The 288,358-nt window shown below is 40.3% G+C and overlaps 1 long non-coding RNA gene and 1 other non-coding gene across 4 annotated transcripts; both read left to right on the top strand.

The window, feature by feature from the left end:
* Positions 1-63,279: 63,279 nt before the first annotated feature.
* On the top strand, positions 63,280-63,386 carry LOC131241616 (small nucleolar RNA R71). Its single transcript, XR_009169176.1, has one exon. It is a non-coding gene; the product is annotated as a small nucleolar RNA R71 (small nucleolar RNA).
* A 135,264-nt stretch (positions 63,387-198,650) lies between these two features.
* On the top strand, positions 198,651-203,298 carry LOC131240005 (uncharacterized). 3 transcript variants are annotated; one of them, XR_009168552.1, is made up of 4 exons: positions 198,651-199,287; positions 200,579-200,652; positions 201,394-201,496; positions 202,802-203,298. It is a non-coding gene; the product is annotated as an uncharacterized LOC131240005 (long non-coding RNA). The 3 variants fall into 3 exon arrangements; XR_009168551.1 differs by lacking the exon at positions 198,651-199,287 and having other exon boundaries at positions 200,028-200,652; XR_009168553.1 differs by lacking the exons at positions 198,651-199,287; positions 201,394-201,496 and having other exon boundaries at positions 200,028-200,652.
* Positions 203,299-288,358: the final 85,060 nt, after the last annotated feature.

Genomic DNA, 288,358 nt, shown 5'->3' on the forward strand with positions numbered 1-288,358 from the left:
CTCAAAATAGGAAAAGAATATATTAAAAGCTATAAGTGCTTTGTTTTCTAGCTCCATATGATTGTCAAATTTTGAAGTGCCAAAACCTCTTGGAATCCGTGTCTTGTGTAGCTCATCCACAAGTTCAAGACATTGCATCTCATGTACAAGATCAAAGGTCTTTACCTCAAGAACTTCAAATGTAAGATCAAGAGATATACAAGTTCAAGTACATAGTTCACTCCTTCAAACTTCAAAGTTCAAGGTTTCAAAGATTTATCTAAAGGCAAGACAATAGTCTTCACTTTGGTACTCAAAACTCAAGTTGGAATGCAAGACAAGCACTTCAATTTCAAGCTTTAAATGGTCTCAAGATCAAGCTTCATCGTATGTCAAGATCTCAAGCTTTGTGAACTTCAAAGAACAACTATCAATGTCCATAGGATAGGTCATTTTGAATACATAATTTAATTGGGTCATTTTATAAGTGGATAGTCTATTTTTCGACTAGTCTTAGACTAAGTTCGACTAGTCCTAACACTGGCTCAACCAGTCCAAGAAATCCTCGACCAGTCTTAAGTTTGTTACTTATTTTCAAGATTTTTTGTTAAAGCCTTGACCAGTCCTGGAGACTGCTCAACCGGTCGTGTGAACAGTGCTCGACTAGTCCTTCAAGCTCGACCCAAAATCCAGCAACTAATTTGAGTTCCACATGACCGATCATGGAGGCCACTCGATCATTCGAACAGGCCCTTTGACCAGTCATGGAACGGCCTTATCTTATCACGCCCAAATTTTCAAAAGTTTGTTGGTTGTTCGACTAGTAAAACCGACCCTAGGACTAGTCATAAAATACAATTTTTGCACTTATAAATAGAGCACGAATTTCAGAGTTTGATATTCAATTTAAGGAAAATCAATATGCCACTCTCAGAGATAAGTTAGTGATATTCTTAAGCTATTTAGTGTTCTTTTCATATTCTCTTTAATTAGCTTTCCTTGTATTTGATTTTGAGTTTATACATTCCAATCATATTTGAAGAAGGGATTGAAATTTTCCCATTTCTTGGAATAAAAAACAAATTGAGCTAGCCCAACTTCATTTAATTTAAAATTCATTTAGAACTTAGAACCATTTCATAAGTGAGTGTGGACATTGAACTTCTACGTTGAACGTTTACTCCAATTTGGTTCTACCGGGCTACATTAAAGGAAAATATCTAGATAAGTTTATTTACTTTTTTGTAAATTTCTGTTTTGGTTTTTGAGATTGTGCTAGGAAAATCTTTGTTTGGTTTATCTGAGGTGATCCAGAAAACTCAGAGTGTGGGGATTTTGAATTGTGTAAGCCCACTCGAAAGACACAATTGTGAGGGTTTTAGGTGAACCTTGAAAAACTATTTCATAGTGAACGCTAATATCCACTGTGTGAGGATATTAGGAGTGGAGTAGTTGTGTGGCTATTTTTCTAAACAGTTGGTGTACGCACAAGCGAACCACTATAACTTCTGGTCTTGTGGTGATTGATTATTTATTTCATTTTGTTGATGTTGTAATTTCCCTTTATGTATTTGTGGAGAATGTTGTAATTTCTTTTATTCAAGTGTGGGAATGTTGTAATAGCTTAGTTATTTCCTTAGTTATTTATTTCTTTATTCCTCTATATCAGTTTGAGTTTTTTATACACAGACCATTCTAGGAATCAGGTTGTCCTACCATAAACCTTTGGTTTTTGGTGTAAGGTTATCCTTAGAACAATTTCTATATTAACCTCTCAATACTTGTACATTTGAGGTTGTTATTCATTTTAGCATTGTGGAATTGTTTATGCGTTATCTCTATTTATTTGTTTAAATTCCACTATTAATTTTTTAAATTTGGCATAGTCCTATTCCCGCCCCCCCCCCCCCCCTAGTACTTTTAGCTCGACCTTTTCAAGTGGTATCAGAGCCTAATAACTCTCTTTTAATTATTATTTTTTTCAATTAATTTCCTGAGCTAATCGATCTGAGCTTTGTAAGATATCAAATTTTGATAGCCTTTCAGTCACCAGGCCTCCACCATTTGATGGCTCCAATTATGCCTATTGGAAAGCCAGGATAAGAATTTTCTTAAAATCCATGGATGAAAGCGTGTGGCAAGCCACAGTGACTAATTGAACCCCTCCTACCATTGAAGTAACTGGTACCAACGAATCTATAGTATTAAGAGTTTCAGCTTATTTTTCTTGGACCACTTTTCAAAAAAGTGAGAGTAGTGCCAATGCAAAGGCTTTAAATGCCATAACTTGCGCACTATCACCGGATGAATTCAAAAGAATTATATCTTGTGATACTGCAAAGCAAGCCTGAGATATTTTAGAAATGACACACGAGAGAACGACAATTGTCAAGAAATCTAAAGTCCAAATCCTCACAACCAAATTTGAGGAAATATGTATGTAAGAAAGTGAAACTTTCATGGACTTTTATACAATATTATATGACATTGTCAACTCTATGTGAGGTCTCAGTGATAAAATCCCAGAAAGTAAAGTCTGTGCAAAGATACTATGCTCACTGCCTGAATGGTTCAATTCAAAGGTGACTGAGATCTAGGAACTTTGTGATACGGATAATATGAGGGTAGAAAAATTAGTTGTCTCATTACAGACCTATGAGTTAACCTTTAAAGCTCCTAAAGGTAAATCCATTGCCCTTAAATCTTCTAAAAGTATTTCTCAAGAAAATAGTAATTCTGATTTAGAAAATTCTGAGGATGATATGACCCTTTTACCTAAAAAGTTTTATAAGATTTTCAAAAGTAAAAAGAGGGTTGATTTACAAAACCCTAATGAAAAGAAAAGACATAAATATAAAACTTGGAAATATTTAAACGATAGTTAATGTTACAACTGCCATGAATATGGGCATTTATCAAACAAGTGTCCTAAAAAGGACAAACCTAAAAAGAAAGGTATGTTGGCTACTTGGGATGAATCTTCCAGCTCTAAAGCCTCTTTTGAATCAGAAGATTCTGAAACCGAGTCGGGTAATGATGTTAAATCCCTTATGACTCTAGCCAAGTTCACTTTTTCAAATAATGATGATTTAACTAGTGAAGAAAATCTGAATAGTGATCATGAAATTGAAGAAGATCTTTAAGATGCTTATAATGCCCTAAACAAGGAAAGTTGTAAAATTGTTGTAAAACTAAAACTTCAGAAAGAAAAGTTTTCAAATCTTAAAGAAAATTTTGATAATCTTGTTTTAAAAAATCTCATATATTTTAATGTTTTAAAAAAACTAAGTGTGACTTAGATTTCAAAACCTCCCAAGTTAAAAACTTAAAATCTGAAAATGAAAAGCTAAAACTTGAAGTCTCTTCACTTTTGAGTTTAAAAGATACTTGGAGGTATGCCCAAGGTGATCCTAAGTTAAAAAAACTCTTATTTGGATCAAGAAATTGTGGCGATTGATCTGAATTGGGATACGATAAATGTATTCCTCCCAAACATAAGAAAACTCTACCCAAATTTGTGAAAGGGGAGTCTTCAAACTCAAAAGGGAAAAGTCTGAATCAAAACTATTCTAAAAATGCTAAGACTTTTCAAACCTTAAAACCTAAAAGTAATCATATAAACTATAAAAATCAGAATTGTAATCCTTTAGCTAAGAAAATTGTTGACTTACTTAAGGAGCTCTTAAAATCTAACTCAGTGGGTTGGTCTTATAACGACTACAAACATATAAAGACCAACTATACTCCTAAACCCAAGACTGTAATGAAATGGGTTCCTAAGGTTACTTACTTGGTTGCCCACACTGCTTTCAAAGCTTCGAGCCATTCAAAGTGGTACCTAGACAGTGGATGCTCCAGACACATGACTGCTGACAAATGTCTGTCACCAATCTTAAAGATATGACTGATGGTTCAGTCACATTCGGTGATGATAGCAACTGCAAGATTGTTGGCCATGGTATGGTTCAACTCTTTAACCTTTCTTTATTTGAGAATGTTTTATATGTAGAAGGGTTAAAACACAACTTATTAAGCATCTCTCAAATATGCGATAATAATCATAGTATAAAATTTACTAACCAAGGATGTGAAATTCTAAATAAAAATGGTTCTGTAATATTAACTGATCGTAAAATTTATGAAAAATGCTATATTGTAAGTGATTCTAGCTCATCTAATCTATCATGTTACATGGTCCATACCGATGAGACCGAGTTATGGCATAAATACCTTGGACATGTTCACTATCGCAACTTGTATAGATTGAGTAAAAGAGAGTTGGTAAGAGGTTTACTTAAAATACAGAAAATAGATAAAATATGTGGTGAATACCAGATCGGCAAACAAACCAGGAGTACTCACAAAAAAAGTGAACTCCAATGCAACATCTAAACCGTTCGAACTTCTCCACATGGATCTTATTGGATCAGCTAGAATGGAGAGTCGAGGAGGCAAGAAGTACATACTAGCAATTGTTGATGACTTTACCAGATATACGTGGGTAGTCTTCTTAAGGGACAAATCAGAAACTCTCGATGAAGTAAAAAAGGGTACTTAAATGTATCCAAACAGATAAAGGTTCTCAAGTCTATAAGATCTGTAGTGATCATGGATTAGAATTTGAGAATAGAAGTTTTGAGAAGTTTTGCAATAATTAAGGAATATCACATGAATTCTTTGTGCCCAAAACACCACAACAAAATGGTATAGTAGAAAGAAAAAATAGAGTGCTTCTAGAAATGGCAAATGTAATGTTAAATAGTATGAAACTCTTTAAAAATCTTTGGGCCGAAGCCGTAAATACTGTATATAATTAATCACATTTATATTAAAAAATTAAATGGTAAAACGGCTTATGAAATATGGTTTGATAAAAAGGTCTACTGTCAAATACTTTCGAGTTTTTGGTAGCAAGTGTTACATTTTACATGACCGAGAAAATCTAGGTAAGTTTAACACCAAAAGTGATGAGGGGATATTTTTAGAGTATGCACTGAATAGTCAAGCGTATTAGGTTCTTAATAAGAGGACCAGTGTAATTCAAGAGTCCATTAATGTGGTTATTGACGATCACTTGAATACACCTGCCTCAAGTTTAGAAAATGATAAAGTTCCTTTAATTGATAAACTAGATACTTCATCAAGTCAAAATAACACTGAACTGAGGACTGTTAAAGACCATCCAACTAATCAGATTCTTGAAAACCCTCTCACCGGTGTGCGCACTCATAAACAACTGGAAGATATGTGTAATTATGTATGCTTTACATCTCAGATATAACCGACTAACGTAAAAGAAGCTCTTACTGATGAAAACTGGATAGTTGCAATGCAAGAAGAGCTCAATCAATTTTTTAGAAATGATGTTTGGTACTTAGTTCCTAGACTTAAAGATAAACACATTATCGAAAAAAATGATTTTTAAAAAATACGTCTGATGAACTTGGTGATATTATTAGAAACAAGGCTAGGCTAATTGTACAGGGGTACACTCAAATTGAAGGCATCGATTATGATGAAACCTTTACCCCAATAGTTCGTCTTGAATCAATCAGACTATTTATATCTATTGCATGCTTTAGAAAGTTCAAAATATACCAAATGGATGTAAAGAGTACATTCTTAAATGGCGATTTGCATGAAGAAGTGTATGTTGAACAACCAATGGGTTTTGAAGACCTTAAAAATGCTGATCATGTATATCGCCTAAAAAAGGCCATTTGCAGTTTAAAACAAGCTCCCAGGGCATAGTACAAAAAGTTGACTAAGTTTTTACTAAGTCATAACTTTATAATGAGAAGTATTGATAAGACATTGTTTGAAAAGAAACATAATGATCACATTTTAATAGTGTAAATCTATGTTGATGATATTATATATGGATTTACCTATGCTAACATGACTATTGAGTTTGTAGATCTTATGAAGTTTAAGTTCGAAATGAGCACGGTTGGGGAATTGAATTATTTCCTAGGGTTGCAAGTAAAGTACCAACCGTATGGTTTCTTTATCTCTTAAACCAAGTATGCTCTGAACTTAGTTAAAAAGTTCAGATTTGAGAGTGAAAAAAATTTTGATACCCCTATGAGTACTACTTTAAAACTCTCAAAAGACTCTACAAGTAAGAGTGTGGATCCTAAGCTATATCATAGTATGATATGAAGTTTACTTTATTTAACTGCGAGCTAACCTGATATTGCATTTAGCGTAGGAATTTACGCTAGATATCAATCTGACCCTAAAGAGTCACATTTAATTGTTGTTAAGCGCATTTTGCGAGATGTCGCTAGTTCAGTTAATCTTGGTCTCGGGTATCCACATGATACTAGTGTGCAATTAGCTGGTTACACAAATGCTGATTAGGCTGGTAACATTGATGACCGAAAATCAATAGTGGTGGTTGTTTCTATGTAGGGAATTGTTTAGTTTCTTGGCAATGTAAGAAACAAAGTTCCGTATCGCTCTCAACTGCTGAGGCTGAATACATTGTGGTAAGTAATGCATGTACTCAACTTGTACGAATGAAAAGAATGTTAAGCGATTACGGAATTGCATAAGATTCTATGGTTTTATATTGTGATTATTCTAGTTCAATTAATATATCCAAAAATCCAATCCAGCATCCACGAACCAAGCACGTTGACATTAGATATCACTACATTCGTGAATTAGTGGAAGAGAAGACAATTTCTTTGGAATATATTCCGACCGAGAATCAACTAGCTGACATATTCACAAAATCATTCGATAAAAGCAGGTTTGCTAAATTAAAATTTGATCTTGGTATGTGCAATTTGAATTGAATATTCATGCATTTTTGTGTCATAATGTATATATTTGTTATTTTAAATGTTTAAAATTTCAATTTTTATAAAAATTGTATATTTTGGGCTATGCACGACTAATCGAGTACATACTCGGCCAGTCGGTCGAGCATGTACTTGACCAGCCATGTAGCGCTGGTTTGGTGCTTTATTTGGGAGAAAAATCACTTTTTCCTCATTTTGGGTGTCTTCTCCAACGGCTCCTAGGTCGACTGGTCGAACCCATCTCCTATTTCTTCAAGATTAGTGCATGGTTTTCATTTTCCTTGTAGAATCAAGTTCTTTACACTCCCTTTTCATCATTGGTGTGGTTTATTTCTTAATTCATAGTAGTTATTGGGGTTTTCTTCTCAAAAATCTGATCTAGTGAAAACTCTCTCTACCTCTTTTGTAATCTCTTTGTTCTTTATTATCTTTGCTACAAATGGATGGTAGTGCCAAGAAGAAAGGATCTCGTGGTCCTTCTACTTCTCGATCAACTCCTATAACAGTGCGCAACCTTCGGTCACCAGAAGATGATCCCTCTTATGTACGAGATATTAGGCTATGCAATGTTATAGTTGAACGACCTGTTAATGTTGATCATTTAGCTCTGTTTGATATCCTTCCTCTCCTTCAGTCTATAGGATGGGTTAACATACTACTTTGGGGTGGCTCGACATACCGCTCCATTGCGCAAGCTATGTATGCTTTTATTACTGATTTTTCTGCTAAAAATCTGACATTCACTATCTCAACCAGAGAAAGTCCAATTGATGTCGATCAACATCTTATCTCTGGCTTAATGGATTTACCTATCAATGATGAAGGTATTCCCCCTAGCACTCTAGTGGCAAAACCATCTGAATCTGAGAAGTGAATGCTTACTAGAGATTTGTGCAATATTGATGCAGAATGGAATACTACTGGAAATGCACTTGCCTCAAAGTATTTATTACCCAGATACAGAGTCCTTCATAGGATATTCATTTTGAATGTCTATCCTGGTTCTAGTAACAAAACCGAACTCACTACGTTCATGGTTCGCATTCTTTATTTCATCATTTTTGGTTCCTCTGTATCTCTTCCTTCCTTGATTTTTCATTACATCATTCAGTTTCATCTCCAACCAGGACACAGTGATATTCCCTTTGCGTATCTTATGACTGTGTTGGCCACACATAGTTTAGTGGCTATGCCTGTAGGAGAAGCTCTCATTCATCACCTACCATTCAACAACTCCAATATTAACAAGATGAATTTGAAGTTGGCCCCAGTCCAAGTCAATGTGGGTGTTGGTGGAGCTGGTGCCACAAATGAAGAGCAGGGTGATTTGCCTCCAGATGACATCAAAATGGATGATATTTTTGATGAGATCATATCCGATTTAGCAGATGATCCTGATTATCAGCCATCTGACTTTGATGCGTGGTTGCGCTCGCTTGAGGAGAAGGTTGAAAACATGGATGTGTCCCATGATTTGCAATTCAAATATATGCACAAATATCTTCGGCACCTTAACAAGGGACTTCATTAACTTGATCCTACCATACCTGCTCCTTCTTCGGGTTCTGATTAGTATCTGTTTATGTGGTTTGTAATAACTTTTTACGATACTTGGATTTCTTTTGTTTTCTAGGTTGAACATGGTTGATCATGCTTGAACAATACTTGTTTATAGATTTACTATCTTGAATATCTTGTTCATTTATTCCACATTACTATTCTTATTCTTCCTAATTTATCTACTTCCATTATTATTTAGTGGTTCCTTCCTTTGTCATATTGTGACAAAAAGGGAGAGAATTTTATCATGCTTTATGATATGTGGCATGTGGATTTTATCATGTAAATGAGATGTGGATTGTGGATTGTGGATTGTAGATAGGTAGCCATCCAATTTTTTATATGGGGAAGTAAGGGGGAGTATTGTTGGGGGAGTAGATGCGAATTTTTTTGACCTATTAATAATTGGTGCATGATTCTTTAACCAGGTTGTAACTGGTTTATATTGATAATTGATAAATGATTCTTTATTGTGCATATTATTCTTATTTTAAATGAAGTGTGTTTTGTCACAAATTTGACAAAGGGGGAGATTGTAAGTGCTATGTATTCTAGCTCCCTATGATTGTCAAATTTTGTAGTGCCAAAACCTCTTAGAATCTGTCTTGTGTAGCTCATTTACAAGTTCAAGACATTGCATCTCATATACAAGATCAAATGTCTTTACCTCAAGAACTTCAAATGCAAGATCAAGAGATATACAAGTTCAAGTACATAGTTCACTCCTTTAAACTTCAAAGTTCAAGGTTTCAAAGCTTTATCTAAAGGCAAGACAATAATCTTCACTTTGGTACTCAAAACTCAAGTTGGAATACAAGACAAGTACTTCAATTTCAAGCTTTAAATGGTCTCAAGATCAAGCTTCATCATATGTCAAGATCTCAAGCTTCGTGAACTTAAAAGAACAACTATCAACTAAAGTAAAAGAAAATTTAATGTCCATACATCATGTACAAGGTATGAATGACCTTATATTGACCATAGGATAGGTCATTTTGAATACATAATTTAATTGGGTCATTTTATAAGTGCATAGTTTGTTTTTCGACTAGTCATAGACTAAGTTCGACTAGTCCTAACACTGGCTCGACCAGTCCAAGAAATACTCGACCGGTCCTAAGTTTGTTACTTATTTTCAAGATTTTTTGTTAAAGCCTTGACCAGTCGTGGAGATTGCTCGACCGGTCGTGTGAAGAGTGCTCGACCAGTCTTGCAGGCTCGACTTAAAGTCTAGCAACTAATTTGAGTTCCACATGACCAGTCGTTGACAGGACTCGACTACTCGTGGAGGCCACTCGACCGGTCGAGCAAGCCCTTCAACGAGTCATGGAACGACCTTATCTTATCGTGTCCAAATTTTTAAAAGTTTCTTGGTCCTTTGACCAGTCAAACAGACCTCAGGACCAGTTGTAGATGCAATTTCTGCACTTATAAATAGAGCACGAATTTCAGAGTTTGATATTCAATTCAAGAAAAATTAATACGCCACTCTGAGAGATAAGTTTGTGATATCCTGAAGCTATTTAATGTTCATTTCATATTCTCTTTAATTAATTTTCTTTATATTTGATTTTGAGTTTCTACAGTCCAATCATATTTGAAGAAGGGATTGAAATTTTCCCATTTCTTGGAATCAAAATCAAATTGAGCTAGCCCAACTTGATTTAATTTAAAAAATCATTTAGAACCTAGAACCATTTCATAAGTGAGTGTGGACATTAAACTTCTACGTTGAACTTCTACTCCGATTTAGTTCTAAAGGGCTGCATCAAAGGAGAATGTCCAAATAAGTTCATTTACTCTTCTATAAATTTCTGTTTTGGTTTTTAAGATTATGCTAGGAAAATCTCTACTTGGTTTATCTGAGGTGATTCAGAAAACTCAGAGTGTGGGGTTTTTGAATTGTGTAAGCCCACTCTAAAGACACAATTGTGAGGGTTTTAGGTGAACTTTGAAAAACCTATTTCATAGTGAATGCTAATATCCAGTGTGAGGATATTAGGAGTGGAGTAGTTGTGTGTCTATTTTTCTAAATAGTTGGTGTAGACACAAGTGAACCACTATAGCTTCTGGTCTTGTGGTGATTGATTGCTTATTTTATTTTGTAGATGTTGTAATTTCCCTTTATGCATTTGTGGAGAATGTTGTAATTTCTTTTATGCAAGTGTGGGAATGTTGTAATAGCTTAGTTGTTTCCTTTCCTATTTATTTCTTTATTCCTCTGTATCAGTTTGAGTTTTTGATACACAGACCATTCTAGGAATCAGGTTGTCCTACTATAAACCTTTGGTTTTTGGTGTAAGGTTATCCTTAGAACAACTTCTATATCAACCTCTCAATACTTGTACATTTGAGGTTGTTATTCATTTCAGCATTGTGGAATTGTTTATGCGCTATCTCTATTTATTTGTTTAAATTTCACTGTTAATTTTTTAATTTGGCACAGTCCTATTCACCCCCCCTCTAGGACTTTTAGCTCGGTCTTTTCAAAAGCCATCACAACATCTATTATAATTTGAGTCATAATAAATCATAGAGAACTAAAAATATTTCTTAAATTCAAACTAGAAATCAAAGAGGATTAAGAAAAACAATAATCAAAGTAAGAAAATCATCCTAACAAGCTACAAGCTTCACCTCTTAGCCCTACCTAAGTGGTTTAGCCAACCATAGGCATGATTGGATCTAAAACCCTTAAAGAAAGCATTAAAAATAAATAAGGAAGGAAGAAAAACTCTTGGGAGGCTGCTTCTCCCTTTGGCTCTACTTCTTAGGACCTAATTCATGTTTAGAACTCCTTAAAGAACACATATTTATAGCCTTTTTCCGACCGTCTTTGAAAACCTTCTCAAATTTACACACTCTACATGACGTCTTCGATATCATCGAACAGCCTTTGATGTCATCGACGAATGCATCCAATTTATCTAGCAACTAAACTCCATTTTCATATAATTCTTCAATATCATCTACCGGTGTTCGATGTCATCGAACACTGGTTTCGATGTCATCGAGAACTGCATCTAATTTGTCTACCAACAAAACTCAAATTTTCATGCAATTCTTCAATGTCATCGACCGGTAGTCGATGTCATCAAACACTGTCTTTGATATCATCTACTAGTAGTCAATGATATAGACAGTGAAGTTTAGATTCTGTGAATTTTTGCACTTTGCACTTTCGATTTCCTTCCTTCTCTACTTAGCTTCCTTGAATCTTGGGGTCTTGAAATCATTAATCTTGGTCTCCTAAGATCCATCCCTTGCATTGGTGATTCTTAAGCATCAAATCTATGCTTTTAACATTCTTTTCAATACAAGCTCTCAGATTTACCTCACAATACAGACATATATAAAATATACTCATTAAGCATTATCATGTTCATAAAACCAAGATATAAACAGGGGAAATAGGCAATATTTAACACTCAACATGCCTCCAACCAGTATTTTGCTAGTCCCGAGCAAAACATGCATGAAAGAATTCTCAATTCTCAACGCTCAAATCACTTTCTGAAAATAATCTTTTATGCAATCAAGTATGAATGAGTATAATTCAAAGAAGTGAGAGTGAAAATTTGAAAACCTAGAGCCGAATCACATGAGCAATCAATCGAAATGGGTTCTTTATTAATTACTTAAGAGCATAAGTTTATATATCAAGTGTCTTAACGTGCTCAGTGAATTTCAACTTACTTTCTATAAACTACTATCATTTCGTAATGTTAGCCATGCTCATCACCTTAAGACTGATTGAATAATCAAAATCTGATTCCGAAGTTATTCCCTTTTTCTTCTTTTTCACAGTATTTGATTTTATATCGATGGTCACTTTTATTCTTTTCATTCTTTTCCAGTCTTTTCATTCTTTCTATTCTTTTCCAGTCTTTTCATCATACATGACCTTTTTGTCAATCTCTTTGTTTTTTAACTAGTTCTTTTCATCTTTTTAAGGTGGACAAAATTCTCCAAACTTACTTATCAACATCTATCAATGATTCACATACTAATAATAAGGGATTCTAGCATATTTCACAAAAAATAGATTGAATGTGTCTTTTATTCTAGTATATTCAAACTTCCTCTCAATCGTTTTAATTAAAAGAACTTAAGTGACAGTCTACTCAGTTAATTAAAATCTAACAATTCAAAATTCAATCTCTATCTTATCAACATACTCAAAGCATTCTTAAGTTCACAAACTTTTGTTTACCAAACAAGTTTTACTTGAAAATTTAAAAACTTTCGAGAATTTTGCTCAAAGACTAAGAAATTTCTGATTAGTTTGCCTGATCCACACCCCCAACCTAAAATCTACATAGTCTTCAACGTAAAAGATATGAACATGCAATGCATATGAGATAACGAAAAGAAAGGAGAAGTGATGGAAAGATAGTACCTGAAGAAGGAGAATTAAAGCTTTTCCAAAGTTCTCAACATGTAGATGGGTTAGCATGAAGACCAAACTTATTAAATAAACAAAATATTCCAATCCTAAATCCTATAAAAGAAATAAACATAACTATACCATCAGACTAAGAGGTTAATCGTGATACACAGGATCAATCAGAGGTATGGACATATCATTTGAATCAAACTTCTCAACAAATGGCCTTAGATAATGTCTATTTACTTTGAAAACATTACTATTTGTTGGATTCTTTATCTTGACGGCCCCATGAGGATAGACATTAGTAACTGTGAAAGGGCTGGTCCAACTAGATTGAAGTTTTCCCAAAAAAAGATGTAACCGAGAATTACATAGGAGTACTTTTTGACTAGGTGGGAATGATTTCCGAAGGATGTTCCGATCATGGAACACCTTCACCCTATCCTTGTAAATTCTTGAATTTTTGGATGCATCCTTCCAGATTTCTTTGAGTTCATTCAATTGAAGCTTGCGCAGTGAGCTAGCATTGTTTAAGTTAAAATTTAGATTTTTGATAGCCCAGTAGGCTCCATGCTCTAGCTCCACAGGTAAGTGGCAAGCTTTCTCATAGACTAGTTTAAAGGGAGACATTCTAATGGAGGTCTTATAAGCTGTACGGTAAGCCCATATGGCATCGATCAAGCGGATTGACCAATCCTTACGGTTAGGGTTAATCATTTTTTTCAGAATTTGTTTAATTTTCTTATTGGAAATCTCAGCTTGCCCGCTTGTTTTACGGGTAGTATGGAGTGCTTACTTTGTAAGAGATGTCATATTTCTTCATTAAGTTCTCGAATGTCCTATTATAAAAGTGTGAACCTCCATCACTAATAATGGATCGAGGTATTCTGAACCGGGAAAGGATGTTTTCTTTTAAAAATTTAATGACCGTTCGATGATCATTGTTTCAGCACAGGATTGCTTCGACCCGCTTAGTGACATAGTCTACCACCAACAATATATAAATATTTTCAAAGGATTGGGGGAATGGTCCCATGAAATCGATACCCCAACAATTAAATGCTTCAATGATAAGAATTGTGTTTAGTGGCATCATATTTTGACGGGATAATCCTCCCAATTTCTGACAACACTCACACAAGCTTTTCAAAACTCATGAGTATCTCTAAATATAGTGGGCCAATAAAAGTTATACTGTAGAATTTTGGTCGTGGTCTTTTTAGCAGAAAAGTGACCACCACAGGCCTGAGAGTGATAAAATGAGATGACACTCTATGTTCATTGTCTGGCACACATATCCTTAGAATTTAGTCTGGTCAATATTTAAACAGATAAGGATCATCCCAGGAAAACTTACATACCTCGATGAAGAATTTTTTTTTTCTTATCTTATGCAGTCCAATATGTCGATGTGAAATCTTTGACAAGATAATTTGTAATGTCAGCAAACCAAGGTAATTGGGAGAGTTTAAACATTTGTTCATCAAGGGACATGTCGTTTATCGATGTCAGCTCAAGGGAATCAGGAAGTTCAAGCCTAGAGCGATGATCATCCATTACGTTTTGTATTCTCTTTTTATCTCATATTTCAATGTTGAATTCTTGGAGTAGAAGGATCTATCTTATTAAGCGGGGCTTAACATCATTCTTAAAAATAAGGTACTTGAACACTGCATGATCAGTGTAAATGATGATCTTAGATCCGATCAAATAGGACCTAAATTTATCCAAAACGAACATTATGACTAAGAGTTCCTTCTCTGTAGTGGAATAGTTTACTTGGGTCAAATTTGGAGTTTTATTCGTGTAATGAATTACATAGGGCTTCTTCTCTTTTCTCTAGTTTAACACTGCCCTAATAGCTTAGTCAGATGTATCGCGCATAATCTCAAAAGGTATGCTCCAGTTGGGTGGCTGCACGATAGGAGCGGTAGTCAACATGCCCTTGAGATTGGGGAAAGCTTCATGGTATTGTTCAATCCACTTGTATGGTGCATCCTTTTGAAGTAGATTACATAAAGGACGAGAGAGATGGCTAAAGTCCTTTATGAATCATCTATAGAATCCAGCATGTCATAGGAAGGATTGCACGCCATGTATGCACTTAGGTGAAGGTAGATTAGAGATAAGATCAATTTTTGCCTTGTCTACCTCAATTTCTTTGGACGAAATTATGTGTCTAAGCACAATTCCCTTGGGAACCATGAAATGACATTTCTCCCAATTCAAAATTAAATTTGTTTCTTCGCATCGCTTTAGAACACTTTTAAGATTCTCCAAACACTCGCTGAACGATGGACCAAAAATAGAGAAATCGTCCATAAAGACCTCTAAATATTACCCCACCATGTCTGAAAATATACTTAACATGCATCGCTGAAAAGTGGCAGGAGCATTACATAGTTAAAATGGAATCCTTCGGTAAGAAAAGTGACAAAGGGATATGTGAATGTTGTATTTTCTTATTTTTTAAGGGCTATCTCAATCCAATTGTAGCTTGAATAGTTATCAAGGAAGCAATAATAAGAGTGACCAGCTAGCCTTTCCAAAATTTGATCAATGAAGGTTAAAGGGAAGTGGTCCTTCCTTGTGACCGTATTCAACTTCCTGTAGTTAATACACATTCTCCAACCAATAGTAACTCTAGTCGTCACGAGTTCATTATCAGCATTGGCTATGATGGTGATTCCAAATTTCTTGGGAACCACTTGAGTTGGACTCACCCATTGACTGTTGAATATAGGGTATATGATACCCACATCCATCAACTTAAGTATCTCAACCTTAACCACTTCCTTCATTTTTGGATTTAATCATTGTTGTGGCTACTAGGAGGTCTAAACATTATCATCAAGATGAATACTATGAGTATAAATTAATGGATCAATTCCCTTGAGGTCTGCAATCGACCATTAAATGACCCTTTTATGCTCATAGAGAGTAAAAATAAGCATACTCTCTTGTTCTTTCTCAAGGTAGGAAAAAATCACCATTGGGTATGTCTCATCTTGACCTAAGTAGACATATTTAAGATCAACAAGTAAAGGTTTTATATCAAGCTTCGATGCTTCGAGGCTAGATGGTAGAGGTACTACTCCAGTTTGGGGTAATTTCTTAAACGTGGCCTCCACCAATTAAATTCAAGTACTAGTGTAGCATTAAGCAAGGCATCCATCTCCCTAATCATGTTATTGTGTAAATCAGAGGAGTGGGCCAAGCATGTCTCTAAAGGATAAGAGTATAGAGTTAAAAGTGCTCTATCTTCCACGATAGAAACTATCAAGTTAATGTCATGGATATCATCAACATCCTCTGACTGTTTTCTCATGTTGAAAAAGATATTGAGCTCCAATGCCATATTTTCAAAGGATAAATTCATAATTCCATTCCTACGATTAATGATTGCATTTGATGTAGTAAGGAATGGACGACTAAGAATGACGAGAATTTGAGTGCTCATCTCTATGATGGGTTGAGTATCCAAGACAATAAAGTCTACTAGATAATAGAATTTACCAACTTGGACCAACATATCCTCAATCATCACTCTCGGTAAACGAACTGAGCGATCGACAAGTTATAATATGGTCTAGATAGGTTTTAATTCACCTAGACCCAATTGTTCATATGTCGAGAAAGGAATCAAATTAACCCTTGTTCCCAAGTCGAGACGTGCATGCTCAATATGGTGATTCCCAATTATACAAGTGATAGTTGGGCTACCATGATTTTTATATTTTTGTGGTACATCTTGCTTGAGGATGACACTCACATTTTCTATCAGATTTTTTTTTAATGTTTTGTCGTCTTTTAGTAGTGCATAAATCTTTCAGAAATTTGACATATGAAGGGATTTGTTTAATGGCATCCAGTAGAGGAATATTGACCTTCACTTGCTCAAGTACCTCTAGGATTTCCTAAGAGTTAGAGGTTTTTGTGCAATCAAAAACTGGGGGAATATCGCAATCGGCTTACTTTTTTCAGTTTTTCCTCATGTGGGGCATTGCTAGGTCTATTATTCTCGATTTCTTCCAGGTCCTTAGGCTTCTCAGTCCTTGACGGAATGGTTTTGTCAATATTCTTCCCACTCCTAAGAGTGGTGATAAACTTATCCTACTCCATCTGATTTAAAGAGCTTGGGTCACTAATTTTACATTATGGTTTTGGATTGGGGAGTGGTTGGGTTGGAAGTATCCATTTCTCCCCATTCGTTAAGTGTGACTAAATCCTTTGAATGGATGATGCAAACATTCTCATTGTTGTTTTGAGATCCTGGAATGCTTGTACCGTATTCTGGCTGAACATCTCTTAGTTTTGCATGAATTTTTGAACTGTATCCTCTTGAGGCCTCTTTTGATTTAAAAATTGAGTAAGAGCCTCCTGTGAGTTAGCCGTTTATCCATTCCTCCAACTGAAATTTGGATGGTTTCTCCAGCTAGAGTTGTTAGTATTTGAGGTAGGTCCTCTAAAAGGTCTTTGGTAGTTGCTCCGGGCATTCGATTGCTCATTCAATATTTCTTAAAAAGTAGGAATTGTTGGACAATTTTCAGTTCAAAGTATGTTGCAAGCACAAATACCATAAACAACTTCTGCCGCCTTATTGGGTTTGATAGGTTATGCCTCTTAAGTTTCATGGCCTCGACTTTCCTTGTAAGATTGGCCACTATTGCACTCATATCATCTTCCTCTTTTAAAACATAAATTCCTCCCATTTCCTTTGATTAAGTGGGCTTAGAAGTGGTGGTCTTGAGGTGGTGTCCCATGATTGTGCATTTTCTACCAATTGATCAAGATAATCCCATGCATCATCAGCCTCCTTATTTATGAATTCACCATTACAAATCATCTCTATGAATTGACACATTGGTGAAGTTAATCCATTATAGAAAAAGCTTACTGTTTGCCATATTTCATAGCCATGATGTGGACAAGAATTCGTGAGATCCTTCAACCTTTCCTAGCATTGGAAGAAGATCTCTTCCACTTTTTGGGCGAAGTCATGATTGCCTTCCTTAAAGTGTTAGTTTTATAAAATGGGTAAAAAAATTTGAAAAATTCCTGGGTCATCTTGGCCCATGTGCCAATAGATCATGGCTTTAAGGAGTGTATCCACGTCTTACCTTCCTTCAATGACAAGGGAAACAATCTTAGTCACATTATATCTTCAGATACGTTTAGAAAGTGTAATAGGGCGACTATCTCATCAAACTCTTTGATGTGCAAGTATGGACTTTCGGATTCTAGTCCATGGAATTTAGGAAGTAGTTGTATCATTCCTAGTTTAACATCCATGGTTCATGTATTCAATGGGAATATCATGTAAGAAGGTGTACCCCTGCCGGTTGTAAATAATCTCATTGAGTACGAGGTGGGGGTGCATGATTGTGAGACCCGTATCCTAGATCGTACCATTCCGTAGGCTTTCGCGGTCCTCCCGGTTGAATTTCGACAACCCTCAACCTGTATCCAACGTTTGCCCGTGATCCTAAGCTAAGTCCTGCATAACGAAGTCGGCTCGACTGAAACTTGTACCTTAGCGACCGCACCGTCGCCGCGACTCGCGCATTGATCTGATACCTAGGCTAGGAGATATGGGCCCACATTCATTTCAAAGAAACACCACGCATTGCGAATTCTGAGAGAATCTCTACAATATGTCCTATCAATGAATCAATCAAGCTAAGTCAAGTACACACCACACCACAAGTACAAGCAACACATCCCCTTCCCTTTCCCAAAGTCAACTCTCTCTCTCCACCCATCCCTCTTTTACCCAAATTTCAACCAAGCCCATACCCTAACCATCCTTTCCTTATAACACCCTTCTCTTATCATCCCATCACTCCTCTCTCTCTCCTCTCATTTCTCAAACCTCCCAAGCAAATTCCAACGTCCAAGCATTTCCAAGAGCAGTCCAAATGTGGCCCACTTTCACACTCTCTCATCTCCCATCTCAACCATTCATTCATCATCTACCTCCATCAAAGTTGAAGATAAGGATCATAGGTGTCCAAGGGACCAAGGAGGAGTGCAATGGGTGGGTAATCCATTTTTGATTTGCTATTAGAAGGCCCACTTGTGATGGGACCCATTTTTATGTATGTATGGTGATCATGGAAGGCCCTTAGTGGCGAGGTCCCTTCACCCCCATCCGATCTCTCCCTTCTCTCTCTCTCTCTCTCTCTCTCTTTTCTTTTTTTTTGTATGGTAATGATGATGATTAGGTGTGTGTCCCACCATGATGTTTACATCTAAGCCATCTATTACTGGACCCCATCCATATGGGACACACCATGATATTTATATGCAATGCCAACCGTCCATCTAGGACGTGGCCCACCCCTCATGTGTGGGTGGGGCCCTTCTTGATATATTTAGTTTAATCCACCCCATCCACCCATCCAAAACGGTGTGGCCCACCTTGATCATGCCTTTTAAATCGACGTCGTACATCTGTTTTATCCAGGCCATGCAGTGGGCCTGGATGATGAGAAAACACAAATATCAGGATGATCCACAACAGGTGGGCCATGTGGGACCCACCTTGATGAGGTATATGCCACACCGTCTATCAATGGAGGTAGTTAATAGTGCAGTGTTAACTGATAGTGGGGTAGCTAACGGTGTAGTGTAAACTGGTAGTGAGGTGTACTCGCCAGCTGCATTAAAAAAAAAGATAAATAAATATATATATATATATAATGACAATATACATTGTATATGTTATAAGGGGGTAGCCATTATGTGGGACCCACCTTTTTTTTTAAAGATGCAACGTGCAGCAGCGTGGTAGACAGTAGGGTCCGTGGGACCTATTCACGCTGTCCATTCATTAGATGGGCCACACCATCCGCAATGTGATGCATCCACCATCTAAGGATGGTGGGACCCATCACATGTGGGGGGATACCCCCCCTCCCCTGTTGCATGTGACTGTCCAGGCCCTGGACGGCCTGGACGTTAGATATTTATAATATATTATATTTTATATATATATATATATATATTATTATATTATAAATATACACATGATGGTGGGCCCTATGTGGGACCCACCTCTGCCCTTTTAGTGCAGACAGTTGCATGTACAGCAGCTATATAGCTGCTCCTTTGATGGTGGCAAGCCCGTAGGCCCCACATTTATGTACGTATTTCTACACCATCTACTGTTTGGACGGTGGGACCCACTATGATGCACACGCTGTATCCATACCGTCCAAGCATTTTGAGATATCATTTTATGGCATGAGTGCAAGGATGAGTCAGATCTAAAGTTCAAGTGGACCCCACCATTTAGAAAGTGGATAGTGACATCCACCGTTCAAACTTCTAAGGGCTATAGTAGTTTCCAATTAAGCTGATATTTGTTTTCACTCCATCTACCTCTATGTTAACTTATGAATAGGTCGGATCTCAAAAATACATAAGGGTGGGCCCGATTTGATATACATGAGACCCATTGGTGCAGCTCGATTTGATATACATGAGGCCCATCGGTGTAGTCGATTTGATATACATGAAGCCCATTGGCGCAGCCCATCGCGATGTATTTTAGCCCATGGGTGGGGCCCACCTATTTGTATTTTTAGGCCCATGTAATGAGGCCCACTTGATATATGAGGCCTAGTATTGAGGCCCATCCATGAGGCCCATCATGATGTATATTTGAGGCCCAGGTGTAGAGCCCACCTGATGTGTATTTGAGGCCCGTGTGATGAGGCCCATGTGATAGGGCCCACCTACCTTGTATTTATGGCCCATGTGATAGGGCTCACCTTCCTTGTATTTAAGGCCTATGTGATAGGGCCCATCTGCCTTGTATTTAAGGCCCATGTGATAGGGCCCACCTGCCTTGTATTTGAGGCCCATAGGCGAGGCCCAATGTGATGTATTCGAGGCCCAAGGGCGAGGACCAATGTGATGTATTTGAGGCCTATGAGTGAGGCCCATTATGATGTATTCGAGGCCCATGGGTGAGGCCCAATGTGATGTATTCAAGGCCCACAGGCGAGGCCTAATGTGATGTATTCGAGGCCCATGGGAAAGGCCCATGGGTAAGGCCCGTTGTGATGTATTCGAGGCCCATGGGTGAGGCCCAATGTGATGTATTTGAGGCCGATGGTTAAGATCTAATGCGATGTATGTATGGCTCGTTATGTTGTGAAAGAATCCCTTGTATGGGTCACTCCTTGGGAGCAGTGTTGGTTAAATGTCCACATTGAGAGCAATGATGGTTGAAAGTTCTCATTGTGACCTTCCCTTAGGCCCTTTGTTAGGCCGATTATCGTGACCGATTTCGATTGTCGAGGCCGATTCCGATCGTCGATTTCGATTGTCGAGGCCGAGTCAATTGACGAGGCCGATTCCGTTAGTCGAGGCCAATTGTATAGGCTGATTCTGATTGTCGAGGCCGATTCCGATTGTCGATTCCAATCGTCGATTCTGATTGTAGAGGCCGAGTCTGTCATGCCCCAAACTCGAAAACCGGGCTCACAAAATTCTCGATCACTGAATCCGGTGTCGACAGCCTCCGTAGTACCCCATTCTCAGTTCCCAGCATCCATACGCCAGATTTCGATCCTAGGATCCTACAAGGAGGATTTTTCAACATACATTTAACTCATAATAAGCATAACCACAAGTTTACCCAAATCACAAAGGCAACATCATCATCACATATCCACTAATTTAAACATTTGAATACAGTGCTGAAAGGGAAATACATATGATAAAATTAAAGCTCCAGAGGTCCGCTGCATGCTCCAAGCTCAACGCTACTGCGACCTAACGCCACCTGCACGCATCTATCATGCATAATCATATAAAAAGCTTAGTGGGTTGTGAAAGTGTGTGCACAAGATAAGTGCCAAGTAAGCAATATCAGAGTAATTAGAGTAACCGAAAATACTGATAAGCCCATAAATCATGCAAAATCAAAAACACTGGCAAGATCATAAATCATACGATATCAGAGTAATGCAAAAATATGCTGATAGGCCAATAAATACCATCAGCCTTATCCAGGCTATGCGATCTAAAAATATAATAAAAAGAATATCATATACTGAAGAAGTAATGTAGATCTACTACACAATGCAAGGACAGTAAGCCAAATATCAGATGCTGATGATGCAATATAATATGCGATGTGAATGAAATGACCAAGTTGGAGTGAAGTCGGGATGATTGTACATAGTATCGCAGGCTATGGGGTCCATCACAAGGGACTTCTATACAAACCAGTCTCATACCTAAATTTGGATAGCCAGACTCAATGTAGTAGACTCTCGATCTCAGGTTAGTCGCACGCCCAACCGAAATCCTTGTTATTACGAAGGTACACAACAATTAGTTGTGCACCACCAACCCGAGTGGATAGTGAATGAATGAATGAATGAATATGCAACTCCTACTCGATAAGTCGACATATCAGTACGGTTTCTCTCTGGGATCATCACCGGGGTCTAGTACACTCTACATGCAAATCCCCACCCACTGACGCAAGACCATGCAAAGTGGAAGAGACCTCACCATCCGCCTAGCCAATAGTCAACCAATATCTACCCGTCACGTTGATAGCGGACCCATTCACGAGCTGGTCAAACTCAGCTTAGTAATGCCCCTACCCTCGGGCGGGTAAGGCCACACCCCCTCCCAACAGACCACGATATAGTGGAAGACGGGGCCTCCTGGTATTCGACTGTCATGCGCTCATATTTATCCACTTGGTCTTGACATTGGGGTGTCTCCTGGCCACAGAAGTTTAGAAATTTTCACGTAAGGACATTTATGGCACCCGTATGCTAAAACCAAATATTTTTAGTGTCCCATGTATTCATCCACGATATGCTTGTGGAGGCTATGGCCCTAATATTACTAGGGCGTACAATAGCCACAACACACAATACAAGATGTATGAGTCATACAATCCAGTCATGCATCAATCCTGCGCATACCGTGCGCTCATGTTAGATAACCTCCACCTATCAAAGAGTCTCATATCAACCTACCCAATGACATATGCAATGGTCAACCACATCTCATAACAAATATGTAGATGATGCGTATGGGCATGTATCATGATGCTATGCTGTCACATACTCATAATTGGTACCAATAACCGGCATCAACAATCAGCCTCAACAATCTGGACATTTAACCAACATTGCCCCTAATGAATGGCCCACATAGAGGCTAACATATAATGGACCTATGGCCTCACACAAGGGCCTAATATACAACACTATGGGCCTCACTCAAGAGCTTAATACACATCATGATGGGCCTTTCACATGGGCATCATATACATCACAATGGACTTCATTGCCTGGCCCTCAAATGTATCACAATGGACCTCAATTATAGGTTGCATATACATCTTATAGGTCTCGACAATTGGCCTTGGCAATCGAAATCAGCCTTGACAATCGAATTGGGCCTCAACAATCAAAATCTACCTATATAATCGGCCTCTATAAATCAGAATCGGCCTATACAATCGGCCTCAACAAATCGTAATTGTCCTTGATACTCGGTCTCAACAATCGAAATCGACCTATACAATCATCCTCGATAAATCGGAATCGACATATACAATTGGCCTCGACAATCAGAATTGGCCTCGATACTCGGTCTCGACAAATCGAAATTGGCCTCGATACTCAGCCTCAACAATCGAAATCAGCCTATACAATTAGCCTCAACAAATTGAAATCGGCCTATACAATTGGCTTCAAAAAATTAAAATCGGCCTCGATACTCAATCTCGACAATCGAAATCGGTCTATACAATCGGCCTTCACAAATCAGAATCGACTTATACAATCGGCCTCAACAAATCAGAATCATCCTCGATACTCGGCCTCGATAATCGGAATCGGCCTATACAATCGACCTCGACAAATCGAAATTGGCCTATACAATCGGCCTCGACAAATTGGAATCGGCTTATACAATCAGCCTTGACAATCAGAATCGGCTTATACAATCAGCCTCGACAATCAAAATTGGCCTCGATACTCGGCCTTGAGAATCAAATTTGACCTATACAATCGACCTCAACAATCGTAATTGGCCTCGACAATCAGAATCGACTTATACAATCAGCCTCAATAATCGAAATCAGCCTCAATACTCAGCCTCGAAAAATCAGAATTGGCCTATACAATCGGCCTCGACAAATCGGATTCAACCTTAATACTCGACCTCGACAATCGAAATTGACCTATACAATCAGCCTTGATAAATCAGAATTGACTTCTACAAATTGGAATCAGCTTATACAATCAGCCTCGACAATCAGAATCAATAATCGGCCTAACAAAGGGGCTAAGGGAAGGTCACAATGTGGACATTTAACCATCATTGCCCATTAATGTGGACATTAAACTATCATTGCTTTTAAGGCATGGCCCGCCATAATCATCATTACATACATCATGGAGTAATCACACATTGCAATGGACCTCGTATACATCACATTCGGCCCCATACAAAGACCCCACATATGTCTCATTAGGCCTCGTATACATCAATTGGACTACATCAATGGGCCACACTAATGGGCCTAATACATCTCACAATGGGCCTTACCCATGGGCCACAGATATATCACAATGGGCCTTGCCCATGGCCCTCAGATTCAAGCAGGTGGGCCCCACCATATGGGCCTTGTATATATCACATTGGGCCTCACTCATGGGCCAAATATACATTACAATGGGCCTCAGCACATGGGCCATAAATACATCACATTGGGCCTTGCCCATGGGCCTTAAATACATCACATTAGGCCTTGCCCATTGGCCGCATATACATCAAGTGGGCCACATCAATGGGCCTAGAAAAGTGGATGAACCGTGTGCATGCACCACACACGTCATGGTAGGTCCCACAAATGAACAACATAGATATACAATAGATGCATCAATGCTAGGCCCCACATGGCACCATCCAGCCCACGCAACACCATCCAGATGAACAGTGTGCAGATACAACACATACATCATGTGGGCCCATGTAGCACTACCTAGATGGATGACGTGGATAAAAATTACATCACGGCTAGCCCCACATGGTTAGAAGGTGTATACAACACATTATCAAGGCAGGCTCCACCGTCCGCTGCTGCAAGATGGTGGGAATACAATAGATACATCAAGGCGGGTCCCACCGTACCATGTGCAGATGGTGGACAGAATACATACATCAAGTGCGCCCCACCATCCCAGCTGGAAGGTGGAGATGTAATGTATACATCAAGATGGATCCCACCGTTCGCTGCTACATGACTGGGGAGATCTAATACATCAGGGTGGGATCTACACGTGTGGACAGTGTAGATCATCAACACATAAACCATGCATGGGATCCATAGAACTTTGCTGACGCCCTCGGCAACTGAAAGGAAGTGGGGTCCACATAAATGGATGGTTTGGATCATCAGCGACAAGATGGTGGCCATGTGGATGGGATCCATGGGTGGATGAAATACATACAGTAAAGGTGGGTCCCACGTGGAGCCCATCAAAAAGTTATATATGTATATATATAATATAAATATTATTATTATATGGATGAAATACACACAATAAAGGTGGGTCCCAGGTGGAGCTCACCACAACGTTATATATGTATATATATAATAAATAAATATTATTATATTATTATTATTATCATTATTATGTTTTTTTTAAAAAAATATTAAACCAGTGTCCGGACTTATAGTCTTCCAGATCTAGACGGATGGTGTGGATTATCCACATACATCATGGTGGCTATGCACCGTCCAGATCATCTAGATGGTGTGGATGGAAAAATACAACATGGTGTGGCCCACATTACTTGGTGGCGTCAATTGCAGCAGCTATGCTGCTCGTACATTCAGATGGACAGAGGGGATTTAGAATAAATACATCAAGGTGGGTCCCACCCCACACATGTCACACGTGTGGAATGGTCCCCACGCGTCTAGCTATGGATAGAGTGAATATATAAAACATACATCATGCTGGCCTCATAGTACCATCCAAATCCATGGACGGTGCAGATAAAATGCAAACATTAAGGTGGTTTCCACCCTTCAGATCACTGGACGATGTGGAAATAAAATACATACATCATGTGTGGGCCCAACGTCCACATGTGGACAGGGTTGCAGAAGCAAGCACATCACGTGTGGGGCTCCACAGGTGTGCATCCAACACACATCACAGTAGGTACCCACCGTCCAACAGCTGTTGGATGGCTGGGTTGTAAAATATATTAAGGTGGGGTCCACAAATCACATCCATGGACTAGACATCTTGGATTTGTTGGTCAGGTAGGCCACATCAACACCATCCAAAATGGAAGAGGAGAGAGAGAGAGAGAGCGAGAGCTTCGTGAGATAGAGGGAGGGACCTCGCCACTGTGGGCCCTCCCTATATGATGCATACATCAAGTGGGTCCCAAATCTTGTCAACCCTACATCAAAATCAATGAAATGAACACCTACCATTAGATCTTGGACTCTTCCTTCCATTGATGCGATCTAGAGCTCCAAGGGTGCATTTTCAATGGTTGAGATGATCTTTAGATGGTGGAGATGGGAGATAGGAAGGTGGGCCACACCAAGCTTTCTCTCATGGAGGGGTTGAGACGTTGGAGTTGCTTCCATGGGAGTTACTTAGAATGAGAGAGAAATGAGAGAGAGAGAGAGGAGTGGTGAGGTGGAGTTATGGGATGAGAGTGATGAGAAGTGATGGATGAGTGTACTTGTGTAAGGGAGAGAGTTGACTTTAGGTAAGGTTGTGTAAGAGAGGGATAGGTTGGGTTGCTTGTACTTGATTGATGGATTGATGTGATGTTTCGTAGAGATTCTCTCATAATTGTAATATGCGACATCGAAACTGCGGTGACGGCGTGGTCATAAAGATACAAGTCTTGCGTTGAGCTGACTCTGGAATACGAAATATGACTCTGAGTCACGTGTAAATAGCGATAACAGATCGTAGGTCGTCGGAATTCAATTGGGAGGACCGCGGAGCCCTATGATATAGGTCTTATAGAGTCCGATTGATGAGGCCCATTCCGTTAGTCGAGGCCGATTGTCGAGGCCGATTCTGATCATCGATTTCGATTGTCGAGGCCGAGTCAGATTGCCAAGGCCGATTCTGATTCTGATTGTAGAGGTCGAGTCAGATTGTTGAAGCCAATTATCGAGGCCGATTCCGTTTGGTTGAGGTCGATTCTATTTGTCGAGGTCGATTCCCATTTTCAAGGCTGATTCTGATTGTCGAGGCCAGATATCGAGGCCTAATGTGATGTATATACGACCCGTATTTAATGCCAATTGTGATGTGCATTCGGCCCGTGTTTGTGGCCCAATGTGATGTATATGTGGCCCATATTTGAGGCCCATTGTGATGTGTATTCAGCCCGTGTTTAAGGCCCAATGTGATGTGTATGAGGCCTATGTGATGAGGCCCATTGCGATGTATTTGAGGGTCAGGCGATGAAGCCCATTGTGGTGTATGTTAGGCCCATGTGAAAGGCCCATCGTGATGTGTATTAAGCTCTTGAGTGAGGCCCATGGTGTTGTATATTTGGCCCTTGTGTGAGGCCATGGGTCACTATATGTTAGGCTCTATGTGAGCCATTCCTTGGGGGCAATGTTGGTTATATTTACACATTGTCGAGGTTGATTGTCGATATCGGTTATTGATACTGATTATGAGTATGTGACAACATAGCATCATAATACATGCCCATACGCATCATCTACATGTTTGTTATGAGATGTGGTTGACCATTGCATATGTCATTGGGTAGGCTGTTATGAGACTCCCTGATAGGCAAAGGTTATCTTACATGAGTGCATGATATGCAAAGGATTGATGTATGATTGGATTGTATGACTCATGCATCTTGCATTATGTGTTGTGATTACTATATTCCCTAACAACATCAGGGTCATAACCTCCATAGGTATATTGTGGATGGCCAGATGGGACACCAAAAACCTATTATCAAGCCACCATAGATGGCCCTGGGTGAAAATCCCTAAAGCCTATTAGTACCAGAGGACACCCCAACGTCGAAACCGAGGTGATATATATGAGAGTATGAGGGTCGTATTCCAGTAGGCCGCATCTCCCACTGTGTCGTGGTCGGTTGGGAGGGGATGTGGCCTTACCCGCTTGAGGGAGTAGGCATAGCTAGGCTGAGCCTGACTAGCTCCTAAATGGGTCTACTATCGACGAGCCGAGTAGGCATTAATATACTGCTAGCAAGCAGGTAGTGAGGTCTTTTTCACTTGCTAAGATACTCAGCCTGCAGGGGCGGTAGCTAATTTGGAGTACCAGACCCCGGTGATGATCCCAGAGATGTACAGTACTAATATGTGGACTTATTGAGCAGGAGTTGCATACTCATTCATTCATTTATTCACTATCTACTCAGGCTGGTGGTGGGCAACTATTTGTTACGTGTACCTTCGCAATGGCCAGGATTTCGGTTGGGGCACGCAACTAACCTAAGATCAGGAGTTTACCACATTGAGTCTGACTATCCAAATTTAGGTATGGGACTAATTTGGATAGAAGTCCCTTATGGTGGACCCCGTAGCCTTCGATATTACGTACTATCATCCCGACTTCACACTCCAATTTGGGCATTTCATTGGCATCGCATATTACATTACATCCACAGACATATAGCATTTTGGGTTTCTATGTTTCTACACTTATATGGCCTAGACAAACTTAGCAGGATTTACATATTGTATTGTATTCTCGGCATCTGATATTTGACTCTTTATGACTCCTTATTTGCATAGCTGATCTGTAGTGTGTACTTTGATGTTGTATGATTTATAGACTTGAACTATTTTCTTTTACTCTGATATCGTATGATTCATGATCTTGCCAGTAATTCCGATACCATATGAGTAAGGCATTGTATTGAATACTTGGCACTTATCTTGTGCACACACTTACACTACCTTCTAAGCTTTCTATAAGCTTATGCATGATAGATGCATGAAGGTGGCATTAGGTTGCTGCAGTGTTGAGCTTGGAGCATGCAACTGACTTTTGGAGCTTTGATTTTTGATATATATATTTCCCTTTCAGCATTGTATTCAAATTAGTGGATATGTGATGACGATGTTTCCTTCGTGATTTGGGTAAACTTATGGTCATGCTTCTTATGAGACAAATGTACATTGGAAAATCCTCCTTATAGGATCCCAGGATCAGAATCTGGTGTATGCGCGCTGGGAGCCGAGAATGGGATACTATGGAGACTGTCAGCACCAGATTCGGCGATCAGAAATTTTGTGAACCCAGTTTTCGAGTTTGGGGCATGACAATGATGCACCTCATTCTCATCTTCAACTTTCTCAAATGGATGTTGAGGTTGATTTGCAGTCATAACTTCAATTAATTATTAGATCTCTAGTGATATCTAATCTTATGATGGATAGGCGACCCTTTGACTAATCCTCCTTCACTGAAGAGACGAAGAGTGTTGTCACGAACCCGCTTGGATATGAAACACTCGCAGCCCTCAAATAGCTAAACAAAACTTAACCTAAGATAAAGAGAGCCAAATAAGGCAAATAAGAAATTTAGAAAAGATAAGAGAGATTTAGAGAGAGTTTACCCGAATAGGGCTGCTATTTAGGATTTTACAAAACAAAAAATCCTAACCTAAAAATGCAGCAGAAAGTAATCCTAATCGTAACCTAATTTCAATGCTAATTAATCTCAGAAAATAATAACTGTAGTCCCCAGCAATGGCGCCAAAAACTTGTTCACAACCCCAAGTGTAGGGTCGCGAAGTAGTAATAACTTGGTGAGACCGATGTCAAATCTACAAGGACAACTTGTACGTATTCTAAAAATAATTAGAAGTATAACAAAAAGAAGATCAAAATCTAAACATGGAATAAAAGAGAGTAATAGTGAATGGGATTTCAATAATTAAAAGGGAACTAAGGTACCAAGGATCCACTTATAGCTATCAGGATGCTACCTCACTTTGATTCAAGGGATATAACTGGAATTGGAGTCCTATCCAATCTAATCGGAAGATGAAGCAATTAAACAAAATTTGAACTTAACATTGACCTAGCCACACATGAAGGAGTATTATGATGATTGAAAGAGATTCCATCACCCTACCATGCCCAGGAGATGATGGTGAACAACAGGATTTTCAATCTCACAATCTTAAAACAAGAAAAGAAGATATTCAAAGCCATCACAACATCTATTGTAATTTGAGTCACAATAATTCATAGAAAACTGAAAATATTCCTTAAATTCAAACTAGAAATCAATGAGGTTCAAAAAAAAGAATCAAAGTAAGAAAATCATCCCAACACGTTACAAGCTTCACCTCTTAGCCCTACCTAAGAAGTTTAGCCAACCATAGGCATGATTGGATCTAAAACCCTAAACGAAAGCATTAAAAATAAATAAGGAAGAAAAACTCTTGGGAGGCTACTCCACCTTTTAGCTCTACTTCTTAAAAGATAATTCATGTTTAAAACTCCTTAAAGAACACATATTTATAGCCATTATCCAATCGTCTTTGAAAACTGCCTCAAATTTACATACTGCATAATGCCTTCAATGTCATCGAACAACCTTCGATGTAATCGAGGAATGCATCCAATTTGTCTAGCAACTAAACTCCATTTTCGTGTAATTCTTCGATATCATCTACCCATGTTCGATGTCATCGAACACTGGCTTCGATGTCATCAATCAATGTTCACAACCCCAAGTGTGGGGTCGTGATGTAGTAATAATCTCGGTGAGACCGAGGTCAAATCCACATGGACTAATCTTGTGTGTATTCTGAAAGCAACTAGAAGTAAAACTAGAAGAAGATCTAAATCTAAATCTAAAATTAAAGGGAGTGATTGTGAAGTGTTTAATTAGAAACTTAAGAAAGGTGGGAACTAGGGGATCTAAGGATCCACTTGTAGCAATCATGGTGATACTATCCTTGATTCACGGACATAACTGGAATTGGAGTCCTATCTTATCCAGATGGAAGATATCACAATAAAACCAAATCTGAACTTCCTTTGACCTAGTTCTTAATGGATGAGAGTTGTGAGAACTGGAAGTGATTCCATCGCCTAGACATGCCCATGAGACAATGGAAAACAGTAGGATATACCAATTCCATAATCAAACATGGGAGAATTATGAAGATTAGAAGGGATTCCATCATCCTGCTATGCCCAAGGGACGATGGTGAACAATAGGATTTAGTAACTTCACAATCTCAATACATTAAAAGAGATACTCAAAGTTATTATAGATCTACGGTAATTTGAGTCACAATAAACCATTAAAAACTGAAAGTATTCCTTAAATATCAAACTAAAATTAAAGAGAGTTCAACATAAACATGAATATGAGAAATAGAAACTTCCCATCATGCTACGAGCTTCACCTCTTAGCACTAGCTAAGAGGTTTAGCAAACCATAAACATGATTGGCTCTAAAACCCTAGAAGAAAGCATGAAAAACTACGGAAGAAAGAAGAAAAAAGCTTTGCAACGACTCTCTGCCCTTGAGTTTCGATCCTCCAAACCCTAGATAGATGCTCAGGGATGCCCTAAGGACTCTTCTTTATAGTTGTGTAACACCTCATTGGAAAATTTGAAAACTGCCTTAAATTTACGCACTCCATGTAATTTTACGCAACTCTGCGTAAGTGGTTTGACGACATCGACTGCCTTCGATGTCATCAAATGTGCCTTAAACCCATACTTTTTCTGTACTACGTAAATTCATCCGGACTGCGTAATCTTCTATATCCTCGAACCTACCTTTGATGTCATAGAGTGTTATTTGAGGAATAGATAATGCGTCCAAAACAGTCCAGCGAGTTTTTTCAAAAATCCATAAAAAAATTCGATGTTATCGAACTGGCTTCAATGTTATCGAGCAAGGCTTCGAGTCATCGAACAAGTCCTCATGTCATTGAAAAATGTCTTCAATTTTTCTAGCAACCAACACGATTTTATTTCATAAATTTGATGTCATCAACCCGTGTTTGATATCATCGACCCGTGTTCAATGTCATCGAATGGTGATTGATGACACTATCACTGTGAATTCTGCACTTGTTCTTTCGACTTCTTTCCTTCTCCACTTGGTTTTCTTGAATCTTGAGACCTTGAAATCTTCAATCTTTGACTAGGAGGTCCATCCTGGTAAACAAGATCAATCAGAGGTATGGACATGTCCTCCTAATCAAAATTCTCAACAAATGGCTTTAATCGATGTCCATTCACTTTGAAAATATTACCACTGTTTGGATTCTAAATATCAAAGGTCCCATGACGATAAACATTAGTAATAGTGAAAGGGTCGGTCCAACGAGATCGGAGTTTACTTGAAAAAAGATGTAACTGAGAATTATACCAAAGGACCTTCTGACCTGGTGTGAATGATTTTTAAAACATTTGTTGGTCATGAAACACCTTCATCATGTCCTTGTAAATTCTCGAGTTCTCATATGCATCATTCCAGATCTGTTCAAGTTTATTTAATTGTGGTTTGCGCAGCAAGCTAACGTTGTCCAAATTGAAGTTCAAAATTTTAATAGCCGATTAGGCCCTATGTTCCAACTCCACAGGCAAGTGGCAAGCCTTCCCATAGACAAGTTTAAAGGGAGAAATTCTAATAAGGGTCTTAAATGCAGTACGGTAAGCCCATAAAGCATTGGTTAAGCAGATTGGCTGAAATGGCCTAGCTATATGTCCTAGAGGAGGAGGGGGGGAGAGAATAGGACAATGCCAAAATAAAACTTTAACAGCAGAATAAATGAATATGATAACCAAATAAAATAAATCCATTCACAATGTTGAAATAAAAGCAACCTCAATAAACAAGAATTGAGAGGTTGATACGAATTCAGTTCTAAGGACAACCTTACACCATAAAAACCAAGGGTTTATGGCAGGACAACCTTATTTTTAGAACTTCCTTTGTATTAAAAACTCAAACCGGAGAGGAATAAATAAATAGCAAGGAATTGAAATAAATTGCAAGAATTTAAATCTAAATTATTACAACATTCCCACCGTGCTTGAAATGTAAATTTTACAACATTCACATCCACACATACATTTCACAAAACTGAATGATAAAAGATATAAAACTTGAGCTAACATTTAAACCACAAGACAAAGAATTATAGTGGTTCGCCTGTGTGTACACCAACTGTTTAACAATAGCCACACAGAATGCTACTCCACTCCTAATTTCCTCACACTAGGGATATCAGCGTTCACTAACAAAATAGGTTTCATAGGTTCACCTAAAACCTTCACAATTGTGTCTTTTTAACTTGGGCTTACACAATCCAAAAATCCACACTTTCTAAGTTTTCTGGCTCTCCTCAGATAACCACACAATGAGATTTTTCTGGCGAATCTCAAACGAAAACTAAAAGAAAGTAAATTACATAAAAGTAAAATACCCAGATTTCTCCTTTTTGTAGTAGCCTGGTAGAACCAATCGGAGTAGATGTTCGAATCAACGTTCAATGTCCAATACTCACTTTACAATGGTTCTAAGTTCTAATTGATTTTAAATTATATCAAATGGGCTTAGCTCTATTTGATTTTGATTCCAAGAAGAAGGAATACAATAATTCCTCTTTTCAAATAAGATTGGAATATAGGAATAAAATCAAATAAGAAAAGCTAACAAAAAGAATATTAAATATGCACAACCTAGCTTAAAATGAACAAACTTATCTTAGAGTGGAGACTCGAATTTTCTTGAAATTAATCGATGAAAAACTCCGAAATTCGTGTTCAATTTATAGATGAAAAGATTACATCTATGACTGGTCTTAAGAACCCTTCGACTGGTCGTAACTTCAACCTCATTTTCAATTTTTAAGCGCGATCTTTGAAAACAGTTCTACGACTAGTCTTAGGATTTCTACGATTGGTCTTGGACCACCTATGACCGGTCGTAGAAGACCCAGGACTGGTCGTAGACAACCAGGCTTGGTTGATGGAGTTTGAGTCGTAGTTCTAGGACTGGTCGAAGGTCGAGTCGTGACCTCCGTACAACTAGTTGAACAGTCTCCAGGACTGGTCGTGGAATTTCTTAGACTGGTCGAACCAGTGCTAGGACTAGTCGAACAAGGTCCAGGACTAGTCTTAGAACAGACCAATTTATATAAATAGATTCATTTTGAATTATGTATACAAAATGACCTACCCTAAGGTCAATCTAAGGTCTATCATACCTAGGACATGAAGTTTGAACATTGAACTTTATCCTTTTAGATGTAGGTTGACCTTTGAACCTTATGAAGCTTGAGATCTCAATCTTGATGTAGCTTGATCTTGAGATCTTCGAAAGCTTGAACTTAAAATTCATCTTGAAATGTACTTGAGTCTTGAAATGTACTCTTCTTATCGATGTAGCTCTGAACATTGATTCTTAAAGTACATGACTTTACATTTCTTGAAGCAGAGCACCATACAAGTCTTAAACCATTGTGATGCAGTGTCTTGATCATATATATATATCAACATACAAACACAATACATAGATAGAGGTTTTGGCACAACAAAATTTGGCAATCAAAGGAGCATGAGACCGTAGCACTTACAATCTCCCCCTTTGTCAAATTTGTGACAAAACACACTCATATAAAAATAAGAGAAGCCCCACATGCATAATAAAGAATCATGCACCAGTTGTCATAAACTGGCAAGTACACAACATTCATCTATACTTACTCCCCCTGAGTAGCAGCACATATATAATGATTGCTACACATATTATAGTACTATTCATATCCATAAGCAATCAAACCAAAAGCTTCTGAAATAGCTTCCAAAAGCCTTCTCCCCCTTTTTGTCACAAAATGACAAAGGAAGAAACAATGTAAAGGATGAAAAGTTGGAGTAATAGATGGATTTAATCGACAATATATAAGTAAGTAAAAGTTCACAATCCATTTACTAGTTTAAGTAAAAAGTTAGCAAACCAACTAAAGTAAACAATCCAACATAAGTATGAAAGTTAATATAGACCAAGAATTAAAATCACTCAATCAGATCCTGAAGATGGAGCAGGAATGGTAGGATCAAGTTTATGCATCCCCTTGTTCAAGCGCCTAAGATACTTGCGCATATATTTAAATTGAAGATCATGGACAACATTCATATTCTCTACCTTCTCCTCTAGAGCACGGAGACGAGCATCAAACTCAGATGGCTCATAGTCAGGATCATTTCCAGAATCTGAATCAAGTTCATCGAAAATATCATTCATATCAACATCATCAGGAAGATTGCCAGCATCTTCCGCTTCATTCCCAGCTTCAGTACCACTACCACCAGCATCCACTTGGCCAGGAGCCAATCCCAATTTCATCTTGTTAATATTTGTATTGTTAAAAATAAGATGATGAATAGGGGCCTCTCCAGCAGGCATAGCCACAAGCATGTGAGTAGCTAAAACAATCATAAGATAGGAAAATGGAAGGTCACTATGACCAGGATGGATTCAAAAATAAGTGATGGAATGAAAATTTAAAGAAGGTAGACAGATCTTTACACCAGTAATGACACAATGCAAAACACGAACCACAAAGGCAGTTAGTTCTGTTTTGTTGCCAGACCGCAGATACAAATTTGAGATAAAGATTCTATGAAGAACCCTATATCTGGGTAACAAATACCTTAAGGGGAGCGCATTTCCTTTATGGGTCCATTGCACTTCCACATTTCATAAATCTCTAGTGAGCATCTGTTTTTCTGATTCAGAGGGTTTTTCAGATATTTTATGAATGGGAATACCCTCATCATTAACAGGGATTTCCATGAGACCAGCTATTAAATGTCGATCTACTTCAAAGAGAGCTTCTCTAGTATCAATTTTAAACGTTAAATCCTCATATGAAAAATCAGATATGCATGCTAACATGGATTGAGCAATAGACTGGTCTGCAGGTCCACCCCAATGTAAGATGTTATCCCAACCTACAAATTGGAGTAGAGGTAGGATACCAAAGTGAGCAATGTGGTTAAGATCAACTGGATGTTCAACGATGACATTGCGCATACGCAAATCCTGTACATCGGATGGATCATTTTCGAGAGACTGAAGATAGCGTTGTGTGATGGGAGTTGATCTAGAAGAAGATGGACCACGAGAGGATTTCTTTTTCCATTTGGGATCCATTTGCAATACCAGATACAAGAAAACAACTAGATAAAAAAATATGGAATGGGTTTTGATAGATCAGATTTTTGAATAGAAGAACCCCAATCTTGCACTGAAAGACCAAATAAAATGCACAAGAGTGAAAAATGAGATACAATAAGCAAGATTCTACAAGTAAAATGCAAAAGAACCACTAACCTTGAAGGAAAATGATGGTGGGTTTGACCGGTCGGCCTTAGGCTCGTTGGAGAGTGAAATGGAAATGAAAAAGAAGAAGCTTTTTCCCAATTTAAAGTGATTTCATGAGTTCCATGACTGGTCATGGATATACACGACTGGTCGTACCAGGACTGGTTGTGTATGCTCACGACTGGTCGAGTACCGACCAAAAATTACATTTTACAACTAATTTTAAAATTCACCCAAAAAGATAAATAAACATATATATAATATGATACAATAATGCAAGAATATTCAATTTAAATTGCAAATACCAAGATCAAACTTTAATTTATTAAACCTACTTTTGTCAAGAGGTTTAGTGAAAATATCCGCAAGTTGAGTCTCGGTAGGAATATATTCCAAAGATATTATTTTTTTCTTCCACTAATTCACAAATGTAATGATACCTAATGTCAATGTGCTTGGTACGTGAATGCTGGATTGGAGTTTTAGAAATATTTATTGCACTGGAATTATCGCAATATAAAACCATTGAGCCTGTGTAATTCCATAATCGCTTAACATGCGTTTCATCCAAACAAGTTGAGTAAATGCATTTCCAGCTGCAATGTATTCAGCCTTAGCAGTTGAGAGCGATGTAGAAATTTGCTTCTTACTAAACCAAGAAACCAAGAAATTTCCAATATAAAAAAACCACCACTAGTTGATTTTCTATCATTAATATTGCCACCCAATCAGCATCTGAATACCCAGCCAACTGGACAATAGTATCATATGGATACCAAAGACCTAAATGCACAGAACTTGCAACATATATAATAATCCTCTTAACAGCAGTTAAATGAGATTCTTCAGGATTAGACTGATATCTTGCACAAATACCAGCACTGAAAGCTATATCAGGTCTACTAGTAGTTAAATAAAACAAACTGCCAATCATGCTACGATACAATTTAGGATCTACATCTTTACCTGTAGAGTCTTTTAAGAGTCTTAAAGATGTACTCATGGGAGTATCAAAATTCTTACCATTCTCAAATCCGAACCTTTTAATCAAGTTCAAAGCATAATCGGTTTGAGAAATAAAAATTCCATCAGGTTGTTGTTTTACTTGCAACCATAGGAAATAATGTAATTCCCTAACCATGCTCATCTCGAACTTAGATTTCATTAAATCTGTAAACTCAATAGTCATGTTAGTATAATTTGATCTATAAATAATATCATCAACATAGATCTGAACCATTAAAACATCATTATTGTTTTTCTTAACAAAAAGCGTCTTATCTACACTGCTCATTTGAAAATTATGACTGAGTAAAAACTTAGTCAATTTCTCATACCATGCTCTGGGAGGTTGTTTTAGACCATAAAGAGCCTTTTTAAGATGGCATACATGATCAGTAAACTTAGGGCTTCAAACCCTGTAGGTTGTTCAACATATACCTCTTCATGTAAATCGCCATTCAAAAAAGCACTCTTTACATCCATTTGATAAATCTTAAATTTTCTATAGCATGTAATGGATATAAAAAGTCTAATTGATTCAAGGTGAGCAACTGGGGCAAAGGTTTCATCGTAATCGATGCCTTCAATTTGAGTGTACCCTTGTACAACCAGTCTTGTCTTGTTTCAAATTATATTTCCAAGTTCATCAGACTTATTTTTAAAAATCTACTTAGTTTCGATAATGTATTTATCTTTAGGTCTAGGAACGAGATACCAGACATCATTACGAACAAATCGATTAAGTTCTTCCTGCATGGCAACTATCCAGTTTTCGTCAGAAAGAACTTCTTTTACGTTTACCGGTTCTATCTGGGAAGTAAAGCGCACGTAATTACATATGTCTTCTAATTGTCTACGAGTGTGTACACTAGTGAGAGGGTTTTCAAGAATTTGAGTGGTTGGAAGATCTTTGACAGTCCTCAGTTCAGATTTTTCTTGATTTGATGAGGTATCTGGTTTGTCAATTAAAAGAACTTCATCATTATTTGAACTTGGGGCAGGTGTATTCAATTGATCATCAATGACCACATTAATGGACTCTTGAATCACACTGGTCCTATTGTTCAATACACAATATGCACGAATATTTAAAGAGTATCCTAAAAAGATACCTTCAACACTCTTAGTGTCAAACTTTCCCAAATTTTCACGGTCACGTAAAATATAGCACTTGTTGCCAAAAACTCGAAAGTATTTGAAAGTAGACTTCTTATCAAACCAAAGTTCGTAAGCTGTTTTATTATTAGATTTACAAGTATAAACCCAGTTAATAATATAGCAGGCGGTATTCACTGCTTCAGCCCAAAGATTTCTAGGGAGCTTCATACTATTTAACATTACGTTTTCCATTTCTTAAAGCACTCTATTTTTCCTCTCCACAATTCCATTTTGTTGTGGTGTTTTGGGTGATCACTACAAAACTTTTTGAAACTGCTATTTTCGAACTTAGATCCATGACACTACGGATCTTACAAACTTGAGAACTTTTTTTCAGTCTGGATCCGTTTGATGATCTTTTTCACTTCATCAAGGGTTTTTGATTTATCTCTTAAGAAAGCTACCCAAGTGAATCTGGTAAAATCCTCCACAATTACCAGGAGGTATTTTTTGCCACCTCGACTCTCCGTCCTTGTAGGTCATATAAGATCCATGTGGGGTAGCTCGAGTGGTCTTAATATGGCATTAGAGTTCACCTTTTTGTGAGAGCTCCTTGTTTGCTTGCCATACTGGCATTCACCACATATTTTGTCTACTTTTTGTAATTTAGGTAGACCTCTTATTAGTTCTCCTTTGCTCGATTTGTATAAATTTTGGTAGTTTACATGTCCAAGGCGTTTATGCCATAATTCTATCTCATCGGTATGGACCATGTAGCATTGTTGATTAGATGAGCTACCATCGCTTACAATATAGCAGTTTTTAGAAGTTCTGCGACTAGTTAATATTACAGAACCCATTTTGTTTATGATTTCACAACCTTGATTGGAAAATTTCACACTATGGTTGTTATCGCATATTTGGGATATGCTTAACACGTTGTGTTTTAGCCCCTTAACATATAAAACGTTCTTAAATAAGGGAAGATTATAGAGTTGAACTGTACCTTGGCCAATTATCTTTCTAATGCTTCCGTCACCAAAAGTAACTGACCCATCAGTCATATCTTTAAGATCGGTGAATAAAGCTTTGTCGCCTGTCATATGCCTGGAGCATCCACTATCTAGGTACCACTTTGAATGACTTGTAGCTTTGAAAGCGGTGTGGGCAACCAAGCAAGCAACCTTAGGAACCCATTTCAGAACTGTTTGGGTTTAGGAGTATAGTTGGTCTTCTTGTGTCTATTGTTATAAGAATGACCTACTGATTTAGATTTTAGGAGCTCCTTGAGTAAATCAACTATCGTTTCAGCTAGTGGGTTTTTGTTCTGATTTTTTAAGTTGACAAAGCTGCTTTTAGGTTTGTGAAAAGCTTTTGTATTTTTAGAAAAATCTTGACTAGTATTTCTCCCTATTGAGTTAGAGGACTCTCCTTTCACAAACTTAGGAGTAGAATACTTTTGTTTAGGAGGATCATTTTTATCGTAGCCCAACCTGGATCTGTTGCCACATTTTCTAGATCCGAATAAATTTTTTTTCTAACTTTGGATCTCCTTGGGCATACCTCCATGCATCCTTTAAACTCAGAAGAGAAGATACTTCATTTTTAAGTTTCTCATTTTCAGATTTCAGATTTTCAATCAGGGAGGTTTTGAATTCTAAATCGCATTTTAATTTTTCAAAACAATCTGAAATTTGGGATTTTTCTAAAACAAGAGATTCAAAACATTCTTTGAGTTTAAAAAACTTTTCTTTTTGAAGTTTAAGTTTGACAGCAATTTTACAACTTTCCTTGTATAAGGCATTGTAAGCATCTTGAAGGTCATCTTCATTTTCATAATCACTATTCAGATTTTCTTCACTAATTGAATCATCATGATTTGAAAAAGTGAATTTGACTAGAGTCACAAGGGCTTTAACTTCACTGCCCGACTCGGTTTCAGAATCAGATGATTCATCCCAAGAAGCCAACATACCCTTCTTTTTGGGTTTGCCCTTTTAGGACATTTGTTTGTTAAATGCCCACATTCTTGGCAGTTGTAACATTGACTATCTTTCAAAGACTTCCAAGTTTTATATTTAGGTTTTGATCTTTTCTTATCATTTGATTTTTGAAAATCAACCCTCTTTTTACTCTTGAAAATCTTGTAAAATTTTTTCGCTAAAAGAGCCATATCATCTTCAGAATCAGAGTTTTCTTAAGGATTTAAAAGTGATAGATTTACTTTTAGGAGCTTTAAAGTTTAACTCATAGGTTTGTAAAGAACCAACTAGTTCTTCTACCCTCATATTATCCATATCACAAAGTTCCTGCATCACGGTTACCTTAGAGTTGAACCATTCAGGAAGTGAGCGTAGTATCTTTGCACACACTTTACTTTATGGGATTTTATCGCCAAAACCCCACATTGAGTTTACAATGTCATTTAATCTTGTGTAAAAGTCCATAAACATTTCATTTTCCTCCATATGAATTTCTTCAAATTTGGTTGTGAGGAGTTGGACTTTAGATTTTTTGACAATTGTAGTACCCTCATGTGTCATTTCTAATATATCCCAGGCTTGCTTTGCAGTATCATAGGATATGATTCTTTTGAACTCATCCGGTGATAGTGCGCAAGTGATTGCATTTAGTGCTTTTGCATTGACACTAGTCATTTTTCGGAAGAGTGGTCCATGAGAAATACGGTGTTACTCTCATTGATTTTGAACCATCGATACCAGTCACTTAAGTGGTAGGTGGGTTCCATTCAGTCACTGTGGCTTGCCACACACTCCCATCCATTGATTTGAGGAAGATCCTCTTCCTGGCTTTCCAATAGGCATAGTTAGAGCCATCAAAGGGTGGAGGCCTAGTGACTGATAGGCTATTAAAATTTGACATCTTTTAATAGCTTAGATCGTTAGCTCAAGAAATAAATCCAACTAAAAAGCAATAAGAGCAAGTTATTAGGCTCTAATACCACTTGAAATGGCCTAGCTATACGTCCTAGAGGGAGGGGGGGGGGGTTGAATAAGACTATGCCAAAATAAAACTTTAATAGCGGAATAAACAAATATGATAACCATATAAAATAAATCAATTCACAATGCTGAAATAAAAGCAACCTCAATAAACAAGAATTGAGAGGTTGATGCGAATTTAGTTCTAAGGATAACCTTACACCATAAAAACCAAGGGTTTATGGCAGGACAACCTTATTTCAAGAACATCCTTTGTATCAAAAACTCAAACCGGAGAGGAATAAATAAATAGTAAGGAATTGAAATAAATTGCAGAAATTTAAATCTAAATTATTACAACATTCCCACTGTGCTTGAAATGTAAATTTTACAACATTCACATCCACACATACATTCCACAAAACTGAATGATAAAATATATAAAACTTAAGCAAACATTCAAACCACAAGACAAAGAATTATAGTGGTTCACCCGTGTGTACACCAACTATTCAACAACAGCCACACAGAATGCTACTCCACTCCTAATATCCTCACACAGGGGATATTAGCGTTCACTAACAAAATAGGTTTCACAGTGTAACGCCCTGAAATTCGGGGGTCGAGCATAACTCAGCTCCCGAGTTCCAAAACATCACTTATGCAACATATTTGATGATGGATGTATGTTGAATGTATTAGTGCATAAAACATGGAATAGATTAAGCCAAAACACAGATATAATTCAGGGATAAGTGAAGAAAGCAAGCGGAAGACTTTTAGAAATATATGTGTACAAGTGTAAATCCCTAAAGTACATTCACCAACCAGGTCGTATGAAAGTGTTACTTAACAAAATTACAATTATCAAGTTACATCATTTAAATTCTCAAAAATAATCCCAGCATCCCGCGCATCAGAATAAGGCTCGCTAGAACCCGTCTGAAAACTGCATATAAGAGAAAGCAGCCTCATCATCATCCATCTCCCGCTCTGCCTCAAAAGTCGTATCCACATCTGCAACATCAGAACCTAAGACAGAGTCTGGTGGGTGTTTAACACCGCCCCAGAACATGGGAGTGAGTGATCAACTCAGTGGAACAATAAGGCACTGGTTAACATGTTATCAGTTCAATCAAGCAGTAATGATAAAGTAGAACAATTAAACAAGTCCTAAGTACTCTTGTTAATGCAAGGATGTATGCAAAATGATGCGTGCCCTCACGCGTACACCCTCAGCGTCTTCATCTTACGTTACGCATGACACCACCTCAAAGTGCGCCACATCTACAAAGCATATGCAAATGCGGTGCATGAATATGATTACCAAGTTGTTATTAGTCCTTTTCATACAGCAGGATTGGGAAGCTAAGATACCTTCCTCATATCACCATCCAAACAGTGATCCATTCTAGGGTCGTCAGTCCTAGACATCTCATACGATCATATGGTTTGAGGTCGTAGCAAAGGGCTCGTCACCAATCAATGCACGCCTTTCATACCTTTATTACCACATTCGGCTCGTCACCTCATTGCGGTATCCAGGTATGCTCGAGGTCACTACAAAGGGCTCCTCACCAATCAATGTAGGCCGACAGCACGAATATAGTGTCCCATACCACCATAATCGGCTCACGAGTTTAGTTGCTCACTGGTCACTACGAGGAGGCTTGTCACCCCAACGTAGGCCGACAGCTCGACCACGGTGTCCCATACCACCATGTCCGGCTCATGAGTCTTAGCAGATCAAGGTACCATGGTTAATAGGATTTCACTGATAAGTTCGGTACCCTAGATTCAAACAGTAGCGTCCATATATGGTGAACATACATCGGACAATCGGGTTACTTGACGAAATCGACTAGCACGAGCACACGTTGGGTTGAACGATATAGAGTGCGCAAACACTCCGCGTGGCTAAACCACTGCAGCCAACTCTAATATGGCTCGGGTTCGTCTAATACGTCCTACGTGGCGAAAGCAACCTCAGCTACGATCTTAAGGCCGATTACCGATTTCCTGGACTAATGCATAGTCCCACACACATTACACTACAACAGATATTCATATTGAATGTAAAACAGTAATGGAACAACAACTTAAGGAAATCATACACACTAGTGGGAGAGTTGAGAATCGCTTCTCAACGCCCATACTAGGTTGAAATATCATACTTTAGATCATTCAGACATTTCTACAAACACTTAGAATACATGATACAACATACATGACGTATGTTGAAAAACAAGCATTTGGACAATTCCTTTTACCAAGGAGTTGTCATACATACATCTAGCATACATACATGACAAATAATCATGGCAAACACAAGTGCATATTTTATACGTATACGGTACTTTATACATACACATAGAATACACAAATCTCAATATAACACATGCATATAAGGAACGCAACATGAACATAATATTTGGCATGTGAAATCTCATCCATAACAAGAATAAATCATTAACTAGCATTGAAAGCCTTGAAAACCATAACCTATACACTTAAAGTCCGCACCTTAAGCCAGAAAAGAAACACCGAACTGATTTAGACGAGTTGTCTTCGTCAACGGCGATAAAATACCCTAAAACAAGGATAAAAATGAGATACAACAACACCAAGACTAATGTAAGCTCTAACACAGATTAGGGTTAGGTTAACTTACCCCAAGATGAACTCAGAATCGTCAGAATAACGATTCAAAGTGAAGGTTCAAGGATGTAGAAGACTAGGAAAGAATCCAAGATGATTCACCAACTTCTCTCTCACTTTCTCTCTCTTTTCCACTCTCTCTCCAAGCTAGGGTTAGAGAAAATTCGTATGGAAAAGAGAGCTAGGGTTTAAGGACTATAAATAGGCCTATAATTGATGAAAATAACCCCAGGGCCAAGGTATACTTAGGGTATAACCAAAACCTGACTCTCGCGATCCAACGAAGCACTTCTGGTGGGCCAAATACCACGAAAGGTCGGACTTAAGCTCACTGACCATGGATCTAGGTCAAGCTGAGTTTTCGTACCGACCGGCTCTTCAAATCAGCCGTGGCGGACCACACTCAATTCAACAGTCACAGAATCTCAATCAGTCCACAAGCACAAGGATATGCCTGGGCCACCTTCCCTGATCAGAGGATGAAATTAGGTTAGAATCCAACGGTCAGATAGCTTAAAATCGTCGCGCAAGCGACACGACTCAGATTTCATAAAAGCTTAATAAATTTCCAACCGTTCTCACACTCTTCACTCCAGACTCAATAAAATCGACCTAGAACATCACGTGGACTTGATTTTCGAGGTGATGGTCAAGCCCAACATAGTGACCGCAACAGCCTAAGATCATCGTTATCGGACTTTCGACGCGCGGTCCAGGTCTGATCCAGAACTTCCAAAAAATCTCCAGAACAACTGGATTTAGCGATGGATCCCAGATTTCAGAGTAACATAGCACTAACTAATCTACAAGTTTTGAGTCATGCAGATACAATTTAAAGTGATTGATGTGAATTTCACACGCAATCGAGTATAGCGCTAATTACCCCAAAAACAACTACTTAAGGAAAGGTAAGCACAAAAATTTCCAAGGTCATTACACACAGGTTCACCTAAAACCTTCACAATTGTGTCTTTTTAACTTGGGCTTACACAATCCAAAAACTCACACTTTCTGAATTTTCTGGCTCTCCTCAGATAACCACACAATGAAATTTTTCTGGCGAATCTCAAACAAAGACCAAAAGAAAGTAAATTACATAAAAGTAAAATACTTGGATTTCTCCTTTTTGTAGTAGCCCGGTAGAACCAATCGGAGTAGATTTTTGAATCAATGTTCAATGTCCAATACTCACTTTACAATGGTTCTAAGTTCTAATTGATTTTAAATTATATCAAATGGGCTTAGCTCTATTTGATTTTGATTCCAGGAAGAAGGAATACAACAATTCCTCTTTTCAAATAAGATTGGAATATAGGAATAAAATCAAATAAGAAAAGCTAACAAAAATAATATTAAATATGCACAGCGTAACTTAAAATGAACAAACTTATCTCAGAGTGGAAGCTCGAATTTTCTTAAAATTAATCGATGAAAAACTCTGAAATTCGTGTTCAATTTATAGATGACTGGTCTTAAGAACCCTTCGACTGGTCGTAGCTTCAACGACATTTTTAATTTTTAAGCGCGATCTTTGAAAACAGTTCTACGACTAGTCTTAGGATTTCTACAACTGGTCTTAGACCACCTACGACCGGTCGTAGCAGACCCAAGACTAGTCGTAGACAACCAGGCTTGGTTGCTAGAGTTTGAGTTGTAGTTCCAGGACTGGTCGAAGGTCGAGTTGTGACCTCTCTACGACCGGTTGAACAGTCTCCAGGACTGGTCATAGAGTAACCAAAAAATTCTGAAAATCGTCAACAACTTAGAACTGGTCGTGGAATTTCTTGGACTGGTCGAACCAGTGCTAGGACTAGTCGAACAAGGTCCAATACTAGTCTTAGAACAGACCAATTCATATAAATAGATTCATTTTGAATTATGTATACAAAATGACCTACCCTAAGGTCAATCTAAGGTCTATCATACCTGGGACATGAAGTATGAACATTGAACTTTATCCTTTCAGATGTAGGTTGACCTTTGAACCTTATGAAGCTTGAGATCTCAATCTTGATGTAGCTTGATGTTGAGATCTTCGAAAGCTTGAACTTAAACTTCATCTTGAGTTGTACTTGAGTCTTGAAATGTACTTGAGTCTTGAAATATACTCTTCTTATCGATGTAGCTCTGAACATTGATGCTTAAAGTACATGACTTTACATTTCTTGAAGCAGAGCACCATACAAGTCTTGAACCATTGTGATGCAGTGTCTTGATCATATATATATCAACATACAAACATAAGACACGGATAGAGGTTTTGGCACAACAAAATTTGACAATCAAAGGAGCATGAGACCATATCACTTACATTGACCAATCCTTAGGTTTAGGGTTAACCATTTTTTTCCAAAATATGTTTAATTTCCTTATTGGAAATCTCAGCTTGCCCACTTGTTTGTCGGTGGTATGGATTTCTCACTTTGTGGGAGATGCCATATTTCTTCATTAAGTTTGTAAATGGCTTATTACAAAAAAGGTGAACCTCCATTACTAATGATGGTTCGAGGTGTTCCGAACCGGGAAATAATGTTCTCTTTTAAGAATTTAATGACCATTTGATGATCATTGTTCTGGCACGGGATCGTTTCGACCCATTTAGTGACATAGTCTACCGCTAGTAAAATATATAAATCTTCAAAAGATTGGGAGGATGGTCCCATGAAATCGATGCCCCAGCAATCAAATGCTTCAATGATCAGAATGGGGTTCAAGGGCATCATATTTTGACGGGACAGTGCTCCCAATTTCTGACAACGCTCACAAGCTTTGCAAAACTCATGAGTATCCCTGAACATAGTGGGCCAGTAAAAGACGCACTGTGGAATTTTAGTCATAGTCTTTTTAGCAGAAAAATGACCACCACAGGCCTGAGAATGACAGAAGGAGATAAAACTTTGGTATTTATTGTCTATCACAGATGTCATGCCCCGAACTCGGAAACTGGGCTCACAAAATTCCCGATCGCTGAATCCGCCGCTGACAGCCTCCGTAGAACCCCATTCTCAGCTCCTGGCACCCATTTACCAGGTTTCGATCCTGGGATCCTATAAGGAGGATTTCTAATATCAATTTAATTCATAATGAGCATAACCATAAGCATAACCCACAAACAATAATCACAAGAACACCATCACAACTTTCATTATGATAAAAAACTTTTAAGTACAATGCGTCTGAAAGAAAATACAAGATGTTGATAATAACAGAAACTCAAAAGCTCGACTGCATGCTCCAACTCTGACGAGGCTACGGTTACGTCCTGGCGTCACCTGCATGCATCGATCGTGCATAAGCTTATAGAAAGCTTAGAGAGTAGTGTAAGTGTGTGCGTAAAATAAGCATGCTCAGAATGCAAGGTCATAGTAATGTGGAATCATGGTCATGAGTACATGAATGCAATCAGCCGTACCAAGCTATGTGGTGCAAGATATGAATGTTATCGGCCATAACATGGCCATGCAATGCGAGATGCAGCTTAAGCATGTCAATCCTCATCATATATCGGTACAGTTCTCATTCTGGATAATCACGGAGGTTTAGTACACTTTAAGTGGCACTGCCGCTCTCCTAGCCGCACAATCCAAGTGAGCGTAAGAAACCTCACTATCCACTTGGCCAATAGTCTGCCAATACCTATCTGGCATGTCGATAGCGGACCCATTCACGAGCTGGTCAAACTCAACCTAGTATTACCCCCTACCCTCGGGCGAGTAAAGCCACACCCCTTTCCAACTGACCACGACATAATGGGAGACGTGGCCTCCTAGTATTCGGCCCTCGTGCGCTCATATATCCACTCGGTCTCGACGTTGGAGTCATCCTCTGGTACCAACGGGTTTAGGGATTTTCACCCAGGGACATCTATGGTGCCCCGATTCTTAGTAACAATATTTTTGATATCCAATCCAACTACCTATGATGTGTCTGTGGAGGCTTTGGCCCTGATGTCGCTAGGTTATATAATAATCACAATCACACAAATGCAAGTGCATAAATCATACCATCAGACATGCAACAATCCTACACGTACTGCGGGCTCATGTAGGGCAACTCCGCCTATCAGGGAGTCCATAAACAATCTACCCAAAGGCATGTGCAATGATCAGTCAATCCTCACATCAGGCATACATATGATGCGTGTGATCATGAATCATGGATCTATTCTAAGCATGTTATGTGGTGATGGGATCTAATCAAAATGAAGATGGGCCTAGATGGCCTACACATTATAGGTATGGGCTTACCAAAGGGCCCTAGGAAGAGTGACAATGCAGACATTTAACTAACATCATCCTTACAATGTGGACATCAAACCATCATTGCTTCCAAAGCATAGCCCGCTATAAGGGTCGACACATATACCATGGTGGAATCACACTACAATGGGCCTTATGTACGTCTTATTGGGCCTCGACCCATGAGCCTCTAATACAGGTCTCATAGTAGTGGATGGGCCATAACTACGTTAGATGGGCTTAATCATATGGGCCTCATATACGGGCCATATGTACATTGCAATGGGCCATAACCCATGGGCCTTGCACACATCACAATGGGCCTTATACAATTTAAGGTGGGCCTCAACAATGGGCCTTATACAAATTAAAGTGGGCCTCAATGAACGGCCCACAAATACGCCAAGATGGGCCTCATCGCATGGCCTTAAAATAATTTCCAAAATGATTGGACGGTTTGGATGAAACACATGCATCATGGTGGGGCCCACACTAATGGAGGGTGTGGATTACAATACATACATAAGTGGGTCCCATGTCGGGCCTACCATAATGTTTATTTTCCATCCAACCCATTGATAAGGTCACTCAGACCTGGGGCCCACAGTAATGTTTATTTTCCACCCAACCTAGGTACACTGTAATGTTTATTTGTATCCAATCTATTCATAAGGTCACGTGGACTAGGGCCCACCATAATGTTTATTTGCATCCAACCTGTGCATAAGGTCACGTGGACCAGGGCCCACGGTGATGTTTGTTGCCATCTAAACTGTTGATAATGCCACTCGTACATGGGGCCCACCATGATATTTATCTGCCATTTAAACTATCTATAAGGTCACACAGACCGAATGAAGAGGAAAACCAAATATCATATCAGATCCCAAACTTTTGCAACCCAAGAGGGTTTCAATGGTAGGTGTCCAATCCAACTGTTCCCCATGATGTGCGCCACCTGAGCGCCACATGTGTCTGATTTTTGGGCGGCCCACAACTAGGAGGAGGGCCCACCAAATGCAAGGTGTTGATGGTCGACACACATCATGGTGGGGTCCACAGCTGGGGCCGCGGATCCCAGCCCATCCAGTGTCCACGCAGACGCTGCTGCGTTGTCAGGGGCAGCAGCAGGCGCTGCTGCGTCATTGTTGGTTTTTTTTATTTTTATGTGTTCTTGAGGTTTCTCCTAGGTGAGGCCCACATCAACAAAATCCACTCCGTCCACTCGTTCCTACGTCTCAAGACAAGCCAAACGAGTCTAATATCCGTGGTATTTTGGTGTATGGGATCATCAGGTGCATTTTTAATGGTAAAGACCACCATTTTCCAAGATACGGCCCACCAGTTACTCAGATTAAGTTCATTTTTCAGCTCAACGCCTAAAATGATCTGAAGAAAAGGATGAACAGTTTGGATTGTATTCATACATCGTGGTGGGGCCTATATAAGCGGCCCACCCCAAAAGAATATATTTTTTTTGAAATGGATCACTGTCCAGACCCATGTCTAGACGGACGGTGTGGATTTAACAACTTCAGCAGCATTTGCTACAAGGGACCCACGTCCTATCTTTTTAGGGATAGTCTGAATTGAAGTAGGTGGGTCCACGTAGTGTTGGCCCACCATATCATTTAATACATGATGATATATCATATATATATATATAAGTGTGTGTGTGAGGGTGTGAAAGTGCCAACGTCCAGACCCTTTGGACGCTGGATGGATGGTTTTGATGCAACGCATGCATCATGTGGTGGGGCCCACATCCACCAGCTTGGTGACGTCAATACACACACCCTGCTAGCCACCCTTGCTATGGATTGGCACCAAGACCTCAGGTGCTGAAACGAGGTATCTCCACTAGAACTATGGATCTTGGTGAGCACTTCAAGGTGGAGTCCCACTGACCATGATGGATGGTGTGGATAGAACATAAGGTAGTGGGGTCCACTTCATCAAAATGATAGAGAGATCGTGATGGAGAGGAGGGACCCCGCCACTATGGGCCCTCCATTTCTTACATTGTATGCTTCAAATGGGTCCCACCACATGTGGCCCCAAAAAAATTAGAATTAGCAGTGGATCACCCACTTTTCTTCCTTCTTCTTGCTCCCTTAGGCTCCTATGCTCCTTGCCTTCATCTTTGATGGAGGTTGATGGGATTTTGATGGTGGGGATGAGGGATGAGAGGGTGGGCCACACTTGGCTTGGGAGAGAATGTCTGGACGTATTGAGTTTTGTTGATGGGAGTGAAGAGATAGAATGAGAGAGGGAAAATAATAAAAGGGATGGGATGATGTAAGGAAGGGGATGGGAGGTATGGGTGAGTTTGAATGTTTTGGAAAAAGGGGATGGGTTTGTTTAAAAATTGTAAAAGAGGGATGGTAAGGGGAGAGAGAGAGTTGACTTAAGGGAAAAGGAGGGATGAGTTGTTGTACTTGAGGTATAGTTATACTTGACATTGATTGATGGGACATGTTATAGAGATTCTCTCGAAATTCGTAACGCGTGGCATTTCTTCGTAACGAACGCTGGCCCACATCTCCTGGCCTGGGCATCGGTTCGGTGCGTGAGTCACGACATTAGAACCGCGGTGATGACCCGGTCACTATGATACAAGTTCTGGTTCAAGCTGACTTTGGTATGCGAGACCCGGCTTAGGATCGTGCGCAAACATTGGATACGGGTGGGAAATTACCGGAACTCGACTGGAAGGACCGCAGAAGCAAACGGAATGGTACGGACTAGGACACGGGCCTTACAACTCTCCCCTCCAAATAAAAATAAATTTATGAAGCTGAATAAATCAGTAATTTTCATGGGTCTGATCATGAGGTATATGTTATATCTAAACCATCTATCCATTTGGTGAGCTTGTCTTAATGCTTGATGAGAAAAAAATGACAAATCTAACTATCAGGTGGTCCACACTATAAAAAAAGTAAAAGGGATTGAACGTCTATCATTGGAACCCTTTTTGGGTTAGAATTTTTGGACCAATATGAAATTTGTTTTTCCCCTTAAATTCAGGTCTTTGTGACCTTATGAACAGATTGGATGGAAAATAAATGTTATGGTGGGCCCCATGAATGGTTCAACGGTGAAATCATTATCCTCACTACTAATTGAGGTGAGGTCCAGATAATCTTTAGTTATGATTCATTTTTAGGATAATCCTCTATAATGATCTCTAAATATAGATAAATAGCATAGATATAGTAAATACATCACTATGGGACACATGTAATTTTGATCTCCTTAAACCGTTCATGCAACTCGGAGCTCAAGTATATAAAAGCACTTGTGGGATCCATTTGAAATTTGGATGCATCAGAAACTTGGACTGACCCCTCAATTCAGTGGTACACACATAATGGATGGGCTAGATTTGTAATCCACGCCTCAGTGGCCTGACAAGTAATTATGAATGTTTTAATGGAGGGTAATCCTCTCAATTTTTATGTATGGTGTGGCCCACATGTGCCATAGGTTGACTTGATTTTATTAGCCCCAGGCCCACCATGGGTTAGTGGCCTAATAATTATGCAATTGGATTGATATGTGAATGGTACCGATCTCTGTTAAAATTTCTCCACCACATAGAACCCATTTGAATTCCATTGATGTGTGGTCCCAAGAATGTTAAGACCCATTTTGAGTGAATGTCATGTGGGCCCATCACCAATAGTCTTGTTTGGGCCAACCATTGGCCCTCTTCGGCAAGAGTTCGTGATCCACATATATTAAATGTATGCTATATTGAAACATGTGAAATTGTGTTATGTGTATAGACCTTCACCACTTACTATGTGACATACATTATATTATGTTGCTACCTTAGATTACCTAATTATATAACGAGTGCATAACTTTTCACCACTTGGCACTTTGGTAAGGGTGCGGTCCTAAGTAGTAGAATCATATGAGAGGTGTTTAAACCCATAAACATGTTCAATTATAACAATTAGATAGACTCTAGATGTGTGAGGGTGCAATATGTATTTGGCCCCTTAATCATGTGACGTATGTATGTCCACCTAATCAAATGCAATTGTGGAGTATATGTGAGTGGTTAACCGTATGATTTTGAAATTCACACAAGTTTAACTAACTACATGAAGTCAGGTGGCATTATTGACCATCCAATGTTATGACCACGTGCTTATGAGCATAGCCATAATCACCCAAACCATGAACAATCGGGTTGTACGTGTAGATTTTCTTAGTCATGAGAATTATGATATAGGTTGGATTATACAACTTGATAATGGAGTGGCCCTCAATTCGGTGTCATGTGACAGAAATACAACCCTTACATTATGCTCACAAATGAGGCAGATGCGAGGACCACTAAATTATATCTGATATGATGGAAACTAGTTTTTGGCCTCTTGATTATGTGACATTGAATCTGAGTCATTCTCCATATGAAGTATTGAGTGGTTACAGTTTAAGAGTTAGTGTAACCGGGAATAGTGGGTATGCTTGTGATTGTGCCTTGGATACTTTGAGATGCGGTCACTAGACCAGGATACTAAGTGAAATTATGGCATCGACAACTTGACCATGTATGAGTTATGATAAGTAACCATGTGACCTTAAATCATTTAATAATGGCAAGTAAAGTGACATTGTGTGACCACTCAACCATATGATTATGTGGTGCTTAGGTGACTGCTAAACTATGTGAAATTGTGGTACTGGTCGCCTGACCATGTGAAAGTTTAGTAAAGCGGTTGGCCCATTAGTGTGGCCCATTGATGTAGCCCACTTGATGAGTATGAGGCCCATTTGTGTGTGGCCCACTTGATGTATATTGGGCCCATGTGCAGGACCCACCTATTATGTATTTATGGCCCATTAGTGAGGCCCATTGTAATGTAATTCCGGCCCATATGTCGTAGCCCATTATAATGTATTTAGGGCTCATGGGTCATGGCCCATGGTGATGTATATTAGGCCCGTATGAGTGGCCCATTGTGATATGTTTACGGCCCATATGATGAGGCCCATTGTGATGTATGTTAGGCCCATGTGAAAGACCCATCGTTATGTGTATTAAGCTCTTGAGTAAGGCCCATGGTGTTGTATAGTTGGCCTTATGTGAGGCCATAGGTCCATTATGTGTTAGGCTCTATATGGTTCATTCCTTGGGGGCAATGTTGGTTAAATGTCCACATTGTTGAGGTCGATTGTCGATGACGGTTATTGATACCGATTATGAGTATGTGACTGCATAACATCATGATACATGCCCATACGCATCATCTGCATGGTTTGAGATGTGGTTGACCATTGCATATGTCATTGGGCAGGTTGTTATGAGACTCCCTGATAGGCAGAGGTTATCTCAGATGGTGCACGGTATGCGCAGGATTGATACATGACTGGATTGTATGACTCATGCATCTTGCATTGTGTGCCCTAGCGATATCAGGGCCGTAGCCTCCACAGGCATATTGTGGATGGCCAGATGGGACACTGAAAATGTTTGGTTCTAGCATACGGGTACCATAGATGTCCCTTAATGAAAATCCATAAACCTTCGAGGTAAGAAGACACCCCAACGTCGAGACCGAGTGGATACATGAGCACTCGAGTGCTGAATACCAGGAGGCTACGTCTCCCACTGTGTCGTGGTCGGTTAGGAGGGGGTATGGCCTTACCCACCCAAGCATAGGGGGCAATACTATGCTAAGTTTGACCAGCACATGAATGGATCCGCTATCGATGTGCCGGATAGGTATTGGCAGACTATTGGCCAAGCTGATAGTGAGGTTTCTTACGCTCACTTGGACTGTGCAGCTGGGAGAGTGGCAGTGTCATTTGGAGTGTATTAAACGCCGGTGATGATCCAAGAGATGAACCATACTGATATGTGGACTTATTGAGCACGAATTGCATACTCATTCATTCATTCACTCACTATCCACTCGGGCTGGTGGTGCGTAATTATTTGTTACGTGTACCTTCGCAGTGGCCATAATTTCAGTTGGAGAGTGTGACTAACCTGAGATCAGGAGTTTACCACATTGAGTCTGACTATCCAAATTTAGGTATGGGACTGGTTTGGATAGAAGTCCCTTGTAATGGACCCCATAGCCTGCGATACTACATACTATCATCCCGAATTCACTCCAGCATAGTCATTCCATTCACACCGCATGTTGCATTACATCCACGGCATATGGCATTTTGGGTTACTGTGTTTTTGTATTTAGATACGGCTGACGGTATTCGTGAACTCATTAGGAATTTTATATTACATTGCATCCTTAATATCTGATATTTTGCTCATTATGACTCCTCATTTGCATAGCTGATCTGTATTGCGTACTCTGATATTGTATGACTTGTGGACTTGTCAGTTTTTCTGCTTACTATGATGTTGTATGATTCATGATCTTACCAGTATTTTTGATATTGTATGATTATGGCATGACAATACGATGATGATGATTTGATTACGGATGCATGTAATACGGTTACGGTTGTGGTATAGGAGAAATGAAAATATGACTTGGTGATGCTGGTAGCATTGACTCAGAGTATTACTATAATGCATATGTATTGCATTGGCATTAGCATTGACATCATACCTCATGTACTATATGTCTTTCACCATACATGATTTCTTCATGGCATATCCATCTTGCTTGCATGTATGATACACTGCACACACGTGTGTACTCACTAGGCTTTTTGCCTAAGCTTCCTATTTCCCATTTTTTTTCAGGGCAGGAATAGCTTGGAAGACTTAGCTCTCTCGATGCATTGTATCTATTTTTCGATTTGGCAATGTTGACGTCGTGTACCCTTGGAAAGCATGGTACTTGTAACCATCAGGATTTATAATGGAGAGTGTTGCTTGGTATTTTGATCATGGATCTTCATGCTCAGGTATTATTATATGTATATACAAAAAAAAATTCACTCAAAAATCTTCCTTATGGTGCGCCGAACTTAGGACTTGGTGTATGGAAGTCAAGTGCCGGATTTGGGGCATCACGGAAGCTGTTCGTCCCCGGGTTTAGGGCGTGACAGCAGATCTCCTTAAGATTTGGTATAGGTAATATTTAAATAAGAACGGATCATCCCAGAAGAATTTACGTACCTTAATGAAGAATTTCCTCTTATCTTAAGCAGTCCGATGTGTTCGCGTTAGACATGTAATAAGATAATTAACAATATCCGCAAACTAAGGTGAATGGAAAACTTTAAACAATTGTTCATCAGGGAACATGTCATTTATATGTGTCATCTCAAGTGAATCAAAGAGATTAAGGTGGAAAAGGTGGTCAGCCACTACATTCTTTACTCCTTTTATATCATCTAGTTTCAAATCAAATTCTTGGACTAGGAGGATCCATCTTATCAAGTAGGGCTTAACATCATTCTTAGAAAGAAGATACTTAAGTATCACATGATCAGCGTAGATGATTATTTTGGATCCGATCAAGTAGGACCTAAATTTGTCCAATGCGAACACTATGGCTAAGAGTTACTTTTCCATGGTAAAGTAGTTGAACTGAGCAGGATTTAGAGTTTTACTTGCGTAATGAATAACGTAAGGCTTTTTTTCTTTTCTCTGGCCTAAAAATGCCCCAAGAGCATAGTCAAATGCATCACGCATAATTTCAAAAGGAAGGTTCCTATCGGGTGGTTGCATAATAGGTACAATGGTTAATATGCCCTTGAGCTTAAAAAAACTTCATGACATTGCTCAGTTCACTCGTATGGTACATCCTTTTGAAGTGGTGAAGTGGATTACATAAAGGACGAGAGAGGTGGTTAAAGTCCTTTATGAATTGTCTATAAAATCCAGTGTGTCCTAGGTAGGAAGGATCACATGTCTCGTATGTTCTTGGGTGGAGGTAAATTATAGATAAGATCAATCTTAGCCTTATCTACCTCGATTCCTTTGGACGGATGATATGTCCAAGGAAAATTTCCCTAGGAACCATGAAATGGCACTTCTCCAATTTAGTACCAAATTCTTTTCCTCATATTACTTCAGCACACATTTCAAATTCTCCAAACAATCGTTGAAGGATAGACCAAAGATACAGAAGTCATCCACGAAGACCTCTAAATATTGCCCCACCATGTCAGAAAAAATAGTCATCATGCATCGCTGAAAAGTGGATGGGGCATTACACAGTCCGAATGGCATCCTTCTGTAAGCAAAGGTACCAAAGAGACATGTGAATGTGGTCTTTTCCTAATCTTCAAGGGCTATCTTTATCTGGTTGTAGCTCGAATACCCATCAAGGAAGCAGTAGTAGGAATGACCAGCTAGCCTTACTAAGATTTAATCAATAAAGGGCAAAGGAAAGTCGTCCTTCCTCATGATGGTATTCAACTTCATGTAGTCAATGCACATTCTCCAACCAGTAGTGACTCTAGTTGACACGAGTTCATTGTCAACATTGGCTATGATGGTGATTCCGAACTTCTTAGGGACAACCTGAGTTGGACTCACCCACTAACTATTCGATATAGGGTATATGATACCCACATCTAATAGCTTAAGAACCTCGGCCTTAACCACTTCTTTCATGTTTAGATTTAATCTACGTTGTGGTTGCCATGAGTTCTTTGCATTATCCTCTAAATAAATGCAGTGAGTACAAATCAAATGGTCAATTCCCTTAAGATCCGTAATCGACCATCCAAGGGCTCCTTTGTGCTTAATGAAAGTAGAGATAAGTACACTCACCTATTCCAGCTGAAGGTGGGAAGAAATCACCATCGGGTATGTGAGACCCGTATCCAAGCCCGTACTGTTCCGTAGGCTTTTACGGTCCTCCCAGTTGAATTTTGGCAACTCGTGATCTATAACTGGCATTTGGGCACGATCCTAAGTAATATCCCGTATTCCAGAGTCGGCTCAACCCAAGACTTGTACCCTTGAGACCGCGCCATCGCTGTGGTTCTGATGCCACATCTGCGCGTTAAGGCGATACCTGGGCCAGGAGATGTGGGCCCGCATTCAGTTCAAGGAAAATGTTGGGCGTTGTAAAACCCAAGAGAGCATGTCCCATCAATCTCATCAATCAAGTATATGTCTCATCCCCAAAAGCAACCCCTAAAGTCAAATCTCTCTCTCTCTCTCTCTCTCTCTCCCTCTCTCTCTCTCTCTCCACCCATGCATATCAAATACACCCATCACCTTTCACCCATCCCTCACCCATCTCTCTCTCTTACAACCTCTCTCTCTCATTACTCCCAAGCAATCCCATGAGAGTCCAACGTCCAAGCTCCATGAGGGAGAACTAGATGTGGCCCACTTCCTACTTCCCATCTCCACCATCCAACTGTCCAATGTCCATCATCCTCCGTTAAAGTCGAAGCTGAGGAGCTAGGGATTTCATTAGACCACGAAGGAACGACAATGGTGGGTGTTTTTTTTAGGGTTTGATTTGTGTGATTTTGATGGTTTGAGGGCCCACTTGTGGTGGGGCCCATCTTATGTATGCATAATATAGGGAGGGCCCATAGTGGCGAGGTCCCTCCCCTTCTCTCTCTCTCTCTCTCTATTGATGGCCCGCCTTGATGTCTATTGATCCGCACCGTCCAAATGGACATTGGAAGAGGATTGGCTGGAGTTCCTCCACTAACTATGTTGTTATCCCTTGATGACAGCAAGCTTTGTGGGGCCAACCATGATGTATGGGCCTTAACTGCACCATTCAGCAGGTCTAGACAATGGGTGTCCACGTGATGTATGGGTCTATCCTCACCGTCCAGACCCTGGATGGTGGGACTCCACCATGATAAGTGTTATATCCAGGCCAGACGTGGCCCACCTGATGTATGTTTTGGATCCACACCATACATGTGTGGTCCACTGTGATATATTTGTTTCATCAATGTTGTCCGTCCATCTAGATAGTGCTGTACAGGGGCCACCGTGATGTATCTGTAGCCAGGTCGTTCATCCATTTTTCAACAGGTGTGTAGGGCCCACCCCACATGTGCTGCACGTGTGGGATGGGACCCACCTTGATGTATTTATTCTATAACCACTCCATCAATTTAATTGGACGAGCAGCTCAACTGCTGTACTGAAGTCAGCAAGTTCAGTGGGTCTCACACCAGCCTTCCAACTAATGTGTTAACGTTAGCAAGTTTGGTGGGACCCACCTTGATGTAAGTGTTTTATATCCACTCTGCCCATCCAGTAAGGGGACGTGGACCCCACCTTAATGCATGTGCTTCATTCCATGTCATCCATCTCGAGGGTCCACCGTGATGCATGTATTTCTCCAATCAGTCCAACTGTTCAGATCAATGGGACCCACCTTGATGTATTTATTCTATATCCACTCCGTCCATCTGTCCAGATCAGTGGGACCCACCAGCTGTGAGCAATTGACTGGTGTACTCACTCCTGCTATGTAGCTGTTGTACCACATTAGCAAGTTTTGTGGACACCACCATGATGTATTTATTTCATCCACACCATCCAGATTGTGCTGGATGGTGCTGGACAATGTTTGGACAGTGCTAATTTACATGTCCAATGTTTGGACAGTGCTGATTTACATAGACAATGTTTGGCAGTGCTAATTTACATAGACAATGTTTGATAGCGCTGATTTACATAGACATCGTTTGGCAGTGTTAATCATCATTAGTGAGCCATGTTCCCCATAGAATGATAGTGTACAGTGATACACATGTTACACCTACAACTATTGAAATGATTTTGGTGTAACCCAAGCTCTCACTTGATGTATATGAGGCTCATTGGTGTGGCCAATTGATGCAGCCTACTTGATGTATATGAGGCCCATTGGTGCGGCCCATTGATGTGGCCCACTTAATGTATATAAGGCCCATTGGTGCGGCCCATTGATGTGGCCCACTTGATGTATATGAGGCTCATTGGTGCAGCCCATTGTGATGTATATTAGGCCCATGTCATGAGGCCCATTGTGATGTCTATTAGGCCCAAGTATGTGGCCCGTTGTGATGTATTTGAGGCCCAGGTATGTGGCCCATTGTGATGTATTTCTAACCCGTTTGGTAAGGCCCATTGTGATGTATTTCTAACCCATTTGTTAAGGCCCATTGTGATAATTTGTAGCCCATTTGTTAAGGCCCATTATGATGTATTTCCAGCCCATCTGATAAGGCCCATTGTGATGTATTTCTGGCCCATATATGTGGCCCAATATGGTATTTGTGTGGCCCATTGTGATGTGTATAGACCCATGATGCAACCCCATTTGATGTATTTAAGGCCCATTGATGCGGCCCACTCGATATATATGAGGCCCATTGGCATGACTCATTGATGCAGTCTACTTGATATATATAAAGCCCATTGTTGCGGCCCATCTTGATGTATATGAGGCTCATTGTGATGTATACAAGGCCTTAAGATAAGGCCCATTGTGATGTAAGTGCGGCCCATGAGTGAGTGCCATAGTGATGTGTATTAGGTCCTTGTATGAGGTCATGGGCCCACGATACATTTGGCTCTATGTGGGTCACTCCTTGGTAGTAATGTTGGTTAAATGTCCACATTGATGGGCAATGATGGTTAAATGTCCACATTGTGACCTTTCCTTAGGCCCTTTATTAGGCCGATTATCAATGTTGATTATCGGTACCAGTTATCGATATCGATTATGAGTATGTGATAGCATAACATCATGATGCATGCCCATATGCATCATCCACATTTTTTTATGAGACATGACTGACCATTACATATGCCATTGGGCAGATTATCATGGGACTCCCTCATAGGCGGAGTTGCCCCACATGAGCATGTGGTACGCACAAGTTTGATACATGACTGGATGATATGACTCATGCAACTCGCATTTTGTGATATGACCACTGTACGCCCTAGTGACATTAGGGCCAAAGCCTCCACAGGCATATCGTGGATGGCCAGATGGGATACCCAAATATATTCAACATGGGGTGCTATAGATATCCCTAGGTGAAATTTCTTAAACCCTCTTGGTTCCAAAGGTTGTTCCAACGTCTAGACTGAGTGGATGCCTGAGCGCATGAGAGTCATATACTGTTAGACTGTGTCTTCAACTGTGTCATGGTCGGTTAGAAGGGGGTCAGCCTTACTTGCCCGAGAGGAGGGGACAAAGCTAAGCTGATTTTGACCAGGAATGGGTCCGCTATCGACGAGTCAGGCCCGATATTGGTAGGCGGATATTGAGGTCTCTTTCACTCACCTTGTTACGCATGATGGGGCGGCAATCTGGTTTGGAGTGTGCTAGACCCTGGTAATGATCCTAGAGATGTACAGTACTGTTATGTAGACTTATTGAGTAGGAGTTGCGTACTTATTCATTCATTCGTTCACTATCCACTCGGGCTGGTGGTGCGCAACTATTTATTACGTGTACCTTCACAATGGTCAGTATTTTGGTTGGGGCACGCGACTAACCTGAGATCAAGATTTTACCACATTGAGTCTGACTATCCAAATTTAGGTATGAGACTGGTTTGGATAGAAATCCCTTATGGTGGAACCCGTAGCCTGTAATACTACGTACTATCATCCCAACTTGACACTCCAGCTTGGTCATTTCATTCACATTGCATATTGCATTACGTCAGCAGCATATGACATTTCGAGTTGCAATGTTTCTGTATTTATATGGCCTAGATGAGGTTGACGGTATTCATGGACTCGTAAGGATTTGCATATTGCATTACATCCTTAGTATATGATATTTGGCTTATTGTGTCTCCGTATTGCAAAGTTGTTCTACATTGCTTCTTCAATATATGATATTGGCTTATTATTTTTTCGCATTGCACAACCTGGATAAGGCTGATGGTATTTATAGACTTACCAGTATGTTTTCGCATTACTCTGTTATTGTACGATTCATGAATTGTCAGTATCTCCACTCACCTTAATATTTATATGCTTGGCACGTGCATCGCACACATTTACACCGCCCTCTAAGCTTTCTATAAGCTTATGCACGATAGATGCATATAGGTGGTGATAGGTCACAGCAGCGTTGAGCTTGGATCGTGCAGCCATCTTCTAGAGCTTTGATTTTGACATATGTATTTCTCTTTCAACATTGTATTCAAAGTTTATATTAGTGGATATGTGATGATGATGTTGCCTTTGTGATTTGGCTAAACTTGTGGTTATGCTTATTACGAGTTAAATGTATATTGGAAAATTCTCCTTGTAGGATCTCAGGATCGGGATCTGGCGTATGGATGCTGGGAGCCGAGAATGGGGTACGACACCGAATTTTGTGATCGGCAATTTTGTGAGCCAAATTTTTGGGTTTGGGGTGTGACAGGGTATGTCTCATCTTGACCTAAATAGGCGAATTTCAGTTCGGAGGGCAAAGGTTTTAGGTCAAGCTTCGGTGCCTTGAGGTTAGATAGTAGAGGTACCACATCAGTTTGGGGTAAATTTTTGAATTGTGACCTCCATCGGTTAACTTCAAGTACATACACAATATCAAGCATGGCACCTGTCTCCCTAATCATATCATCATCTAAATCATGGGAGTGGACTAAGCACGTTTCTAGAGAGTCCGAGGATAAGGTCAGAAGTGTTCTATCTTCCATGAAAGAATCAATCAAGTTAACATCGTAGGCATCATCATCATCCTCTGCTTGTTTGCTCAGATTGAAAAAACTATTAAGCTCCAATACTATATTCCCAAAAGACAAATTCATAACTCCATTCCTATAATTGATGATTGAATTTGATGTGACAAGGAATGGGCTACCAAGAATGATGGGAATTTGAGTGCTCATGTCTACGATGGGTTAAGTATCCAGAACAATAAAATCTACTAGGCAGTAGAATTTGTCAAACTGGACCAACACGTCCACAATTATCCCTCTTAGAACACGAATTCAACGATCGGCAAGTTTAATGTAGTCCAGGTGGGTTCTAATTCACCTAAACCCAGTTGTTCATAAATCGAGTATGAGATCAGATTTAAGCTCACTCATAAGTTAAGAAGTGTGTGCTCAATCCGTCAGTTCCTAATTACAAAAGTGATGGTTCGGCTACCAGGATCTTGGTACTTTTGTGGCATATCTTGCTTTAAGATGACACTCACTTTTTCTTTCAACAAGATTTTCTTTTGAATATTTTGCCATCTTTTGGTCATACATAAGTCTTTCATAAATTTTTCATATGAAGGTATTTGTTTAACGACATTCAGTAGTGGAATGTTGACCTTCACTTGTTTTAGCACTTCTAGAATGTCCTAAGAGTTAGAGAGAGGTTTTAGTGCAATCAACCATTGGGGAAATGGAGCAATCGGATTTTGTTGAAGTTCCAGTTCTAACTCATGTGGAGTGTTGCTAGGTCTCTCAGTTTCATCTATTTCTAGGTCCTTAGACTTTTCAGTCCTTACCAAAATAGGTTTGTTAATTGTTTTCCCACTCCTAATAGTGGTGATAGACTTAACTTTTTTCATTTGATTTGAAGAGCTCGGGTTGCTGACTTCATATTATTGTTTTGTATTGGAGAGAGGTTGAGCTGAAAGGCTTCCTTTTTCCCTAGTTGCATTTTTTATCTCAAGCCCTTGTATAGCCTTTGTAAGATCTTAAAAGGCTTGTAGCATACCCTGATTGAAACACTCTTGATTTTGAAGATGCTTTAGAACTGGATCCTCTTGAGGTTTCCCTTGATTTAGAATTTGATTTCGAAATCCTTGAGGAGAAGCAGTTTGTCCATTCCTTCAACTAAAGTTTGGATGATTTCTTTAACTAGGATTGTATACATTTGAAGTGGATCCATTGAAAGGTCTTTGGTAATTATTCATGGCATTAGATTGCTCATTCAGTACCTCTTGAAAAGCATGTATTGTTAGATAATTTTCAATTGTGTGAATGTTGCAAGCACAAATACCGCAAACAGTTTCCATAGCCTTATCCTTCTTTAGTTCCATGGCCTCGAGTTTTCTTGTGAGAGTAGCCACTTTAGCATTTATATTATCATCTTCTTTCATAAGATAAATTCTACTCCTCTCCTTTGATTGGGTAGGCCTAGAAGTGGTGCTTGATTTTGAGAGATGTCCCATGATTGTGTGTTTTCAACAGGCTTGTCAAAATAATCCCACACATCATTGACTCCTTTATTGATGAATTCTCCATTGCACATTGTCTCGACCATTTAGTGCATGGAGGAAATCAGCCCATCGTAAACAAAAAAAAAAACTTGTTATTCGCGAAGTTTCAAAACCATGTTGTGGGCATGAGTTGACAAGATCCTTGAACCGCTCCCAATATTGGAAGAATATTTCATCTTCTTTTTAGGCGAAGTTCATGATTGATTTTCTAAGGGTGTTCGTTTTATGATATGGGAAAAATTTCTTAATGAACTCCCTTGTCATGTCGTTCCATCTGCCAATAGATCATGGACGTAGTGAATGCAACCACATCTTAGCTTTCTCTTTCAAGGAGAAGGGAAAGAGTTTCAGCCTAATTATGTCCTTAAACACGTTCGAAAAATATAAAGTGGCTATGATCTCATCAAACTCTTTCATGTGTAAATATGGATTTTCATATTCAAGTCCATGAAATTTTGGAAAGAGTTGGATCACCCCTAGCTTGATATCCATATGTCCTGTGTTTTTTGGAAAAACTATGCATGAAGGTGTACTCAACCCCTCCCCCCCCCCCCTCCTCGATTGTAAATAATTTCATAAAGTACAAGGCAAAGGTGCATGATGCATCTCATTCTCATCCTGAATTTCCTCAACACTAGGTTGAGGTGGATTTTGAGGTTGATTGGCCAGTTGATTGATAGCCATAACTTCAATTAACTCTATGGATCTTGAGTGGTGTCTAATCCTGTGATGGATAGATAACCCCTTAACCAATCCTCCTTCACTGAAGAGACGTTAAGTATTATCACGGACCCACTTGGGCATGAAACACTCTCAGCCCTCTATTTCAAAATCTAACCTAAACCTAAAAAGAAAGAGGGAAGTAGAAATCTAGAAATAGAAAGAAGTTACCAAATTAGAAGTTTCTATATTAGGATCCTGCAAAAGAAAAAGGAAAGTGAATTAGTTTCAAAAGAGGAACTAAGAAAGCAACCTAGTTTCTAAAAATGAAAAAGGAAAGTTTCTAAAAATAGAAAGTAAATTAATTTCTAAATACAGAAAAGGAAAGTTTCTAAAAAATAAAAAGTTAGTTTCTGAAAACAAATTAGGAAAGTTTTTAAACCAAAAAATAGAAAGCTAAGTTAGTTTCTAAAATAATTTAGAAAAAATCCTATCCTAAATATAAAAAGTAGGAAAACCTTAATCTTAAACTAATTCTAAAACTGGTTAATCTCAGAAAAACATAACCGTTAATCCCCGGCAATGGCTCCAAAAACTTGTTCATGATCGCAAGTGTAGGGTTGTGATGTAGTAATAATCTCGGTGAGACTGAGATCGAATCCACAGGGACTAATCTCGTGTGTATTCTGAAAGCAACTAAAAGTAAAAATAGAAGAAGATCTAAATCTAAATCTAAAATTAAAGAGAGTAATTATGGAGTGTTTAATTAGAAACTTAAGAATTCAAGGGTGGGAATTAGGGGTTCCAAGGATCCACTTGTAGCAATCAGGGTAATACTATGCTTAATTCAAGGACATAAATGGAATCGGAGTCCTATAATATCTAGTTGGCAGATATCTCAATAAAACCAAATATAAACCTCCTTTGACCTAATTCTCAATGAATGAGAGTTGTGAGAATTGGAAGTGATTTAATCACCTAGCCATGCCCAAGAGACAATGACAAACAACAAGATATACCAATTCCACAATCAAACATAGGAGAATTATGAACATTAGAAGGGATTCCATCATCCTACCATGCCCAAGGGATGATGGTGAACAATAGGATTTACGAACTTCACAATCTCAATACATTAAAAGAGATACTCAATGTTATTGTAGATCTACTGTACTTTGAGTTATAATAAACCATTAAAAACTGAAAGTATTCCTTAAATATCAAACTAGAATTAAAGAGAGTTTAACATAAATGAATCAAAGAAATAGAAACATCCCATCATGCTACAAGCTTCACCTCTTAGCCCTAGCAAAGAGGTTTAGCCAACCATAGACATGATTGGATCTAAAACTCTAAAAGAAAACATGAGAAACTAAGGAAGAAAGAAAAAAATGCTTGACGACGGCTCTTCATGTCACGCCCCAAACTCAGAAACCAGACTCACAAAATTCCCGATCGTCGAATCCGGCGCCGACAGCCTTCGTAGAACCCCATTCTCGGCTCCCAGCGCCCATTCGCCAGGTTCCGATCCTGGGATGCTACGAGGAGGATTTTCAACATCAGTTTGATTCGTAATAAATATAACCAAAGGCATAACCCACAAAAAACAACCAAAAACTCCATCACATTTCCACTATGATAAAAAACTTTAAAAGTACAATGAGCATAAAGGGAAATACAATGACAATAAACAAAAAGCTCCAAGATGATCGACAAAGCGCGCCTGCCTCAGCGGTGTTGTGCTCCAACGTCACCTGCACACAATGATCGTGCATAAGCTTATGAAAAGCTTAGAGGGTGGTGTAAGTGTGTGCGCAAGGTAGTAGTTAAGTAGTATCAAAGTAATGCTGAATATGCTGATGAATACATGAATGCCATGAGCCGTACCAAGGCTATGCAATGCGAGGCATGGATGATGTCGGCCATACCAAGGCCATGTGGTGTGGAATGCAACTCAAGCATGTGAATCCTCATATAAGTCCACATATCAATACAACTCAACTCTGGAATATCATAGGGGTCTAGTACACCCCAACCAGATTGCCGCCTCATCGCACGTAATAAGGTGAGTGGAAGAGACCTCACTATCTACTTGCCAATATCGGGCTCGGCTCATCGATAGAGGACCCATTCCTCGAGACGGTCAGACTCAGCCTAGCTTTGCCCCCTCATCTCGGGCAGGTAAGGCTTCACCCCCTTCCAACCAACCACGACATAGTGAAAAGCGCAACTGTCTGGTAATCGACACTCGGCGCTCATGCACTCACTCGGTCTAGATGTTGGAGCAACCTCTTGGTACCATAAGGGTTTAGGGACTTTCACCCAAGGATATTTATATCACCCCATGTAGAACAAGATTTTCAGTATCCAATCCTGCGAACCACGATATGCCTATGGAGGCTACGACCCTGATGTCGCTAGGGCGTATAGTACCATATCACACAATGCGAATGCATGAATCACACTAACCAGTCATGCAACAATCCTGCGCGTATCGTGCGCTCATGTAGGGCAACACTGCTCATTTGGGAGCCCCTAAACAATCTGCCCGAAGGCATATGCTATGATCAGTCACTTCTCATATCAAGCATACATATGATGCGTATGATCATGAATTATGGAACTATACTAAACATGCTATAAATTAATGCACTATCCTTACAACGTAGATGGACTAGACGGCCTACACATAACAAGTACGAGCCTATCAATGGGCTCTAGGGAGAGTTGTAATGTGGACATTTAACCAACATTATACTTGCAATGTGGACGTCAAACCATCATTGCTCCCAAGGCATAGCCCATCGTAAACCTCATCACAAGAACCATGTAGAGATCACACATTGCAATGGACCTTAGGTACATCTCACTAGGCCTTAAATACATCAAATGAGCCATATTATATGGGCATAATATTCATCAAGTTGGCCACATCAATGGGCAACAGCAATGAGCCTTATGTACATTGTAATGGGCTATAACCCATGGGCCTTAGAATACATCAAAATGGGCCTCGTGACATGGGCCTTATGTGTAAGACCCATATCCCAACCCGTACCGTTCCGTAGACTTTCGCAATTTTTTCGGTCGAATTTCGGCAACCTTCGACCCTTAACCGGTATTTGCGCGTGACCTTAAGTGTCATCCTGTAATTTCGAGTCGGCTTGACCTAAGACCTATGTCATTGCGACCTCATCGTCGCTCATACGGCAATCCGAGTTATACATCAAAGGATATAGGTCGCGCTCTATTTGGGCCATTGATTGTGTTTTGGTGGGGCCCACCTATCACATTGGCACTTTTCCCAAGGCTAGGGTGACATCACCCTAAGCCATCCATAAATTCTAGTCAAAGCAATAATGACCCTAGCCCATACTTACTACCTTTTCCCCAAAACACTTATTACCTACGTAAGAGAGAGAGAGAGCTATCATCATTACTCTCCCCTTCATCTCTCTCTTCCCTTTTTCATTCTCCATTTTTCCACCATGGTAGCAAGACCTTGGACGTCCCAAGCTCTCCAAATTCCTAGCCCTTTCCCACCTTAGATCCCCCATATCCTGCCATCAAAAAACTCATCTCCACCATTGAAGGAGCCCCATTGGAGCTTTAGAGCATTAAGGAGGAATAAGGAAGGTGGGTGCTTCTTTCTCCCTCTCTCTCTTTCCTTATTTCTTTGTGATGGTGTGGTCATGTGAATCCAAACCATCTACAAGTGGGGCCCGCTTTGTGTGTATTGTACCCACACCATACTCCGTTTGGTGGCCCACCTAGCTGGGCTCACCTTATGTACATGCGTTGCCCAGACCGTCCAGCGTCCAGGGACGCTGGACGTCAATGGAAAGCACATATCAGCTTTGTTTTCAAAGCTTTTGGGAGTGCTACCTATGTAGGCCCCACCTTGATGTACGTATTCAATGCACGCCGTTCATTCCTTTCTCAAGCTCATTTTAGGCATCGATCCGAAAGATGGGACCAATCAGACTTTCAGGCGGGCCATAATATGGCAAACAGCGGGTTTACCGTTGAAATATCCCCTGTTGTTTCTATACACTGAAATAGGCCCAATATTGGACTTGTTTTGATTGTTTTGAGCCATAGAGGGCCATTGGACGGGGTGGATTCACCTAATGTGGGCCCCACATGAGCAACCCTTAGAAAAACCAGAAATTAAAAAAAAAAATCATAAGCAGCAGTTGCTGCTGTTGTCAGTATGGCAGCAGGCGTTGCCTACGCACGCACGGGCGAGCGGGCAGCAACCCACGGCTCTAGCCGTGGGCCCCACAGTGATGTTTGTATGACATCTAAACCGTTCATGAGGTGGGTCCCTGCTTGACGTGGGCCCCCTCTAAAACTCAAGCCCATCCAAAGCTCAGATGGCCCACATCACAAGAAATAGTGTGACTTGAGCTGTCTGCCATTGAAACCCTTGTTGGGTCCACAGGAGCTTTGAATCAAAATGAAATTTGTTCTTACCCTTTCATCCAGGTACAGGCGACCTTATGGATGGGTTGGATGGAAGATAAACGTTATGGTGGGCCCCACGTGGGCCCCACAGGGATGTATGTATTTCTTTTTGCACCGTCCACTGACGGTGGACGGTGGCAACCCACCAAATGTATGGATCTAATCCACACCATCCACGTGTACTTGGATGGTGGGACCTAATGTCTGTGGGCCACACTGTGATGTATGTTTTGATCCACCCGTCCAGCCGTGGTACCCACCTTGATTTATGTATTTAATCTGCACCGGACGGTGATACCACCTTACTGGATGAAGAGCAAACAAGAATATCAGCTTGAATCACAGCAGTGGGCCACGTGTATGTGGGACCCACACGCTGTATGTGTTATATTCCCACAGTCCACACGTGGGACCTACCTAATGCCTGGCTCATCCTCATCGTCCAGCATTTCTAGACGGTGGAAAATCCACAAATATCAGTCATATTCACAGATGAGGTGGGACACACATGTGAACCCACCTCTAACGAATGCGTTTAATCCATGAGGGAAGCAGTGATGAATGAGCCTTATCCAGACCGTCCATCCACTAACCAGAAAATTGTTGGATCGACATCTGCAGTTCTGTGCGGCAGATCATATGGGATGCATCACATCCAACTGTTTATCAGTGGGCCATCTCTCAAGTGGACCACACTGCAAAACAGTGAGGATTGACGTCAGCAGGTTACGTAGGACCCACCTCGCTGTGTATCCACATTATCCATTTGGACGGTGTGCTGTGAGTCTCACCGTGCTCTACAGCCACACCTCCCATCTGACGTGTGCTGGGTGGGCCACCATGACGTGTGGGTTTGATCCACGCCGTCCAGTTTATTGGATGTAGGACCCACCTTTGATGTATGTCTTTCATCCAACCATCCATCTGGGCATGGGCCACCTAGATGTATATCTCTACCGCCCACTGCCACATGGGGTCCAGAATGATGCATGTCTTTCAGCCAGATCATCCGTCAGGGCCCTGCCCATGTTGCAATTCACACCGTCCACTGTTTGGGATAGTGGGATCCACTGTAGTGTGTTTTATCCTCGTCATCTGCCCAGACTGTGGGACTCCACCATGATGGTTGTATTGCACAGCGTCCATCTGTGGGGCTAGCTATGATGTATTTGTTATCCATGTCGTCCAACTATATAGACCCCCACCAGCAATTCACTTGTGGTGTAAACGTCAGCAAATTTTGCCTGATCATGGGTATGTGTTATGTCCCAACCGTCCGTCCATATGGACAGTGGGTCCCACGCTACATGATGTCAGCAAGTTATGTGGGTCCCATTTGATGTATGTGTTCTTCACATCATCCATCTATTTTGCCAAGACCCACCATGTTTCATCCACACCATCTAGGGGGTCTGGACAGTGTTGGACAATGTTTGGATAGTGCTGATTTACATGGACAATGTTTGGGTGGTTCTGACCATCGTTGGTACGTCATGTGCTAAATAGAATGATAGTGTATAATGATCCACATGTTGCACCTGCCACTATTGAAATGATTTTAGATGTAATCCAAGCTCTCACCCACATCCTAGTGGGACCCAAAGTGATGTATTTGTTATCCAGGCCGTCCTTTGGTTGGACCGTTGGTAGGCCCAGCTATGATGAGTAGGCCCACTTGCTGCATGTACAAGGCCCACTTGTGGTGTATATTTGAGGCTCGCCTATTGTGTGTTTGGGGCCCATGTGATGATGCCCATATGATGTATTTGAGACCCAGGTGTAGGGCCCACTTGTTGTGTATTCATGGCTCTCTTTGGCGTGGTCCATTTAGCTATATTTGTGGCCCTTGTGAGGTGTATTGGGCCCATTAGTGTGGCCCATGTAATGCAGCCCATGTAATGCGACCCGCTTGATATTCAAGGCCCATGGGCGAGGCTCAAAGTGATGTATTCAAGGCCCATGAACATGGCCCATTGTGGTACACTCGAGGCCCTTGTATGAAGCCCAATGCGATGTATGTAGGGCCCAATGTGGTGCATGTATATCCATTGCGTTGCGTATAAATCCCTTATGTGGGACACTCCTTGGGAGCAATGTTGGTTAGATGCCCACATTGAGGGGCAATGATGGTTAGACGTCCTCATTGTGGCCTTCCCTTAGGCCTTGTTAGGCCCATTCTCTTCGTGGGTTAACCTAAATAAGTGGGCCCCATTCGCCATAGACGGATAACTCTATGCTATCAGATTTGATATAACCACGACTAAGTGTCGATCTTTATACTATGGTTAATCGGCTGATCACCTATGGACCCCGCTTTGTTTATCTACTGATTATCGGTGCCAATTATCAAGGCCGTTTATCTTGATCGATTGCCGATTAGCGATCGAGGCCGTTTATCTTGATCGATTGCCGATTAGCGATCGAGGCCGTTTATCTTGACCGATTGCCGATTAGCGATCGAGGCCGTTTATCTTGACCGATTATCGATTAGTGATCGAGGTCGATTATCTTGACCGATTGCCGATTAGCGATCGAGGCCGTTTATCTTGACCGATTGTTGATTAGCGATCGAGGCCGTTTATCTTGACCGATTACCGATTAGCGATCGAGGCCGTTTATCCTGACCGATTATCGATTAGCGATCGAGGCCGTTTATCTTGACCGATTGTCGATTAGCGATCGAGGCCGTTTATCTTGACCGATTGCCGATTAGCGATCAAGGCTGTTTATCTTGACCGATTGTCGATTAGCGATCGAGGCCGTTTATCTTGACCGATTGCCGATTAGCGATCGAGGCCGTTTATCTTGACTGATTGCCGATTAGCGATCGAGGCCGTTTATCTTGACCGATTGCCGATTAGCGATCGAGGCCGTTTATCGTGACCGAATTGTTGATCCCGATTATTGACCGATTTCAATTGTCGAGGCCGATTATCGAGACCTATATGGTGTATATGCGACTCATAGTTGAGGCCCCTTTGTGATGTGTGTTGGGCCCATGTGAAAGGCTCATCATAATGTGTATTGAGGTCTTGAGTGAGGCCCATGGTGTTGTATATTTGTCCCTTGTGTGAGGTCATGGGTCCATTATATGTTAGGATCTATGAGGGTATTCCTCAGGGGTAATGATGGTTAAATGTCCACATTATCAAGGCCGATTGTCAATGCCGGTCATTGATACCGATTATGAGTATGTGACAGCATAGCATCACGATACATGCCCATACGCATCATTTGCATGTTTGTTATGAGATGTGGTTGACCATTAGATATGTCATTGGGCATGTTGTTATGAGATTCCCTGGTAGGCGGAGATTGTCTTACATAAGTACACGGTATGCGTAGGATTGATGTATGACTGGATTGTATGACTCATGCATCTTGCATTGTGTGTTGTGATTACTGTACACCCTAGCGACATCAGGGTCGTAGCCTTCACAGGTATTTCGTGGATGGCCAGATGGGACACCGGAAATCTGTTCTACATGAGGTGCTATAGATATCCCTGGGTGAAAGTCCCTAAACCCTCTTGGTTCCAGAGGTTGATCCAACGTCTAGACCGAGTGGATGCATGAGCGCATGAGGGCCGTATACTGATAGGCCGCATCTCCCACTGTGTCGTGGTCGGTTGGAAGGGGGTACGGCCTTACCTGCCCGAGAAGATGGGGCAATGCTAGGCTGAATCTGACCAGCTCGAGGAATGGGTCCGCTATCGACGAGTTGGGCCCGATATTGGCAGGCGGATAGTGAGGTCTCTTTCACTCACCTTGTTGCGCGTGATGGGGCGACAGCCTGGTTTGGAGTGTAATAGATTCCGGTGATTTCCCAGAGAGTAACTATACTGATATGTGGACTTATTGAGCAGGAATTGCATATTCATTCATTCATTCCTTCACTATACACTCGGGCTGGTGGTGCGTAACTATTTATTACGTGTACCTTCGCATTACCAGGATTTCGGTTGGGCGCACGACTAACTTGAGATTAGGAGTTTACCACATTGAGTCTGACTATCCAAATTTAGGTATGGGACTGATTTGGATAGAAGTCCTTTGTGGTGGACCCCGTATTCTGCGATACTACGTACTATCATCCCGACTTCACACTCCAGTATGGTCATTACATTCGCACTGTATATTACATTGCATCCGCAGTACTTAGCACTTTAGTTTACTATGTTTCTGCATTATAAGGCCTAGATACGACTGATGGTATTCGTGGACTCATCAGGATTTGTATATTGCATTGCATCAGCGGCATCTGATATTTGGCTTGTTGTCTCCGCATTGCATAGTTGATCTACATTAGTTCATCAGTATATGATATTGTTTTTATTATATTTCTACGTCGCATAGCCTGGATAAGACTGATGATATTTATGGGCCTATCAGTATGTTTTCGTATTACTCTGATTACTCTGATATTGCTTACTTGGCACTTACCTTATGCACACACTTTCACCACCCACTAAGCTTTCTATAAGCTTATGCACGATAGATGCATGCAGGTGATGTTAGGTTGCAGCAGCATTGAGCCTGGAGCGTACAGCGGTCTTCTGGAGCTTTGATTTATTTTATATATGTATTTCCCTTTCAGTATTGTACTCAAATGATTATATTAGTGGATATGTGATGATGATGTTGCCTTTGTGATTTGGGTAATCTTGTGGTTATGCTCATTACGAGATAAATGTACATTGGAAAATCCTCCTTGTAGGATCCCAGGATCGGAATCTAGCGTATTTACGCTGGGAGCCAAGAATGGGGTACTATAGAGGCTGTCAGCACCGGATTCGGTGATCGGGAATTTTATGAGCCCGGTTTCCAAGTTTGGGGCGTGACATTATGTATATCAGATGGGCCACACCAACGGCCACAATTACATCAATATGAACCCCATCTCATGGGCCTTATAAATGCCAAGGTGGGCCTCAATGGATGGTCACTATTAAATCAAGATGGGCCTCAATCCATGGGCCCTAATACATCACAATGGGCCTTCTAAATGGGCCATAAATATGCAACAGGTGGGCTCTACACATAGGCCTTATATATATCACAGGTGGCCCTTAAAAGTTTTAAATGGTGGATGTCACTGTCCACGTAGGTGGTGGGGTCCACTTGAACCTTGGATCTGACTCATTCTTAGTTTCAAACTAAGAAATGAGCTTCTAAAATGGATGGACGGTTTGGATGCAGCACCCGCGTCCTGGTGGGTCTCACTATCGTTGGACAGTGTGAATAAAACACATGCATCACCATGGGCTCCACCGTCCGCTGGATGGTGTGAATAAAATGGATACATCATGGTGGGTTCCACTGTCCACAGCCGTGGATGGTGTGGCAACACATACAACAATGGTGGGCTCCACGTGTGTGGCCCACCATAATGATTTCCCGCCATCCAACCTGTTGACAAGGTCACACGGACCTGAGTGAAAGGAAAAACACAAATTTCATCTTGATCCAAAACTTCTGTGGCCCATAAAACGGTTTCAATGGCAGAAATTCAATCTCACTGTTTCCTGCAGTGTGGGCCACCTGAGCTGTGGATGGAGCTGAAATTTGGAGGGGGCCTACTGCTGGGAGTGGTACACCTTGTGAACGGTGTGGATATAAAGTATACATCATGGTGGGGCCCACATGTAGAGTCGTGTTCCCTAGTCCGACCGTCCATACGCAGCAGCGTGCTGCTGCTGTTGTCAGGGGCAGCAGGCACTGCCCCCTTATGTAAAAAAAAATATATATATTTTTTTTAAAACCCATTTTTTTGGGGTTTTTCATATGTGGGGCCCCTGTTAAGTAAATTCACCCCAGCCATTGGTCTCTACAAACTATGACAAGTCCATCGAGCCCAATATTGGACATGTCTTGGCGTGTAAGAAATTTTAAGCAAATTTGAAAGGTGAAAATCACCGTTTTTAATGCTATGGCCCACCAGATACTCGGATCAACCTCATTTTTGGGCTCAATGCCTAAAATAGTCTGAGTAAGAGGATGGACGGCGTGGATTAAACACATGCATCAAGGTGGGGCCTACATGAGTGGGCCACCCATAAGCTTGGAAACAAGCTGATATTTGTGTTTTCCAAACCACGTCCAGCGTCCCTGGACGCTGGACGTTGCACATAACAAATACATTAGAGGTGGGCCCTACTTAGGTGGGCCACCTCATAGAGGATGGTGTGGATACAACACACACAAAGTGAGCCCCACTTGTAGATGGTTTCGATAGAATACATGCCTTATGGTGGGGTCCATTCAAGTGGGCCACACAACCATATCATGATCTCATAAAAGAAAATGAAATAGAGAGGGAGAGAGTGGGACACGCATGATGGAGGGACCCCAACACAATGGGCCCTCTATTGCAATCAATCATACATCAAGTGGGTCCCGTTACACATGGGCCCATTAAATCAAAATCCAATGGTGGAGATCCCTTCTCCACTAAAATAGATGGTTTAGATGACCCTGGGTATATAAGAAAAATAAACATCATAATGGGGTCCATGGAGAATGGCCCCATCATGGAATGATCATGATGATCAAAGTGGGTCATCGGCCACATCTTAGGGTCCCAAGTGAGATCCAAACCATTGGTCGGTTAGCCTCACTTGGCCCATCTTAAAAACATTAAAACTACTCTATCAAAGCACCCACCGTTTGATCTTCTTACTCCCTTCGCTTCCTTAGCTCCTTAGCTTCGATTCCAATGGAGGAGATGTGGTTTGGATGGTCGAAATGGGAGATGAAGGGGTAGGAAAGTGGGCCACCTTTGTTGCTTGGGAAAGCTTGAAGAGGCTCATACGTATGGTGCTCTCTTGCTTGGGAAAGTGAATTGAAAAATGAAGGGGAGAGAGAATTGTAAAGGGAGAGAGAGAGAGTGATGGGTGATGGAGTGATGGATATGGTGAGTGATGGGTGTAAGGGACTTTTTGACTTTTGTGGCTAATGGTGTAAGAAAAGTATGGGCTTTGTAAAAACTTTTTGACTTTTGTGGTTGCTTCGGAATGGGTCAAAGGTAATGTGTACTTGAAATGTTGAGATTGATGGATTGATGGATTGATGTGACAAATCGTAGAGATTCTCTCGGAATTTGCACGCGTGGCATTTTCCTCGGACCGAACGCTGGCCCACATCTCCTAACCAAGGTATTCCCTTGGCGTGCAAGTCACGGCATTGGAACTGCGGTGACGGTGCGGTTGCTATGGTATAAGTCTTGGGTTGAGTTGACTCGGGTTGACGACGTGTAAATCAGGGTCGAGTGCAAATACCGGTTAAGGGTCGAAGGTTCCCGAAATTCGACCGAGAAGACCGCGGAAGTCTATGGAATGGTACGGTCTAGGATATGGGGCTTATAGCTCTCCCCTCCTAATAAAAATTTCATCCTCGAAATTTACATAATCATCGCAATTAGTCATAACTCATGAGGGAGAAGAACATGACATCACTATATAAAATCAGAGATAACATACAATATACAACACAATCAATCATAAAAAAGATGAGGATAATGCTCTCGAATCTCAGCCTCGGGCTCCCAAGAAGCCTCCTCGACAGAATGGTGACCCCAGTGAACCTTCACCAATGGAATGATCTTTGTCCGGAGGAGCTGCTCCTTCCGATCAAGGATACGGACTAGCTGCTCAATATAGGAAGCATCCTCACGAACCTCAAATGGCTGCCAGTCAATAATAGGAACGATGTCTAACCCACACTTCCTCAACATGGAGACATAGAAAATGTTGTGGATGCCATATAATTGAGATGACAAGGCAAGCCGATACGCTATGGCGCCAATGCACCTAGTGATCTCAAAAGGTCCTTTAAATCTTGGGACAAGCTTGCCCTTTGCTTCAAATCGAACTACACCCTTCATGGGCGAGACCTTGAGATACACATGGTCCCCTACATCAAACTCCAAGGGACGACGCCAACGATCAACAAAACTCTTTTATCGACTCTGAGCTGTGCGCATCCTCTGCCTGATGATATCAATAGCCTCTGACGTCTCTTGCACAAGCTCGGGACCTAGGAGACGATGCTCTCCAACCTCGGTCCAACAACTCGGTGATCTGCATGGTCTACTATATAGTGCTTCAAAAGGAGTCATGCCGATGGTCACCTGATGGCTGTTATTGTATGCGAACTCAGCCAATCACAGATGCTCATCCCAGCTACCCCCGAAATCAATCGCACAGGCCCGAAGCATATCCTCAAGGATCTGGTTAACCCTCTTGGTCTGGCCATCGGTCTGCGGATGGTACGCGGTGCTGAGTTGTAATTCAGTCCCCATCGCTCTCTAGAAGCTCCCCCAAAATTGAGACGTGAACCTCGGGTCTCGGTCAAAAATGATCGAGATTGGAACACCATGCAATCTCACAATATCCTCGATAAATAATCTCGCAAGCCAATCCAAAGGCCAAGTCGCACGAATCGTAATAAAATGTGCCGACTTCGTCAGACGATCCACAACAACCCAGATGGCGTCATGACCACGCTAAGTCCTTGGCAAGCCCATAATGAAATCTATCGACACGTGCTCCCACTTCCACATCGGGACACTCAACGGCTGTAATAGACCAGGAGGTCTCTGATGATCTGCCTTGACACGCTGGCATGTGTCACACTCGGCCACAAAACTGGCATTCTGGCGCTTCATTCTCGCCCAAAAATACTGTCACCTTATATCGCGGTACATCTTTGTCGAGCCAAGATGGATAAAAAACCGCGATCGATGTGCCTCGGTCATGAGATCTCTGCGCAACTCAGGAATATTCGGGACACATAATCGGCCTCTGAAGCGAAGTCCACCATCTGTACCAATATGCTAATCTGTCTGACTCTTAGATGTTGTCTCTACTTGGTAATCCTGTAACGACTCATTTGCCTGCTGAGCCTCGATCACCCTTGCGATAAGAGAGGGTTGAATAAACAAACGCGTTAACTGCACAATAGACGACTACAAACCAAACTCAAAGTTGTACTCTGTTATATCCTCGAGCATCCGCCACTCCTGAATCATCATATGCACCACCAGGCCTCATGGCTGATGGTTGAGGACATCTGCCACCACGTTCACCTTACCCGGGTATTACTGGAGATCGAAATCATAGTCCTTCAGGAGCTCCATCCAACGCCTCTGCCTCATGTTCAACTCAGACTGCGAGAAGAGGTACTTCAAGCTCTTGTGGTCAGAAAAGAGCTCGAACCTAACCCCTTAGAGATAGTGTCTCCACACCTTCAGTGCGAAGACAACTACAGCCAACTCTAAATCATGCGTGGGGTAATTCAGCTCATGGACCTTGAGCTGACGAGAAGCGAAGGCCACTGGTCTCCCGTGCTGCATCAGGATAGTACCCAAACCAATATGCGAGGCATCGGTAAATACAATAAAACCATCACTCCCAGAGGGAAGAGTGAGGATAGGAGCGGACATGAGGCGATCCTTCAACTCCATAAATACTCACTCGCAGGCGTCGCTCCAAATAAACTCCGTGCCCTTCCGAGTCAACCTGGTCAGCGGTGCTGCAATACGAGTGAAGCCCTCAATAAAACGTCGGTAGTAGCCCACCAAACCAAGAAAACTGCGGATCTCGGACACGTTCGTGGGCTTACCCCACTGACGCACTGCCTCAACTTTTGAGGGGTCCACTGCGACACATTCCCTCATCACCATGTAACCGAGGAACTTCACCTCCTCCTGCCAAAATTCGTACTTCTCCAGCTTCGCATATAGTTGGTGTGTGCGGAGGGTCTACAACGTAACCTCCAAATGCTGCTCGTGCTCCTCACGGGTCCTCGAATATATCAGAATGTCGTCAATGAAGACTACAACAAACTGATCGAGATAAGGGCGGAAGACCTCATTCATCAACTGCATGAACACTGTGGGCGCATTGGTCAGTCCGAAGGACATGACCGAAAACTCAAAATGACCATAACGCGTCTTGAATGCTGTCTTTAGAATGTCCTCCTCTCAGACTCGAATCTGATGATAACCGGAACGCAAGTCTGAATAGGCCTAGCTATATGTCCTAGAGGGGGGGTGAATAGGACAATGCCAAATAAAACTTATAACAGCGGAATTAAAAGGAATATGATAGCCAAAGTAAATCACAATGCAGGAAAGTAAAACAGCCTCAAAATTTAGATCTTGAGAGGTTGATACAAATGTTGTTCTAAGGACAACCTTTCACCAAAAACCAGAGTTTATGGTAGGACAACCTTATTTCTAGAAAGATCTTTGTATCAAATCTCAAACCGAAGAGGAATACAGAAATAAATACAAACTGAATTAAAATAAATTGTAATCACAAATGTATTGTTCTAGGGACAGCCATACACCATAAAAATGGCAGGGCAACCTTGCTGGAACAACTTTTAAAGGAAATTAAATAACAAGCTGATAAAGGAATAGTAGAAAATAAATTCTAAACTATTACAAAATTCTCACAATGCTTGAATTAAATGATTACAACATTCACCACCATACATACATCCCACAAAAGAATAATTAAAGATCAGAAGTATAAATCATTCAACCACAACACAAGGGATTATAGTGGTTCGCCTGTGTGTTCACCAACTGTTAAACAACAGCCACACAGAATGCTACTCCACTCCTAATATCCTCACATAGGGGATATTAGCGTTCACTAACAAAATAGGTTTTCCCAGGTTCACCCAAAAGCTTTACAATTGTGTCTTTGTCTGTGGGTTTACACAATTAAAAAAACCCCACTTCTGAGTTTTCCTGGCTCTCCTCAGATAACCAATACAACAAGATTTTTCTGGCAAATCTTGAAAGAAACCGAAACAGAAAGGAATCAATTAAATGTAAAATACCTGATTATCTCCTTCATTGTAGCAGCCCGGTAGAACCAAATCAGAGTTGATGATTGAATGTCCAAGTTCAATGTCCAGTACTCAATTACAATGGTTCTAATTCTAATAGATTTTAAATTAAACCAAATAGGGCTTGCCTTAATTGATTTTGATTCCAAAGAAAGGGAATAACAATTCCTCTTATCAAATTAGATTGGAATAGCAGAAACAAAATCAATTAAATAAAGCTAAGGAAAGAGAATATTAAATAAGCACACTTAGCTTAGATGGAGCACAAAATTATCTCTCAGAAGTTCGACGAAGATTGGCTTGAATGGATTAATTAATTCGATGATTTCTTCTGAGATTCGTGTACTATTTATAGGTGAGCAGATCGCGTCTTCGACTGGTCTAGGGAGCTCTTCGACTAGTCGAAGCAATAACAAATATTTGAAAGATCAGGCGCGTAAGCTTTGACCGTTCTACTACTGGTCGAAGGTCTCCTTCGACTGGTCGAAGAACCTGAAAAACATCGCTGAATTTTAAGTCGAAGATTTTCGACTGGTCGAAGATGTAGTCGACACTGTTCCTTCGACTGGTCGAACAGATTCCTGGACTAGTCGAAGCCTAACAGATTTTATCCGAAATTTGTAACAAACTCACGACTGATCGAGAATTTCTTAGACTGGTCGAAGCAACTCTAGGACTAGTCGAAGAAGGCCTAGGACTAGTCGAAGAACAGACCAAACTTATGTAAAATAAACATTCGATTTATGTATCCAAAATGACCTACTTCTAAGGTCAACCTAAGGTCAGTCAAACCTCAACCATGAAGTAAGGACATTGAAATATTAGGAACTAGTGACCTTGAAGTATGAGCCTTGAAGTCTTGATGTAGTTAAAATCTTGATGTAGCTCAATCTTGAAAGTGTCTTGAGTTCTTTACAAACTGCCTTGTACTCTTCTTGAAGTCTTGCAGCTTGAGTTCTTGTCTTGTGAGCAGTTCTTCCATTCAAGATTGATCCTTGTACTTGTGAGCTTTGCTTGTTGTGAGCTTAGCTTGTTTATGAATGTTGATCCTTGAGAGAGCTTCACTTATGCAAGTTATATATAACAGTGATTTTGGCACCGCAAATTTGACAACAGACAGGGATATAAACTATAACACTTACAATCCCCCCCTTTGTCAAATTAGTGACAAAACACATAACCAAGATAAACATAAAGTAAAACAATTGGTTAAAGAGTTATGAACCAGGTCATATCAACTGGCTTACCTGCAAATCAATATTCAATATTCAACATTCAACCAGTTTCATTCAACTAGTTCAAACATACTCCCCCTGAGTAACATAACCAATGCTACTCCTCTCACAATCACATCGTTAAGAACAAACCATTCTCCCCCTTTTTGTCATAATATGATAAAGGAAACAACAATAAAGGAGAACTAAATAAAGGGATATATGAGAGTAAACATGAGGAGTTATGAGAGTATAGCAAAATAGTGATAGAGATACTCAGCATAGCTTCACATAGAATAAATATCCAGCATAAAACATAGATAGTATCCAACTCAAAATCAGTCAACCAAGTGCTAAGTTATAAAGTTATTACAGACCAGAAGTCTCATATAAACTAGTCAAAACCAGAACCAGATGACGGAGCAGGAATAGAGGGATTAAGTTGGTGTATGCCTTTGTTCAATCGCCTAAGATATTTGCGCATGTACTTGAATTGTAAATCATGAGCAACAAACATGTTTTCCATCTTTACATTTATATTCTCAACTTTATCCTCTAATGCACTAAGACGAGCATCAACATCAGATGGTTCAAAATCTAGATCATTTGCTGAGTCAGAATCTAGTTCCTCAAAAATGTCATCCATATTAATGTCATCACCAGCTTCTTCACGACCACCACCACCTTGTTCAAGAAGTAGATCCAGCTTCATCTTATTGATATTAGTATTGTTGAAGATCAGATGATGGATTGGTGCCTCATCAACCGGCATATCGACTAACATATGTGTAGCCAATACAATCATTAAATAGGCAAAAGGAATGTCACTATGACCAGGATGGAGTCTAAACTGAAGAATGAAATGATAGATTAAGGATGGTAAACAAATCTGAGTACCATTGGAAATAACATGGATAACACGAACCATAAACGAAGTCAAGTCAGTTTTATTACCCGAACGAGGATACAGATTAGACACAAAGATTTTGTGGAGAATTCTGTATTTGGGTAATAAATACCTTGCGTGAAGCGCATTCCCTTTTTGTGTCCATTGAACATCCATGTTGCACAAGTCTCTAGTGAGCATGCGTTTTTCAGACATTGAGGGTTTATCAGTTAAGTTATGGATAGGAATACCCTCATCATTCACAAGAATGTCCATAAGGACTGAAATTAAATGACGACCAATGTCAAAAGGCCATTCTCTAGTAGATATTTTAAAAGTTAAATTATCCTGTGAGAAAGCACTAATACATGTAAACATGGATTGGGCAATGGACCGGTATGCAGGCCCACCCCAATGTAATAAGTTAACCCAACCTACAGCTTCAAGCATAGGAAGGATATCAAAAGGTGCAATATGATTAACATCAACAGGATGTTCAACAATAACATTACGTAATCTAATATCCCTAACATATGATGGATCATCATTGGGAACAAGAAGATGACGCTTAGAGATAATGGACGATCTGGAGGAAGAAGAAGGACCACGGGAAGTAGTTTTTCTACCTCTAGAAGCCATTTGCAACAAGGATATCAAGGAATTAAGAAGTTGCAAAGGATTGAGAAGTGGGTTTACTCAAAACAGATTTTTCAAAATCCAAACCCCAAATCTCAATGAAATCTAAAATACAAAGCTTAAAGCTTGAAAAGTAAACAATCTAGACACAAATCTGTAAGAAAAAATTGATTTGGAACACTAACCTTGAAGAACATGAAAGATGGGTTCGACAAGTCGAAGCACGGCTCCTTAGAGAAGAAAAACAAAATGAGGAAGAAAGCAAAAATTTCCAAATTAAGTGATTCTCGAGTTCTACAACTGGTCGTGGATATCTACGACCGGTCGTAGGTCAATTGGTCGAGTATACTCACGACAGATCGAAGAATGACCAAAAATTCATATTTCTTGCAAATTATACAAAAAATAGAATTCAATCTAGCAAATATATACACTATAATACAAGTAGGCATAAATAATCATTTTAAAATGCACATGCTAAGATCAAATTTCATCTTTTTGACCCTGCTTTTATCGAGAGGTTTTGTGAAAATGTCAGCTCGTTGATCTTCGGTAGGAATATATTCTAGGGATATAACTTTTTCTTCTACTAATTCCCTTATATAATGAAATCTAATGTCAATGTGCTTAGTACGAGAATGCTGATTAGGATTTTTTGAAATATTTATCGCACTGGAATTATCACAATGTAATAACATAGAATCCTGTTTAATTCCATAATCACTTAGCATTCGTTGCATCCAAACAAGCTGTGTACATGCATTACCAGCTGCGATATACTCAGCTTCAGCTGTTGAAAGTGATATAGAATTTTGTTTCTTACTAAACCAGGAAACTAGACAATTTCCAATGTAAAAACAACCACCACTGGTTGATTTTCTATCATCTAGATTACTAGCCCAGTCAGCATCCGAGTACCTAGCTAATTGGACACTGGTCTCATGAGGATACCAGAGACCGAGATTTACAGTACTTGCGACATATCTAATAATTTGCTGGACAACAATCAAGTGAGATTCTTTTGGATCAGATTGATATCTTGCGCAAATACCAACACTTAGAGAAATATCAGGTCTACTAGCAGTTAAATATAACAAACTACCAATCATACTCTGATAAAGTTTTGAGTCAACATTTTTACCATTAGAGTCTTTTGAGAGTTTCAGGGTAGTACTCATAGGAGTATCGAAATTCTTGCCATTCTCAAATCCAAATCTCTTGATTAGATTCAAAGCATACTTAGATTGAGAAATGAATATTCCTTCAGGTTGTTGCTTTACTTGCAATCCAAGGAAATAAGTCAATTCCCCAACCATGCTCATTTCGAACTATGATTTCATCAAATCTACAAACTCAGTAGTCAAGTCAGTACAAGTTGATCCATAAATGATATCATCAACATAAATCTGCACCATTAAGATATGATCATTATGTTTTTTAACAAACAGAGTTTTATCAATAGATCACATTTGAAAATTATGACTTAAAAGAAATTTCGTTAGTTTCTCATACCATGCCCTAGGTGCTTGTTTTAATCCATAAAGTGCCTTTTTAAGCCGATATACATAATCAGTATTTTTTAAATCTTCAAAACCCATTGGCTGTTCAACATAGACTTCTTCATGTAAATCGCCATTTAGAAAAGCACTTTTCACATCCATCTGATAGATCTTTATCTTTCTAAAACATGCAATGGATATAAATAGTCTGATAGATTCAAGACATGCTACTGGTGCAAAAGTTTCGTCGAAATCAATCCCTTCAATTTGAGTATAACCTTGTACCACTAGTCTAGCCTTGTTTCTAATTATATTTCCACACTCGTCAGACTTATTTTTGAAAATTCATTTTGTTCCAATGATGTGTTTATCTTTAGGTCTTGGTACGAGATACCAAACATCATTTCTTACGAATTGGTTGAGTTCTTCTTGTATCGCAACAATCCAGTTCTCATCAGCAAGAGCTTCTTTTACGTTAGATGGTTCTATTTGGGATGTAAAACATACAAAATTACATATATGCTCAAGTTGTCTACGGGTGCGAACACCGGTGAGAGGGTTTCCAAGAATTTGTGTGGTTGAATGATCTTTAACAGTCCTCAACTCAGAATCAGTCTGATTCGATGAAGTATCGGGTTTATCAATGATTAGTACTTCATCATTATCTGAATTAGAAATTGGCGCGTTTAAGTGATCATCAATGACAACATTAATGGATTCTTGAATCACACCAGTCCTTTTGTTCAGAACCCTATAAGCTCGACTGTTTAAGGAATATCCTAGAAAAATACCTTCATCACTCTTCGTATCAAATTTTCCTAAATTTTCACGATCACGCAAAATATAGCACTTGCTGCCAAAAACTCGAAAGTATTTAACAGTAGGCTTTTTATTGAACCACAATTTGTAAGCCGTTTTATTATTATCTTTGCTAGTGTAGACTCGGTTAATAATATAGCAAGCTTTGTTGACTGCTTCAGCCCAAAGATTTTTAGAGAGCTTCATGCTATTCAACATGACATTAGCCATTTCTTGAAGCACCCTATTCTTTCTTTCTACAATTTCATTTTGTTGTGGAGTTTTGGGAGCAAAGAATTCATGTAATATTCCTTGGTCGGTACAGAACTTCTCAAAATTGCTATTCTCAAATTCAGATCCATGATTACTACGAATTTTACTGATTTGAGAAGATTTTTCAGTTTGAATCCTTTTAAAAACTTTTCTTACTTATTCAAGGGTTTCATATTTATCCCTTAAGAAGACTACCCAAGTGAATCTGGTAAAGTCATCAACTATTACCAGCATATACTTTTTCCCACCATGACTTTCTGTTCTGGTAGGTCCTATCAGATCCATGTGGAGAAGTTCGAGTGGTCTTAATGTAGTATTTGAATTCACCTTTTTGTGTGAGTTCTTTGTTTGTTTGCCTATCTAGCACTCACCACATATTTTATCTAATTTTTGAAGTTTGGGTAAACCTCTTACAAGTTCTCGTTTGCTCAATCTATATAAATTTTGATAATGTACATGTCCAAGATGTTTGTGCCATAAATCAGTCTCGTCTGTATGGACCATGTAACATGTTTAATTAGATGAGCTGGATTCGCTAATAATATAGCAATTTTCAGACGTTCTACGTCCAGTTAATATTATAGAACCCTTATTGTTTAGTATCTCACAACTTTGATTAGAAAACCGAACATTATGGTTATTATCACATATTTGAGATATACTAAGCAAGTTATGTTTTAAGCCTTCAACATATAAAACATTTTTAAACAAAGGAAGATTAAAAAGCTGAACCGTACCTTAGCCTATAATCTTGCAGTTGCTACCATCACCAAATGTGACTGAACCATCAGTCATATCTTTCAGATCCGTGAATAAAGCTTTGTCACCTGTCATATGCCTGGAGCATCCACTGTCTAGGTACCACTTTGAATGACTTGTTGCTTTGAAAGAAGTGTGAGTAACCAAGCAGGTAACTTTAGGAACCCATTTCATAAATGTTTTGGGTTTAGGAACATAGTTGGTCTTCTTTTGTGTATATTTGTAGGAATGACCTATAGAGTTAGATTTTAAGAGCTCCTTGAGTAAATCAACTATCTTTTCAGCTAGTGGATTTCGTTTCTGATTAAAGTTGACATGGCTGCTTCTAGGTTTTTGAAAAGTTTTTGAATTTCTAGAAAAATCTTGATAAGTACTTTTCCCTTTTAAGTTTGATGACTCTCCTTTAACAAACATAGGAGGAGTATACTTTTGTTTAGGAGGTAGATTTTTATCATAGCCCAACCCGGATAGATCGCCACATTTTCTTGATTCGGATAAAAGTTTCTCTAACTTTGGATCACCTTGGGCATATTTCCATGTGTCCTTTAGACTCAGAAGAGAAGATACTTCAGTTTTAAGTTTCTCAATTTCAGATTTTAAATCAATAATTAGGGAGTTTTTGAATTTCAAATCGCATTTTGATTTTTCAAAACAATCTGAAATTTGTGATTTTTCTAAGACAAGTGATTCAAAACAATTTTTGAGTTTAGAAAACTTTTCTTTTTGAAGTTTAAGTTTGACAGCAATTTTACAACTTTCCTTATATAGGGCATTGTAAGCGTCTTGAAGATCATCTTCATTTTCACATTCCCTACTCAGATTTTCTTCACTTGTTGAGTCATTATCTGAAAATGTGAATTTGGTTAGAGTCATAAGAGCTTTAACCTCATTGCCCGACTCAGTTTCAGAATCTTCTGATTCAGAAGAACCTTCAGAATCAGATGATTCATCCCATGTAGCCAACATACCCTTCTTCTTGGGTTTGTCCCTTTTAGGACATCTATTTGCTAAGTGCCCATATTCTTGACAATTGTAACATTGACTATCTTTCAAAGATTTTCGAGATTTGGGTCTAAATTTTTATCATTTGATTTTTAAAAATCAACCCTTTTCTTGCTTTTGAAAATCTTGTAAAATTTCTTAGCTAAAAGAGCCATATCATCTTCTGAATCAGAATTTTCTTCTGAATTACATTTAGAAGATTTTAGTGCGATAGATTTACCTTTAGGAGCTTTAAAGTTTAACTCATAGATTTGTAGAGAACCAACTAGTTCTTCGACCCTCATATTATCCGTATCACGAAGTTCCTGGATCGCGGTTACTTTAGAATTGAACCGTTCAGGAAGTGAGCGTAATATTTTTGCACACACTTTACTTTCTGGGATTTTATCGCCAAGACCCCACATTGAGTTTACAATGTCATTTAATCTAGTGTAAAAGTCCATAAACATTTCATTTTCCTCCATATGAATTTCTTCAAATCTGGTTGTGAGCAGTTGGACTTTAGATTTTTTGACAATTGTAGTACCCTCGTGTGTCATTTCTAATATATCCCAAGCTTGCTTTGCAGTATCACAGGAAATGATTCTTTTGAACTCATCCGGTGATAGTGCGCAAGTAATTGCATTTAGTGCTTTAGCATTTGTACTACTCTCACTTTTCTGAAGAGTGGTCCATTGCTAATATGGTGTGACTTTCATTGATTTTGAACCATCAACCCCAGTAACTTCCATGATAGGAGGTTTCCATTTAGTCACTGTGGCTTGCCACACATTTTCATCCATTGATTTGAGGAAGATCCTCATTCTGGCTTTCCAATAGGCATAGTTGGAGCCATCAAAGGGTGGAGGCCTAGTGACTGAAAGGCTATCAAAATTTAACATCTTAAATAGCTTAAATCGTTAGCTTAGGAATTAAATCCAAGAATAAAAAAGAGTTATTAGGCTCTGATACCACTTGAAAAGGCCTAGCTATATGTCCTAGAGGGGAGGGGGGGGGGGGGGGGGTGAATAGGACAATGCCAAATAAAACTTATAACAGCGGAATTAAAAAGAATATGATAGCCAGAGTAAATCACAATGCAGGAAAGTAAAACAACCTCAAAATTTAGATCTTGAGAGGTTGATACAAATGTTGTTCTAAGGACAACCTTTCACCAAAAACCAGAGTTTATGGTAGGACAACCTTATTTCTAGAAAGATCTTTGTATCAAATCTCAAACCGAAGAGGAATACAGAAATAAATACAAACTGAATTAAAATAAATTGTAATCGCAAATGTATTGTTCTAGGGATAGCCATACACCATAAAAATGGCAGGGCAACCTTGCTGGAACAACTTTTAAAGGAAATTGAATAACAAGTTGATAAAGGAATAGCAGAAAATAAATTCTAAACTATTACAAAATTCTCACAATGCTTGAATTAAATGATTACAACATTCACCACCATACAAACATCCCACAAAAGAATAATTAAAGATCAGAAGTATAAATCATTCAACCACAACACAAGGGATTATAGTGGTTCACCTGTGTGTTCACCAACTATTAAACAACAGCCACACAGAATGCTACTCCACTCCTAATATCCTCACATAGGGGATATTAGCGTTCACTAACAAAATAGGTTTTCCCAGGTTCACCCAAAAACTTTACAATTGTGTCTTTGTCTATGGGCTTACACAATTAAAAAAACCCCACTTCTGAGTTTTCTTGGCTCTCCTCAGATAACCAATACAACAAGATTTTTCTGGCAAATCTTGAAAGAAACCAAAACAGAAAGGAATTTACAGTTAAATGTAAAATACCTGATTATCTCCTTCGTTGTAGCAGCCCAGTAGAACCAAATCAGAGTAGATGATTGAATGTCCAAGTTCAATGTCCAGTACTCAATTACAATGGTTCTAATTCTAATAGATTTTAAATTAAACCAAATAGGGCTTGCCTTAATTGATTTTGATTCCAAAGAAAGGGAATAACAATTCCTCTTATCAAATTAGATTGGAATAGCAGAAACAAAATCAATTAAATAAAGCTAATGAAAGAGAATATTAAATAAACACACTTAGCTTAGATGGAGCACAGAATTATCTCTCAGAAGTTCGACGAAGATTGGCTTGAATGGATTAATTAATTTGATGATTTCTTCTGAGATTCGTGCACTATTTATAGGTGAGCAGATCGCGTCTTCGACTGGTCTAGGGAGCTCTTCGACTAGTCGAAGCAATAACAGATATTTGAAAGATCAGGCGCGATAAGCTTTGACCGTTCTATGACTGGTCGAAGGTCTCCTTCGACTGGTCGTAGGTCACCTTCGACTGGTCGTGGTCTCCTTCGACTGGTCGAAGATGCAGTCGGCACTGTTCCTTCGACTGGTCGAACAGATTCCTGGACTAGTCAAAGCCTAACAGATTTTATCCAAAATTTGTAACAAACTCAAGACTGATCGAGGAATTTCTTAGACTGGTCGAAGCAACTCTAGGACTAGTCGAAGAAGGCCTAGGACTAGTCGAAGAACATACCAAACTTATGTAAAATAAACATTCGATTTATGTATACAAAATGACCTACTTCTAAGGTCAACCTAAGGTCAGTTAAACCTCAACCATGAAGTAAGGACATTGAAATATTAGGAACTAGTGACCTTGAAGTATGAACCTTGAAGTCTTGATGTAGTTGAAATCTTAGTGTAGCTCAATCTTGAAAGTGTCTTGAGTTCTTTACAAACTGCCTTATACTCTTCTTGAAGTCTTGCAGCTTGAGTTCTTGTCTTGTGAGCAGTTCTTGCATTCAAGATTGATCCTTGTACTTGTGAGCTTTGCTTGTTGTGAGCTTAGCTTGTTTATGAATGTTGATCCTTGAGAGAGCTTCACTTATGCAAGTTATATATAATAGTGATTTTGGCACCACAAATTTGACAACAGACAAGGATATAAACTATAGCACTTACAAAGTCAATCTTTAAAAAGAATTGTGTACCCTGTAGCTCATCGAACAAATCATCAATCCTCGGGAGCGAATACTTGTTCTTGATCGTGACCTTGTTGAGCTCACTGTAAGCTACGCAGAGCCTCAACGAGCCATCCTTCTTCTTCACAAAGAGTCCCGGCGCTCCCCACGGTGAACTACTCGGACGGATAAAGCTCAACTCGTGCAACTCGTCCAACTGCTTCTGCAGTTCTCGCAATTCCAACGGTGTCATACGATACGGGGCCTTTGAAATAGGCGCAGTACCAGGCACGAGATCAATCTGAAACTCAGTGAGTCGACGAGGCGGTAATTCCAAAATCTCCTGAAATACGTCAGGAAAATCGCAAACCACAGGCAACTGGTTGATGCTCACCGCTATGGGCTCCTCTATGGCACATGACATCAAACAAGACAACGGCTCTCCTCTGGGCTCAGCAATGAACTGGAACTTTGGCAAGGCAGGTATACAAAATGTGACTGTCCTCGCGGAACAATCCAATATGGCGTGGTACTCGGCAAGCTAATCAATGCCCAAGATGACGTCGAACTCGGACATCGGCAATACAAACAGATCGGCAGGCAAAAAGATATCCCCAACCAGAACGGGCAAGACGAGCAAAATCGGCCCAATATGGCAGTCTTCCCCAAGGGAGTCGATACTGACAAGCCCTCACGAGCAGACTCCAATGGCAAACCAGTCGATCGGCAAAAACTCTCAGCCACAAAAGAATGTGATGCACCAGAATCAAACAACACACGTACAATGCATGCAGATACTAAAAGTATACCCTCGATGACTCCTTTGGATGACTACGGGTCCTGCTGAGTTGCATAAAACTTAGCCTGAACCGGTTGGGGAGGCGCCTGTCCCCTCTAAGCGTGTTGTTGCTGCTGCTGTCGCTGAGGCTGTCGAAACCGCTGCCTCTACTGCTGCGGTCTCGGAAGCTGGTGCCGATGCTGCTGCTGAGGTGGCCTCGGTGGTGGGGGCTGCTATCGCTGCTGATGTGGGGGTCTCTGCTGCTGCTGAGGTGGAGGCTGCTGTGGACCTCTCTACTGCTGCTGCTGTTGAGGGCGAGAACACTCCCACATACGATGCCCTGTCACACCTCACCTAAAACAAGAGCTGGTGAACTGCCTCAGAGGTGGTGTTGGAGGTGGTGCTAGCTCTCGGAAGGCTGGGCCACCTGTGCGCCTCTGCTGTGGTCGACCTTGCTGGGAATCACTTGAAGGAGCCTTCCTCTTCCGGTCTCTTCTCTGACTACGATCAGACTGAGAACCGACCCACTCAGCCTAAAAAATCTGGGCCTTCCGTACCACCCCCTCAAACGTCGGGAGCTCATGCCCAATGACACGGCCTCGAAGACCGTAACACAGGCCGTCCTCAAATCGGCGGGCTCTCCGCTCCTCATCATCTACCAAGTACGGTGTAAATCTGGACAGTGCTATAAAATGAGCGGCATACTGAGCCGCCGTCATATCACCAAGCACCAACGCCTCAAACTCCAACGCCCGCTGTCGTCCGATGTGATTAAGAAAATACTGTCGGTCAAACCAATCTACAAAATCCTCCCAAGTCCATACAAAATCAGCACCATGGAGGAGAAATACGGCTAATCGGACTCGCCGCTTAGTCGTGCATCCCATTGTCTCAAATATCTTCTCCACATCGGTGCGCCATCTCTCAGCTACCGTCGGGTCTGGCTCACCCTGGAAACGAGGGGGATCGAGCCATCGAAACTCTCGAAGGAGGGTGCTCGCGTATTCCTGCTCTGCCTGGGCCGGTGAAACAACGAGGTGCCTGCCCTACCCCTGGAGTGCAGCTGTCATAGCCTGTAACATCTGCTGCAACTGGGAGGCACTGACGGATATGGTCGGGTTCGCACCGGTCTCTAATGGAGGAGCAGCATCCTCAGGATGGGCGGTAAAAATCTCTGGTGGTGGAGTGGGCATCGTAGGTAGTAGGGCGGGAGCCGCAAGTGGTGGAGTGGGAGTCTCAGGTGGTGGTGCAGGAGTCGATCGGCTCACTCTCCTAGGTATCTTGTCCTATAGGAAAGAGCAAAGGTGCCAATTAACTTCAAAAATCTCGAAGGCACGCACGTTAAGGGTCTGTGACGGAAGATCGCTAAGCTATCCGAACTTCGAGACTTAGTCATTCAAAACTCATCGCAGACATGTAATGTTATTCTTGGTTATTTCCAAGTTATGCTTTGATACCAACTTCTGGCACGCCCCAAACTCGAAAACCAGGCTCACAAAATTCTCGATCGCTGAATCTGGCACTGACAGCCTCCGTAGAACCCCATTCTCGGCTCCCAGCGGCCATTCGTCAGGTTCCGATCCTGGGATGCTACAAGGAGGATTTTCAACATCAGTTTGATTCGTAATAAATATAACCAAAGGTATAACCCACAAATAACAACCAAAAACTCCATCACATTTCTACTATGATAAAAAACTTTAAAAGTACAATGAGCATAAAAGGGAAATACAATGATAATAAACAAAAATCTCCAAGATAATCTACAAGGCGCTCCTGCCTCAACGCTGCTGTGCTCCAACGTCACCTGCATGCAACAATCATGCATAAACTTATGGAAAGCTTAGAGGGTGGTGTAAGTGTGTGCGCAAGGTAGTAGTTATGCAGTATCAGAGTAATGCGGAATATGCTGATGAATCCATGAATTCCATGAGTCATACCAAGGTTATGCAATGCGAGGCATGGATGATGTCAGCCATACCAAGGCCATGCGGTGTGGAATGTAACTCAAGCATGCTAATCCTCATCTAAGTCCACATATCAATACAGCTTAACTCTGGAATATCACCGAGGTCTAGTACACCCCACCAGATTGCCGCCCCATCGTGCCAATAAGGTCGGTGGAAGAGACCTCACTATCTGCCTGCCAATATCGGGCTCAGCTCGTCGATAGCGGACCCATTCCTCGAGCTGGTCAGACTCAGCCTAGCTTTGTCCCCTCATCTCGGACGGGTAAGGCCGCACCCCCTTCCAACCGACCACGACACAGTGAAAAGCGCAACTGTCTGGTAATCGGCACTGGCACTCATGCACCCACTCGGTCTAGACGTTGGAGTAACCTCTTGGTACAATAAGGGTTTAGGGACTTTCACCCAGGGATAGTTATATCACCACATGTAGAACAAGATTTTCAGTATCCAATCTTGCCAACCACGATATGCTTGTGGAGGCTACGGCCCTGATTTCACTAGGGCGTACAGTACCATATCACACAATGCGAATGCATGAATCACACTATCCAGTCATGCAGCAATCCTGCGCGTATCATGCACTCATGTAGGGCAACACCGCTCATTCGGGAGCCCCTAAACAATCTGCCCGAAGGCATATGCTATGATCAGTCACTTCTCATATCAAGCATACATATGATGCGTATGATCATGAATTATGGAACTATACTAAACATGCTATAAATTAATGCACTATCCTTATAACGCAGATGGACTAGACGGCCTACACACAACAAGTACGAGCTTATCAATGGGCCCTAAGGAGAGTTGTAATGTGGACATTTAACCAATATTATACTTGCAATGTGGACGTCAAACCATCATTGCTCCCAGGGCATAGCCCATCGTAAACCTCATCACATGAACCATGTAGAGATCACACATTGCAATGGACCTTAGGTACATCCCATTGGGCCTTAAATACATCAAATGGGTCATATTATATGGGCCTAATATTCATCAAGTTGGCCACATCAATGGGCAACACCAATGGGCCTTATGTACATTGTAATGGGCCATAACCCATGGGCCTTAGAATACATCAAAATGGGCCTCGTGACATGGGCCTTATGTGTATCAGATGGGCCACACCAACGGCCACAATTACATCAATATGAGCCCCATCTCATGGGCCTTATAAATGCCAAGGTGGGGCTCAATGGATGGTCACAATTAAATCAAGATGGGCCTCAATCCATGGGCCCTAATACATCACAATGGGCCTTCTAAATGGGCCATAAATATGCAACAGGTGGGCTCTACACATAGGCCTTATATATATATATATATATATATATATATATATATATATATATATATATATATCACAGGTGGCCCTTAAAAATTTTGAATGGTGGATGTCACTGTCCACGTAGGTGATGGGGTCCACTTGAACCTTGGATCTGACTCATTCTTAGTTTGAAACCAAGAAATGAGCTTCTAAAATGGATGGACGGTTTGGATGCAGCACTCGCGTCCTGGTGGGTCCCACTGTCGTTGGATGGTGTGAATAAAACACATGCATCACCGTGGGCTCCACCGTCCACTGGACGGTGTGAATAAAATGGATACATCATGGTGGGTTCCACCGTCCATAGCCGTGGATGGTGTGGCAACACATATAACAATGGTGGGCTCCAAGTGTGTGGCCTACCATAATGATTTCCCGCCATCCAACCTGTTGACATGGTCACACGGACCTGAGTGAAAGGAAAAACACAAATTTCATCTTGATCCAAAACTTCTATGGCCCATAAAACGGTTTCAATGGCAGAAATTCAAACTCACTGCTTCCTGCAATGTGGGCCACCTAAGCTGTAGATGGAGCTGAAATTTGGAGGGGGCCTACTGCTGGGAGTGGCCCACCTCATGAACGGTGTGGATGTAAAGTATACATCGTGGTGGGGCCCACACGTAGAGCCGTGGTCCCTGGCCCAACCGTCCATACGCAGCAGCGTGCTGCTGCTGTTGTCAGGGGCAGCAGGCACTGCCCCCTTATGTAAAAAAATATATATATATATATATATTTTTTTGAAACCCATTTTTTTGGGGTTTTTCATGTGGGGCCCACGTTAAGTAAATCCACCCCAGCCATTGGTCTCTACAGACTATGACAAGTCCATCGAGCCCAATATTGGACATGTCTTGGCGCGTAAGAAATTTTAAGCAAATTTGAAAGGTGAAAATCACCGTTTTTAATGCTATGGCCCACCAGATACTCGGATTAACCTCATTTTTTGGCTCAATGCCTAAAATAGTCTGAGGAAGAGGATGGATGGTGTGGATTGAACACATGCACCAAGGTGGGGCCTACATGAGTGGGCCACCCATAAGCTTGGAAACAAGCTGATATTTGTGTTTTCCAAACCACGTCCAGCGTCCTTGGACATTGGACATTGCACGTAACAAATACATTAGAGGTGGGCCCTGCTTAAGTGGGCCACCTCATAGAGGATGGTGTGGATACAACACACACAAAGTGGGCCCCACTTGTAGATGGTTTCGATAAAATACATGCCTCATGGTGGGGTCCATTCAAGTGGGCCACACAACCATATCATGATCTCATAAAAGAAAATGAAATAGAGAGGGATAGAGAGTGGGACACGCGTGATGGAGGGACCCCAACACTATGGGCCTTCCGTTGCAGCCAATCATACATCAAGTGGGTCCCGTTACACATGGGCCCATTAAATCAAAATCCAACGGTGGAGATCCCTTCTCCATTAAAATAAACAGTCTAGATGACCCTAGGTATACAAGAAAAATAAACATCATAATGGGGTCCATGGAGAATGGCCCCATCATGGAATGATCATGATGATCAAAGTGGGCCATCGGCCACATCTTAGGGTCCCAAGTGAGATCCAAACCATTGGTCGGTTAGCCTCACTTGGCCCATCTTAAAAATATTAAAAATACTCTATCAAAGCACCCACCACTTGATCTTCTTGCTCCCTTGGCTTCCTTAGCTCCTTAGCTTCGATTCTAATGGAGGAGATGAGGTTTGGATGGTCGAAATGGGAGATGAAGGGGTAGGAAAGTGGGCCGCCTTTGTTGCTTGGGAAAGCTTGAAGAGGCTCATACGTATGGTGCTCTCTTGCTTGGGAAAGTGAATTGAAAAATGAAGGGGAGAGAGAATTGTAAAGGGAGAGAGAGAGTGATGGGTGATGGAGTGATGGGTGTGGTGAGTGATGGGTGTAAGGGACTTTTTGACTTTTGTGGCTAATGGTGTAAGAAAAGTATGGGCTTTGTAAGAAATTTTTGACTTTTATGGTTACTTGGGAATGGGTGAAAGGTGATGTGTACTTAACATGTTGAGATTGATGGATTGATGTGACAAATCATAGAGATTCTCTTAGAATTCGCACGCGTGGCATTTTCCTCACACCGAACGCTAGCCCACATCTCATAACCAAGGTATCGCCTTGGCGTGCGAGTCGCAGCGACGGCGTGGTCGCTATGGTATAAGTCTTAGGTTGAGTCAACTTGGGTTGACGGCATGTGAATCAGGGTCGCGCGTAAATACCGGTTAAGGGTCGAAGGTTGCGGGAATTCGACCGGGAAGACTGTGGAAGTCTATGGAATGGTACGGTCCAGGATACAGGGCTTACACTTCACCCTTGTGCTTCGCTCTTCCAAACCGTAGATAGATGCCTAGGGGTGCCCTGGGGACTCCTATTTATAGTTGTGTAACACCTCCTTTTGCACCTCCTTGGAAAAATGCAGAAATTGCCTCAAATTTATGCACTCCGCATAATTTTATGCAACTCTGCATAAGTGGTTCGATGACATCAAAGGCACGAATTGCCTTCGATGCAATCAAAGGTGCCTTGAACCCGTGCTTTTTCTACATTGCATAACTTTGTCCGAATTGCGTAATCTTTTATGTCATCAAACCTACCTTTGATGATGTCATCAAAGATGTCTTCGATGTTATTGAGTGTTGTTCAAGGAATCGATAATACGTCCAAAATAGCCCAGCGAGTTCTTTTGAAAATCCACAAAAAATTCAATGTCGTTGAGCAAGGCTTCAAGTCATCGAACAAGTCCTCGAGTCATCAAAAATTGTCTTCAATTTGTCTAGCAACCAACTCGACTTTCTTTCATAAATTCGATGTCATTGACTCGTGTTCAATGTCATCGAATGTGTCATTGATGTCATTGAATGGTGATCGATGACACAATTGTTGTGAATTTTCAATCTTTGTTTCCTTCTCCACTTAGTTTTCTTGAATCTTAGGACCTTGAAATCTTCAATCTTTGTTTCCTAAGATCCATTTTTTACCTTTGTGATCTTTGAGCGTCAAATCCATACTTTTAGCACCTTTTCCAATCCAAGCTCTTAAACTCACCTTGCAACATAAACATGAGTAAAATAAGACATTAAGTAGTATCATGTCCATAAAACTAAGATATAAATGGGGGATAATATGTAATATTTGACCCTCAACAACCGGCCTTCGATGTCATCAAGAACTACATCCAATTTGTCTAGCAACAAAACTTGAATTTTCATATAATTCTTTGATGTCATCGACCAGCGGTTGATGACAGACAGTGAAGTTCAGATTCTATAAATTTTTGTACTTTCAATTTCCTTCCTTCTCCACTTGGCTTCCTTAAATCTTAGGGTGTTGAAATCTTTAATCTTGGTCTCCTAAGATCCATCCCGTGCCTTGGTGATTCTTGAGCATCAAAACCATGCTTTTAACATTTTTTTATTACAAGCTCTTAGATTCACCTCGCAATATAAACATGTATAAATATACCCATTAAGCATTATCATTTTCATAAAATCAAGATATAAATAGGAAAAATATGCAATATTCGACACTCAACAATAGTCAGTCTGCATGGCTTTTGGTTTAGGTTTAGAGATGGTATTGCCATTATCAAGTACCACTTGTTTAGTTGGTGGCAGATATCCATTTTCAACAATTTCCTAAACATCATGGTCTAAGGGCTGCAAAAAGATGTTTATTCTAGCTTTCTAATAAGTATAGTTTGAACCATCAAGGAGAGGTGGTTGAGAGACTAACGGTCCCTCTCCTTTGACCATAATTCTAACTTCAATTAGGATCTTCCTCTAAGTTGTTAAACCCTTTAAGAGGAACCGATTTGATACTAATTGAAATTACAGTAAGGCTACTACTATTGAAGTATGGATATATGTCAAAGTGTCCTAGAGGGGAGTGAATATGACTTTATAGAACTTTAATCCTACTAAGCTATAGATTCTACGAATTTAAAACAAGTTGAGCAGGATTATAACAAAATCATTTAAGTTTTAGTGTTGTATTTTATTAAGCATGCATTGTGCATAAAGTAAACAATCACATAATCAATACATTTGAGCCTAGGCAACCATCTCAAACACAACAATATATAGTGGTTCAACTACGTGCCTACTCCACTCCTGGCTGACCAACTCCCCCTTAGACTGTGTCAGATTTCACTATCAAATGGTTTTAAATCAGGTTGATCATAAACCTTCACAACCTACGCAAGTTAGCTAAGTAGTCTACATAAGATAATCTTAGAAGCCTACACAAGGCAATGAGTTCTACACAAGAACTCTACTAGGAGCCTACACATGGTAACCCATGCCTATACAATGCAAACATGTCCTACACAAGGACAGTACTAGGAGCTTACATAAGGCAAACATGTCCTACACAAGGATAGTACTAGGAGCCTACACAAGGCACCAAGTTCTACACAAGGACGCAACGTATTCTACTGTCGGAGGCCTACGAAAGGTCTTAGCAAGTTTTAAAAATAAACTTTGAAACCAGATCCTACACATGGGGTTTCAGAGTCTATGGACTCTATTACTTACTTGTAAGTGAGTGAGCCCCGTTTCAGCACATATTGAAGATAATCTGTCTTGTTGATAAAGAGTCTTTAGTTCCCTTGATCTGCAACAATTGTAGATGCTCCGAGACAAGTTGCCGGTAGTTGGGTCATGGTATTTTGGTGAATCTCCTCTAATAAATTTTGGTCTTTAAGTATGGATGAGATTCCCAAATATCAAGCATTCAAAGGATTCTAGCTCAATGATTTACTAATAAATGAGCTGCTGAAGATCCTTGAATGGTGGAGTTCATTTTTCAATCCAATCTATTGGTTTTTCAATGATTACATTTAAGATAAGGTTGAAGGATGAACTCCCATGAGAAAAAAGATTTAAGATGGTAGGTGTTTTCCTATAGCAATAACTCTCTTAAATCTCACTAATTTTCTCACTTTAAACTAAGAAACCAAGCCCTCGAATATAAAGTCAAAAATCCCAACAGTAAAAAAAAAATGGGCAAATTGTGTCAACGTTTGATATCATTAGAATAAATGTTGTGACAACTTTGAATATCTCTTTTCCTGTTTTGAGATTATGAGATTCGTAAAACTTGTGATTTACCATCATCTCTTAGGCATGGTAGATGCATGAATTCCCTTCCAATTATCACAATACTCATTCATGTATGGACTAGGTCAATGAAAAGTTTAGATTTGGTTTAATTGCTTCATCTTCCAATTCGATAGGATAGGACTCCAATTCTAATTGTGTTTCTTGAATCAAGTAAGGTGGCATCTTGATAGCTACAAGTGGATCCTTGGCGCTCTAGATCCTTTTATTATTATTAATACTTCATTCATAATTACTCTATTTTATTCCAGATTTAGATTTAGATCTTATTCTAGTTCTAGTTCTAGTTATTTTCAGAATATGTATAAGTTTAGTCCTTATGGATTTAACCTAGGTCTCATCGAGTTATTACTACATCGCGACCCCACACCTAGGGTTTTGAACATAAACTTGAATTAAAGTAAAATAAACATCAAAATAAACTACAAGCTTAACCTCTTATCCCTAGTGAGTTGAGCTTGAAAATCCTGAAATGGCGATGCCATCGAACTTTGATGGAATCGAAGGGTCTTCAATGTCATCGCAAATCGCACTTAACAGTCCACTAACCAAACTTGTTTTTTCTCTAAAATCTCGATATGATCGATCCTCTTTTGATAGCATCGAAGACTTACTTCAATGTCATCGAAGTGTGTTCGATGACATTGAATTATCAAGTTTAGTAACTCCTGAATTTTGTACTTTACAACTCGATTTTCTTCCTTCTTCACATAGTTTTCTTGGATTTTGGACTCTTGAAATCTTCAATCTTGGTCTCCAAAGATCCATCCTTGCCTTGGTAATTCTTGAGCAGCAAAATTAATCTTTCAGCATTTTTTTTATCTTAAGCTCTCGAAATCACCTCGTAAGACAAACATGCATAAATAGATTGATTAAACGCTATCATGCTGATAAAACCAAGGTATAAATAGGAGGAATATGCAATATTTGACACTCAAGAGTGATTTGAATATAATTTCGGTGGTAAACTTCTCGGAGAGGCCATTTAAAATGTTTATAAGATCATCTTGTTGGATAATTAGACAAACAGAAGACGAGCATGCGACTATTGCAAGAACGAGAGAGTTGACTTGGATTTTGGAGATGATGAAGTAGGGAAGCAAGCATGAGAAATATAAGAATTTGTTGAAATGAGGTGTATATCAATTGAAATCTAGCACATTAATTAGGGCATCATTATTTTCTCATTTGATACGATGCTTGCACATGTCTCGCCACGAGAATAACTTTTTATTATTAAAAGGAAAATCAGAATCATCATTTAGAATTATCTCAGTCAGATAAGGCAAGTGAAGCATTACCACGTGGTGTAAAGAATGACTGTATTTATGAGGAGTCATACATCGCTTTCACCTTTTTCCCAAAGACGAAGCGATTACACATGTTCATCCCTATTTCCACTGATTTCTACAAGAGCCAACCAGGAAAGGTTGCCTGCAATCAGAAGAGAGTTGTGTATGATTCAAAGATTTTTCGAGATATTTGGAGAGGGTTTTGTAGTAAAACAGCTGGTATCTATCGAGCAGTGCCACATCATCCACTAAGAGAAAGTGGTTGTGCTTGGGGTGGGTATCTGTACATGTAGCAATATAAGAAAAAAAAGGCTCTAGAGGGTCAGTAGTGCTAAAGCAGTTATAGCAACCATTAGAACGTGGAAAGAATTCAGATGGTTAATCTATGTTATAAATAATGAAAGAAGTTAGTAGAAGAAAGTGTCTCACACCAACCAAACCAAATCAAATCTTTCTTATAATTATCTTTCGATTATCTGTCATTTATATTCCTTAGTATAATCCTTATCTATATCTATCATTTACATTCCTTAGTGTAATTTTTACTTTTACCTTCATTTACATTCCTTAGTGTAATCCATAACAGTAGCTAAGTAGTTGTTAACTTTAGTTGTAATTTGAGTTTATGCTCATACGCTGGATTCAATTCGAAAATAAAGCAAAGTTCTCCATACAGGGAGGCATTTTGTAGTTGCTCTCCACAGTCAACTATAAGAATTTTTGTTTTGTTTTATCTGTATTAAAGAGAAAAAGTCCTTTCATGTAAAAGGCAGAGGAATGATCCATTATCAAAGAACAAACCCCACCCTATGACAATTCCTAGATCGTCTTAAGTAACAATGTGCAAGTGACTAAATCAGCAACCGTTCTTATTAAAGCTCAATCATATACAATCGATTTTCGATGTATCTGCCTATCTTGGCGCTTGAGGTCCTAACTATTTGTAGAGTTGTACATGAGTCAAACTGAGTCGAGCTTGGCACAACTCGGCTTGGGTTAGTCCTCGAGCCTGACTGGCCAACTCGGCTCGGTTCGATCAGCAGCTCGGGCCAACTTGAGCCTAGTTCAAGTCCTTGTGACATTTTCTCAAGCATATAGAATACATTTTTAATCTCCAACACTTTTAATACAAAACGGTATAAACACTTTGCATGCATTTAATCAAACTCTCTGTAAGTAACATCAAGATCAAGATATGAGGGCAGTCTTATAATGTAAAAAATAATAATTTGTATGGTGATTTGTTTATTTAATCTTCACTCAAATGTCCATTTCGAGAATACCCTGATACAAAGGCGGTTCAAGAAATAATATTTCGTTGAGTCATTTCATCAAACATTCGATAAGCAGTAACAATATTAAAATAACCGAGTCACCAGCATAATTTGATTTGAGTCAATTCGAGTTGGGTTCCAGCCAAATTGAGTCAAACTCAAGAAAACTTGAACTCAATTTGAAATTCTTCTGAGCTCCAAAAACTAACTCGAGTCATTCTGAATCCAATTGAGCCGAGGCGAATCGAACTTTTTTCCGAGTTGAATCGATCAAGCGACATAGCTAATTGCACTCGGGTACAGCTCTAGCTGTTTGAATTGATCGGCACATTCAATTCTTACAAGCCTGTACTAATGTCACGTGACTGATATTGAAATAGCAGCAATGATGGTTACCTTCCTATGCATGGCTTAGATATTGTGCCTGTCCGCGGTGTTGCCAAGTGCAAAGGCGTGTGCATTAATTGATTTGTGTATAAATATCTCTCTATCACGAGGCCCCGGTGAATTTTAGGATTAAAAAAAGAAAGGAATAATAATTCTGGCCGGCACATGAACTCTGCTACGCACGTGCACTGCACGTGCCGCAATCCTTGTGGATTTCGCCCACCGGATGTATTTGTAAATATGGCTCCTCCATGGTGCCAAGCGAAGTGCGCGGTGCGACTACTAGTTGCGCACACATGCAAGCACAAGATAAACATGGTGGCTCCTCGTCTCTTTCTCATGGAATAAAACACATGAGTTTATATAGAATCTCGGAGATGGATGGACGTACCGTCCGTATCTCATCATTGCCTCTTGAAGATCCCAATCGTTCACGTGGGGAAATCACAGGGTTAAAAGGACACCTATCGGCTTCATCGGCTTCATGGATGTGACAGAGACGTATTCATTCAATCCATTACACCGTCCAGCCTTCTAGATTGGACGGCCGCATGAACCCTTGGTTCGGACAATCCCCGCCACAAAAACTTCTTTGCAATTTGCGACGATAAAACCTGATTTGACGTATCATTAATTGGGACCACATGTTTAGTTGGAACTATGTTTTATGGCCAAATCTCAAAAATAGTTCTTATCACATGATTCGGTCTGCTAATTTTATCACTTTCCTATCATAAATGTAATCAGTCTACTAATTCTATTACACTTATGAGAGTTTTGGGCTGAAGTAGCTAGTCCACGGCCTGAATAAGAGAAAAGGATTGCGCCAAGTTGTAGAGGAGCCAATGGGCCCGGCTGGGCTGTCAGGCTTGCGAGCCTGACTGGCCTTGTGTTGCAATTTCCAACCTAAAGACCAGCTTAGGCTTAAAATTCAAGCCCTTTTTTACAACACGCAGGGCTCGGACTATACAACAGCCTCTCAGCCCAGGGTGAATCCAGTCCAGCCTAGTAAGGTTTACATGAGCAATTTTATAATGGTTATAGCTTCTCTTTCCCTTTCTCTTTCTCCGACATCACCCCTGCTTCGTTAACTCAGATTAAGCCTCCTCCAGCCATAGACTACAACATCAGCCACACTACAAGAAAAATGACCTTTACCGGCGGCAAAAACCACCGTTAAAAGTCCAAAAACTGCCGGTAGAAGAATTACCGGCGGTCGGGCACATGCCACTAAAGGGAGCGTCGCTGTATCTTTTACCGGTGGTCGCTCCTTTTTAGCGGCATTTTTAATGGCCGCCGCCAACAGTCGACTTTTACCGGCACTTACTATACTTTACCGGCGCTTCTGGTGATTGCCGCTAAAAACTGTGAAAGCGCCGCTAAAAACTCCACGAAGTGCTGCTACAAACTCTACGAAGCACCAGTAAAAACTCTACGAAACGTCGGTAAAAAAAAAAAAAAAAATTCTTTTGAATTTCCAATCAGCTTGGGGTTTAGCCTCTCGCCTCCCCTTACTGTAAACAGGGGAAGGCTCATCTACTCTCTCAACTGGCTTGCTTTCACAACATGGTGGACCTCACATTCCATTTGGAATTTTGTATGGTGTCTCTCCCCCTCAAATGTCCTCCATTGTTCCCTTTGTGTGGCCCACCTTAGTTGTGGATCAGGCTAGATTTTAGGGTCATGCATATAATGGATAGGTTAGATGGCACTCACGCATCACGGTGAGCCCCTAACAACTATGTGATCATTCCCCTATTTCATGTTAAATCACTAACAGTTCATTCTTTAATTAAAATCAAGAAAATAAAAAAGAAAACGCTCTACAATAATACCTGGATTTGAGTATCCTTGTTCTGGTACATACTACTTTTCTGTACCCAAAGGAAGGAAAATGAAAATCAATAAAAACAACAATTCTCAACAAACACAACTCGGGAAGAAAGAAATCCCAATCCCCAAACAAAGTCACATACTACAGAAGAAAACTCTCTCTAAAAACCTCAACAGTTCAATAGAAAAGACCCAAATAGAACAAAATCCAATTCAAAGTCACCACTATTCTCTGGAAATTCTTACACCATTCAATCACAGATCCAAAAACCAAACAAGGAAATTTGAATCCCAGAAAGAAGAAGAAGAAGAAGAAGAAGAAGAAGAAGAACCTCATTAAAATCATTCAAGTTTTCAAAGTCACTCCAATTCTACACAAGTTCATATAACACAAATTTGCAACTCTAGAACCACAAAACCATGTTTAAATTTTATTTTTTAAAAAAAAAACCAGAAAAAGGGGGCTTTCCATAACTCAGATCATTGATCAGGTGGGCCCTTTGTTGGATTAGGAGATTCTAACCCTTTAATCCTTTGCCGTTTCCTCCTTGAATATGGACTGTTGTTGAAAAGTTTCTCTTAAACATTCCAGAATAACATACAATGTTCTTTCCTATCACACTTGCATGGAACATCCAGGCCATGCAAATGGTGGTCAACAACATAAAGGTTACAAAGTACGAAAACCAGAGTAATCAGGTGTGCTACACCGTCCAAATCAGCAGACAGTCGTTGGCCTAACTCAATGTACGGATGCAACCCACTTAGTGGACTGGTCTAATTCTCGCCACTACCAATCTTTATGCCGTGGCCCACTAGCACCACTCAGATGTTCTAGACAAGTGAGACGTTGGCTAGGACAGGAAAACAAATCATCTATACAAATTACAAGTTTACAACATTTCTCAAACCAATCCCCACAATCAAATTCGAAATTCGCTCAAATTCAAAAGTCCACCTCAAGAACATAACCAACCCATCTCAGCAATCAAAGACCCATTCCAAAAATAAAAAATCTCCCTTCAAAATAAAAAACCCATCTACACAATCAAAAGAAAAACCCATTCCTTCAAAATTCTCACTACAAGAAATGAAAAACCCATCTCCACTATCAAACCGCAAACCTCCAATTGAAAAATTCTCCCTCAAAAAAATAAAATAATAAATACAAATAAATAAATCTTTACAAATCAAAACAAAAAAAAATGGATGAAATGTCTCCGTGTACACATGTTGTGAGAAAAAATTGTTAAAACGGAGACATTTCATCAAACACATGTTTTGCACACGTTAAACATTCACAACAAACAATGAATGGCAAGACTATTCTATATCTGCATCCATTGTATAAATGGCATATATCTATAAAAACCCAGACCATCTAGATCATTGGTCCCATTGTTTACCAAAATGGTCGGGGACGAGGTGAAGGGTGGGGGCTGCTGGCCACACTTAGAGTGGTGAAGATGATGCTGGAGAGGATGCGTCGTTGCTGGAGACGATGCGTTGTTGCTGTAGAGGGAGAGATAAGGAGATGGAGAGGGAGACAGAGATGCAGATTGAGAGAGACAAGGAGATCGAGAGAGAGAGAGAGAGAGAGGGAGAGGAGGGTTTTGGGGCGCACTTGGAGGGAGAGGGAGATCGAGAGAGACAGAAGGAGAAGGGGTTTTGGGGATGGGTGAAAAGGCCAAGCTATATGTCCTAGAGGGGGGGTGAATAGGACAATGCCAAATAAAAACTTATAACAGCGGAATAATAAAGAAAATGATAGCCAAATTAAATAATAATGCAGGAAAGAAAAACAACCTCAAAATTCAGATCTTGAGAGGTTGATACAAACGTTATTCTAAGGACAACCTTACACCAAAAACAGAGTTTATGGTAGGACAACCTTATTTCTAGAAAGGTCTTTGTATCAAGTCTCAAATCGAAGAGGAATACAAAAACAAATATGAACTGAATTGAAATAACTTGTAATTAAAGATGTATTGTTCTAGGGACAGCCATACACCATAAAAATGGCAGGGCAACCTTGCTGGAACAACTTTCAAAATGAAATTGAAAAACAAACTTATAAAGGAATAGCAGAAAGTAAATTCTAAGCTATTACAACATTCTCACAAAGCTTGAAATAATTACAACATTCACCACCATACATACATCCCACAAAAAGAATAAAAACAATTAAAAGAATAAATCAATCAACCACAACTCAAAGGATTTATAGTGGTTCGCCAGTGTGTTCACCAACTGTTATCCAACAGCCACACAAAAAGCTACTCCACTCCTAATATCCTCACACAGGGGATATTAGCGTTCACTAAAGATAGGTTTTCCCAGGTTCACCCAAAACCCTTACAATTGTGTCTTTGTATGTGGGCTTACACAATTAAAAAAACCCCCACTTCTGAGTTTTCCTAGCTTTCCTCAGATAACCAATATAACAAGATTTTTCTGGCAAATCTTGAAAGAAACCAAAATAATAGAAAGGAATTTACAATATGTAAAATACCTGAATATCTTCTTCGTTGTAGCAGCCCGGTAGAACCAAATCAAAGTAGATGATTGAATGTCCAAGTTCAATGTCCAGGTACTTGATTACAATGGTTCTAGTTCTAATTGATTTTAAATTAAACCAAACAGGGCTTGCCTTAATTGATTTTGATTCCAAAGAAAGGGAATAACAATTCCTCTTTTCAAATCAGATTGGAATATACGAAACATAATCAATTAAAATTAAGCTAAGGAAAGTAGTTTTTAAATAAGCACACTTAGCTTAGATGGAGCACAAAATTATCTCTCGAAGTTCGACGAAGATTGGCTTGAATACTATAATTAAATCGATGATTTCTTCTGAGATTCGTGCACTATTTATAGGTGAAAAGATCTTGTCTTCGACTAGTCTAGAGTGCTCTACGACTAGTCGAAGCTCTAACAGATATTTGAAAAATCCGGCGGGATATGCTTTGGACCGTTCTACGAGGTCGTAGCCCTCTACGTGGTCGTAGGTTACCTACGATCGGTCGTAGGTTTCCTTCGGCCAGTCGTAGGTCCTGCAAGACCTGGACTTGAGTCGTAGATTCTACGGAGGTCGAAGATGCGAAACACTTCCTACGTGGTCGAGCAGTTCGGGACTAATCGAAGGCTACAGATTTTATCCTAATTTGTAACAAACTTACGATCGGTCGAGGATTTTCTTAGGCTGGTCGAAGCAAGTCTAGGACTAGTCGAAGCAGACCTAAGACTAGTCGAAGAAACAGACCAATCACATGTAAAATAACATTCGACTTATGTATCCGAAATGACCTACTTCTAAGGTCATCCTATGGTCAAACAAACCTCAATCATGAAGTATGGACATTGAAACAAGAGACCATGAAGAATGAGCCTTGAAGTCTTGATGTAGACTAAACCTTGAAGTAGCTCAATCATGAAAGTGGCTTGAGTTTCAGCTTGAGTCTTGAGTTCAGCTTGAGTCTTGCCTTGTACTTTCTTTTTCTTTTCAGCTTGAGTCTTGTGAGCAGTTCTTGCATTCAAGAGTCTTGTCTTATGATCAGTTCTTTCATTCAAGATCTTGAGACTTGTACTTGAGAGCTTTGCTTGATGTGAGCTTGGTTTGTTCATGAAGTCATGAATGTTGATCCTTGAGAGAGCTTCACTTAAGCAGGTTATATAAAACATAACAGAGATTTTGGCATCACAAATTTGACAACAAACAGGGATATAAAGTATAGCACTTACAATCTCCCCCTTTGTCAAATTAGTGACAAAACACATAACCAAACAAAAGTAAAACAACTGGTTAATACATGCAAATCAACATTTAACATTCAACCAGTTTCAACATTCAACAAGAAACAAGATCAAACATATATTCTTCTTGACACCCCACTCCTCCTGAGTAACATAACCAATGCTACTCCTCTCACAATCACATTAACAACAAACCATTCTCCCCCTTTTTGTCACAAGATGACAAAGGAGAACTAAATAAAGGAATGAGAGTAAACATGAGGAGGAAATAGAGTATAGCAAAAGAGTCATAGAGATACTCAAGATAGCATCACAGATATCCAGCATAAATATTACATTAAGAACAAACATCCAGCATAGAATCCAACTCAAACTCAATCAAACAAGAGCAAAGTAATAAAGTTATTACATACCAAAAGTCTCATAGAAACTAGTCAGAATTAGAACTTGAAGATGGAGCAGGAATAGAAGGATCAAGTTGGTGCATGCCTTTGTTCAAGCGCCTAAGATATTTGCGCATATACTTGAATTGCAAATCATGAGCAACAGACATGTTTTCCAACTTAACATTAATATTCTCAACTCTACCTTCTAATGCACTCAAACGTGCATCAATATCAGATGGTACAAAATCTGGATCATTAGCGAGTCGAATCCGGTTCCTCAAAAATATCATTCATATTAATATCAACACCAACTTCTTCAGGACCACCATCAACACCACCACCTTGTTCGGGAAGCGGATCCAACTTCATCTTATTAATATTTGTATTGTTGAAGATCGGATGATGGATAGGTGATTCATCAACGGCATATCGACTAACATATGAGTAGCCAATATAGTCATAAAGTATGCAAATGGAATGTCACTATGACCAGGATGGAGGCGAAATCGAAGAATGAAATGACAGATTAAGGAAGGCAAACAAATCGAGAACCATATGAGATATAATGGATAACACGAACCATAAAAGAAGTCAGTAGATTTATTACCCGATCGAGGATACGATTAGACACAAAGATTCTGAGGAATTTCGTATTTGGGTAACAAATATCTTGCGGGGAGCGCATTCCCTTTATGAGTCCATTGAACATCCATATTACACAAGTCTCTAGTGAGCATGCGTTTTTCAGCCATTGAGGGTTTATCAGTTAAATTATGAATTGGAATACCCTCATCATTCACAGGAATTTCCATAAGGGCTGAAATTAAATGACGATCAACGTCAAATGGCCCTTCTCTAGTAGAAATTTGAAAAGTTAAATTATCCTATGAAAATGCACTAATACATGAAAACATGGATTGGGCAATGGACCGGTATGCAGGCCCACCCCAATGCAATAAGTTAGTCCAACCTACAGCTTCAAGCATAGGAAGGATGTCAAATGGAGCAATGTGATTGACATCAACGATGTTCAACGATAACCTTACGAGATCTAATGTCCCTAACAAATGATGGATCATCATTGGGAACAAGAAGATGACGTTTAGATAAAGGGGTAGATCTGGAGAAAGAAGAAGGACCACGTGAAGTAGTTTTCTTACCTCTAGAAGCCATTTGCAACAAGGATTTAAAGGAATAAAGAAGTTGCAAAGGATTGAGAAGAGGGTTTGCTCAAAACAGATTTTTCAAAATCTCAACCCCAAATCTCAATGATTTTCAAGATAGAAAGCTTCAAGAGAGAAAAGGAAGCAATCTTGACACAAATATGCAAGAAAAACGGATTTGGAACACTAACCTTGAAGAACTTGAAAGATGGGTTCGACGAGTCGAAGTTCGGCTCAAGGAGAAGAAAGAAGAAATGAGGAAGAAAGTGAAAAATCCCCAATATGAAGTGAAAACCGTGCACCACGACTGGTCGTGGGTATCTACGACCGGTCGTAGTACGACTGGTCGTGTATACTCACGACTGGTCGTACAAACCCCAAAAATTCAATATCTTGCAATTTAAACAAAAATTGAAATTCAATCTAGCAAATATATACAATAATATACAAGAAGGCATAAATTATCAATTTAAAATGCACATGCCAAGATCAAATTTCATCTTTTTGAACTTGCTTTTATCAAGAGGTTTTGTGAAAATGTCAGCTCGTTGATCTTTGATAGGAATATATTCTAGAGATATAACTTTTTCTTCTACTAATTCCCTTATATAATGAAATCTAATGTCAATGTGCTTAGTACGAGAATGCTGAATAGGATTTTTTGAAATATTTATCGCACTGGAATTATCACAATGTAATAACATAGAATCTGTTTAATTCCATAATCACTTAGCATTCGTTGCATCCAAACAAGTGTGTACATGCATTACCAGCTGCAATATCAGCTTCAGATGTTGAAAGTGATATAGAATTTTGTTTCTTACTAAACCAGAAACTAAACAATTTCCAATGAAAAACAACCACCACGGTTGATTTTCTATCATCTAGATTACCAGCCAGTCAGCATCGAGTACCCAACTAATTGAACATTGGTTTCATGAGGATACCAGAGACCGAGATTTACGATTTGCGACATATCTAATAATTCGCTGGAAGGAATCAAGTGAGATTCTTTTGGATCGATTGATATCTTGCGCAAATACCAACACTTAGAGAAATATCGGTCTACTAGCAGTTAGATATAACAAACTACCAATCATACTCCGATAAAGTTTTGAGTCAACATTTTTACCATTAGAGTCTTTTGATAGTTTCGGGTAGTACTCATAGGAGTATCGAAATTCTTACCATTCTCAAATCCAAATCTCTTGATTAGATTCAAGGCATACTTAGATTGAGAAATGAATATTCCTTGATTGTTGCTTTACTTGCAATCCAAGGAAATAAGTCAATTCCCCAACCATGCTCATTTCAAACCGTGATTTCATCAAATCTGCAAACTCAGTAGTCAAGTTAGTACAAGTTGATCCATAAATGATATCATCAACATAAATCCGTACCATTAAGATATGATCATTTTGTTTTTTAACAAACAGAGTTTTATCAACAGATCCCATTTGAAAATTATGAGTTAAAAGAAATTTCGTTAGTTTCTCATACCATGCCCTAGGTGCTTGTTTTAATCCATAAAGTGCCTTTTAAGCCGATACACATAATCAGTATTTTTGGAATCTTCAAATCCCATTGGCTATTCAACATAGACTTCTTCATGTAAATCGCCATTTAGAAAAGCACTTTTTACATCCATCCGATAGATCTTTATCTTTTTAAAACATGCAATGGATATAAATAGTCCGATAGATTCAAGACGTGCTCTGGTGCAAAGGTTTCATCGAAATCAATCCCTTCAATTTGAGTATAACCTTGTACCACCAGTCTAGCCTTGTTTCTAATTATATTTCCACGTTCATCGACTTATTTTTGAAAATCCATTTTGTTCCAATGATGTGTTTATCTTTAGGTCTTGGTACGAGATACCAAACATCATTTCTTATGAATTGGTTGAGTTCATCTTGCATCGCAACAATCCGGTTTCTCATCAGTGAGCGCTTCTTTTACGTTAGATGGTTCAATTTGGGATGTAAAACATACATAATTACATATATCCTCAAGTTGTCTACGGGTGCGAACACCGGTGAGAGGGTTTCCAAGAATTTGTGTGGTTGGATGATCTTTAACAGTCCTCAACTCAGAATCAGTTTGATTTGATGAAGTATCGGGTTTATCAATGATTAGTACTTCATCATTATCTGAATTAGAAGTTGGTGTGTTTAAATGATCATCAATGACAACATTGATGGATTCTTGAATCACACCAGTCCTTTTGTTCAGGACCCTATAAGCTCGACTGTTTAAAGAGTATCCTAGAAAAATACCTTCATCACTCTTCGTATCGAACTTTCCCAAATTTTCACGATCACGTAAAATATAGCACTTGCTGCCAAAAACTCGAAAGTATTTAACAAGGCTTTTTATTGAACCACAATTCGTAAGCCGTTTTATTATTATCTTTTCTAGTGTAGACTCGGTTAATAATATAGCAAGCTGTGTTGACTGCTTCAGCCCAAAGATTTTTAGAGAGCTTCATGCTATTCAACATGATATTAGCCATTTCTTGAAGCACCCTATTCTTCCTTTCTACAATTCCATTTTGTTGTGGAGTTTTGGGAGCAGAGAATTCATGTAATATTCCTTGGTCGGTACAGAACTTCTCGAAATTGCTATTCTCAAATTCAGATCCATGATCATTACGAATTTTACTGATTTGAGAAGATTTTTCAGTTTGAATCCTTTTGAGAACTTTTCTTACTTCTTCAAGGGTTTCAGATTTATCCCTTAAGAAGACTACCCAAGTGAATCTGGTAAAGTCATCAACTATTACCAAGATATACTTTTTCCCACCATGACTTTCTGTTCTGGTAGGTCCTATCAGATCCATGTGGAGAAGTTCGAGTGGTCTAGATGTGGTATTTGAATTCACCTTTTTGTGTGAGTTCTTTGTTTGTTTGCCTATCTGGCACTCACCACATATTTTATCTAATTTCTGAAGTTTGGGTAAACCTCTTACAAGTTCTCGTTTGGTCAATCGATATAGATTTCGATAATGTACATGTCCAAGACGTTTGTGCCATAAGTTGGTCTCGTCTGTATGGACCATGTAACATGTTTGATTAGATGAGCTGGATTCACTAATAATATAGCAATTTTCGGACGTTCTACGTCCAGTTAATATTACATAACCCTTATTATTTAATATCTCACATCTTTGATTAGAAAACCGAACATTATGGTTATTATCACATATTTGTGATATACTAAGCAAGTTGTGCTTTAGGCCTTCAACATATAAAACATTTTTAAACACTGGAAGATTAAAAAGTTGAACCGTACCTTGGCCTAAAATCTTGCAGTTGCTTCCATCACCAAATGTGACTGAACCATCAGTCATATCTTTCAGATCGGTGAATAAGGCTTTGTCACCTGTCATATGCCTGGAGCATCCACTGTCTAGGTACCACTTTGAATGACTTGTTGCTTTGAAAGCAGTGTGAGCAACCAAGCAGGTGACTTTAGGAACCCATTTCATAACTGTTTTGGGTTTAGGAACATAGTTGGTCTTCTTTTGTGTATATTTGTAGGAATGACCTATAGAGTTAGATTTTAATAGCTCCTTGAGTAAATCAACTATCTTTTCAGCTAGTGGATTTCGATTCTGATTGAAGTTGACATGGCTGTTTCTAGGTTTTTGAAAAGTTTTTGAATTTTTAGAAAAATCTTGATAAGTACTTTTCCCTTTTGAGTTTGAGGACTCTCCTTTAACAAATATAGGAGGAGTATACTTTTGTTTAGGAGGTTGATTTTTATCATAGCCCAACTCGGATCGATCGCCACATTTTCTTGATCCGGATAACAATTTTTCTAACTTTGGATCACCTTGGGCATATTTCCATGTGTCCTTTAAACTCAGAAGAGAGGAAACTTCAGTTTTAAGTTTCTCAATTTCAGATTTTAAATCAACAATTTGAGAGTTTTTAAATTCCAAATCGCAGTTTGATTTTTCAAAATTATCTGAAATTTGTGATGTTTCTAAGACAAGCGATTCAAAACAATTTTTGAGTTTAGAAAACTTTTCTTTTAGAAGTTTAAGCTTGACAACAATTTTACAACTTTCCTTATATAGGGCAATGTAAGCATCTTGAAGATCATCTTCATTTTCACATTCACTATTGAGATTTTCTTCACTTGTAGAGTCATTATTTGAAAATGTGAATTTGGCTAGAGTCATAAGAGCTTTAACCTCATTGCCCGACTCAGTTTCAGAATCTTCTGATTCAGAAGAACCTTCAGAATCCGATGATTCATCCCATGTAGCCAACATACCCTTCTTCTTGGGTTTGTCCCTTTTAGGACATCTATTTGCTAAGTGCCCATATTCTAGACAGTTGTAACATTGACTATCTTTCAAAGATTTTCGAGATTTGGGTCTAAACTTCTTTTTGTCATTTGATTTTTGAAAATCAACTCTTTTCTTGCTTTTGAAAATTTTGTAAAATTTTTTAGCTAAAAGAGCCATGTCATCTTCTGAATCAGATTTTCTTCTGAACTACATTTAGAAGATTTTAGAGCGAAAGATTTACCTTTAGGAGCTTTAAAGTTTAACTCGTAGGTTTGTAGAGAACCAACTAGTTCTTCAACCCTCATATTATCCGTATCACGAAGTTCTTGGATTGCGGTTACTTTAGAATTGAACCGTTCAGGAAGTGAGCGTAGTATCTTTGCACACACTTTACTTTCCGGGATTTTATCGCCAAGACCCCACATTGAGTTTACAATGTCATTCAATCTAGTGTAAAAGTCCATAAACATCTCATTTTCCTCCATATGAATTTCTTCAAATCTGGTTGTGAGGAGTTGGACTTTAGATTTTTGACAATTGTAGTACCCTCGTGTGTCATTTCTAATGTATCCCAAGCTTGCTTTGCGGTATCACAAGAAATGATTCTTTTGAACTCATCCGGTGATAGTGCGCAAGTAATTGCATTTAGTACTTTAGCATTTGCACTACTCTCACTTTTAAGGGTGGTCCATTGGTAATATGGTGTGGTTTTCATAGACTTTGAACCATCAACCCCGTAACTTCCATGATAGGAGGATTCCATTCGGTCACCGTGGCTTGCCACACATTTTCATCCATTGATTTGAGGAAGATCCTCATTCGGCTTTCCAATAAGCATAGTTGGAGCCATCAAAGGGTGGAGGCCTAGTGATGAAAGGCTATCAAAATTTGACATCTGAATAGCTTAAATCGTTAGCTCAGGAATTAAATCCAAGAATTAAAAGGAGCTATTAGGCTTTGATACCACTTGAAAAGGCCAAGCTATATGTCCTAGAGGGGGGGGGGGGGGGGGGGGGAAAAGGACAATGCCAAATAAAAAATTATAAAACCGGAAAAAAAAAGAAAATGATAGCCAAATTAAATAAAAATGCAGGAAAGAAAAACAACCACAAAATTCAGATCTTGAGAGGTTGATACAAACGTTATTCTAAGGACAACCTTACACCAAAAACAGAGTTTATGGTAGGACAACCTTATTTCTAGAAAGGTCTTTGTATCAAGTCTCAAATCGAAGAGGAATACAAAAACAAATATGAACTGAATTGAAATAACTTGTAATTAAAGATGTATTGTTCTAGGGACAGCCATACACCATAAAAATGGCAGGGCAACCTTGCTGGAACAACTTTCAAAATGAAATTGAAAATCAAGCTTATAAAGGAATAGCAGAAAGTAAATTCTAAGCTATTACAACATTCTCACAAAGCTTGAAATAATTACAACATTCACCACCATACATACATCCCACAAAAAGAATAAAAACAATTAAAAGAATAAATCAATCAACCACAACTCAAAGGATTTATAGTGGTTCGCGTGTGTTCACCAACTGTTATACAACAGCCACACAAAAAGCTACTCCACTCCTAATATCCTCACACAGAGGATATTAGCGTTCACTAAAAATAGGTTTTCCCAGGTTCACCCAAAACCTTTACAATTGTGTCTTTGTCTATGGGCTTACACAATTAAAAAACCCCACTTCTGAGTTTTCCTAGCTTTCCTCAGATAACCAAAATAACAAGATTTTTCTGGCAAATCTTGAAAGAAACCAAAATAATAGAAAGGAATTTACAATATGTAAAATACCTGAATATCTCCTTCGTTGTAGCAGCCCGGTAGAACCAAATCAAAGTAGATGATTGAATGTCCAAGTTTAATGTCCAGTACTCGATTACAATGGTTCTAATTCTAATTGATTTTAAATTAAACCAAACAGGGCTTGCCTTAATTGATTTTGATTCCAAAGAAAGGGAATAACAATTCCTCTTTTCAAATCAGATTGGAATATACGAAACAAAATCAATTAAAATAAAGCTAAGGAAAGAAGATATCAAATAAGCACACTTAGCTTAGATGGAGCACAAAATTATCTCTCGGAAGTTCGACGAAGATTGGCTTGAATACTATAATTAAATCGATGATTTCTTCCGAGATTCGTGCTCTATTTATAAGTGAAAAGATCGGTCTTCTATCTGGTCTAGAGTGCTCTACGACTAGTCGAAGCTCTAACAGATATTTGAAAAATCCGGCGGGATATGCTTTGGACCGTTCTACGGTAGTCGTAGCCCTCCTACGATCGTCGTAGGTTACCTACGACGTCGTAGGTTTCCTTCGGCCCAGTCGTAGGTCTGAAAGACATTGGACTTCGAGTCGTAGATTCTACGATTGGTCGAAGATGCAGTTGACATTGTTCCTACGATCGGTCGAGCAGATTCCAGGACTAATCGAAGGCTATGATTTTATCCGGAATTTGTAACAAACTTACGATCGATCCAGGAAATCTTAGACTGGTCGAAGCAAGTCTAGGACTAGTCGAAGCAGACCTAAGACTAGTCGAAGAACAGACCAATCACATGTAAAATAACATTCGACTTATGTATCCGAAATGACCTACTTCTAAGGTCATCCTATGGTCAAACAAACCTCAATCATGAAGTATGGACATTGAAACAAGAGACCATGAAGAATGAGCCTTGAAGTCTTGATGTAGACTAAACCTTGAAGTAGCTCAATCATGAAAGTGGCTTGAGTTTCAGCTTGAGTCTTGAGTTCAGCTTGAGTCTTGCCTTGTACTTTCTTTTTCTTTTCAACTTGAGTCTTGTGAGCAGTTCTTGCATTCAAGAGTCTTGTCTTGTGATCAGTTCTTTCATTCAAGATCCTGAGTCTTGTACTTGAGAGCTTTGCTTGATGTGAGCTTGGTTTGTTCATGAAGTCATGAATGTTGATCCTTGAGAGAGCTTCACTTAAGCAGGTTATATAAAACATAACAGAGATTTTGTCACCACAAATTTGACAACTTACAGGGATATAAACTATAGCACTTACAATGGGTTTTGGTAGAAAAGAGGTGGGAGAAGAAGAGGCGGGATGGATTTGGGATAGGCGCGCGTAAGGGTTTTGGATATTTAGGGATAGGGCGCCACGTGGGATAAGGTTTCATTTTAGGGTTTTTTTTTTAAAAAAAAAAAAAACAGCGGTGGTGGCCCATTTTGTACGCGGGCAGCCACATAAAAACACCCCTCATTTCATCTACAGTGGCGGTTTTTTGTGGCCGCCTGTGCTAACGCCCTTAATAGCCATTTTTCTTGTAATGCCAATGTCGTACCCTCGAAAATGTCAAGATGTGTCTCTCCACTATCCACTATGGCCCTTACCTCCAAAGCATTCTCTCTCTGTCTCTGCTGGGCATAAACAGTTGTGTTAGGCTCAACCATAGGCTGGATTATTTTGGCTCGTCAGGAGCTCAGGCCAAGCTCCCGCCTATGTTGAATAACGTGAGCTGGTTTTTGATAAGAGCTTGGCTTGGCGCTAACTTAGCCCATTGATACTCTTACTAGGTTGGCAGTCCATGTCAAACTTAGGCCATAACTCTAATAATCAATCAGAACAATATGAGTATAATTGAGACAACACTTAATAACCATTTTTTTTCTTACCATGACATTTCGGGAAATAGTGGAGGTCAAAACGCCCTCCTGGAGAACCATCTTGGGAGAAAGGTAATGTTTATGAGTCATCTAGCTATGAAACAAACTAAATGGATCGATCCATAGCGAGGACTGTGTAGTAAGGGGAGATGAGAATTATTTTGTGGAGTTGCCACTAACCAAAACTCTCATAATCAAGGCTAGAGATCATAGAACCACAATGACCCAAGGGTCGAGATGAATGGTATAAACTTAAATTAATCTACTTGGTTTAATTTTGACAATTCTACGTAAAGTCTTTTGGCAGAAGGACGGTAGGTGTGTGGCACCCTTCACCACCTGTACAAACATATGGTCACTGTTGATGCAAAAATCTAGTCCACCCTCACCAAGCTCCTGACCTTCCGATCACTTGCACGATGGGAGAAAGGCAATGGAGACCCTATCTAAAGCTGTAACGCCCTGAAATTCGGGGGTCGAGCATAACTCAGCTCCCGAGTTCCAAAACATCACTTATGCAACATATTTAATGATGGATGTATGTTGACTGTATTAGTGCATAAAACCTGGAATAGATTAAGCCAAAACACAGATATAATTCAGGGATAAGTGAAGAAAGCAAGCGGAAGACTTATAGAAATATATGTGTACAAGTGTAAATCCCTGAAGTATATTCACAAACCAGGTCGTATTGAAAGTATTACTTAACAAAATTACAAGTATCAAGTTACATCATTTAAATCCCAAAAATAATCCTAGAGTCCCGCGCATCAGAACAAGGCTCGCTAGAACCCGTCTGAAAACTGCATATAAGAGAAAGCAGCCTCATCATCATCCATCTCCCACTCTGCCTCAGAAGTCGCATCAACATCTGCAATATTAGAACCTAAGACAGAGTCTGGTGGGTGTTTAATACCCCCCAGAACGTGGGAGTGAGTGATCAACTCAGTGGAACAATAAGGCACTAGTTAACATGTTATCAGTTCAATCAAACAGTAATGATAAAGCAGAACAATTAAACATAACCTAAGTACTTTTGTTAATGCAAGCAAAATGATGCGTGTCCTCACGCGTACACCCTCAACGTCTTCATCTTACGTTACGCATGACACCACCTCAAAGTGCGCCACATCTACAAAGCACATGCAAATGCGGTGCATAAACATGATTACCAAGTTGTTATTAGTCCTTTTTACACAGCAGGATTTGGGAAGCTAAGGTACCTTCCTCATGTCACTATCTAAACAGTAATCCATTCTAGGGTCGTCAGTCCTAGACATCTCATACGATCATATGGTTTCAGGTCGTAGCAAAGGGCTCGTCACTAATCAATGCACGCCTATCATACCTTTGTTACTACACCAAGGCTCGTCACCTCAATGCGGTATCCAGGCATGCTCGAGGTCACTACAAAGGGCTCGTCACCAATCAGTGTAGGCCGACAGCACGAATATAGTGTCCCATACCACCATAATCGGCTCACGAGTTTAGTTGCTCACTGGTCACTACGGGGAGGCTCGTCACCCCAGCGTAGGCCGACAGCTCGACCATGGTGTCCCATACCACCATGTCTGGCTCATGAGTCTTAGCGGATCAAGGTACCATGGTTAATAGGATTTCATTGGTAAGTTCGGTACCCTAGATTCAAGCAGTAGCGTCCAATACATGGTGAACATACATCGGACAATCGGGTTACTTGACGAACTCGACTAGCACGAGCGCACGTTGAGTCGAACGACATAGAGTGCGCAAATACTCCGCATGGCCAAACCACTGCCGACAACTCTAATACGACTCGGGTTCATTTAATTACATCCGTTGTGGCGAAAGCAATCTCGGCCACAACCTTAAGGTCGATTACCGATTTTCTAGACTATTCATAGTCCCAAACACATTACACTACAACAGATATTCGTAATAGATGAAGAACAGTAATGGAACAACAACTTCAATCATGTGGTACTCAAGCATTTGAAGAATATCAACTTAACATAAATGTAAGCATAAATAATGCTTGAACTTAAACAACAAGGAATGTAACTTGCAAGAAGGAAATCACACACACTAGTGGGAGAGTTGAGAATCGCTTCTCGACGCCCATACTAGGTTGAGATATCACAGTTTAAATCATACAGACATTTCTATAAACACTTAGAATACATAAAACAACATATATGACGTATGTTGAAATACACACATTTAGACAATTCCTTTTGCCAAGGAGTTGTTGCACATACCATTAGCATAAGTACACGACAAATAATCATGGCAATCACAGGTTCATATTTTATACGTATACAGTACTTTATACATACACATAGAATACACAAATCTCAATATAACACATGCATATCAGGAACACAACATAAACATAACATTTGGCATGTGAAATCTCATCCATAACAAGAATAAATCATTAACTAGCATTGAGAGCCTTGAAAACTGTAACCTATACACTTAACGTCCGCACCTTAAGCCAGAAAAGAACACCGAATTGATTTCAGACGAGTTGTCTTCGTCAATGGCGATAGAATACCCTAAAGCAAGAATAGGAATGAGATACAACAACACCAAGACTATTCTAAGCTCTAACATAGATTAGGGTTAGGTTAACTTACCCAAAGATGAACTCAAAATCGTCAGAATAACGATCCAAAGTGAAGGTTCAAGGATGAAGAAGAACAGGAAAGAATCTAAGATGATTCACCAACTTCTCTCTCACTTTCTCTCTCTTTTCCACTCTCTTTCCAAGCTAGGGTTAGAGAAAATTCGTATGAAAAAGAGAGCTAGGGTTTAAGGACTATAAATAAGCATAATATTGATGAAAATAATCCCAGGGCCAAGGTATACTTAGGGTATAACCAAAACCTGCCTCTCGCGATCCAACAAAGCACTTCTGGTGGGCCTATTACCACGAAAGGTCGGACTTAAGCTCACTAACCATGGATCTAGGTCAAGCTGAGTTTTCATATCGACCGGATCTTCAAATCAGCTATGGCGGACCACTCTCAATTCAACGGTCACTGAATCTCAATCAGGTCCACAATCACAAGGATATGCCTGGGCCACCTTCCCTGATCAGATGGTGAAATTGGGTCAGAATCCAACGGTCAGATTGCTTAAAATCATCGTGCAAGTGACACGACTCAGATTTTATAAAAGCTTAATAAATTTCCAACCGTTCTCACACTCTTCACTCTGAACTCAATCAAATCGACCCAGAACATCACATGGACTTGATTTTCGAGGTGATGGTCAAGCCCAACATGGTGACCACAACAACCTAAAATCATCACTATCGGACTTTCGACGCGCTGTCCAGGTCCGATGCAGATCTTTCAAAAATTCTCCAGAACAACTGGATTTAGCGATGGATCCCAGATTTCAGAGTAACATAGTGCTAACAATTGTACAAGTTTTGAGTCATGCAGATACAATTTAAAGTGATTGAGGCAGATTTCACAAGCAATCGAGTATAGCGCTAATTACCCCAAAAAACTACTTAAGGAAAGATTAGCACAAAATTTCCAAGGTCATTACAAAAGCAGCAAACCCTTTGATGCCAAAGTTAGGGTAGGAATCTAGGTCTAGTAGTGTAGATGAGTTTTGGGTGAGAGATTTTGCGTACCCGTCCCTATGAGTGGGCTCCTCATTTATAATGTTCATAAGAGTTGTGGTCCGTCATTATAGGCACAATCTCAGCCATTAGGCGAGACATGCATGACCGGCGTTGCTGGAGGTTACATTAAGATCGTGCACCGGATGCTACTCCCATCATGCGTTAATGGAGTTGATTTAACCTTGCTAATCAGCTGAGGACCTTCTGATCAGAGCTCACCCCAACCAAGGACTGTCCAAGCTGAGCTTACCATTAAGTTGCCTAATATGAGTTGAGCTCACCTGTACCAAGCTTTGCATCAAGCCTCATCAGTTGGCTGAGCTTGACATATCCTATCCTTGCATGGACGGGATGTGACAAGTAGATATTTCGGCTCGGGCGGAGATTGCTATCCAGACTACTCATCCAAGCAGCTCCTAGACTCTGATAAATCACTCATCCTTAGGCATGCCATTATCAAGCAGAAGCTCAAAATTATTCAAAACTGTTCTTATAGGGTCGGATATCAGCTGTACTTTACTTCCACCAATGGTAATATTGTTGAGCCGAGCTGATAGTGGTTAGACTACATTTCTCATAACAAAAGCCCCCTACTCCTCGAGTCTGCAGCGCAGACTTGAGGAGTAAATGCATGAATGAGTAGTCCATTACACTTCTACTGGCGGTTAGTGTTAGCAGCAGGGTCGAAGAGGATTCGTAGTTATGGCCTGGTGGTATAGAGGTATCGTACTCTACGGTGGCAACTTCTTGACTTCAGACATGTGGTGGACGGACCCATGGCAGATGTCGAGAGCACATAACATTAGGGCGAGTGGGGAGTTGCCATGTGTAAAGCATTGGGCTAGAGGATGACTCCTCATTCATCGCATTAGATGCCATTTTATTGAAGATCGTGTGCGGTTACTGAAAACGTATCGCTTTAGCTGATTGTATGCCGTCACGTATGAGATGGTGCTCGGCAAGGTAGCCCTTCATCTCCAGTAATTAACTCTCATCATGATTACATTCGGTCAACCATTGTTATAAAAGCGATTTCCTCCTCTACTGATTTCATCATTTACTTAGAGACTTCAGTTGCAGAAAGGCTCCCAGAGTAAATGATTTACGATGAGTCTTTCCTATTCCCTGATCTAGTTTTTTGTTCCATTTCCTTTGCTTTTGTACCTTTTTTTGTCAAGATTTCGATGTTGAATGACATGGAAGGCGTTCATGAAGTCTATGCCTTTGGTAGCAATACTGACCTAGAGAGTGTGAGTTCCATGGTCGAGGCCTCAGCGGAGATGCTAATTGCGGTGCCCCTGTGGCCTATTGAGATGACTGTTTGTCCTCGGGCGAGGAAGTCCAAAGGCCCGAAGACTACTGCTTGGCCCAAAGGCACCAAGAAGGTTACCTGGTCTACGATCGTGAGGGCAACTATTGAACCACAAGCTAGAGGACTTGTTGAGCTCATTCCCGGGGGGTCATTCATCACCGAAGCCGAAAAGGCTAAAGTCCGCTAGGAGTTTCAGAGACCAGACTCTATGGTTATTCGAGACCCTACTTCGCTCGACGTTCATAGGGAGCTGGCTGAAGGGATGTTGCTATCTTCATTTATGCCCTCTAATGTGAGCTTCAGCTTTCGATCCATCCATTCATGAGGATGATGACCGCACACCAGAGGTTGGCTCTAGGACACCTCACCCCAAATGCTTGGAGGTCATTGTTTAGGGCTTATATTATCTGGTATCTGCTCAAAAATAAAGAGTTGACACTCGATGAATTCATGTACCTGTACCAAGCCAAGCATGATCCAGTGGACCCATGATGGTACTATTTTCCAACAAGGACACAACATGGTCTGGGCCTCGTTGCTAGGCTTTCGACCTCCAACAAAGATTATAAGAATAAGAAGCGCCCCCCGCCAAGCTCGCTAGCCTTCAAGTCAGAGTGCCCACCAAATTCTCCCTCCTAGGTCAGATTTCGAGAGAAATTGTTTTCTCTTCTTATCTTTATAGAACACTAAATTGATTTGTATTGCTTTGCAGTTTACTCAAAGGGACCGCCTGAGCTCTCCCCTTTCCTTTGAGCCCAAGTTGATAAGGCGAGGGTACTGAAAGAAGAGTTTCGCATTTGACACTAGCTCATCACTCTGGATCTTCTTCACTAATCCGAGCTCTGTAGATCTATCATTTTCCCTTCTGCTCTTGGTAAGTGCTCATCTACCACTTAGAGTTCTGATGTCGATGCTTTTCTGACTTAAATTGTGCTCTGTAGGTATGGACGAACCCTTAAGGGCCAGGAATAGGAAGCAACCTCCTTCTGTCGCGGAGATGCTCCGCATGAAGACTACTGTTCGGAAGAAGGGGACCCCATTGCTCTCGTGGTGTCTTCCATCGCCAAGCCAAGACCCAATACTGGTCCATGCTGCTGAGGAGCCTCTAGTCACCCCTTCCTTCCCGCTCGGGATGCAAAGGGAAGAGGTTCCTGAACCTATCGCTCCCTCCCTGTCAGAGGCCGGAGGGCGACTAAAGAGGTGATAGAGGATATCCCTGGCTTTATGCTCGTAGAGGTTGACTATCTAGTCAATGAAGGTAACTCGTCGATCAGGGGTGTTGAGGTGCCTACGGCTGAGTCCCAGGATTTTGTCGCTAGTGGCGTCGGTGGAGGTGCTAGGTCAACCCCCTCATCACTGGGCGTAGAGACATTTCCACCGGGTTACCATATGTCCTTCTTGGTTAACTGGGCAGCAAAGTATGTCCTAGAGTCAGAGATCGTGAAGCTCTTAACCTTTTGCCCTAAGTCCTTCTTGACTGATATTGCATCAGTCTGCTATAGGGTAAGTTCCTTACATCATTCGAGTTATTCTTATCTTGACTATTTCCCTTGTTTGTGAGCTCATTTATCATTTACCTTTTGTCAAAGTGGTCCCTATGCTTCTATCCACTCGGGAGAATGGGGTACAGCTAACTAAGGAGAGGGAGGTGGCTGAGGTGCCTCTCCAGGAGAGGGCGGCAGAGATTGAGGTTCTTCGGATGGGGAAGGCCGAGATTGAAGCTCTATTGATGTCCACTAGCAAGGAAGGGATGCTTTAAGGACCCAGATGGTAGAAGACTGAGAGAAGGAGAGCTTGGTAATAACCGAGCTTATCGGGACTAAGTCCGACCCGGATGCGACTAGAGTTGAGTTGGCGAGGGTGAAGGCCCACTTTTCCTCTATCATTAATGATGCCACCAAGTTAATGACAGATCTGAAGCAGGCAAAGGTTGATGTTGCTGCTAAGGTCGAGAGGGCTTTAGCTACCCAACGGGCCGAGTTTGATGCTTAAACTACGTCAATTAGGGTTGTTGCCGTCGAAAGAGTTTAAGTCCTCAGTGGAAAGAATTGCTGAGGCTAAGACCTTCTACCATTGTGGCTATGATGCTTGCCTAAAAGATGTTAAGCACCTCCACCCAGATCTCAAACTTGCGAGGAGGTGGTGGACATGCCTTCCATTCAAACCCCTTCAGCCGACCAACCTCCTCCTTAGGCTAACTGAGATGCCTCCATTTTCATTTTTTTAAAGAAATTTTCAGACAATTTCATACCATATTTTGGAGAAGGATTTTATTTTACATACTCGTTTGGTAGTTATGCCATTCCATGTGTTTGATTGTAGTTGTGGAATGGTTGTTTGTGCTGTTTCACTTTTAACATTGTTGTTGATATGGTTGACGAGCCGACCTCTTTTTTCAGGGTCAGGTCGTTGGAGGATCATTTCCCTGCACTTGAGAGAAGGTCCTTGGTGAATCGTGTAGTTTTTTTATGAGCTAAACACTTCTCTAAGGGTCATCTCATTAAATGGGTTTCTCTCCAATGGGAGGCCCTTTGGAGAGTGAGTGGGAACATGGTGCATAGGGTAAGAAGATATATTGTTAAGGTATACACCTTATTAAAGAGTAGAATATTCACAAGCAGGTGCTGACCTTTATCGCTTTTCCTTATAATTTTTTCTATGTGTAGTAGATTTTCAATTGTTCGGCATTCCACGAGTGCGGTAAAGGTCGACCCTCCATATCTTCGAGTCAGTATGAGTCAGACTTATTCATGCTAATCACTTGGTAAGGTCGGTCCCAGGGTCCCTGCTCCGGGCTCTGCAGTATTTTGTAATGTCTTGTGGAGGATAAAGTCTCCCTATTGAAATCACCTCGTCTTCACCCAAGAATTGTAGAATTAAGTGAGTTGCTGCTGCCGAGCTACGATCCTAAGCGTAGCAATATCCCTTGCTTCTTCGAGGAGGTTGAGACATATCACCATCTGCTTAGTATTTTGGTCCTCCCGATAAGACCGTACTCGTGCCATAGGAAGCCCTATCTCGATTGTGATGACTGCCTCATCTCAATAAGAGAGAGAGAATGGTGTTTCTCCTGTCGCGGACCGAGCTGTCATCCTATATGCCCATACCACGAATGGGAGTTCCTTGGCCCATGCATCTTTTGCTTTATCAATATTGGTCTTGAGATGGTTCTTTATTATCTTATTTATTGCCTTGACCTACCTGTTTGATTGAGGGTGCTAAGGTGACGAGTAGGTTTTTCGAATGCCGAGCCTTTGGCACATACATCTGAACCTATCGTTATCAAATTATCTCCCATTATCTGATACAATGGTATGTGGGATACCGAACCGACAGACAATATTCTTCTTCCACATGAAATCGGTCACCTTCTACTTGGTGATTCTGGCAGCGGACTCAATTGTAATGTCTCAAAAAATTCCGTACAAAGACCCAAGTATCACCTCAGGCAGAAATCACTCAGAACTAAATCCTCTAGAAATTAGACGAGAATTACCTAGTGCTACGCTAGAGTGCCTGTAAAATTAGCACTAATCACTTTAAATATGATCTGCAAGACCTAAAACGTGCAGAATCATTGGCGCTACTTTACCCTGAAATTTATAACCAATCTCTAGACCCGGTTGCTCTCCGAGCATCTTGAAACTCTGTATCGGACTTGGACCACATGTCGAAAGTGTGATGACCGCAAAACTATACAAATATGACCGCTTTGCTGGGCTTGACAACCATCTCGGAAATCAAGTCCTAACAGTGTCCAAAAATGTACAACTTGAGCTCGGAGCAAAGTGTGTGAGAAACACGAATATCTTTAGAAAGCAAACCTAGATTTAAGTGAATTAAGTCATTCACTTGCAAGCCAAATCTAAGGATTCAGACCGTCAGAATTTGACCCAATTATACCCTCTGATCAGGGAAAATTTCTAACTCATGTCAGTGCACTTGTGGCCCGGATCGAGTATCAGTGACCATTGAACTGAAACTGGTCCGCCACAGTCGACCTGTAAATTTGATCAGACTGAAAACTCAGCTTGACCTAGATTGAATATTAGGGAGCTTAAGTCTGACCACATGTTGAAGGGAGGCCACCAGAAGTGCTCCATTGGACTAAAGCAGACGCCCTTTAGATATAACCTAAGTATACCTTGGCCCTAAGGCCATTTCCATCAGTCCTAGGCCTATATAAAGGCTTAAAACCCTCTCTCTCTCACTCCATACGAATTTTTTAACCTAGGTGAGAGACGAGAAAGGAAAGAGAAGGAAAGAGAGAGAAAGTGTGAGAGAAGCTAGGGTTTGCTACAGAGATTCTTCTCTGCCGCTTTACGTATCGTATCACCATTACCATATCGCTATACCAGCGATTCTGATTCCATTTTCAGGTAAGAAATCTAAACCCTAACATATCTTAGGGTTCCAAATAGAGTAAAGGATGAAATAGCTAATCTATTTCATACTGTATGTTGTAGTTGTGCTGTAGACGACGGGTTAGAGAACGAACATAGTTCGTTATGTGTATACCGGCAAAAGGTGCGGACTATAAATGTTTAGGTTATGATTTTCAAGGCTTTCAATGTCAGTAAATGATTTATGACTGACTTGAATGCTATCACATGCTTAGATACGATCTTTCCCGTGCTTTACACATATCTATGAACTATGTTGAATATAGTATATTCCATGTGTTTGTTGATATGATTGAATGAATACAGAATTTGGATTTGTGCTTGGCAACTCCTTTGTAAAAGGGCTTGCCAAGATATAGGTTACAACTAGTCTAATATATGTATGATGAAATGTGCAATCTAAGTGTTTGATAAAATGTCTGAATGAGGAAATGCTTGTTTAAATGTAAGATATAGGGGTGTTGAGATAGGATTCTCGATCCCCTTATCTATAGTTATAATTGCCTTTACGTAACCTATCTTACTATGTCGTGAATTATGGATGAAATGCATATGTATATTAACATGTGCACTATATGGTTGTTGAAATGGTCAAATGAGATCTATATATGGTTTGGTCGTCACATGCTGTACTTGACTATCGCATGTGAATGGAATCGTTTTGGAGTGTGTTTGGGACAATGGTATAGTCCAGGTAATCAGTAACAGGTCTTGGTTTGGTAGCCGAGGTTGTTTCGCCACACCAGACACGTTCGAGGAATCTGAGTCGTCATTACTAGTCGATAGTGGTTAGGCCACGTGGAGTGCTTATGAGTTCCATGTTGATCGGTTCGACATATGCTCGTACCAGTCAAGCTTGTCAAGTAACCCGATTGGCCCGATGTATGTTCATCATGTATAGACGCTACTACTTGAATTTAAGGTACCAAACTGACCAGTGGAAACCCGTTTAACTTTGGTACCTTGATCTGCTAAGACTCATGAGCTGGACATGGTGGTATGAGACACTGTGGTCGAGCTGTCGGCCTACGCTAGGCGACGAACCTCCCCGTAGCGACCAGTGAGCAACACCGCCTCGTGAACCGAATACGGTGGTATAGGACACTGTATTCGAGCTGTCGGCCTACACTGATCAGGTGACGAGCCCTTTGTAGTGACCTCGAGCATACTTTTAGATTGTGTTGAGGCGACGAGCCTTTCTGTAGTAACTAGAGTATAAACTAAGCCTACACTGATCAAGTGATGAGCCCTTTGTAGTGACCTAGAAACGCAACATCGTATGAGATTTACTAGGACTGACGACCCTAGAATGGATCATTATTTGGGAATTGATATAAGGGAGGTACCATAGCTTCCTAACCCTACTGTATGAATAAACCTAAGTAAGAACTTGGTTAAACGATCATAACATTGCATTGCACGGTGCTTCGGCGAGGAAGTAGCATGTTTCTGGAGTGGTGGATGCCACGACCGTGAGATGAAGTTTACAAAGGGAGTGCAAGCAAGGACATGCATCATATCATATCATCTTTGCATTAACAAGAGTATTTAAGGCTTGATTGTTGTACTGCTTTATCATTTTTGCTTGATTGAATTGATAATATGTTAACCTTTGCCTTATAGCTCCACTAAGTTGATCACTCACTCCCACGTTCTGGGATGGTGTTTTAAACACCAACCAGACTCTGTCTTAGTTGCAGATGGTGACGCGACGTATGAGGTGGAGCCTAAGTTCTACGATGAGGAGGATTTCTCCTATATGCAGTTATCAGGCGGGTTTACTTAGACCATCCTGATCGACGTTGGACTATCTTTGATATTTTGTATTTTGAATTAATACATGTAATTATTTGACCTGGCAATGTATTCATACTCTAGAAATCGGCAATGGTCTATATGTTCCATATATGCTTATGTACATCTCTCAGTCTTCCTCTTACGTTATTTAACTACCTCTGGAGTATGATATACTGTTTTGGTATAATCCCCCTCATGTTTAATGCACTAATACAGACAACATTCAATCACCATCTTATATGTTGCATAAGTGATGTTTTGGGACTCGGGAGTTGGGCTCCTACTCGACCCTCGATTTTTAAGGTGCTACAAGTTGGTATCAGAGCATGATTTAGATTAAACTAGACCTGGGTTATGGTCACATGATGCCTACTAATGTACTTTGACTTAGTAGGGTGCGATAAAATGTAGAAATGGTTATAGGATTCCCAGTTTCGTCGGTCGTTGAATTCGATTGAAACTGATGGTCATAGTTCACCCTGTAGGCATCTTTGAGCGTGTAAAATGATCCTAATCTCCCTCTTGTTCATCAATTGGTGAGTAAAGACGTAAATTCAGTCGGCCCCACGTGCAAAGCACACCAAAAGCATGAATACTCACAAATTGAGGCTCGAACGTACACCGAACGAGCGCGGGGGGCCATACACCAACTTCCGGTGGGATCCGAGGTGGGTCCCACGCATTTTTGGCACCCCGAGGGGGGGTGGACACCACCCCCGTGTAGAGGTACCACCGATGACAAAATTCCCGGGTGGAGCCTTCACTAGATCGGCTGGGCCCCGCCCGGACACATAGTGCCCAGGCGGAGCCTCCACTCCCCCGGTGGGGCCCCGCTAGCTGACTGATCATGTAGATCCCCACGCACGTGTGGGACCTCCCCTCCCACTCTAAAAACCTTCATTTGGGTCATTTTTGCAAAAAAAATCCAACCCCCTTACTCCATATCCCCTTCCAAACCTCCCAAATCCTTCTTCCTCTCTAATCCATCACACCAACCCACCTTCCAAGCTTCAAATCTCTCTCCTTCATCACAACTCTCCCATTTATCATTCTAAGTGCTTCAAATCCTACTACCTCTTAAAATCTCCTCTCAAATCTTCTTCCATACCTTTAAGACACCCTTTTTCCCCATTTTCACACCATCTTAGGTCCATGTGATGCCGCCCACCGTGACGTGTATTAGGACCATGTGATGCGGCCTATATTGATGTGTATGTAGCCCTTGTATGAGGCCCATTGTGATGTATATTAGGCCTTTGTGTGAGGCTATGGGCCACTTATGTTTGGCTTTATATAGGCCACCCCTTGGGAGCAATGTTGGTTAAATGTCCACATTGATGGGCAATGATGGTTAAATGTCTAACATTGTGACCTTCCCTTAGGCCCTTTTTTAGGCCGATTCTGATTATCGAGGTCAATTCTGATTGTTAAGGCCGATTACAATTATCGAGGCCGATTCTGATTTGTTGAGGCTGATTATCGAGGCCGATTCCACTTATCGAGGCCGATTTCGATTGTTGAGGCCGATTCTGATTATCGAGACCGATTCCGATTTGTTAACTCTGATTATCGAGGCCGATTTCGATTGTCGAGGCCGATTCTGATTTGTCTAGGCTAATTCTGATTATCGCGGCCAATTTTGATTGTCGAGGCTGATTCCGATTGTCAAGGCTGATTCCGATTATTGAGGTCGATTCTGATTATCGAGGCTGATCGTCGAGGCCGATTCTGATTATTTAGGCCGATTCAGATTGTCAAGGTCATGGTCGAGGCTGATTCTGATTATTGAGGCTAATTATATAGGCCGATTATCGAGGCCGATTATCGGTGCCGATTGTCGGTGTCGATTATTAGTATGTGACAACATAACATTATGTACATACCCATATACATCATCTACATATTTGTTATGAGATGTGGTTGACCATTGCATATGTCATTGGGCAGGTTGTTATGCGAATCCTTGATAGGCAGAGATTATCTCACATGAGCGCACGGTATGCGCAGAATTGATGCACGACTGGATTGTATGACTTATACATCTTGCATTGTGTGTTGTGATTACTGTACGCCCTAGCAATATCAGGGCCGTCGCCTCCATTGGCATATCGTGGATGACTAGATGGGACACCGAAAATCTGTTATTAGCATCGGGCTGCCATAGATGGTCCTGGGTGAAAATCCCTAAACCTTAAAGGCCAGGAGACGCCCCAACATCGAGATCGAGTGGATATATATGAGCGCATGAGGATCGTATACCAGTAGGCCACGTCTCCCACTGTATCATGGTCAGTTGGGAGGGGGTGTGGCCTTACCCGCCCGAGGGTAGTGGGCATAACTATGCTGAGTTTGACCAGCTCATGATTCAGTCTGCTATCGATGTGCCGGGTAAATATTGGATGACTACTGACCAGGAGGATAGTGAGGTCTCTTCCACTTGCATGGTTGCGCGTCTAGTGGGCAGCAATTGCATATAGAGTGTACTAGACCCCAGTGATGATCCCATAGATGTACAATATTGATTTGTGGAGCAGGAGTTGGATACTCAACATTATATTCATTCACTCATCCATTCACTATCCACTCGAGCTGATGGTGCGCAACTATTTGTTACTTGTACCTTCACAATGGCCAGGATTTCGGTTGGGCACGCAACTAACTTGAGATCAGGATCTTACCACATTGAGTCTATTTATCCAAATTTAACTATAGGACTAGTTTGGATAGAAGTCCTTTATGATAGGCCCCATAGCCTGCGATATCACGTACTATCATCCCGACTTCACACTGCAACTTAATCATTTCATTCGTACCACATATTGCATTACATCCGCGGCATATGGTATATTAGCTTGCTATGTCTTTTCATCACATATCCTGGATGAGGTTCAGTATATGATATTTGGCTCATTATGATCTGCATTGTATACTTTGATATTGTATGACCCGTGGACTTACCGGCATGTTTCCCCTTACTCTAATATCGTATGATTCATGATCTTGATAGTATTTCCGACATTGTATGATTATGGCATTTTATTGAATACTTGGCACTTACCTTATGCACACACTTTCACCACCCTCTAAGCTTTCTATCAGCTTATGCATGATAGATGCGTGCAGGTGGCATTAGGTTGCAACAACGTGGAGCATGGAGCATGTAACTGACTTCTGGTACTTTGATTTCGATATATGGATTTCCCTTTCATCATTGTATTCAAATGTTTATATTAGTGGATATGTGATGATGATGTTGCTTTTTGTGATTTGGGTAAACTTGTGGTTATGCTTCTTACGAGATAAATGTACGTTGGAAAATCCTCCTTGTAGGATCCCAGGATCGAAACCTGGCATATGGGCACTGACAGCCGAGAATGACATACTACGGAGGCTGTCGGCACTGAATTTAGCGATTGAGATTCCTGTGAATCCAATTTTCAGGTTTGGGGCGTGACAACTTCTATCAACACTTATACATTAACTGAATCATGCATCATTGTGAACATATAATGAACATAAGCATAACTAGATAAATGTACTAAAAGCAATCCCAAACACAATCATGTATATTGGTTCGACTACTTGCTTACTCCACTCCCAGCAGACGCACTCTCTCCTAGAGTGTATCTAATTTCACTATCCAATGGTTTTAAATCAGGTTAGCCATGAACCTTCACAACCTACACAAGGTTAACTAAGGGATATACGCAAGGTTCCCTTAAATGTCTACACAATGCGACTTATCTTACCTGTCATGCCCCAAACTTAGGAACCGGGCTCACAAAATTCTGAATCACTGAATCCGGCACCGATAGCATCCATAGTACCCCATTCTTGGCTCCTAGTACCAATATGCCAAATTCTGATCCTAGGATCCTACAAGGAGGATTTTCAACATGAATTTTTTGTTGCGAATAAGCATAACCATAAGTATAACCCAGTCACAAACAACAACACCGTTTCAAATTCGCTATGATAAAAAAACTTTTGGGTATGAGGCATGAAGGGAAATACAATATAGATAACGAAGACTCCAGAAGCTCAGTTGCATGCTCTTGCCACAGTGCTTCTGTGTCCTAACATCACCTCCACGCAACAGTAGTGCAAAAGCTTATACAAAGCTTAGAGGGTGGTGTAATTGTGTGTGCTAGGTATATGCCAAGTATGCAATATCAAAATGATGCGAAAGAATGCTGGTAAGTCCATGAATGCTATCGGTTGTACCACGGCTATGCGATGCAAGGCCTACATGCCTAGATGTTATATGCAAGATGCGACGCAATCATACCAGTCCTCATCTGGGATCATATATTAGTATGGGTCATTTCTGGAATATCACCAGGGTCTATTATACTCTACACCAGATTGCCGCCCACGGAACACGCAACCATGCAAGTGGAAGAGACCTCACTACCTGCCTAGCCAGTAGTTAGCCAATATCTACCTAGCACGTCGATAGCGGAGCCATTTATGGTTGGTTAAACTCAGCCTAGCTATACCCCCTACCCTCATGCGGATATGGCCACACCCCCTTCCAATCGACTATGACATAGTGGGAGACGCAGCTTAATGGTATACAGCCCTCATGCGCTTATGTATCACTCGGTCTCGATGTTGGAGCATCCTTCTAGTACCATAGGGGTTCTGAAACTTTCACCCAAGGACAACCTCAGTGCCCACAATGCTAGAACCAAACATTTCTAGTATCCAATCCTGCCATCTGCGATATGCTTGTGGAGGCCACAACCCTGATATCACTAGGGCATACAGTAATCGTATCACATAAATGCAAGGTACATGAGTCACACCATCCAGTCATGCATTAATCCTGCACGTACCGCACGCTCATCAGGAGCAACTCCGTCTCTCAGGGAGTCCCAGAAACAATCCGCCCAGTGGCATATGCTATGATCAGTCACTCCTCATATCAAGTATACATATGATGCGTATGGGCATGTATCATGATGTTATGCTAGCACGTACTCAGTGAGTCTTACTAGATAAAGTATACTGGCATGGCTATAAACAAATAATCGGCCTATATACATGGTGGTATCCACAGAAGGATGGTGGATTTAATCCAAAACATCAAGATCTGTCCTCAACAGTGGATATACACATCTGATATCACAGATCCTTCCATCTACGGTGATGATGTACTCTCCTCATATCAAGGATGGACCTAGATGGCCTACGCATATCAAGAATGGGCATAAGAACAAGGAATGGACTTCCTCACCCACTCCATCACATAGTAAACTAGGCTTCCTAAGCGGCCCAATAAGTACAAGGCGGGCTTAATGACTTGGACAAATCTACAAAGCATAGTGGAAGCACCTTCAATAATGGGGGACAACGGTTTGGGTTAGCTCACTAAGAGAAGATGAGAATAGGCATAACAATAGGCCTTAGGGAGGTTTACAACGTGGACATTTAACCACCATTGCCTCCTAGAGTACGGCCCGCTATAGAAACTATCTCACAATGGGGCTCATGGCCCCTACAATAGCTAGAAAATAAATGGGCAGCATGCATATTATCTCATTCATCATGGTAGGCTTCTTGGGTCAGTCCATAAACCTCATTCATCATGGTGGGCCTCTTGGGACAACCCATATAGTCAATAAAATAGATGGCCAGCATATACAACACATATATCATAATGAGCCTCATGGGGTAGCCTATACAATTCTGCAGAATAGATGGGCAGCATGTGCAACACATATATCACAATAGGCCCTCATGGGGCAGCCTATAGCTAAAAAAAAAAAAAAAGATGGGCAGGGTACATACAACACATACATCATAATGGGCCTTACAAGTCAGCCCATGTGCTCTAGAAAATGGGTGAACAACACATATATCACATATAACAAGGTGAGCTCCAATGGTTGGACGTCCAGCCCATCTGGGCCTGCTGGATGTCCAAAAATCTGGATAGACAAGCTGGTCATATACATAAAGTGGGCCTTACATAGTAATGGGGCCCACGACCTTGAAAAATGGCCCAACAGAGTGTATGAAACATATATATCAAGGTGGGCTTCATGCACACATAAAAGGGCAGCATGGATATAAAAATGGATAGCAGGTGGGCCCTGCACATACACCGCAGGTGGGCCTTGATGGTTGCCCCACTGACGGACGGCCTGAATAGAATACATAGCTCAAGTGGGTCCCACCATCCCTTGTTGGATGGTGGAGACAACACACACATCAGGGTGGGGTCTTACTGTCTGGACGGTCTGGACGGTGGGACTAAAATACATAAATCAAGGTGGGCCCACGTCCAGGGATTGGACGACGTGGATGAAACACTTACAGCAAGGTGGGCCAACGTCTAGGGACGGGTTGGTGTGGATAAAACACTTCTGGTGGGTCTCACGTCCTTGTTGGATAGTGTGGATGACACACATTATCAAGGTAGGCCCCACCGTCCTTGTTGTTGGATGGTGAGGATACAACATATACACCAAGGTGGGTCCATGTGGTTGCCCACTAGATTTGGATACAAGCTGATTTTTATTTTTCCCCTCCGCCTAGGCCTGTCCAAACAGACAGGCAGTAAGGCCTGCCGCTAGATAGACAATGTGGATAACATACATCAAAATGGGCCTGCTAGCCTTGGATGGAGTGGATACATCATATATACATCCAGGTGGGGTCCACACGTCAGTGGGACACCCCACAACCAAAGAATCAAGCTGGTATTTTAGTTTTTCCCTTCATCCAGGCTGGCCTAAAAATGGCAGCAAGGTGGGCTCCATTAGCTGGACATCTAGCCCATCTGGGACTGCTGGACGTACAGAAAATATGGATGGTGGGTGTCCCATGGTTGGACAGTTTGGATGAGATACAAACATACATCAGGTGGGCCATCATATAAGGTAACAAAGAGAGAGAGAGAGAGAGAGAGAGAGAGAGAGAAATGGTTGTGGGAGGGGCCATGTCACTGTGGGCCCCTCTAGGTGCCATACATACATTAAGGTGGGTCTCATCCATGTGTGGGCCCTCAAACATAAAATATCAAGGGTGGAAATCCCATTTCCACCATAAATCATGGCCTAGATGGCCCTATACATGCTAGATATTAAAGAAAAACATCATAATGGGGTCCATGGAGGATAGCCCCATCATGGTACATGCATGCAAGCTTAGTGGGCCATTGGCCACTCCTAGTGGCCAAGATAGGATCTCCACCATTGATTGGTGGGTCCCACTTGCCCCATGCTAGGAAATGGAAAGATCTACCTAAGGATGCACCCACTTTTCCTTCTTCTTGCTCCCTAGTGTTCCAAAGCTCCTATGAGGCTTCTTTAATGGTGAGGATGATGATCTAAGGGTTGGATGGGGTGGGATTGAAGGTGGAAGAGGGCTAGATTTTGTTGGGTTTTTCTCTGCAAGGTAGGACGTCCAAGGATCTTGGGCTGCAATGGAGAAAGTGAGAGAGAGTGGCAAGGAGAGAGGAGTGTATATGGATAAAATGATTATTTTGTAAGAGGGTGTAAGAGCAATCATGGCATGTGTAAGAATCATGGGAGAGAAGGAGCATGTTTTCATCATTACTAGCAAACATGGGTGGCTAGAGGTGATGTCACCCTAGGCTAGGTAGCCTAGGATGAAGTCATCCTCATGATGGGTTGTAGAGATATTTCTCCACCTTGAGATCTTGGGTCCCCCAACGCGAGATCAACGACCGAGATAATGTACGGGTCAGATCTCTTAGTCTAGGTATCAATTAGCACACAAGACACGACGTTGGAACTGCAGCGATGACGCGGTCGCAATAATATAGGTTTCGGGTTGAGTCGACTCGGGTTTAGAGGATGCAACTTAAGGTCACACGCAAATGCTGTCTATAGGTCATGGGTTGTCGTTATTTGACGGAGAGAATCATGGGATCCTAAGGAACAGTGAGATACTAGGGCACATGCCTTACACTATCTAAGGACGCAACATTGGGTGCCTACACAAGGCAACCTAGCCTACACAAGGCGCAACCTACGCAAGGCTACACGCCTACACAAGGAAACAACGTATTGTACAACTAGGACTTAGCGAGTTTGACACTCAAACTCTAAATCCCAATCCTACACAAGGAAAGGTCTTCAGACACAGTAGACTCTGAATAATTATAAATAGGTGGATGAGTCTCGTTCTCTCACAATGTGAAGATCTTCAATGATGATGAAGAGTCTTCAGTTCCCTTTGAACTGCAACCTCCTGATGATGCTTTTGCGAATACTCTGAGGTTGTGAGGTATAGGGTTTTTTATCTTTTCTATTTAAAATATAAGATTTAAATCAATAGAGAAGGTTCCCATGAGCTACGCATTCAGGACTTCCAAAGATAGGTATACTTACTTGGAAGCTTCATGAATGCTAGAGTTCATAATTCAATCCAAGCATATAAGATGATGAGTTAATGCTTAAGCAAGGGATTAAATGATGAACTCTAATAGAAAAAAGTGAGTGAGTAAGAGGGTATGTAGATCTTAGAATAACAGGCTCCAACTCTCTTGGATTCTAACTCATTTTTACTAAGAGCAACACTAGTGTATTTATAGAGTAAAATCACAATGGTAAAAAATGGGCAGAATTTTGAAATCATCGATGCCATCGAATGGTGTTCGATGTTATCGAATTTTGAATTTTAACACCATCAAACCACCTTTAATTATATCGACTCTCTACTCGATATATTTATTTGAGAGTAGAATAGATTCTAAATATTTTTAATCGGGCATCTTTCGATGATATCGACGTGCACTTCGATTCATCGAGGGACACTCAATTCCATCAATATTTCTTTTGTTAAAATACACAAAGGTTGATGGACAGTTTTGTCTCATGTTCGATTCTATTGAAGTTCCCTTTGAACCATTGAAGTTTGAATTTGGATGAACTTGAAGAAAATAGGTTTTCTTTAAAAAAACTTGCTAGAAAAAACTGAGTAAGTTTCGATGCTATCAAATGGACTTCGATTCTATCGACAACTTACTCTCGATAACATCGAGGAGGCTTCGATGCGATCGAGGAGCACTTAGAATATATTTTGTTTCTTTGGAAGAATTTCAAGGTCAAAGTAATCGAGGGCAAATCATTGTTATTGAAGTAGGGACTTCGATGATATTGAGATTTCTAGCATCTCTTTCATTTTGTTGCTGGATAGAATGGGCAATCATTTGATAATATCGAACAATCTTCGGTGTATCGAAGATTCCCTCGATTGCAGTTTGATACACTCAACTAGGACTTGTGATTTTTCAAGTTTTGTTTCTTTCTTCCATTTATACCCTTGGTGCATTATATACCAACTATACTAAGAGATGTTTTAATTCATTTTACAAGGTAAGTTAGGATTATATGGGGTCATATACTTGCTAGAGTTTGTTGTGGGATGATGAGGCTATGGCTGACAGGTTTAAGCTTGATCATGACTTTCATCTTTTGTTAAGGCTTGGCCATGATGTCTTCTTCTAATGACTCACTTCACTAACTAACTCAATACTCACGTATATTGACAAACTAGGGCACTTTCAATAAACACCTAACTTCATACAAAAATGGTTCAACTACAAAAGTGATGGATTCCTTTAAGCTTACATTAATTTAAGTCGATATGATTTATCTTTCCTTTTACACGCTTTCATGTTTCTATAATTCTCTCCCTGCAATTGTTTGATTTACTACCTTCAATTATTTAACCTTTGGGAATTATGGTATGATGTTAATTATGAGTGATATTTATTATTTTATGTGGGGCAATGGATACAAGCCTTGCCCTTGTCTTTACCAATGTTGTTGAGTTAACCATTGTTACTCTCCTCCTTTTTTTGTTAGCCTTGTGCTATCTACCTTTATAGCTTGGGCAAGTGTCTTAAAATTCCAAGAGTTCCATGATTCAATTTATTTCCTCTTTAGTGCAAGTACTATCTTGGAAATCCTACTTCTAGTGATCAAATAAATATCGTGGATGTAATGCAGTTCGGGTAAAGGCTCCCTTGGTCGACACATAATTCCAAGAATTTTGAGTAGTGGTGTAGAAATCGACGTAAGTAATTTGTAATGTGTGTTACAACACTTTTGGGATTGGATATTGCAAATAGTCGCTCCATGAACAAATCATGTCACGTAATTCATCAAAGTCATGTGTTGTGCTACCTTGGGATAACTGTGTAAATCCATGTTAACATGGGACACGCCAATAAATCTCCTTAGAATGGGATGCAGGGTGAGCCGGATAACTCTAAATCATTTTCCACATTGTGACGATCGTTGCGTGTTTTATCACACCGTTCATGCAGACGGTGGGTTCCACGCAGCTTAAGGCTGCTAGATTTAATCCATCAGATGTTAGTGGGGCCAACCATGATGTATCTGTATATCCCAGCTGTTCATTTTTCATGGACGTGGGCCCACCCCACACGTGTGACATGTGTCGGTGGGATCTACCTTGATGTATATGATACATCTAAATGGTTCATCCAATCGCTCGGGACCACCATGATTTATGTGTTTTACGTCTAGGCCGTCCAGGGCCCAGATGCTGGAGGTCTTTTAAATATATATATATATATATAATAATAATAAAATAATATAAAATAATAACAATATTATTACATTATATTATATTATATATATTATACATATATATGGTGAGCCCCACATGGGACCCACCTTCTTGGACGCAGATTGGCTGGTGCGTCTCACACCAGCTATATAGCTGGAGTGGTGACGTTACCAAATTCTGTAGGATCCTCCATGATACATGTGGGGTACATCCACACCGTCTGTCCATCTAGACGAGGCCCACAAGACGTATGAGTTTTATCAACACCATCCATCCACTTGTAATCCAGACCATCCATCTAGACAGTGGGCACTGACTAGCTGGTCTACCATACCAGTTATATAGCTGCTTTATTCGGCAGCAAGTTTTGTGGGTCCCACCATGATGTATGTTTTGTATTCCACGCCGTCTATGTGTGGAAATCCACTGTGATGTATGTTTTATATTCCACGTCGTCCACCCATTTAATCCAAAACGTCTATCTGGACGGTGGACCAGCAGACCCATGAGCAACAGTAGTTGTTGTATTAACGTCTACAAGCTTTGTGGGTCCCGTATGATGTATGTGACCCACCTGTTAGGCAGACCACACTGCAAATAACAGTGGGGGATTGAATGACTACCATTGAAATTCCTTTAGGGATCACAGGAGTTCTGGATCAATATGATATTTGCTTTTCCTCTTGATTCAAGTCTTTGTGGCCATATGAAAAGATTGGATGGAAAATAAATGTTATGGTGGCCCTGTGTGGATTAAATAGTGGAAATCATTATCTCCACTGCTATTTGTGGTATGGTCTAGATGATCTTCTAATGTGATTCATTTTTGGGTAATGTTCTAAAATGATCACTAAAAATATGTATGTTGTAGGTGGCTCACTAAGAATGGTGGGCTCGATTTGATGTAACGACCTTGGAAATTTTTATGCTAATCTTTCCTTAAGTAGTTATTTTTGGGGTAATTAGCACTATACTCGATTGCTTGTGAAAGTTGCATCAATCACTTTAAATTGTATCAGCATGACTCAAAACTTGTAGATTAGTTAGTGCTATGTTACTCTGAAATCTGGGATCCATCGCTAAATCCAGTTGTTCTAGAGAATTTTTGGAAGTTCTGGATCGGACCTGGACCGCGCGTCGAAAGTCCGATAGCGATGATCTTAGGCTGTTGCGGTCACTATGTTGGGCTTGACCATCACCTCGAAAATCAAGTCCACGTGATGTTCTGGGTCGATTTGATTGAGTCTGGAGTGAAGAGTGTGAGAACAGTTGGAAATTTATTAAGCTTTTATAAAATCTGAGTCGTGTTGCTTGCGCGAGGATTTTAAGCTATCTGACCGTTGGATTCTGACCCAATTTCACCCTCTGAGTAGGAAAGGTGGCCTAGGCATATCCTTGTGCTTGTGGACCTGATCGAGATTCTGTGACCGTTGAATTGAGTGTGGTCCGCCACGGCTGATCTGAAGCGTCGGTCGGTACGAAAACTCAGCTTGACCTAGATCCATGGTCAGTGAGCTTAAGTCCGACCTTTCGTGGTATTTGGCCCACCAGAAGTGCTTCGTTGGATCGCGAGAGTCAGGTTTTGGTTATACCCTAAGTATACCTTGGCCCTGGGGTTATTTTCATCAATTATATGCCTATTTATAGCCCTTAAACCCTAGCTCTCTTTTCCATATGAATTTTCTCTAACCCTAGCTTGGAAAGAGAGTGGAAAAGAGAGAGAAAGTGAGAGATAAGTTGGTGAATCATCTTGGATTCTTTCCGGTTCTTCTTCATCCTTGAACCTTCACTTTGAATCGTTATTCTGACGATTCTGAGTTCATCTTGGGGTAAGTTAACCTAACCCTAATCTGTGTTAGAGCTTAGATTAGTCTTGGTGTTGTTGTATCTCATTTCTATTCCTGTCTTAGGTTATTCTATCACCGTTGACGAAGACAACTCGTCTGAAATCAGTTCGGTATTTCTTTTCTGGCTTAAGGTGCAGTAAGTGTATAGGTTATGGTTTTCAAGGCTTTCAATGCCAGTTAATGATTTATTCTTGTTATGGATGAGATTTCACATGCCAAATGTTATGTTTATGTTGCGTTCCTGATATGCATGTGTTATATTGAGATTTGTGTATTCTATGTGTATGTATAAAGTACCGTATACATATAAAATATGCACTTGTGTTTGCCATGATTATTTGTCATGTATGTATGCTAGATGTATGTATGACAACTCCTTGGTAAAAGGAATTGTCCAAATGCTTGTTTTTCAACATACGTCATGTATGTTGTATCATGTATTCTAAGTGTTTGTAGAAATGTCTGAATGATCTAAAGTGTGATATTTCAACCTAGTATGGGCGTTGAGAAGCTATTCTCAACTCTCCCACTAGTGTGTATGATTTCCTTCTTGCTAGTTACATTCCATGTTATTTAATTTCAAGCATTTCTTATGCTTACATTTATGTTAAGTTGATATTCTTCAGATGCTTGAGTACCACTTCATTTAAGTTGTTGTTCCATTACTATTTTACATTCAATATGAATATCTGTTGTAGTGTAATGTGTGTGGGACTATGCATTAGTCCAGGAAATCAGTAATCGGCCTTAAAATCGTGGCTGAGGTTGCTTTCTCCACGTAGGATGTATTAGATGAACCCGAGCTGTATTAGAGTTGGCGGCAGTGGTTTGGCCACGCGGAGTGTTTGCGCACTCTATGTCGTTCAACCCAACGTGTGCTCGTGCTAGTCGAGTTCGTCAAGTAACCCGATTGTTCGATGTATGTTCACCATGTATGGACGCTACTGTTTGAATCTAGGGTACCGAACTTACCAGTGAAATCCTAATAACCATGGTACCTTGATCTGCTAAGACTCATGAGCCGGATATGGTGGTATGGGATACCGTGGTCGAGCTGTCGTCCTACGTTGGGGTGACGAGCCTCCCTGTAGTGACCAGTGAGTAACTAAACTCGTGAGCCGATTATGGTGGTATGGGACACTATATTCGTGCTGTCGGCCTACATTGATTGGTGACGAGCCCTTTGTAGTGACCTCTAGCATACCTGGATACCGCAATGAGGTGACGAGCCGAACTGTGGTAATAAAGGTATGAAAGGCATGCATTGATTGGTGATGAGCCCTTTGCTACGACCTCAAACCATATGATCGTATGAGATGTCTAGGGCTGACGACCCTAGAATGGATCACTGTTTGGATGGTGATATGAGGAAGGTATCTTAGCTTCCCAATCCTGCTGTATGAAAAGGACTAATAACAACTTGGTAATCATATTCATGCACCGCATTTGCATGTGCTTTGTAGATGTAGTGCACTTTGAGGTGGTGTCATGCGTAACGTAAGATGAAGACGCTGAGGGTGTACGCGTGAGGGCATGCATCATTTTGCATACATCCTTGCATTAACAAGAGTACTTAGGACTTGTTTAATTGTTCTGCTTTATCATTACTGCTTGATTGAACTGATAACATGTTAACCAGTGCCTTATTGTTCCACTAAGTTGATCACTCACTCCCACGTTCTGGGGTGGTGTTAAACACCCACCAGACTCTGTCTTAGGTTCTGATGTTGCAAATGTGGATGCGACTTCTGAGGCAGAGCGGGAGATGGATGATGATGAGGCTGCTTTCTCTTATATGCAGTTTTCAGACGGGTTCTAGCGAGCCTTGTTCTGATGCGCGGGATGTTGGGATTATTTTTGGGAATTTAAATGATGTAATTTGATACTTATAATTTTGTTAAGTAACACTTTCATACGACCTGGTTGGTGAATGTACTTCAAGGATTTACACTTGTACACATATATTTCTATAAGTCTTCCGCTTGCTTTCTTCACTTATCCTGAATTATATCTATGTTTTGGCTTAATCTATTTCATGTTTTATGCACTAATACAGTCAACATACATCCATCATCAAATATGTTGCATAAGTGATGTTTTGGAATTGGGAGCTGAGTTATGCTCGACCATCGAATTTCAGGGCATTACAAGTTGGTATCAGAGCATGATTTGGATTAAACCGGACCTGGGTTATGGTCACACACCATACATTGTCGACACTTTAGTGTATTTGGGTGCGGTTCTATCATAGATTTTGTGTTTGTGCTCCGTAGCTTCTATCGGCGAAAGTTTCCTGAAAACCTTCGCCGAGATCGAGTCTATGCTCTCTCCTGATCACACACAGTGACCCAAAAACTTTTCTAGATCATCTATTAATGACTTTAGATGGTTTATCATCTTGTTTTAACCCTTAAACCTTCATGAAAACTTTATTTTAATCAGATTTCTGCTAGAATGGCCCGATAGGCGTCAAATCATGCAAGGGGCCAATCGGGGCATTTCCTGTGGGGCCCAGTGGGGAACCACACTTTTTTGACCATGGGGGACCAGGATGACCTCGCCCAAATGGCGAGGCATCGCCGGTCAGTCCAGAGACCGGCGATGCCATCGCCGGTTCGGTGAGGGCTCGCCGATCAGCGGGCCAGGCGGGCCAGGCCGGCGCGGGCCGATGCTTCCTTGGCCTAAGGTGGCCCACCCCTCCATGGTTTTCTATTTGAAACCATTCCTTTAACCTATTTCCTTCACAAACATCCCTCCCAAGCTCTCCCTTTCTTGAAAGCCCTCTCCAATCTTCTCCAAATCTTCTTCTTCTTCCATTTTCGTGCAAACCCCATCACCCTATCTCAAAACCCTCACTCCCATTACTGATTTCACTCCTTTTCCTTCTCATTTGAGGTCTCACATTTCCTTTTGGGCTCTCTAATGTGTGGAAGCTTCACCATCTTCCTATTTCTCCCTTTCTCTCATTTATCATGGCCCTCTCTTGAGATTGTGATGGCCATCTTTTCCATTTCTACTCTTCTTTCTTTGATGGGGAAGAAGAGAGCGCCCGTGGATGAAGCCGAGCCTAGCCGTCTAACCCGTGCACGGAGGCCGAGAGGTGTCGTCGCGAGCACGTCCGCCGCTCGTGAATTTCAGACCAAGCGGGACCTTGATCCTCGAGCTCCCATTGGTAGAACCCTGTTGGCGGAGTTGTCTCATGGAGTTTATGAAGGCCGTAGAGTCCTTTTTGAGGCTCATGTCGATCCGCGGTTGTATGGTGAGTTTTTGTTGTTGAAGCGCATAGAAGGGGCTGGTTGGTGTCCCTTGTTCGAAAGCAAGTATCACGCGAATGCTAGTACTGTTCGAGCCTTTTATGTCAACATTCGTGATCCTTCGCTAGAGCCTCTGTAATTTAAGATTTCTTGTGGTAGCGGTTGAGTGGGTATTGTCAATATTGCTTTGATATCCCGACTCCTAAATGTGCCACTTGGTGAAGTGTATGCCAGCGAGAAGAATGTGAACAGTGTGTGCGAGAGGGATCGTCGCACCCGATCCTTATGTGGTCGTCTGGTTGAATGGCAGCTTAATAGGAGTCTTCTGGCTACCTCCATGACGGACGACTTCCGTTTGCTTCATCACATGTGTACGTTCAATGTATACCCAAGGTGGAGCAATGGCAGCGAGTGAACACGCCTGATGGTAAATTTTCTATATCAGGTGGGGCAGGAAGCGAAATTGTGTGTGCCGACGTACATCCTGCATCAGATTATTCTCATCGCTCGTTCGAGTAGGAGGACCGAGTCGCTTCTATTTGGCCGCCTCATTTGCAAGCTTGCACATGAGTTTGGCTATAGGCTTGGAGCTGAGAAGCCGGTTCCTGTTCGTCATATCAATCTGAGGACTCTTAAGCAGATGGAGATCGGTTCTGGTCGGCATGCCTCAAAGAGTGAGGCTGAGTCTGAGAGCGATGGTGAAGAGAGTTATGCTGAAGGTGGTGCTGAGATTGAGGAAGAAATAGAGCAGGATGAGGAAGATGATGAGGCACAGGATTCGAGTGATAGCTCTCCTCCTGTGGCACCAGAGCAGGGCGCAGAGCAGACTGCCAGAGATGCCCGTCTCGCACGCCTTGAAGAAAGGCAGGCTGTTTTACGCTAGGATATTATTGATCTTCGAGGCCTTGTTAAACATAAGTTTAAGAAGGTGACTCAAACTCTGAAGTCTATCTTGTGTTGCTTGCAGGATAAGGGTGCCCCACCTCCATCTCCTGATTCTGACGAGTAGCTGTCGTCGTGGCCGTCCTTTGCTTTGTTTGTTGTTTTCTTTCTATGTGTAGCCGTTGTTGGCTTTGTAGTTGGAGTTGTTGTAGTTGTTTGTGGTTGTTTGTAGTTGCTGTGGTTGTTTGAAGTGTTAGATGTTGTTGTTTACATGCTTTCCTAGTCGTGATTCATGTATTGTTGCACTACTTGTATTGCGACGATTTTGATTAATGGAATGCATGTTGTTTGTCTTTGGAGTTGTGCTGTGTTGCTGTGTGGATGGATTATGTGACGTAGAATCTGACAGGTTGCATCCTCTGTTGAATGTAGGGATGCCTCCTAAGGGTTCAAAGTCTTCGGCCCATCTCTCTTTGATTAGTCGCTTGCTGGGGTTCCTCCCTTGAGCGATAGCCAGTCAGATCCACAGGCGGGTCCGTCTCATGCCGGTGTTGGACCGACACCTATGGCTCCTCCAGTCACGCCCTCGGTTCCTGAGCCGAGCCGTGCACCTTCGTCTGCTTCACCTACTGATAGGTTTGAGCAGATGATACTGTTGATGCAGCAGCAGCAGCAGCAGCAGGAGTTCCTCTCTTCCATGGCTGGCATCTTTGCTCAGTCAGTGGGGGCGACTCCACCTGTTTCGCCTATGCCTCCATCTGGAAGCGCCAGTGTCAGCGGCACTTTCGAGTGACGCTTGCAACCTCCTACTTTTGCTGGTTCTCATAGACCCGAGGAGGCCGAGTATTGGATCGACCGCATCTCTAAGATGCTGAGACCGCTGCACTACTCTGAGGTCGAGCAGGTTGAGCTTGCCTCCTTCATGTTTGAGAAGAAGGCCAATATGTGGTGGGACAGTGTTCTTCGCACTGTCGAGGATGATTTTGTGTGGTCGTGGCAGGCGTTTGAGGCGCGCTTCCACGAGAAGTATTTCCTGGTTACGTACCGACATGAGAAGGAGGGTGAGTTCCTTCGCCTCCGCCAGGGAGGGTTATCGGTGATGGAGTATGAGAACCGGTTTACTGAGCTGGGTCGGTATGTTCCTTTGATCCTGGGTGATCAGCCGATGAGGATGCGGCGTTTCTCTGAGGGATTGAGACCTGAGATCCAATCAAAGATTTGCTGTGCTAGCATTTCTTCTTATGCGGAGCTGGTGAGCATGTCCTTGCGAGCAGAGCAGGACGGGGATAGGTCGTCCCGCATGCGAGCATCGATGGTTCCTAGGCCGCGACCGGACTTTCAGGGTGCACCTTTCCTCGGCAGGAGGCCGCGAGCAGATTCTCCTCTGAGGCGTTCAGCGCCACCCGCTCAGTAGATGAGAGCTGATCTTCGATGTTCATATTGTGGGAAGACAGGGCATTCAGACCGTTTTTGCTTCTCCCGTATGCGAGCTAGTGGTTTTACTCCACCGCAGAGGATTAGCCGTCCGATGCCTCAGGTTATTTCTCCTCCACCTCTTCGATCAGCGCCAGCTCATCCATCCTTCAGACCTGCAGATCCTAGCTTCAGGCCACCTCAGCGGCCCATGGTTCCTCCGCTGAATCGTCAGCAGCAGGCTCGAGTTCATGCGCTTTCAGTTGAAGCGCCTATGTCTGACTTAGTGCCGAGGTCCTTCGAGGTGACAGCGCACATTAAAGGTATTCCCGTTTCTATGTTAGTGGATACAGGGTCCACTACTTCTCTTATATCTTATGCGGCAGTTAGGCGTTTGGGTTTGAGATCTGTTCCTATACAAGGAGTGACGCTTACTACTGCTACGGGGATTTCCTCTACTTTGGGCAAGCGTTGTATAGATTGTTTGGTCGATCTGGGAAGTGGATCGATTCGTGTTGATTTCTTAGTCGCACCGCTTTATCATTACGATGTTATTATGGGTATGGATTGGCTCACGAGGATGCGAGCTGAGATTGATTGTGAAGCTAGATCAGTGACGGTCCATGGACCTGAGGGCGAGACTGTTACTTTCCCAGTTCAGGTCAGTTACCCTCTTCGTATTGATTATTATTCTTCTCTGTTGGGGAGTATGGCTGAATCGGCGTTAGCTAGTACGCCGGTAGTTCTGGAGTTTGAAGATGTGTTTGAGTCGATTCCTGGATTACCTCCTCCGCGTGAGATTGATTTTGCTATCGATCTTATGCCTGGTGCGGCACCCATTTCTTTACCCACCTATCGTATGCCTCCGAGTGAAATGGAGGAGCTGAGGAAGCAGATAGATGGTTTGCTGGATTTGAGTTTTATTCGGCCTAGTGTGTCTCCTTGGAGAGCACCTGTTCTATTTGTAAAGAAGAAGGATGGTTCCTTGCGATTATGTATTGATTATCGCAGGTTGAATCTGGTAACTGTGAAGAATAAGTACCCTTTACCCAGGATTGATGATCTGTTTGATCAGTTGAAGGGGGCACGGTACTTTTCAAAGGTTGATCTGCAGTCAGGGTATCATCAGTTACCCTTCAAGGATGGGGACGTGCAGAAGACCGCTTTCAGGACTAGCTTCGGTCATTATGAGTTCCTTGTGATGTTGTTCTGTCTGACGAATGCACCGGCCGTGTTCATGGATCTGATGAACAGGGTGTTTCGGCCATTCTTGTTCTGATTCGTCATTATTTTTATCGATGACATCTTGATTTATTCGGTGAGGCAGGAAGAACACGAGGAGCACTTAAGAGCGGTTTTGGATACTCTGAGGAAGAATCAACTTTTCCCGCAGTTCAAGAAGTGTGATTTCTGGAAAGAGGACGTCAAGTTCTTGGGACATGTGGTGTCCAAGGAAGGAATAGCCGTCGACCTTGCCAAGGTAGCTGCAGTGCAGGACTGGAAGCAGCCTGGTTCAGTTGCTGAGGTAAGGAGTTTTCTAGGTCTTGCAGGCTATTATCGACGCTTCATTCAAGACTTCTCGAAGATTGCAAGACCGTTGTCGCAGCTGACACGGAAGGATTTGAAGTTTGCTTGGAATGAGCAGGCAGAGTTAGCTTTTCAGGAGCTGAAGGACAAGTTGACGTCCGCCCCTGTGCTAGTATTGTCAGAGCAAGGGGTTAAGTATATTATATATACTGACGCCTATCACGTTGGTCTGGGTTGTGTCCTTATGCAGAAGGACAGGGTGATTGCTTATGCTTCGCGTCAGTTGAGGAAACACGAAGAGAATTACCCTACGCACAACCTAGAGTTAGCAGCTGTCATTTTCGCATTAAAGCTTTAGAGACATTACCTCTATGGTGAGGAGTTCGAGCTCTTTTGCGACCACAAGAGCCTTAAGTATATTTTCACGCAGCGTGATTTGAATATGAGGCAGTGCCGATGGATAGAAACATTGAAGGACTTCAAGTTCGATGTTTCTTACCATCCGGGCAAGGCGAACCTTGTGGCAGATGCATTGAGTTGCAAGAAGGCTATTGAGTTTGCGGCTCCACTGATGATAACAGAGTGGGATATGTTGGAGTTCGTGCGCGATTTTGAGCAGAAGCTTATGGTGGTTGAGCCGTATGAGGTTATCACACACATTCGTATACAACCCCTTATCGACGAGAGGATCTTTGCAGCGCAGGTAGATGATGAGCTTTTGGTGAAGATTAGGAAGCGGGTTGGTACAGATGAGAACTCCGACTGGAGTGTTAGTTCTGATGGGGGCCCACAATTTTGTGGCCGGTTATGTGTTCCTGACATCCCTGACTTGAGACGGGAGGTTCTCGAGTTAGCCCATGGTTCTAAACTTGCGATGTATCTATGTAGCATGAAGATGTATCAGGATATGAAGAGGTCTTATTGGTGGGACAATATGAAGGTCCAGATTGCTGAATTTGTTTCTCGTTGTCTCACGTGCCAGCTGGTCAAGGCAGAGCATCGCCGACCTCCTCGATTACTGCAGCCCATGCCCATAGCTGAATGGAAGTGGGACTTCATCTCTATGGATTTTATTTCTGGGTTGCCAAGAAAGAGGAAGGGATATGACTCTATTCGGGTGATCGTCGACCGATTAATGAAGCCGGCGCATTTCTTACCGATCAGAGTCACTAACTCTGCAGACGAGTTGGTTAGGTTGTATATCAAGGAAATAGTGCATCTGCATGGAGTTCCCCTGGAGATTGTGTCTGATAGAGACATGCGTTTTACATCTATCTTCTGGACTCGTATCCAGGAAGCGATGGGTGTGAAACTGAAGTTCAGCACTGCGTTTCATCCGCAAACAGATCGGCAGACGAAGCACGTGAATCAGGTCCTGAAAGATATGTTGCGAGCTTATGTTTTGGATTTCAAAGACAGTTGGGATAATTGTCTTCAGTATGCAGAGTTCGCGTATAATAATAGTTTCCAGGCGAGTATCGGCATGGCTCCCTATGGCGTTGTATGGTCACCCGTGCAGAGCATCACATTGCTGGACAGAAATTGGTGAGCATAGTTTGCTTGGCCCGGAATTGGTGCAAGTGACTTCAGAGAAGGTTGACATCATTCGACGTTGACTTCTGACAGGGCAGAGCAGGCAGAAGAGTTATGCTGATACGAGATGTCGACCGCTTGAGTTTGAGGTTGGAGACCATGTTTTTCTGATGGTCTCTCCTATGAGGGGAGTTCTGTGGTTCGGTAAAAAGGGGAAGCTGACGCCGAGATTTATTGGTCCATTTCAAGTTCTGGATCGAGTGGGAGCGGTAGCATACCGCCTTGCTTTGCCCACACCTCTTGCGGGCGTGCATAACGTATTTCATGTTTCTATGCTGAAGAGGTACATTCCTGATCCTTCGCATATTATCAGTTGGGAGCAAGTGCAGTTAAGTGAGGATGCTACTTATGTACTGCGACCGACGCGTATTCTCGACAGGAAGGAGCAGGTATTGCGTAGCAAGGTTATCCCTCTTGTGAAGGTGTTATGGACGCATCATGGTGTGGAAGAGGGTACCTGGGAATCTGAAGCTGAGGTCAGAAAGACCTACCCTCTAATCCTTGAGGAATTTATGAAGGTATGAATTTTGAGGACGAAATTTTCTTTAAGGGGGTAGATTGTAACGACCTTGGAAATTTTTGTGCTAATCTTTCCTTAAGTAGTTGTTTTTGGGGTAATTAGCGCTATACTCGATTGCTTGTGAAATTCGCATTAATCACTTTAAATTGTATCTGCATGACTCAAAACTTGTAGATTAGTTAGTGCTATATTACTCTGAAATCTGGGATCCATCGCTAAATCCAGTTGTTCTAGGGAATTTTTGGAAGTTCTGGATTGGACTTGGACAGCACGTCGAAAGTCCGGTAGCGATGATCTTAGGCTGTTGCGGTCACTATGTTGGGCTTGACCATCACCTCGAAAATCAAGTCCATGTGATGTTCTGGACTGAAGAGTGTGAGAACGGTTGGAAATTTATTAAGCTTTTATGAAATCTGAGTTGTGTCGCTTGCGCGACGATTTTAAGCTATCTGACCGTTGGATTCTGACCCAATTTCACCCTCTGATCAGGGAAGGTGGCCCAGGCATATCCTTGTGCTTTTGGACCTGATCGAGATTTTCTGATCGTTGAATTGAGTGTGGTCCGCCACGGCTGATCTGAAGAGCCGGTCGGTACGAAAACTCAGCTTGACCTAAATCCATGGTCAGTGAGCTTAAGTCCGACCTTTCGTGGTATTTGGCCCACCAAAAGTGCTTCGTTGGATCGCGATAGTCAGGTTTTGGTTATACCCTAAGTATACCTTGGCCCTGGGGTTATTTTCATCAATTATAGGCCTATTTATAGCCCTTAAACCCTAGCTCTCTTTTCCATACGAATTTTCTCTAACCCTAGCTTGGAAAGAGAGTGGAAAAGAGAGAGAAAGTGAGAGATAAGTTGGTGAATCATCTTGGATTCTTTCCGGTTCTTCTTCATCCTTGAACCTTCACTTTGAATCATTATTCTGACGATTTTTAGTTCATCTTGGGGTAAGTTAACCTAACCATAATCTGTGTTAGAGCTTAGATTAGTCTTGGTGTTGTTGTATCTCATTTCTATTCCTGTCTTAGGTTATTCTATCGCCGTTGACGAAGACAACTCGTCTGAAATCAGTTCGGTATTTCTTTTCTGGCTTAAGGTGCGGACTTTAAGTGTATAGGTTATGGTTTTCAAGGCTTTCAATGCCAGTTAATGATTTATTCTTGTTATGGATGAGATTTCACATGCCAAATGTTATGTTTATGTTGCATTCCTGATATGCATGTGTTATATTGAGATTTGTGTATTCTATGTGTATGTATAAAGTACCGTATACGTATAAAATATGCACTTGTGTTTGCCATGATTATTTATCATGTATGTATGCTAGATGAATGTATGACAACTCCTTAGTAAAAGGAATTGTCCAAATGCTTGTTTTTCAACATACGTCATGTATGTTGTATCATGTATTCTAAGTGTTTGTAGAAATGTCTGAATGATCTAAAGTGTGATATTTCAACCTAGTATGGGTGTTGAGAAGCGATTCTCAACTCTCCCACTAGTGTGTATGATTTCCTTCTTGCTAGTTACATTCCATGTTATTTAATTTCAAGCATTTCTTATGCTTACATTTATGTTAAGTTGATATTCTTCAGATGCTTGAGTACCACTTGATTTAAGTTGTTGTTCCATTACTGTTTTACAATCAATATGAATATCTGTTGTAGTGTAATGTGTGTGGGACTATGCATTAGTCCAAGAAATCGGTAATCGGCCTTAAGATCATGGATGGGTTGCTTTCGCCACGTAGGACGTATTAGACGAACCCGAGCCGTATTAGAGTTGGCGGCAGTGGTTTGGCCACGCGGAGTGTTTGCACACTCTATGTCGTTCAACCCAACGTACGCTCATGCTAGTCGAGTTCGTCAAGTAACCCGATTGTTTGATGTATGTTCACCATGTATGGACGCTAATATTTGAATCTAGGGTACCGAACTTACCAGTAAAATCCTAATAACCATGGTACCTTGATCTGCTAAGACTCATGAGCCGGACATGGTGGTATGGGACACCGTGGTCGAGCTGTCGGCCTACGCTAGGGTGACGAGCCTCCCCATAGTGACCAATGAGCAACTAAACTCGTGAGCCGATTATAGTGGTATGGGACATTATATTCGTGCTGTCGGCCTACATTGATTGGTGACGAGCCCTTTGTAGTGACCTCGAGCATACCTGGATACCGCAATGAGGTGACGAACCAAACTGTGGTAATAAAGGTATGAAAGATGTGTATTGATTGGTGACGAGCCCTTTGCTACGACCTCAAACCATATGATCGTATGAGATGTCTAGGACTGACAACCCTAGAATGGATCAATGTTTGGATGGTGATATGAGGAAGCTATCTTAGCTTCCCATTCTTGCTGTATGAAAAGGACTAATAACAACTTGGTAATCATATTCATGCACCGCATTTGCATGTGCTTTGTAGATGCGGCGCACTTTGAGGTGGTGTCATGTGTAACGTAAGGTGAAGACGCTGAGGGTGTATGCGTGAGGGCACGCATCATTTTGCATACATCCTTGTATTAACAAGAGTACTTAGGACTTGTTTAATTGTTCTGCTTTATCATTACTGCTTGATTGAACTGATAACATGTTAACCAGTGCCTTATTATTCCACTGAGTTTATCACTCACTCCCACGTTCTGGGGCGGTGTTAAACACCCACCAGACTCTGTCTTAGGTTCTGATGTTGCAAATATGGATGCGACTTCTGAGGCAGAGTGGGAGATAGATGATAATGAGGCTGCTTTCTCTTATATGCAGTTTTTAGATGGGTTCTAGTGAGCCTTGTTCTGATGCGCGGGATGCTGGGATTATTTTTGGGAATTAAAATGATGTAACTTGATACTTGTAATTTTGTTAAGTAACACTTTCATACGACCTAGTTGGTGAATGTACTTCAGGGATTTACACTTGTACACATATATTTCTATAAGTCTTCCGCTTGCTTTCTTCACTTATGTAACAACCTTGGAAATTTTGTGCTAATCTTTCCTTAAGTAGTTGTTTTTAGGGTAATTAGCGCTATACTCGATTGCTTGTGAAATTCACATCAATCACTTTAAATTGTATCTGCATGGCTCAAAACTTGTAGATTAGTTAGCGCTATGTTACTCTGAAATCTGGGATCCATCGCTAAATCCAGTTGTTCTGGAAAATTTTTGGAAGTTTTGGATCGGACCTGGACCGCGCGTCAAAAGTCCGATAGCGATGATCTTAGGCTGTTGCGGTCACCATGTTGGGCTTGACCATCACATCAAAAATCAAGTCCATGTGATGTTCTGGGTCGATTTGTTTGAGTTCGGAGTGAAGAGTGTGAGAACGGTTGGAAATTTAATAAGTTTTTATGAAATCTGAGTCGTGTCGCTTGCGTGACGATTTTAGGCTATCTGACCATTGGATTCTGACCCAATTTTACCCTCTGATCAGGGAAGGTGGCCCATGCATGTCCTTGTGCTTGTGGACCTGATCGAGATTCCGTGACCGTTGAATTGAGTGTGGTCCGCCACGGCTGATCTGAAGAGCCGGTCGGTACGAAAGCTCAGCTTGACCTAGATATATGGTCAATGAGCTTAAGTACGACCTTTCGTGGTTATAGGCCCACCAGAAGTGCTTCGTTGGATCGTAAGAGGCAGGTTTTGGTTATACCCTAAGTATACCTTGGCCCTGGGGTTATTTTCATCAATAATAAGCCTATTTATAGTCCTTAAAGCCTAGCCCTCTTTTCCATACGAATTTTCTCTAACCCTTGCTTGGAAAGAGAGTGGAAAAGAGAGAGAAAGTGAGAGAGAAGTTGGTGAATCATCTTGGATTCTTTCCGGTTCTTCTTCATCCTTGAACCTTCACTTGGAATCGTTATTCTGACGATTCTGAGTTTATCTTGGGGTAAGTTAACCTAACCCTAATCTGTGTTAGAGCTTAGAATAGTCTTGGTGTTGTTGTATCTCATTTCTATCCTTGTTTTAGGGTATTCTATCGCCGTTGACGAAGACAACTCGTCTAAATCAGTTGGGTGTTCTTTCCTTGCTTAAGGTGCGGACTTTAAGTGTATAGGTTATGGTTTTCAAGGCTTTCAATGCCAGTTAGTGATTTATTCTTGTTATGGATGAGATTTCACATGCCAAATGTTATGTTTATGTTGCGTTCCTGATATGCATGTGTTATATTGAGATTTGTGTATTCTATGTGTATGTATAAAGTACCGTATATGTATAAAATATGCACTTGTGTTTGCCATGATTATTTCTCGTGTATGTATGACAACTCCTTGGTAAAAGGAATTGTCCAAATGCTTGTTTTTCAACACGTCATGTATGTTGTACCATGTATTCTAAGTGTTTGTAAAAATGCATGAATGATCTAAAGTGTAACTTATTACACTAATTGCGGGCGTTGAGAAGTGATTCTCAACACTCCTATTGATGTGCATGATTTCCTTCTTGCTAGTTACATTCCATGTTATTTAAATTCAAGCATTACTTATGCTTACATTTATGTTAAGTTGATATTCCTCAAGTGCTTATGTACCATGATTTGAGTTGTTGTTTCCTTTACTGTTCTACATTCAATTCATGTATCTGTTGTAGTGTAATGTGTTTGGGACTATGCATTAATCCAGGAAATCGGTAATCTGCTTCATGATCGTGGCTGAGGTTGCTTTCGCCACGTAGGACGTATTAGACGAACCCGAGTCGTATTAGAGTTGTCGGCAGTGGTTTGGCCACGAGGAGTGTTTGCGCACTGTATGTTGCTCAACTCAACGTGCGCTCATGCTAGTCGAGTTCGTTAAGTAACCCGATTGTCTGATGTATGTTCACCATGTATGGACGCTACTGCTTGAATCTAAGGTACTGAACTTACCAGTGAAATCCTAATAACCATGATACCTTGATCCACTAAGACTCATGAGCCGGACATGGTGCTATGTGACACCGTGGTCGAGCTGTCGACCTACGCTGGGGTGACGAGCCTCCCCGTAGTGACCAGTGAGCAATTAAACTCGTGAGCCGATTATGGTGGTATGGGACACTATATTCGTGCTGTTGGCTTACATTGATTGGTGACGAGCCCTTTGTAGTGACCTCGAGCATACCTGGATACCGCAATGAGGTGACGAGCCGAACTGTGGTAATAAAGGAATGAAAGGCGTGCATTGATTGGTGACGAGCCCTTTGCTACGACCTCAAATATATGATCGTATGAGACGACTAGGATTGACGACCCTAGAATGGATCACTGTTTGGATGTGATATGAGGAAGGTATCTTAGCTTCCCAATCCTGCTGTATGAAATGGACTAATAACAACTTGGTAATCATATTCATGCACCGCATTTACATGTGCTTTGTAGATGTGGCGCACTTTGAGGTGGTGTCATGTGTAACGTAAGATGAAGACGCTGAGGGTGTACGCGTGAGGGCACGCATCATTTTGCATACATCCTTGCATTAACAAGAGTACTTAGGATTTATTTAATTGTTCTGCTTTATCATTACTGTTTGATTGAACTGATAACATGTTAACCAGTGCCTTATTGTTCCACTGAGTTGATCACTCACTCCCACGTTCTGGGGCGGTGTTAAACACCCACCAGACTCTGTCTTAGGTTCTGATGTTGCAGATGTTGATGCGACTTCTGAGGCAGAGCGGGAGATGGATGATGATGAGGCTGCTTTCTCTTATATGCAGTTTTCAAACGGGTTCTAGCGAGCCTCGTTCTGATGTGCGGGATGCTGGGATTATTTTTGGGAATTTAAATGATGTAACTTGATACTTATAATTTTGATAAGTAACACTTTCATACGACCTGGTTTGTATATGTACTTCAGGGATTTACACTTGTACACATATATTTCTATAAGTCTTCCGCTTGCTTTCTTCACTTATCCCTGAATTATATCTGTGTTTTGGCTTAATCTATTCCATATTTTATGCACTAATACAGTCAAGATACATCCATCAATAAATATGTTGCATAAGTGATGTTTTGGAACTCGGGAGCTGAGTTATGCTCGACCCCTGAATTTCAGGGCATTACAACTTATCCCTGAATTATATCTGTGTTTTGGATTAATCTATTCCATGTTTTATGCACTAATACAGTCAACATACATCCATCATCAAATATGTTGTATAAGTGATGTTTTGGAACTCGGGAGCTGAGTTATGCTCGACCCCCGAATTTCAGGGCGTTACATTTGATGTATATGAGACCCACATAATGCGGCCCATTTGATATATTTGAAGCCCATATGCGACCCGACTTGATGTATATGAGGCCCATATGTTGCGACCCATTTGATGTATATGAGATCCATATGATGCGGCCCAATTAATGTATATAAGGCCCATATGATGCGGCCCATTATGATATATTTGAGGCCCATGGGATGTGGCCCAAGCGGTGTATGTGAGGACCGATGTGATGCGTGATTCCACCATGATGTATGTAATAATGTTTATGATGGGCCATGCCTTAGGAGCAATGATGGTATAACATCCACATTGTAAGAGTAATGATGGTTAAATGTCTGCATTGTAACTCTCCCTAAGGCCCATTGTTAGGCCTATACTTGTTGTGTGTAGGCCGTCTAGGCCCATCTTCGTTATGAATAGAGTTCATCACCATATAACATGCTTAGTATAGCTCCATGATTCATGCTCATATGCATCATATGTATGCTTGAAATGAGGAGTAACTGATCATAGCATATGCCTTCGGGCAGATTGTTTATGGGGCTCCTTGATAGGCGAAATTACCCCACATGAGTGCGCGGTACGTGCAGGATTACTGCATGACTGATAGTGTGATTCATGCACCTTGCATTTGGATGACATGATTACTATATGTCTTAGCGACATCAGGGTTGTAGCCTCCACAGGCATATCGTGGATGGCCGGATTGGATACCAAAAATATAGTTACTAACATCGGAGCGCCATAGATGTCACTAGATGAAAATCCCTAAACCTGATAGTACCAGAGGATGACTTCAACGTTGAGACCGAGTGGATACATGAGCGCACGAAGGCTGAATACCAGGAGGCCGCATCTCCCACCGTGTCGTGGTCGGTTGGATGGGGGTGTGGCCTTACTTGCCCAATGGTAGGGGGCATTTCTAGGCTGAGTATGACCAGCTCGTGAATGGGTCCGTTATCAACGTGCCAGATAGGTATTGGCGGGCTATTGGCCAGGCGGATAGTGAGGTTTCTTACGCTCACTTAGACTGCGTGCCTTAGAAAGGGGTAGTGTCATTTGGAGTGTACTAAACCCCGGTGATTATTCAGAGTGAGAACTGTACTGATATTTGATGCCTTAGTGATGAGCTACATTAATATGTGGATTCAGATGAGTATTGGCATGCTTGAGTTGCATCTCGCATCGCATGGTCTTGATATGATTGATAGCATTTATGTCTTGCACTGCATAACCTTGGTACTGTTGATAGTATTCATGGACTCATCAACAAGATTCTGCATTACTCTGATATTGCATTCTGAGCACGCTCATATTGTGCACATACTTACACCACCTCTAAGCTTTCTATAAGCTTATGCACGATTGATGCGAGCAAGTGACGCTAGGATGCCGCATCAGCATTGAGATTGGGGTGTGTAGCAAACTTCTGGAGCTTTCGATTTTGTTATTGTATTTCCATTTATACACATTATACTCAAAGTTTTTTTAGCATAGTGGATTTGTGATGATGTTGTTGGTTGTTGTTTGTGGGTTATGCTTACCGAGAATGGGGTACTACGGAGGCTGTCGGCGCTGGATTTGGCGATCAAAAATTTTGTGAGTCTAGTTTCCAAGATTGGGTCAGGACACGTATGATGAGGCCCAATATGATGTATGTGAGGCCTACGTGATGAGGCTCATTGTGATTGTATGAAATCCATTGCGATTGTATGTGGCCCATTGTGATTGTCCCATTAGGCTCATGTGATACGGCCCATTGTAATGTATATTAGGCACATGTGATGTGGCCCATTTGATATATTTAAGGCCTAAGTATGAGGCCTAATGTGATCTATATGAGGCCCATGAGTGAGGCCCAATGCGATGTATATAAAGCCCTTGTGTGAGGCACAAGGTGATGTATATGAGGCCCATTGTGATGTGTGATTCCACCAGGATATATGTAATGATGTTTATGATGTCCATTCATGTTCCTAGTTGATATTAAATGGGTCATGCTTTGGGAGTAATGATGGTTTAATGTCCATTTTGTATGAACAATGATGGTTAGATGCCCACATTGTAACTCTCCCTAGGGCCCATTATTAGGTCCATCTCATCTCCCCTTAATGGGCTAAACCAAACCATTGGGCCCCCCATTGATGATTATATTATCCATCTTTCCCTTGATTAGGCTATCCCAATCAATTGGGCCCTCATTTGATAATGATGCTTTCCACCATACCCTGTAGGACCACCCAAGCCTTGGAGACCATCTTGTGTCACACCCCAAACTCAGAAACCGAGCTCACAAAATTTCCGATCACTGAATCCAGAACCGACATCCACCGTAGTACCCCATTCTCGGCTCCCAGCGCCCATACACCAGATTCTGATCCTGGAATCCTACAAGAAAGATTTTCCAACATACATTTAACTCGTAATAAGCATAACCACAACTTTACCCAAATCATAAAGGCAACATCATCATCACATATCCACTAATATAAACATTTGAATACAGTACTGAAAGGGAAATATATATATTGAAAATCAAAGCTCCAATAGACAGCTGCACGCTCCAAGCTCAACACTGCTACAACCTAATGCCACCTGCACGTATCTATCGTGCATAAGCTTATAGAAGGCTTAAAGGGTGGTGCAAGTGTGTGCACAAGGTAAGTGTCAAGTATGCAATATCAGAGTAATGCATAAATATAATAAGCCAAATATCATATACTGAGGATGTAATGCAATATGCGGTGCGAATGAAATGACCAAACTTAAGTGTGAGGTTGGGATGATAGTACATAGTATCGTAAGCTGCGGGGTCCATCACAAGGGACTTCTATCCAAACCAGTCTCATACCTAAATTTGGATAGTTAGACTCAATGTGTTAAACTCCCGATCTTAGATTGGTCGCACGACCCAACTGAAATCGTGGCCATTGTGAAGGTACACATAGCAATTAGTTGCGCACCACCAACCCGAGTGGATAACGAATGAATGAATGAATGAGTAAAATGCTGAGTATACAATTCTTGCTCAATAAGTCCACATATCAGTACTATACATCTTTAGGATCATCTCTGGGGTCTAATACACTCCAAGCTGGTTGCTGTCCCTACCGTCCACGTAACCCAGTGAGTGGAAAAGACCTCACTACCCGCCTACCAGCAGTATACCAATGCCTACCCATCTCATCGATAGCATACCCATTTGTGAGCTGGTCAAACTCAGCATAGCTTATAGCCCCCTCACTCGGGAAGATAAGGCCACACCCCCTTCCAACTGACCATGAAACAGCTGGAGACGCGGCCTAATGGTATTTAGCACTCTGGCTGTAAGACCCGTATCTTAGCCTGTACCGTTTTATAGGCTTCTGCGGTCCTCCCGGTCGAATTTTGGCAACACCTGATCTGTTATCGGCATTTGCACTTGATCTTGAGTCGTGTCTCGTATATCAAAGTCGGCTCAACTTGAAACTTGTATCCTTACGGCGGCGTTGTTGCCGCGGTTCTGACGCCGTGTCTCACGTGCTGAAGCGATACCCAGACCAGAAGATGTGAGCCCGCGTTCAATTAGAAGAAAATGCTGCACGTTGTAAATCCCAAGAGCATATATCTCATCAAATGTCAAGTACACACCCCATCACTCACACCCATCCCAAAGTACCATTCCCATTCCCAAAAGTCAACTCTCCCCATCACCCATCACTCACTCACCCATCCCTCTCTCTCTTACATCCCATCCTCTCTCTCTCTCTCATTTCAAGCTCATTCTCCCAAGCAACCATGGGAGGTGGACATCCAAGCTGTCCATGAGAAAGAGCTAGGTGTGGTCCACCTTCCTACCATCCAATCCCACCCTCCATGATCGATCTCAACCGTTGAAGTCCATCCAATGGAGCTCTAGCATGCATTGGCAGAAGAAGGAAGAAGAGATCTAATGGTGGGTGGTTTTTTTTTTGGTTTTGTTTGTGTGGATTTGATGATTTGAGGGCCCACATATGGTGGGACCCATCTTGATGTATGCATTGTATCTAAGAGGGGCCCATAGTGGCGGGGTCCCTCCATCACCATCCGATTTTTCTCTCTCTCTCTCCTTCTTTCTTTCTCCTTTTGTGAATGATGGCCCACCTTAATGTATGATCCACGCAGTCCAACCAAGTGGACCCAACTGGGGCCCACTCGCGGCCACATTGCTGCTCATTTGGGTAGGCCTTATTAGAGGGAAAGCAAAAATATCAGCTTTATGCCAAAGCTGGTGGGTCCCACACATGTGGACCCACCTTTTATGTATGTGTTTCATACATGTGAGACCCATGTAATATATGGGTTTTATCTAGCCGTCCGTCCAACAGAGTTGGGATGGTGGGTCCCACTACATGGACATCAACAGTTAAGGGTCTGATCACGAGGTGGTCTTATATCCAAACTGTCCATCCATTGCTGGACAATGGGACCCAGCTGCACATGTGGGGTCTCCACCGTCCAAACATGGCGTGTGGACCCCACCTTAATGTTTGAGTAGCCACACCGTCCGTCCACGTGGGACATGTAGACCCCACCTCACTGTATGTATAATGCCCAGGCCGTCCATCCAGGGCCTAGACATTAGCAGATTTAAAAATAAAATAATATTATTATATATATATATTATAATATTATAATATATATATATATACACACATATGTTATATACATATATGGTGGCCCCACATGGGAACCCACTTAATGTGGGTCAGCCGTGAATATGGGTCTTATCTCACCGTCCATGTCATACTGGACGGTGGGGCCTGCTACATGTGTGGCAGTCCACACCGTCCAGTCAACTGGACGTGGACTTCCCATGAGATATATATTAAATCCTAGCCATCCATCCAAATGGCGAGCTCTCTCTGGTGGACCGCGAACTTGGACCCCACCCCCGTTGCATGTGTTTATTCCAACCGTCCATCATTCGCTAGACGAGGGTTGGAAGCTGGTGGGCCACCCACATGAAACCGCACCATGATACATGTGCTTATCTTCACCATCCATCCAACAGTAATATAGTTGCTGGACTGACGTCAGCAAGTTTTGTGGGTCCCACCTTAGTTGTATGTATTGTATATCAACCGCCCATCATCGACATGCTCATCTTAGGTGAGCCATGCTCTTGGACCCCACCTTGATCTACGTGTTTCATCAGCACCGTCCATTTCGACAGTGCCATGTACGACCCACCTTGATGTTTTATATCTGCACCGTCTATGCAGTGACCCACCATGATGCATGTGCTATATCTACACCGTCCAACCATTTTGAGAGATAATTTTATGGCATGAGAAAAAGAATGAGACAGATCTAGTTATCCATTGGACCACACTGCCAAAACGGTGGGATTAAATGTCTACCATTGACACTCTTTTGGGTCATAGAAGTTCTGGACCAATACGATATTTATTTTTCCTATTGGTTCAGGTACTTGTAACCTTGTGAACAAACTGGATGGAAAACACATGTTATGATGGACCCTTGTGAAATTTTTATACAGTGGAAATCACTATCTCCACTGCTATTTGTGATGGGGTCCAACTGACCATTTGATCATTATTTCCACTATTATTTGTGACATGGTCCAAATGATCTTTTGATATGATTCATTTTTCTAATACTTTAAAATGACTTTTAAAAATATATGAACAGTGTAGATGGTGCGGCCCAAGTAGTGTGGCCCACTTGTTGTATTTGAGAGGCCCAATGTGATGTATTCGAGGCCCAGATATGTGGTCCATTTGATGCATATGAGGCCCATGTGCAGGGCCCATCTGTTGTGTATATGAGGCCCATTAATGCGGTCCACTTGATGTATATGAGGCCCATTGGTGCGGCCCATCCATGAGGCCCAACATGATGTATATTTGAGGCCCATGTGCAGGGCCCACCTATGATGTATATAGGCCCATGTGTAGGGCCGACATATTGTGTATTTGAAGCCCATGGGTTATGGCCCATTGTGATGTATTCGAGGCCCATGGGCAAGGCCTGATGTGATGTATTTATGGCCCATATGATGAGGTCCATTAAGAAGTATTTCTAGCTCATGTGATATGGCCCATAGTGATGTGTATTAAGCCCATGTATTGTGGCCCATTTAATGTATATGAGGCCTGTTGGTGTGGCCCATTGATATGTCCCACTTGATGTATATGAGGCCCATTGGTGCGACCCATTGATATGGCCCATGGTGATTGTATGAGGCTAGGGGCCCACTTTATGTTTGGCTCTATATGGGCCACTTCTTAGGAGTGATGTTAGTTGAATGTCCACATCGATGGGCAATGATGATTGAATGTCCACATTGTGACCTTCCCTTAGGCCCTTTGTTAGGCTAATTCTGATTCCGATTTTGATTATCGAGGCCGATTATCGAGGCCAATTCTGATTGTCGGTACCGATTCCGATTGTCGAGGCCGATTGTTAAGGCCGATTCCGATTCCGATTGTTAAGGCCAATTCCGATTGTTCAGGCCAATTGTATAGGTTGATTGTCGAGGTTAATTATCGAGGCTAATTTCGATTGTCGAGGCCCATTATAGAGGCTAGATATCAAGGCCAATTTTTGAGGCCCAATGTGATGTATATGCGGCCCATATTTGAGGCCCATTGTGATGTGCATTTGGCCCGTGTTTGAGGCCCAATGTGATGTATATGTGGCCCATATTTGAGGCCCGTTGTGATGTGTATTCAGCTCGTGTCTAAGGCCCAATGTGATGTATATGAGGCCTATGTGATAAGGCCCATCGTGATGCATTTGAGGGCCAGGCAATAGAGCCCATTGTGATGTATGTTAGGCCCATGTGAAAGGCCTATCTGATGTGTATTAAGCTCTTGAGTGAGGCCCATGGTATTGTATATTTGGCCCTTGTGTGAGGCCATGGGTCCACTATATGTTAGGCTCTATGTGGGCCATTCCTTGTGGGCAATGTTTGTTAAATGTCCACATTGTCGAGGTCGATTGTCGATGCCGGTTATTGATATAGATTATGAGTATGTGACAGCATAGCATCATGATACATGCCCGTACACATTATCTGCATGTTTGTTATGAGATGTGGTTGACCATTGCATATATCATTGGGCAGCTTATTATAAGACTCTATGATAGGCGGAGATTATCTCATATGAGCTCATGGCATGCGTGGGATGGATGCATGACTAGATTGTATGAGTCATGCATCTTGCATTGTGTATTGTGATTACTACACGCCTTAGCGACATCAAGGCTGTAGCCTCGACAGGTATATCGTGGAAGACTAGATGAGACACCGAAAAATTTTTATTAGCATTGGGCCACCATAGATGGCCCTGGGTGAAAATTCCTAAACCCTATTGGTATCAGAGGATGCCCCAACGTCTAAACCGAGTGGATATATATGAGCGCATGAGGGTCGTATACCAGTAGGCTACGTCTCCCACTGTGTCATAGTCGGTTGGGAGGGGGTGTGACCTTACCCACCAGAGTGAGGGGGCAATATCTAAGTTAAGTTTGACCAGCTTGAGGAATGGGTCCGTTATCGACGAGTCGGGCTTGATATTAGAAGGCAGATAGTGAGGTCTCTTCCACTTACCTAGTTGTGCACTCGGATAGGGGCAACAAGTGTAATAGACCCCGGTGATGATCCCAGAGATGTACAGTACTGATATGTTGACTTATTGAGCAGGTGTTGCATACTCATTCATTTATTCATTCATTCACTATCCACTCGGGCTGGTGATGCGCAACTATTTGTTACCTATGCCTTCACAATACCCAGGATTTTGGTTGAGGCACATAACTAACCTGAGATCAGGAGTTTACCACATTGAATCTGACTATCAAATTTAGGTATGAGACTAGCTTGGATAGAAGTTCCTTATAATGGACCCCATATCCTGCGATACTATATACTATCATCCCGACTTCACACTCTAGTATGGTCATTCCATTCACACTACATATTACATTACATCCATGGCATACGACATTTTGGGTTACTGTGTTCTTGCATTTATATGGTCTAGATACATTTGACGGTATTCATGAACTCATCGGGAATTGTATATTGTATTGTATCCTCGGCATCTGATATTTCTCTCTTTATGACTCCTCATTTGCATTGTTGATCTGTATTGTGTACTCTGATAGTGTTTGACTCATGGACTTGTCAGTATTTTCACTTACTCTGATATCTTATGATTCATGATCTTACCAGTACTTCTGATATTGTATGATTATGATATGGTATTGAATACTTGGCACTTACCTTGTGCACACACTTACACCATTCTCTAAGCTTTCTATAAGCTTATGCATGATAGATGCGTGCAGGTGATGTTAGGTTGCAGCAGCGTGGAGCCTGGAGCATGCAGCTGACTTTTGGAGCTTTGATTTTGACATATATATTTGCCTTTCAGCATTGTATTCAAATGTTTGTATTAGTGAATATGTGATGATGATGTAACCTTTGTGATTTGGGTAAACTTGTGGTTATGCTTATTATGAGTAAATGTACATTGGAAAATCCTTCTTGTAGGATCACAGAATCAGAATTTAGTGTATGGATGTACTAAGGAGGCTGTCGGCACTGGATTCAGCGATCAAAAATTTTGAGAGCCCGGTTTCCGAGTTTGGGGCATGACACGGGTGCTCATGTATACCCACTCGGTATAGATGTTGCAGCATCCCCTAGCCATGGAAGTTTAGAGACTTTCCTCATATGCTCAAACTAAACATTTTCAGTGTCCCATATGGCCATCCGCGATATGCCTATGTAGGCCGTGGCTCTGATGTCACTAGGGCGCCAAATGATCTTGTCACAAAATGCAAGACGCATGAGCCACACCATCCAATCATGCATCAAACCTGCGCATACCGTGTGCTCATGTAGGGCAACTCCATCTCTTAGGGAGTCCTATAAACAATTAGCCCAACGACACATACTATGCACAATCACTCATAACAAGCATGCGAATAATGCATATGGGCATGTATCATGAAGTATACTAAGCATGATTATAATCATATACATCATGGTGGGCCTGTATAAGGCGGCCCATGGCCCATAATGATGAACAAGTGGCATGCACACAACACATACACATGGTGGATCTCACACATCACAATTGGGCCTCGCACATACAAGGGGCTTCACACAAGCATAATGGGCCTCATATAATCACAATGAGCCTCATATAATTGCAATGGGCCTCATACAATCACATAATGGGTCCCATACAATCACGATGGGCCTCACATAGTCATAATGGCCACATACAATCGCAATGTTATGCTAACAAATACTTAGTGCATATACCAATCATAGTCGCAATAGATAATCGGCCTATATATATAGCGGGGTTCATAGAAGGACAACAGATCTAATCCATAACATGAGGATTGGTCCTCAATAGTGGATATGCCAATCTTGATAACACTGATCTTTCCACCTATGGTAACGACGTACTCTCCTCATATCAAGGATGGGCCTAGATGACCTATTCGTATCAAGAATGGGCCTAAGAACAAGGAGTGGGCTCCCTTACCCATTCCATCATGTGGTAATTTGGGCTTACTAAGGGCCCAATGAGCACAAGGTGGGCCACATACCCTATGGAAAGCTCGGTACGAACACAAGATGGGCTCTAAGGCTTGGGTGATCCTACAGGGTATGGTGGAAAGCATCATTATCAAATGGGGGCTAACGGATTGGGATATCCTAATCACAGGAAAGATGGGTACTATAATCATTAATTGGGGGAGGGGGGGGTAACTTGGGTTAGCCCATTACGGTGAGATGAGAGTGGGCCTAACAATGGCACCTTGGGAGAGTTACAATGTGGACATCTAACCATCATTGATCATACAACGTGAACATTAAACCATCATTGCTCCCAAATCATGGCCCATTTAATATCAACTAGGAACATGGATGGGCATCATTAACATCATTACATACATCCTGATGGAATAACATATCACAATGGGCCTCATATACATCACCTTGGGCCTCACACAAGGGCTTTATATACATCGCATTGGGCCTCACTCATGGGCCTCATATAGATCACATTGGGCCTCATACTTGGGCCTTAAATACATCACAATGGGTTGCATCACATGTGTCTAATACACATCACAATGGACTGCATCACATGAGCCTAATGGGATAGTCATAATGGGCTAGATACAATCGCAATGGGTCTCATACAATCACAATGGGCCTTATCACATAGGCCTCATACATTAAGTGGGCCGCATCACATGGGCCACATAATGGGCCTCATGTTCATCAAGATGGGCCACAACAATGGGCCTCATATAGATCAAGTGGGCCGTATCACATGGCCCGCAACAATGGGCCTCATGTAAATCAAGATGGGCCGCATCACATGGACCTCATACACATTACAATGGGCCCTCATTACATGGGCCTGCTGGGCATTGCAAAGGATGGCCCATGGGTGGACGGCCTAGGTAAAACACACATCATAGTGGGTCCCTCTAGATATGGGCCATCTAGAAAAATTGGCCAGTTGCTGGGCTCCTCCATAATCATCACAATGGGGCTCAGAAGATTTTAACGGTGGGGGTTTAATCACTGTTGTCCAGCAGCATTCAAATTGTTGTTGGATGGTATGAATGAAATACATACTTCATGTGGGCCCCACGGCTGCTAGATGGCATAGGAGATAAAACACATATATTATGGTGTGGTCCACATAGATGGACGACATGGATAGTAGATACATCAGGGTGGGTCCCACCGTCCAGTCATCTGAAAGGTGTGGATAAGACCCATACATCAACGATGGGTCCCACAAATCTTACTAACGCTGCAACAACAACTATATAGCTAGTGTGAGGTGTCCTAGCCAATCAGCTCACCACAACATAGGGCCCACCATAACGTTTATTTCCATCCCATCTGGTTATAAGGTCACAAAGACCTAAATTATGAGGAAAAGCTAATTTCATATTTATCCAAAACTTCTGTGAATCAAAAAGGATTTCAATGGTAGACATTTAATTCCTCGCTGCTTCTTGTAGTGTGGACCACCTGAGTTTCGTGTACGGCTAATTTTTGGCGTACCCCATTTTTAAGAGGAGACCCATCAAATGCACGGTGTAGATGGTCGGCATGCATTATGGTGAGACCTGTGATGGGGCCCATGGATCCGGCCTCTGTTCCAAGCAGTAGGACACTGCATATTGCAGCGTCCTCTGGATGCTGGTAGTAGCAGCGTCTGCCTATTATATATATATATAATTTTATTTTTTTACAATATATTTTCATAGGCGGGGGCCACATCAGGGTGATCTAGTCCGTCTACTGGGTTCCCGGGCTCGGGACAAGTCCAATAAGTCCAATATTGGATATGTTTTAATGCATTGAAACATCACAACGGGCCCTAATAGTTTACCACTATTAAAATAGTCTTTTTGCTGGTGTGGCCTACCAGAGAGTTGCGTTGGCTTCATTTTTCAGCTCAAGGCCTAAAATGAGCTGGAAATTTAAATGGATGGCATGGATTTAATACATACATCAAGGTGGGGTCCACTTGCAGTGGACTGGAGGGCGTGCATAAAACACTCACGTCACAGTGGTCCCATGTGCTAGATATAACACGGTATGCTCCACCTAGGATTTGCATCGGCTTCATTCCCAGGCCCATGGTCTGGGAGTCCTGGATGGAGACGTGGGTAGTACATCAAGGCGGGTCCATGTGTACAACGCTTAATTTGAATCAAGCTAAATTTTGTGTTTTTCCTTCATCCATGGCCTGTCTAAGACAGACGGTCAGATGGGTTGGATGGTGGAGATAAAACCCATTCATCAGGGTGGGTCACAAAATGGGAAAGAGAGAGAGATAGAGAGAGAGAGAGAGTCAACGGCTGTGGGCAGGGCCCCCCCCACTATGTACCCCTCTTGCATTACAATACATGCATGGGATCAAGGTCAGCCATTGGCCACACCTAGGGATGAAGATGGGATCCTTACCATTGATTGGTGGGTCCCACTTGCCCTATACAAGAAAATTAATAGATCTACTTAAAGAACACCCACCGATTTCTACTTCTTTAACTCCATGAAATCCTTGGCTCCTAAGCTCTCCCTTTGATGGAGGATAATGAGATTTGAAGGGTTGGATGGTAAGGATCTTAGGGTAGGAAGTGGGCGACACCTAGCTTCTCCTCTTTGAAAGCTTGGACGGTTGCTCCCTTTGTAGCTTGGGAGTGAAGAAAGAAAATGAGAGAGAGAGAGAGTGTGTGATGGATGGGAAAGAGGAATGGTGATGAGTGTAAGGAAGGGATGGGTAGAGAGAGAGTTGACTTTGGATGGGAGAGGCATGGGTAGGGTACTTGACTTGATGGGTTATGTACTTTGATTGATTGATTAATGTTTTGTAGAGATTCTCTTGGGTTTTACAAATACGCGGCATTTTTTCAAAATATGCGCAGGTCCACAACTCCTGGCCTAGGTATCGCATCAGTGTGCAAGACGCACCATTGGAACCGCGATAATGGTGTGGTCACAAGGTTACAAGTCTTAGGTCAAGCTGACTCAGATCTACAAGATACGACTTAGGGTCGCATGCAAACACCGATTAGAGGTCGCGGGTTACTGGATTCGACGGGGAGGATTGCGAGATTCTATGGAATGGTACGAACTAGGATACGGGCCTTACATCTTGAGTTCATACCGAGCCTTCCGTAGGGAATGTGGCCCACCTTGTGCTTATTGAGCCCTTAAGAAGTCCATACTGCTATGTGATGGAACGGGCAAGGAAGCCCACTCCTTGTTCTTAGGCCCATTCTTAATATAAGTAAGCCATCTAGGCCCATCCTTAATATCAAGAGAGTACATAGTCACCGTATGTGAAAAGATAGGTGGTATCAGGTTTGGTATATCCACTGTTGAGGACTGATCCTCATGTTATGGACTAGATCTGCTATCCTTCTATGAACCCTGCTATATATATAGGCCGATTATTGATTACGACTATGATTGGTATACACACTGAGTATGTGTTAACATAACATTATGATTGTATGAGGCCTATTGTGACTATGTGAGGCTCATTGTGATTGTATGGGGCCCAATGTGTGATTATATGAGGCTCATTGCGATTATAAGAGGCTCATTGTGATTATATGAGGCCCATTATGATTATATGAGGCCCATTGTGATTATATGAGGCGCATTGTGATTGTGTGAAGCCTCTTGTATGTGCGAGGCCCAATTGTGATGTGTGAGACCCACCATGTGTGTGTGAATGTGTGCACGCCACTCATTCATTATTACAAGCCCTGGGCCGCCTTATACAGGCCCACCATGATGTATGTGATTATAATCATGCTTACTATACTTCATGATAAATGCCCATATGCATCATTTGCATGCTTGTTATGAGGAGTGATTGAGTATAGCATGTGCCATTAGGCTGATTATTTATGGGACTCCCTGAGAGACGGAGTATCTCTACATGGGTGCGCGGTATGCTCAGGTTTGATACATGACTTGATGGTATGACTCATGCGTCTCGCATTTTGTGACATGATCATTTGGTGCCTTAGCGACATCAAGGCTGCGGCCTGTACAGGCATATCGTGGATGGCCAAATGGGACATAAAAAATATTTGGTTTGAGCATATGGGAACTTTGGATGTCTATGGGTAAAAGTCCCTAAACTCCTGTGGCTAGGGGATGCTCTAACGTCTAGACCAACTGGAAGATATGAGCACCGAGTGTCAAATATCAGGAGGTTACACTTCCCAGTATGCATTGGTCGCTTGGGAGGGTGTGTGGCCTTACCCGCCTAAGGGAGTAGGCAATATTAGGCTGAGTCTGACTAGTTTGTGGAATGGGTCCGCTATCGGTGAGCCGGACCAATATTGGCAGGTGGATGGTGAGGTCCCTTTCACTTTTCCAGTTGTGTGCTTGATAGGGCGACAAACGGCGTAGAGTGTACTAGACCCTGGTGATGATCCTAGAGAAGTACGACACTTATGTGTGGACTTATTGAGCAGGAGTTGCATACTTAGCATTTTACTCATTCATTCATTCATTCACTATCCACTTGGGCTGGTGGTGTGCAACTAATTGCTATGTGTACCTTCGCAATGGCCGGGATTTCAGTTGGGGCGCATGACCAACCTGAGTTCAGGAGTCTACCACTTGAGTCTGGCTATCCAAATTTAGGTATGGGACTGATTTGGATAGAAGTCTCTTATAATGGACCCCATAGTCTGCGATACTACGTACTATCATCCTGACTTCACACTCCAGCTTTGTCATCTTATTCGCACTGCATATTGCCTTACATCCGCAGCATATGACATTTTTTAGTTACTATGTTTCTGCATTTATATGGCCTAGATGAGGCTGACGGTATTCGTGGACTCATCAGGATTTGCATATTGCATTGCATCCTCAGTATCTAATATTTGGCTTACTATGTCTCCGTCTTGCATAGCTGATCTACATTGCTTCCTCAGTATATGATATTAGCTTATTATGTTTTTGCATCGCATATCCTAGATAAGCCTGATAGTATTTATGTACTCACCAGCATGTTTCCGCATTGCTCTGATATTACATACTTGGCACTTACCTTGATCAGACACTTTCACCACCCTTTAAGCTTAATATAAGCTTATGCATGATAGTTGCGTGCAGGTGATGTTAGGTCACAACAGCATTGAGCTTGTAGCATATAGCTGTCTTTTGGAGTTTTAATTTATGATATATGTATTTCCCTTTCAGCACTGTATTCAACTGTTTATATTAGTGAATATATGATGATGATGTTGCCTTTGTGATTTGGGTAAACTTGTGATTATGCTTCTTACGAGATAAATGTACGTTAAAAAATCCTCCTTGTAGGATCCCATGATCGAAATCTGGCGTATGGGCGCCAGGAGCTGAGAACGGGGTACTACAGAGGTTGTCAGCACTGGATTCGGTGATTAGAAATTTTGTGAGCCCAGTTTCTGAGTTTTGGGTGTGACAGCCTCTCCTATCCCTAAAATTTCTACCTAAGCCTAAGAGTCTTTCTAGTTTTTTATCACTTTGGGAGAACCTATGACTAAGTTTAGTTAATTATTTGGATTTCTTTACATCTAGTTTCAGTTTGACATTTTCCGTTTTCAGTTTTTCATTTTCAAATTCTGGATGTTCAATCTTCTTGATTAATTTTTCAATTTTGAAACCATCATCAGCCACTTCTGTTTCAAGCTTGGCATTCTCAACAAAGTACTCTTGTAGGCTATTAGCCAATTTTGTATTTATAGCTAATGCTTCATCCAAGTCTCTTTGTAGTTGTTTGTTCTCATTATTTGCTTGCCCAAGCTTTCTAAGAATGTTTTTGTTGTGAGTATAAAGTTAGTCATAAGCCACTTGGATGTTTTCTTCTTCTTCTTGATCTGAGGAGGAGGCCTTTAAAAATCTGATCTACTAAAACCCATCACCCACTTTGTTATTCCTTGTTCATTTTCTTCCATGGAACATCGAACTAAACGTACCATTCGTAGACCGCATTCTAGTTCTTCATCGCGCTTCGTTCATCGGGTTGTGTAATCCATACGCATGCTAAAGGATGATTCGGAGAATGTATAGGATTTTCGCTCTCGGAGTCTTATTATTGAGCAATAGTTATTGTTGATCACATCACTCGATATGGTCTAATTGAACTTCTCTCTGAGGTAGGATGGGAGAAAATTCTAAAATGGGGTGGAGTGACTTACCGGTCCCTTGTACAAGGGATGTATCCATCCATAAATGAAATTTCTACCAATAATCTATCATTTAATATTCAATTTCTAGAATAAACTATCACCATAACACCCTCAATTATATCATCCATTATTGACATTAAGATATCGGATGACAGGTTACCTATCACACCTCTTTTTGAAGATATGTACACTTTAGAAAGAACTACCATTACTCGGGTGCTATGTGGATTTAATACCAAATGGAGGTCTGGTAACTCTTTCCCTACTTATAATTTACTTCCAAAGTACCGCATTCCTCATCACATCTTTACATCTAATTTTATCCAAGGGCTAGGAATAAGAGTGATCTTACTCCCTTCATGATGCGTATTCTGCATTATGTTGCATCTGGTATTCACATTTGTCTTCCTTCTTTGATATCGTATTCGATTATTCAATATCGTTTCCATCCTCATCATGTCTCCATTCCTTCTACATTTCTTATGACTTCCCCTTGCTTTGCAGTTCAATGTCTAAATTTCCACGATTGAAGCATTGAAATCTGAACTTCCCTTTACTAATGCAAACATGAACATGATGAAGTTTGATCTGAGGCCTGAGCAGCAAGGCAATCAGGCAGAGGATCCTACTGATATGAATGATTCAGATTTCCAACATTCACAATTCTCTGATAGGTTAGAGAATTTAAGGAGGAAGGTGGACGCTTTGCATGTATCCCAAGATTCATTACTTCAGACTCAAAAACAACATATGAAGTACATGAAAAAGAACTTTCATCAATTCAATTGGAGTCTGAAAATTAATGATCCTGAGATGGCTGCACCCTCCTCCTCTGGTTTCGACTGATACTTTTATTATGGTTTGTAATAACTTTTATTCTCTCTTTAGATTACATGCACTCTTGGATAGCTTTCTATAACACCCCGTACTTTTTAGTACATGAGTGTTACCATTCAAATCAAATATAGCATGAACGCATGATAAAACACACGTAACTTATGACTTACACCACACTCGATTACTCATAATCTACCCTTGGATGACCCCTACATCTCAGTGTAGGATTACATCGACACTAACTAGTTGACCCACACATATGCAAGATGACTTGTGCGATGATTGTACGAATCTGATCATCTATTCACAGGATCAGCCATTATATGTCTTTCAATAGTCACAAAAATCTAAATCCAAAGGGTTGGTCATCAGATGATCATTTGACACTTAAACCAATCATCGAAACTGTCCATGGAGAACTACAAATGGTCTTAATCCTAGATACTCTCAAAAACCCAGAACTTAAAATCATTAGATTCCTTGTTCATCCTGCCTATATTACTCAAATGTGGAAACCAATCATTTGCTCATACTATCATGTCATTAAATTACGAAATCAACAGATAAATTCTATCCATGCTAACTTGAGAGTACTCAAAAACATCGATGATCAGCCTTGAGGAAGATCCGACTGCTAGATTGTAGTGAACAATCAAGAATGTACTAGAATTAATGATTGCGGGCCATCCGAGTTTAGGATCTGCACCATCTTGGGGCCAGGGTCTTTATTATGTTGGTAAAAGTAGGTGGATGGTGCAAATTGCATGAACCAGTCTGGTGGGACCCACCTGGGACGTGCATGTGCACAGTCCATGTATAGCCACAATGCATCGGACTGCAGCCCGGGTCAAATGGGCGATGACTCAAGAAATCCTGAAAAAGAGGATTTCTCCTCTCTCCTTCTGCACTCCCACATGATTGCGGTTTAAGTAGGAGAATACTATTTCAGTCTGATCGTGGGCCACCCTCATAGCTATTGTGCCGATCTGAACCGTCCATCATATTCATGACACAGATATAACCAAAATCCCATGCATCCCACACGTGGTTGACCGTGTGTATACACACTATCACGAACACAAGAAGAGTTGTGCATGAGAATATCCCAAACCAGAAGTCGTTTTCTCTCGTTAGCTGGCATCGCAGGTACCTCCTCATCCCTCCATCATAACCACCCACTCCCGAGAATCCTAGACCTCCATTCCACCTCAGTTTTAGGGCATCTATATAGCTAGCATTTGAATCTTTCCGCCACCGCCGCAAGTGAGATCGAACCTAAGCTAAAACACTAATCACCGTACAAGTAGTGGGTCCCGCAGTGATCACGAAATAAATCCACACCATTCACATGACTAAGATCGAATGATGGGCCGTCCAATCACATTTCGCCATGATCGGACCCATCATCTTCCCTGATCTGACCAGAAATACAACCTTTCAACAAAGTCGTTCTTTCACACATCCAAGCCACTCATCATATGGCCCACCCCACCAAAAGTCCATTAGGAGCAATCGTATAGGCCCGTGCACAAGATCTAATGCGTAAGGAGACCCTGATGGTAGGCCATCCTCGACTAACTCACGTTATCTCCACGCTAACCTTCATAATTAGCAGAACCCTCCAGAAATAGAAACGGCTATAAGTAGTCAGATTTTATGGCGATTCCCAAGAGCAGATAAGGAATAGAGAGAGAGAGAGAGAGAGAGCATAGCCAAGTGAGTTGCAAGCCTCTGTAACAACTCAGCTTAGCCCAAAACGAGTCAAGGGTAGGTCCGACTCATCTCCCTGCAGTGTGAGAGCGAGAGAGAGTAGGTAGGAGAGAAAAATAGAAAAAAAGAAGGAGAAAGAGAATGTGAACTGCCTGATGGAACGAGTTTCCAGTAGACCGTCTGAAGCTTCTCGGGCTCACTACGGACCCTGTCCGTCCAAATCTCAGCACCGGTTCAGGACATTTCGCCTTAAATCGATAATCGAAAATGAGTCTAGGAGGTGTATTCCTAACTTCCAACACATCTAAGCCCCCTTTCAACATCCGAACCATGCCCCTGATTAGGTAACCTTGTTGGTTTTCCCTCTATTATTGTTGGATTCCACCCACTCAGTTGACTGTGTTCACAGTCACCCCCAACTCGGTCAAGAGCTGAGTAACTCAACACCACACTCCAGGGTGAAAACCATGATCTGACTCCATGAAAGTGGTCGGTTTGGCTAGAGCAAGGACCACCACTTCGAGCGAATCTCAAGTTCACCATACCCAGCTCATGGAAGGGTTGTCTGGGTCGAGTCACCACTGAGTTAGTGACTCAAGACCGCTTCAGGCTTAAAAGCCCTAACTCAGCTGGACCCAGGGAGTAGATTTGCCCTATCAACTTAAACTCCAGCTAGGGGTGTTCAAAACCTGCCCACTTTGGGGCTGACCCGACCGTTTTAACCGACTGAGTCAACTCAATACTCATTGTCGAGCTAACTCGGTCAATTTTTCGTCTAAGTGAAGCTGACTCCAACTTGTTATGCATGATTTTTGGAAGCATTGGGTTCAATGGATCTTTAATCTGACCTTGTAATTAGTAGAACTCTTGAAACTAGCTCAACTAGTTGTTAGTTGAGAACCTCGAATGAGTCGACTCGATCGTGACTTGCTGGAACCTGGTAACATCTTATTCAGGGCTGTTTACAACTGAAATCTTTGAAGGATACTTTCCTTCAATCTATTTCAAATCAAATAAGTAATAACAATCTCAAATCACCCATAGTCCATACATGTACAAGAATAGTAGTTGATTCTCATTGCTTTAATTCAGGAACCCACCTTATAAGAAGGATCAAATCAAGAGGAACATTCATTCAAGGTGAGGGATATCTCACATGGCTTCCTCATTTCATTGAATTCTAAGATAGTTAAGCCTAAAAGTATAAAGATATTTTAATTGTGTATATGTTAATTTTGTTTCCTTTAATCTTGAATTGACATTGATAATCATGTGGGATTGTTTTGAATCTTGTTGCTTTAATCCATCTTATAAGAATTGTATTATGCACATTATGCCACATTTGAAATTGCTTACGTACATGTATACTTCTACTATTTGCACAAAGAGGTAATGGAGATTGTTTTCATGATGAGGTTGCTCCATTAATTCCATATATATGCTATATTAGTTTTAAATTGAAGTTAATGAAGTATTAGAATATTGTAAATAATAACTAGGTTCCTTAGTTTCTCATTTGGATGTGGTGAACATGAGTTATTTCATTAACTTCTATCATTCAAGTCCTATGATTAATCATTATGTGACTAGGACTTAGAATTGCATTCTTTATGCTATCCTAGCAATTTCTCAATTTTCTACATAGTTTTATTAGTGGAGAAAAGAATCATGATGCGTATATTCCTTCTATCTCATAAGATGTACGATGAATATCTCTTTTCTTACGATGTGTAGTAATCCTGTTACTAACCTAATATGTTTGAAATGTCATATTTGGGCTCTCCTTTGTACCTTGGGAAAGTAAATGAATTTATACTGAGCTCATATTTGAATGCTAGATATCCTATTAAAGGATCAAAAGTCTTGATCATGCTTATGAGAGTAATCTTGTTAATCCTATGGAATGTGCATGAGCATCATGGTACATGACTTCACGCATGACATATGAGTTTTTCCGAGTGCTCAATGTAAGCCACACTCTGTTCGATTTACTGAAAGCTCCAGCACTTTAGTTTTAACTTGCAAAACTTGCGCATTTGGGTCACTTTGGGCACTTTTCTTTAAATGAGGCTATTTTGGGATTAGATTCACCTCGGGAGTACCCCGTGTATTTTTCCAGGAGATATCCTTAGGCGTACTCACCTACATAGTCTTTTCCGGGTGGATAGTTCTCCTTGGGCATACCTATGAGTATTTTTCCAAGTGACTAGTTCTTCTTAGGTGACCCTTTATTTTGACAGCTGGATGGGCATCCCCAGACTGCAACTTGAGCATACATTCATACCTCCATACATTACATATAAGTTCATATTCTTCTCATTATCATTTAATATATTGGTTCAAACTATGTTGGAATAACTTGATATGCACGAATCCTTGCGGGAAATTCCCACTGAGTTTTCACTCACCCAATCGTGTGGTTGCACCAAATAGACACAGGTATGATGAACAGGAGAAGACCCCTATGATGGGATTTCGGGAATGGCTGAGTAGGAGTTTGGCAAGGAGGGCCTCTATGCCGATGTAGTTGAGCCTTTGGAGCTCAATTGAAATCTTAGGATTTACTTGCTTTCATATCTTAGACTTTAAGTTTTGTTTGAGTTGTAATAACAATTCTCCTACTGAGAGATTTCATGTTGCGTTTATCTGTATATTTTAAACTGCCTTGTTGTTACTCATGATCTTCTCAGTTTATACAATAGTTGTTTTACTTTACGCTATGAAATTTTCGGTTGATTAGATGCCAATTAGTGACTTCATAATGTAATACTCGGATTCTCGTACTCGTGCGACAGTCCTCGGGTTTCGAGTACCAGGGTGTTACACTTTCCCTTATGCACACTTGAATATTAATATTTATGTAACTTAATGATCTCATATCCTTATTTTATATGCTCTTATCCTTAATATTCATGTTGCATACATCATTTAATTTTTCTTCCTTTGTCAACTTTTGACAAAAAGGGGAAGAAAATGGTTATAGGTATATGAGCAATATTTGAGCACAACTCCTCAACACTTGAATGAATATCTGTGCTCAACACTTGCACTTACATGCATGAATTCTATGGAATTATATATTTTTTTGCATGTGATAAAGTATTGGATTGTATATAAATATATTCTATATGACTAAGTGCTTAGGGGGAGTTACGAATGCTTGTTCTAAGGGGGAGAATCAAGATCTTCGAGATATGGTATCACTGGTGGTATACAAATGTTCTTTTGAACCAGAGCTCATATAAGTATGATGAATCTGTGAGATGTTGCAATATTTTGTGATGAGTTGTATGATTGTATGATGAGTTGTGTATGATTGTGTTTTGTCACGAAATTGACAAAGGAGAAGATTGTAAGTGCTTATACTTAAGCACAACTAGGATTGTCAAATTTCATAGTCCTGAAAGAAGCACAAGCACTCATTAAAATACTCTTTAACAACTCATAAAAAGCTCGTAAAGACTCAATCAACATCTCAGGAAGACTCAACATCTCAAGCCTTTAAAGCCTTACATGGTTTGAAGATCGAAACACTTTATATGTGTCAACCATCAGGTGGTATAACCTTAGATTGACCCTAGGTTAGGATTATTTCACATGATATTACGATAACATATGATTCTAAGTAAAATACACTAGAGTTGGGCCAGCCTGACCTCAGGTTCGGCCAGCTAACTACCTTCGGCTAACCCAACATAATTCGGGCAAGTATACAGTAAGAAAGATTTTTTTTCTCAGATCAAGTTTGACCAGCCCAACCTTGGGTTCGACCAGCCGAACTTGTCTGCTCAGCTAGCCCGAAGGATGTTCGGTCAAGTTTCCAACAAGATAAGATTTTGGATCTCATGGAGATTCGGCTAGGGAATTTTTAAACGATTTCATCCCACAAAATCCAAAGATCCATTGGAACGCTATCATTGGAGTTCGACCAGCCGAACCTAAAATCGGGCCAGCCAAAATTTTAAAGCCTTTGGCTATACATGACTATAAATAGAGGATTTCTCTCACTCATTAAATATACAAAATTTAGATATCCATCGTCTCAAGAAAAGAGTGAAAAGATCCAAAGCCTCCTTAAGTTATATGTGTAGTAATTCTTATATTTGATTTAGCTAATTCTATTCTCTTTCTCAAGTTATTTTAATCTGTTTTAATAGAATAATACATACTCTACTTGAGAATTAAATTATTGAATTTACAACATTAGGGTATTGTTCAATACATTGAAAATCTATTAGATCCATATATTCTTTTTGAGTTAAACACGTATATGGCTTCATCCATATCCCAAGAAAGAAGATCGTTACAATTAAGCTACAGTTACATCTTCGACTCACCAATTGAAGATAAGTATTATTTTTACTTTCATTTCATTTTGGGTTTTTCTGAGATAGCCCGAAAATCTCAGTAGGGTTGTTTTGTGGTGAGCGCGTGAAAATCATAAATAGGGTTTTGTTGTGGTGAGCCCATTAAAATCACAAAGAAGGTTTTGTAGTGATAGCCTGTGAAAATCACAAAGACTGTATAAGGTTATTAAGGTGAACCTATGAAAACCTTGAAATAGTGAAAGCCAAAATTATGAGGGTAGTAATTTTAAGAGTGGAGTAGATGTGAGTTTAAGCATTGCACCACTATAACTCCTTATGCATTGTGGTGATTATTAAATTCTTTATATGCTTGCCTTGTGATTGATTGTATCTTACTAAGTTTCATATTTTGATCTCAAAGGCGTCGTGAAATAAAGTTGTACTGCCTAAATCCTTTATGTGAAGGTTGTCATACGAATTATTTAAAATCAAGATTTCAATACTCTAAGCAATTGAGATATCAAAGCAGGTTGCTCTTTTTGGGATTAACCTCCTAAAGCTAGATCTAGAGCTACTAGAATGTCAAATTTTGATTATCTATCCATTTTTAGGCCACATCCCTTTGATGGCTCAAACTACTCTTATTGGAAAGCAAGGATGAGGATTTTCCTTAAGTCCATTGATGAAAGTATGTGGCAAGCCACTATGACCCAATGGATCCCTCTAACGATGGAAGTAGTTACTGAAAATGGAACCACGTCCTTGAAAGAAATCACCTATACTTTTTGGACAACAATGCAGAACAGTGAAAGTGGTACAAATGTAAAAGCCTTAAATGTTATTACTTATCCTCTATCACCGAATGAATTCAAAAAAATCATTTCTTGTGATACAACAAAACAAGCATGGGATATTCTCAAAATGACACATGAAGGAACTAACATTGTTAAAAAGTTTAAGATTCAAATCCTCACAACGAAGTTTGAGGAAATTCGTATGGAAGAAAGTGAGTCATTCATGAACTTCTATACGAAAATAAATGACATTGTTAATTCTATATGGGGTCTTATAGAAAAAGTCCATGAAAGCAAGGTTTGCGTAAAAATACTACGATCACTTCCTGACAGGTTTAATTCTAGAGTTATTACTATTTATGAATTCAGGGATACCGGTGCTATGAAGGTTGAGGAATTAGTTAGATCTCTACAAACCTATAAGCTAAACTTCAAAGCTTTTAAAAAAATTTCATCTCTTAAATCATCTAAATCTAAATCTAAATCTAAAGACAGATTCTAAAAATGATAAAGGGTAATAACTCAGGTAATAACTCTCTCGAAGCTCTCTTCAATACTTGTTCAAAAAGCCAAGAAGCAACTAAAGTATATATATAAATTCAAATACAAATGGTACAAAAATGGTTAGAAATTTGTTCTTGTCGATGTCATCAAAGGGTCTTCAATGCCATCGAAGTTTCCTTCAATGTCATCGAACCTTCTTCAATTGCATCGACTTCTTGCACTAAGGTTTTCAAGTAAGTGCACATTAGACTCTGTCTGATGCCATTGAACATCCTTTGATGCCATCGAAGGGCCCTTCAATGCCATCGAACAATGGCTCAATGCCATCGAACGATGGCTCAATGCCATCGAGATTTTCCTTGAAAATATCACTTTGGTTGCTGGACAGTTTAAGTCAATTTTCGATGATATCGAATACGATTTCAATGTCATTGACGATGTCATCGATTGCATGTCGATGCCACCGTGAAAAAAATGATTTTCCTATGAAAACTCTCTGGACTGTTTAGTCTATATTTCGATGCCAGTGAACAACCTTTCGATGTCATTAAAATTTGAATTTTGATTTCATCGAATGGCTTTCGGGGCCATCGAGAATATATGATTTTCCTTATAAGCTTGCTCGACAAACTAATCTCATTTTCCATGTCATCGATAACTTACTTCAATGCCATTGAAAAGGGTTTGATTGCATTGAGTATACTTAGAATTTTTCAAAGCTTGCTAGAGATATTTAGCCTTTGATCGATGCCATCGAAGTGGGTTTGATGCCAATAATAGCCCCACCGACATTGTATGATATTGTCCACTTTGGGCACGCATGTGCACCCGCACGATTTCTCTCTCAAGGTTTCCCCTAAAAGGCCTCATACCGGGAAGGTGGGAGCTCCACATATAGTCTAGGGTCAGGGCGCACATCCATCTGATGTGGGACTAACCTTACCAAGTGCCCTACCAACTGGAACGTTATTTTCGAAACCCGACCGATCCCAACAGGACCTGGATGATGACCCATGCTCGAACCACAACCAGGCTTCACTTGGGTGTTAGAATCCCCCACCCTTAGGGCAAAGCCGCCCTCGTCTATGATACCATTTGTAATAGCCCCATCGACACTCTACAATATTGTCTACTTTGGGCATGCACCCACTCCCGCAAGGTTTTGTTCTCGGGGTTTCCCCCAAAAGGCCTCTTACAGGGAAGGTGGGAGCTCCACATATAGCCCAGGGTCAGGGCACCCATCCATCCGATGTGGGACTAACCTTACCCAGTGCCCTACCAACTAGAGCGTTATTTTCAAAGCTCGACAGTTCCCAATGGGATCGAGATGACAACCCACGCTCGGACCACAGCCAGGCTGCACCGGGGTGTTAAACATTGAAACTTAAATTTTGATGTCATCGAACTTCATTTTAGGCCATCGAACTTATCTAGAATTTTCAATTTGGTTGCTACACTGTTAGGCCTTTGTTTCGATGTCATCAAATAGTTACTCGATAGTATCAAAGTTGCTCGATTGCACTTCGATTGCAATCGACATAACATGTAAAGTTTCCTTTTTTCTACTATCTTCATAGGCTTTAAACAAATTCTAATATAATCTTACCAAGGGTTTTGCAAATATGGTTTTGGGCAAGTTTAGATTTGTTTTAAGTGGGTCTTTTACCTGATAGGGTTTGGATGGGAAGTGAGGTTTAATTTACCTATATGGCACACTCAACCACTTTAGCTTGGCAAATCTTTGGTCTTATAGTCTTCATATAGGGATCACTTTACACTAGGACTCAATGTTCACGCACATTGACAAATAAGAGAACTTTAAGAGTCACCACTAGCCAAAATGAAAGCTTCAGAATCCATGGTTGGCTAAAATCTGTGGAATCGTCTTCAAATCGGGAAAACCAAAGAATTCATGACTCCGATGACTCTTGGATAGGTATGTGCTATGGATTTTGGGTAAAGATCATGGTTATGGAAAAGGAAAAGGTTAGGCACCCATTTCTGCCCATGTGGAATACGGTCTCCACTTTTTTTGATTATATGCTTTCAAAGGGGATTTAAGGAATTTCCAGTTAAATACTAAGATTTAGATGTCTAAAATATAAAAGATAAACTGAAAACAAAATGGTAATGGTAGAAAAAGGCTTTTCAATAAAAGTACGTAAAAGAAAAAGAACACTGAGTTTTCAGTTACTCATTTAAGTCACGTTTTCTAATATAGGAGATCATCAAGAGAAGCATTTATAGAGCATACTTTACGTGGTGTCAGATTAGAGCTTAATACCTCTGTGTTTAAAGTAAGGGGGTTGGATGTACAACTGAAAAGGAATAGATAGAAAAATATGGTATTGGCTTTGAAGTTGAAATGGAATAGCAATGATCAAAAGAATAGAAGAGATCGAGAGAACAGAAAGAATAGAAGAAATCAAGAGAGACAAAGAGTCAGTCTCTATCTATCTCAGAACTCTTTCCAGAGGTTTCTCTCTAGACTTGTTCTAGCTAGACACCCTTATCAGACGCTCCTCACATCTGTCTCTAAAAGGCCCATTTTTCTAAAGGCGAGCCCCCCTTTTTATAAGCATTTGGAAGGGTAGGTTCAGGCTTCACAAACCATAGGTTTAGTTTGAAAGATAGGTTCATGTGAACTGTGCCATCACATGGGTCATGGATGGGTGGAAGTGCTGAGTCACAGACTTGGGAAAACTGAACCAATGAATGAAAGGGCGAGCCAACGAGCGAATGAGTGAGTCAGGTGTGGTTTTGAGCAAAGATGGTGGTGTGTCCACTACATTTGTACAAAGATGGTGGAGTTACCACCGTCTTCGCACAAATGTGGTAATATTACTGTAACAACCCCGAACTTTTTAATACTCAACTATTAAAAGTTCTCAAGTGTTAGCATGAAATTTAATTTAGTATATATGTGTGTATGTCTCCAATTTAGCCTATCGTAACCTTACATCTATTCTCTAACCTGAATCTGACCGTTGGGAATAATCTTCATCCTGACCATTGATTTTTAAGACAAGATCACATATGTCCAACTATTCCTACTTGTCCATCATAACTGATCATTTAGTTAACTATTCACCACTAGGAAAAGATATCTTACCATCCACTTTGAGTTTGGACCACCTAATCATAGCAAACTAACTACTTAATCTTTGCATCCACTTGTACACATATCAAATTAAAATTCTGATCCGTTCATCTTGTTCACCACCTATGAATATGCTTAACCCACTATCAGAACTATAATCTGAGGAACTTACACATGTGAACAAGTCACCCGAATCTAACAATATACATGTTCTACTTCTTGATCACTCTAAAACTCATTGTATAGCACCCAAAAATTTAAGGGCCGAGTAGCAACTCAGCTCCCGAATTCCCGAGTGCCACATATGTAGCAATGATTCATTAATGCATGCATTTAACAGGTATTAATAAGCAATGATGAATTAATCTAAGAATATTCAATTTCTAATCACGTAGTTAAGATCCAAGTGCCACTAACCAACTAAAGTTTCATAAAAAGTTCTCATCCACCATATAAACTTAATAAATTTAGTTTAATATTTATCCATGGATTTAACATCAAACACTCATCAATCCCCAAAATGACCTAGGCTCTGGCCCAGTCCCGCCCACATCCATCTCACTAGTATGCTCCACCAAACTCCCGGTAGTGCGCTCTCTCCTCATCATCGTCGGCACCGACATCGTCCATTGCATGCTGGTCCAGGGTACCTGCATCTATATCGGGTTCTGGTTGGTGTTTTAGAACACTATCCCAGAGTGGGAGTGAGTGATCAAGTCAGTGGTACCATTAGCAATAGGCATCGAATTATCATGTATAGGATACATTTAAAGAACAATAAACATCATAGAATCCTAAACACTGTTATTAATGCAAATGCATGTTCATGATATGATGCATGCTCTTTCACCAAAAACCAGCACTCCCTCAAGCGACGACATCTGACGTTCGTAATGTAACAACACTCCCTCAGAAACAACATCGACTGCATAATTGTCAACAATATAAATGCAATGCCATGGAACATGTTAGCTAGGTTGATTAGTTAAGTTCATTCATCCAGCAGGTTGGGGAATCCAGAATGCCCTTAGTGAAGTTATTGCCCTAACCCGATCGCACGGCTCAAGGGCTATGGCCATGTGGCTCTCGCGATCCTTAGCTCTATATTGGGGTCGTCAATCCCTAATAAAATATAACATGGACAAAATCAAATTGGAACTTAGATGTTCCACTCGCGGTCACTGTAGGGAGGTCGTCACCCCAACATAGGCCGACAGCACAGGTACAGTGTCCCATACCACCGTTCCCGGCTCACGAGTCCAAATGCTCAAGGAACACTACGGGGAGGCTCGTCACCCCAGTGTAGGCCGACAACACAGGCATAGTGTCCCAAACCACCATCCCCAGCTCATGAGACTTTATGGGCTGTAAATCATAGTTAATAATGGGTGCATTGGTCTTAAGGTACTCCAGGTTCATACAGGTATGATCAAATAAGGTTAACATACAAGGATAGTTGACTAATAGTCAATGTGCCCCGACGGGCTGAACTTTAACTAATTAGCCTAAGAACATGGTCTTGTGTAGTCCAACTACGGCTAACAACCTACGGTTCAACTGTTCGAGCCAGATTCACTCAAGGACAAGTCTAACAAAGACCGCCCAGGTAATTCCAGGTAATTAGCCTATCCATAGGGAAATATGCAGCGGTTCACATCAAAACGTGGATTCCATGGATATGATTCATATGTGTATACATAACCCTCGTAAAATCAGTACATGGGCAGCCACACACAAAAAATACTATTCAATTTTACATGCTCCACACGACATATCCTAACCAATTGCAATTGTGTGGGCAACCATATAACAATGTGCTATCATAACTTCCACAAGCCAACACACATCACATAATTCGGCCAATCCACGACATTTCATGCACTCAATCAAGCATAGTTTATCACAGATTTCAGAAAATCAGAGAATCAACATCAAATAGCATCTTATAGTACTTCATGTTATCCTATTAGGCATGATTAACACCAAATTAAGAAAAAAAAAACCCAATTTATAGCAACAATTAGGGGAAATCTATAAGTTAAGATTCACAATGGCATGCAAATTAGACTAATCAATTATTTGGGGTTTTAGGGTTTAATGCCTTTGTAAGTGCTATGGTTTAATGCTCCTTTGGTTGTCAAATTTTTTGGTGCCAAAACATCAATCTATGTCATGTGTAGCTCATTGGTATATATGATCAAGACATTACATCACCTCTTTAAACACTTTACTTCAAGTTAAGAACGAAGAACTACTTCAAACCATTTCATGAAATACAAGTACAAGCTACAACGAAAGAAGTGATCTTGTTCAAAGACTCAAGTTAGTGTACAACGCAAGATGAAGTGTAATTCAAGCTCTAGAAGATCTCAAGCTCAATGTTACATCAAGGAGAGAGATCTCAAGCTTCATAATCTTCAAAGGTTAACTATTATCTAAAGAAATGAAGTCTCAATGTTCATACCTCACTTTCAAGGTATGATTGACCTTAAATTGACCTTAGGGTAGGTCATTTTGTATATATAATTCAAATTGAATCATTTTTATAGATGTTTGGTTTGTTCTAAGACTAGTCCTGAACTCTACTCGACTAGTCCTAGCTCTGGCTCGACCAGTCCAAGAAATTCCTAGACCAGTCTTAAGTTGTTGCAATTTTTCAAATTTTTTTGGTTGATCTACGACCAGTCCTGGAGACTGCTCGACCAGTCATAGGAATAGTGTTGACTCGTTCTAGGACCAGTCGTGCACCTTCGACTCAAACTACAACGATCAAATTAGGTACCTCACGACCAGTCATAGGATGCTAACGACCAGTCATGAAGGGGTCCGGACCAGTCGTGGACACCCTATGACCAGTCGTGAAACGGTTTTATCCGATCATGCTTAAAATTTCAAAAATCTATTCAGTCTACGACCAGTCGTAGTGTCCTTAAGACCAGTCGTAGATGTGATTTCTGCAACTATAAATAGAACACGAATTTCAGAGTTTTAGATTATCGTATTCAAGTAAAATCAAGGCATCACTCTGAGATAAGTTTGTGTTCATTCTTAAGCTAATTGTGCATATTTAATATTCTCTTTTGTTAGCTTTATTAATTTGATTTTGTTTCTATGTTCTAATCTGAATTAAAAAGAGGAATTGTTATATTCCTTCTTCTTGGAATCAAAATCAAATATAGCTCGCCCAACTGGTTTAATTTAAAATCAATTAGAACTTAGAACCATTTCAAAGTGAGTATTGGACATTGAACTTCCACATTCAAACTTCTATAGCAATTGGTTCTTCTGGGCTGCTATAAAAGGAGAAATCTAGGTATTTTACTGTATTGTAAATTTCTTTCATTTTGATTTTTGTTTGAGATTAAGCCTAAAAAATCTCAATCTATTAGTTATCTGAGAAGAGCCAGGAAAACTCAGAAGTGGGGTTTTTTGAATTGTGTAAGCCCATTGAAAGACATAATTGTGAAGGTTTTAAGTGAACCTGTGAAAGCTATTTTCATAGTGAATGATGATATCCCATGTGTGAGGATATTAGGAGTGGAGTAGCAATCTATGTGGTTGTTGTTTAACAGTTGGTGAACACACAAGCGGACCACTATAATTCTGTGTATTGTGGTGTGAATGTTTGCTTAATTTCTATATCATTTATCATTCAAAATTGTGGGATGTATGTGTGGATGTAAATGTTGTAATATTTACATTTCAAGCAAAGTGGGGAATGTTATAATAGTTTAGATTTCAATTCTTCCTATTTCCTTTCTGTTCCTTTACAGTTTTAGCTTTTAATTCTCTAATTGTTCTAGTAAGGTTGTCCTGCCATAAACCCTTAGTTTTTATATTGAAAGGTTGTCTTTAGAACAACTAGATTTTGTGATTGCTTTACATTTCCATATTGATTGGTTTAAAGTGCTATCTTTATTTTATTCATTTTAATTCCACTGTTAACGTTTTAATTTGGCATGTCCTATTCACCCCCCCCCCCCCCCTCTAGGACATATATCTAGGCCTTTTCAAGTGGTATAAAAGCCTAATAGCTTGTACTAATTCTTTATATTTGGATTTATTTCCTGAGCTAATCGATCTAAGATATTTATAAGATGTCAAATTTTGATAGCCTTTCAGTCACTAGGCCTCCACCATTTGATGGCTCCAATTATGCCTATTGGAAAGCTAGGATGAGAATTTTCCTTAAATTCATGGAAGAGAGCGTGTGGCAAGCCACAGTGACTAAATGGAACCCCCTACCACTAAAGTAACTGGTATTGATGGTTCAAAATCAATAAAAGTTTTAACATATTTCACTCGGACCACAGTTCAGAAAAGTGAGAGTAGTGTCAATGCAAAAGCACTAAATGCAATCACTTACGCACTATCACCGGATGAATTCAAAAGAATTATATCCTCTAATACTGCAAAGCAAGCTTGGGATATTTTAGAAATGACACACGAGGGTACTTCAATTATCAAGAAATCTAAAGTCCAACTCCTCACAACCAAATTTGAGGAAATTCATATGGAAGAAAATGAAATGTTTATAGACTTTCATACAAGAGTAAATGACATTGTAAACTCTATGTGGGGTCTTGGGGATAAAATCCCAGAAAGTAAAGTGTGTGCAAAAATACTACGCTCACTTCCTGAACGGTTCAATTCTAAGGTAACTGCAATCCAGGAACTTCGTGATACGGACAATATGAAAGTAGAAGAACTAGTTGGTTCTTTACAAACCTATAAGTTAAACTTTAATGCTCCTAAAGGTAAATCTATCGCTCTTAAATCTTCTAAATCTATTTCTCAAGAAAATTTTGATTTAGAAAATTTTGAAGATGATATGGCTCTTTTAGCGAAAAAGTTTTACAAGATTTTCAAAAGTAAAAAGAGGGTTGACTTTCAAAAATCAAATGATAAGAAAAGATCTAAAACCAGAACTTGAAAATCTTTAAAAGATAGTCAATGTTACAACTGCCAAGAATATGGGCATTTAACAAACAACTATCCTAAAAAGGACAAACCCAAAAAGAAGAGTATGTTGGCTACTTGGGATGAATCCTCTGATTCTGAAGCCTCTTCTAAATCAGAAGATTCTGAAACCGAGTCGGGCGGTGAATTTAAAGCCCTTATGACTCTAGCTAAAATCACTTTTTCAGATAACGATGATTCAACAAGTGAAGAAAATCTGAACAGTGATTGTGAAAATGAAGAAGATCTTCAAGATGCTTACAATGCCATATATAAGGAAAGTTGTAAAATTGTCGTAAAACTAAAATTTCAAAAAGAAAAGTTTTTAAAACTTAAAGAAAATTTGAATCACTTGTTTTAGAAAAATCCCACATTTCAAATTGTTTTGAAAAATCAAAATGCGATTTAGATTTCAAAACTTCCCTGATTGAATATCTAAAATCTGAAAATGAAAACTAAAACTTGAAGTCTTTTCTCTTCTGAGTTTAAAGGATACATGGAGGTATGCCCAAGATGATCCAAAGTTAGAAAAACTTCTGTCTGGATTAAGAAAATGTGGCGACCGATCTGGTTTGGGCTATGATAAAAGTGTTCCTCCTAAACAGAAGAATACTTTTCCTAAGTTTGTGAAAGGAGAATCTTCAAACTCAAAAGGAAATAGTTCAAATCAAAAGTTTTCTAAAAATGTTAAAACTTTTCAATCTTTTAAACCTAAAAGTAATTATATCAACTATAAAAAATCAAAATCAAAACCCTTTAGTTGAAAAGATAATTGATTTGCTTAAGGAGCTCTTAAAATCTAACTCAGTGGGTCATTCCTATAACAATTACAAATACAAGAAGACCAACTATACTCCTAAACCCAAAACAGTTATGAAATGGGTTCCTAAGGTTACTTGCTTAGTTGCCCACACGGCTTTCAAAGCTTCAAGCCATTCAAAGTGGAACCTAGATAGTGGATGCTCAAGGCATATGACTGGTGATAAAGGTTTATTCACCGATCTCAAAGACATGGCTGATGGTTCAGTCACATTCGGTGATGACAGCAATTACAGGATTATTGGCTAAGGTACGGTTCAACTTTTTAACCTCCCCTTATTTGGGAATGTTTTGTATGTTGAAGGATTAAAACATAACTTGTAAAGCATTTCTCAAATATGTGATAAAAATCATAGTGTTAAATGTTCTAACCTAGGGTGTGAAATTGTAAGTGATTCTAGCTCATTTAATCAACTGTGTTACATGGTCCATACCAATGAGACCGAGTTATGGCATAAACGCCTTGGACATGTACACTACTGCAATCTTTATAGATTGAGCAAAAGAAAACTAATAAGAGGTCTACCTAAATTGCAAAAAGTAGACAAAATATGTGGCAAATGCCAAATTGTCAAACAAACTACGAGTGCTCAGAAAAAGGTGGACTCTAATGCCACATCTAAACCTCTTGAATTCTCCACATGGATCTTGTAGGACCAACCAGGACGGAGAGTCGAGGTGGTAAAAAATACATATTGGTAATCGTGGATGATTTTATCAGATTCACTTGGGTAGCCTTCCTAAGGGATAAATCAGAAACCCTTGATGAAGTAAAAAGGATTATCAAATGGATCCAAACTGAAAAAGGTTCTCAAGTCAGTAAAATCCATACTGATCATAGATCTGAGTTTGAGAATAGCAGTTTTAAGAAATTCTATAGCGATCAGGGGAATATTACATGAATACTCTGCACCTAAAACTCCACAACAAAATGGAATTGTTGAAAGAAAAAATAGAGTTCTTCAAGAAATGGCTAATGTAATGTTAAATAGTATGAAGCTCCCTAAAAATCTTTGGGCTGAAGTCGTGAATACTGCATGTTATACTATCAACCGAGTTTATAGAAGTAAGTCAAATAATAAATCTACTTATGAACTGTGGTTTGATAAGAAGCCTACTGTCAAATACTTTCGAGTTTTTGGTAGCAAGTGTTATCTTTTACATGACCGTGAAAATCTGAAAAAGTTTGACACTAAAAGTGATGAAGGGATCTTTTTAAGATATTCTTTAAACAGTCGCGCATATCGTGTACTGAACAAAAGGACCGATGTTATTCAAGAATCTATTAATGTGGTCATAGATGATCACTTGAATACACCTGCCCCAAGTTCAGATAATGATGAAGTTCTTTTAATTGACAAACCAAATACTTCATCAAATTAACCTAACTCTGAACTGAGGACTATTAAAGATCATCCAACCACTCAGATTCTTGGAAACCCTCTCACTGGTGTACGCACTCTTAGACAACTAGAAGACATATAATTACATATGTTTTACATCCCAGATTGAACCGGCAAATGTAAAAGAAGCTCTTACTGACGAAAATTGGATTGTTGCGATGCAGGAAGAGCTTAACCAATTTGTAAGAAATGATGTTTAGTATCTTGTTCCTAGACCTAAAGATAAACATATTATAGGAACTAAGTGAAATTTTAAAAATAAGTCTGACGAACTTGATAATATAATTCGAAACAAGGCTAGATTGGTTGTACAAGGGTACACTCAAATTAAGGATATTGATTATGATGAAAGCTTTGCCCCAGTAGCTCATCTTGAGTTAATTAGACTATTTATATCTATTGCTTGCTTTATAAAATTCAAAATTTATCAAATGGATGTGAAGAGTACTTCTTAAATGGTGATCTGCATGAAGAAGTATATGTTGAACAACCAATGGGTTTTGAAGACCCTCAGAACACTGATCATGCCTATCGCCTTAAAAAGGCTCTATATGGTTTAAAATAAGCTCCTAGGGCATGGTACAAGAAATTGACTAAGTTTTTACTAAGTCATGATTTTCAAATGGGAAGTGTAGATAAGACTCTCTTTGTTAAGAAACTTAATGATCACATCTTAATTATGCGGATCTACGTTGATGATATTATTTATGGATCTACCTGTTCTAACATGACTGTTGAGTTTGCAGATTTAATGAAATCTAAGTATGAAATGATCATGGTTGGGGAATTGAATTATTTCCTAGGATTGTAAGTGAAACAACAATCTGATGGCATTTTTATTTCTCAAACTAAATATGCTCGGAACTTAATCAAAAAGTTTGGATTTAAGAACGGTAAGAATTTTGATACTCCTATGAGTACAACTTTAAGACTCTCAAAGGACTCTACAGGTAAAAATGTGGATCCTAAATTATTCCACAGTATGATTGGCAGTTTACTTTATTTAACTGCTAGTAGACCTGATATTGCTTTAAGTGTTTGTATTTGCACTAGATATCAGTCTAATCCTAAAGAGTCACATTTAACTGTTGTTAAGAGGATAATGCGATATGTCGCAAGTACTGCCAAATTGGGTCTCTGTTATCCATATGATACTAGTGTTCAATTGGCTGGGTACTTAGATGCTGATTGGGCTGATAATATTGATGACAGGAAATCAACTAATGGTGGTTGTTTCTATATTGGAAATTGTTTAGTTTCTTGGTTTAGCAAGAAGCAAAGTTCTATATCACTCTCTACTGCTGAGGCTGAATACATCATAGTTGGAAATGCATGTACTCAGCTTGTTTGGATGAAGCGTATGCTAAGCAATTATGGAATTGCACAGGAATCAATGATATTATAATGTGATAATTCCAGTGCTATAAACATTTCAAAAAATCCAATTCAACATTCACGTACTAAGCACATTAACATTAGATATCATTACATTCGTGAATTAGTGGAAGAAAAGCTGATATCTTTGAAATACATTTCTACCGAGACTCAACTTGCTGACATTTTCATTAAACCGCTCGACAAAAGTAGGTTTAATAAATTGAAATTTGATCTTGGTACGTGCAATCTAAATTGAATATTCATGCATACTTGTATCATAGTGTATATATATTTGATAATTTATTGGTTTAAATTTTAAATTTTTATGAAAAATGCATATTTTAGGCTGTACATGACCAGTCGTAGATGTACACAACCAATCGTAGCACGACCGGTCGTGGACATCCCACGAGCAGTCGTGTAGTGTGCTGGACATTTTAAAATTGGGAAAAACTTCATCTTCCTTATTTCCTATTTCCTCTCCAACGAGCCGACGCCCGACTGGTCGTACCCACCTTCCTAGATCTTTAAGGTTAGTGCATCTTTTACGCTTTTCTTATAGATTCTAGTCAATATTACTTCATTTTCGCTCTCGGAGTAATTTATTTTGTCATTCATTGCAATTTTGGGGATTTATCTTGAAAAATCTGATCTATGAAAACCCCACTTCACATCTTTTGAAGTTACTTATTTCTTTGATTATTCAATTACAAATGGATGTTAGAGGGAAAAAGAAAACTTCCCGTGGTCCATCTTCTTCTCGATCAACCCCTATCACTCAGCGCCATCTTCGGTCACCCAAAGATGATCCCTCATGTGTGAGGGATTTGCGTTTGCACAATGTCATTGTTGAGTGACCTGTTGATCTTGACCACATTGCTCCTTTTAGTATTCTCCCACTTCTTTAAGCTGTAGGATGGGCTAACATCTTACATTGGGGTGGGCCTGCATACTAATCTATTGTGCAGTCCATGTTTGCATGTATCTCTAATTTTTTGATTGAGAATTTATCATTTAAAATTGATGCTAGAGAAGTCCATTTAAAGCAGACCGCCATTTGATTTCGGGTCTTATGGACATACCTATCAACGATGAGGGTATTCCTATTCATACTTTAGCTGAAAAACCCTCGAAATTGGAAAAATGCATGTTCACTAGAGATCTATGTAATATGAATGTGCAATGGACTCATAAAGGGAATGCGCTCCCCTCAAAGTATTTGTTACCCAGACACAGAGTTCTCCATAGAATCTTTATTTTAAATCTGTATCCTCGTTCAGGTAATAAAACTGAACTGACTTCCTTTATGGTTAGATTTTTACATTCTGTCATCTCTGGTACTAAAGTTTGTCTTCCTTTATTGATATGTCATTCCATCATTTAGCTTCGTCTCCATCCAGGTCATAGTGATATTCCATTTGCCTATCTTATGACTGTGTTAGCTAATCACATGTTAGTTGCTATGCCGGTTGGAGAGGCTCCTATCCATTATCTTATTTTTAACAATTTGAATATTAACAAAATGAAGTTGGAATTGGCTCCTAGCCAAGTGGATGTTGGTGTTGGAGGAGCTGAAGCAGGGAATGAAGAAGAAACTGGTCATCTTCCTCCTGATGATATAAATATGGATGATATTTTTGATGAAATTAAATTTGATTCTGCTAATGATCCTAACTATGAGCCATCTAAGTTTGATGCTCGCCTTCATGCTTTAGAGGAGAAGGTAGAGAGTATGAATGGATGATATTTTTTTACGATTTAAATATATGCGCAAGTATCTTAGGCGCATAAACAAGGTCCTTCATCAACTTGATCCTACCATACCTACTCCTTCATCTGGATCTGATTAAGTATTTTATCCTTTGGTCTGTATTAACTCTAATGCTATTTTACCTTTGTTGGTGTGTGAACTTTGTTTTTACTTCAGATTGGTTGACTGACCTTTGTGTGTGGAATTTGAACTGGTTAATGGTTTGTAGACTTTAATTTGCTTAAATCTTGACTAGTTAATCCTTTTCTTACACCTGTTTATTATCCTTTTCCATTTCTTTTTTACTTCCTTTGTCATATTGTGACAAAAAGAGGGAGAAGATTTCAAGTTGTTTGGATTGATTGGAAGGGATATGGATTGAAGGGTAGTAACATTAATTTTTACGATATATATGTGTGTGTTACTCAGGGGGAGTAAATAAGTAAGGAAGAATTTGTGCTAGTTAATGACAACTGGTACATGATTCTTTAACCAGGCTGTAACTAGTTCTCTTATATTTGACTGGTGTATGTTGTGCTTCTCTTATTTTTTTGGAGTATGTTTTGTCACAAATTTGACAAAGGGGGAGATTGTAAGTGCTATGGTCTAATGTTCCTTTGGTTGACAAATTTTGTGGTGCCAAAACATCAATCTATGTCTTGTGTAGCTCATTGGTATATATGATCAAGACATTGCATCACCTCTCTAAACACTTTGCTTCAAGTCAAGAACGAATAACTACTTCAAACCATTTCAAGAAATGCAAGTACAAACTACAACAAAAGAAGTGATCTTGTTCAAAGACTCAAATTAGTGTACAACGTAAGATGAAGTGTAATTCAAGCTTTAGAAGATCTCAAGCTCAATGTTACATCAAGGAGAGAGATCTCAAGCTTCATAATCTTCAAAGGTCAACTATCATCTGAAGAAATGAAGTCTCAATGTTCATACCTCACTTTCAAGGTATGATTGACCTTAGATTGACCTTAGGGTAGGTCATTTTGTATACATAATTCAAATTGAATCATTTTTATAGATGTTTGGTCTATTCTAAGACTAGTCCTGAACTCTTTTCGACTAGTCCTAGCTCTGGCTCGACCAGTCCAAGAAATTCCTAGACCAGTCCTAAGTTGTTGCAATTTTTAAAATTTTTTGGTTGAGCTACAACCGGTCCTGGAGATTGCTCGACCAGTCGTAGGAACAGTGTCAACTCGTTCTAGGACCAGTCGTGCACCTTCGACTCAAACTACAACGATCAAATCAGGTACCTCACGACCAGTCGTAGGATGCTCATGACCAGTCGTGGAGGGCTCACGACCAGTCATGGACACCCTACAACCAGTCATGAAACGGTTTTATTCGATTACTCTTAAAATTTAAAAAATCTGTTCGATCTACCACCAGTCGTAGTGTCCTCAAGACCATTCGTAGATGCGATTTCTGCAACTATAAATAGAACACGAATTTCAGAGTTTCAGATTATCGAATTCAAGTAAAAATCAAGGCATCTCTGAGATAAGTTTGTGTTCATTCTTAAGCTAATTGTGCATATTTAATATTCTCTTTTGTTAACTTTATTAATTTTATTTTGTTTCTATGTTCCAATCTGAATTGAAAAGAGGAATTGTTATATTCCTTCTTTTTAGAATCAAAATCAAATATAGCTAGCCCAACTGGTTTTATTTAAAATCAATTAGAACTTAAAACCATTTCAAAGTGAGTATTGGACATTGAACTTCCACATTCGAACTTCTACTCCGATTGGTTCTTCCGGGCTGCTACAAAAGGAGAAATCCAGGTATTTTACTGTATTGTAAATTTCCTTCATTTTGGTTTTTGTTTGAGATTAAGCCGAAAAAATCTCAATCTATTGGTTACCTGAGGAGAGCCAGGAAAACTCAGAAGTGGGGTTTTTTAAATTGTGTAAGCCCATTGAAAGACACAATTGTGAAGGTTTTAGGTGAACCTATGAAACCTATTTTCATAGTGAACGCTGATATCCCCTATGTGAGGATATTAGGAGTGGAGTAGTAATATATGTGGCTGTTGTTTAACAGTTGGTGAACACATAGGCGAGCCACTATAATTCTTTATGTACTGTGGTGTGAATGTTTGCTTAATTTCTATATCATTTATCATTCAAAATTGTGGGATGTATGTGTGGATGTGAATGTTGTAATATTTACATTTCAAGCACTGTGGGGAATGTTGTAATAGTTTAGATTTCAATTCTTGTTATTTCCTTTCTGTTCCTTTACAGTTTTAGCTTTTAATTCTCTAATTGTTCTAGTAAGGTTGTCCTGCCATAAACCCTTGGTTTTTATGGTGAAAGGTTGTCCTTAGAACAACTAGATTTTGTGATTGCTTTACATTTCCATATTGATTGGTTTAAAGTGCTATCTTTACTTTATTCATTTTAATTCCACTGTTAAAATTTAATTTAACATAGTCCTATTCACCCCCCCCCCCCTCTCTAGGACATATTGTTAGGCCTTTTCAGCCTTCCTATAATTTCAGTAATTTCCTAATCCATTACCCTAGTTGTACCATAAAAGGGAAAATTCAGCCACATGCACTAACAACCATCAAGCACATTCATTAAACCTATTCTAAGCATGATAACCGGCCACCTAAAGGTAATGGTCCTCACCTAAACTTAACCAAAGGTTGCTGAGAAGATCTTAGCGACGCCGGGTCCGCAAGCTCGAGGTGATGGGGCCCTGCATTGCATTGGATGGATAAGAATTACATGCATATTGTAGAAATCAGGGAAATAGAGTGAGAAATGCTAAATTACCTTAGATGGGTTGGAATTTCTTCTTCCAACGACGGAGATTAATCAGGACTTCTGGCGGAGGAGTGGAGAGGATGCCGGAATTGACAAAATCTGGGCACCAGGGCCACATGTAAGTGAAATGCCCCCCTTTTCTCTCTCCTCTTCTCACTCTCTCACTCTCCCTCTCTCTCAGTTGCTGAAAAATGGGTTGAGAGAGAAGGGTTGGACTTATATATGCTCAGAATTATGTTAATTGACCCTAAGTTTCAAGAGATGCTTTTCATGGCCCTGTTGGACCCAAATCAGGCTGTTGGGCTATCTTGATGGCCCCCCAGCCCATCAGATATATGGGATAGGTGTCTCATGGCCTGATGAAGGGTTAGATGAAGTTTGATCACAAATGAATGTGGGGTTTTACCGCAGCATCCCGATTTGCGATCAATGGTTACCGTTCCATAATCAACGGCTAGATTTTATAGGCGCGGGCCTATAATTATTTCCAACCTTCGGTGTGAATTTAAAAGAGATCCGATGGCTGAAACACCCGAATTTATAAACTCAAGCAGTAAGGTTATTGGGTTAAATTTCATAATTTTATTACTTTTGGCTAAGCAACTTGCAGTTTGCAAGTGCCAGCAAGGCAGTGCTGTCCGACCATTTCTGGGCATCTTTGGGGCCTGTCGTCCTTATGGGATTAAAAGCCCAGTGGGCCTAAGGGTCTGACAAAGTTTCGGGATTTTTGGATCTTCCAGGGGTGAAACACGGCCCGTACGGACAGTCGCCGAATATGATTCAGCCTATTGGCTTTATAGCCTATGTTGGCCCGATCTTAATTTAGTTTAAATTGTATAGAAGGGTGAATTGGAGGTAATTAACCCGTCTTAAGCCCACATGTGTGATAGAATCATTTGGTCCTGAGTCGGTTTGCACGTGAGTGCCTCAAGGCGTTGTTCCCTTTTTGGACGGGGCATTACAATCTACCCCCCTTAAAAAAAATTTGTCCTCGAAATTTGTACCTGCTTGTATTGCTTAAGAAGGTTGGGGTAGTGTTTGTGAACTTCGGCTTCTATTTCCCAAGTAGTTTTTTCTTCTCCGTTGTGCGTTCATAGTACTTTCACTGGCGGAATCAACTTATTTCACAAAACTTGCTCCTTGTCGAAAATCTTGGTGGGCTTAAGGACATATGTGGCATTGTCCTTGAGTTCCATGTGTTCCCACTAAATAATGTGTGAAGGATCCGGAACATACTTCATGAGTGAGCATGGAGACGTGAAGGTTTCACAGGTTCCCCTAAAACCTTCACAATTGTGTCTTTTTAACTTGGGCTTACACAATCTAAAAACCCACACTTTCTGAGTTTTCTGGCTCTCCTCAGATAACCAAACACAATGAGATTTTTCTGGCTTAATCTCAAAAGAAACCAAAAACAGAACGTAAATTACAATAATGTAAAATACCTGGATTTCTCCTTTGTAGCAGCCCAGAAGAACCAAGTCGGAGTAGAGGTTCGTATGTCAAAGTTCAATGTCCAATACTCACTTTATAATGGTTCTAGGTTCTAATAGATTTTAAATTAAACAAAAATGGGCTAGCTTTAATTGATTTTAATTCCAAAAAAAGGAAAATAACACTTCCTCTTTTCAGATCAGATTGGAATACAAGAAACAAAATCAATTTAAAAAGCTAAAGAAAGAGAATATTAAATATGCACACTTAGCTTAAAATGGAGCACAAACTTATCACTTAGAAGGCCGGATTACAATTACTTCAGATGTTGTTCATATTCAGAGATTCGTGCTCTATCTATAGGTGTGCAAATCGCATCTTCAACTGGCCCAGAGATTGCTACGACTGGTCTTAGAACTAACGGATATTTGAAAATTTGAGTGCGATAAGATAAGGCAGTTTCATGACTGGTCGTAGGTAGTCTACGACTGGTCGAAGGACACCTTCGACTGGTCTTAAGTTGATCACGACTAGTCGAAGCCAAGTAAAATACATCACTGTAGTTTGAGTCGTAGGTTCACGACTAGTCAAAGGAACAATCGACATTGTTCATATGACTGGTCAAACAGACCCCAGGACTGGTCGAAGCTTAACAAACAATTCCAAATTTTTGGAACAAACTCACGACTGGTCCAGAAAAATCTTAGACAGGTTGAAGTAGTGCTAGGACTAGTCGAGAAAGATCCAGGACTAGTCTTAGAGCTGACCAGATTTCCAAATATAAAACATTTGCATTATGTATCCGAAATGACCTACTCTAAAGATCAGCCTAAGGTCAAACATACCTTAATAGTGAAGTAAGGACATTAAACCCTTAAGATATGTAACCTTTAAAGAAAGTGAAGCTTGAAATCTTGATGTAGCTTTTCCTTAAAAGCTTCAATTATGCAATCTTGAATCTTGACTTGTAACTTGTAAATTCAATTGAACATTCTCGAGTCTTGACTTGTAAACATGTCTTGTCTTTCGAAGTCGATCTTGTGAGACAATGTCGTGGCTTGACATATCTTGAGCTGAGCATTGTGCTTCACTCATGTAGTCAACATCCATACACTGAGACTCGCTTCATCCATACTGTGTCTCAAACATTTACAATTATGCAATATTACAAAGTACAAGCAGTGTTTTTGGCACCACAAATTTGTCAAAATAATGGGGTTTTCAGCCATCGTACTTACATTATGCTTCTTATGAGACAAATGTACGTTGAAAAATCCTCCTTATAGGATCCCAAGATCGGAACCTAGCGTATGTACACTGGGGACCGAGAATGGGGTACTACGGAGGCTGTCGGCACCGGGTTCGGCGATCAGGATTCCTGTGAATCTGATTTCCGGGTTTGGGGCGTGACAAATGGCGTATTGCAATATTCCTTGTTCTCCCATTTCTCCTTCCCTATTCTTGCGTGGTGATGGAAACTCATTGCTTCGTTTTGACTTCGTTGTTTCATGAAGAAACAAAAGGAAAAGGAGTTATTAGCTATTGACCTCTAGTTCTTTTGATTTCTTCATTTGCCATAAATCATTGTTCAAAAACCCAAAACTCTACTCAACTCGATGTGCAGCTGGGTTGGGTTGACGTGAAGACTTGACCCAACTTGACTTGATATTTAATTTATTATAAATTGAATGTACTAAGATTTTTAATAGTTATTTAAAATAGTTTGATCTCATATAAGTAATATAAATCCTAACTCAAAACAACGAAATTGTTGGTTCCTCACTAGTTAAGGTCATTGCCTCCTAGTTGAGGTCAGGGGTTTGATTCTTGCTCCCAACATATTTAAAATATTTAGCTCTTGTATAAGTGATATAAATACTAACTCAAAGTAAGAAACTTGTCGGTACTTTAGTAGTTAAGGTCGTTGCCTCCTAAGTAGATCTCTTAGTTGTTAATAGATATTTAAAATAGTTAGATCTTGTATAAGTAATATAAATCCTAACTCACAGCAACAATATAAATCCTGTATGTCTTGAACTAAGTGTCTTACTTTGTATGGATCGTCTATTCTTCAACACTTTTTAAGCCTAAGTACAAAGTTCTAATTTTAACTTCTCTTAAGTTTCAGTAGTGTATTGATTTTGAGATGAAAGGCTATTGTGATTAGGCCTTTCTATTCTAATAAACATATTAGTCAAGGCTAGTAATAAATCATGTACTAATCATATGTATTAATGAGAAAGTCATTTTAGTGGTATATTCATGCTTATGAATATGGTTCCCTTTTTGTTTTGTATTTTGCAGAAAGTAAATGATGTAATAGGTGAAATTACAATTTTAAGAAGACTTGATCATAACAACGTGATTCCTTTGAAGGAGATTGTAACTTCTTCAGGATTGTTAAGGTGGGCATTATCTAATTGTGATTGAATGCCCACCATTAAAAACTTGATGCAGCCCACTCAATTCAATTCAATTCAATTCAACAGTATATGAAAGACAACCTTATTCATCATCATCGAAGCCTTATCCCACTAATTGTGGTCAGCTACAGTTGGACAGTTGGTTTTCCATTTTTTTTTTAAAGATATTGGAATGTTCTGTATCATGAAACCTAAGTTCTTAACAATATATTTAGCATTCTACCAGACTTGCCATATTATTTTCTTCAATGGTACAATCTTAAACTTTCAGCGTGTGGCCGTAAAAGTAGATGGCCAAGTATAGAAAAAGTTGCAATGGGTGACATTCAACTGAAAATTGACTGAACTTTCATGGCTACAGTTCAATCTTGGGAGTCATTGGGGCTTGGTCTGTCCATAATGGGCACCAACAGAGCAGCTTCTATCAAGGAATAATTTGGGCTTTTGTACTCTTCATTTGCATGTGAATTCTATCAAATAAGAATCAGATTGATAATGAGTTGTTTATGAATGGATTTCAATCTACATTTGTGTTTTGAATTGTTATGACATATTGAATTATTAAGGGAATGCTCTTCATTTATCAATGAACTTGAGTAACTTGTCCTTTCGGGATCACATTATGTTCATGGAGAGATGAAGAAATGGGTCCTTACTCATGGCTTAGTGATAGACTCACAATATTTTCAACACTAAGGTCACTACACTTCTATGTTCTAAGGTCACTACCAAGCTTCTTCGCTAGATAGAGAGAGTATCCTAACTGTATGCAACTATCTGAGTATCCTACTTAAGCATAAATGTTGTGAGGGAGTTGTTAAGGCTGTGTTTGGATGCACATGTGAATTGCGTTGATATTCAGTAAACGGGAAATGTTCAAACCACAATTACCTTTCCTAGCATGCATATCATCTTCTAGGTTCTAGATTTGGATTACATTACCTCCTGATATGAGTGCTACTTCAACACTATGAATGCTTGACTACTTGGATATTTCACTACAGTGTGGACATCACAATTCAATTTCAATTTCGCAACCAAATGTAGCTGAAGAATTGATTACTTCTGGTCCATGTAGGCCTTTCTTGCTAATTAGTTATAAGAGCAATGTGAATTTGCTGGAATTCTTAGTTTGCATTTTGGATGCATCTAAAAAATTTATGAAACAATATGTAGAGATGGTATGGAAGCATTTTTTTGCTTGCATTTGAAGCTTAAATCAAACTCTTATATTGTAAATCTTATCATTGATCTCCCTAATGCTTCTGGTTAGGAACTGCATATAAGAACATACGTTCTAGAAGCTCAAAGGTGCTACTAAAGGGAATGGATTACAACGAACTTGAAGTATGTACCATTTCTCTCATTATTTTCACCTTCTTAAAAAATTATTGTGTATTTCTCAAGTTTTGGTCAGTATTAATTACTAACTAGTCTCTGTTAGTTTGTTCAACGATCACAGATTGTTAATTCTACATTTTTCTGCTTTATAAAATCTGAACTTGTATTCTTTTTTCTCTATCCAGAGTAGTTAAGCTGGCTTTTACTATTACTAAATCTATTCAGTGGTTGTATGCATGCATTTTCTGTTTCTGTCAGTGCATTGTTGCTCATATCTGATATCGTCATAAGGAAGTTGATTTAGGGCATGTTTGGGTCATCCTGTCTTTTATAGTGGTTGTTATGCTCTCCCACATTTCAACTGCTACAAGAACACGTCTCACCTATTGTTATTTCGATAACGCTTGTGGCAGAACAAGTGGGAGAATGGGAACCTATGTCAGTAGTTATGTTTTCTGAGCTTTTAGTATCATGGTTCTGCTTGGCTTATATGTTGATGCTGTATTGATTATATGTAGTTGCGGGTGTGGGTGACTCCTCCACATAACTTTTACTTACTACCTAGCATTCACATCCCCATAAGTTGGGTGGACAAGAAGGAAACTGATGACTCTTGATTAGATAATACAAGTCTTTTGCCTCTTTTATTCTCCTTTTATGATTCTAAGAGCCATGCATCTTCACTCAATCTCTCTCTTGAAACATGTGTTCTCTTTCGTCATTATAGAAATTGTTTTTTTGGTGCAGAAATGGGTTAAGTCGCGTGGTTATAGGTCTAGATGGGCTCTACTGTTGTGGAAGCGCCTATATGGAAATGACATTTGGGCACATAGTAGTGATGAATTGGAAGGTTCTTCACTATTTCTCCCACTTCTAATGTCTATATGATCTTATTCTGCCCTCAACTATAATTTGCCTCTTTATTTTGACTTGAGGTTCTACCATGCAAAATAATTACTTAGCAGTGCTTATCATATGGAGTTTTTGGAATAGATGCTCTTTATAATTCATATCTCATCAAAATGAAAATGATATTTGCATCCTCTTCATTTCCTTTAAAAACTTTTGGGCTAAAGGAATTGAATTTATTCGTTGGTGAAGACTGGTTGTCAATTCAATGAGATGTCTATACCTAAATTGCAAGAACAGGGATGGGTGCATCCACAAGAATGTTCGAGTATAGAGGAATCCAATCTACTTAAGATGGCAAAAAAACGAAATAATAGTAAAAGCAAATCTAAGAAATCATTCCCAAAATCTTCAACCTCATCTTCAAATAAACCCACATATCTTCCACAAACAATAAATTATAGTTTCCGACATTAGGCCCTAAATCCAGCAACAAACAGCCCAAAATCAGCATATACTGGCCCTTCGAAAAAGAAAAGAAAAGAAATTAGCATATACTATGCCTTGTAGTGGGCTGTGGGCCTACGTCATTCCCCTATGGGTTGGAAGTAACTCAACTTTGGCAAGTTTGAGGCTTCGTACAAGTAGTAGAGGTCTGGATCCAATCTTTTCAGTTCATCGTCCTTAAATCATATGCATTCAAAATAGTATTTGTTCTTCCATTTCACCTAGTACTGTTTGTATTGGCCTTGTCAAGTGCCAATGGTCTCCATATGAAACAATTGTTCAAATTTTTCTTTTCATTTCTGTGGAGGCTATTTGTCCATATTAGTAATAACTTGTCTTGCACATTAAGCACCTCGTCATGATACTTAAATAAATCTGCTATATTAAAAGTTGGAGAGATATTTAAGTTATCTAGCAACTCAATCTCATAAGTGTTTTCATGCACATTTCTCTTGACTTGGCATAGTTCAATCTTTGTGGCGACTTTGTGGCGACTTTGTGTGAGAGATTGAATAGGCAACATCTAGTGTATTTACTAATGTGGCACATTTAGTAGTCCAAGTCACTATTGCTTAGCACAAATTCAGGTTTCTTTCTTTGAACTTAGAAGAGCTTTTATGAAGAAAGACCAGTTTTATAAAAAAAAAAAAAAAAAAAGGTCACTACCAAGCATCAGAACCCTACTAATCTCACTGCACAACTTAATTCTATGCCTGCAAATTCATTTCCCTGCCAACTTGCAATAGATATATACTTGTATTCTTATTGTCCGATTCCTTTTATTTTCATTGTTTGGCAGGTCTTGGATGCGGATAAAGGAGATAGACTAGAAAGCTCAGTTGGAACAATTACAACACGTGACATCGTGCAATCCACTTGAAAATCAGATAATCTAATCATTACATTAACAGAGGGGCTGGGACTGGCATTGAAATCTAGATCAGATCAGTCCATTGGCTCAATCCAATTATCAATTGGACCACCCAATGAATTGTTGAGTGGGCCACATGATTAGTTGGTTCAATCCAATTATCAATTGGGCCACCTCTATCCATAGAATGGATAGCTTAAAGACACCTATTAACAGTTTGGTGTTCCCATTTAACAAGCATGACCTGACTTCATGTTTTAATAATCCAAATTGTTATACGAGTCGATGTTCGATGGGTCGGGTGGATGGTGAGAGAAACCTTGGCTTTCTCAGCCAGATGTCAAGGAGTTGGGACTCGCTATGGTAAGTAATAGTGAATGGTTTCAGATAGAAAATTTGAATGGAAGTCGGGACTCACTTTCTCAGTCAAAGGTCTTGATTACTTTCATTTCTCTATCATGTTTTTCTCTCTTCTTGATGTGTGTTTTATTTTTCTTTTCATTGCCTGTATCAGGTGGAACACACTGTTACATACAATGAGCACAGCCGAGAAAACCTCCCCCGGATTTTCCATCTCTACCTCTACATGGACGGATAGTTTACATTGACATGCCTGTAAGTGTTTTAAAATTTCATTTGCCATCTTTTGATGACTTATCATATCATAAATTGATCTCTATGTTTTTATCTTGAATTTCTCATGACACATGGCTTAATTGTTTTACAATTACAATGTGGAATGTGGAGAATCTTGGTTTTGGATAACATAGTTAGAGAAGCCATTGTACTTATCAATATCCAAAAATAAGTATTTTTATAGAATTTTAATTTTTATTGGTTATGCTTCATCCACCACTAGGTCAGCGATTTGGATAGTTTGATTTTTTTTTATATTATGGTTCATCCACCACTAGGTCAGCTATTTGGACAATCTGAATTTTTGTTGTTATGCTTCATCCATTGCAGATTTTCTGCAAGTCATGTTTTATATCCACTCAGCCCATCCAATGCATTAGCTAACATTAGGACACGAACCAATAGTTGTTTGCTAGAAGATACTCTTCGTAAATTTGAGCATGTATTTTCCGATATTGTTTGCATATATTTTCTAGTGTTTTGGCAACCTTATTGCAGCAATTAAAAATACTTTTACTGGCACTTGGATATTTCTAAACTACTTTTCCTCAGGCCTTTACCGGCATTTTTGCGTATCTTTTCCCAGCGATGGGATAATCTTTTGCAGCGCTTTTTCCATCTTTCACAATATTTACCGGTGTTTTTTCATATCTTACCGCCATTTGTTATAGCTTTTACTGCCATTTGTTGCTTCTTTTAGTGGCGTTTCTTACTCTTTTACCGGCGTTTCTTAAAGGTTTTACAGGTGCTTCATAAAGTTTTTACCAGCGTTTTTTTTAATTTTCAACCGGCGTTTTATACAGTTTTTACCGGCAATCACAGAAGCACTGGCAAAAGTCTTTGTTTTAGCGGCGGCCATAAAAAATTGCGGTAAAGAGGTCCGGCCGTCGGTAAAACTATTAGCGACGCCCCTTTAGTGCTCGAGTATGATCGCCGGTAATAGTTTTACCGGCGGTTTCTTGGCATTTTAGGGGCGTTTCTAGCCGCTGCTAAAGCCAGATTTTCTTGTAGTGAGTAATGATTGAACATTCACCATTAAAAACTTCCCAAGGCCCACTGTAAGTATATTCATAATGTTAATTTTCCATCCAACCAGTTCATAAGACTAACCAAAATTAGACAAAGGAAATATATAAACTTATTCCAAAACTTTTATGCCCTATAAAAACTTTTAATCATTATTCACCACTCTTTTCCAGTGGTGTGGTCCACTAGAGATTTGGAGCTGCTTAAATTTTGAGACAATGTCCTTAAATTACGTGAGGAAATAGATGGATATTCACCAAGAAAGGCCCCTCACAATGAGGGTAACACCTGGGTAATAGCTAATCCGCTCCTATCACACCCAGAGTTGGTCGTGGAAGATAAAGGGAGTGGTTTAGCTATTATTAGGGTAACACATTAGTGGGTGTTATCCTAATAGTGTCCTAATTGTGTGGGGGGTACACCTGGATGTATTTGTTGTATATCTGCTCAGTCCATCTGCTTTTCCATTTCATCTTAGAATGCTGTCGCAAACCTTAACAAGATTTCAAATCTCATGCAAACCATACCACCAGAAACAATGATGAATGACCATTAAAAACTTTTATTGGGCACACAAGTTTTAGATTAAAGTAATCTTTGTATATGTTCTTGACATTATCAACATATTGGATTGCAAATAAACGTTAAAAAAAATCTTACATTGAAAATTTTAATGGTGAGGTACTCAATCACCACTGTTTCCTATGGTGTGTTTCACGTAAGATTTAGATCTGCATAATTTTTGAAGCCTGTCGTAAAATGGGCTGAAAACCGATGAACTGCATGGATATTACCAACTTTGTAGTGGATGTGTTCATGTGAATGAACAAGCACAGAAGCTCCTCGAGGCCGCAAATGTACAAACAGTTGCAAGATATCAAAGTTACATGGGCCGACAATGATGTATTTTTTATATCCACACCGATCATCCATTGGAGAGATCGTTTTAGAGAATTATTCCAAAAATGATTCATAACCAAAGCTCGAGTGGACCACACCACAAATAGCAGTGGAGACAATAATTCTCACCGTTAAATGATAAGCCACGACGGTCAGCAAGGGCCCTGAGGCCAAATTCCAGATACGTGGGATGAAGTTGGACGTGGAGAAGAAGCTAATAAATTGGGGTGGACTGGGTCACCTATAAGACTAGGTCACTAGCGTGCGGTTGTGAGTTTTACGTCATTTGTTATGCTACTTTTATTTCCGTTGGTTACGCTTTGTGTATACGTGTTGGTATGTTCTGTTTCCAGCTTTCCTTTTATTTCGGTTTTATTGTACATGGCTTGGCTTATTTAAAGCTGCCGAAAGTTATCAATTGGAAAAACAGTAATCATTGTTATCAAACTTGCGGTATTTTCTCACCCGAAGAGAAACTTATTTACTTATTCTTGTATTAGCTGTGTTGGGACCTATCATTGGTATCAGAGCCAGGTTGCTATGGGAACCAATAAAGAGCATATTGAACTGTTGGAGGCTGGGCTCGGTGAGGTGCAAGATGGGCTACACCGGATGGAGCTCGGCATGACAGACAGGCTGCGGCAATTGGAAGAGACTCTTAACCGACTCTCTGATGTATTACTTGCAGATCAGGAGCTTCCAAATCATGGTAACCAATACCGTGAAGGCCACAATGGAGGACGGCTTGTCGTATCCTCCAAAACAGTAAAATTGGAATTTCCTTGATTCTTCGGAGATGACCCGACGGAGTGGTTCAATCGTGTGAACCAATTCTTTGAATTCCAGAACACTCCCGATGACAAGAAGGTTTCTTTGGGCTCTTATCACTTGGAAGGAGAGGCTAACCAATGGTGGCAATGGATCCGCAGAACGTTCTAAGAAGAGGGACGAGTTCTCTCATGGGCAGATTTTGAAGATGAACTTTGGGCGCGTTTTGGACCTTCAGATTGTGAGGATTTTGACGAAGCTCTATCAGGGATCAGACAAACTGGTTCCCTGCGTGAATACCAACGGGAATTTGAACAGTTAGGCAATCGGGTCACAGGCTGGACGCAAAAGGCTCTTGTGGGACCTTCATGGGTGGTTTAAAGACAGAGATATCGGACGGGATCCGCATGTTTAAAACACAGACATTAAAAGATGCCATTCGCTTCGCACGGATGAGAGATGACCAGCTAATGAGACAAAGGAGAGTTACATGACCTGCACCACCAGTGTGAGCTCCATTAGCCCTTACACCAGCAAATCGAGTAGCGCCCGTAGCACCTGTCCGGTGATTGAGTTGGGAAGAAATGCAACGGCGACGTCTCCAAGGTTTATGCTTTAATTGTAATGAACGGTTTACTGCAGGACATAAATGTCAAGGGCCACGGATATTTATGTTGGAAGGACGTGAGGACAACAACAACATATTTTGCGACGACGTCACCCATGAACAGCAAGTAGAAGAAAACCGGAGATTACATTGCATGCATTAACGGGATGGTCCGTGCCCAAGACCATGCGTGTAGCGGCCAAGATCGGTTCCCACGAGATCATTGTACTCGTAGACAGTGGATCAACTCACAACTTCATTAGTGAGAGGTTGGCCAATGAACTGAGGTTACCAGTAGTGCCAACTGAGAGGTTCACCGTACGGGTAGCTAACGAGGACAAACTGAAGCGCTAGGGACGTTTCGAAGAGGTACGAGTGGACCACCAAGGCACTCTTTTCTCTTTAACTCTCTATTCTCTTCCTCTAACAGGGCTGGATCTAGTTCTGGGTATTCAATGGCTTGAAATGCTAGGTTCCGTGGTTTGCAACTGGAAGCAGTTAACCACGGAGTTTCTTTGGGAGAACTAGATCAAGCGATTACAAGGGACCAACGGTGAAATTATTCAAGCCGCATTACTTAAGGAGCTCTCAAAGGAGGCTCGCCAGGGCCATTTCATTTTCGCACTATGCCTACTCGACGGTGCCCAGGAGCCGAACAAAAAAATGCATCCTGATATGCAGCAAATATTACAGGAATTTTCGGAGGTATTCCAGGAACCTTCAAGTCTACCACCCATCAGAGAAGTTGATCACTGCATCTCTCTCAAAGAAGGAACCGAGCCAATTAACATCCGACTGTACCGTTACGCGTACTATCAAAAGGAGGAGATCGAAAAACAAGTACACGATATGTTAAACGCAGGCCTCATCCGACCCAGTACAAGCCCGTTTTCATCGCCAGTACTATTAGTGAAGAAGAAAGATGGAAACTGGCATTTTTGCACAGACTATCGAGCACTCAACGCGGCCACTGTGAAGGACCGCTTCCCCATTCCCACGGTTGAGGACATGTTGGACGAACTCTACGGTGCTTCGTATTTCACCAAGCTAGATCTGAGAGCTGGGTACCATCAGGTACGAGTAAATCCTCCAGATATTCCAAAAACTGCTTTCCGAACTCATAATGGACATTACGAATATTTGGTTATGCCATTCGGCCTGTGTAATGCACCTTCTACCTTTCAAGCTATTATGAACTCTATATTTCGCCCTCATCTTAGAAAATTTATACTAGTTTTCTTCGATGATATATTAGTTTATAGTCCTACTTGGGACGAGCATTTGGTGCATGTAAAACAGACTCTGGCTATATTGAAGCAGCAACAGTTCTTTGTCAAGGCTAGTAAGTGTGCTTTCGGGCAACAAGAACTGGAGTATTTGGGGCACATGGTCACCTGTCAAGGGGTAAAAGTAGACGACAGTAAGATTGCAGCGATGGTGGCATGGCCACGACCTACTAACATTACTGAGCTACGTGGTTTTTTAGGGTTGACAGGATATTACCGGAAGTTTGTCAAAAATTACGGCATTACAGCACGGGTTCTCACCATCCTCCTTAAGAAAGGCAAATTCGGGTGGCACGAGGAAGCAGAGGCTGCGTTTCTAGCTCTCAAAAAAGCCATGACCACCACGCCAACGCTCGCAATGCCCAACTTCAACGACGTCTTCACTATCGAAAGCGATGCATCGGGAGATGGAATTGGAGCCATGTTATCCCAACAAGGTAAACCAGTAGCTTTCATGAGTCGGGCCCTTGGAGTAGCAAAAAAATCGTGGTCCACTTATGCCAAAGAGATGCTAGCAATCGTGGAAGCAATACGACTGTGGCGACCTTATCTCCTAGGCCGAAAATTCTACATTCAGACGGATCAAAGAAGCCTAAAATATTTTTTGGAACAACGCATCACCACGCCCGAGCAGCAAAAATGGGTAGCCAAACTCTTAGGATATGACTACGAGATCACTTACCGTCCAGGACGGGAGAATTCTGCAGCCGACACCCTTTCGCGAAAGTAAGGTAGCCCAGTTCTTCATAATATCTTTATTACTCAGGTTAACTTATGGGAGGAAATCAAGCGAGCTGCAAGGGAGGATCCGTATATTCAGACCATGAGTCGGGTAGCCACGGACCAACCCAACGGCCACTATGTGTGGCACAATGGTCTACTTCGTTACAAAGAACGGGTCATTGTACCAGCTGATCCGGCCTTACGTTCCAAGCTGATGCATGAGATGCATGACACCAAGATGGGCAGACACTCAGGCATACTGCGCACATACAAAAAATTGGGGCAGCAATTTTATTGGCCGAGGATGCTCAGATCAGTCCAGTAGTACATCAAGGTTTGCATAGTGTGCTAGAAGACAAAAGCTGAAACCTTAGTACCGGCAGGACTCCTATAACCGTTGCCCATTCCATATCAAGTATGGGATGACATCACGATGGATTTTATTGAAGGGTTACCGACTTCACAGGGCAAGGATACCATCATGGTAGTCATCGATAGGCTCAGTAAGTCAGCCCACTTCCTTACCTTAACCCATCCCTTTACGGCTAAGGGTGTTGCAGAAAAATTTGTGGAAGGTGTTGTTAAGCTCCACAGAATGCCCAGATCAATCATTAGTGACCGCGACCCAATCTTTGTGAGCAACTTTTGGCAAGAGTTCTTCAAGATGTCGGGCTCCAAACTGCAGCTCAGCTCCGCATATCACCCATAGACCGATGGCCAAACGGAAGTTGTCAACCAATGCGTCGAACAATATCTCAGATGCTTTGTCCACCAGTGGCCACGCAAATGGAGCTTCTACTTACCTTGGGCAGAATATTGGTACAATACCACTTACCACATCTCCACGGGAATGACCCCATTTCAGGCACTGTATGGTAGACTGCCACCCACCATTCCCTCATACAACGAGGGCCTCTCACCGGTGCATGAAGTTGATCAGCAACTACGAAATAGGGATGAATTACTCCAACAACTCAAGGCCAACCTTGCACGCTCAGTTAATCGGATGAAACAATTAGCAAATCATAAACGACGAGATCTATCGTTCGAGGTTGGCAAGTTAGTGCTTCTAAAGCTACATCCGTACCGCCAGCAAACAGTTTTCAAAAGAGTTCACCAGAAATTAGCCAGCCGTTTCTATGGGCCCTACGAAATTTTGGAGAAAATCGGTTCGGTCGCATACAAGCTCCACTTACCAGAGGGGTCGCGCATTCATCCCATATTTCACGTATCCTTACTCAAACGGTACAACTCTAACGAAGAAAATGGGGTGACGCACGGCAAGGAGTTGCCACCATTTACTGACGATGAGATAGTCATATTGAAACCACAGGCCATTTTAGATCACCGCTGGATAAAACAGGGAGCTCAGATTATCGAAGAGAGTTTAGTCCAATGGGAAACTCTACCCGCAGAAGAAGCAACGTGGGAGCCCACCAAACAGCTGTTGGAAATGTTTCCGGGCGTGGACCTTGAGGACAAGGATCCACCTAATGGGGGAGGTATTGATAAGCCACGACGGTCAGCAAGGGCCCTGAGGCCAAATCCCAGATACGTGGGATGAAGTTGGACGTGGAGAAGAAGCTAATAAATTGGGGTGGACTGGGTCACCTACAAGACTGGGTCACTAGCGTGCGGTTGCCGGTTTTATGTCATTTGTTATGCTACTTTTATTTCCGTTGGTTACGCTGTGTATACGTGTTGGTATGTTCTGTTTCCATCTTTCCTTTTATTTCGGTTTTATTGTACATGGCTTGGCTTATTTAAATCTGCCGAAAGTTATCAATAAGAAAAACAGTAATGATTGTTATCAAACTTGCAGTATTTTCTCACCTGAAGAGAAACTTATTTACTTATTCTTGTATTAGCTGTGTTGGGACCTATCATTAAAACATTCACGGGGCTTACTATAATGTTTATTTTCCATCCAATCTTTTCATAAGGACACATAGGCATGGATGAAGAGGAAAAACAAATATCAGATTGATCTAAAACTTATGTGACCCTGGGAAGGTTTCAATGGTAGACTTTCAATCTCCCACTGCTTGCAAAGTGGTCCACTTGATCTTTAAATCTGTTTTATTATTGGGAGCAAGCCTTACAACGAGCTCCCAGAATGGGCTGACGGTTTGGATATATCTCATACCTTTATGGTGGGGCCACATAAATTGGTGACGTCAACACAGCACCGAGGTCAGTGATGTGTGGTAGATCACCAATCCGCTTCCCCGGGAAACACCTAATACGAAGATTGATGGACGGTCCAGGGCCCAGGCTGACAGTTGACTCTCTTTCGGTCTTCGTGCATATATATAGATGTATCCATTTACCCCGGTCCTACAGGTTGTACCGTATCCGCATCATCTGTCACCGTCATCTGGATCAATGCCAATCTCCACTTCCCGGCCTTTCACGTGCACAGAAGCGCCTAAATAGAAACCAAGCGATTCGTGCGAGGAGAGACGGAAGAGGCGAATCATGCCAGTACCGCACATCTCTGTAAGATCGGAGCCATGTAATCTGAACAAAAGACAGCCTTGTCCATTTCTTAGGTCCCGATTACATGTACGCGACTACAGCCCGTTTGCGATTTCTCTTCTAAGCGTCCATTCTCGTAGTAAGAGTTGGGTGCACATGGTGAATGGACCACCTGAGCCATGAGTAGAGGCAGGTTCTTGCCAACCCCACCAGCTGAACGGTCCAGATCACATGCACATGTCACCTTGGAGCTGGTGTCACAATTCATCCATTCAATCTCACTTGCGCGAGTCATCCCATCATTCCTTCTGTGGATATAACTGGGACTCTTGTGGTTGGTGTGCCAAAGCCAGAAAGTGACATTGATTTGGGGATCTTAATCATCGAATTCAACCGTTGAATTTCGTTAGCTAACAATTTTATGACCCGAGATCGCAGAATCTGCAGGTTGTTTGCTACCGGTTTATTTTTGGTCACGTATGTCATGTGTGCTGCATGTCACCATAGATTGTGGAGTTCAATCCAAGGAGGATAGACAGGTAAGTAGCAATCGATCCTGTATGACCGAGATTTGAGAAGTTCAGTTGATTATTTAACCACTTACACAGGATTGTCATAAGACTATCAGCGATTATTTGAGGGTGGGATTCTTCCTCTAAAAATGAATTACACTTTGCATTTTATAGTAAAGGACTTTTGGTATACCAGGTAATTAAAAATCTTCACATAGAAAAATAAATAGTAGATCGGGGTAGTAATGTAGCTGAGAACTTGGTCTGCCACCTTTTGGACCAGTTGTAAATCCTTGTCATGTTCCAAATTGTGTGGTTAAGCCACATGAGGTAGCTCAGGACCCACCAGGTAGTGTTCCCCGTTATGAGAGATATTCATAGGAAAATGTTGTCCCTAGGTATTCCCTGATTCTTAACTTCAGGAATAAAATTCATCTTATCTCGTTCAGGTCATTTGACATCAACAAGTTGAGGAATATTCCACACTTCTTACACTAGAGCAAGTTGCATGTTCTGTTGTAAAAGAGGTATTGTCGGTACTGGCTATTCTAGCACCAAGTTTCTGATAAAGCTTATCTCAACAATTTGTTGAGGCATAGTCAGCTAGGGCACTATTTGCTAAGGCACTATTTGCTGAGGTATAATGGGTGATCTTTTAGTGAAAATGACTATCATTCGATTCAAGCTCTTAGTCTGACTGGCCATCCATTTGTTGAAGGTTTGAGCCTGAACTCAAAGCTGCTTGACTTGAGTTGTTGACTATTTTGCAATACATTGAATCCCCATTTGCATATTGTATAGCCCAACCGACATTATCTCAAAAGGTTCTATTCAAGATGACAGTGCCCTGTCCTAGCTTAGAGGATTTAGTACCAGGTTCGGCAACATCTTAAGCACTAACTACACCTGCATTTCCTCATCTAATGCAAAAGGTTCATTAGTGCCAATTGCATTATGACCTCTTCGGCTCATATTACACTGGTATGGATAACAAATGGTCAATCATTAGATATTATGGTAACCGGATCATGTTTGGTCCCATCGAGTGTGCAAAAAATTGTTGGCTTTTTGCATAGCCAGTTTACAATAAATATTTATGACAGTACAATAATTTGAAGTCTCACCTGGCGTGCCAAAAACTGTTAGCTTTTTGCACAGCCAGTGCACAATAAATATTTATGACAATCTCCTAGTTTAAAGTCTCACTGAGCGTGCTAAAATTTGTTGGCTCTTGGTTTGTTTTTAGTCATGTGTGTTGTATACAGGCATATTAGAACCAATTATGCGTCTCGATTCAAACCGAACAACTTGACCCCAATCGCCAAGATAGACAGATATGTCAAACGTGAGCATATATGACTGAGATTTGAGAAGATCAATCGCCTAGTCAGCCACTCATTATAGAATTATAAGATTATCGGGAGATATTCAAAGGGTGGGGCTCGTCATCTGATGATGGGCTGCTTCTTACCTTCTGTACAAAAGGACTTTCATATACCAGTCAGTAGTAGGGAGCAACTGCAAGAAGCCTTTTCTGAAAAATTAACTTATATCGAGAATGGATATAGTTTAGTGTACGAGCGTATATTTGGATTACAAGTAAAGATTACTGCTAGAGATTATTGCTTCTCCTAAGATGGAGTTAAAGTTATGATAAGGAAAGATAAATTGATTTGGTTTGTTTGGTTGGCATAAAACAATTTACTTTACTGAATCTCTTGTTATTTATAGATTTATTTTGCTCCCTTCAAATGCTTGTTTCTTTATTTCAACGGTTATCGTAGCTCAATCGTGGCCACGTCTATCTTCTATATCCTTATTCTTCTTTATATTCATCCAATCGTTCATTTTCTCTTGACCGCTTTCTGTTTCTTGAACTTCTCAGCCATGCCCTCTGGCCACTAGATGACCTATACTATCCAACTCCGCAACAACTATGCTTCCATAAAAAGTGCTCCAAATATTTTCAGAAATCTTTTGCATCTTATCTCTTCCTCATTCAATGATGCATGTCATTCTCTGATTAGTTGTTTTAGGATCCCTAAAAATTAGGGAATAACACAAGCACACCTGGAGTTTTCTGATTGGACAAGTGGGGTGAAGTTGAAGCCCACGCTATGTAGGCGTGTTTAGATGGTGGAGTTTCACTGTAATATGGTATGGTCCACTGTAAATGGTAATGATTATCACTACCACAGTGGTACAGAGTAAAGCCTCGTGTAATACCAGTACCACTCTCACAACTTTTACTTTTTAATATGCATGTAATATACTCATGTGATTAGATACATGTGGGCATGCCAAATATCAGCTTCATCTAACATTTATATGAGCCGTTCGAAGTTTTTAAAGGCAGGCGTTCAATCTTGATTGTTTCGATAGTGTGGTCAATTTTCTGTTTTGGATGTGCCTTTTTTTTTTTTTTTTCTTTTTCGTTTTCTTTTCATAAAATGATCTCGTAAAATGAACGTACATTGTTGATATAACACATACATCATGGTGGGGGCCAGGAAACTCTGCCCGTCAATGCACCTCCGCCCATCCAAGTCTGGGGGTATTCAGATGACAGCTTCATTTATCCAATCAGCTACAAGGAGCAATGACGTGAGTTTTACAATTAAGGTTGCAAGGTAATACACTGTAGCGCGATGGACGGTTCATCTGGTTAGCCACAGTGTGGATGGGCCATGCCTGTAAAAATTGTAGATTGGAAGATTCTAGCTACTAATTATAAGCTTTTTGGTTGAATCAAGACCATTGATTTAAGCCCACTTCTTAATTGTGTCTTTGGTGATGATTTATAAGGTTGGGATCTAAGATCTTTCCATTAAGGAGATATTTTATTATGGTCTATCCTTAGGCACCAATAAGCACATCAAGTCAGACGTGTGCATCATTGCTCTTGCTCGGGTGGTAGGCTCTTGGGAGTTTCAACAGCCGGTCAAGGGTTCAAGTATCTATAGGTGGTGAAATCCCACTATGGCGTGAGTGTGTAGGGGTGTGTGTGCGTGTGTTAAAAATAAAAATAAAAAAATAAATAAAGTAGTCAGCGTGTGGATCTGGGCCATATTTGCATATACATCACAAATGGACGGATGTAGTGCATTGTTGGCTAGCACATGACGAGGGTTTGGAGTGCCACACTGTGCCGGACTGGCCGCAATATTTAAAAGCTTGCCATGTAGCTGGTCTTTTTTATGTTATCAAGGGACCATATAGATGCATCACGAACTTTTCCATTCCACACAAAATGTCTTGCAAATGCTATGCATGTTATGTAATTAAATCGGTCACGTCGTTGTGTCATGGAGTGGTGAAACATGTGAAGAGTTTAAGATAATTAATTAACATTATAATGCATGTGTGCATATGTTGACACATGTGACTCTGAACGCTGGAAAATCGGCGCCCACACAGATTTTGTCGTTGGTTTCCTAATGATGAGGGTTATCAAACTAATTTGGGTTGTTGATGCAAAATAGACTTGGAGTCGCCACTAGCCACTTACTCGAAATCCCGCAATTGGCTAGAACCTGTAGAATACGTAAAGCTAAAGAATTCTAAGACTCTCTTGCTTTAAATTGACTCATGATCTACGGTTTGAGATTTTGAGTAAGGGACCCCGGTTACAAAGAGGGAAGGTGTTAGGCACCATTTATTCCCGTACGAATGTACGGTGTCTACTTCGTGTGGTAAAATATTCTTAAGGTATGGAATGATAAATCAAATAGGACTAGGCAGACTTGAATTTTTAATGTGGCAAGGTTTGAAAATTTGGCAAGCCACAGAGTATATGTCCAAAGAGTTTTTAGAAGGGTTTTTAAACAGATAATGATGATAATATAATATGGACTAGGCTACCATGAGTTTCTGATGCGACATGATTTAGGGTTCTGGCAAGTCACAGAGCATATGTTTAATGGTAGTATAGAGGAGCAGGGGGGTTGAGGAAGGAAGTAATGAAGCGATAAGAAGTATGATGGTTGTGTGACTTTTGGCTTCCAAAGGCTTGGATGTTTTGGTGTGCTATGGTAAGGAGGTTTATCTCAGATGGAGGTGAGTAAGATAAGGGATGGCTAAGGAGGCTAGAAGGATAGAGGCTTGAAAACTCGAGCCCTCCTCACTCACACTTGCTCACTCTCTTTCTTTCTTCCCCTCCTTCTCTTGGCAGTTAGTTGATTTTCTTTGATTGTTGATGAGAATTGAAGGGAAGTGAAGGCTATTTATAGCTTTTTGGGATGATATTTTGGTAATTCTAAGGACTTTGGAGGGTAAATGATGATGTGGTAGCTTGTGATTGGTTGAGGGGAGGGCAATGTCACATGACACTCTCTTATTGGTCCTTAGATTTTGATAAGATGGTAAATAAGGTTAATTCTGGGGGTAATTTTGTGGGAGAGTTAACTTTAGGAGAGAGAAACATCCGTATGCTCAAAGGGCACATTTGTCGAGAGAGAGCGGTAATTGAATTACCGCTGGCGATAGTCCGATTACCGTTCGACGACCTTTAACTCGGATTTCATTTCATGGGTTTTGGTTTGGGCCTTGGGTATGGACTTTTGGGCTTTTGGGCCTTTATTAGGTTTTTGGGCTTTTTTGTGCTTTTTTTTTAGCTTTTTGGGGCTTTTGGGTAACCTATGTTTGGTTTGGTTGAGGTTTGAGATAAGATGTGGGTTCTGGTTCAATTCATAAGGATCATCCATGCCTTATCAAGCTGCAAGCTTAGGTGGGGTGTCTACAAATGCCCCTCTTTGGCAGAGGTTGGGTGCAACTGAATGCCAAAGCGAGTGGACACCCCACCCTTTTGGTCAGAAAATATTGTAGTTTAGATCTATTGCCTACTATAGTATCATAGTCAGCTTACTGTTTAGAAAAGAGATAACTCGCACATATAATGAGGGTTTAAGGAAAATATTGTGATTGTCCCTGCGTTTTTTCCGGTATTCCAGGCCATGAATCACAACCTTTTCACATCGAATTGGTAATAACATCAAAGGATAAGTCCAAAAGTAAGGCCCCAGTGCGTTTGGGGCTTTACGGGTATTCCCATACTATTTGAATTTTGTTGTTCCTTTGCTACGTAATCACCCTAGGAGTACTTGTTCTGTTTGATTGTCAAAGTGGTTAGCTGCCCTGCGCGTTTTGTGGTCTTATAGGGAACTCACTTCGCCGACTTGGACTCGATCGAACTTTCCAAGTATTCCTGGACTAGGTATGTGTGTGTGATCTTTTTCCATGCAGTCTTCTGATTATGATATTTTGGTTATAACGAATTTTCTCCACTTTTGAATGAATTATTCCAGCCAAAGATGGGTCAAGTTCGTCATCATTCACATTTTATTTCTTATACGACTATCCTAATATTGAGAATCAGGCCAATCATACTTGTATTGCATACGGATTCAATTATCCCTTGGGAAAACCAAAAGAGATCGAATCTTATCTTATTAATTGTGTTGGATGTTATTGGGAAATATTGGAGATTTCTTGGTATTTTGCATGCCGAGCGCTAATTTTTTTTAATTTTTTTTAGTTTTTTTTTTTAAAAGCCTATCCATTACGGAGCTATACTCCTTAGGGATTTTATTGTCAAATGTTTTTAAATTTATATATATATATATATATATATATATATATATATATATATATATTGTGAAAGTGCCCTGGTTTGTCAATTAGTGTGAGTGTTGAGTCGGCTAGTCAAAGGAGTCCCATAGGAAGATTGATCAAGCATCTGCCTCAACTGGATGTGTGCCCGAACTCACTACAGGTAAATCTTAGCCTCATATCCCATGTCCCAAAACACCAGGTAATTATAACCCTTAAAATTGAACAAAACACCTTAGGATTTTTGGTTCGAAAACTTTTTCAAACTTCAAGAAAATCTTTAAGTTTTCTACCTTTGTCAATTTATCGACAAGTGGTTCGATAAAATCGAACACTGTTGTCGATGTTCTCGAAGCTCACTCGATCTTATCAAAATGAGGACCAAAGATGTCTAGCAATCACAAAGATATCTGGACTGAATTATCGATGGATCGATGGACTCATCGATATCATTGATTTTTGAATCTCGAGTCCATCGAAGCAGACTCGATAACATCGACATCTTGTCAGTGTGTTCAAAAACCTACCAAGGCATATCATATGATTCACGATATATCGAAGGGCTCCTCGATATCCTCAAAATTCAAATCTCAATGATATCAATAGTCCTTCGAGGATACCAGATTTGGACACAATTCTATCCAGTAAGTTTTCAGGTTATTTTTCTTAGATCGAGAGTCACTCGATAAAATCGATATTCAAATATCGATCATATCAAGGCAAGGTCGATGTCATCGAAAGTGGACATAAACTGTCCAGCAAGCTTATAGGAAAATTCGTAAGAATTATCGATAAATCAACACTGACCTCGATATCATTGATATTCAAATTCCGATGATATTGAGTGATACTCAATCATATCATTGACCTGAAATTTTTCAAAGACAAGTACTCTCTCATTTTCAAATATCGAGGAATCAAACCACGTGTCGATGAAATCGGATTTCAAAATCCGATGACATCAACATACATTCTATTTCTTCAACCAGTTAGCAAAAGATTTCAAAAGCGTTTGACAGTTGAGTTCGTGTCATCGAGTGGCCAATCGATGATATCGAGAGTATACGCTCAATGATATCGAATTCTGTAAAAAAATATGACTGTTTTATATCCGTTGGAACCTTTTGCCTATTTAATGAGAGCTTGCCCTTGGTTGTTGGTAGAGAAAATAGAGAGTGCTTTTGTGTGTTTAACCCTAGATCATATACCCTGAGCCTTTTCTCTCATGAAAATTCATCCCCCAATCCACCCTCATCATTAACATTCAATAGAGTGGATTGGGGAATGAACTTTCACATTCAAGGATCTTACAGTTACTACCTTAATGGAAAATCATTAAGCTGGTATGCCTTGAATGCATAGATGATTGGAATTGCTCTATCTCCTTTATAAGAAAACATTTAATAGAGTAAGATTCCATCATAACCTCAACCCAACCCGTCGCCATGTATTGGTACATCTTCTAAGTTGCGGTTCAAGAGAGCTGAAGAATCTTCATCATCAAAGGAGGAGATCTTCAACAACGTGCTAAATGGGGCTCATCTACTTATATATAATTCATTAGAGTCCAGAGGACGCTTGTGATCATTCCTTCTATAGGATTGGGTCTAAGGTGTTTCTCACCCCTTGCACACCCTCATAGGAGGCCTCTGGCGGGAGTGTACGTAGGGGTGCTTTGTGTTGACCCTTGCTCTGTGCAGAGCATAAACTAGTTTGACGTGAACTTGATTTCAAACTTCTGGTTTGAGGTGAACCTGATTTGAAACCTCCGGTTTGAGGTGAACCTGTTATGAAACCTCCGTTGAGGTTCCTTGTGAGGATCCTTGGCCTGTGTGGCCTAAAACTTGGGTGCTGTGTGTTGACCCTTGCTCCTGTGTGGGGCATAAACTGTGTCGTGTAGACATGTTGTGTCAGCCTAAGTGTAGTTTGTACTGGTTAGAGGTGAACCAGATTTAAAACCTCTAGCTTGAGGTAAACCTATTGTGAAACCACCATTAGTGAGATCCGGTACACTCAACGGTTGAGTGCGTTCGCTGGAAGTGGAGTAGACAAGTAGTTGAACCACTATAAAAATGATTATGTTTGAGATTGCTATTGTCTTCCATTACTTGTGTGATTTCCTTAAATACTTTTATATTTGAATATCTGAGATCACATCTCACACATAGTCACATCCATCACGAATTATGATTTCCATCTTGTTTATCCTTCAAATAGTTTTATGACTGGATCCTCTATTTGGCTTGGAAGCCAATAGAGTTACTCTGAAGAAATCCTGATACAGGCATATTTACTCAGGATAAGATTAATAGGATTTTAAATAACCATAAAATATTAAAAAAATCCTATTCACCCCCCTCTAGGACATATTGGCATATTCCTACTTCAACTAAAGTACTCATTGTCATAATTTCAATTGGTATCAGAACGGATCTCTCTTAATTTCTTCAACACTTAGAGAGTAATCTTTCTTGACTAACGTTGGAATCATGTCCAAAAACGTATTAGTGAGTGTGAAAGAGCAGAACAATTGCCTAGTAATCCATACTGCTCTGAAAGTTGGCAATAATTCAAATTGGTACCTAGACAGTGGATGCTCCAGACACATGACTGGTGATCAAACTCATTTTTGTGAGTATTCATACTTTGATGGTGGATCAGTCACTTTTGGAGATGGTAACTCCGCCAGAATTATTGGCCAAGGAACAATAGTTGTACCAAGTCCTCCAAAAATCAAACATGTTCTCTGTGTAGAAGGTCTGAAACATAATCTCTTTTGTATCTCCCAAATCTGTAACAAAGAACATTTGGTCACCTTCTCAAAGGATGTGTGTAGGATCTTAGACCATACAGGAAACTCTATCATAAAAGGCTTATGCACTAGTGATAACTATTACGTTATTGAAAGCACAAATGAGAGTGTATTATCTACAAAATGTAATATGGCCATAAAGAGTGAATTCAAATTATAGCACCAAAGGTTGGGACATGTTCACTATCGAAATTTAGCCAAGCTAAGTTCAAAAAATTTGGTTAGAGGACTTCCCAAGATTAGAAAAGAGGAAAAAGTTATATGTGGTGATTGTCTTAAAGGAAAGCAGATAAAAGTCGGTCACAAAAAGACAACCACCATATCAACAATAAAACCTTTTGATCTGTTACATATGGACCTACTTGGTCCAACCAAAGTGGAAAGTCATGGCAAGAAAAGATACGTTCTGGTGGTAGTAGATGATTACACCAGATTTACTTAGGTCACATTTCTTCGAGAGAAATCAAATGCCTTTGATGAATTTGTAATTTTGGCAAAGCGAATTCAAAATGAAAAATGATATTGCATAAATCGTATCAGGAGTGATCATGGTGGCGAATTTGAAAATGAGTGATTTGAAAGGTACTATGATGAGAAAGGAATCCGTCATGAATTCTCAGCCCCAAAAACCCCACAGCAAAATGGAGTTGTTGAAAGGAAAAATCACATGCTGCAAGAGATGGGGTCAGTTGTGCTAAATGGAAAACATATGGCAAAGATTTTCTGGGCTGAATCTGTCAACACTACCTGCTACATCATCAATAGAGTTTATCTTAGAGTAGGTTTGAACAAAACTCCATACAAACTATGGTATGGAAAACAACCTAGTGTGAAATATTTTTGTGATTTTGGAAGTAAATCTTATATCTTGAGAGACAGAGATCACCTAGGAAAATTTGAGTCTAAAAGTGATGATAATATCTTTCCGGGATATGCCTTGAATAGCCGTGCCTATAGAGTATACAATCTAAGGACCCTCACTATTAAAGAATCAGTCAATGTGGTGATCGATGACCAGTCCCATGAAGAAGTCTGCCCCTTGAATGAATTAGAAGATGATGTAGATTCATGCGTTCTAGATAAATATGATAACAAATCTCCATCATCTAATGAACCACAACCATCATCCAACATACCCATTATTAAGGATCACCGTCGAGATCAAATCATTGGAGATCCTAATGATGGTGTAAGAACTCGACGACAGATAGAAAATATCTATAGTCATTTCTGCTTTACCTCAAAGATTGAACCCAAGAATATTGTAGAAGCTCTTCAAGATGAACACTCGATAAATGCTATGTAAGAAGAACTTCAACAATTCCAGAGAAACGAGGTATGACAATTGGTTTCCACGCCACTCAATACAGATGTCATTGGAATCAAATGGGTCTTCAAGAATAAATCCTAGCAATGTGATCAGGAATAAAGCAAGGGTAGTAGCTTAAAGGTATTCACAGATAGAAGGCATTGATTTTGATGAAACATTTGCTCCTGTAGCTCGTCTTGAGTCTATCAGAATACTCATGTCTGTTGCATGTGCATTGAAATTTAAACTATTTCAAATGGATGTAAAAAGTACATTTCTTAATGGAGATCTTGATGAAGAAGTCTATGTAAAACAAACTAAGGGATTTTTAGATCCTAAGTATCTTTATTATGTTTATCGTCTGAACAAAGCACTTTATGGTCTCAAACAAGCACTACGTGCTTAGTATGAACGATTGACAAAATTTCTTTTGGACCATAAATTTTGCAGAGGAAGTGTAGATAAAACACTATTCACTCAAAAGACAAAGGATTCATTGCTCATTGCATAGATCTATGTGGATGATATAGTTTTTGGTTCAACAAGTGAAGATACTGCATACAAATTCGCTGATCTCATGAAATCAGAATTTGAAATGAGTATGGTCGGCGAATTGAACTTCTTAGGCTTACAAGTGAAGCAACAAAATGATGAAATTTCATATGTCAAACTAAATATGGAAATGACTTGGTGAAAAATTTGGGCTCAAATCTGGTCGTACTTATCATACTCTTATGAGAACCACACTTAAACTCTCCAAAGATGTTAATGGCAAAAGTGTGGATCAACATCTCTATCGAAGTATGATAGAAAGCCTATTATATCTCACAGTCAGTCGTCCAGATATATCTTTTAGTGTGGGAGTGTGTGCTGGGTATCAGATAGATCCCAAGGAATCCCACCTAACGGCTGTTAAAAGGATCATCAAATACATAGCAGGAACTACCTCTTTTGGTCTATGGTATCCATTTGAAATATCCACCACCATTGCTAGATATTCTGACGCAGATTAGGTTGGAAATTTGGATGATCGAAAATCAACGAGTGGAGGATGTTTTTATATTAGAAATTATTTGGTCTCTTAGCAGAGCAAGAAGAAAAATTCAATATCCTTATCCACTGCCGATGTCGAATATATTATTGCACGTAGTTGCTATGCACAACTCCTTTGGATGCAACAAATGTTGTTGGATTATGAGATTAAGCAACCCACAATGAGTCTTTTCTATGGCAACCCAAGTGCCATAAATATTTCAAAAAATCATGTTCAACATTCTCAGACCAAACATATTGATATCCGTCATCATTTTATTCGAGATCTTGCTGAAGACAAGATTATTGTGTAAGAATATTTGTCTATAAAAAAACAACTTGCTAATATCCTAACTAAGCCTCTTGACACATACAGGTTTAGTGATCTCCAGAAATCAATCGGAGTTTGTGCAAATTGATGATAGTCTCAGTTAAAATAATCTACATAGGAAAATCTTCATCAACTGAGAAACTCATGGTCAATTAAAAAAAATCGAATCAACTGACATACTGAATCTTAATGTACTCGATGATATCCAGTCTCCTTCAATATCATTGATATTCAAATATCGATGATATCGACGTACATTATCGATGTGATCAACGGTTCTCGGAACGGTAAGCTTGTGTCCGTTGGAAGTTTTACACTACTGCTAGGTTTTCCCAACAGTCATCGACACGGTCTTTAATGCATTTATGAGCATGTAATTCAATATCATCGAAACTACTTCGATGACATTGACAAGCCTGTTATAAAAGATGAACAAAAATAAGAAAGGCACTCACACTTGTCTTCATTTCCTCTAGTTTCTCTTATCACCTTGCTGGCTACCAAACATCACAAGGAGAGAAGTAGATGGTTAAAGGGAAAGGTAAGGATCTCTCTTCCCAAAAATCTTGCAAAGCTAAGAAAGAGAAAAATGTTGGATCTCCCCCAAACCACTCGGATTGGGAACAAGTCACGATCATAGATCTTATTATTCTCAACAGTGCCATTGAGCCTTATGGGGTAGATATTTTGTTAGAGACTAATGGCTGCCAGAATATGCTTAATATGGGTGGTCCATACCAGTATGAATTGATTCAGCAATTCCTAAATTGCTGCCAGATTGTTCGGGATTATCCGCCCTATATTCATCTAGAATTTGTGCACCAAACCAAGCCTATTACTCCAATCATTCTTAGATGTCTCCTAGATATTTGCATGACTCAGATTCCAGTCACTGCTAGAAGTCTAAATGAATTAGGAATGTGGGGGAAATCACGCGAGCACTATGCCAGGGTGCTACAATTCCTAGAACTGATGAAAATATACTTCCTGTGAAACATCTAGGAACTTTGTTTAAAATCCTCCATGATATCTTTAGTACGAATGTGTACCCATGTGATGTTAAAAACACTGGCCTGAATCCCTTTGTATTCAATGTCCTGTATAATGTATATCAAGAGGTTCCTGTGTGTCTGCCAGCTCTTATCCTAGAGCAACTGATTCGGATTGTCAAGGGGGATCACATTGATACTCTTCCATTTCCGTCCCTCATCTGTAAAGTCGCACATTAGGTAGGACTGCCAGCCACATCAAATAAAGTATATCTTGAAGTATGGTTCGACCATGATGCGGTTCAATAGGTGTACGTCTCAGCCTACTCTCATGCTGATAGTCCTCCACCTGTTGGAGCAAGCAGCCAGTAGCCTAATGCAGAAACACCTTGGGGATCCAATCGGACACCCCTCCACTGTCTTGAGTCAGTCACAAATTGCCGACTTCATGTACTTAAACGTCACCTGCTAAATGGCCTAACTGGAATTGACGAGTGGCTCCATAACTGCGAACGACGATTGTCAGGGACAGAGGACAGGATGGAGGCTCTCCAGCAATCGATGCAACAGATTCTTGAACTACTGATGACTGGCAGATCTAGTGTGCTCTAGAAGGTGGTGGCGTCAGCATATAGATGTGTCCGAGCATGGACACTGTGATCACTTTTTGCAACACCATCACTTTTCTCTGATCTAGGATATTTTGGGTTCTGTTCGATTTTTTTTTTGTATGCCCATGGGGGGCTAGATACTTGTGTTTGTTTTTGGGTGCCCATGGATGGGCTTGATTTTTATTTTGGTTGGGATGGAGATTATACTACTGCCAACCTAGGGCAGTACATATGTTGGGTGATGTGTTTTATGGGTGTTTATAATTCAACTATATTTACTACCATGATTGGTTAGAAAACTTTTTCAAACTTCAATAAAATCTTTAAGTTTTCTACCTTTGTCGATTTATCAACAAGTGGTTCAATAAAATCGAACACTGTTGTTGATGTCCTCGAAGCTCACTCGATCATATCGAAATGAGGACCAAAGATGTCCAGCAACCACAAAGATATCTGGACTGAATTATCGATGGATCGATGGACTCATCCATATCATCAATTTTTGAATCTCGAGTCCATCGAAGCAGACTTAATAACATCGACATCTGGTCAGTGTGTTCAAAAAGCTACCCAGGCATATCATATGATTCTTGATATATTGAAGGGCTCCCCGATATCCTCAGAATTCAAATCTCGATGATATCGATAGTCCTTTAAGGATATCGGATTTGCACACAATTCTATCCAGCAAGTTTTCAGGTTATTTTTCTTGGATCAAGAGTCACTCGATAAAATTGATATTCAAATATCAATCATATCGAGGCAAGGTCGATGTCATCGAAAGTGGACATAAACTGTCTACCAAGCATATAGAAAAATTCCTAGGAATTATCGATGAATCGACATTACCCTCAATATCATCGATATTCAAATTTCGATGATATTGAGTGATACTCGATCATTTCATTGACCTGAAATTTTTCAGAGGCAGGTACTCTCTCATTTTCAAATGTAGAGGAATCGAACCTCGTGTCGATGAAATCGAAGTTCAAAATATGATGACATTAATGCACGTTCAATTTCCTCGACTAGTTGTCAAAAGATTTCAAAAGCATTTGACAGCTGAGTTCGTGTCATCAAGCAGCCAATCGATGATATCGAGAGTATACGCTTGATGATATCGAACTCTATAAAAAATATGAATATTTTATATTGATTGGAACTGTGTTTAACCTTAGATCATATACCCTAAGCCTTTTCTCTCATGGAAGTTCATCCTCCAATCCACCCTCATCATTGACATTCAATAGAGTGGATTGGAGAATGAACTTTCACATTCAAGGATCCTACAGCTACAACCTTAATGACAAATCATTAAGCTGGGATGCCTTGAATGCATAGATGATTAGAATCACTCTATCTCCCTTATAGAAAAATATTTAATAGAGTAGGATTCCATTATAACCTTTACCCAACTCATCGCCATGTATTGGTACATCTTCTGAGTTGCAGTTCAAGGGAGCTGAAGATTCTTCGTCGTCAAAGGAGGAGTTCTTCATCAATGCACTGAATGAGGCTCATCTACTTATCTGTAAGTCATTAGAGTCCAAAGGACCCTTGTGATCATTCCTTCTGTAAGATTGTGTCTAAGGTGTTTCTCACCCCTTACAAGCCCTCATATGAGGCCTCTGGTGGGAGTGTACATGGGGGTGTTTTGTGTTGATCCTTGCTTTGTGGAGAGCATAAATTGGTTTGAGGTGAACCTGATTTGAAACCTCCGATTTTAGGTGAACCTAATTTGAAACCTCTGGTTTGAGGTGAACCTGATTTGAAACCTCCGGTTTGAGGTGAACCTGTTGAGGATCCTTGTGAGGATCCTTGGCTTGTGTGGCCTAAAACTTGGGTATTGTGTGTTGACCCTTGCTCCTTTGTGGGGCATAAATTGTGTCGTGTAGACATGTGGTATCAGCCTAAGTGTAGGTTGTACTGGTTAGAAGTGAACCTCATTTAAGACCTCCAGTTTGAGGTGAACCTGTTGTGAAACCTCCATTAGTGAGATCCGATACACTCAAGGGTTGAGTTTGTCCACTGAAAGTGGAGTAGACAAGTAGTCGAACCATTATAAAAATGACTGTGTTTGAGATTGCTATTGTCTTTTATTACATGTGTGATTTCCTTAAATACTTTTATATTTGATTATCTGAGGTCACATCTCACAAACAGTCACATCCATCATGAATTATGATTTGCATCTTGTTTATCCTTCAAATAGTTTTATGACTGGACCCTCTATTTGCTTGGAAGACATTAGAGTTACTCTGAAGAAATCCTGATACATACATATTTACTCAGGATAAGATTGATAGGATTTTAAATAACCATGAAATATCTAAAGTCCTATTCACCCCCCTCTAGGACATATTGGCATATTCCTCCTTCAACTAAAGCTGTCGTTGCCGCAATTTCAATTGGTATTAGAGCGGGTCTCTCTTAAGGGCTTCACCACCTAGAGAGTGATCTTGACTAACGTTGGAATCATGTCCAAAAGTGTATTAGTGGGTGTGAAAGAGTGGAACAATTGCCTAGTAATCCATACTGCTCTGAAAGTTGGCAATAGTTCGAAATGGTGCCATGACAGTGGATGCTCCAGACACATGGCTGGTGCTCAAACTCATTTTTGTGAGTATTCAGACTTTGATGGTGGATCAGTCACTTTTGGAGATGGTAGCTCCGCAAGAATTATTGGCCAAGGAACAATAGTTGTACCAAGTCTTCCAAAAATCACACATATTCTTTGTGTAAAAGGTCTGAAACATAATCTCCTTAGTATCTCCGAAATTTGTGATAAAGAGCATTTGGTCACCTTCTCAAAGGATGTATGTAGGATCTTAGATCATACAGGAAACTCTATCATAAAAGGCTTATGCACTAGTGGTAACTGTTACGTTATTGAAAGCATGAATGAGAGTGTATTATCTACAAAATGTAATATGCCCATAAAGAGTGAATCCAAATTATGGCACCAAAGGTTGGGACATGTTCACTACCGAAATTTAGCCAAGCTAAGTTCAAAAAATTTGGTTAGAGGACTTCCCAAGATTAGAAAAGAGGAAAAAGTTATATGTGGTGATTGTCTTAAAGGAAAACAAATAAAAGTCGGTCACAAAAAGATAACCACCATAGCAACAACAAAACCTTTGGATCTGTTATATATGGACCTAGTTGGTCCAACCAAAGTAGAAAGCCATGGCAAGAAAAGATACTTTCTGGTGGTAGTAGATTACATTATATTTACTTGGGTCACATTTCTTCAAGAGAAATCAAATGCCTTTGATGAATTTGTTATTTTGGCTAAGCGGCTTCAAAATGAAAAAGGATATTGCATAAATCGCATCAGGAGTGATCTTGGTGGTGAATTTGTAAATGAGTGATTTGAAAGGTACTATGATGAGAAAGGAATCTGTCATGAATTCTTAGCCCCAAAAACCCCACAGTAAAATGCAATTGTTGAAAGGAAAAATCACGTACTGTAAGAGATGGGGTAAGTTATGCTAAATGGAAAAGAGTTTTTGGGCTGAAGCTGTCAACACTGCCTGCTACATCATCAGTAGAGTTTATCTTAAAGCAAGTTTGAAGAAAACTCCATACAACTATGGTATGGAAAACAACCTAGGGTTAAATATTTTCGTGTTTTTGGAAGTAACTGTTATATCTTGAGAGACAAAGATCAACCTAGGGAAATTTGAGTCTAAAAGTGATGATTGTATCTTTCTAGAATATGCCTTGAATAGCTGTGCCTATAGAGTATACAATCTAAGGACCCTCACTATTAAAGAATCAGTCAATGTGGTGATCGATGACCAGTCCCATGAAGAAATTTACCCCTTGAATGAATTAGAAGATGATATAGATTCATGCATTCTAGATAAATTGGATAACAAATCTCCATCATCTAATGAACCACAACCATCATCCAACATACCCATTATTAAGAATCACTGTCGAGATCAAATCATTGGAGATCCTAATGATGGTGTAACAACTCGACGACAGATAGAAAATATCTATAGTCATTTCTGTTTTACCTCAAAGATTGAACCCAAGAATATTGTGGGAGCTCTTCAAGATGAACACTGGATAAATGTTATGCAATAAGAACTTCTACAATTCTAGAGAAACGAGGTCTGGCAATTGGTTTCTAGGCCACTCAGTACAAACGTCATTGGAACCAAATGGGTCTTCAAGAATAAATCCGATGAATCTGGCAATGTGATCAGGGATATAGCAAGGCTAGTAACTTAAGGGTATTTACAAATAGAAGGCATTGATTTTGATGAAACATTTGCTCCTGTAGCTTGTCTTTAGTTTATCAGAATACTCATGTCTGTTGCATGTGCATTGAAATTTAAACTATTTCAAATGGATGTAAAAAGTGCATTTCTTAATGAGGATCTTGATGAAGATGTCTATGTAAAACAAACTAAGGAATTTTTAGATCCTAAGTATCCTCATTATGTTTATCGTCTGAACAAAGCACTTTATGGTCTCAAACAAGCACCACGTGCTTGGTATGAACGATTGACAAAATTTCTTTTGGACCATAAATTTTGTAGAGGAAGTGTAGATAAAACACTATTCACTCAAAAGATAAAGTATTCATTGCTCATTGCACAGATCTATGTGGATGATATAGTTTTCAGTTCAACATGTGAAGATACTACATACAAATTCACCGATCTCATGAAATCAGAATTTGAAATGAGTATGGTCGGCGAATTGAACTTCTTTTTAGGCTTACAAGTTAAGCCGCTAAATGATGGAATTTTCGTATGTCAAACTAAATATGCAAACGACTTGGTGAAAAGATTTGGGCTCGAATCTGGTCGTAGTTATCATACTCCTATGAGCACCACACTTAAACTCTCCAAAGATGTTAAGGGCAAAAGTGTGGATCAACATCTCTACTGGAGTATGAGGAAGCCTACTGTATCTCATAGCCAGTCATCTAGATATATCTTTTAGTGTGGGAGTGTGTGCTCGGTATCAGGTAGATCCCAAGGAATTCCACCTAACAGCTGTTTAAAGGATCATCAAATACATAGCAAGAACTACCCCTTTCGGTCTATGGTATCCATTTGAAACATCCACCACCATTGCTAGATATTCTGACATAGATTAGGCTGGAAATTTGGATGATCGAAAATCAATGAGTGGAGGATGTTTTTATATTGGAAATTGCCTGGTCTCCTAGCAGAGTAAGAAGGAAAATTCAAAATCCCTATCATTATCGAGGCCGAATATATTGCAGCAGGTAGTTGCTGTGCATAACTCCTTTGGATGAAATAAATGCTACTGGATTATGGGATTTAGCAACCCACGATAAGTCTTTTCTATGACAACAAAAGTGCCATCAATGTCTCAAAAAATCCTATTCAACATTCTCAGACCGAACATATTAACATCCATCATCATTTTATTCGAGATCTTGCTGAAGACAAGACTATTGTGTTAGAATATGTGTTTACAGAAAAACAATTTGCCGATATCCTAACTAAGCCTCTTGATATATACAGGTTTAGTGATCTCCCAAAATCAATCGGAGTTTGTGCAAATTGATGATAGTCTCAATTAAATAATCTACATAGGAAAATCTTCATCAACTGAGAAACTCATGGTCAATTAAAAAATTGAATCTTCAATGTCAACTGACATACTGAATCTTAACGTACTCGAGGATATCCAGTCTCCTTCGATATCATCGAGATTCAAATATCGATGATATCGACATACATTATCGATGTGATCGACGGTTCTCGGAATGGTAAGCTTGTGTCCGTTGGAATTTTCACACTACTGCTGGGTTTTCCCAACAGTCATCGACATGGTCTTTAATGCATTTATGAGCATGTAATTCGATATCATCAAAACTACTTCGATGACAACGACAAGCCTATTATAAAAGATGAATGAAAATAAGAAAGGCACTCACACTTGTCTTCATTTCCTCTGGTTTCTCTTATCACCTTGCTAGCTACCAAACATCATGAGGAGAGAAGAAGATGGTTAAAGGGGAATTTAAGGATCTCTCTTCCTCAAAATCTTCCAAAGCCAAGAATGGGAAAAATGTTGGATCTCCCCCAAATCACTCGGATTGGGAACAAGTCACGATCGTAGATCGTATTGTTCTCAACATGTCATTGAGCCTTATGGGGTAGATCTTTTGTTAGAGACTAATGGCTAGCAGAATATGCTTAATATGGGTGGTTAGTACTAGTATGAAATGATTCAGTAATTCCTAAATTGCTGCCAGATTGTCTGGGATTATCCGCCTTGTATTCGTCTAGAATTTGTGCACCAAACTAAGCTTATTACTCCAATAGTTCTTAGACGTCTACTAAATATTAGCGTGACTCGGATTCCAGTCACTGCTAGAAGTCTAAATGAATTAGGGATGTGGGGGGAAATCACGCAAGCACTGTGCCAGGGTGGTACAATTCCTAGAAATGATGCAAATATACTTCCGGTGAAACATCTAAGAACTCTGTTTAAAATCCTCCACGATATCTTTAGTACAAATGTGTCCCCATGTAATGCCAAAGACACTAACCTGAATCCCTTTGTACTCAATGTCCTGTATGATGTATATCAAGAGGTTCCTATGTGTCTGCCAACTCTTAGAGCAACTGATTTGGATTGGCAAGGGGGATCACATTGATACTCTTCCATTTTCATCCCTCATTTGCAAACTCGCACATTGGGTAGGACTGTCAGCCACATCAGATAAAGTATATCCTGAAGTATGGTTTGACCATGATGCGTTTCAACAGGTGTACGTCTCAGCCTACTCTTATGCTGATAGTCCTCCACCTGTTGGAGCAAGCAGCCAGCAGCCTAATGTAGAAACACCTTGGGGATCCAATCGGCCACCCCTCCGTAGTCCTGAGTCAGTCACAAATCGCCAACGTCATGTACTTGAACGTCACCTGCTGAATGGCCTAACTAGAATTGACGAGTAGCTCCACAATTACGAATGACGATTGTTAGGGATAGAGAACAGGATGGAGGCTCTCCAGCACTCGGTGCAACAGATTCTTGAACTGCTGACGACTAGTGGATCTAGTGCACACTAGAAGGTGGTGGCGTCAGCATATAGATGTGTCCGAGCATGGACACTGTGATCACTTTTTACAACACCATCGCTTTTCTCTGATTTGGGATATTTTGGGTTCTATTCGGTTATTTTTGTTTTGTATGCCCATGAGTGGGCTAGATACTTGTGTTTGTTTTTGGGTACCCATGGATGGGCTTGATTTTTATTTTGGTTTGGGATGGAGATTATACTACTGCCAACCTAGGGTAGTACATGTTTTGGGTGATGTGTTTTATGGCTGTTTATAATTGATCTAAATTTACTGCCATGATTGGCTAGAAAACTTTTTCAAACTTTAAGAAAATCTTTAAGTTTCCACCTTTGTCGATTTATCGACAAGTGGTTTGATAAAATCAAACACAATTGTCGATGTCCTCGAAGCTCACTCGATCTTATCGAAGTGAGGACCAAAGATGTCCAATAACCACAAAGATATCTGGACTGAATTATCGATGGATCGATGGACTCATCGATATCATCTATTTTTGAATCTCGAGTCCATCGAAGCAAACTCGATAACATCGACATCTGGTCAGTGTGTTCAAAAAGCTACCAGGGTATATCATATGATTATCAATATATCGAAGGGCTCCTCGATATACTTGGAATTCAAATCTCAATGATATCGATAGTCCTTCATGGATATCGGATTTGGACATAATTCTATCTAGCAAGTTTTCAAGTTTTTTTTTTTTGGATAGAGAGTCACCTGATGAAATCGATATTCAAATATCGATCATATCAAGGCAAGGTCGATGTCATCGAAAGTGCACATAAACTATCTAGCAAGCTTATAGGAAAATTCCTAGGAATTAGCGATGAATCGACACTGCCCTCGATATCATCGATATTCAAATTCCAATGATATTGAGTGATACTCAATCATATCATTGACCTAAAATTTTCCAAAGTAAGTACTCTCTCATTTTCAAATGTCGAGGAATCGAACGTCGTGTCGATGAAATCGGAGTTCGAAATTCGATGACATCGACGCATGCTGAATTTTCTTAACCAGTTGGCAAAAGATTTTAAAAGCATTTGATAGTTGAGTTCGTGTGATCGAGCGGCCAGTCGATGATATCGAGAGTATATGCTAGATGATATCGACCTTGCTCGATGATATCGAACTCTATCAAAAATATGATTATTTTATATCCATTGGAACCTTTTGCCTATTTAATGAGAGCTTGACCTTGGTTGTTGGTAGAGAAAACAGAGAGTGCTTTTGTGTGTTTAACCCTTGCTCATATACCCTAAGCCTTTTCTCTCTTGGAAGTTTATCCTCCAATTCACCCTCATCATTGACATTCAATAGAGTGGATTGGGCAATGAACTTTCACATTCATGGATCCTTCAACTACCACCTTAATGGCAAATCATTAAGCTGGGATGCCTTGAATGCATAGATGATTGGAATCGCTCTATCTCCCTTATAGGAAAACATTTAAAAGAGTAGAATTCCATCATAACCTTAACCCAACCCGTCGCCATGTATTGGTACATCTTCTGAGTTGCAGTTCAAGGGAGCTGAAGATTCTTCGTCGTCAAAGGAGGAGATCTTCATCAACACACTGAATACGGCTCATCTACTTATCTGTAAGTCATTAGAGTCCAGAGGACCCTTGTGATCATTCCTTCCGCAGGATTGGGTTTAAGGTGTTTCTCACCCCTTGCAAGCTCTTATAGGAGGTCTCCGGTGGGAGTGTACGTGGGGGTGCTTTGTGACCTATGCTTTGTGGAGAGTATAAACTGGTTTGAGGTGAACCTGATTTGAAACCTCTGATTTGAGGTGAACCTGATTTGAAACCTCTAGTTTGAGGTGAACCTATTGTGAAACATTCATTGAGGTTCCTTGTGAGGATCCTTGGCTTGTGTGGCCTAAAACTTGGTTGTTGTGTGTTGACCCTTGCTCTTGTGTGGGGCATAAACTGTGTTGTGTAGACACGTTATGTCAGCCTAAGTGTAGGTTGTATTGGTTAGAGGTGAACTTGATTTAATACCTCTGGTTTGAGGTGAACCTGTTGTGAAACCTCCGTTAGTGAGATCCAGTACACTCAAGTGTTGAGTGCGTCCGCCGGATGTAGAGTTGACAAGTAGTCGAACCACTATAAAAATGATTGTGTTTGAGATTGTTATTGTCTTCCATTACTTGTGTGATTTCCTTAAATACTTTTATATTTGATTATTTGAGATCTCATCTCACACACAATCACATCCATAATGAACTATGATTTGCGTCTTGTTTATCCTTCAAATAGTTTTATGACTGGATCCTCTATTTGGCTTGGAAGCCATTAGAGTTACTCTGAAGAAATCCTGATACATGCATATTTACTCAAGATAAGATTGATAGGATTTTAAATAACCATAAAATATCAAAAAGTCCTATTCACCCCCTCCTATGATATATTGGCATATTCCTACTTCAACTAAAGCAGTCATTACCGCAATTTCATATTGGAACAAGTTCAAATAGTTTCTTTACCTCCACTAGTGAATTAATGGGGTTGATCAAGAAATCTAGCTTTTATTTTTGGTTTTGTCATTTTTTTTTGTAATTTCCCTTCATTTTTCTCAAAATTCTCAATTTCTAGTGAGATTTTACAATTTCTCACGAGATATTCCTTTTTTCCTGTTATCTCATGAGAATATGTCCTTTCTCTTTCATTTCTTCTCTTTGCCCGCAGAACCAAAGTATTTTTTGTGCTCCAACATCACGTCAGAGGGAGATAGTGCGTAGGGCCGTGCGTTGGGCAGCCGATTACCGCGGGCAGTAATCGAATTACCACCCTGCACTCGTTTGACCATTGGCTTGAGATGGAGTGCTGGTCATGGACTGGCTTTTCTCCCCTATTTCTTCTCCTCGATCTCTCCTTCAGAGACACCATTGCTGTCTCTTGCAACTTCTCCCTTTCTTCCTTCAAGTATTTCTTCTTTGCTTCCTTCAAGTCCTTCTTCCTTATTTCCTCTTTCCTTGATCTTAATCTTTCTTCTCGGGTGGTTATCTCTCCCATGTGCAACAATCTCTCAGTTTTGATGGATTTCAGTATCCATGTCTGAGGAGTTTCGAGATTCAACTTATCTATGGCCATGGATCCTTCTTTTTTATAGGAGAGACAAAAAATGTGGGACTTTAGAATGTTCGCCTGGAATTCCAGCTCTTTGATCTTGCTGGAAAATCTTATATTTTACCAAGAAGTGTTGTTGTTGTTGTTTTATTTATTTATTTATTTTTATGAAGTGGGGTGGGATAAGAAAAGTGCCTCATTTTTATTTGTGCATGATTTATTTTTTTGTGTCTTTCATTTATTTTTTGTCTATTTTTTAGAAGAAGATCCAAGCCGTACACATCATGAAATGGTGGCCACTAGAATACAATGGACTAGATTGACGATTTGTGGCCCACTTGGTTCTTCCCATTTTGTGGATCTTGATGGTGGGCCATTATTTTGGAGTGGGCCCCACTTGTTGGCATGATTTTGGTTCCATTGTGTGGATTTTAGATTTTCTAAGTGAGTTTGGATCATGGACCATTGAAAGGGTTTTGGGTAATGATTTTTGGACAATGGGCCTTGTAATGATTTTAGGCAATGGGCCTTAGAATGGGTCTTGAACAATGGTGTTTGGATAATGGGCTTTTAGAATGGACTTAGATCATGGACCTTTGGATAATGGGCTTTGGAATGTAGGTTTGGATCATGGGCCTTGTAATGGACTTGGAATGTGGGCTTGGATCACGGGCCTTCGAGAGTGGGCCTTGGAATGTGGGCATGGATCATGGACCTTGGAATGTGGGCTTGGATCATGGGCCTTGGAATGTGGGCTTGGATCATGGGCCTTGGAATGTGGGCTTGGAATGTAGGCCCGAATCATGGGCCTTGGAATGTGGGCATTCATTGGATCATTCATGATGTGTTTTCCTCTTTTGTTTGAGCCATTTGTGAAGGTAGGGGTGGATACTTACCTATGAATGTTGACCTTGTAGCATCCCTCGTCGCGGTCGAAGTGAGGTGGGGCCTTCTAAGCAGTCTGTCAATCCTTGTTATGTACCACGAGAGGGTCGACACTTTCTGATGTGGCTCAAGAAGGAGGGGCTCCTACTATCTTGAGGGGTCGTGGGGTCTGCACCTATTGGTCGGATTGGTTCATGGATCATTAGCCATTATTTTTTCAAGTGTTGGAGCGTACTCCACTCTATGGCTTGTTTAGAGTTTGTTTGAGCAAGATGAACATGGTGTTCTTATCAATGCTAATCGAGCGATGGCGTGCTAAGACCCATACATTTCATCTCCCCTTTGGAGAATGGGGAATCACCCCCTATGATATTTTTATCCAGCTTGGTCTTTGATATGAGGGGGGATCCATTCCCTTCGAGGAGGATCTCCCTATTCCCACTGAGGATGACTGGATGGGTCTTCTAGGGATGGTTCCTCATTCTTCAGACTTCTTGGGACCTGCATTCAAGTTGCTCTGGCTATCGACGAATTTCTCCCGTCAGATTCTGCAGACTGAGGCCAAAGCTATTGTGAAAGCTCGCACCTTAATTTTGTATACGTTGGGAGCCATGATCTTTTGTCATGGAAATGAGTTAGTGAGCTCTCGTCTACACTCGCTCGTGGCAAATATCACTTTTCCTACACTGTATAACTGGAATGTGAAACTTCTGACCCATTTGTACGAAGGGCTAGACAAGGCCAGTCATTGCACCAGCAGATTGATGGCTAGCTTTTATCTAGTTATTGAGGTACATATCGACTCCTTTCACATCATCTTTTCCTCTTGAATACATATTTTGATGATCAATCCTTGTGCATGTTTTCTTTTTTGACCATTTTCCACATTTGGGGCCCACTTTGATAAATCATACCGCTCCTTTCCCTCGCATGATGTTGTGGTGTAAGGATAATCGTAGTCGTACTTGTCAGTTTTTAGATCTTGCCAGGAGATCAAATGTGGATGCCTTAGTTCCTGATGATGTGAGCAATCGTCTTCTCATGCCCATCTCTTTTTTGTCTGTACTCTTATCCTGTCCCTGGATTGTTTTTGCTAGTTCCACACTAGGCCTTACTTTCAATCGGCCGCCGCTCTTACGCCTGATGCCCAGGTAGCTTTCCAAGCATCACATCGTTGTCGTATTTTAGAGGATCCTCGGGTGACAAAGTGGTATTTGGGGGAGAGACTCTTTTAGCAGTTGTCTAGTAGTCCCCTTGTACCATTTAACCCACCTTCCGAATAAGTAAACTGGAGAGTGGTCCCCGATCATGACTTGGCAGCTGATCTGTTGAGAGAGTATATCTCCTGGTGTGAGTAGTAAGACATTGGTCCCCATCCGAAGAATGCTTATGCTCCTGGTGGTGGTGCGCACATTGTTGGAGGGGGCCTTTTGGGCCTAGAAGTTCCTTCGAAGGACACAGATAACTATGTACCTGAGAGTAGTGTCTTTTTATCTTTTCTGTCTGTGTATCTTCTATGTACATCCTTTCATATATATCATAATTTGCTTATCTAGTGTTACCGCTCGCATTGCATTTCAAGCCCTCCTGTTGATCTGATTGCACAACATGTTAATTTTTTAGTTTCCCCTGGCTTTCATGGTGGACCCCATGCATGACCGGTGTAAAATCCATGTCCGGGCGGTAATCCGAGTACCGTCCGTTAGCTTCTGCCATTCTGCAGAGATTTATAAGCGCTGTAGTAGGAGGCATAAATGTCGAGGGTGTGCGGTAATCTGATTGCGACCCCTATTCATCTTTTCTTCCAGCAACAGCTGGTCCTTCTCTGTTCATCCGAAGTCACTGTCCTCTTATTCTTCTTCTGCTCTTGCAGCTCGAAGCTTCCTTTTGCGTTCTTTTTTTTTTCTTTTTATCCCCTTCTCTTGTCTCTTTCCTATCTTGTCCTCTTCCTCACACTCTTTTTTTTTAATGGCTGGAACTGGAGGGAGCTTTAGTGGGTCCAACAATGGTGGGAGCTTGGGTCCAATCATTGAGCTTTAGTGTCTCTTTCCTATCTGCTCTTGTCCAATCATTGAGCTTGGGTCCAATCATTGAGGCTTGGGCATGATTGGTGAGTTGGATGGGATGGATCATGGGGTTCTGATGGATGGGTTGGATGGGATGGATCATGGGGCTTTGATGGATGGAACACCCCATGTTGATGGTTTGGGCATAATCTTTAGTTCAGATTACGAGGTTCTAATGGGTGGTGGTGGTGTTGCTGTTGATCTAGGTGGTGGTGGAGATTTGGGCGGTGGGCCTGATGATTCTTTGTACAGGAGTGGCCCTAGTATTGCGACTCCTATGGTGGGTACTTTCCTAACAGCCCCAGATATGATGATCATAGGCAAATCAGGTCCGCCTGTTGCTACTTTTCAGGACATGCTTCGTGAGGCTATGGGAGTGTCAGTCTTCTTTCGCCACCATGAGATTGACTTTCTGGATGAAGGGATGCCTATTTTTGATGATTCACCAATTGATCCAGGCCTTTAGATTGTTGAGGGTGTGCACGTTCATACCTATCACCTGCAACCATGTGGTACATGCTCAGAGAGACTGCACATCTGGATAGGGAGTTTGACCGCCTCTGAGAGTCGCGAGCCGCATCTTCTAGGGTTTAGGGAGGTCCTGCATCTTTATCGGGTTCGCTTGGATTGGCGATTACTAAGTGTTGCATCCTATGACTGGGTTCGATGCCGAACTTGTTCTCCTTTAATGACATGGAGTTAGGACCTTCTCTGGAGGAGTTGTCTCATTTAACTGGTCTCCCTTTCTCCCAGGAGCTGTATTTTCCTCCATCCCGTCAAGTGCGATCTTCAGATTTTGAGCCCTGTTTGGATTTTCGGCAGCTCTCTTGTAACAACTTGTGCTTTAATCCCGTATATATATATATATAATAAAAAATCTGAACATGGCTCAAAATCTGACTGTGCAGATTTCTTAGATCATCATGTGGGCCCCACGTTTAAATCACGCTCGTGCACAGATCCATGTACACCTGCTGTGCATGGGAACGAGTATTGGGTCAAATAAGGTCTGACCCGATAAAACCCATGAAAAGGAGTATTTCCCATTTTTCCTGCCGCACTCAAATTCAAATGAACACGTCTATTCATCATCATGATATGGCCACCATCAGGGACCGTTGGAGCTTGTCTCACCAGATCTGAACCACTCATCATGCTTACTAGGGACCACCAACCATAACCTTGATTGAACATGGTACTGAAGATCATTAAAACGCTCGAACTGAGGAGCTGCATGTGCGACTCGACGCAATGTCTAGTATGAGGAGACCTCCTCGATCGTACATCTAGTTGGCAATTAGGAGAGCCAGATAATCCTAAGATCATGACCATATCCACCATGTATATCCCAATCATCACCCTATTTCCGAAAATGCCACGGTGTTGGCAAAAAAGGCGGAAGGAATAACTGCCATTTTGGGCTGAGGAAATCTCGACCCTCTTCCACCATTTAAAAACTTCTCTTGAGAGATCATGAGCGTAAAGCTTAGGGCGGTGCGAAGATATCGTATCAAAATGAGATTTTGACGAGATGTTGCAGCGGCACGAGTCATTGTCATTTTCGAAAGGGAGTCGAGATTAATGGCTCCTATTCATCGTTGGATGGGACCCACAAACCTCCTGTATGCCATCTAGACCATTTGAACCATCCAGATCATTAGATCACTTGGTTAGTGTGAAAATGCCATGGTTGAGGTGATCTTCCCCGATCGGACTGTTTATGCCACATTTCAAAAAAAAATGGTTCTTCCCTAATCCAAGACATCCATTGTGTGGCCCACCCCATCTAAAGTCCATCGAGGATGATTTTATAGGCCCATGATTGCAATAAGAGAACCCTGATGATGGGTTTTTCAGCATCTTTATGTTAAGAATGCGCTAATCTTTGTGATTAACCATGGAAATATCTAGAAAGGGAAAGGCTATAAATAGCCAAAATTTAGGGCATTTTTCAAGGAGGATAGAGAGAGAGAGAGGGTCGGCCGCTAGAGCGAGTTACAGGCCTCTGTAGAAAGTCGACTTAGCCACCCCAGTAAGCGAGTCAATGACAGATCCTAACTCATTTCCCTTACTGAGAGAGAGAGAGAGCTACCTCGACCATAGCAGCCAGTTGATCGATCAGAGATTTGAACCAACTTGGTTGCGGACTCGGCGATTTCGCATCAACTCAGTCTTCCAGAAGCCTGAGCAAATTCACCGCAAATCCTAACCGTTCCAACACAGCCGGTCGTCTCTAGTAGTTTGTGTCATTCGTAGATCGAAAGAATCCAACCAGCCCATAGAACCTCCTCAATCAGCTAGCAATCGCAAGTAACAGATTGCTATTCCACCAAGTTTTAAGATTGAGTCACTAGCGAGTCATTAGCTCTCTGACTCGACCCAAATCGGTATTTCAGGATAAAATCCTGACTTAGATCAGAACTGGAGAATAGTTTTCCTCAATCTCTCTGTACCATTAGGTATCTCAAATCAATCCCAACTGTTTGTTGTGTTGTTGCACTCAACTCTTTAACGAGTTGACTCTGCAAATACCTAACCGAGTCAAGCACATTTTACCTCCAAGAAATTACATTTGAAATTAGCCAAAAAAGGCCCTTGGAGATATCACTAATTTCTTGAGTTAGATAACCCAGGAACAGATTGTAAATAGGCTCAATCATCCTCTCATCTCTATGATTAGTAACTAGACTGAGTTGACTCAATGATAACGTGTTGAAATGGTGCATCCAGGAATGCATCTAACTAACTACATTGAAGGTTAATCATACCTCATCCACTCTTCAACGACTGTGAACAATCGCCATTTAGGTATAAAAACCAATGCCTACTATCTAGTTCTAAAACCTCACTCAACTCGATTGTGAGTTGACTTGTCCAGTTTCCCAACTGAGTCGACTCGACTATGACTCACAGATGTCTTGTAACATTCTATCCAGGTACGACCAATAATTGTCTACCGTGGAGGACATTTCTTCCTTCAACAAGTCCAAACAAGTGAGTAAAAGTTAAGGTTTATATAACTGTTAGGCTATATGTGAGTTGGGATTGGAAGTCTAAACTTATACTTGGATTTTAGGATCCTTACATTTACCCCATGGGAACATTACAAATTAGAGAAAATATCCACCCAAGGTAAGGAACATCCCCCATCGTTTCTTTCACTCACTAATTTCCATGTCAGCGTAAATCTCAAATATAGAGAATTTCATTCCTCTTATTCCTAGTTGTGTTGATTTTCATGAAGTAACTCTTTTAATACCTATTTTGCAAATTCTCTATTCACTAAACATGTGTATGAAATATTGTCTCATAATTTCCATGCCACATTTTTTATTGTTTGCCTATGGGTACACCTCTACTAGACATGACAAGATATAGAAATATTTATACTAAGTTACCTATAAAATTGCCTAGAGGAGAACTACCTTCATTGTTTTCTATATTCTCTAATTTCCAATTTATTTCACTCTAATAAATGGGCAAATCTTAGTATATGATGAAAAAGAATTAGTTTCGAAGTAGTGCACAAGTAACGTTTGGAATCCCATCTTTCATAATTATTACCGATTAACCATGGGACTAAAATTTCTCTTGTCATCTCTACATATGGATATATTTCTAATGACACGACTTGAGCCTTACAACTCTTATTTCATTATAAATTGTGAGTTATATAAAGAATGTACATGGGATGTCTTTTTAAGGAATGAAGAAGGGCTCTTAAATAATTTAAATGATATGATCCCATTGGGAAATTACATGGCACTTGATGAGCCCTCCTTTGAGTTTAAATGAATTTTAGAAGTCCATATTGAACTCGTGGATGAATGCTTAATCTTTTGTTAGGAATCTTATGACTTGATCACATCTACAATTTGAAAAGCATTCTTGAAATGTACATAGATGTCATATTGCATAACATCCATGCATGACATGTGAGCTTTACCAACTGTTCAATGTAAGTCATGACAGTGCCCCTGGTTTGTCAATTGGCGTGAGCATTGAGTCAGCCAGACAAAGGAGCTCCATAGGAAGATTAATCAAGCGTTTGCCTCAATAGGATGTGTGCCCGAACTCGTCACAGGTAAATCTTAGACTCACATCTCATGTCACAAAACACCAGGTAATTAAAACCCTTAAAATTGAATAGAAAACCTTAAGGGATTATGGTTAGAAAACTTTTTTCAAACTCAGAAACATCTCTAAGTTTTCTGCCTTTGTCAAATTCTCGGTACATGGATCGACGAAATTGAAACCTGTTGTTGATATCCTGGAAGCTCACTCGATATTATCGAAATGAGGATATAAGATGTCCAACAACCACAAAGATCTATGGACAGAATTATTGATGTATCGATAGGAGGTTCGTTATCATCAAAATTTGAATCTCGAGTCCATTGAAACGACTCGATAAAATTGACATCAGGTCTATTGTGTCCAAAGTATTTGTAAGGCAAATCATGCTAAGCCTCGATATATCGAAGAGCTCCTCAATATCCTCGGAATTCAAATCTTGATGATATCGGAAGCCCTTTGATGATATTGGATTGGGACACATTTATCCAGCAAGTTTTTCATGATGTTTTTCTCGGATCGAGGATCACTCGATAAAATAGATATTCAAATATCGGTCATATCGAGGCATGGTCAATGTCATCAAACGTGGACAAAAACTATCCAGCAAGCTTATAGGAAAATTCCTTGAAATTATCGATGAATCAACACTGCCCTCGATATCATCGATATTCAAATTCCAATGATATCGAGTGATGCTCGAACATGTCATATACTTGAAATATTTTCAAAGGGAAGTGCTCTCACATTTTCAAATGTCAAGGAATCGAACCTCATATCGATGAAATCGGAGTTCAAAATCCGATGACATCAATGCACTCTTGATTTCCTTGACCAGTTAGCAAAAGATTTCAAAAGCATTTGATAGTTGAGTTCGTATCATCGAGCGACTAGTTGATGCTTACACTCGATGAAATCGAACTCTGTAAAAAATGTGACTATTTTATATCTGATGAAACCTTTTGCCTATTTAATGAGAGCTTGCCCTCGGTTGTTTGTAGAGAAAAAAGACAGTGCTTTTGTGCGTTTAACCCTATATCATATACCCTAAGCCTTTTCTCTCATGGAAGTTCATCCTCCAATCCACCCTCATCATTGACATTCAATATAGTGGATTGGCGAATGAACTTCCACATTTAAGGATCCTACAACTACCACCTTAATGGCAAATCGTTAAGCTGGGATGCCTTGAATGCATAGATGATTGGAATCGCTCTATCTACCTTATAGGAAAATATTTAATAGAGTAGGATTCCATTATAACCTTGACCTAACCTGTCACCGTGTATTGGTACATCTTCTAAGTTGCGGTTCAAGGGAGCTAAAGATTCTTCGTCATCAAAGGAGGAGATCTTCATAACGTGTTGAATGGAGCTCATCTACTTATCTGTAAGTCATTAAAATCTAGAGGACCCTTGAGAACATTCCTTCAGTATGATTAGGTCTAAGGTGTTTCTCACCCCTTGCAAGTCCTCACAGGAGGCCTCCGGCGGGAGTGTACATGGGGGTGCTTTGTGTTGACCTCTGCTATGTGGAGAGCATAAATTGGTTAGAGGTGAACTTGATTTGAAACCTCCGGTTTGAGGTGAACCTATTGTGAAACCTCCATTAGGTTCCTTGTGTGGATCCTTGGATAGTGTGGCCTAAAAGTCGGGTGCTGTGTGTTGACCCTTGCTCATGGGAGCATAAACTGTGTCGTGTAGACACGTTGCGTCAGCCTAAGTGTAGGTTGTACTGGTTAGAGGTGAACCTGATTTAAAACCTCCTGTCTAAGGTAAACCTGTTGTGAAACCTCCTTTAGTGAGATCCGGTACACTCAAGGGTTGAGTGCATCTGCCGGAAGTGGAGTAGACAAGTAGTCGAACCACTATAAAAATGACTATGTTTGAGATTGTTATTATTTTCTATTGCTTGTGTGATTTCCTTAAATGCTTTCATACTTGATTATCTAAGATCACACCTCACACACACAGTCACATCTATCATAAACCGATTTATATCTTGTTTATCTCTCAAATAGTTTTATGATTGGATCCTCTATTAGGCTTGGAAGCCTTTAGGGTTACTCTGAAGAAATCCTAATGCATGCTTATTTTCTTAGGATTAGAGTGATAGGATTTTAAATTATCATAAAATATTAAAAAGTCCTATTCACCCCCCCTCCACGACATATTGGCATATTCCCACTTCAATTAAAGCGGTCATTACCACAATTTCATTTGGTATCAAAGAGGGTTCCTCTTAAAGGGCTTCACCGCCTAGGGAGTGATCTTGACTGAAGTTGGTAATATGGCCAAAGGAGAGGGCTCATCGGTCACTAAGCCTCCATTGTTTGATGGATCAAATTATGCATACTAGAAGGCTAGAATGCACTACTTTTTGAGATCTCTGGATCATGATGTTTGGGATATTGTGGAAAGAGGATATGTGCCACCAACTGATCAAATTGTCCTTGAAAAGGCCACAACTATCATGAAACCAAAAGCCAAAGAAAAGTGAACAACATTTGATAAAGAAAACCAAACTGCTGAGGCTAAAGCAATGAATGCAATCTACTGTGTTGTGTCTCAAGAAGTTTTCAATCAAATCAGTATGTATGGGACAACCAAGGAAGCATGGGATCTATTGGAAACAACTCATGAAGGAACAAGTACTGTAAAGAGATCTAAACTGCAACTCCTAACATCACAGTTTGAAAGTCTCAGAATGGAAGAGCATGAGACCTTCATGGAGTTTTTCACAAAAGTGAATATCATCTACAACTCCATGGGTGGATTGGGTGAAAAAGTTTCAGTCCCAAAAATTTGTAGGAAAATACTAAGATCATTACCGGAACGGTCTAATCCCAAAGTAACAACCATTGAAGAATGTAAAAACATAGATGAAATGAAAGTAGAAGAACTAGTAGGTTTCCTACAAACATTTGAACTACACTTCAAACAAACCCCTAAATCCAAAACAACTATCCTCAAAACTTCAAAGAATACAACAAATGATGACATTGAAAGTGAAAGAGAAAATGATGATGAGGAAGTAGCATTGTTGGCACAACAGTTCAGAAAGTTCTTTCAGAAAAATCATGGCCGTCCATTTAAAGGAAGACAAGTGGACAACAAACATTTCACAGGTAAATCTAGTAAAAAGTCCAAGGAACCATAATGCTATACCTGTCGAAAGTTTGGACACCTGTCCACCGAATGCCCGAATAGGAAAACCAAAGGAAAAGCGATGGCAGCCTGGGATGACACAAAAGAGTTTAACTCAGAATGTAGCAACTCAGAGAGCGATGGAAACCAGAAATCTCTGAAAATTCTTATGGTCTCCACTGCCTCAACCATTCCCATCGAAACTGAGAATGTTGAAGAACCGCAAGCCACTGAATCATTTCCACCAGATAACGAGGAAATTGCGAAGGAAGAAGAAGAACAGGATAAACTACAGGATGCTTACAATCAACTCTACATTCATAGCATCAATATCCTTAAAAGACTTGGAATAACTGAAAATAAAAAAGAATTGCTACAAAAAGACCTGGATAAAACATTGGAAATCAAGACACACCTAATTAATGATTTAGAGCAATATCACTCAGATAATGATAGACTAGAAAGAATCAATATCTTCCTTAAATTCGAGTCTGAAAAACTAAACAAACAGGTTGAGCTCTTAAAAGATAAAAACATGCTCATTCAAAATGAAAATCACACACTCTTGTTTGATTTAGAAAATTGCAGAAAATTTGCTGAGATAAACTATAAGTTTTCCCAAAGTGGTGAGAAATTAGAAAAACTCTTAGGTATGGGAAGACCTGGAAAGGACAAGAGTGGCTTAGGATATGATAAATTTAAAACAAAAACTAGAAATGCACCACCAATGGTGGAAAAATTTGCTGCTTCAGGAAGTAAAACAAGAACTACTCCAGTTTTTTATTTATGTGGTGATTCGGGTCATTATAAGTTTGAATGCTTATCATCTAAGAGGACACAACATAATTCTGGTCAAAATCATTTTGAAAAATTCTAACCAACCAGAAAAATACAAGACGTCAAGAGTCCACCTAGGAATATGGATAAAAGAAATACACATCCATCACCACCTAGAATGACTAACAGAATGAAGGAGTTATTGAATCAAGTGGCTGAATTAAACAAGAAAACTAATGAAATTGTAAGACAAGGAAACATGATTAAGTTGCCCAACTTGATTAAAGAAACTAAAACTACCATAGTTAAAAATCCTGTCACAAAATGGGTAGTGAAAGAAAAGAAAAATTGTCTTGTTACTCACTCAAATCATATAACAGGCAATGATACTAAGTGGTACCTAGATAGCGGATGCTCAAGACATGTCACAGGTGACAAATCCCTTCTCTCAAATTATTCAGATCTTAATGATGGGATAGTCACCTATGGAGATGGAAGCACCACTAAGGTAATTGGACAGGGAATTATCAAAGGAATAAATTCGCTCAAAAATGAGAATGCCTTTTGCATAAAAGGATTGACACATAATCTTCTGAGCATTTCTCAAATATGTGACAATGAGCATCTAGTTACATTCAACAAACAAGAATGTGAAATCCTAAACCTATCAGGTAAATCAATGATGAAGGGTTGTTGCACAAATAACCACTGCTACGTCATTAAAGGCAAAGGAAGGGTTGATCCATAGGCCTAGAAATATTAAACATGGAAAAACAAGTCCAGGTTATGCATCTAGATCTGGATAGTTGCTGAAAAGATGCAACTTTTCTAAGCTCTTAATGATATATCTGAGGGCTCTCACCTCAATCTTTTTATATATAAACATGTTGATGTTTATAATTTTGGATTGTACAATACTTGTACTAATTTTTGCTGTGTATACTGTTTGATACATAGATATACTATATTATACATGAAAGTTTGTCGAAATACTGAAAAATGATAAATATACACCTTTGATATGTCTATCGATAAATCATGTGGACTCTCGATTACATCAAACAAGAATCGATATCATCGACGCCTCTTTGGAATGAGAAGAGTCACATGATCGAGAATTTTATCAAAGGTAGCCTCGATAACATCAAATGAGTACATCGATATCATCAAAACAATGTTCGATGATATCGAAGTGTGCCGCCCAATAAAAGGCAGTCAAGCGGGAAACATCACATTTTTCTTCTAAAAACCAATTTTCCTTTCTTCCCTGCTTGTCCCTCTCAGTCGGTCTACACGAATCTTCATCAGGGAGTCCTAGACATTATTCAAATCTGGTAATACCTCTTTCATTTCCTCCTTACATCAAGATTCCATCTTGCTCTTTTTTGGGTATTTCGTGATTTTCAAGAGAAGCTCTGTCCATTTATCTCCAAATTCATCAAACCCTTCTCTGTGAGTATCGAAAAATGGGAAAGGCAAAGGGAAATCATCCAGTCCTGGAGAATCTTTGAGATCCTCTAAGCAAAAGGTTCTTTCCCCAAGAGAAAGGGCGAGGGCTCTTAAACATGGGAATCCCACTCGCTAGCGAACATGGCAGAATCGCGTGGTGGGTCCCAATCTAAAGCACCAACCCCTCCTCCGGCTAGGGTGAATCCGGCATTGGCAAAATACACTGGGCAAAAGTTAGTTCTTGAAAGGAGGGTAAATAGGGACTGCCTAAAGACATATAAGTTGGAACCCCTTCTTACTGTAATTGACTGGTTGCCCCTCCTTGACTTTGGCGGTGTATACCACTATGAACGGACATATAACTATTTTGCTTCTTGTCATTCTCCAGTGGCTGATTCGTCTTCTCTAAGTCTCTGTTGATGGTGACGATGTGGAAATTACTCCTGCATCCATTGCAAATATCCTTGGTCTTACTCTGTCACCCGTCGGTCTTCCTGACATCGACCTTAAGAATGTTGAAACCTGGTCCATGGTCATAAAATTTCTTTATCATGCTCGTGACATTCCCCGGTACCAAGGCAATGCACTAAAATCAAAATTCATGAAACCATGGTTTTGTATTTTGCATGGTATCTTTGCCTCCAACATATACCCTCGAAGTACCAATCGTTCATATCTCACTGGGTTCATGGCCATGATAGTATACTCCGTCGATACAGGAATCAAAATCTTTCTTCCTACTCTGATTGTGCATTAGCTAGTATATGTAATTCATACCTCTCGGGATGTGCATTTGCCCTATCCTTGGATCATACACACTGTGTGCAATGCGATCGGTCTTTCAACAACAAACGATCCGGAACTTCCCCTTCAATACTTCAATAAGAACAATATTAGAAGGATGGACTTGAAGTTTCACAAATTTCCAGAAGACCAACTTGAGGAAGGGATTCAGGAAAAAGGAGAAGGTGGTGAAGGTGATGCTCCAGCAGAAGGTGCTGGAATGGTTAAGGGTGACCCTCTTAAGCCCCAACAAGCTCCGTCCTCACTTGAACCTAGGCATGCAAAAAAGGTTTAAGCTCCATCAAGGCAGGATTGGAGTAACGATGCGAGAAGTCATCCATCTAAAGGAATCCGTGAATGCAAGGTTCACTATTTTGGAACGACTGGTGAACGGGGTGCAGCAATCAGTGCAACAATTGGTGGATCTGATCACCTGCAGACGCGACGACACCGCATCATCCTCATCCGCACCTCTGCCATAGTATAGACAGTCTGTGAGCCATCACATACACCCTACTCTCATCTCAACGTACGGGCATGGGTATCTTTTTGAATGCCCTACGATTACATGAGTGTGTGTGAGGGTTTACTAACCTGCATATTCTGACAAGTTCTTGTTTTTGAATATGTATATGCTCATGAATGGGCTAGATACTTGTGATTGTTTTTTGGGTCCCCATGGATGGGCTTGATTTTATTTTTTATTTTTTTGTTTTGGAATGGATGTTATATTACTGCCGACCTTGGGGAGTATATATTTTGGATATTTGCGGTTATGGCTATTTATATCTCATACATCTTTACTGCCATGTTTCTTTGATATACTTACTGGTCTGCTTTGGATGCTGCTATCATCTATGAATCTTATCCCCTATTTTATCTGGTTTAGATATCGATTATGGTGTGTGATGCGTGATCTCTATCTCCATAGTATCAGCTTACTACACTGATCTTCTTTTCCCTAATATGCATATATATTGTCTGTAATGAGATGTCAATTTACATCTATCTTATGATTATGTGCAACATCCTGGATTTTTACTGTTTTGGATTTTTTTTAAAAAATCCTTAAATTTTTTTAAATTAACTCATATTATCACTTACTGACCATTAGCACTCGATGTTAGCTTATACACGGGTGGACCAGTCTGGTTGTGATTGGACCGAGTGCGGGCTCTCAAGCCGATAGCCCGTTTACACTTAACAACAGCCCGTGCGGGCCATACAACGACCAAGGAAGGTCAGAAAAATATAAAAAGGTTAGGGAAACATAGATCTCAATGGGCTTATAGTCCATCATGGACCACAGACTCAGTGGACCCCTAGAAATTAAATTATCCACGCCGCCCCAGCGGCACTTGCAAAGTGTCACTCACCCCAGCCTACTAGACTCAGAATCTGGCACTCTTAATTGAAACTAAGACATTACGCAATTCAGCCGTCAAGTTTCTTCTAAATTTGTGCTGAGGGCCTAAAATATTTTTCTACACCTGCCCACAAAATCTAGGACCCGAACGTGAAATGATGACCGTTGATCGCAAATCGGACCGTTGCGGTAAAACCCTGCATCTATTTACCCTCAAATTTTGCATTGTCCATCATCAGGCCATGGAGCACTTGTCCTATAAATTTCATGACCAAGGACCCATCAGAGCAACCCCATTACTCTTCTAGCCTAAAACCGACAGTTTAGAGTAAGCATGACCAAATCTCCACTTTCACTAGTTATAAATAGGCCACACCATGAACATAGTTAATCCAAACCCTAATCATTGCCCCTGAGAAATCTCAATACCTAATTCATTCCAAAAATGCCCCGATTTTCTGAACAAGCTCTAGACTGCTCGTTGGCGGGCCACTAGTTTCAAAACTATAGAATAATGTTCATCTTACTGGGCTTGACATCCATCGCGGGAGTCGGACCTGGGTAGTGTCTAGAACCACTCAACTTGAGCCGAAGGACAAGTGCATGAGAAGCACAAATACCCTAAAGAAATGAGCTGAAACTTAAGTGAATTGAGTCGTCCACTCTTATGCAAAGTTGAGGATTTCAGACCGTCGGTTTGTGACCAAACTTTACACATGGAGTAAGGATATTTCCCTACTCATATCTATATAGTCGCGGCCCCGATCGACCATCGGTGACCGTTGAATAGACTTCTAATCATATCTGTCGATCAACGCATCCAAATGGCGAGCCGATCATGTTCATATGTAGATCATCATTAGGACTAACTATCCTATGGTGTATATTAATATGTAAATCTCATAGTGGGCCCTAGAGCTTAGAAAGACCCTCTCATAGGTCTAGTATAGTAAAAACCCAACACTTGGGGCCATTTCCACCAAATCTAGCATTATAAAGGGCCTCATTTGGGCACCCCCTCTCCCCATACGATTTTGCCCTAGAAGAGAGAGAAGAGAGAAAGGGGAGAAGAGAAGGAGGAGAAAGAGAGAGGAAGAAGAGAGTGAAGGAGGGTGTTGTTGATGGTGAGGCCCAAGGAAGCCTAACCTTGCAACTCTCTACCCTTTCTCCAAGGAAATCCCTACACCACAACCACAAGAATCGTTCCGTTGATCATCTAGGTAAGATCTCTCATCCCTTTTCTTGAAACCCTTATGTTAAGAAGGGATTGGAGTTCTAACATGCAAGTGGTTCCTTTAGGGATTCCGGCCGATCGACCCAAAATTCCTCATTCTTAGGTCGTTTTTCAAGTCTTCAATGATCCATAGGTGCGGACTATTATCCTTAGGTGGTCTAGCACCAACTATATCATGAACCTAATGATTTCGATTGCTTGAATGATGTATTTGAAAAATTTTAGAGAAACCTAGGAATTGTATGTCTTGCTTGGAATTGCACGGAATGGTATGTTTTGTTTAGTTCTTACATGATGTTATTCTTGCTTCTCACATGATTTGCTACAATGGTTGATTACATGTTCATGTATTTTGTAATTTTCTCATAAGGTGTTGCTTTATAACATGTATAATTCCTTAATTCTTGTGCTATTTGGTTCTATGAAGTGTAGGAAGTGCTCAGCTTCCTCACTAACCCACATAACGCACTTGTATCCTTAGTTCACATCATGATTAACTTTGCTTGGTAGAGACATTGAGATTCTATGTTGGAAGATGTGAATGTATGCTTCTACTTGTATTGGATAATAACTCTGACTGTGGCATGTTATGAAATTACCCTCAACCCTTTGGTTGGTCAGGAAAATGAGGAGAGTAAAGGTGGTCCCGTTGGTAGGACTATCTTAAGGTTAAACTCATGGATTTGGGCAAGTGCACGTGGGCGATAGTAGTTAGCTATATGGGTCGCTCTTACCTGATATTGTCTGTCATGTGCTTGCCTAGACTCGTGCGGTCTAGCCCATTTACTATCCAACCTTGTCTGTTAAGACTGTTTGCTCACATATGTATGGAACCTATAACACCCTATAACCATTGTAGCCCATCGATAATCAAATTGAAACGGGTCCACTGCCTCGTGAGCCTGGCATGGTGGAATGGGACACTGTGTCTGATCTGTCGGCCTACACTGGGGTGTCGCGCCTCCCCGTAGTGACCGCGAGCAATCCTTTTCTCTCGGCACTCCTCATGTGCTTGAAGTCGTGGATGGGGAACCCGACGGGATCAAGGACCTCGGAGTCTCGGCCTCACACGTTGGGGGGCCTTGGCCTCGCAACTAGTTCAGGGCATTTGATATGTGGGGTGTATCAGATTCCCCAACCTGCTGGATGAATGGACTTAACTAAGAACCCAGTTAACATTACCATTGCATTGTACTAGCTAGGTTGGCGACTCGACAGTCGAGGTCGCTCTGAGGGAGTGTTGACATACGCGATCGTTAGATGGAGTCGGTCGAGGGAGTGTTGTGGTGAGGGCATGCATCATATCATCTATCATGCGCACACATTAATAAGATTAGTTAGATGTTTGTGAATGATTGTGTTTCATTAAGTTCATAATTTAGCCGATGCCTATTACAACTTAAGATTAATAGCACCCACTATGTTGATCACTCACTCCCACTCTAGGATGGTGTTTTAAAACACCAACCAGACTCTTCAGTAGATGTAAGTGATGCAGGGTACGAGGAACATGATGGCACGAGACTGGATATGGAGGACAAGTTGTCCTATTTCCAATTGATGGGTGGCTCGCCCTAGTTTTACGAGCGGACTTGGATTGCTAACTAGGGGATTTGGTGAATCATTCTTTTAGATATATTTTGTTTGTACTCTTGCTGGGCAACGCCTTGTGTGACCCATAATTATAAATTTTCTTTTTGACTTGTAAACATTTAACCTTTCCCATTACAGCTGACTAGTTGTGAATTGTCATTCATGTTTCAAGTAATTCAAGGCTGCATATTTAAACCTTATTTACGCACTTTAATAAGAAAATGGGTTATAAGTCATACCCGAGAACTCGGTGGTCGAGTGTATGTACGAACCCCGATTTCTAGGTCGTTACAAAATGGTATCAGAGTAATAGTTTGGAATCCATTGGGCCATGGGTCATGATCTCACTAACGCGTCTACTGACTTGAGAGGATACGCAATAGAAAACACAACAGGGACTTAGAACATTAGGAACCATCCCGGGCCCTGAACCAACAATTGTAGATGAAGGGTAGGACTCCCAAGGAGTTAGGAATGGGTAGTAAGAGAAGGTCATGATGCTAGAGAGTGGGCCCGGAAGCCTTACAGCGTCTCAGCACATTGATAGGAACAAGGCGGAAATCGAAAGAAATGAAGGTCGAAGCCAACATCCATGTGCGAATGATCTAGTTTCGGGCAAAATTTGATAGTCCTGACCCATTCGGGGATAGAGGCTTAGGGGTGAGCGAGATTTTACCAAAATTAGTGGAATGAGAGAAAAATGGGACTTTCGCCCCTAACTAGGAAGAATCTCATGAAATGGATAGGCCCATTTCGTAGACCAGCTTCTCCTACCCCAAAATCATATATGGTACGTCTCAGGAGGCCTCACCGGTGCCTGGGAAATCACAAAACAAGGAAGCCCAAGCAGGGCCCTGGCATGCCCACGCCCGGGGGTCCAGAGGCTTGGCGTGGCCACGCTCAAACCTCCAGGGGCTCGGCGTGCCCACGCCGGAATTTCCTGGTATTTTAGGCCAATTTCAAAAATTCATATCTCCTTTGTTACAACTTCAATTTAGGTGATTCAAAAGCTAGATTGAAGCTTGATGAGTCTAGTTTTGTATAGAAATAAGAAAAAAATAAAATAAAAATTATAATATAGTTAAACTTAGGATATTTTACCAACTATCCAAAAATTATTAATTTCAAACGGCTGTTGCTCCTAGAATTTTAGTAATTTATCTACAGCTTCAAATGAGATAAAATTTTTTGGTATGACTTTAAACTTAATGATGAAATATTATAAAATTTTTAAAAATAATTCAGTTACCAAATGTATAAGAAATGTTACAAGATAGGTACCCTCCTCCTTTTCAATGTACACACGAGTGGGGCCCATTTCTCTTGCTATTTAGGACAATCTAGAATCCATAAAAAATAAAAAATAAAAAAAAACTTATCTCTACTACTCCCATTACCCTCTACCATCCCTTCTAAACCCTAGAGAAAACTCTCCCTCTTCCAATCTCAAAACCCAATACCCAAACCTACCATCTTCTTCTTCACTCTAACCCATCTCAATCCTCATTCTCTCAAATCATTTTCAAACTTTTCTCAATATCATTTCTTCAACTCATTCCTAATCACTTCTAAACTTTCATCTCTCAAATCTATTTTCTTAAACTCATCTCCAAATTCATCTCACTCAACATCTCTAAACCTATCTTCTCTTCCTTCACAGACCCATCACCAAATCCATTCTTAACACCATCTCAAACTCATTCACCAAACCCATTCTCATCACCTTCCCCTTCAACAAAACTCATTCAAAACCATCCACTCATTCACTCCCATAAGCTCATTCACAAAACCCAACGATTTGTAAAAATTTATTTTATATACTTTAGCATAGATTGATCATTAGATTGTTGCAATTGAAAATTTTTATATAAGGTTTGATAATAATCAAGAGGCAACAATTTACTATCCATTTTCAACTTCATTTTAGCCCAATTATTAATCTTTTCCATTCCCTTCCTTTCATAGGTCAATTGAGGCTGTTGCCCCCACACAAGCACACCCTTTGAGGTTTGTGGCCACAGACTTTAATTTCTTTTCATTCACCAAAGCTTTCCAGATAAAGAAAGGTGCTAAGGATGCTATGTAGTCCATATAATCAATGGAATTTAAGTTGCCTCTAGGATCCAAAACATCGACCTGGATGGTGTGATCTGACCCTTCAATAGCTTGGGCTAGGTATTCCATCCAATAAGTTGTCCTTGTTGTCTTGTTGGAGCTGTAGCAGAAGTTGAGTCTTGATTGACTCCATTAACTCTCTCCAAATCACTCTCATCACTTCCTGAACCTTGATTTGTTGCAGCAAAGGGGAGGGGGCACCCACATCCGCGTCTGACCCAGAAGAATAGTAGCTTAACCTAACAGACAATTAATAGTTTGTTCGAGTCAGTTAGAATTGTTTTCATGTGTTGAAGGATAGTTGTAACCTTTCCTGCTTTGATTAGGCTATATTTTCCTTATGTTTGCGTTATCTAGTAATACATGTAATCCATACTGTAGGATGTAACTGGCCATGCCAATGGTTTTTTTGAATTTGACGTGAATTTATGGATTGAAATTCTCTTGTCACTTTGTGAATGCTTGCATGTATTATTGCCAATAGACTAGTCATGTCTTTTCATATTAAAGTTTTACATTGGGTGTCTATTTGAAAATAATTATAATCGTGCTATGAATCATCCTGTGATTAAGTTTGATTACATATATGCATATATCTTTTTGTTTAAGTTGTTTGGGTGCAATTAACTTAGGACCCTTGAGTAAGATTGAGTTCGTGGTTCAATACCCCGTAAGCTCGTTTTAGAGGAGGACTACAGTAACATATTTTAAGTTTTCTTATTCTCTTATGAACTCGAGGTTCAAACAATATTGAGAAGATAATATTCTTCATCTTTCCTTTCTTACATCCTTATTAGCATATTAGAACTCCAAACCACCAGAATACCTTATAACTTTCAACTATTCCTTCATTCTTGAAATTTATGAAGCCAACATGCAGTCTACTCATCACCCACTAGCCATAAGATTAAAATGGTAATTCATATAAAATTGGTGCCTTTAAAAGCTTTTTAGGATGATTTTTGACCATAGGCATATTAAGAGATTTATTAACCCACAATTTGGACATAAATTAAAATGAGGACTCTCTTAGACTAAGACCCAAAGGACAACCTTGTAAATAAGAGATTTAAACTTTTTAATGATGGTCATTCCCTAAACATTTAGATTGATTGGACTACAGAATTACAGTACCATACACTTGCGAAACATTCATTGTTCGACCCAATTCTCAATACTGGGGGAATGCCAACGGACTCACTGCTTTGACCGAGCAGAACTCCAGGATCTATCAGGATTAGGAAGGGATATAACGAGTTGTTTACCCTGGTCAGGCGTACAATCGACGTATCAGATTTGATCCTACCACAACTGTCTTTCCGTATTAGCCCAATCATAAAGAGTAGAATATACCACCCTTAGGTAAACTTTATCATTAAACACTTAGCATGATGATGATGATGATTTGACATTTGTTTCCAAACCTCAAAGGTGAAAACTTTTAAGGGGGGTAGATCATAAGGAGCTAGGCTAGTGTAATTATTATATGCCCTAAAATGTATGTAAACCTAAAAGCAACAAAACTTAAGCAAACGAACTGATAATATCTTTACTTATTACCCTTAGCCAATTTCAGGGACGAAATTGTTTTAAGGGCGGTAGATTGTAACATCTTGAATTTTTACTATTTTGGATTTCTTTTTAAAATTTTTAAATTTTTTTAATTAACTCATATTATCACTTACTGACCATTAGCACTCAATGTTAGCTTATACACGGGTGGACCAGTCTAGTTGTGATTGGACTGAGTGCGGGCTGTCAAGCCGATAGCCCTTTTATACTTAACAACAGACCGTGCAAGCCATATAACGACCAAGGAAGGTCAGAAAAATCTAAAAAGGTTAGGAAAACATAGATCTCACTGGGCTTGTAGTCCATCGTGGACCACAGACTCAGTGGACTCCTAGAAATTAAATTATCCACACCGCCCTAGTGGCACTTGCAAAGTGCCACTCACCCCAGCCTACTGGACTCAAAATCTGGCACTCTTAATTGAAATTGAGACATTAGGCATTTCAGCCGACGAGTTTCTTCTAAATTTGCGCTGAGGGCCTAAAATATTTTTCTACACCCGCCCACAAAATCTAGGACCCGATCGTGAAAAGATGACCGTTGATCGCAAATCGGACTATTGCGGTAAAACTCCACATCCGTTTGCCCTCAAATTTTGCATTCCCCTTCATCAGGCCATGGAGCACTTGTCTTATAAATTTTGTGACCAGGGACCCATCAAAGCAACCCCGTTACTCTTTTAACTTAAAACCGACGGTTTAGAGTAAGCATGACCAAATCTCCACTTTCACTAGTTATAAAAAGGCCACACTATGAACATAGTTAATCCAAATCCTAATCATTGCCCCTGAGAAATCTAAATACCTAATTCATTCTAAAAATGCCCCGATTTTTTGAATAAGCTCTAGACCGCTCATTGGCGGGCCACTAATTTCAAAACTATAGAATAATGTTCGTCTTACTGGGCTTGACGTCCATCGCGGGAGTCGGACCTGGGTAGTGTCCAGAACGACTCAACTTGAGCTGAAGGACGAGTGCATGAGAAGCGCAAATACCTTAAAGAAAGGAGTTGGAACTTAAGTGAATTGAGTCATCACTCTTATGCAAAGTTGAGGATTTTAGACCGTCAGTTTGTGACCAAACTTTACACGTGGAGTAAGGATATTTCCCTGCTCATATCTGTATAGTCACGACCCTAATCGACCATCGATGACCGTTGAACAGACGTCTCATCATATATATCGATCAGCGCATCCAAATGGTGGGCCGATCATGTTCATACGTAGATCATCTTAGGACTAACTATCCTACGGCGTATATTAATATGTACACCCCATAGTGGGCCCTAGAGCTTAGAACGACCCTCCCATAGGTCTATTTTAGTAAAAACCCAACACTTGGGGCCATTTCCACCAAATCTAGCTTTATAAAAGGGCCTCATTTGGGTGCCCCCTCTCCCCATACGATTTTGCCCTAGAAGAGAGAGAAGAGAGAAAGGGGAGAAGAGAAGGAGGAGAAAGAGAGAGGAAGAAGAGAGTGAAGGAGGGTGTTGTTGATGGTGGGGCCCAAGGAAGCCTAACCTTGCAACTCTCTACCCTTTCTCCAAGGAAATCCCTACACCACAACCACAAGAATCGTTCCGTTGATCATCTAGGTAAGATCTCTCATCCCTTTTCTTGAAACCCTTGTGTTAAGAAGGGATTGGAGTTCTAACATGCAAGTGGTTCCTTTAGGGATTCTGGCCGATTGACCCCAAATTCCTCATTCCTAGGTCGTTTTCCAAGTCTTCAACGATCCATAGGTGCGGACTATTATTCTTAAGTGGTCTAGCACCAACTATATCATGAGCCTAATGATTTTGATTGCTTGAATGATGTATTTGAAAATTTTAGAGAAACCTAGGAATTGTATGTCTTGCTTGGAATTGCACGGAATGGTATGTTTTGTTTAGTTCTTACATGATGTTGTTCTTGCCTCTCACATTATTTGCTCCAATGGTTGATTACATGTTCATGTCTTTTGTGATTTTCTCATAAAGTGTTGCTTTATAACATGTATAATTCCTTAATTCTTGTGCTATTTGGTTCTATGAAGTGTAGGAAGTGATTAGCTTCCTCACTAACCCACACAACTGTAAGTGCTATAGTTTATATCACTGTTATATATAACTTGCATAAGTGAAGCTCTCTCAAGGATCAACATTCATGAACAAGCTAAGCTCACAATAAGCAAAGCTCAAGGATCAATCTTGAATGCAAGAACTGCTCATAAGACAAGACTCAAGCTGCAAGACTTCAAGAAGAGTATAAGGCAGTTTGTAATGAACTCAAGATACTTTCAAGATTGACCTACATCAAGATTTCAACTACATCAAGACTTCAAGGCTCATACTTCAAGGTCACTAGTTCCTAATGTTTCAATGTCCTTACTTCATGGTTGAGGTTTGATTGACCATAGGTTGACCTTAGAAGTAGGTCATTCTGGATACATAAATCGAATGTTTATTTTACATAAGTTTGGTCTGTTCTTCGACTAGTCCTAGGCCTTCTTCGACTAGTCCTAGAGTTGCTTCGACCAGTCTAAGAAATTCCTCGATCAGTCATGAGTTTGTTACAATTTTTGGATAAAATCTGTTAGGCTTCGACTAGTCCAGGAATCTGTTCGACCAGTCGAAGGAACAGTGTCGACTGCATCTTCGACCAGTCGAAAAACTTCGACTCAAAATCTAGCGTTGTTTTTTAGGTTCTTTGACCAGTCGATCGAAATCCAATGACGTTTTATAGGTTCTACGACCAGTCGAAGGAGACCTTCGACCAGTCGTAGAACGGTCAAAGCTTATCCCGTCGGATCTTTCAAATATCTATTATTACTTCGACTAGTCGAAGAGCTCCCTAGACCAGTCGAAGACGCGAACTGCTAACCTATAAATAGTGCACGAATCTCAGAAGAAATTATCGAATTAATTAATCCATTCAAGTCAATCTTCGTCGAACTTCTGAGAGATAATTCTCTGCTCCATCTAAGCTAAGTGTGCTTATTTAATATTCTCTTTCCTTAGCTTTATTTAATTGATTTTGTTTCTGCTATTCCAATCTAATTTGATAAGTGGAATTGTTATTCCCTTTCTTTGGAATCAAAATCAATTAAGGCAAGCTCTATTTGGTTTAATTTAAAATCTATTAGAATTAGAACAATTGTAATTGAGTACTGGACATTGAACTTGGACATTCAATCATCTACTCTGATTTAGTTCTACCGGGCTGCTACAACGAAGGAGATAATCAGGTATTTTACATTTAATTGTAAATTCCTTTCTGTTTTGGTTTCTTTCAAGATTTGCTAGAAAAATCTTGTTGTATTGGTTATCTGAGGAGAGCCAGGAAAACTCAGAAGTGGGGTTTTTTAATTGTGTAAGCCCACAAACAAAGACACAATTGTAAAGGTTTTGGGTAAACCTGGGAAAACCTATTTTGTTAATGAACGCTAATATCCCCTGTGTGAGGATATTAGGAGTGGAGTAGCATTCTGTGTGGCTGTTCTTTAACAGTTGGTGAACACACAGGCGAACCACTATAATCCCTTGTGTTGTGGTTGAATGATTTATACTTCTAATCTTTAATTATTCTTTTGTGGAATGTATGTATGGTGGTGAATGTTGTAATCATTTAATTCAAGCATTGTGAGAATTTTGTAATAGTTTAGAATTTATTTTCTTCTATTCCTTTATCAGCTTAATATTCAATTTCCTTTAAAAGTTGTTCTAGCAAGGTTGCTGTCACACCCCAAACTCGAAAACTGGACTCACAAAATTTCCGATCACCGAATTTGGTGCTGACAGCCTCCGCAGCACCCCATTCTCGGCTCCTCGCGTTCATACGCCAGATTCCGTTCCTAGGATGCTATAAGGAGGATTTTTTTTTTGTACATTCAACTCATAATAAGCATAACCACAAGCATACCCAAATCACAAAGGCAACATCATCATCACATATCCACTAATATAATCATTTGAATACAATGCTGAAAGGAAAATACGTAAATCGAAAATCAAGCTCCAGAAGACCGCTGCACGCTCCAAGCTCAACAATGCTGCAACCTAACATCTCCTGCACGCATCTTTCATGCATAAGCTTATAGAAAGCTTAGAGGGTGGTGTAAGTGTGTGCACAAGATAAGTGCCAAGTATTCAATACAATGCCATCATCATTCAAGACCGGAAATACTGGTGCTCCATAAATCGTACAATATCAGAATAAACAGATATACGAACAAGATCATGAATTATCAGAGTAAGCAGAAATACTGACAAAGTCATAAATCATACGATAATAGAGTAAGCGGAAATATTGATAAGTGCATAAATCATACAATATTAAAATACACAATACAAATCAGTATGCAAATGAAGAGTCGTAGAGTGCCAAATATCAGATGCAAAGAATGCAATGCAATATACATTCCTGATAAGTAAAATGAATAGCATCAATCATACCATATGCTGCGGATGTAATGCAATATGCGGTGTGAATGGAATGACCATGCTGGAGTGTGAAGTTGGGATGATGGTACGTAGTATCGCAGGCATGGGGTCCATCACAAGGGACTTCTATCCAAACCAATCCCATACCTAAATTTGGATAGTTAGACTCAATGTGGTAAACTCCTGATCTCAGGTTAGTCGCGCGCCCCAACCGAAATCCTGGCCATTGCGAAAGCACTCGTATCAAATAGTTGCGCACCACCAACCCGAGTGGATAGTGAATGAATGAATGCATGAATGAGTATGCAACTCCTACTCACTAAATCCACATATCAGTACAGTTCATCTCTAGGATCATCACCGGGGTTTAGTACACTCTAAATGGCACTGCCGCTCTCCCAGCTGCACAGTCCAAGTGAGCATAAGAAACCTCACTATCCGCCTTGCCAATAGTCTGCCAATACCTATCCGGCACGTCGATAGCGGACCCATTCACGAGCTGGTCAAACTCAGCCTAATATTGCCCCCTACCCTCGGGCGAGTAAGGCCACACCCCCTCCCAACCGACCACGACACAGTGGGAGACGCAGCCTCCTGGTATTCGGCACTCGGGCGCTCATGTATCCACTCGGTCTCGACGTTGGGGCGTCTCCTAGCCACGAAGGTTTAGGAATTTTCACCCAGGGACATCTATGGCGCCCGTATACTAGAATCAAACATTTTCGGTGTCCTATTTGGCCATCCACGATATGCCTGTGGAGGCTACGACCCTGATGTCGCTAGGGCATAAAGTAATCATAATGCGAGATGCATGAGTCATACAATCCAGTCATGCATCAGTCCTGCACATGCTCATGTGAGATAATCTCCACCTCTCAGGGAGTCTCATAACAACATGCTCAATGACATATGCAATGATCAACCACCTCTCATAACAAACATGCAGATGATGCGTATGGGCATGTATCATGATGCTATGCCGCCACATACTCACAACCGGTATCCACAACCAGCATCGATAATCGACCTCGACCATGTAGACATTTAACCAACATTGCCTCCAAGGAATGGCCTACATAGAGTCAAACATATAATGGGCCCACGGCCTCACACAAGGGCCTAATATACAACACAATGGGTCTTACTCAAGGGCCACTTGTACACAACAGGTGGACCCTGCTCATGGGCCTAATACATATCACGATGGGCTTTGCCCATGGGCCATGAATACATCATAATGGGCCTTGCCCATGGGCCTCAAATACAGGACATGTGGGCCCTACACATGGGTCTTGAATACATCAAATGGACCATGCATCATAGGCTTAATACATATCACAATGGCCCTCAACTACGGGTCACATATACATCATATAGGTCCCGACAATCAGCCTCGACAAATCGACACCGATAATCTACATCGATAATTAGCATCGACAATCAGCATTGATAATCAACACTGATGACCAGTCACATAGACAAGACTGGGTCCATAGATGAACATTTGATCAACCATAATATAAAGATCAGCCCTTGGCCGTGGTTATATCAAATCTGGTAGCATGGAGCCATCCGTCCGTGGTAAATGGGGCCCACTTATTTGGGTTAACCCACTAAGAGAATGATGAGAATGGGCCTGATAAGGCCTAAGGAAGGGTCACAATGTGGACATCTAACCATCACTGCCCAGCAATGTGGACATTTAACCAACATTGCTCCCAAGGAGTGGTCCACATAGAGTCAAACATAAGGTGGGTCCAAATATCCAACAAGTGGGCCTCAAACAGTCATCACAAGTGGGCCTTACACACGCAGCACGTGGGCCTACACATCACCGTGGGTCGATACATTGGGCAGCACCATTAGCCTAATATGCACATCACGGTGGGCCGCATCAATGGGCCGCATCAATGGGCGTCAATTCAACAAGTGGGCCGCATCAATGAGCCAGAAATACATCTCGATGGGCCTCATCACAAGAGTATGAATATTTCACAATGGCCTCACTAAATACGTCGGAAACATATCACAATGGGCCACGACCCATGGGCCGCAACCCGTGGGCCTCAAATACAAGTGGGCCACATTAGTGGGGCCCATATATAAACCTCAGGTGGGCCCTGCTCATGGGCTTCAAATACATAATATGTGGGCCCTACCCATGGGTCTTATACGCATCAAATGGGTCACGCGTCATGGGCCCAATACATGTCACAATAAGCCCTGCATCAATGGGCCGCACTAATGGGCCTCGTACACATCAAATGGGTTGTATCAAATAGGCAGCACTAATGGGCCTCGACCCATGGGCCCTGATATATATCATAATGGGGTGCCTACCCTGGATGGCGTGGATAAAAATACATCAAAGTGGGCCTGACAAATGGGCCACAACATACATCAAAGTAGGCCTCATAACATGGTCATACGTACATCAAATGGGCCACACCAATGGGCCCCATGTATATCAAATGGGCCGCATAAATGGACGGCGTGAACATACGTAACATGGTGGGTCCTCCCATGATGTGGGTCGTGGAGGTTTTGCATTTCACGGTGAGAGCCTGGATCACATCTAAAATTATTTCCATAATTGCAGGTGCAACATATATATCACTGCACACTATCATTCTATGGGACACATGGCTCACTAATGATGATCAGCACTGTCTAAACATTGGACATGTAAATCAGCACTGTCCAATCATTGCCCAAAACCTTTGGACGGTGCGGATATGCAACAAATCATTAAGGTGGACCCCATGGCTTGCTGACATCGATACAGCAGCCATATAGCTGGTGTGACCCGCTGGTCCACCATCCAGGTGGATGGTTTGGACATAACACATGTCATGGTGGGCCACAGATGATCGGTAGGATGAAACACATATATCACAGTGGCCTTACATGGATGGACGGCGAGATCTATCGCACTCCTCATGATCCAGACCCACAGAACTGGTGACGTAATGTAGTGGGACCCGCTGTTGAATGATTTGGGTATAAATACATCAAGGTGCGTCCATCACATCCTACATGCTAGATGGTGCACGCACAGCAGGTGGGTCCCATGCTTCTAAAACAGACAGACAGCATGGATAAAGCGTACATCACAGTGGGGCCCCACATCCACCGTCTAGATGATGGACGGTCTGGATGGCTTTCCAATGGATGGTAAAATAAATAAATAAATAAATAAATAAAACACATACATCTGGCTAGACCCATAGGGTTGTTGATGTCTCGACAGTGGGCCCACCGTCCAGAAAACGGACGGACGGCTGGGATGAATTACATACGGTCAAGGTGGGTCCCACGCTGCATGAATGCAGAACACGTGCAGGGTGGGCGGCACCAATAAAACACTTACATTACGGTGATTCCACCGTCCAGAAAACCTCTGGACGGTGAAACATATAACCACGGTGGATCCCACGTGGTGGGCCACCCTCCTATTATAACATAATAATATTATATTATATAATACATGAGTCATGAGGTGGGTCCCACGTGGTGGGCCACCCTCCTACTATAACATAATAATATTATATTATATAATACATGAGTCATGAGGTGAGTCCCACGTGGTGGGCCACCCTCCTACTATAAAATAATATTATTATATTATACTGTATGTATATCACATGATATAATATTATATAATATTTTATTTCATTGTTTGAAAAAGGTCCAGCGTCCAAACCTTTTGGACGCTGGACGGACGGTTTAGATTTAGGATGGGTACGTCAAGGTGGGGTCCACGTGCTGAATGCACATGTCTTCAAGGTGGGCCCCACATCCAATGTGCCACACGTGCTGTTGTGCAGCATGGAAGAAATGCATATATCATGATGTGGCCAGTCAGACGGACGGCGTAGGGGCAATGAATGGACGGTGTGGGACAGAATACGGACATCATGTGGGCCACGTCCACAGATTTTGCTGATGTCATGCAGTGGGACCCACACCCAGAAGATGGACGATTGGCGTGAATATAGCACATACAGAAGGTGGGTCCTCACCGTCCACAAACGCTGGACGGTTTGGATAAGATACATACATCACGGATGGCCCTACGCAACACTGTCCATCACTGGATGGTACGGGTACAACATACATACATCCAAGGTGGGGTCCATGTCCCAGCTGGACGATGGGGATCCCACACGTGCAGGGTGGGTCCCACCGTCAACAAATGGACGAATGATCGGGAAACAACACACCTTATGATTAGACCCACATAACGTGCTGACGATCAATACAGTAGCTTTAAAGCTGTTTGTAAGGTACAGCAGCCACTCCTTTTATCACAGTAGGTAGGTCCCACGTGGGGCCACCACAATATTATATTATGGTAATATATTAATATTATTATTATTATTATAAAAATAAAAATAACACACTGAAAGATGTGTTTTCCCTTCATATAGTCTAGTAGCGTCTGCTGCTGGACGTCCAATGGCTGGACGGTATGAATGGTAGAGATAAAACCCGTATATCACAATGGAGGCCACAACACACATCATGTTGGGTCCCACCATTTGGACGGTTTAGATATAACACATGTATCATGTGGGACCCACAAAACGTACTGACGTCAATCAGCCAGTTGGGGTCCCACTGTTGAATGGTTTGGATGCAACGCATGTATCACGGTGGGCTCCACGGTGATGGATGGTGTGGATATGTCACACGCATCGGGTGGGCCGCACATCAAGAGGGAGAGGAAAGAGAGAGAGAGAGAGAGAGAGAGAGAGAGAGAGAGAGAAACACCCACCTTACTCTTCTTCTTCCCATATACTCCAATGCCTCTAGGAAGCTCTATCAATGGTGAAGATGACGATCTAGAAGTTGGATTGGTGGGGATATAAGGTGGGAGATGGTTGGACGTCCATGGTTTTTTTTTTTTTTTGCCAAGGAAAATGAGGAAGAAAGAGTGAGGGAGAGAGATATGAGAGATAGAGAGGGGAAGGTTCCTAGGCAATTAATGATTTTGACTTTTGGGGAAAAATGGAAGGGGTGGTTGCTTGTAAGGAGTTATGGCTAGGGTAGGGTAGGGTGATGTCAACCCTAGGGTGACATCACAATAATTATTTTTTTCTAGGGAAGTACAACAACAGGGGTAGGTGGGTCCCACGATCAAGGGATCAACGACCTAGATAATGCACGGGCCGGATCTCATAATCTGAGCGTCGCATTGATGTACGAGACGCGTCGTCGGAACCGCAGCGATGCCGCGGTCGCAATGACATAGGTCTCATTTTGAGTCGGCTCGGGTTTACAGGATGTGACTCAAGAGCGTGCGCCAATGTTATCTACGCGTCGCGGGTCGTCGAAATTCGACTGGGAGGACCGCGAAAGTTTATGGAATGGTACGGGCTAGGATACGGGTCTTATAGTTGCCCTGCCATTTTTATGGTGTATGGCTGTCCCTAGAACAATACATTTGTGATTACAATTTATTTCAATTCAGTTTGTATTTATTTCTGTATTCCTTTTTGGTTTGAGATTTGATACAAAGATCTTTCTAGAAATAAGGTTGTCCTACCATAAACTCTGGTTTTTGGTGTAAGGTTGTCCTTAGAACAACATTTATATCAACCTCTCAAGATTTGAATTTTGAGGCTGTTTTACTTTCCTGCATTGTGATTTACTTTAGCTATCATATTCTTTTTAATTTCGCTGTTATAAGTTTTATTTGGCATTGTCCTATTCACCCCCCCTCTAGGACATATAGCTAGGCCTTTTCAAGTGGTACCAGAGCCTAATAGCTCTTTTTTATTCTTAGATTTAATTCCTGAGCTAACGATTTAAGCTATTTAAGATGTCAAATTTTGATAGCCTTTCAGTCACAAGGCCTCCACCCTTTGATGGCTCCAATTATGCCTATTGGAAAGCCAGAATGAGGATCTTCCTCAAATCAATGGATGAAAATGTATGGCAAGCCACAGTGACTGAATGGAAACCTCCTATCACGGAAGTTACTGGGGTTGATGGTTCAAAATCTATGAAAGTCACACCATATTACCAATGGACCACTCTTCAGAAAAGTGAGAGTAGTGCAAATGCTAAAGCACTAAATGCAATTACTTGCGCACTATCACCGGATGAGTTCAAAAGAATCATTTCCTGTGATACTGCAAAGCAAGCTTGGGATATATTAGAAATGACACACGAGGGTACTACAATTGTCAAAAAATCTAAAGTCCAACTCCTCACAACCAGATTTGAAGAAATTCATATGGAGGAAAATGAAATGTTTATGGACTTTTACACTAGATTGAATGACATTGTAAACTCAATGTGGGGTCTTGGCGATAAAATCCCAGAAAGTAAAGTGTGTGCAAAAATATTACGCTCACTTCCTGAACGGTTCAATTCTAAAGTAACCGCGATCCAGGAACTTCGTGATACGGATAATATGAGGGTAGAAGAACTAGTTGGTTCACTACAAACCTACGAGTTAAACTTTAAAGCTCCTAAAGGTAAATCTATCGCACTAAAATCTTCTAAATGTAATTCAGAAGAAAATTCTAATTCAAAAGATGATATGGCTCTTTTAGCTAAGAAATTTTACAAGATTTTCAAAAGCAAGAAAATGGTTGATTTTCAAAAATCAAATGATAAAAAGAAGTTTAGACCCAAATCTTGAAAATCTTTGAAAGATAGTCAATGTTACAACTGTCAAGAATATGGGCACTTAGCAAATAGATGTCCTAAAAGGGACAAACCCAAGAAGAAGGGTATGTTGGCTACATGGGATGAATCATCTGATTCTGAAGGTTCTTCTGAATCAGAAGATTCTGAAACTGAGTCGGGCAATGAGGTTAAAGCTCTTATGACTCTAGGCAAATTCACATTTTCAGATAATGACTCAACAAGTGAAGAAAATCTGAGTAGTGAATGTGAAAATGAAGATGATCTTCAAGACGCTTACAATGCCCTATATAAGGAAAGTTGTAAAATTGCTATCAAACTTAAACTTCAAAAAGAAAAGTTTTCTAAACTCAAAAATTGTTTTGAATCACTTGTCTTAGAAAAATCACAAATTTCAGATTGTTTTGAAAAATCAAAATGCGATTTGGAATTCAAAAACTCCCTAATTATTGATTTAAAATCTGAAATTGAGAAACTTAAAACTGAAGTATCTTCTCTTCTGAGTCTAAAGGACACATGGAAATATGCCCAAGGTGATCCAGAGTTAGAGAAACTTTTATTCGGATCAAGAAAATGTGGCGATCTATCCGGGTTGGGCTATGATAAAAATCTACCTCCTAAACAAAAGTATACTCCTCCTATGTTTGTTAAAGGAGAGTCCTCAAACTCAAAAGGGAAAAGTACTTATCAAGATTTTTCTAGAAATTCAAAAACTTTTCAGAAACCTAGAAGCATTAATCAGAAACGAAATCCACTAGCTGAAAAGATGGTTGATTTACTCAAGGAGCTCTTAAAATCTAACTCTATAGGTCATTCCTACAAATATACACAAAAGAAGACCAACTATATTCCTAAACCCAAAATAGTTATGAAATGGGTTCCTAAAGTTACCTGCTTGGTTGCTCACACTCCTTTCAAAGTAACAAGTTATTCAAAGTGGTACCTAGACAGTGGATGCTCGAGGCATATGACAGGTGACAAAACTTTATTCACGGATCTGAAAGATATGACTGATGGTTCAGTCCCATTTGGTGATGGTAGCAACTGCAAGATTGTAGGCCAAGGTATGGTTCAACTTTTTAATCTTCCTGTGTTTAAAAATGTTTTATATGTTGAAGGCTTAAAATATAACTTGCTTAGTATATCTCAAATATGTGATAATAACCATAGTGTTCGGTTTTCTAATCAAAGCTGTGAGATACTAAACAATAAGGGTTCTGTAATATTAACTGGATGTAGAACTTCTGAAAATTGCTATATTATTAGCGAATCCAGCTCATCTAATCAAACATTTTACATGGTCCATACAGACGAGACTGATTTATGGCACAAACGTCTTGGACATGTACATTATCGAAATTTATATAGATTGAGCAAATGAGAACTTATAAGAGGTTTACCCAAACTTCAGAAATTAGATAAAATATGTGGTGAGTGCCAGATAGGCAAACAAGTAAAGAACTCACACAAAAAGGTGAATTCAAATACCACATCAAGACCACTCGAACTTCTCCACATGGATCTGATAGGACCTACCAGAACAGAAAGTCGTGGTGGGAAAAAGTATATTCTGGTAATAGTTGATGACTTTACCAGATTCACTTAGGTAGTCTTCTTAAGGGATAAATCTGAAACCCTTGAAGAAGTAAGAAAAGTTTTCAAAAGGATTCAAACTAAAAAATCTTCTCAAATCAGTAAAATTCGTAGTGATCATGGATCTGAATTTGAGAATAGCAATTTTGAGAAGTTTTGTACCGACCAAGGAATATTACATGAATTCTTTGCTCCCAAAACTCCACAACAAAATGGAATTGTAGAAAGAAAGAATAGGGTGCTTCAAGAAATGGCTAATGTCATGTTGAATAGCATGAATCTCTCTAAAAATCTTTGGGCTGAAGCAGTCAACACAGCTTGCTATATTAATAACCGAGTCTACACTAGCAAAGATAATAATAAAACGGCTTACGAATTGTGGTTCAATAAAAGCCTACTGTTAAATACTTTAGAGTTTTTGGCAGCAAGTGCTATATTTTACGTGATCGTGAAAATTTAGGAAAATTCGATACAAAGAGTGATGAAGGTATTTTTCTAGGAAATTCCTTAAACAGTAGAGCTTATAGGGTTCTGAACAAAAGGACTGATGTGATTCAAGAATTCATTAATGTTGTCATTGATGATCACTTAAACACGCCAATTTCTAATTCAGATAATGATGAAGTACTAATCATTGATAAACCTGATACTTCATCGAATCATACTGATTCTGAGTTGAGGACTGTTAAAGATCATCCAACCACACAAATTCTTGGAAACCCTCGTGTTCGCACCCGTAGACAACTTGAGGATATATGTAATTATGTATGTTTTACATCCCAAATAGAACCATCTAACGTAAATGAAGCTCTTGCCGATGAGAACTGGATTGTTGCGATGCAAGAAGAACTCAACCAATTCGTAAGAAATGATGTTTGGTATCTCGTACCAAGACCTAAAGATAAACACATCATTGGAACAAAATGGATTTTCAAAAATAAGTCTGACGAGTGTGGAAATATAATTAGAAACAAGGCTAGACTAGTGGTACAAGGTTATACTTAAATTGAAGGGATTGATTTCGATGAAAACTTTACACCAGTAGCACGTCTTGAATCTATCAAACTATTTATATCCATTGCATGTTTTAGAAAGATAAAGATATATCAGATGGATGTGAAAAGTGCTTTTCTAAATGGTGATTTACATGAAGAAGTCTATGTTGAACAGCCAATGGGTTTTGAAGATTCCAAAAATACTGATTATGTGTATCGGCTTAAAAAGGCACTTTATGGATTAAAACAAGCACCTAGGGCATGGTATGAGAAACTAACGCAATTTCTTTTAAGTCATAATTTTCAAATGGGATCTGTTGATAAAACTCTGTTTGTTAAAAAACATAATGATCATATCTTAATGGTATAGATTTATGTTGATGATATCATTTATGGATCAACTTGTACTGACTTGACTACTGAGTTTGCAGATTTAATGAAATCACAGTTCGAAATGAGCATGGTTGGGGAATTGACTTATTTCCTTGGATTACAAGTAAAGAAACAACCTGAAGGAATATTCATTTCTCAATCTAAGTATGCTTTGAATCTAATCAAGAGATTTGGATTTGAGAATGGCAAGAATTTTGATACTCCTATGAGTACTACCCTGAAACTCTCAAAAGACTCTAATGGTAAAAATGTTGACTCAAAACTTTATCGGAGTATGATTGGTAGTTTGTTATATTTAACTGCTAGTAGACCTGATATTTCTCTAAGTGTTGGTATTTGCGCAAGATATCAATCTGATCCAAAAGAATCTCACTTGATTGCTGTCAAACGAATTATTAGATATGTCGCAAGTACTGTAAATCTCGGTCTCTGGTATCCTCATGAGACTAGTGTCCAATTAGCTGGGTACTCGGATGCTGACTGGGCTGGTAATCTAGATGATAGAAAATCAACCAGTGGTGGTTATTTTTACATTGGAAATTGTCTAGTTTCCTGGTTTAGTAAGAAACAAAATTCTATATCACTTTCAACAGCTGAAGCTGAGTATATCGCAGCTGGTAATGTATGTACACATCTTGTTTGGATGCAACGAATGCTAAGTGATTAAGGAATTAAACAAGATTCTATGTTATTACATTGTGATAATTCTAGTGCGATAAATATTTTAAAAAATCCTATTCAGCATTCTCGTACTAAGCACATTGACATTAGATTTCATTATATAAGGGAATTAGTAGAAGAAAAAGTTATATCTCTAGAATATATTCCTACTGAAGATCAACGAGCTGACATTTTCACAAAACCTCTCGATAAAAGCAGGTTCAAAAAGATGAAATTTGATCTTGACATGTGCATTTTAAAATGATTATTTATTCCTACTTGTATTATAGTGTATATATTTGCAAGATTGAATTTCAATTTTTGTATAATTTGTAAGAAATATGATTATTTTTTGGGCATTCTTCGACCTGTCGTGAGTATACTCAACCTGTCGACCTACGATTGGTCGTAGATACCCACGACCGGTCGTAGAACTCGTGAATCTCTTAAATTTGAGGATTTTTGCTTTCTTCCTCATTTTGCTTTTCTTCTCTTTGGAGCCGTGCTTCGACTTGTCGAACCCATCTTTCATGTTCTTCAAGGTTAGTATTCCAAATCACTTTTTTCTTGCAGATTTGTGTCTAGATTGTTTTCTTTTCAAGCTTTAAGCTTTCTATTTTGGATTTCATTGAGATTTGGGGTTTGGATTTTAAAAAATCTGTTTTGAGTAAACCCACTTCTCAATCCTTTGTAACTTCTTAATTCCTTGAAATCCTTGTTGCAAATGGCTTCCAGAGGTAGAAAAACTACTTCCCGTGGTCCTTTTTCTTCCACCAGATCGACCGTTATCTCTAAGCGTCATCTTCTTGTTTCCAATGATGATCCATCATATGTTAAGGACATTAGATTACATAATGTTATTATTGAACATCCTGTTGATGTTAATCATATTGCACCTTTTGACATCCTATACTTAAAGCTGTAGGTTGGGTTAACTTATTACATTGGGGTGGGCCTGCATACCGGTCCATTGCCCAATCCATGTTCACATGTATTAGTGCTTTCTCACAGGATAATTTAACTTTTAAAATATCTACTAGAGAAGGGCCTTTTGACATTGATCGTCATTTAATTTCAGCCCTTATGGACATTCTTGTGAATGATGAGGGTATTCCTATCCATAACTTAACTGATAAACCCTCAATGTCTGAAAAACGCATACTCACTAGAGACTTGTGCAACATGGATGTTCAATGGACTCAAAAAGGGAATGCGCTTCCCGCAAGGTTTTTGTTACCCAAATACAGAATTCTCCACAAAATCTTTATGTCTAATCTGTATCCTCGTTCGGGTAATAAATCTGACTTGACTTCGTTTATGGTTCGTGTTATCCATGCTATTTCCAATGGTACTCAGATTTGTTTACCATCCTTAATCTGTCATTTCATTCTTCAGTTTAGACTCCATCTTGGTCATAGTGACATTCCTTTTGCCTATTTAATGACTGTATTGGCTACACATATGTTAGTCGATATACCGGTTGATGAGGAACCAACCCATCATCTGATCTTCAACAATACTAATATCAATAAGATGAAGTTGGATCTACTTCCTGTACAAGGTGGTGGTGGTGGTGGTGGTCATGAAGAAGCTGGTGATGACATTAATATGGATGACATTTTTTAGAAACTGGATTCTGACTCAACAAATGATCCAGATTTTGAACCATCTGATGTTGATGCTCGTCTGAGTGCATTAGAGGATAAAGTTGAGAATATAAATGTAAAGATGGAAAATATGTCTGTTGCTCATGATTTACAATTCAAGTACATGCGCAAATATCTTAGGCGATTGAATAAAGGCATGCACCAACTTAATCCCTCTATTCCTGCTCCGTCATCTGGTTCTGGTTCTGAGTAGTTTATATGAGACTTCTAGTCTGTAATAACTTTATAACTTAGCACTTGGTTGACTGATTTTGAGTTGGATACTATCTATGTTTTATGCTGGATATTTATTCTATGTGAAGCTATGCTGAGTATCTCTATCACTGTTTGGCTATACTCTCATAACTCCTCATGTTTACTCTCATATATCCCTTTATTTAGTTCTCCTTTATTGTTGTTTCCTTTGTCATATTGTGACAAAAAGGGGGAGAATGGTTTGTTCTTAACGATGTGAGATGAGTAGCATTGGTTATGTTACTCAGGGGGAGTATGTTGAATGTTGAATGTTGAATGTTAAATATTGATTTGCAGGTAAGCCAGTTTATATGACCTGGTTCATAACTCTTTAACCAGTTGTTTTACTTTTATGTTTATCTTGGTTATGTGTTTTGTCACTAATTTGACAAAGGGGGAGATTGTAAGTGCTATAGTTTATATCCCTGTCTGTTGTCAAATTTGTGGTGCCAAAATCACTGTTATATATAACTTGCATAAGTGAAGCTCTCTCAAGGATCAACATTCATGAACAAGCTAAGCTCACAACAAGCAAAGCTCAAGGATCAATCTTGAATGCAAGAACTGCTCATAAGACAAGACTCAAGCTGCAAGACTTCAAGAAGAGTACAAGGCAGTTTGTAATGAACTCAAGACACTTTCAAGATTGAGCTACATCAAGATTTCAACTACATCAAGACTTCAAGGCTCATACTTCAAGGTCACTAGTTCCTAATGTTTCAATGTCCTTACTTCATGGTTGAGGTTTAACTGACCATAGGTTGACCTTAGAAGTAGGTCATTCTGAATACATAAATCGAATGTTTATTTTACATAAGTTTGGTCTGTTCTTCGACTAGTCCTAGGCCTTCTTCGACTAGTCCTAGAGTTGCTTCGACCAGTCTAAGAAATTCCTCGATCAGTCGTGAGTTTGTTACAATTTTTGGATAAAATCTGTTAGGCTTCGACTAGTCCAGGAATCTGTTCAACTAGTCGAAGGAACGGTGTCGACTGCATCTTTGACCAGTCGAAAAACTTCCACTCAAAATCCAGCGTTGTTTTTTAGGTTCTTCGACCAGTCGAAGGAAACCTTTGACCAGTCGTAGGTGACCTATGACAAGTCGAAGGAGACCTTCGACCAGTCGTAGAACGGTCAAAGCTTATCCGCCGGATCTTTCAAATATCTGCTATTGCTTCGACTAGTCGAAGAGCTCCCTAGAACAGTCGAAGACACGATCTGCTCACCTATAAATAGTGCACGAATCTCAGAAGAAATTATCAAATTAATTAATCCATTCAAGTCAATCTTCATCGAACTTCTGAGAGATAATTCTGTGCTCCATCTAAGCTAAGTGTGCTTATTTAATATTCTCTTTCCTTAGCTTTATTTAATTGATTTTGTTTCTGCTATTCCAATCTAATTTGATAAGAGGAATTGTTATTTCCTTTCTTTGGAATCAAAATCAATTAAGGCAAGCCCTATTTGGTTTAATTTAAAATCTATTAGAATTAGAACCATTGTAATTGAGTACTGGACATTGAACTTGGACATTCAATCATCTACTCTGATTTAGTTCTACCGGGCTGCTACAACGAAGGAGATAATCAGGTATTTTACATTTAATTGTAAATTCCTTTCTGTTTTGGTTTCTTTCAAGATTTGCCAGAAAAATCTTGTTATATTGGTTATCTGAGGAGAGCAAGGAAAACTCAGAAGTGGGGTTTTTTAATTGTGTAAGCCCACAGACAAAGACACAATTGTAAAGGTTGTGGGTGAACCTGGGAAAACCTATTTTGTTAGTGAACGCTAATATCCCTTGTGTGAGGATATTAGGAGTGGAGTAGCATTCTGTGTGGCTGTTCTTTAACAGTTGGTGAACACATAGGTGAACCACTATAATCCCTTGTGTTGTGGTTGAATGATTTATACTTCTAATCTTTAATTATTCTTTTGTGGGATGTATGTATGGTGGTAAATGTTGTAATCATTTAATTCAAGCATTGTGAGAATTTTGTAATAGTTTAGAATTTATTTTTTGATATTCCTTTATCAGCTTGATATTCAATTTCCTTTAAAAGTTGTTCCAGCAAGGTTGCCCTGCCATTTTTATGGTGTATGGCTGTCCCTAGAACAATACATTTGTGATTACAATTTATTTCAATTCAGTTTGTATTTATTTCTGTATTCCTCTTTGGTTTGAGATTTGATACAAAGATCTTTCTAGAAATAAGGTTGTCTTACCATAAACTCTGGTTTTTGGTGTAAGGTTGTCCTTAGAACAACATTTGTATCAACCTCTCAAGATCTGAATTTTGAGGTTGTTTTACTTTCCTGCATTGTGATTTACTTTGGCTATCATATTCTTTTTAATTCCGCTGTTATAAGTTTTATTTGGCATTGTCCTATTCACCCCCCCTCTAGGACATATAGCTAGGCCTTTTCAACAACGCACTTGTACCCTTAGTTCACATCATGATTAGCTTTGCTTGGTAGAGACATTGAGATTCTATGTTGGAAGATGTGAACATATGCTTCTACTTGTATTGGATGATAACTCTGATTGTGGCATATTATGAAATTACCCTCAACCCTTGGGTTGGTCAAGAAAATGAGGAGAGTAAAGGTGGTCCCGTTGGTAGGACTATCTTGAGGCTAAACTCATGGATTTGGATAAGTGCGCGTGGGCGATAGTAGTTAGACTACATGGGTCGCTCGTACCCGATGTCGTCTGTCGTATGGTTGCCTAGACTCTTGCGGTTTAGCCCATTTACTATCCAACCTTGTTTGTTAACACTGTTTGCTCACATATGTATGGAACATGTAACACCCTACAACCGTTATAGCCCATCGATAATCAAATTGAAACGGGTCCACTGCCTCGTGAGCCGGGCATGGTGGAATGGGACACTATGTCCGAGCTGTCGGCTTACACTGGGGTGCTATGCCTCCCCGTAGTGACCGCGAGCGATCCTTTTCTCTCGGCACTCCCCATGTGCTTGAAGTCGGGGATGGGGAACCCAACGGGATCAAGGACCGCGGGGTCTCGGCCTCACACATTGGGGGGCATTGGCTTTGCAGCTAGTTCAGGACATTTGATACGTGGGGTGTATCAAATTCCCCAACATGTTGGATCTATGAACTTAACTAAGAACCCGGTTAACATTACCATTGCATTGCACTAGCTAGGTTGGCGACTCGGCAGTTGAGGTCACTCTGAGGGAGTGTTGACATACGCGATTATTAGATGGAGTCACTCGAGGGAGTGTTGTAGCGAGGGCATGCATCATATCATCTATCATGCATACACATTAATAAGATTAGTTAGATGTTTGTGAATGATTGTGTTTCATTAAGTTCATAATATAATTGATGCCTGTTAGAACTTAAGACTAATAGCACCCACTGAGTAGATCACTCACTCCCACTCTGGGATGGTGTTTTAAAACGCCAACCAGACTCTTCAGTAGATGCAAGTGATGAAGGGTACGAGGAGCATGACGGCGCGAGACTGGATGTGTAGGACAAGTCCTATTTCCAGTTGATGGGTGGCTCGCCCTAGTTTTGCAAGCGGACTTGGATTGCTAAGTAGGGGATTTGGTGAATCATTCTTTTGGATATATTTTGTTTGTACTCTTGTTGGGCAACGCCTTATGCAACCCATAATTATAAATTTTCTTTTGTACTTGTAAACATTTAACCTTTCCCATTACAGTTGACTAGTTGTGAATTGCGATTCATGTTTCAAGTAATTTCAGGCTGCGTATCTAAACCTTATTAATGCACTTTAATAAGAAAATAGGTTATAAGTCATACTCGGGAACTCGGGAGTCGAGTATATGTACGACCCCCGATTACCAGGGTGTTACATTATGTTATTTGAATTTTGGTTCTCCTATATGCTTCAACTTCAGTCAATATCACTTGTTATGATATCCTTTGACAATGACTGACAAAAGGGGGAGAACAAATCCACCCAAAAGGAAAATTGAGTGTATCTGTTTGTGGATGATGGTGCAGGTGTTAGAGGGAGCAGCTGTAAGGAGACAGGAGGAGATTATTGTTAGGGGGAGCAGCTGTTGAATGTGTGTGTGTGCTCACTAGATAATTTTGTAAAATTGTGTAAAATTCATGTACACACAATTTAGGGTGTGTGTCCAGAAGTTTCTTTAGGGTGTTTTGGTGTATTGTCACGTAATTGACAAAGGGGGAGATTGAAAGTGCCCTGGTTTGTTAATTAGCGTGAGCGTTGAGTCTGCCAGACAAAGGAGCTCCATAAGAAGATTGATCAAGTGTCTGCCTCAACAGGATGTGTACCCAAACTTGTCATAGGTAAATCTTAGCCTCACAACCAATGTCCCAAGATACCAAGTAATTAAAACCCTTAAAATTGGATACAACACCTTAAGGGATTATGATTAGAAAACTTTTTTCAAACGCAGAAACATCTTTAAGTTTTCTACCTTTGTCGATTTCTCGATACATGGATCAATGAAATTGAAACATGTTGTCGATATCTTTGAAGCTCACTCGATATTATCAAAATGAGGATATATGATGTCCAGCAACCACAAAGATCTCTGGACGGAATTATCGATGGATCGATAGGAGGGTCAATATCATCAAAATTTGAATCTCGAGTCCATCGAATCGACTCGATAAAATCGACATCTGGTCTGTTGTGTCCAAAGTATTTGTAAGGCAAATCATGATAAGCCTCGATATATCGAAGAGCTCCTCGATATCCTCATAATTCAAATCTCGATGATATCAGAAGCCCTACGATGACATCAAATTGGGACACATTTATCTAGCAAGTTTTCCAGGATGTTTTTCTCGGATCGAGGGCCACTCGATAAAATCGATATTCAAATATTGGTCATATCGAAGCATGGTCGATATCATCAAAAGTGGACAAAAACTGTCTAACAAGCTTATATGAAAATTCCTTGAAATTATCGATGAATCGACACTGCCCTTGATATCATCGATATTCAAATTCTAATGATATCGAGTGATGCTCAATCATATCATATACCTGAAATATTTTCAAAGGGAAGTGCTCTCTCATTTTCAAATATCGAGGAATCGAACCTTGTGTCGATGAAATCAGAGTTCAAAATCCGATGACATCGACGCACTCTCGATTTCCTCGACCAGTTGGCAAAAGATTTCAAAAGTGTTTGACAGTTGAGTTTGTATCACGAGCGACTAGTCGATGCTAACGAGAGTATACGCTCAATGATATCGAACTCTATAAAAAATGTGACCGTTTTATATCCATTGGAATCTTTTGCCTATTTAATGAGAGCTTGCCCTTGGTTGTTTGTAAAGAAAAAAGAGAGTACTTTTGTGTGTTAAACCCTATATCATATACCCTAAGCATTTTCTCTCATGGAAGTTCATTCTCCAATCCACCCTCATCATTGACATTCAATAGATTGGATTGGGGAATAAACTTCCGCATTTAAGGATCCTCCAGCTACCACCTTAATAGCAAATTATTAAGCTGGGATGCCTTAAATGCATAGATGATTAGAATCACTCAATCTCCCTTATAGGATAACATTTAATAGAGTAAGATTCCATTATAATCTTGACCCAATCTGTCACCATGTATTGGTACATCTTCTAAGTTGCGGTTCAAGGGAGCTAAAGATTCTTCATCATCAAAGGAGGAGATCTTTATCAACGTGCTGAATGGGGCTCATCTACTTATCTATAAGTCATTAGAGTCCAGAGGACCCTTGAGATCACTCATTCAGTAGGATTGGGTCTAAGGTGTTTCTCACCCCTTGCAAGTCCTCATAAGAGGCCTCCGACGGGAGTGTACGTGGGGGTGCTTTTTATTGATCCTTGCTCTATGGAGAGCATAAACTGGTTAGAGGTGAACCTGATTTGAAACTTCCGGTTTGAGGTGAACCTGTTGTGAAACCTCTGTTAGGTTCCTTGTATGGATCCTTAGCTAATGTGGCCTAAAAGTCAGGTGTTGTATGTTGACCCTTACTCATGGGAGCATAAACTGTGTCGTGTAGACACGTTGTATCAACCTAAGTGTAGGTTATACTGGTTAGAGGTGAACCTGATTTAAAACCTCCGATTTGAGGTAAACCTATTGTAAAATCTCCCTTAGTGAGATCCGGTACACTCAAGGGTTGAGTGCGTCTGCCGAAAGTGGAGTAGACAAGTAGTCGAACCACTATAAAAATGATTATGTTTGAGATTGCTATTGTCTTCTATTGCTTGTGTGATTTTCTTAAATGCTTTCATACTTGGTTATCTGAGATCACACCTCACACACATAGTCACATCTATCATAAAATGATTTGCATCTTATTTATCTCTCAAATAGTTTTATGATTGGATCCTCTATTAGGCTTGGAAGCCTTTAGGGTTACTCTGAAGGAATCCTAATGTATGCTTATTTTCTTAGGATAAGAGTGATAGGATTTTAAATTGTCATAAAATATTAAAAAATCCTATTCACCCCCCTTTAGGACATATTGGCATATTCCTACCTCAATTAAAGTGGTCATTACCACAATTTCAAGTCACATCTTGTTGGGTTTGCTAAAGGTTCTATTACCTAAGTTTGACCATCAGGATATGTGCATTTGCACTACTATGGGCCGCTCACCCTTTACATGAGGCTTTTTTGGGTTTAAAATCTCCTTGGGTGTATCCTAAGTATTTTTCCAAGAGATTTGATATCCTTAGGCGCTCTCACCTACATGGTCTTTTCCAGGTAGTCAGTCTACCGCGGGTGACCCCTTTCCTTTTGACAGCTAGATGTGCATCCCGAGATCTGTGACTTGAGCTATATTCATACATCAAACACATGCATTTATATGATGTTACTGTCTTATGGAATGAATATGTTGGTTTAATCTACGTTGGAATGATTTGATATGCATGAACCCTTGAGGGAAATTCCCACTAAGTTTTCACTCACCCAATCGTTCGGTTGCACCAAATAGGTGTAGGCTTGATGGCAGATGAAGACCCTTATGATGGGACCCCAGGGATGGCTGAGGAGGACCTTTATGCCGACGTAATTGATCCGTTAGAGCTCAATTAATACCTTGGGATTTACTTGCTTTCACATTTCAGACTTCATATCTTGCTTACATTTTAAGGATCGTAATTAAAATCCCCTGCTGGGGGATTCCACTTTTATATCTTATCCTTCCTTAATATATGTTGGGCTCTTTTGATTTCACTTTTATTAGTTTATATAGTAGTTCCCTTTCTTAATGTTATGAGAATTGTTACTAATTAAACGTATGTTAGTTCATTTCATAAAGTAACCCTCGGGTTCTCGTACTCGAGTGATCATCCTCGGGTTATGAAGACTAGGGTGTTACATCTCCTCATAGTCGATGGTGGTACTGGTGATTTCACCCTTGAGCTCCTGTATGATCGATGTCCGTTTGATCGAGGAGGCGATGGATCTACTCATCAGCTTCAGTGCTTGAATGTATTGATATTTTATGTTCTGGCAGAGCTGCTTTTCTCAGGATGGAGGCGATCATCTTTAACAATTCTTTTTGACACCTTTCACCGTGTCCTCTCACACTAGAGTATTATTCCAATGGTGCTAGCGGAGCTTTTTCTGGGCATGTCCGAGTCTTCTCTTGGGCAAACCCACATCCTCAGAGGGTGTTGTTCTTTCCTCCAGGTACTTCCTGTGGGATCTCTGTCTTTTGCAACATCACTAGTGTGCACACGTGTCCTAACTCGCACCATTGATAGACCATACACTGTACCCTAGTGCACCTAGAAAAATCACCCAAGTGATTTGTTCTAGATGATCTTGAGACCTTTATCATGTAGACCGCGTCATAGTTGCGATCGTGATGGTGAAAACTGTGCATCAATCCGACGTTCCATTAGTGAGATATGACCCATCGAATGTAAGGCCCAAATTATGTATCTAGTAATGTAAACAACCTTTATTATGCTAGGCACGTTGGACTTGAGCCCATGTGGGCCTAAAGCCTACTTGTAGAATATGAAAATTACCAACAAATAAGACAATTGCTATATGACAAAAATATGAGCTAGCACATATAAGACAAGCATTACAAAAGAAAATTAGATTATATCCCAAAACCCATCATTAGCTCTCTCCCCATGCCTTAGAAACTAATCATGGCTCATATCCACCTTATCCTATACATGCATCCAATGCATCTCTTGATTTGTGCCGCATCACTTCAAACAACCAATTGCAACACTCCACTTCATCATCCACCGTGCATCATCTACAACCCATAACCCTTATCCATCCATTAGCCAACGCATGTCTAGATCTCTTCCACCTTGGCCAATGCATGCTTAGCACCATCCACCTCATCCATCCACTACCCATACCATACATCACATTCCACCTCTCTTTTTGCACCAATAAGATCCCATAAACTTTCCACATATCTTGCCACCTCAACCCCCAATTCCCAATATAAGAGTAGGAGCTCTCTTGCACTTATTCTTTTCCTATACTTAGAAAAATTCAAAGATTTTTAAAGAGAGAGAGAGAGAGAGAGAGTGGGGCCAAGGTGTGGCCTACCATTGATCAAGAGGGAGTGGACCACACATCATCATCCAACCATTCATCCATTAAGGTGAGTTTACACCCCTCCTTCCATCCTCCTAATCCTCTTCTTTCTTCCTCTTTTTATTTTCTTTATATGTGAGCGCTCCACTGGTGTGGAGTTCGTGTACATGTATTTATGGCTATGGTGGTCAGCAAAGTGGCCCATGTCATTATGGTCCACCATGATGAACATCATATCCACACCCTTCACATGTAATCCTCTTTTTTTGTTTGTATCTGTACAGTAAGTTCTAAAAAATCATATAAAATTGACCATGCTAACATCAAAGTTGAAACTTTGGAATAATATGAACCACAATATGAACTAACTCTGGACCAAATTTCATAGCCATCCAACGCTCCAATCATCCGTAACATCAAGTTTACTTGGCTGCTATCTAACAGCACATGTAGGATTCCGATTTGCCCAAAAGGGACCTATTTTTAACTCCTTTAATGAATGTATTAAAAATATACGTTCTGTTGGATTCATAAAAATTGAACTAGCTTTCCAACGGTATATAATAAGCCTCAATCGGAGTTCGAACGGCTGAGATCTTGACCTTATATGAAATATGTATTTGAGAGATTATTATGACCATTCTTGTTTGGGCCATATCTGTGATTCCAATGGTCAGATGTATTTGATATTTGCTTTTAATTTACTTGAGATAGTTAATAATTATATGTATGGTCCTTATGGTCAGATTCTTTTATGATAAAATTTAAAAAATTCTGGACCAATAGATACCTCTGTAAAGACAAATCTTAAATTTCTATATGTGGTCCAGTGGATCTAAGGCTCTGTATGGTTGGAAACCTATATACAGCCTAAATGATGTATTACTAAACCATCCATTGGATTGAATTTTTCAACAAAGAATCTGATCATAGAGATTTGATCAATATATTTCATGTGCTACTAGATGTGTATGTTAGATATATGTTGTACATAACATTCATCGTCTTATTGACCCACTTGGGTGTGGGATCACTTGTGATTTATGCATTTTATTAGTTCATCCAATTTGGAAACCCATGTATATTTTTGTATATCTCTTATCTATGGTTTGCTAGCATGTGGGCCCTACTCCCCATGTGATCTATTTCATTCCCTTTACACTTTCTGTTTACTGAAAATTTTCCAAGTACTTGACTTATTGCATGTAGGCCTCTTTGACACCTTGTAGTGGACCCCACACTCTGTAGTTAAGGGTCCCACTTTGGGGGATGTTTAATCCTTATATAAGTTAGCTAGGATGTCCTACCTTTTTGTTGGGAATGATTCCCTAAGTGTTTGGAAATTGGGCCCTAATTTGTGATAAACCTCATTTATGAAAACTGTCTAATTATTTGTGTTTTGTACCAACTTTGGGCCTCTGTAATGGACCACACGCTGGAGATATGAGTAGGACACTACTTAGAACCTTTAACCTATACTAATGAATAGATAAATAATATTTTACTCAGGCTAAATCAGACCCCACATGATCAGGGAGTGGATCCCAAAATGGGGCAAGACATGGTTGTGCAGAAAATTAAAGTACATATGTTTGGCCCTATAGCAAATATTATGTGTGCACAACCAGTTGGTCTTAGCTTATCATTTTTGAATTACGTATATAGTACTACCAAGGGCACGTGACGGAACGCTGAAAGGTGGTCCCCTGTGATCATGGGACGTACTCAAGATTGGGCCAAAACTAATTCTGCACTATATTTCCTACATAGTTTCTCCAATAACCCATGTTTAGGCCATCACCGTAAATTGTACTCACCCAACCAATGAGGCCCGCCTTATAATTTGTAAACCCCATACATAGAACCACCAGGTTGTTATTTTCTTTCACCATATGTAGCCCCACATGATCATGAATCTGACTCTAAAACGACCTAGAACCAACCCTACGCCAAAAGTTTGTTTTACATAGAATTTATATGAGGCCACGTTAGTATAGTCCACCACCTTCCCAAAGCATTTAATGCATCATCTAAACTCTAAACAAATAACTCTCATGTGTTGTTGGTCTAAAAACCTTAAGTGAGCCATCTAGTACGGGCTATCTTGTATGCGCCTTACCTTTCATGTAAAGAGGCCCACCATGTTGTATGTGTTCTATATTCATGTTATCTATTTATTTTCTGGACCATATGGGCTATCCCATAACTGCCAACGTATGTATGTGAGGCCCTTGTATGAGGCCCATGGTAATGTACATGAGGGCCAATATGATGTATGTGAGGCCTATGTGATGAGGCCCATTGTGATGTATATGAGGCCTATGGGATGAGGCCCATTATGATATATAAGGCCTTTCTGTAAGGCCCATTGTGATGTGTATGAGGCCTATGTGATGAGGCCCATTGTGATGTATGTAAGGCCTATGTGATGAGGCCCATTGTGATCTATATAAGGCCTATGTGATGAGGCCCATTGTGATATATATGAGGCCTACGTGATGAGGCCCATTGTGATGTGCATGAGGCTTATTTGATGAGGCCCATTGTGATGTATATAAGGCCTATGTATTGAGGCCCATTCTAATGTATATGAGGCCTATGTGATGAGGCCTATTGTGATGTATATGAGGCCTATGGGATGAGGCCCATTGTGATATATGAGACCCTTGTGTAAGTCCCAAATGTGATGATGAGCCCACCATGATGTATATGATAATGTTTATGATGTCCATCCACTTTTCTAGCTAGTTTAAGGGCCATGGGCCCCATTGTGCGATAGTCTCTATAGCAGGCTGTATTTTAGGATACAATAGTGGTTAAATGGCTACATTGTAAGCCTCCCTAGGGCCCGTTGTTAAGCACATACTTTAGGAGCAATGGTGGTTAAATGTCTACATTGCAAACCTCCCTAGGGCCCATTGTTAATATATGTTAATATATAGACACCCCACCCATGCTAGTATATTAAGAAATCTAAGACAATCCGAGAACTATGATCATATCCTAAATCAAACCCTAATCCCATCTTAAACCCTAATCTGAACCGTAAACCAAAAATCAACCTAACCCTAATCCAAACCCTAGCCTTAACCTTAAACCTAACCAAAACCCTAAACCTAGCATAACCCTAGCTTAAACCCTAATCCAAACCCCAAACTACCACCAAAGTCAAAAGTCAACTCTTTTATAAACTTATCCCCAACATTCACTCTATTTACCATCCTACCAAGCCAAAAGTCAATTTTTACATGGAATTACCCTTGTAGTTCACTCTATTTACTACCCTACTAAGCCAAAAGTCAACTCTCATATGGAATTACCCATGTAGTTCACCCTATTTACCATCCTATTAGGTCAGAAGTCAACTTTCATATGTCATTATCCCTGTAGTTCACTCTATTTACCATCATAGTAAACCCAAGAGCCAATGAGAGATGCCACATGGCATTCCTCTCTCCTTAACCAATCCCAAGTTGTCATGTCAGCTTTTACCCTTCATAAGCCCAACAATTACCACAATGTCATCACAAAAGGCTATATAATCGCCCTCTCCTCTTCACATTTCATACACAACAATTCAAAGAGAGAAAAAAATCTTCTCATTTCAAGGGGAGAGGGAGAGAAAGGAAGAGAGTGAGGGTGAGAAGGAGTTCCCGAGCCTCTAAATTTAGATTTTTCAGCCCACCCTTAGCCTCCTCCTAACCTTCTCAACCCAAGTCTAACCCGGATTAATCATAGTGCAACCCATGTCTTAGCCTACTCAAGATCAAACTAAAGATCTTTTTATTACATACAAGCATTCTTCATGACATTTATTCCCTTCTCAACCCCCTTGCTTCTCTAGATCTTTAGTGAGCGTATGCTCTATGACTTGCTGTATACCGGATCCTGTCACATCAGAAATTCCTAGTGATCTTATCTACATTTCTTTACCTTTTTGCATAAGCATCATCACATTCATTTTCTAGACATTCTTTGGACGTATGCTTTGTAGCTTGTTGGAATCCCGGATCTTGTTACATCCACTGAGGATTTGCTAGCTCGTACTAACTGAGACCTAACTCGAAATAATGTAGTAATACAATCTTAGAGAATATTTTACATATAAACATTTACATTCATACCTTGCATAAAAAAATGAGCATCGATCTTTGGCTTGCACCCATTCAAGGCTTTCATTCACCCCATGCTTATCTAATACAAACTTGCCATGGAAAACCAGGAAGAAGAAACCATTGCTATTGACAGGCATCCCTCAGATCGCCTGAGCTCATGGCTGGTAATACTACAACCAATGCATTCATGGCCAATATGGCCCAAAATCTCAAGGGTTTACAAGACTATCTTGCCCAGTGTATCAGAAGAGGGGTTGCCTAAACTATACAAGTATCACCACTTAGTGCCCCAGTTATCTTAACTTTCTGGCATCCTCCCTGTAACGGGAGTTACCTTCTAGGCCAATTTTTCTTGGCCGATAAGCCTTTCCAACGGCCTTTCATTGATGAGAACCGCTATCAAATGCAACCTCCCACAGTCAGGAATCTCAATTAATTCCAACATCTTCCTCCTGATAGGAGATCCAATCAACTCCAAGGGGCAAAACCCCTCTCATCCGATCCCTCTGAATTCGAAGAACTCCGCGAGCAATTGCAAGAGATGCAGAGGAAGATATGAAAACAGCAGGGGGTAGATCTCCCATCCACTAAATTCAAGGATCTTTGTCCCTTCCCTGATGTAAAGGTACCTTAAAACTACGAGGTACCAAAATTTAAAAGATATGATGGTACGAGGTGTCCTATGGACCATTTAAAAGCATTTTGTGGAGAGCTCAATACTATGGCAGGTAATGATGGAGCGTTAATCCGTTTGTTTCAAAAATCCTTAAAAGGCGATGCGTTAGATTGGTACACATCATTAAACTACCATCGAATTAAAACTTGGGAACAAATTTCCCAAGCTTTCATTGATCGTTTTGTATACAATATTAATGTAGCACCCAAAAGGGCAGATCTTGCTGCCTTAAGGCAGAGGAATGATGAGTCATTATCAACTTATGTTGGACGATGGCGGGCAATGGCCGCCAAAATGAAAACACCCATTGATGATGAGGAGCAAATATACATGATTATCCACTCAGCAAACCCAAGTATCTCTGGATACCTCGTCTCGTATCCATATGACAACTTTACCCAACTCATCCGCGTCGGGGAGAAGTCGAAGCCGGAATAAGGGCAGGGACAATCTCCCCCTGGTGACCTCACCAGGCCTCCCCAGTACAACGAATAGTGGAAGGAAGGCCTACTGGATATGAGAATGGTAACAGAAGTGTTCCTAACCTCCGTCTAATAGAAGAAGACTATCTTGTCGCCTCTACCTAAGGTGCTCAATCTGCTCCTCAAGAGGGACAATGGCAACAACAACAACAAAGGGAGATTCCTCAATACCCTAATCATGGTCGGCAAACAGGGATGGCCTAGGAGCCTAGGCAATTTACACTGATAGCCCAAACTTACAGCGAGATACTAGCCATGCTAGTCTAAAGGTAAATACTTACTCCACTACTGCTTAGGTCCCTACAAAAGTATAATGAGAATGAGTACCGTGCATACCACCAATCTCGAGGCCACATAACGGACCATTATTTCACCCTGAAACATGTGGTCCAAGATCTAATTGATGACCAAAGGATTATAGTTACCTCTCATGCTGTCACCACCACCAACTACATCCTCCAGAATTCCCTGCCACTGTATCAAGTAAGCCCCACCTGATTAGGCACCCGTACCACTAATATCATCTAAGGGGAATCACCTTGCCATCCAGTTCAATCCATTCATTCAATCACCAGCAACTCAACACCAATACTTCCAAATATACAAGGGGCACACCTAGCCAGTCCAATCTCTTCGCTCTTAAATATGCAATGGGCATCTCCAGCCGATCCAGTCTCTGTGCCCCCAAGTTTACAAGGGGTACACCCATCCAGTCCAATCTCCATGACCCCAAGTCTACAAGAGGCATGCCCAATCAATTCAGTCCATACATCTTCCGTCTTGCAAGAGGCACCACTTACCTATCCACCCCATACTCCACCGTCATGCTCCAAGAAAATGCACCTTCCTCGATCAACATAATGCATGCCCTAGCAAAATCAGGGCCTAGTTTCAATCATGTGGTGACTTTCCAGGAAGGACATTCTGCTATTCAAAGGGATTTGCCTATCTCTACTCAATCTTCAATCCTTCAAGAGAAGAGTTTAGGACGAATGGTTCCCGCCTATAGGAGAAAGGTCGAGGAAGAGATTAACGTTGAGATCTTGATTAGTCTCAAAGCATCAACCATCACTTTTCAGGTCTTTGACATCACAGCTTCATTTCATCTCCTCCTTGATAGGTCTTGGATCCATATAGTCATGGCTCTCTCTTCAATTCTTCACCAAAAGGTCAAGTACATTTTTAAAGACAAGGTGCTGACCATTGTGGATGATCCTGAATAAATCTTTCTGATAGAAGCAGTCAACCGTCAAGAGCTAGATATTCTGATCACAGACATACAATGCTCCGATGAGGATATCCCATGCCATAATCTTGATTTCGAGACTGTGAATAACATCCCTCTTGCATGTCCCATCAGATCAAACTATGTCTTCCCTCCAATTTAGTACCAACATCTTTACTATTAGCTTGAATATCAAGAGAATGCAGACATGAGAGGACTGGGATATCAATCTCTTATAGGTGAGATACCAAAGCACAGATGTACTAGAGGAGGACAAAATCGGCAAGAGGAGGATGATCCCTTCAGCCACACATCAATTAAATCGATCATAAAAGGGATCATCTATCTAGTTGGCAGGCCGAGATCCACCGTGGAGGATCAAATGAGCCTAACTAAGCTGTTTAAAAATGACTTGGGCAAGGGGCAAGAATTTCCCCTGACTGACAATATCACAGTTTGGATCCTACCTGAGCTCAAAGAATCCAAAGGCTCATAATGTAATTGGAATGGGTTAAGAAAAGTGACATCCAACACCAACTCAAAGCCCAATCTCGAATTCATCATAACATTTGGGCACAACAGAGAGGGCCCACCTATTGATTCGTGTGGTCTTGCCTCCTGAGGGGAGGGAGTGTAGGGTGATAGTTGGTTCGCAATCCCCAAGACGACACAATAAAAGAAAATAATGTTTGGCTCTTCGAGCCGAATCAAGCAATCCTTGGTTCACATCGCCGTCTTTCTCAAAAAAAAAAAAAAAAAACCAAAAAAATCAGAAAATTCTCAAAAAGCCAAAAACACTGGATATTTTCAAAACACCAAAAAATCAATTACTTGTTAAAATCCAAAAAAAAAATTAAAAAAATTCCTAAAAGTCAAAAACACTAGATATTTCTGAAATGCCAAAAAATTCAAATACTTGTCAAAATCCCCAAAAAAAAAAAAAAAATCAAAAATAAAAAATCAAAAATAAAAAATTTCTCAAAACACAA

This window comes from Magnolia sinica, chromosome 3 (genome assembly GCF_029962835.1).
Source record: "Magnolia sinica isolate HGM2019 chromosome 3, MsV1, whole genome shotgun sequence".
NCBI lineage: Eukaryota > Viridiplantae > Streptophyta > Magnoliopsida > Magnoliales > Magnoliaceae > Magnolia > Magnolia sinica.